Source organism: Microtus pennsylvanicus, chromosome 8 (genome assembly GCF_037038515.1).
Source record: "Microtus pennsylvanicus isolate mMicPen1 chromosome 8, mMicPen1.hap1, whole genome shotgun sequence".
In the NCBI taxonomy this organism is placed as follows: domain Eukaryota; kingdom Metazoa; phylum Chordata; class Mammalia; order Rodentia; family Cricetidae; genus Microtus; species Microtus pennsylvanicus.
This window is the reverse complement of record NC_134586.1, coordinates 31,058,711-31,347,068: the sequence shown is the minus strand read 5'-3', so window position 1 is coordinate 31,347,068 and position 288,358 is coordinate 31,058,711. Positions and strand designations below refer to the sequence as shown.

At 44.0% G+C, this 288,358-nt stretch overlaps 3 protein-coding genes and 1 pseudogene across 10 annotated transcripts; 1 reads left to right on the top strand and 3 right to left on the bottom strand.

Annotated features, from left to right (window-relative positions):
• Positions 1 to 6,664: 6,664 nt before the first annotated feature.
• H1-8 (H1.8 linker histone) lies at positions 6,665 to 11,763 on the top strand. The gene is made up of 5 exons (XM_075981985.1): positions 6,665 to 6,764; positions 9,294 to 9,553; positions 10,201 to 10,531; positions 11,320 to 11,381; positions 11,530 to 11,763. Exons 1-5 carry the CDS (start codon positions 6,665 to 6,667, stop codon positions 11,761 to 11,763), a joined length of 987 nt encoding a protein of 328 aa, XP_075838100.1.
• A 4,500-nt stretch (positions 11,764 to 16,263) lies between these two features.
• Positions 16,264 to 55,141, bottom strand: Plxnd1 (plexin D1). 2 transcript variants are annotated; one of them, XM_075983078.1, is made up of 36 exons: positions 53,338 to 55,127; positions 41,236 to 41,412; positions 38,883 to 39,014; positions 38,561 to 38,661; positions 38,331 to 38,460; positions 37,182 to 37,359; positions 36,976 to 37,084; positions 36,549 to 36,651; positions 33,401 to 33,505; positions 31,259 to 31,348; positions 30,983 to 31,076; positions 30,438 to 30,592; positions 29,809 to 29,960; positions 29,180 to 29,279; positions 28,958 to 29,097; positions 28,578 to 28,745; positions 28,406 to 28,496; positions 28,001 to 28,258; positions 27,758 to 27,907; positions 27,105 to 27,219; positions 25,446 to 25,553; positions 25,261 to 25,373; positions 24,571 to 24,675; positions 24,174 to 24,304; positions 23,772 to 23,970; positions 22,146 to 22,292; positions 21,866 to 22,022; positions 21,218 to 21,321; positions 21,077 to 21,140; positions 20,610 to 20,644; positions 20,289 to 20,393; positions 19,646 to 19,809; positions 18,758 to 18,905; positions 17,868 to 18,008; positions 17,484 to 17,558; positions 16,264 to 17,326 (listed from the first exon to the last, which is right to left on the bottom strand). In XM_075983078.1, the coding sequence occupies exons 1-36, from the start codon at positions 54,649 to 54,651 to the stop codon at positions 17,210 to 17,212; spliced, it is 5,775 nt and encodes a 1,924-aa protein (XP_075839193.1). In that variant the 5' UTR covers positions 54,652 to 55,127; the 3' UTR covers positions 16,264 to 17,209. The 2 variants fall into 2 exon arrangements, with proteins under 2 accessions (XP_075839193.1, XP_075839194.1); XM_075983079.1 differs by lacking the exons at positions 16,264 to 17,326; positions 17,484 to 17,558; positions 17,868 to 18,008; ... (4 more) ...; positions 21,077 to 21,140; positions 21,218 to 21,321 and adding an exon at positions 21,341 to 21,457 and having other exon boundaries at positions 53,338 to 55,141.
• Positions 55,142 to 84,513: 29,372 nt separating this feature from the next.
• On the bottom strand, positions 84,514 to 281,198 carry Tmcc1 (transmembrane and coiled-coil domain family 1). 7 transcript variants are annotated; one of them, XM_075983072.1, is made up of 7 exons: positions 281,100 to 281,198; positions 276,755 to 276,897; positions 230,115 to 230,170; positions 225,693 to 225,955; positions 113,517 to 114,451; positions 90,635 to 90,770; positions 84,514 to 88,259 (listed from the first exon to the last, which is right to left on the bottom strand). In XM_075983072.1, exons 3-7 carry the CDS (start codon positions 230,137 to 230,139, stop codon positions 87,945 to 87,947), a joined length of 1,674 nt encoding a protein of 557 aa, XP_075839187.1. In that variant the 5' UTR covers positions 230,140 to 230,170; positions 276,755 to 276,897; positions 281,100 to 281,198; the 3' UTR covers positions 84,514 to 87,944. The 7 variants fall into 7 exon arrangements, with proteins under 7 accessions (XP_075839187.1, XP_075839185.1, XP_075839186.1 ...); XM_075983070.1 differs by lacking the exon at positions 276,755 to 276,897 and having other exon boundaries at positions 225,693 to 226,379; positions 230,111 to 230,170; XM_075983071.1 differs by lacking the exon at positions 276,755 to 276,897.
• Positions 222,986 to 223,501, bottom strand: LOC142855710 (small ribosomal subunit protein uS12-like; annotated as a pseudogene).
• Positions 281,199 to 288,358: the final 7,160 nt, after the last annotated feature.

Genomic DNA, 288,358 nt, shown 5'->3' with positions numbered 1-288,358 from the left:
ACTTACAATGAATGGAAACTGGGAAGCTTCCATGACCCCCGTCCAGGGAGGGTTAGACTGTGTGGAGACAAGAGTCCAGGTCCCTGTGGAATGTGATGGAGTGGCCCCATCAGTCTGAGAAACCCAGCTTGGGCAGGATAGAGACATGGTGGCCTCTTTAAGCTTCTTAGATGAGAACTAAAGGGCTTATGTGGCCAGCCCACTTCCTGACATGCTGAAGACACTGGTACATTCTGGAATTATAGGCCTTGCCTCAGAGCTTCCCTTACCAGGACACCCCCACCTAGAAAGGGAATGGGATGGAGCCTCAGATGTGGAATAACACCATCCTCCAAGGAGGAAAGAGTGCCAGAGCCTGGGATGGAAGCCCCTCAGTGCTGTGGTGGGCAAGGGCAGGGGACAGGAAGGGGCTATCTGTTATGCTGTGTCAATGGGTGATGTCAGTGAGGGTTCATTTGGTCACAAGTGACAGGGAATCCAACCCAGCTGCTGAAGCAGAGGCTGATTGTATTGGCTTATAGACATAAAATCTCCTTCCCTCTCTTCAGGCCATCTGGGTATAGAACCTCAGGCCTTCAACACTTTGTGTCTCTTGTCTGTGTTGACTTTACTCACTGGCTTATCCCCAGAGGTGGAAAAATTGTCTGCAGCAGTCCCAAGGCCAGCAATCCCTCCAGAAAGAGGGTTTCCTGCTCCTTAATATAACCCTGGTGTCAGATCAGGTCCTTATTGGGCAGGTATGGGTCACTTGATTATCCCTAAGCCAATCATCATGTCTAAGATAGAGATTCATCTTGATTGGCCAGGGCTGAGTCACCTGATTACCTCTAAGCCAATGACCATGCCTAAGATGGAGCTTCATATTCTGATTAGCTAGACCTGGGTCACCTGATTACCTCTAAGCCAATCACTATGCCTGATAAAGGGATTCCTCAATTAAATAAAGTTGACTTTACATAGTTAAGACCTCTGTAGGATGTGTTCCCCGAAAGAAACCAGGGGAACAGGATCAGGACCAGCACAGGGGAGCAGGGCAGGGATGTGCTAAATACGTTCCTGTGTGTGGTGGATTCGGGGTATTCCCATGGCTGCCACAGCTCTGGTTGTTCCCATGCTTTACAGGCCAGGGCTAGCTTGGTGGGAAACTTTAGTTGCCTGGTCTTGTCCTACCTTACTCTTCCATGCCTAGTTCATTTGTTCTGTGGAGTGTCACTTTTGCCCCTGCCTTCTCCTGTCCAGGAAAAATGCCCCTTTAGAACCAGAATACTCTTGTTGTCATGGTGAAGGCAGCCTCCCCTTGTCACTTGTCACTGTGGGTACAGGGTGAAGGGCTGCTGACCTGAGCTGGGATCTGTAATTCCCATAGGGCCACTTGCCAGGTTCCAGGCAAGCAACGTTTGTGGAGTGTACAATCCACTCAGCCAATCACAAGTCAGACAGGGCTGTCACCCCCAGTAGAGAGACAGCACCTCAGATAGCCTGGGGTGCCAGTCCCAGGGCAAGTCAAGATACAGCTCAGCTGGCGCAGGGGTAGAGAGTCTCTGTAACTGTGTCCATTCCCTTTGCCCGCGAGACCATAGTGTGACGCCAGATAGGGAATCAGACGGAAGCACAAGTCAAACACCTACTGATAGTCATAAAAAAAAACTTACTGTAAAATAAGTCTTTGGTATATATGCAATTTTACAATTGATTAAAGATGAAAATAAATTTGCATACTAATGAGATGGCTGTGCCTACTTTTTCAAAAGAATTTAGATCTTGGCTGAATATTTAGTGGTGTAGGACACAGCATCTACAACGTTCTTCAGAGCTGGTTGATATTTTGATTTTTTAATCATCGATGCTGAGAATGCTTCTTTGCATAAATACATAGTATAACATGACAGAAGTATGTCTAGGCCGTTTCAGGAATTGTTGGAAATCGTTTTCTTAGCCCAATCCAAAATTTACTGAGTAGTGTGTGTGTGTGTGCACGCACGCACATGCTCACAAATATGCCTATATGTACGTGTATATATGGAGATACTATCACCTGTGTGTATGAATATGGAGAATCTGGGGTTGCAGATGGGGTCACCCCAGCTTTTACATGGGTGCTGGGGTTCCAAACTCAGGTCCTCATCCTTGCACAACATGTGTGTTACTGATTAAGGCATCACTCTGCTCCCAAGTGATTGATTTATGTCTGAAACTCAAGTCAGCGACTCAAACAATTTTTTAAGATCAAACATTCTAACACAATGCAACCCAAAAGTATTCTAATTTGACCCTTACATGCTGAAGGATGATGGTGAGAAAATACTAAGTCTTTGTTTTCCGCAATTCAACTATTATGTTCTAATAACATAGAGCGCTTTGTGTGTACATCAAAAACAAGCAGACAAAACCCTGTGTTTCACAACATCCAATAGTTTGGACTCTGAGCTGTGTTCCGGGCAGTTTGTTGGTGTTGCATGGTGTGCAGGCTTGTGCCGTACGATGTGCACAATCATGTTCAGAACTATGAAGGCTTTGTGAAGTCACATGATGCAACACTGGTGAGCCCTGCCTGAAACACCTCAGATTCATTGACTTTAAGTTAATGCAAAAAAATTTTATTATGTTTTGTTTATTGTACCTGTCAGGGGAACACATGTCAGGGAACACATGTGTCAGGGAACACATGTCAGGGGAGGGGACACATGTCAGGGAGGGGGACACATGTCAGGGTAGAGGAACACGTCAGGAAGGGGGGACACATGTCAGGGAGGGGGACACATGTCAGGGGAGGGTGAACACATGTTAGGGGAGGGGTGACACATGTATGTTAAAGTATGAATGTTGACGTTAGAGGACAGCTTTTGGAAGTCAGTTTTCTTCTGCCACATGGATCTCAGGGTTGGAACTAAGGTCATCAGGTTTGCCAGCAAGTGCCTTTTCCAACTGAGCCATCTCACCTGCCCTTGAATTACTCTTTGATCATTGTGTGTTCAGAAACTTTCTACTGTTCTCAAAGTTCTGCCAGCTCCCATTCAAGGGCAGGACCTGTATGGGCTCAAGGTCCACCTAAGAACTGGGGGTCAGAAGGTTCAAGGAGACATCAGAATGAATGACATTTCATACAGCACTTGTTGGATGCACACGGCTTCCCTCCCAGGGCCGGGGCCAGGGTTCCGGGGAAGCAGCCTGTGCAGAGATGAGCTTGATGGAGGGCCCAGGAGGAAGGGAGAGAGCGCCAGGTGCCCGGCTTCGTTTTCCCTTTCCTTCTGTCGGTGATCCCCTCTAAGTCCTAGCTGGGCACCTGACAGTGTGACACTGTTTCCCTCTCGTCTGCGATGGCTCAGACGCGCACAGGCTCTGAGCTGTGCATTTCAGAGAATGGAAACGCCCTCCTTCTCCTCTGCGGTCCTTCTTGCTGGCTGGAATGTGGTCACAGTGACCGGACCAGCAGCGTTCATGCTGGATCATGAAATGGACCCGACGTACAAAAGTGCAGAGCACCGGTGAAGAGAGGATCTGGCTCCCCCGGAGCTGCCTCACCTTGGATCTTCGCCAGCCATGGTGACTTCAAGAGCTTCTGAAGGGATGGCTTCAAGACAGAATGGTTATTTGGGGATTACCGCACCTATCTTAAGTGGCACAGAGGGCTTCCGGGTTGCAGTCTAGAGTCTGAGCTTGGGAACTTCAGCCTCTTCGTGTGTAAAGAAAATGATGAAATTTACACAGACATTGGGCATGGCAGAGGCTGTAGTTTCACGCCAATCTGATGCACTGATTGACCAAAGTTAGAAAATAAACGCTCCGATGTCCTGATGGCATCGTGCATCAGAGGCACTCGGATCCTCTCAGAGTTCAGGACATTTATCTCTGAAGCTGGAGCAAGTCCCAGGACAGGAGGAGAAGGTTCCAGAAGGAAGGCAGCACCCCACCCCCAGCCCCACAGAGAAGTCAGGAGGTTGGCAGAGGGCACTGCTTCTGCCAACAGTCTCCCTAACTTGCTATCATCTCCCTGTCAAGTGGCAAACCCTTTGGAGAATTTTTAGATCTCTGAGTTTTTCCCAAACTTCCTTCCCAACACAAAACTCGCTCCTGGCACAGCCTGGGAGCAGGGTTTCAGCAAAGCTCGTGGGAATGTTTACGCCACAGACTCTCTGCACTTCTCAGTTCTTGGAAACACCCCACAAATGGATCAAAATTGCAGCCCCCGTTTGTGCCAGCTCCCGTTTGCCTCTTTGCCTCCCCGTAGCCCTTTCCCTGTCTGGCACTGGGCCAAGGGCAATTTGCAGGTTCCTGTTCATTCAATGGAGCCACCAAACCACAGCAGCAAGTCTGGCAGACCTACTATGTGCCAGTGTTGGGCAAGGTGCCAGAGACAGCTCTCCTCCACCTCAGGAGTCAGGGGCCTGTAAGTCACAGCTGTGACTCAGAACACTGGAGGCTCAAGAGTTGGTGACTCTGATCTTCTAGGGGTCTGAGGTGGTGTCCCTGAGCGAGCCTTACTTACCTGAGTGAGAAGGATATTCCAGAGAAGGTAGGTAGGATGAAGGAGGCTTTTTAGGCCCAGTGTAGCAGCAACTACACTCCCAAAATTCACAGCTTAAAACAGCGACCCACATGTCTTTCTTCTAGCTCCAGGGACTAGCTGGGGGATTCTGCTGATGGGGATCCAGCTCTGACCATGTCTTCTGAGATCCTTCAAGCATCCATTGGTCAAGTGAGGGATTGGCTGATGACTGGCTGGTGGCTGGGTGACAAATGACTGGGGCATGGGTCTCAGCATCCAACAGACTAGCCAGGGCTTATTCCCATGGCAACAGGATCAGGATAACACTGTTCCCACAGTAGCTCACCGGCACAAGGCTAGCGCTGACCTAGGGCTGAGCTCTACAAAGCCTCATGGAATGTGAGGGTGGATAAGGGTAGAGATAGAAACCCAGACCATCTGTACGTTAATTTGACAGAGGAGCACTAAGCGTGGTGTCCCGGTACTAGCTATAGCCCATTCAAAGGCCACACGGTGAGGGTTTTAAAAAGTTTATTACTGAAAGCTGAAAAGCAGAGTCTCAGGAATGCTAAGCCCACTAAGCCACAACCCAAGCCCTACCTGGAGTGTGGCTGAACTGTGGGATTCCAGGGAGAGGAGAGCATCACGAACCTGAAGAAAGAACTCAAACTCCCCCCCCCCCAAAGGAAGTAGGGAGCCATAGAAGGCTCTAGAAATGGAGTGAGGTCTATTTTCACTGCAAAGAACTTTGAGGACCACAAACTTTCTCAAACCAGACCTGTGATGATGGTGAGCTCTCTGGGGAAATCCCAGAACATAGAGAGATCACAGAGGGAGAAACATGTAAGTCTTCATTATACTATCCTCTAACCTCTCCCCTGGGGTAACTGCTGATTCCATACTGGCGTGAGTCCTGGGAGACTTGCTTCAAGGCTGATTTCTTCATTTTCACAGCTGTGGGCCATTCCATTGTGAAGAGCCCACAATTGACTTAGCCTGTTTCTACCTGAAAAGGTTTTAGTTTGCCTTGAATTTCTGCTGATACTGGGGCAAAGTTCCTGTTTGCCAGTTCCCCCGTTTCTCCCCAGGAAGGGGGTGGGTGCACTGTGGGGCAAGCTTATCTTTGCTACATAAGACGTTGAATTGCATCTGAGATGACCGGCCCATCAGCCTCGCCATACACACATACATGTGTAGTCTCCACGCGTCGTTGGCAGTCAGCGTGAGAAAGGCGTGCCTCCTGTCAGCAAGGAGAGAGATACAGCTTGTTTCCGTCCACTCTGTTGTTTCTGTTTGGTTTGACTCTTTGAGTCAGGGGACTGACTGGTTGTGTCGTCCAGGCTAACCTCAAACTCCCTCAGTTGGAATGACAGGCTTGAGCCACCAGGTCTTTCTGAGACCTTGTCATATGAGCTGTGGCGTATTTTACAGCCAGGGAGCAATTGACTCAGGCCTATGTGATTCATTGAAAAGTTACTTCTCCTTTTCATTCTTCTAGATGACACAGCCCTTCCTAGGAGTGAGGTGGAGTGCCCAGGCTTAGGGGGACCCCTTCCTAAGTCACAGCCCTGTCATCCTGGCCAGTGTTCCAGGGTTTGGTACTACGATGGAAACAGTGACTTATGCCTGTCCCAGTGTGAGTGTCTTTGAATGCCAAGCACACCGAGGACAGTGGCCATCAGCCAAGGCCATATGAGATCCTGCCACAGCCCCCCCCCCCACCCTGCATCTCAAACTGTAATATAATCTAGAATATCAGAATGGCACAGAAGGAAGAAACAGACAGACAGCCTTCCTGGGCCAGGGGAGGCCGCTGCCTCTAAGCCATTCCCTCCCGTGGGCCCAATTGCTATGTTGTGACAAACTGAGGCCAGCAGTTGTTTGGGAACACAGCCAACAGCCCCCTGCCCACTTTTGGGCACCCCCACAACTCAGGCGTCCCCCACTCACTGTCAGCACCACCAACTAGGTAGGATCCAGTAACTCTGTCTCCTTATTTTCCTCAGGACCCACAGGGCTGAGGCAGGGTGCTCTGTTTGGAGAGAGAGCCTTTCTCGCCAGGCCAGATTGGCTTCCACCGCTCAGGTGGTGAGCCTGTTGACCACTGGTGAGAGGTATTTAAGGCGCGAGGTTTGGAGGCTGGTATGAGTAAGCAGCAGGCCCGCCGCTGCCTGTGCCATGGCTCCAGGAAGCGTCTCCAGCACTTCTGTCTCCTCTTCTCTATCCAGGGACACATCACCCCCTGGATCATCTGAGCTCTCTGGGACTGACAAACCAGGTAAGCAGGGAGGTGGAATTCTTTCCATTTAGGTCAGAGTCCCTGGAAGCCCAGTGATAAGAGCTGGGAAGGCGCACACAGCTATAGAGACCAGTTCCCACCACACAGATGGGGGACCCAGTCATGGAAGGATGGTCCTGGGGGCATAGCTGGTTTGGGACTATGGATGAAGACTCCGGTTGCGGGCTGCCAGTGGCCCTGCTATAGAAGAGGTCTCTGGCGGCTTGTAGTTTCATCTGGCTTTTTCTTTCTACTTAAAAAACTTCTCTTTCACCGGGCGGTGGTGGCGCACGCCTTTAATCCTAGCACTCAGGAGGCAGAGGCAGGCAGATCTCTGTGAGTTCGAGGCCAGCCTGGTCTACAAGAGCTAGTTCCAGGACAGGCTCCAAAGCTACAGAGAAACCCTGTTTTGAAAAAACAAAAAACAAACAAAAACAAAAAACCCTTCTCTTTCTTTTGAGTCTGAATTTTGCAATCATTTTGATAGCGTAGTTTCTGAGTTTAAATCAAGTACTTGCAGCTGGTGGGTCCTTCCACCCCCGTACACTTCTCTTCCCCAACACCCGCCCCCCCCCCCCACTTCTCTCCCAAGCCCTCCACTCCCTTGAAGCTTTTCCAAAGAACTGCATGGCTTCCCCATGTTTAACACGCAGCGACCTTTAGTATGTCGCCATGCGTGGCCACGGCCACATCCTGTTTTAGAATTCAATCACTTCCTAAGAAGAAAAGCTGAGCTGTAGCTCCTGGCACTCACGCCCCAGCCTCACTCCACCTGTGTCTGTGGGCTCACGTCATCCCGTGCACGGCCCTGTGACTGGCTTTTTTGCTTGCTTATATTTAGAAACACTCCCTGCTGTGGCAGCTCACGTGTCCGTCGTCTTCATGGCCATGTAGTACTCCAGGGCACCTGCATGTATGTGTGGTCAGGCATCGGGTTGCTTCCACGTTTGGGCCGTCAGAAATAACCGCTCGTGCGCACTGCTGGTGGGCTAGGGACAGAGCCCAGGGCCTCATGCACACTCTGATGCACACTGGGCATCTCTCTGACGTGGCGGCCCAGCCCCTTCACCCTCGTGCACCAGTCTTCACTTACATTTTCACTTTTTGTGGGGGGGTCACACTCCCAGGAATGTGATTGTTTCTGCCTTTTTTTCCCCCAAAATAAGTCTCTTTGAAACCTTTTTTAAAATTGAGAGAGGTGGGCATGATAGCCACACTTGGGAGGCAGAGGCAGGTGGATCTCGGAGTTCAAAACCAGCCTGGCTTCCTTGGTGAGTTCCAGGCCAGTGAGAGCCACAGTGGGAGGCTGTCTCGATCCCCTCCGCCGATTATCTGTGCGCACGCGGAGGTCAGAGGATGGCTTTGTGGAGCTGGTTTTCGCCTTCCACTGTGCGTTCCCAGGATTGGACTCAGATCATCAGGCTTGGCAGAAAGCTCCTTTACCCACTGAGCCAGCTTGCCGGCTCCCTTTAGTTTTACTTGTATTATCCCATAAACGAGACCATTTTCAAGCAAGTATATATATATATGCTTTGTGTGTGAGCATAGTCCCCTAAATCCTCTTCCTCTCCCCCTTCTCATTAGTTCCCTTTTCTCCCCAGTTTCACTTCCCCCTTCATTCCATCTGTGGACACAAGGGTCTCTATCTGCAGAGCCTAAGACCCACAGATGATGCTGATACCTGGTTAGCAGACGGCTGGGAGCAACCGAGCCCCTCCCCTGTGCCCATCGCGCTCAGCCATCCTCAGCTGTGGCTGCTGTTGCCCACCCACCGGGCTATCTCAGACACGTGCCGGCGTTTCCGCTGGAAGCAGTCCAGGGTTGGTTTCCAAAGGACGTGAACCTTTCTGAAAGCGCTGTCGGGCCTAGGAGGAGCTCGGCACTACTGCGCCTGCCTGGCATGTGAGCACTGTAAAAACAACCACGTAATCTGTTAGCACACCCAGATTGGGACCATCGCTAATGCTGCCTTTCTCCCAGCATTTATGAATATTTGGTTGCTTTATTTCTTCAGTTGGATTTTGTGTTGGTGTGTGTCTTATTTTTGAGGTACCACCTTGTTTACTATTTCCAGGCAACTTAAGGTTACCAATCTTTTCACTTCAGTGTCTGGAGTCCTGGGGTGACAGGTGTGTCCCCACCATGCCTGGATTTTTCCAGGGTGGTTATTTTGAGTCCTTCTGAGTCTCAATAGGGTGCTTGGGCCTTTTCTTTGGGTGACTTGTGTGTGAGCTAAGTCAACACACAAGCCTCACTGAGCTTCCAGATTGCTTCTCTGCGCCCATATGCAGCTGTAGCCGCCCGTGGGCAGCTCACCTTACCCAGCTTCGCCTCTTTAAAGAGAATATTTTTCAAGAGAAGAGGAACTTCGTGAGCCCCATAGGGCCAGTGGTCAGTGTAAGGCTTGGAGACTGGCAGCCAGTGACACAGGGAGCCAGGTTTTAGTTGGTGCTTTGCCCCACCATGGTCAGGCCTTGACTGGGGTGGAGGGCGGGCAGTCTGGGTGATGCCCTGCTGTCTATCCCACAGTTCCAACTTCCAGCAGAGCCCGAGTAGTCAAACGGAACCCACCGATGCTCCGTATGGTGCTGGAGGCTCTGCAGGCCCAAGAGAAGCGGCAGGGCACATCCGTCGTTGCCATCAAGGTCTATATCCAACACAAGTACCCAACAGTGGATGCCACCCGCTTCAAGTACCTGCTGAAGCAGGCCCTGGACACGGGCATGCGTCGAGGCCTCCTCGCCAGGCCTGCCAACTCCAAGGCCAAGGGTGCCACTGGCAGTTTCAAAGTGAGCTACGGACATGGAGGGGAGGCCTTAATGCAGGGTTTAGCACATGCTGCTTCTCACCGCTACCCACACCTCCACAGCCCTTCTGTTGGCCCACATTGTGTGGTCTGGGAGCCTGCATAATATCAGGGTCTGAGTATGGCTTACCTGTGTCTGCCCCACAGCCACTGACCCATAGCTTCTAGAGGGGACTATGGGACAGTCTCTACTAACCACATGTGGTGTCTGGGATGTGGTTACCTCAGGAAGTCCCAACACTGGGTAAGAGTATGTGGGGCAGGTGGCTCAACAGGATCTTAGTGGCACCGGCTGGGCCATCTCCCTTCTCAGCCTGTATTCTTAGAGACATCAAGGAGAGATGAGGCTTCAGGGAGCAGGGGCAGAGGGGGTGAGACACAGTGAGGCTTGGGGCTATGAGGGTGAGAGGCAGAGAGCAGCATCGGATCCTTGGAAGTGAGCGGTGGGGCACTCCGGGGAGAGGGCAGATTAACACCAGGTGAAATTTGGGAGGACTACAGAGGTGCATGTATCTCCTTCCATCCCCCCCTTCTTAATCCTGATATTGGGAACATGGCTCCTTTGCTGTTTTGTGTGGGGTACAGGGGTACCCAGAACATCTGTCCTTACCCCCACCCCATTCTCTTTAGCTAGTTCCCAAGCCTAAGAGGAAGAGAACCTGTACCTCGATAGCCCCAAGGAGAACTGCAGATGCCAAGGAGAAAGCCCCCAAAAAACCCAGGGAGCTGAAGACAGACCACGCCAGCAAGCCCAAGATGGAGACAGTGGCTCTAAAACCAGGACAGAGGAAGAAGGCTTGTCCCTGTTCAGCAGCCACCTTGGAGAAGGCGCCTAAGAAAGTCAGCAAGTCAAAACTAGAAGAGGTCAGGAAGGCCCCCCTAAAACCAAACAAAGGCACATGGGCCCCTCCCACCATCAACAAGATAGGCCAGAAGGCCAAACACAGTAGAAGCAGGCAAGGTAAGAGTGGGAAGGGTTGGAGGGATAGGAGTTGCCAGCAGCCACTGGGGAAGATGGGAGGGACTCTCTAGGGAGCAGGTTTTGAGTGTTGACCTGGATTGTGGGGGGTGGAATCCAGAGACTCCAGGGCCCAGCACAGCCCTGAGGAGGGGTCAGGGAAGGCTTCCTGGAGGAGGCACCCTACAGGCATCTGTGCTAAAAGAAGGTATAGCTTTTGAAGAGCTGCCGGCGGCTGTCTATCTCAGCAGTCAGAAGTCCAAGGAAGTTCTGAATGACAGAAGGGAGTCTAGGCTCACCTGAGGACTGTGAGCCACCATGGGGGTTTTTTAGCAGGATGACGGCGAGAGGGCTAAAGACAATCAAGGAAGCTGACCCACACCCTTATCCTAGCACTTGGTGATGTAGAGGCAGGACGATTGGAAGTTCAAGGCTACATCTTTAGGTTTATATCAAGTTTTGAAATCAGCCTGGGCTGCATGAGACCCTGTCTCAACCAAACCTACCCTCCTGCAAATGATAGATAAACATAAGAAGTTCCACCATTGGCTGGTAGGCAGCAAAGCTGATAGGGGGTCTGTCTGCTCTCTGTATGGGGAGGCGGTCCAATTTTAGTGCTCCCATGTTGTGTAGGGGAAGCATCTTGTCCAAACTGGGACCCGAGACTCGGGGGTAAAACAGCTGGCTAGGTCACGTGGCCTTCAGTTGTCCAGGTGATGACCTGGGGACCTAGGCAGGCTGGGAACTCTAGAGCCTCTAGACCCTTTGCCCCTTACTCCTCCTTTTTCCAGAAGCTGATGCTCATGGGAAAACCAAAGATGTGTGTGAGAAGTCAGAGCCCTCAGCCAGCAAGGTAGGTAGGTGTCTATTGCTCCCTGGGTCTCAAGTCCTCCCAGGCTTTGTTTGTGGGTTCTGGAAGGGGAGCACAAGTCTTTGTTCTTGTGAGGTGAGCACTCTACTGGCCAAACAATCTCCCCACTGCTAGGACTGCTTTCTTACAGGTCCAGAGTAATGTTGCTTCCCTCGCCAAAAGGAAGATGACAGCCATGGCCCACACTGGGTCTAAGATGGAACACAAGACCAAAGTACCTGCTCCTCCCCAGGACTCGGGAAACAAAGCAGAACCCACACATAGGGTCAGGAAAACAAAGACCCCTGAGAACCCCCAAAAACCTGGGTTACCACCCAAGACCTCATCCAAAGCTCCCAGCAAGAAGGCTGAGGCTGGGAACTAGGACCAGGTTTGAGGAGATGGCCACTCTGAGTTTTTATTCCTTGTCACGATGTTTAATCCTAACTTATTTATCAATAAAGATGTCTTTTTGTTCACACATTGGTGTGTTGGACACTGGACCGCAAGGCAGGAAGGCCCAGAGGGGCAAAGGTAGATTTTGAGGACTTGGGAGCAGCTGGTGTCCTTAAAAAAGACCCTCCTGGCTTCAGGATGGGAGATGAAGGACTCAAGGGACCAAGACCATTGCAAGCTTCTTCTGAGCTTGACCATGGACAAGCCTCCATTCAGAGGGGCAGATTCTGGCTTGGGGGACCAGCACTGTTGTCTCCAGAGGAGTGTAGTTCTGGTTGCAATTGTATTTTATTTAGTGTGTGTAGATGTGCATGTGCCATGATGTGTGTGTGTGTGTGTGTGTAGGTCAGATGACAATTTGAGGGGGAGCCCTTCCACTTTGTGGGTCCCAGTGATGGAATTTTGTTATCAAGCTTGGCAGAAAGCAAATTTGCCTGATGAGTCATCTCACCAGCCTTTGGTGTAGTTTTCTATGGAGGGGGAGAGGTTGCTAAGCAGGGCCCCAAGTCTGGGTAGGTGCATATTCAGCAAGAGACCGAGAGGGTACAAAGGCGCCGTATTGGTTACTTGTCCATGTTGCTATGATAAAGAGTTGGCAGAAGAGACTTAAAGGAAGGTTTATTTTGGCTCCCAGCTTGAAGGGACATGGCCCACTGGGCAGAAAAGGCCACAGTAGCAGCAGGAATGTGAGGTGGTGGCTTACGTTAATAGTCAGGGACAGAGACGGATGAATGAGTGCGGGTGCTGGGCCCAGTGTGCTTTCTCCTTTCTACTCAGTGTGGGACTCCAGCCCACAGGACCGATGGCCGCACCAAAGTTCAGGGTGGGTCTTCCCACTTAAGCATCTCTAGAAGGAAATGGCCTCAAAGACATGACCAGTGGTGTCTCCAAATCCAGTCAAGTTGGTGATCAATATCAACCCTCACAAGGCCCAGTACAGGGACAGGAATATGCTGGACATCCCTATGTGGCCACAGCCCAAAGGGAGAGGACAAGTTATGGGGACAAAGTCTGTGCTGCTTTAAAACCATCTATGAGACCCTTCCCATGGGTAGGGAAGTAGGCTTCCTCTCCCTGAGTCTGAGCTCTGCATGCTTGACCAGGGGGCAAGGCCAAATCTGAGGCTCCAGCTTCAGAGGATGCAGGAGGGTTCAGCGGGTATAGTGCTGGCTACATAATCATGAGGACCAGAGTTCAAATCCCCCACATAAAAGCTGGGTGTGGCAATGCATATCTATAACCCCAGTGCCAGGTGGCAGAGACAAGGATCCCGGGGGCTCACTACCCAATCAGCCTGCGCTAAAAGGGCAAGCTCCATGTTGAGTAAAAGACTCAAAATGGCTACAAAAAAACAAAACAAAACAGGGTCAAGGGCTGGAGAGGTAGCTCAGTGGTTAAACATTTGCTGTGTAAGTCTGAGACCAGAGTTGAACCCCCAGAGCCCACATATATATGCCCAGTGGGCATTGTGCCCACCCTGGTAATTTCAGCCTCAGCAGGTCGAGTTAGTATGCTAACTTGTAGAGTTCTGTTTTTGGTTTTGGTCACTTTGATACAATCTAGAGTCACCTGAGAAGAGGAAACCTCAGTTGAGAGAATATCCTCACCAGATTAACCTGTGGGGAATTTTCTTGATTAATGATTGATGTGGGAGGGCTCAGCTTACTATGGGCTGATGGTCCTGGGTTCTATAAGAAAGCAGACTGAGCAAGCCATGGGGAGCAAGCCAGTAAGCAGCACCCCTCCGTGGCCTCTGTTTCAGTTCCTGCTTTCAGGTTCCTTCCTTGAGTTCCTGCCATGACTTCCTTCAGTGATGGACTATAATGAGGCTGTAAACTGAAATGAACCCTTTCCTCTCCAAGTTGCTTTTGGTCATGGTGTTTCATCACAGCAACAGAAACCCTCACGTAGATGGGACCCGCAGAGCAGGGTGGCTGGCAAGACTAGTCGTATCCATGAGCTCTGGGTTTGATTGATACTGCTCTGTGAACAAGGAGAAAGCTGTTGGTGATCCCTGACATGCTTACACATATACACGTGCCCACACACATGCAAACAGGCATAATCCACAGAAATGGGGGTGGGTGGGAGAAGTGATTGAGGAAACCATCCCATGTCAACCTCTGGACTCTACACATGCACGTGTAGGTGAGTGTACCTGAACACACGTGTGCACACACATGTAGTTTTAACTTCTGAAGTTTCTTGTATTTTCATAGATATCCTTCACGCTGTAGGGAAGTCAGTACCACCCACGGAGAGCCAAGGCGCCCAGTTCAGCCCTGAGCTTCAGGTCACTGCTGCCCTGGGAGTGTAGCACCTCTGAGCTCCCCTGCTGACACCTGGTAGAAAGGGACAATGTCCCCACGGCAAAGGCCTAGGCAAAGTACTTGCTGCTACTCTTGGCACTTGAACATTGGAACGGTCGGACAGGACCCGCAGCCAGGGTCATGGGATGTACGCAGTCCCCACCAAGAAGAAGGACATCACAAAGGTAGGGCTCAGGGCTCTGGGTTTATTGTCAGTTGTAAGGAAAGGGCGGAGGTTGGGGGAGGGGGAGTGGCCTAGGGACATGGTGGACGCCATAGCCAGCCAGAGCACCCCTGTTGTAGCACAGATGAGGGAAGAAGTGGCCTTCAATATGGTGGGTACCAGGGACACTGAGTGCCTAGTATGGGGCTCAGGGCTCTCTGTTGTCCATGGTTTCTCCCCCTGGAGTCTCTCAGAAAGCTGTGTCTAGTTCTGTCAGTCCCTGGGGTATCAATACCGTGCCTGCCAGCAGGCCCCGAGGGGCACCCGGCAGATGGCAGGCTGGCATTTCCCAAGCAGAGAGGCTCAGCTTTTGTCTCTGCTCCTGCATGGAGCCGACATGGAGCTACAGCCTGTAGCCTCTTGTCTCCAGGAGCTAGGGGCCCATCAGTCCTACCCCAGTGACAAGGTGGGAAGAGACCTTGAACCATCTTAGACTTGCAAGATCACCCTCCTCTGTGGTGGTTTCCCCCACTTGGCAATCTTGAGGATGCTCCATCCAGTTCCCTGCTTGGTTGCCCATGGCTGCCAGGTGCATCTTTGGGGACCTGGCAAGGACTGCAGACAGTTCATGGAGGTTGCCCACCTGGCAATGCTAGTGACCCTGGAAACCAGATCTGTGCGTCGGCTCCCTTCTGAATGTCAGCAAGGAGCTGTATGGTAATGAGACGCGTAGCCAGACTGTGGAATATCTAATGACTTAGAAAACATGTCCCCGACATATTGTTGCATAAGGGAAAAGTCAGGCTTCAGAGCAGTGTGGACTGATCTGTCTTCACTCCTGGCCCCACTCAGGCAAGGGTGCTGGCCTTATGTGGCCGGCGCCTTGTGTGGCAGTGTCCCCGCAAGCACACTTAAGCTTTTCTTCTCCGGGGGTCTTCTGCAGTTGTATTTTTCTGGGAATTGTGAATCCATTCTGGAATCATCCCTCATCATCTGGGGGAGGGGGGAACCAAACCCATCAAATCTGCCAATAATTGAAATTAGCAAATCTGTTCCTTAATAAGAACCCCCAGCATCAGAGACCTGAAAGATAAAGCTGGTCCCTCCACCCGCAACCGTCACAAGAGAAAGCTATTTTGGGAGTGAGGTTGTCACTTTTTTTGAGCTGGTGAATTCTAGGTTGGGTATTGGCTTATTGTTGGAAACTCTTGGCGAGCACCGTGGGGACTTTTCTTCTCGAAAGGATACTTGTGCCAATGGCCGTTACTCAGGCTGGTCCTGCCACACCCTGCTTCTGGGGAGAATCTCACTGGCTCAGCCCTGAGGCACTGGGCCCCCAGGGGGCTCAGTGTGTGTCACCCCAGGTTAGATGGTCAGGTCCAACTGCTGTGGGAAGAGTATAGGTGGCAGTTGGCTTCAGGAAGACCAGATGAGAGATTTGGGGTGTGGGTGTGGTCATTTTGGAACCCCTCAAACTTGGAGGTAGAGACCTGCCTAGAGGGAGGGTGTTGGGCAAGGAGAAAGGGATCCAGATGTTTTGTTCTCTTTGGCCTTCTTGGCTGTGTGAGCCCTGAAGACCCTTTCACCTGCTTGGCACTTTCTACGTCTACGAAATGAAGACAAAACGTCTGCTTATCTTAGGTTTGAATAAAGACAAGGTAGGGAGTGCGTGCGGCTCAGTGGAGAGGGTGTGCTGAAGCCAGCTCAGGGCCCTGGGGTTCATGTTCAGCTTATCACAGATGGGAGGTACATGAGGTGACCTTTCCTGGGTGGCAGGGCGGTCCATGGGGATAGAGGGCACAGCCTTAAACTCCCAGCAGGCAGAGGTCTGCCTTTAGGTCATGTCTACGGTAGGATGCAAGGCCAGGCTCTGCACTTCCTCTCTGCCATGAACGGGATGAAGAAACAGGCCCATCTCCCCCCTCGGCCATCTTAGGACAAAGGCTGAAGCCCATAGGAGGTTTTCCCAGCAGGCTTTTATTATAAAGAATGTTCCAGAGAGTCCCAGTCTTCCCCTCCAGCCCAGCCTCCTCAGGCTCTGAGCCAGTCCCAGTGGCTATGGAGGGTGGCCTGTGCTGGGGACAGGGAGTACTTTCTGTCTCCTGGAGCAGTGGTTTCCAGTGTCGCACCGGGAGCCCCTGGGGACCCGTGGGTCTTCTGCACAAGCAGCAGCTATTCACAGTTGGTGCGCGATACGTTTTCTTTTTTTAATATATAAAAGATTTAAAAAACAAAACGAAAAAGTGGTGCTCTTTAGAAACACTTCCAGGAAGATTGGGTAGTCCAGCTACAGTCCCGCATCCTCGACCTTCCCCTTTCTGGGGGACCAGGAACCCCCAACCTGTCTCCTTCTCTCCACCATTCTGTGGGCAACGGGCACTGCCCCTGGTGCCGCTGGCCGATGGAACAACAATAACAAAAAATCTGACCCTGCTTGGAGCTGTTGGCGGCCAGGGCCCCCTCTGGGGGAGGGACACAGACAACTTCTCGGTGGCTGAAGCAGAAACTGCAGGATCCCCTCTGCCAGGTGGATGAGGTAGTGTTCTGGGATATGGCCACCTCTCCCAATGTGTGCTGAGCAGCCTGGGACAGAGCGAGCAGGCAGGCGCGGTCCAGGCTGTCCTGGTTGGCTGGAAAGCCTTCTCGGGGACTGGCAGCGATGCTCAAAGCCCTTGTCCTAGAGCCAGGTCTCGGGCAGGTGGAGGGGACAGAGATGCCCCAGGGGACGAGGCTGAGAGCTCTGCAGCCAGGCACTAAGAGGTCAGTGTCCTCCCTCCTACCCCAGCAGGCTCCTCTTTGTCAGTTCCCTGCCCAAGTTAAGAGGAGGGGGGAAGAGACCAAATGGAGGCCCAAGTGGCCTGCGCACCGTCTCCCTGGCAGTAGCTCCTGGTCACTCTTCTGCCTCAGGCCTCGCTGTAACACTCATAAATATTGTTCTCCATCAGAGCCACCACCTGCTCAAACTTGTGCTGTAGCTGGGTCCTGCGGGCAGTGGGGTTGGCCTCCAGGGCAGCCATGATCTGAGGGGAAGCAGAGGGTCAGTTGTACCATGCCTTTGATCTTGAGAGGGCACTCACCGGTGACCTCATCAAAGTGCCAACACCCCAGATGAATCTAAAGGGGGAAGTTCGTTTTTATGGGCCGAACTTTAGGCCAATCTTGGGTGCGAGAACTCACCTGTGGGCGATACCTCTTAGCGTATTTATAGATCTCAGCCATGGCCACGTTTGTATTGAACTCATTCTGGTATTTCTGTAAAGATGGGGCGAGGAGGAAGGGGAGACTTAACCCTCCGGGTTAGGACCCAGCTCGCACAGTCCAATCGGACTAATTCAGGCCCCTCCAACCCAGGAACACACTGGTTTCCTGGACCCAAAATTCCAACCTTCCCACATCTTCTGGAGGGCACGCCACTCCATCCTTGGACTTCGGGAAAAATATGTTGATGGAGGTGTAGGCAAAGGAGAGAAACTGAGGCTGCCCCCAAATTCTTACCGTGTCTCCTGCCCCAATCTGCCCCACTGCTACTACCTCCTTGCCTAGGCCCCACAGGCCACCTACCCGAGACTCCTCGGCCAGGTGTGCATTCATTTCCTGTTCGCTGAGAGGAGTCATGTCCTGGATCTGTTTGTAATAGCGCTGCACGATCTTCCTGTATTCGGGGATCTCCTTTGCGTACAGAAGCTTGTTGGTGGGCGAGTCCTGGGCAGGGAAGACCACAGCAGCTGGGTGGCTGGACTTGTCCCCACTGCCACCTAGAGGGCCTTAGTGGGTCCTTGACCACGGTTAAGTAACCCTCACTCAGTCACACTTTGGACCAGGGACGACTCTGGCTCTCCCTGTCTCTTGCACGAAGGCCTTGGCCCACTATGCTGGGGGCTGTCGGGCTGGTGACCCTCAGAGGGACTTTCAGTTAATGGGAAGAGCTCTGGGCTGTGGGCCAGCAACCCTCTGCTGCACGCAGCCCGCAGCCTGTCTTGTTTACACCCTTATTAGGGTGAGGGGATTGGTGGCTGAGATGGCTGGAAGCTGGTTCCCGGCTGCGGGAATGCTTCCCACCCTGCACTTCCAACACCCCAAAAGCGCCATGTGCTAAGTATGCTGGCAGCTCTTTGTTGTCACGGGATGCATGTGTGAAGTGGTGACATTTCCTTTCCCTTGTGGGCTCAGACTGTTGGGCTAGAGACAGGGCCCTGCCTTCACCCCACAGTGCCAGCCTAGCTCTGCGATCCCATGGGTGCTCATGGCCTCAGAGTCCTGGGCTACCTAAGCCAGGTCACCTCTCTTCCCAGAAGGCCTTGTGGCTTCTGCTTTCTGAACCAGCATTCCCTCTGCCGTTGGTAGGTACCTCTGGGGCTCCCTCTGGTCTGCCACCCACTCCCTGCCCACTTTAAATGATTCAGATTCAGGCAAGCCCCTTCCCCTCCTCAGGAGTAGCCGGAGTAACTAACCTTGCCTAGCTGGAGGTCAGAGATGGAGCAGGCATCGATGAAGGCCTGCGCGATGACAGACAGGCAGGCATCGATGTGGTCTGTCTTCTCTATGTCGAAGACAAACTGGGGGTTTTTTAAGATGTTCACCCAGAAGCGGAGGGGAAGGCTGTGGGGCAGGGATAATGGGGGTGCAGGAGCTCAGTGGGGGGTTTTGTAGGTCAACAATGCTGATTCTTATAGCCCCTGTAGCTTCTGGGCACCTCGCCCTTCCCCTGCCAGCTAGAGACAACCCTCACCCCAAAGAGCCTCCCTCCCCTCGCTAGCTAGCTAGACTCCTGGTTCTCATTAGAAGCCCCCACCCTGCGGCCTGAGTCCAGACTCCTCCCCCACTCGGCCTCGCACGCAGAAGGCAGGGCTGACTGTCCTCAGGAGGCCAGAGGGGGTTGGGGACAACCCCCTTCTCAGTCCTGCAGAGCCTGGGGTGCCTGCTCCCCTGAGCAGGGAGAAAACAGCAACTAAAGTTGTACCGGCATTTCTCTGAGGGTCAGGCTGAGAGTTTTGGGTCCTTCTTGGTGGGGTATGTGACCCCCCCAAAAAGCTAAGATGGGCCTCAGAGGAAGCTACGAACTGGGTGTATGAGTCAGAGCTGCGTGTATACTGCCATTCCCCAGGCTGTGCGACCTTGGGCCTGGATGGCTGCTGCTCTAAGGGCCTTGGCTTCCCTCGGTATGATGGGGGCAAGCAGAGAGGGAGGCAAGGACAAGCACATAGGATGCTTGCTGGTCTTACAGAGGGGAAACTGCAGCACAGAGAGCTAAGTCTCTCACCCAAGCCAGACTCTGCTTCTTGGTGCCCTGCCTACCCCGATGCCATCACATCATCTGTGCCCCACCCCAAGGCCGCCACCTGTTGGTCTTCCAGATGTGCAAGGTGTCAGGGTCAGAGATGCCTCTCTTCTCAGCCTGCTCCTCCAGGAAGTCGAAGAAGTACTTGACGGCCAGGGGGGGCTTGTCCTCGCGGATGCTCAGGATAGCTTTGAACAGGTCATCCAGGAACTTCTGCAGTGTGCCCTGCAGGGAAGACGTGGGCATTAGCCCAACCTCAGAGCATCTTTTGATTTTATGTGCATTGGTGTTTTGCCTGCCAATATGTCTGTAAAGGTGTCAGATCCCCTGGAACTGGAGTTACAGACAGGTGTGAGTTGCCATGTGGGTGCTGGGAATTGAACCTGTGTTTTCTGGAAGAGCAGTCAGTGCTCTTAACTGCTGAGCCATCTCTCCAGCCACCCCACCCCCAGCCTCAAGAGTCTTGACTGCGATTTGTCCATGACACTTTCTTGGAGGAGTGGGAGTGCTCATCAAGACCCTGAGGCACGGGGACGGGGTCAGGATGTGGGCTCTGGGTGCTGGCCTGAGTCTTTCGACCTGAGGATATGAAAGTGCCCCTGGGTCCTTTGCTACTGGGTGGCAGAAAGAATACACAGACTTCTTCTTGGAACACAGGGCCCCCTTCAAGCCCCTACAGGGGTGGAGACTGAGGTGGAGCCCACCTTGGTAGAGAGCAGGCGGGTCAGGTAGATCTCTGGCAACACCTTCTTGCGGTGGCTCTGCCGGTGGGACTTCTTGGGCTCTACCAGCTCATCTGTGGGCAGCACCTGCAAGATGGGCAGGGTTGGTACCCTTCCCAGGCACCCGCCTCAATTCTCCCATGGAGTCTGACCTGTGATCCCAGCCCCTGGGCCCACCCATTCCCTCACCCACTCTGGCTTTTCCCAGGGCCTAGGAGCACTTTCCTGGAGGCTCCAGGAGGCATTAAGCCAAAGCCACGCCCAGCAGAGCCAGCTCCCCAGGGTCTGAGGCCGGGCACTCACCAAATGGAAATACTTTTCTGTGTCCAAGTCTTTTACTGCAAAAGGGAAACACACAATAAACAAATGAGGGGGAGGGGAGGGCAACCCGAGTGGGTGGGGGAAGAGGGGGCAGAGAGAGAGAGGGAGATGCCCAGAGAACAAGTTGTAGAGAGATGGAGAGCCAAGATCTGACTTTTTCACCTCATGGGGGAACCCTGGGAACCCCCCTCCCCAGGATCTGGGCCTGGGGCATGTGAGGACGTGGCCTGGAAGCAAAGGGCCATAGCAGCCAGCTTGGACCTGGGCATGGTTGGGGCCTCCTGGGGCTTTGCTCTAGCTGCTGGAAGCAATCAGCTTTGATACAGCATGGAGGTGAAGCTCCTCCCCTCTCCCCGCAAGCCTCAGTTCCCCCAGCACCGCTCAGAAGGATCCCAGGAAGGTACCTCCCTCACACCCGCCTGGATCCCTTCCCCAGCTCCAAGCCCTACCTCGGCCCAGGGTGTTGTCCTTCTTGTCTGTGAGGCTCATGGCTAGGGAGGCACCCTCAGGAATCTGACAGAGGAGAGGTGAGGTCAGAGATCAGAGGTCAGAGAGGAGAGGGGACGGGGTGGCTTGGTCAGGTTGGGCACCTTGTAGTGGGCCAGTGTGTTCAGTTTCTTGCGGCCGTCCTCCACCACTGAGGTGTCATCCAGGTCCCGCAGGACATAGCTCTGGGTGCTTGAGGCAAACCATTCTGGAGGAGAAAAGGGGTATCAGGGCTAGGGAAGTGGGTGGCCCCAGGGGCAGCCATTAGCCTGGGCCACAGAAGCTTCCCCTTCTCCTTTTGGAATCAAAGCAGGCCTAGCTCTGGGTGCTCGAGGCAAACCATTCTGGAGGAGAAAAGGGGCATCAGGGCTAGGGAAGTGGGTGGCCCCAGGGGCAGCCATTAGTCTGGGCCACAGAAGCTTCCCCTTCTCCTTCTGGAATCAAAGCAGGCCACACCCCTTTGGGAGCCCAGCTGTTGACCCTAACTGTCCGGAGTTAGAGCACAGGCAGGGCCTGGTGCAGCGTGAACTTTTAGGAACGGTTTCTGGTAAGTGGTCTGTGACTCCTACACATCCTTCAGATCCCAGCCCCCCAAGCCCTCTTCGAGGAGCATTTCTTGATCGCTCCCTTGCTGTTGCCCACAGCTGCAGAACAAAAAAATTCTTCCTTAAGGGGAACTCCAGGGCCTCGACTAACACGGGGAAAGAGGCTGCAGCGGCCAGCAGCCAGGCACGGCGCCTGCCCTTGCCCACCGAGGTCCACGTCCTCCGCCCGCGGCCACTGCGAGTAGGGTACATTCTTGCAGAAAGCTTCCAGGATCTTCTCCTTCACCTGCGTCAGGGTGTCGGTGTCCATGGCCCGCACGCTCAGAGAATCCATACCACAGCCCTGGAAGGACACGTTCAGGTTCTGCACGAGAGAGGGGGCAGCAGCAAAGAGCCATCGTCATCATCAGGTCTGGTGACCAGGACAGCCCAGCTAAGAACACCCACCCACTAGTGGACCAGTGCCCTGGCCCTGGCCCTGGCTCACCCGGGGCTTAGCCTCGATGTTCTCCCTCAGCAGCCACTCCTCATTGAGCGTGTAGCGGGCTTTGCCTGTGATGGCGTCGATGGAGCCTTTGTTGATCTGCTGCTTGATGGCGCACAGCAGCAGGAAGAAGGGCTCACCCACTGTCTCCTGTGAGCGTGAGGGTTGAGGGTCAGGACTCATCGCACCGCTATCTCCTCTGTGTTCCAGGCTCTAAGCTCTGGTCCACAAGTGTGGCACATACTCCCCATCCCCTTCTCCGGTGGATGTCGACACCCACACCCTCTCTGGAGTGTCTCCCCTGCATCCTAGCCACACATCCAGGGACCAGCCATCCTCACTGAGGCTCAGAGAGGGCAAACACCCTGTCCAGCGCTGCACAGAAGGCAGAAGCAAAACTTGAACTCTGGACTCCTATGCCTGAGTCTTCCTACAAAGCTGGAATGTGCTCGGGTACGGCTGAGTGGACCCAGGACCCAGAAGAAGCCTCGGGGGAAACCCAAGATGGATGCTTCTAGGGAGTGTCAGCCCAGTCAGGTTTCACATCCTACCTCCTACCACCACCACCATCACCACCACCGCAGCCTCAAGCTGACCTTCGCCATGGTGAATAGGTTTGGAGGGAAAATGAGTTTGTCACAGTACCAGACTGCTTTGGCGGCAGTGCCAAGGCAGCTGCCAGCCCTGCTTCCTGCTGTAGTGGTTTGGCCTGGGAGTCACCAGCACCCCGTCATCTGACGGAGGAAGGCCAGGCGAAGGTCACCCGCAGTGGCTCTGAATGTGTCTTCTCTCCTAGTGTCTCCATTTCCCTTCTACTCTCTAACTGTCCCAGGATGATCCACAGGGCTCCTAGGCTGGGGTCTCTCATTTGACAAAACGAAACTAAAGTCCAGAGAGGGTAATAACTTGCCCAGAACCACACAGCTAGGTTGTTCCAGCGACCAGACACAAGCCCAGAACAGTTAAGGTTCTGGTTCTGGGTCATGTCCAGGCCTTTGCCTTTCTTGAAGGATGCCTAGGTGACCCTTGGACCTTTGCCACCACAGGGTAGTTGGATCCTGGGGCAGGCCCTCGGGTTGTTCTTTGTGACGTCCTAACTCCAGAGAGAAGCCCTGGCTCCCTAAAGCTTCCTCTCCTGATCTTGGCCCTGGGCTACTCACTTGGCCTTGGACTCCTTGGCTCCTTCCCACTGAGCCCTCAGGGCTCAGGGTGAGTCACCTGCTTCAGGAAACCCTCCTGGCTTTTCCAAACAGTCATCAGTCAGACTGACTAAGCTCTGCTCTACGGCAGCTGCTCAATACTTAAAGTTTTGCTTCTGTGTCCCCCCTCTTCCCTAAGGAAAGGAAGGCTCGGGAATGCAGGGGCCTGAACGCCTCCAAATACTGCTCCCCAAGGAGGGCTTGAGGACTAAGGCTAAGGGACAAGAAGATCTACCAGCCTCTGTCTGCCTGAGAATGCTATGTGCTCTTGGAGCAAGCTAGCCAGCCAGATCTTCTCCAAGCTTCCATTTCCCCACCTGCCCAAAGGGGTCCCATTGAAAAGGCACCCACCCCAACACCTTAATGAAATTAGGTTTGCCTGCAGGGGCGGAGCTTCAGGGTGGGGTGTATGGGGGTGGAGTGGGCTTACCCTCAGGCAGCCATACATGCAGATGGACATCCAGTTGGTAAGCATCTTCTCTACCACTGACTCGGTGCGCCGCAGCATGAGCTTGGGGTTCTTGGCCGCCGAGGCATCGATGAGGTCCACCAGCAGCTCCTTCATGATGCTTGTGTAGTACTCCAGCTTGCCGTGCAGTGCAATGGTCAGCAGTGACGCCAGGCTGCACCTGCAGGCACGGAGTGTAAGGCCGAGCCACCTCCTTGCTGGACCCAGGTGGCCCTCGGTGGAGGCTCCCACAAATTGCAAAGCAATGAGGAACTCCTGGGAGTCTCGGGGCCTGCGACTTGATTTTCAGTGGGTGACAGCTGCCCCGGGGATGTGGGGTTGGCTGGGGACCCATGTCCCTGCATCTCCCATAGCCTCCCTCACCTGTCCCGCACAGCGAAGTCCTTCTGCTGCTCCAGGGCGTGGACAAAGATGATAAGGAAGTGCTTGTTGTTGAGCAGCGAGGAGAACAAGCTGATCCCCTCCTCCATGCTGGGCCGACAGTGTTCTGGGATCTGTGGACATGGAAGGAAAAACTGGTGCTCTGCATCCCAGGAGGCCCCAGAGGGGCAACGATGGCTGTAGGGAACCCAACATGCCCTCTCTGTGCCATTTTCCTGTGTAAGCAGTAGGTGGCATGAGATCATACGCCCAGGCTCTCTGCCTGGCCTCAGGGACCAGTACCCCTGAACGGATGCTTGAATGCCTCTCAGAAGGGAGGACTGTCCACCTTCTAATGATTTGGATCATTGGGTGCAGGCCCTTGGGGCCGGGCACTCACGTTCCACTCTCCCAACAGCGGGTGGGTTTCCTGTGGCGGGGTGTTGCCTTGGGAGTTGAGGGTCTGCGAGGGTAGCACGTACCGCTCTTCATAGAGGGAAGAACACTGCGGAGAGAAGCCAGGGCTTTAGCAAGGCAGACTGGCAGGCACCTGGGTCACCCACACATGGGGGAGAGTGGCAGGGCCACCTGGTGGCCAAGGGACCCTGGCTCCCTAGAGGGGCACAAATCACTGTGTAGCACAGCAAGGGACCGGAGGCTCAAGGGCAAACCAAAGTCACTGAGTCGTGCAGTGGGGGAGATGGAGGCAGGCAGGCTGCTATGCTCTATGGTTGGGAAAAGCTGGGGGGAGGGGTTCCTGAAATGGTGGAGCCAGGTGCTCCCTCGGATTATTTACTGCACAGGGGGCAGTAAGCCCGTGGACCCTGGACCATCAAGATGAAACGGGCACGTGGAGGCCGGGACATCTGGCCAGGACCTGGGAGAGTCCTTGTTTCCCTACTCCGCTCCCTCGGTGTGGGGATGGGGAAGTCAACAGGGGGACATGACAGCAGTCTTCCACACAGAAAGCTAAACATCAAAGCAGGGAGAGAAAAGGAACCGGGGTGGCTACGGGCAGGAGTGCAGGCCCCACAAAGGTGCCTCGATTCAAACTCCCCGTGATGATCAACGCATGTTGGAGGGTGTGTACCTTGGGGAAGAAGGTACGAGTCACAAAGTGCTTGTATTCCAAGAAGGGGATGCCCTGGCTGCGGTTCAGCTCCTTGGTGAGATCCGTCATGTCTGTCTGCAGCTCTGCAAAGCCTGTGAGACAGACCAGCAGCTGTGAGTGATCCTGCCCAGTCAGGTGCAGCGCCACCTGACCCCGCTACCCACCTTTGCGAATCTCCTCGCGGATCTGAGACTCCATCTCTTCCATCTGCAGCAGCGTCTTCTGCCAGTAGCGCTCGGCACGGCGGCTCTTGGTGCAGAAGACGAACAGAGCTGTGGACGGCAGAGGGGCGGCTCAGGTCCCCAGGGCCCATGAAAAGGTGTCAACGGGAACCTGCTAAGGCAGCCTGTGGGCCTGGAAGGACAGGGTCTACCCACGAGCCTCAGTGTCTCTGGGCAGGAGCAAGCAGGTGTCGTCCTCAGTCCCTCTGCCCTTTGTCCCTCCCCCGACAACTCAGGGCTGGACAACCCTTGATGACTTTTCTTAGAAAGAGAAATGTGTCAAAGTGCAGTCACCAGGGCCTTTCTCTGAGCAGAAGAATTATGGGCAATTTGTTTCTTCTGCCCCGATGTGCCTTGGGAGTTCAACTTTTCAAAGCAGTACACAGTACCTGCCTGTCCTGTGAGGCATGGTGTATCCATTGGTATATAGAGAAGTACTATGGGTAGTATTTTTAGGAACAATATATCTAGTGTTCATCTTCTTGCTTTCCCTGATACTTTTTTATATTGGATAGAGTAATTTATATTACTATTACTATTTGCACAAGTGATGGCAAAAAAAAAATCTTGGCAAAAAAACTTGTGCAAATATGAGGACCCGGGACTGATCCCCAGAACTCATATAAAAAGTAGGGCACAGCGGCATGAGCCAGACATGTGAGTGCTGGGAAGGCAGAGAAGAGAAAGATGGATGCCTGGGGCTCGCTGGCCTGCAAACCAGGTGAAGTCAGTGAGCTCCAGGTCCCAGTGAGAGATCCTGTCTCCAAATCTAGAGGACAGCCACTGAGGTACCCCACCTCTGGCCTCCAAATGCACACACAGACTGTGTAACCCATCCGTTTACACACCAGGGTGTCTGAGCCTAACCACGTGTCACGTGACCATCAGAGTTACCCAATTTTAGAATATTCTCACTGTCCAAGGGAGACCCTTACCCTGTAAGTACTTCTCCCCCTTCCCCCCTCTCCCAGATAGCCACTAATCATTCTGTCTCTATGGATTTGCCTGTTCTGTCTCCTTCAAGTAAACAGTTGGGCAATATGTAGCCTCTTGTGTCTATCTTTTTCATTGTCCTTGTTTTCAAGGCCCATCTATGCTGTGGAATATTCCTTTTTATGGCTGACAACTCCATTGTATGGATATACCACATTTTATTACACACTTAGCATTAGATGGCCATTGGGCTGTTGTGACCTCTTAATTATTATAAGTAATATTGCTACGGACATCTGCGTATAAGATTTTATGCGAGCATGTTTTCCTTGCTCTTGGGTAGGTATCAAGTGTAGATTACTGGGCCAGCTGTTAGGAACTGACAGGCCATTTCCCAAGGAAAGCGGACCTTTGTCCCCCCACCCAGCAGTACAGAGAGGCTCTGCTCTCTCTGCCATGTTGCACACATTGCTTTAACCCGCAGGATCATTTCCCCTGAGCAACCTCTCTGCAGCAGCCTCCAAATTCCTCTGCCTTGTATCCAAAGCCAATTACGGTCTGAGTACAGAAGGTCTGACCAGTATCTGCCACCTTCTAATTGTGCCCACTCCTTACCCACTCTCAGGGATTCACAGATGCCCTCCCGACTCTCTCGCGCAGGAGACTTACCAACCACAGAGAGCAGCAACAGGACACTGCAGATGACAATGGACACGACGATGGCCGTCTCGCTGCCCCCCAGCTGCAGTGTGGCGATGGTCTGGTTGAAGTTCCCCACCTGGATCTGTGCACAGTGGGGTGGCACATCAGGCTTTGCCAGAGCTGTGCCTCAGCTCTTCTCACTAGCTGTGTGACCTCCTGATTAAACTGAGATCCAGCGTTTGGCAGAGAGGCCAAATCAACACAGGGCTGTGATGACAACAGCCTAGGAGAGGTCACAGGGAAGCTCATGCGGTCTGGCTGTCGTCTTGGAAACAAGTGAGGTATAACTCAGCAGGAGGTAGACAGACGCAGTACAGCAATACCTAAAAGCCACCCCTGCCCCGCCCCGCCCCTCCAGACTGTCTCTGCTCTACTCCATGATGCTACACAGAGACAGGCTGTGGGCAGGACACACTCTAGGTGGGACACCAAAACACGCAGGAGCAACTTTTTAATGGCTTCTGGTGCCAACTAATGACTTAGGTCTCAGTTTCTCCATCTGTCAAGTCAGGGTATAAAGCTCTGCTTCGCGGAGACCTAAGTTACTGGGTATGAAAATACTCAGTGACCTCTGTACCCAGAAGCCAGGCTTGCCCACCTCCAGAGCCCCGCCCACTCACTGTGATGGGCAGCTGTCCCTCAGCTGTGCCCAGAGACTCATTGACTGAGCAGTGGATGACTCTGTCTGAGACGATCTGGATGTCGCAGGACACCTGGCCAATCTTGATGTGGTACTCATGGCTCTCGAGCCCTAGGCTGTCTTGCTCCTTCTGTGGGTATACATGGGATGCTGGGATGGGGGTGGGGTTCCCAGGTCAGCTGCCCCCGGCTCCCATTACCCAGCCTCCCAGCCAGATGCTCACATGGATGACTAGGGTAAGCGGCTCCCCTGGGTGATGCTTGATCCACTTCTCCCTCTTGGCTGTGGAGAACTGTGGATTGGGGAGGTAGTCCAGACGGAACCGGCTGCCCCTCTGTGCCTCTGCAGGGTCCAGCAGCTCCTCGGCCGCTTCGTCTGTATACGTCCGGCCATTGATGAAGAAGTCTACGGGCGCTGAAGCATTGCTCAGGGCTCCAGGAGATGGGCAGGTGATGAGTGTGGAGTTGAGAACCTTGCAGAACTGGGTAGGATGAACCCACGAGGGTGGAAAATTGAAGGATGCGGGTAAAGGGGGGAGATGGAGAGGTCAAGAGGAACAGACATAAGCTGGCTGCACGGGACAACCTCGGCCCCCAGCCCCTCACCCCCATCTACCCCGGCCCCTCACCGTGGGCTCCCGGCCGATGTGGTGTACCGCCATTGATACATTCTGTACCATGTGGAAGCGCTCGCCAGCCACAGTGATGGTCCTGCCACCGCTGAGGGGACAGCAAGACTTGTCAGGCTCCCCGCAGCCCGGACAGTGAGACAGAGTGGGCGTGGGTGGGTCTGGATCTCACCTGACAGGGCTGCGGCCTGGCCGGATGGCAGTGATGACTGGGTTCTGCATGTACCAGAAGGTAAGGTTTCCATGCACGCAGCCCCGGCTCTCAAAGCGCACACACACAGGCACTAGAGTGGGCAGGGTCCCCCGAGGCACAGTGCAGGTGATGCTGGTGGCCGTGCGCCTATGGGGAGTGACGAGCGGATGACGTAAGTGTGGCCCTTTCCAGTTGCTCACCCACTGCACGTGCCCTGGCCTTGTCTTCTGCCACTTCTGCCCAGTTTCTCCCTCCCACATCCACTCCAAGCCAAGAGGGGAAAAAGCTAGGCATACCCGGGTGATACCTATGGAGGGGGTCACCCACCTCCCAGCAGCCAGACTGTGGGCATGGCTTACGTAAGGTCCGTGCAGGGGTCTGTGTCATTCACCAGGACCTGGAGCATAGAGCCTACATGGAGGTCACTGCCGTGAATAGTGATCCTGGTGCCCCCTGCCTTTGGACCCAGGGCAGGCTCCAAGGAGTGGACCACGGGTAGCTGGGGAGAATCAAAGGGGTCAGGCTCTAGCTGCAGGCTTGTGGGGCGCGAGCTGGATGGCAGGTGGTGGTTGCCTACTTACCACATAGGAGAAGTGCTCCCGCGACCTGCCCTCCTTGGAGGCGTTCACGGTTACCACGTCTGAGAAGACCCCTGGTGCGGGTCCTGTGGCACACACGATCCTGAGGACAGGCAGGCATGTGGGCGGAAGGTGAGCCAGTACCTGTGTCTGCCCATGGGGCCTGCCTCCCACTCATGCCAGAATGCCCACCCAAGTGTTTCCCACGGGCAGTGGTCACCCTAGGGTTGGCCAAGCAGGGACACACCACTCCACTGTTTCCCCCACACCAGGCAGTTTGCCCAGCTAGTCTGGGTTAGCCACCTGTTGCCATTCTCGGCAAGCCTGGATCAGAGCCTTCCAACAGGAAGTCCCGCTAATTTCCTGCTTGCAGAAATCCCCAGAGGCCTTTGGGCCCAGCTACACCCGATCTTTATACCCCATCAGAGCCCCCCAAACTTTACTAGTATCAAGTAGTTCTCATCAGAGCAAGACTGATGTGTCAGGGAAAGCCCAGAGGGCTTCCCAGAAGAGGCACCAGAGTGCTGGCAGGAGAGAGGAGTGGCCCAGGCAGAGACAGTGGGAGGCCCAGTCATTGCAATGTGCCATTGTGGGGGCGGGGTGAGGGTTAGGTTGGCATGCCTGACACTCACTCCTCTGAAACTGTGTATCTGTCAGCCAGGGGTTCACAGGGTACACTGCCAATCCACACGCCGTGGGCCACATCACTGAACCGGCGGCCCAGGTTCCTGCCGCGGATGGTCAGCAAAGTCCCGCCGTCCAAGGGGCCACTCAGAGGCTCGATCTGCCGGGGAACCACGGCAAGTGAGGGTCTGAGGCCCGGTGTCCCTCTGACTGTCGTATGTGCCCACAAGAGGTCACAGACCCAGCAGAGGACAGGGAGCCTCAGAGGGTTCAGAGGGCTGGGACAACCGGTGAATGGGCTGCATGCGTCCTATGGGAGCCTGAAGACGCCATGTGGCTCTTGGTGGCCATGCCTGACCACAGAATTCAGCATCTAAGCCAGACGCTCATTGGTCTAGGGGTGGCCTAGTCAAAATCATTCCCTGAGATTTTTCTTAACTAAATCAGGCTGGTGAGTTCCTGGAAATCTCAACTGCCACCAGGATGGGTTCCTGGGTTTCTGTGAAAAGTCAATGGTCAAAGGCCCCACCCCCCACCTCCGGGTGACCATCCCCTATTAAAACAGTAGCCGCAGGAGGCGACCTATGAGTCAAGAGTGCTATGTGTGTCAGCAATGCCCGGCATGGCGTGTGCTTACCGCTCGTATCTCAGGGGCTGGGCAGGTGCCGGGGAGTGGCCGCAGGGGCCCTCTCAGGCGACAGCCATCATTCCAAACACAGAGGTGACCCAGGTCCTCACGGCCCAGGCACTGGGAACAGTCAGGGCTGCCCATAGCACAATTGTAGACCACAACTGTGGACACAGGACAGCATAGTCAGCCTGAAGCGAGGCAACTCCGGGGTCAGCACCCTTAACGTTCTTGGCCAGCTTCTAACTGTGCAGCCCTGTGTCCAGCCCCCAGTTTCATCAACATTGCTTCTCTTCAAGGGGCTCACTGATTCCTGGTCAGTCTTTCAGTAAAGGCTTGTGGCCTCACTAGACACAGGAAAACAGGGCTCAGAGAGGGAAATAAGGGCCTGGAGGTGACATGGCCTCTGGTCTAAGGCTGGCCACCGCAGAACGGCTGGCTCAAGGGTCTCAGTGGATGTTTGGGCACTTATGGGGTATAAAGTTTGTGGCTGCCCAGGGGAGCCCCCAAAGCTGGACGCCTCCAATGACCAGTGGGACAGGGGGGACACTCACCTGTCATGGGGTTAGGGCTATCTAGGAATCTGTCTGGTGGCCCCTTCAGCTTCAGGCTAAGTGGAAACACCTGGCTCTTCTGGGTCGTGTGCAGCTGCAAAATGAGGAAGTATGAAAGGCAAGGGTGGGGTCTGGGTCTCCTGTGGGGGCAAGGGTGTCACCAAGATGGACCAGGGCAGGGGAAGGGGGGGGACCAAAAAGCAGAGGCACGTAGAGAGAGGAAGAAAGGAGGCCGAGCGGGTCTCTTCTGTGCCCTGCTGGGCTCCTGCCACTTACCACCACTTGGTTGCAGCGTATCAGCGAGTCATTTATCCACACAGCCTCGAAGCTCTCTTCCAGGCCAAAGCTGCACTCCAGGGAGGTACCCTACAGACAGAGGGCAGAGGCTTTACAGCACCCATCCCTCAGACCTCTCAGAACATGGCGGCTGCCACCCTGACAGGAGGGCTAGGGACTCCACCAGCCTTTTGCCCCCAGAATCTCCTCCCTGGCCATCAAGTCAGGGGCTGCAGACACTGAGGACTCTGGCCTATGACACTGACAGTCTCCCTGTCACCTCCAGTGTCCTAAACCAGTTCCTGACGCCCTAGCTCCAGGAGACCTTGCCTGCCCCTTAGACTGAGTCTCTGGTCTCTGCCCTGCAAAGCTAAACCCTAGACACCCCGTCAATCTCCGGGTGGCATGTGCCAGGGCTTCTGCATGGGCTGGTCTCTTCCTTGCCATCAGTGAGAATCACCAGTGTCCAAACTCAAGCTGCAGAGACCCTGGTTCCCCTAGGTCCCCTTGGATCAGGATACCCCATACACAATCCTGTCCTCAACAGCAAGGGGATGCACACTGAGGGACCTGTTCTGCTCCCAAAGCCTGCCCTGTCCTGCAAATGTTCTGTTTCCACATGTCTCCTCACCCACCAGGAAGGTCCTAGCTGACCGTAAGGCCCTTTACACACCCTTACAAGCAGCAGAAGTTGTGGAAAGCTCAGGCCCAAACTCCCATGTGCCTAGCTTTAAATCCCGCCTTCACTTATTCCTTATGTGGCCTCATGTGGTTGCTCTGCTTCTCTGAGCCTTGGTTTTCTTAACTGTATATCATGTGAATAGGTCTTCTGGGCAAAGCACAGACCCTATGTTTTAGTGGCTTATGTATACAGGTGTCTAATGTGTGCTTTGCTATGGATGGTATGCAGGAAGTGTGCAATAAATGCTAACACATGAAGCAGGGTCCAATTCCTCAGTCTCAACCTGCTCCCTCTAGAGCAGTGTCGATAAATATTTGCTGGGTGACAACAGACCAAGACCCCAGAGCCATGTGCCAGGACTTCCTGTTTATGTTCCTACTGTTGGCAGATAGGACTCCCTGAGAAAAAAAAGCAGGACAACCTCTTCTTCCTGGGGTCCTAGCCGGAAGCTAACACAGGAAAGAAGCTGCTGACAGGGCCAAATGTTGGTCTATTCCCAGTGTGCAGAATCGCAACTGGGTCCCCTCCCCGAGGACATGGCTGAGTAGTCTGTAGCAGTGCTGCCCAGCGTCCAGGCCTCCAGCCGCTCTAGAAGCATTCTCAGGCAAGGAGCTGGGGAGTCCTGTGACTGGTAAAAGCAGTAAATGTGCCAAGAGCCACACAGCTGGAGAGAATCAGCCAGGGCTGAATTGGGGCTACAGTCTCCCCACCCTGCTCCTGCGACCCACCAGGCCCTGGCACAGTAGGCCTCCCCACCCTGTTCCTGTGACCCACCAGGCCCTGGCACAGTAGGCCTCTGAGTGGAGAGCAGCTCCACTCTGGCCCTCAAGAACTCTTACCCTATAAGGGGCTCCCTGACACACCCCAGATGCCTGGCACGTGGCCCCCATGTGTGACAACTGTCGCGGGCCTCAACTCCCGCGTTTCAGTGACAGATGGCATGTCCCAGGAATTAGGGAGGCTGGCATCCTTCCAAAACTCATCAACCCCCCTCTGCCACATTCCTCCGGGAGGGGGGGTAAGTGATGGCCACATCCCCTCCCCAAGCACCACTTCCTCCCTCAGTGGTGTCCCCTCTAGACCTTGGGAATTAGGAGCATGGCCTCTTCTGGCCATCCTTGGGAAAGACATGGGAGCCTTGAACTGGGTCAGTATGTTCCACCGAGCTTAGAGCACCCAGGGTCTTGCTCAGCCTGGGCGGGACAGGCAGAGCCCACATGGACCTCATCTACCCGTGGACTGTGGTACTAGGCAGGGGGCTGGGCCACTATGCCAGGGAGCCTCCAGGGCAGGAATACTGGGGTGTGGCCAGGGTTCCCCTGGCAGCTGCTGGTTGTCTGCTGTCCCCTATCAGCCTGGTCTTCCTGTGCCATGTCTTACACAGCTGGAGTGGGGCTCAGAGAGAAAAGCAGGGCCACCATTCTGGATGCTGGGACAGACCTTGCTCAGCTTCTACTTACATGGAAGAAGGCAGCGTTAGTGAGAGGCACCAGGATGTCCTGGGAGCCACCTGTTGGCACGGGTGCCAGGGGCGAAGGCAGGATCTGGGGACAGTCCTGAGGATTCTGCAGACCAAACATAGAAGGGGGTCAAACAGGATGTTACACACAGTTCTTCCAGCAGCCTCCACAGCAGAGCCTGCACCCTGCTTTCAGACCAGAAAACAGAAGCAGAGGCAGAATGTTCCATCTAGGTGGAGTCTGCCTCCTGGATGTGCTCTTCAAACGCAGTGACTGGCTATCGGGGTGGAGAGCTCTTGGTGGCTGGGTCTTTGGGACTCAGCCTCCCAGGACACTGGGCCAGGTCTGACACTGCCCTCGTGGCTCTTAGGAACCATACCCCACTGTGCAGAAGAAACTAGGGCAGAGAAGGCAAGGGCTGTGGCCACACATTCTTCACATCCCTCTGAGCAGGATGTTGGGGACCAGATCTGTGCTGGAGCCTCAGAGTCTTATGTATTCACATCTCAACATCTGACCTCCTGGGGCCAGAAGTCACAGGGCCCGGGTCGGTCATGCACCCTGGGACCACAAAGACCCTATAGCCAGGGACCTCCTGGCCACATCTGGCAAGGCAAGGATTAGGGTTAGGACAGGGCTGGGAGGGACTATCAGCCTGTGTGTGCACTTGAAATCATCCTCTCGACAAGGCCCCCTTCTCCTGGGGCAGTTTTTCCTCTGTTCTTTTCCTCTCCTCCTCCTCCTCTTCTCCTCTGACCCCATCTCTCTTTTGACACAGGGTCTCACTATGTTATTCTGACAGGCTGGTCTCAAGGACTAGGTCACAGGTGGGCCACCACATCCACCAGCAACCCCATCTTCCACACACCGTGTGCTTGCCACATGATCCAAGCCGGCCTCAAATTTGCCTTTTCCTGCTTCAGCCTCCTCGGTGCTGAGATTACATACAGGTGGGCAGCCATGGGACATTTCACATACTATGTGGAAACCGGAGAACCCTGTACCCATTTTAGAGATGAAGAAATTGAGTCACAGAGGAGGAAAGCAGCTTACCCCAGACAGGGCTTTGGAGGCCTTCCAGTAAACACACGGGGTCCCCTTAAGAGTCACCTGCTCCCTCTGACTTCTTATAATCCAGCCCACCAAGATGTACAGAGCCACTTTATGTAGAAGGTCTGTGGCCTGGGCTGAATCCTGACCTCCCTCCAAAACCCCACACCCCTGCTGGCAGTCCCCCAGGTCTACCCATGGCCTCTCGGCCCCACCATCTGCCTCTGTGGCTGGTCTGACCTGGACCAGCCCTCAACAGGCTCATCATGATGAGGAGACTGACCTAGACCCTTAAGCCCACCTGGCCTGAGAACCATCCAGGAGGTAGATCTGGATCCTGTACCTGGACAGTCTCAACACAACTCCGGTGGAACTGGAAAGGACATTGTCCAGTTCCCTAGACTGGGTGGGAGGGGTCCCCAATCAGCCCCAGCTGCTGAGAACAAATGGCACCAAGAATGAAGAGCCTGAACGTGGCATCCCCCAGAAGTTCAGGAGGCTCTGAAGTGAACCAACCTTCTGACTGTTCACTAGCATTAGCTGATAAAGTCCAAGGACCAGAAGCCATCTGGGTTTTCCTCTGAAAGAGGGCATGGGCCTCCCTTTCCTGTTTCCACCAGGCCATCAGATGGTTTTTCCCCTTTGCTGCCCCGACCTGCAAGCTTGGGAAGCTGTAGCTGGCTGTACCTAGAGCAGGGATGAGTGGGAGGGCTCAGGAACTACCATCATGTAGGTGTGTGCAGAACCTACTCTAGTTCATGTAGGTTGGCACTGAGCCTCTCCTTGCCTGGCTGGAACTGCCAGGGAACAAAGCTAGGTGGCCAGGATCCCCAATGTGCCATTGGAGAATGGAGTCGCAAGAGTACCCAGAACAAGCCCTGGCAGCCCATCCCAGCCAGCAGTGATGGACCCGCTGACCAAGCCACTGGCTGTGGCCCAGCCCACAGTCGCTGATGCCTGTCAATTCCCATCCAACTACCCGGCCACGGGCTCCAGCACTGTGCCACCCTGTGGTTTGAAACACGCCAGGCTCTCATCCAGCTACCACTTCCCATCCCACTTCCAAAACCTGACATCACACCGCCCTGGGAGCACCGCCCTCGGAGAGGCGATATCAGCCTGGAACACCTGGCACCTCGCTGCCTCTGCTCATCCCTGGGGCCAGCCCTAGCAGCCTCCCTGTAGGAGCCACTGGGACCACACACATGACTGCAAGCACAGCCTTCAGCGCCCCCCTTCCAGGATCCAGGGGTCCCGGGGGGGCATGCAGACCCTCTGCCCGCTGTCTGCCCAGGAGGCCTGGCGCCTCCACAGCTAACTGGCACTTAATTAAATGCCAAGTCCAGCACTGGTTCAGAGCCTCGCACAGGCCTTGGTGAGGCTGCCTCTTCTCCTGCCAGATTACAGTAATACTCTACGACAGCCCCTCCAGGGTCGGCCCGGCTCCTGCCCTAAGGGAGAGCTGAAGACCTGAGGAGAGGAGGCTGACTGCCAGGGTCAGACACACCTCCCAGTGGGTGAGCTCCTACACAGATGGCAAGACCCCATGCAAAATTCTCTTAAGAGAAGTCTTTCTTGCACAGTAGCCACCAGCTTCTAAGATCATCTATGTGCCAACTATAAGGTTGTTGCCTCTGGGAGTAATTCCAGGCCTTGTGGGGGGGGTCACTTTACAGAAGGAGAAAGGGACAGAAAGCCGTGGTAGCTTGCCTGGGATCACACAGACACAAGAGAGAGCTAAGGCTGTTGGCCGGCGACGGGAAGGACAGAACTACATCTAACTGGGTTTCCCCCAGTGCTTAGCACAGACTCATGTACAGAAGGCCACACTGTAACCCTGAGGCATTATCTCTAAGAACTGGCCTTCCAGGAGTAACCCGGTGAGATGCAAAGGCAGGGGAAGAAAAAACCAACCAGCCGGTCTAGCCACAGGGAATCAGTTTAACATGCCATGATGAGCCCCCCTCGCCATGCTAGACAGTGCTGGGACAAAGAGACGCTCTCAACGTTGGAACCTTACAAACAAGAAAGTGGGTACTGAAGCTGAGGGGTGGGGGTAGACCCGAGGGATGCGGGGTGGACCAGAGACAAGGCTTACCGTCGGGTCTGGGGAGCTCTCACACCGAGACTGATTAGAGACACAGGAGTGCTGCTGGGTGCACCAGAAGCAAGGCCACTGCGTCGACAGGCAGCTGGTACAGCTGGAAAACAAGGGAACCTCTCAGACTCCTGCTCCCCACCAGGAGCTACGCCCCAGAAGTCTGATCCCAGCGTCGGAGGGGAAGGAGGCGGATGGGTCATCTTGTAAGGTTGTGAGCTCCCCACTATGAGAGGGATGCAAGGAAGGCACAGGTGGACTCTTCAGTTACCTCTTCCCCCACCAGTCTAGTGTCAGCTTGCAGGGCCTGGCTGGTAAGAGCTGGTACAGGCAAGGGAAGGTTGTAGGGGGTTCTGTCTGTTGAGTGTACCAGAGTCTGCAGCTGTTCCCCACGCCGGGGCTGTTCCTCCTCCCCCTGCCCACTCACGCTGTATGGGGGTAGACTTGTCCAATCCGGCTGCAGTCGTAGATGGTGAAATTAGCAGAGACAATGTTGTGTCCTTTGACCCTTACAGACATCTCAACAGTCACGTGGTCTGGAAAGAGACCAGGGATACAAAAGGTCTTCATCCACATCTCAAGCTGGGATGTCAGGGTCCCACCCTTGGGCTGGCATCACAGCCAGGCACTCACCCTGGCCAGCAGGAAAAGATGGAAACTGGGCCCTGGGCAGGAGGTTGCAGTAGGCAATCTGATGGTCATAGGCAGGGCCAGGTACCCGGGCCACTGTCCGGACATTGTTCCCATAGTCACAAGTCATCTCCATACCGCTGAGGCTGGGCAGGCTGCCTGAGATCTGCAAGATCATCCCCTGGGGGAGAGATGCTTCAGGTGAAGCTCAGGACACACCTCTCACAGATCCTATCACAAGGGCCTCTGACCCTGAGTGTCCGGCAGAAAAGAGATTCCCTTCAGGGAAGTCAAGGCCCTCTAAGGGGAGTGACCCTGGGGTTTCAGTTTTCCCACACGAGGCTCCTCATCTCTGAGGTAAGAAAGGCTCTGTAAACCAGGTATTGCGACACAGCCTATAATCACAGCACTTGGGAATCTGAGGCAAGAGGACTGCCCCAAGTTCAAGGCCAGACTGGCCTATGGTCTCAAAACCAGAAGGTCTCTGCAGCACAGGGTTGCTATGACCCCATTTCCCACCCCCGGACACCTGGAACCTCACTCGCACCTCAGGGCTCTTGTGGAACAGTCCTTTTGTAAACTGTGAAGATGTGTTGTTCTCATTGGTTTAACAGTTAAAAGGCCAATAGCTAGGCAGGAAGAGGTAAAGACAGGAGAGCCAGACTGAGAGAACTCTGGGAAGAAGGAGGTGTGGGGAGAAGCAGGAGATGAGCGTGTCATACGGGTAAAAGGTACTGCCTGCCACGTGGTATAGATAAGAAATATGGGTTCTTGGACATTGTAAGAGCTAGTTAGTAACAAGCCTAAGCTACTGGCCACCACGCCCCTTCTCCGCCATATCAGGAATAGGTGACAGTGGCTAGTACACCTAGGAAGAGACAGAGGGGCCTGACTATCCATCTGGGTATCCCCGCTCAGCATCTTCAGGAACTGCGATTTAAACACCAGCAGTGGCCCTGTGCACTGCTCTGTCATCCAGGATACTTGTCCTAGCTATGACCAAGTTCTCCAAGAGCCCATGACAGGCCTTGAAGAGTGGCCTAGCCATGGAGTGGGTGCCTGGCCCTTGCTGTGCGCTTGAGCTTCCTCGAGCCTGGCGGCCACTGCTCTTTCTACGTCCTCCAGGCTTTGTGCGGCTGCGGCACCACTCACGGTGTAGTCCCGGCGCACATCGATCTCAGAAGGCAGCACGGTCATGGCAGGGCAGCGGCCGGGGCCCTGACTGGCACTGGTCCAGAAATGCGGCTGACTGGAGTTGGCGCAATCCTGTTGCAGTGTGCACCTGCAGGCACCGCGGGGTCAGGTCCAAGGTCAGGGCCACTGCCCCTAGCCCTCCCTGACCTGTCAGCATTGCATCAGGGGTGGGGGGTGGGGACCCTCACCGCGTCTCCAGAGTGCACCAGCCACAGTAGGCGTCAGCTGCACCCACACAGTCCCCGCAGGTGGAATGCACCTCACATGCTGCAACCTTCACACGGGCCATCTGCAGGCAGAAGGGGTCCAGTTGAGCAAGGTAGCCACCCCTGTCTTGTGAGGGTAGGGGCAGCTAAGGTTGAAGGCGTTAGTTGAGGACATGTTGGGGAGACATGGCCTCCTTGAAGCATGGAGTCCCTGACATGAGTGAGTAGTGGAGGTGGCCCCAGGAGGACGGTCAGCGTGTGCAAAGGCCCTGCACCAAAGCTGGCTGGCTATAGCTCGCCTCACCTGGTGGGACGTCATCAGGTACAGGAAACCAGGATCCACGGGGTCAAACTGCATGACATGGTGCACAGGTTCCCCATAGGCCACTGTCAGCACCCGCCTGCTGACGACCTGCATGCTCTCGTTCAGGCTGATCTGTGGGAGGAAAGGCCGCCAGCTGCTGATGCCAGGACTGCCACCTACAAGGTCAGGCTACCTCAGGTCTTCTCTCCCCTCCTGCTCGGATGGCCCAGGGCTAAAGGGAAAGCCAGGCATCTAGGGGGAATGTCCCACACTCTTATTCCCACACAGACTCCACAGCGCCCCCACCAGGAACTCCCCACTGCCCGACTCTAGCATGCGGTCTATGTGTAGGCCGCAGTTCCCAAAACACTCTCATGTACAATCCACACGAGCTGTTCTCCCGCGCCCTGTCTTGGTTTACCCAGTGGATAAGAGTCATGGGGGAGCCGGGCGGTGGTGGCGCACGCCTTTAATCCCAGCACTTGGGAGGCAGAGGCAGGCAGATCTCTGTGAGTTCGAGGCCAGCCTGGTCTACAAGAGCTAGTTCCAGGACAGGCTCCAAAACCACAGAGAAACCCTGTCTCGAAAAACCAAAAAAAAAAAAAAAAAAAGAGTCATGGGGGATGGCCACCTATTCTACAGGGCTGCAGAGTCCCAGGCGAGGTCCCAGGCCCCTTTGCACACCCCTCTGAGGACTGGCAAAGTCCTGTCTGTGCTCCCCTCTAGTCCCCAGCATGCTGGGTGCTCTCTAAGGCTGGTGGTCTGGACTTCTGGGGCCTCCGTCTCACTCACCCTCCTCTGGGTTTCTAAAACCTGCAGAGGTTTCCTGCAGGAAGAACCTGGCTGTGGATTCAGAGCCTTGATAATCGATGCAGCCACACCCCCAGCTCTTTTCCCTTTGCTTCTCTGTTACACATACGCCCGCCCCCACGGCCTGTCTTGTCTTTGCCACACGCCTTCCTAAGAGTACTGCCATCCTTTTCATTCTGGGGTGTACCAAGTCATCCTCAGACACCTGCCCCCCCTCCCCAGGCTCAGGCTTGGCCTTTGAGACGTCCCTGCTGCCGGGAGGCCTCTTCGGATGCCAGCAGGGCCTTGGTTACTGTTCTCACACTACACACGCCACCCCACACACTCAGACACAGACACCAATTCATTTCTCCTCCCTAAGTCTTCACTGAGCCCTGAGGCCCTAGCTAGCGATCGAGCTAGAAGCTCCAGACAAGGAAAGGGTTGGCAGGAGAGACACCACCCTGCGCAGACTGGTGTGTGACCTTTTCAGGTTGAGCTGTGGAGCGGGCAGGCACCTGCCTAAGTTCAGCTCCATCACTGAGGTCCTAGGCTCCACCCCAAGCATGGCACAGATAAATCAATTAGAAATGAAAAGGAATGACCCGTATTTATCTACGAGGTCACTCTGAGGGCAGTCACCTCTCTTGAAGGACCTCAGTAGCCCCCTTCTGAGCAACAGACTCACAGTTACATCCTTGGACTGGTGTGAGAGAGGGCGTGGTTCCTGCTACGTAAACTTTGAGGCACCGAGAAACAGCAGGTGTCTAAGGATGGCAGCTTTGTGGGCAGAAGGTGGAGAGGGCTCTGACCACAGCCCTCATCTGCCTCATTTCTCCTGGATGGATAGAGTCTGAATCCAGAGGAGACATGCTCTGCCCTCAGGCCACACAGCAAGGAACAGAAGTCAAAAGCAGAAGCCACGCCTCTGATACCACACTGAGCCCTGACAGCCACCTCCTTCACCCAGCAGAGGACTGAAGCTGAGTAACACGTATTGGGGCCCTGGGTCCACAACGGGTGGTTCCATGCCAGGATTGTAAGGCTCAAGCCCCACCCCCATCCCACCCAGGCAGCTGCCAAAGGGAATCAGATTATGAGCTCTGAGTCAATTAGACTGAGCTTGGCTCGGAGGCTGACTCTTCCCTAGAGAGAGGCAGCGGGTGGGGGTTGTCCCTCCTGTCCACCCTGCCCTGGGGTAAGAAAAAAAACTCCTTGCCCTCCCTTAGCTCTGGAACTTGCAGGGTGGTCACCAGCATGGTTAATCCAGAAACTGGACCCCTGAAGTGGAGGCCAGCAGGACTGTGCCCCCCCCCCTTATTAAAATACTACAACCACTGCAGCCAGTAGGGAAACTGAGGCCCAGCGAGAGCACTGCAAAGATCAAGAAGCCACTACTGGGCAACAGACACCAAGCCAGGCGAGATGATGTTGACAGCTCTTAGGCCAGGTCCTCCCCTCCACGAGAGGCTACTGTGGAGCCATGGAGGGAAAGCCTGAAGGGGACAGTAACACTGGACCTTCTGTGGCCCATCCCTGGGAAGTTCCCATCGTATAAGCTTACCTTCAGCAGCCTTCCGGTGGCAGTGCCCAGGAAGACAGCAGTATAGTTGTTGGCACTGGCCACAGCCACAGCTGTGAGCCCCGGAGCACGGAACACGGGCGATGCACTCAGCGGCTGCAGAATGGACAGGGGGTGCTGCAGGTGGGCCGCACCACAATCCAGCTGCTCCAGCTGTAGCTGTGAAGACAAGGCAGGTTAGACCTCAGCTCTGGAACCTTCTCTGGCTCCCTGTTTACCCACACAGCCGGATCTCAGCTCTCAGCCCCTGCTTGAAGGCCCCGCCTCCAAGCTGAGGCCAAGCTTAACAGATACCTAGACCCTACCCAGGTCTAACCTTGACCTTAGGTGACAGAGCTACCCCTAGGAGATGACTTGTGTTTAAGGTAAGTGGGAACTGGACTGGGTTCGGGGTGGAGGGAGGGAGGAAAGACAGGCTGGCCAGTTTGGCTAAGGTACACTACAGGGGTACAACTTGCCACTTCAGACACCGGGGAAGCTGAGGCAGGAGGGTCACCTGACCCTGGGAATTTCAGACCAACTTGAGCAATACAGTGAAATCCCAATGCAAAATAAAAGACACAGGTGATTGGAACTGGGTGACAGCCACACACCTGGCCACATCGTTCCTCCTGGCCGGCCATTGCACAGGCCAGAAGAGCCCAGATTCAGTCACTGAAAGTCATCCTTGCCTCAGCTTACCTACTGACACCCCCAGTTTCTTGGGACTGTTCCTATGTGTGTGTGGGAGGGGTGCCTGTTGGGTGTGTGAGATGGTTCAGCAGCTGCAAGGGCTTGCCACACAGGCTGAGTTTGTCTGTGGAAGCTGTGTAAAGAGCCAAATGCAGAGGTGCACATCTGTAATCCCAGAACTTTTATGGACAGATGGAAAGTAGAGACAGGAGACTCCTCCAAACTCCCCATTAGCAACAAGAGAGTCACGGCCTCAAAGTGGATGGCGAGGACGGACTCTGGAAAGTTGTCCTCTGACCTCCAGACACACGCTCCCATATGGGTAGAGTACAAGGGATGGAGGTCAGTGGAGGACCATTTGCCCAGCACACATAAACGAACTGCCCAACCCCCAAAGGGCTTCTCTGACCCCAGCCTTCCGCACCCTCAGGTCTCCATTCCAGCCACCTCCCCAGCCTGTCCTGTCCGGCCTCAGGGCTGTCTTTGTCCCACGACTGTCTGCCAGGTTGCCCACAGGAGTATGTCCCAAGTCCTCTGGGAATGTCAGAAAACACAGGAACAAGCCCAACACTCACAATTCAGTCCCATACGTATTGCCCTGTAAGAATTTGCCAGTCGTCTCAGTAAGAGCAGCGATAATGGAACAATAGCAGAATACGGCAATGGAGTACAGCTAGGGTGAGCCCCGGCTCACACGTGAGCAGACCTCGGCAGCTTTCAGTCAGGAATTTCTACCCCTTCTCCTAGAGTAGCATTTCATGGCTTTTCTGTGATGCATCAAATTGCCGCCATCATGATTTTGCACTTTAAGAAAAATTAGGGTCATGGGAGCAAAGTTCTGGCATCTGGGGGCAGGAGGGCAGTAACCACGATTACTGAGCAGCTACCGAATAGGTGGCTTAGGCAGGGTGGAAACACTGGACGTGGCTCAGGTCCAGATGCGGGGTTGGGATGGAGAGCACAAGACCTCATCATGGCGCTTGGAATGGCAAGCGACTTCAAGATTATGAATTATTTCTGGATTTTTCCATTTAATATTCTAGGACCTCGGCTGACCAAGAGCAATAGAAACCGTGCAAACAAAATCACTCTGCACTCTGACTCCTTCTGACCTCTGCTTTGGGGCCGACCCACTTGCTTTTGTACTGGACATAACTGAGCTGAGATGGGTGCTGAACGGTTTGGGCTCCTCCCCAGCTGTCCTGCACCACAATGCTATAGCCGCCCCATCCCACTGAGACCATGTCTCCCACAACTTACATAACATTCTCCAGTGAATACAGATTACTGACTTGCGTCATTAAATGAGTTGTTTTCTAAATTAAAATTGTAAACCCTTTCCGTGGGATGCAAGCTCTGGGAGACCCCAGGAGTGGCTCTGGGGTTCTTTGCTGAGCCCTGCTGGGCCGTCCAGCCAGGTTGGGGGTCCTGGGAAAGGCAGAGCGGTCTCTGGGCTGGGGGTGATTTGTGGGCCATGGTGAGAAGAGAGGCAGCGGAAAGACTGGGAACTGACTCCCGCAGCCCGCCCTGACGTTCACAAGCCATTAATTCTGTGCCGAAGGAATTTTCAAAAAGCCTTTCCCCCAACCTTTTTTTTTTCTCTTATCCTAAAAATAAAATCTTTTAAAAAAAAAAAAGCTTTTTTTTCTTCTCTCTCTCTCTCTCTTTTTTTTTTTAAAGGAGAAGTGAGCATCAGGGGCTGGAATGATCTGGGAGGGAAGCTGCCTGTCTGGGCCAGGGGCTCCCGCAGCAGCAGGACTGGGAGACCCACAGAGGTCCTGAGTATGGCCTTGTTGAACTTGGTGACTAAGGTGTGGGCCCTGGGCCTCAGACTGGAATTTCTCCCCTAGCACCCTACTCACTGAGTTTAGGCCACATAACCCCAACCTATGCCTAGATCTATGTGGCACGGCACACCACCATCCCTGTGACACCTTGTGACTCCCTATTGTCCTCAGGGTATCCTGCCAACTGCTCAGGACCATGGCCACCATTCTGCCCACTACCCGCACTTTAGGCCAACCGCACAGTTTCTCTGCAGTTCTTGAAACACGCCCCACTTTCCCCTCCCACTAGTATCCCACACCGCTCTACAGGCCTGCCCTCAGCAGCCAGTGTTGGCGGAGACAACCCCTGGCACCTCAGGCCCCAAGCGCCACCCGTTTTCCCTCCAGGCAATCCAGGCTGCAAGGTTTTAGTCAATCTTCGAGTTGAGACTCCAAAAAGCTAAGTTCAGGGATGGCGGAAGATGGCTCGGTTGGCTCGGGTGGACAACTTGCTCGGCAAACACGAGGTCCCGAGTTCAATCCCCAGGAGTTTGGCCAGGCAGTGGTGGTGCATGCCTTTAATCCCAGAGGATTAATCTGGTAGGCGGAGGCAGGTGGAGCTCTTGTGAGTACAGGCCGGCCTGATCTACAAACAGAGCTGTTACACAGAGAAACTCTGTCTCGGGAAACAAACAAACAAAAAACAACAAAAGTTTGGTGGCAAAGGCTTGTATTCCCAGAACCCAGGAGGCTCTCAGAGAAATGTGGATACTTGCAGTTCATTGACTAGCAAGCCTAGCGTACTTAGAGGAATCTGTGAGGACCACACCCAAGGTTGTCCTCTGGCCTCCAGATGTACGTGTGCGCCCATCACAAAGGTGTGTGCAGACACACACGCACACACACGCACCCACTTCTCTGTGACAGTACTCCACTGGCCAACACTTCTATTATTCAGGTATCACACACTTAATGGGCTCCTCTGGCGTACTACTCCTGCGTGAATACTTACTAAAGAAGGGAAATTAATTTCGACTAAGGCGTAAATGACTATATTCAGCTGCGTCCTTTCCAAGCAGAGTGAGGGGAGGCAATGCAGCCGTGGGGTGCTGGAGAGGCAAGGAAAGAATATGGTTCACGGTAGGATCACTGTGTGCAGCACAGAGCAGGCAGGTGTTGGGGCCGAGACAAAGCCCAGCAGCTCTGTTTCTTGTTAGAGCCTCAGTTTGTCCCCCTCTGAAATGGGCTAGGTAATGGCCACTGATTGCCGCTCTTCCTTCGGAGCACACGGCCCCTCCCTATAGAGCTGACTGCCTCCTGGGGCCAGCTCAGCGCTGCCCACTCTCCATTAAAGGGCTGCCCTATTGATTTCACTCTCTCAGTAATTGCAGCTGAATACAGCTCTTCTCTCCCAGGAAGCCAGCTGCAGGGGGGCTTGCAGTATGCCTGCCATATCCTGCCCACAGACCCCGTCGGACCTCAATACCTCCGCAGTAGGCACTCAGAGGAGGATAAGGCATGACAACCGTGGTCACCATGGTTCTATCCCACCCAGGTGCCTACGGTGCAGATGGCTCTGGCCTGGGGACACCTTCCTGCCTGAGGCCCAGAATGAAAGGCTCACAATTGCTCAGAAGTGTCACACAGCTGAAGGTGGGGTGACAACAGCTACTGGACTGCCCAGAACTCCTCACTCACCCCCATCTCCATGACAACCAATGGGAGCCTCTGTGGGAACCACACCTCATTCCACAAGTTTTCACAGCTAGCTGAGGGTGGCACCCCAATACTTTGGCCCCTCTGACAAATGGAACAAGATGGTGTGGGATGCCAGGAAAGAGGGCTGAGGAAGGACCACAGGCTGCCCTTCCTGCCTTTCTAAGAACTTTGCCATTAAGTTGAAAAGTAGTGGGTAGTGGTGGCGTATGCCTTCAGTCCCAGCACTCGGGAGACAGAGGCAGCCGGATCTCTGAGTTAGAGGCCAGTCTGGTCTACAGAGTGAGTTCTAGGACAGCCAGGGCTACACAAAGGAACCCTGTTTCGAAAAAACAACCACATACACACACACACACACATATACACACACACACACACACACACACACACACGCATGTACGCACGCACAACTGCAAAGTAGGCCATGAGCCGCCGGCAGCTCAACAGCCTCCAGTGGGTCTCCAGTGCAGTCAGAATAATCTCAAGCCTTCAAGGGCCTGCTCAAAGGAACCCTGACCTGTGGTGGGTGTGTGATTCCTGGCCTGGTTAGCTCCTCCCTCAGCTCTCCACCTGGGAGGTGAGGTTACACTTCCTAGTCTCAAGCCTTGACCTCCATCAGACCAGGAAGACGAGGACAGGAACCAAGGCAGGTTGGGGCAGGATTCTCCTGGGGGCCCAAGAACAAGGGCGACCACAACAGACAGGAGCTTCCTACAGAGCTAGCCAGTTGGGGAGCTCCGCTCTTGGCCTTACTATTTGTCTCAGGAATATTCTGGAGCTTGCATAGAAACAGAACATCATCTCCAAGAAATCCAGCCCTAAGTCCCCAGCTCCCAACTTTGGCATGGTGTCACCGTTGGAACATGGTGTCTCCATGTGGGCAATGCCTCACCTGAGGGCAAACTGCGGCACAAAAAGTTTCCTGAAGCCTACCATTGTACCTGCTCTGGTTGGGAAATGGGGAGGGGATGGCAGACTCAGTTCTGGAAGGTTCTCTCGGAGGAAACTGCTCTTGCTGAGAAGCCCATGCACCTCCCAGGGCCCCCAACAGACATCCGGGAGCTGCTAGAGATGCCAGCACAGAGGCGGGCAGGAGATACCGTGAGACACACAGCCTAGATATTTGCCTGCTTCCTCATCTGTGAGACTGGGACAGTCACAGCACCTGCCACACAGGACTGCCGGAGGCACCTGGAAACCTGAGCACCAGAGGGGGCTCTGGGACATCCACAGTGGCAGGGTGCCCAAGGATGGGTAAGCCCTGCCAACCGACTGCTGGGCACCTACAGCTGCCGGGTGTCTGTGCTGGTTCTTGGGTTAGCATCCTCCACAGTAGAGGCTTGGTGGCCTGATCTGCTGCTTCCTGGAACCTGAGGGGCTGACTCAGATGGAGGTTGTTTGGCTAGTTGGCCACAGCTGGCCAGACACCCAGCTCCCCTTCTCAGACTGTTTCTCATTCCCCGGCCTGGCCCTGTCCCCAGCACCCCCCCCCCCACTACTTGTCCCCAAGGAGCAGTGTGGTGTGGGCTAAGAAGCTCTGTGTTTCTCCTCAGTCTGAGGCCCTGCCCCCTAGCTAGCTCCAGTAGGCAGGCCTCATCTAGCTAGATGGCTCTCTGCTGCTTCTTCACTGCAGGGGACCAGTTGTGTCTCCTAGGCTGGCCTCTGCTGGTCCCTAGTGGGCTGGGGACCAGATGGAGTCTCACGCCTCCTCTGCAGCACAACCTCCCTCCTCTCCGGCCTCCTGTAGTCTTCTGTCCCCAGGGGCTCCTAGACTCAGGCAGGTCTGTTGTGTCTGCAGTCTGTGGTCCCCGTGGCTGCCAGCTGGAGAAACTGAGGCCCACCGCATCATCACAACATAGCGGGCAAACAGAGGCTGAGATGGCCCATTCAGGCAGCTGGCCAGCGCCCAGCTCAGCTCCAGCCCCAGGCCTTTGCTCAAGGCTACTGAGTGCAGCAGCTCCGTTATTTACTGATTGAACCTGAAGTGCTGCGGTGATCGGCCCTCTGGGGCTGTGCAGGACTTGGACCAGAGCCGCAGGCTTCCGTCCTCCATAGTATGTGATTTATGGGGGCTTGGGCTGAAGAGAGCGCATTTGGAGGGCAAGGGCCTGGCTGCCTAGGAGCCTGGGGGCATCGTGGGTCAGCACCAGAGGAAGCCCACCTGGGTGACCCAATGTGGGTTTGATAAGAGGAAGCTGTGCTCTGGGGTAGCCAGGATCCTGTTCTGGCGCTTAGAGATGATCCTGGGGATGTCCCCACTCAGGGACAGCTGGTTTCCATGGCGATGCTCACACCATTGTCAGCGCTGGAAAGGCCTTCGGGAATCACCTTGTGCAGCCACCACAGGGGAATTTGGCCAGCACCTGGTGGCAGCCAGAACTTTTCCAGAGCCAAATGGGTCATGTGTCCTCACCCTCTAAAGCCACACAGGCTACCCAGGGCCAGCAGGATGCTGCTGTCTAAGACCTTGGTCCTCAGACAAGACCGTGTGTTCTCAGTCTAAGCTGGCCACCACACTACCGCCTTATCTCTGCCATGATTCCGTCCTTCCCGGCCCAGCATGGTCCTGAGTGTTCTGGGACTCTGGGATACTGGGGCAGGGTCGACCTTCTCTGTTCAGGCCGTGCAACAAGCCTAGTCCCCTCTAGAAGGGATACTCCTTGGGGTTAGACACAGGACATGACACGCATCTTGATGGGCAATAAAGGGGCAGGAGTCCCACACCTGTGGGGGGGAGGGGCTGAAGGGTTCTGACTCCAGCCTGGGGCAATTCTGCAGGCCTCCTGGGAGCACTTACCGCCACTTTAGGTCATTCTTAGGCTCCATTTCCCCACCTTTAAAATGGGCTCATTTTTAAAGTGCTCAGTGCAGATGCACAAAGCTCTGAGCCCAGATCCCCACATCCATGTACAAAGCTGGCTGCTCCCACCCACAATCCCAGCACTGGGCGGTGGAGGCAGGAGCATTCCTTGGAGTTCACTAACCAGCCAGTCCAGCCAAAAAAGCTCCAACGGAAGACCTTAAAACTAAGGTGGAGAGGGACAGAGGAAGACACAGGACATTGACCTGTGGCTTTTACAAGCTCATGTATCTCTATAGATGTAGATAAAGCCATTTTATTGGATTGGGGGGGGGGGTTGGATGGCAAGGTGCTTTGCAAATGCCTGGCCCAGAACAAACTTTCAAGAAACTTCACAAATTACAAAGGGACATTTGCATTTTTGGTGGCTGAATGAAGAACTGTCCATTTGTGGTCCAACCCAAACCCCACAGAAGCCACCAGAACTCGAACCACACACTAGTTCCCTAAACTACAGGAGCAAGGCTACCTAGCCAGCTAAGTAGAGAAGTCCTCTGCTGTGGCTGTGGCCTGGGCCATGGCATCCATCCACACCTCCACTCTGTCCCCCAACACAAGTGACTCAGGACCCCACTGGCAAGAATAAAAGGAATCTGTCTGATCTGCATTCTTCTGTGCAGATAAACATTTACATACTCCCAGGGGCTAGGGCCCTCATGAGAAGAGACTTTGCTTCGCTTTTTGTTTTGTTTTTGTTTTTAGGTCTGACTATGCAGTTCAGGCTGGCCTCTAACTCACAATCCTCCTGTTTCAGCCTCCCAAGCGCTGGGAGGCTGATATACAACACCACACCTGGGTAAGACGCTGCATTTTCAGGGTCAAGTGTGGCCAGATGCTTTCAGGCCCCTCTGTGCTCGCTCGAGAGGCTCCAGCATTCAGCCCTCTCTCTCTGCACATGCTCCATGGCTTCACCTCACCTATGTATTTCCCAGGAACTGTGGTGCCCAGCCTCCCCCAGGGACTTGCCCAAATGACCTAATTCCAGCTAAGGGGGAACTCAGGCACCCTGAGCTCAGAGCACTCAGCTGGCCTGTCATCCCTCAGCAAAGGCTGGTCACAGGGAGTCCGAAGCCAGCCAGCAGTCTAGGGATCTGGAACCGTAGAGTACTGTAAGACCCAGGGCAAGTCCCTTGTCCTCTCTGGGTCCCAGTTTCCCCCTCTGTAAACCTCACTGTCTGAGGACTGTTGCCAGTGAGAACTAGGCAGGCGGTGACAAGCACACCCAAACACCGCCCCCAAACAAACAAGCAAGGCTGGCAGCTCCCTCAGTTGATGCGCAGCAGGCACTGACCTGGCTGGCTTTCAGTCGGCCTGCTCCACTGGGACAGGGCCTGCTTACACGCTCACCACACTTCTCCGCCTCAGGCCGGCTCCCTCAGAGCCTGGTGTGAGCTCATCAGCTGCAAGGGCCCAGCCCGCTCTCCTCTGAGCACTTGCTGTCTGCTCCACACACCAGCATGCTGTGCTCAGACGACTTTCTTCCCGCAGCACCTGCACCTGCCGTTTCCTGGGTGCAGCATATGAGAGATTCTGACCCACATCTTTGACAAGAGACAAGACTTTCCTCAAAAAGGAGAAACCGTGGAGCACAGGGAGGGTGATTGACTGGCCCTGGGCTGCAGAACAGAAACCCTGTCAGCTTTGTCCCCGGGGGGCCAGACACTCTGGGGGGGGGGAGCTGTGGCCCAAGCTCACCTGTCTTTCCAGGAAGGTCGTCCTGGCCAGGCCTTCCCCTAAATCCCACAGGGGTCTCTGCTTGCCTCCATAACACAAGGTGCCGACTTCAAACCCCTCCCAAACCTAAAGCCTGTCTTGGAAGCTCTCTCCCTCCGCCACCACCTGCCATCTCAGCCCTGAAATTGGTGTAGAAAATACCTTCCTGAGCCGTGTGCCACCCACCACACGCCTGCTTTAAAAACGCCCAGGGAGGTTTTTTTTTTCTGTCATTACTATAAAAAGACACCATGAAAAAGCAGGCCTGGCATTTGCTGTGCTGTCCCGCAACTTAAGGACACGCATCATGGCCATTTAGAAGCGAAAGATTCAGAGAAAGGAGTGACATTCAGCCAGCCCCACCTTGCCATTCCCTGTGCTTCAGTATCACCACCAATAACATACAACTGCCCAACATGCTCTTCCCTCAAACACTCTGTGGTGTGAGGATGAGAATCCTACCTAACTACCATCTTGTCTTCCACCTACCACTGGACAGGACAGGCTTTGAGGGCCCCAGCTGCCCACTCCCGAGGCAACAGTCCTACCTGTCCTGTGGCCACAGCGGAGAGAATACAGGCCCGGCCCAGCACAGGGTAGGGGTTCAGAGAACATCTCACCCAGCTGGGTCCCTCCTTGCTGGCCATCGTGGGCTTTCTGGATCACACCACTGCCAACTCCTGAGCATGGCAATGGGCAAGCAGTGTGTGCACCTCATCAACTCCCCACAGCGACCCTAGGCCGCTTCAGAGGACCCCATTCGGGACCAGGATGTAGCTCAACTGCGACAGTACTTACCTAGCGTGCCCCTAGACCCTAGGTTTGACACAAGGGCATGTCCACACATGCCTGTAAACCCATCACTCAACCTAAAACTGAGCTACACAGTGAGCCTAAACCTGGCCTCAGCTACATGAGACCCAGCCCATCCTTAGTCCCCATGTCGTCCAGGAGGCCAGAAACCAGGAAAATAACATGAGGGTCCCCAGAAAGCAGAGGTCTCAAAACACTGGGGGTTTGGTAAATGTTCAGGGGACCCACCTGGGGCTGCAGGTGCAGATAGTGGGGTCTTACAGTTCCAGAGCATGCCTGATAAGGACACTGTTTTCTAGAAGAGCCTAGAACCTAGCCAAGAGCTAACTATCCCAGGGGTGAGAACAGCACAGCACAGCAAAGACTGCTGTGCATCAGGCACCAAGCACTTGACTTTGTGGTTAACGTGCTCATTTGCTTCTAATGCCTCTGTGGAGACTGTGTGCATAGTCCTAAGGCCCTGGTAGGAAGACTGTGTGTGTGGTCCTAAGACCCCTTCCCCACCCGGTAGGGCTTCTGTGTGCAGTACCTTAACACTAGGGAGAAGGAAACTGAGGCTTAGCAAGACTGTTGCCTGAACAAGGTCACAGCCAGGCTGTGGCAGATGGACTTTAAGCAGGGGAGCTGGCAACGGCTTGACAAGGACAACAGCATTGTCGCAGGTCCAGACACAGGGTGGGGGGTAGGGACTATCTGGGGGTCCTGCCTGGGACCCTAGCCTGAGTCCACAGCTGGGCACTGGGTAGGGAGAACGCAGCAAACAAACTTAGAAGGGCCCCAGCAGGGTTACTATGTGGCCTTGAGGTGAGGAGCAGGCCTAAACTACAGTGCCCTGGGGCTAACTTCCCTGTAAAAGCCCTGCCCCCATAGGCAGGAGGACAATCCAACTGCCTTCAGCCTGGTGAGTCACTGTGCCGGCCCAGGGGGCACCAGGGACCGTGGGAATCAGGGCAGATCTTACTGGAGGGGGAGGGGAGAGGCAGCCTGAGGAATCCCACAGAACCCTTCATCAGCTAGGGGCCCACAGAAGGCTGCCTCCCCTGCCCACAGAGCTTCCCCCTTCCTAGCCAGTCACAGCCACGGAAAGGCTGTGGCTCTATAAAGAATGGTGACTGCTCTCACCCCAGCCCTGCGCAGGGGCCTGACCCTGCCGGGTGTCAGGGTTGTAAGCTTCAGACAGTCCATTTGCCTCTCCCCTTCTCTGACCTTCCCTGTGAGGAGACGACCGGCAGGGTGGTAGGCGGTTGTGGGAGTCTTTGCCAAGGAAAGGAATCTAGGCTTGCTCAAAGCCCCAGTGTTGGGCACGCCCACGGGAGAGAGACTGGCTACCACTGAGGGCCAGAGAGAGAGAGAGAGAGAGAGAGAGAGAGAGAGAGAGAGAGAGAGAGAGAGAGAGAGAGAGAAGTCTCAGTGAATACAGAAGGCTCTGCTTCCTGACCCTCTGCAAAGTCAGTGTCATTTTGGGGTGGAAAATGAGGACCCCCACAAGCCTACCTTCTGAAGACAATAGAAAGGGGTTCTGCTGAGAAATCCTTTAAGTGGACTGGCTGGCTGCACCCAAGGGCACCCCACCTGGCAACCCCTAACCTGGCCCTCTTGCCGCTGCCCACCCCCAGGCCCCACTTCATCCTTGTCTTGTAGTTTCTCTGTTCCAACAAAGATTCCCCGCCAAAGGCTCTTTCCATCTTTGGTGGCCCCATCTGTGCGACTGGGCTGCCTGGATGCCCCCATTCATCTGTTAGGCAGCATACCCCAGCACCATGGGCACAGGCCAGGGTGGGGGGTGGGCACACAGCTTGAGTTCAAGGCCTGCTCTGCTAGCTCCCAGCTGTGTGGCTCTGAGTGACCCTTCAAACCCTTGCACCTGCTTCTTCTTCTGTATGTACAACGGAATTAAAAACAGACATGTGTTGAAGACAGGACAGTCGACACACTTAAGTTAAAAGTTCCCAACATTGGGGGTCACCCCAGGTCTGCCATGCCACCTACCTGGTGCTTGGCTGCTATTTCCTGAGTGAGTGAAAGTGAGCCTTGAGCACGCACCTGTTTGCTAACCAGGTGACCTCTCCAGGGAAGCAGTCACTTGTCCTGACACATGTTCCCACCGGGAGTCTATATCCCTGCATGTCCAGGCTCTTGGGGCCTCCAGTGGGTGCCCCTGCCACACGCTTAGCCCTTCCATCCCACCCTCCCCTCATCTTCAGGGCTCTGCTGCCACACCCATTCACACACGTGTCAGGGTGCAGTGGTACCCACAGTCTAAGGGCACCCACAGTCTCCCAAGCACACTCTTGCTGTCACTCCCTCTCTCAGCTCAGCATGCACCTGTGGCCCCCACCTGCAGACCTGAGCTATAGGTGCTCTGTCTTCTGGGAACACCTGGGTACCTTGACAACGCAGACCTCGCCCCCGCTGAGGTGTGCGCACCTGTGACCCAGCTCGCTCCCGGCCAGCACTGCTGCCAGCAACCAATCCTCCGGGATATCCACATCCCTGCGTACACAACGGATCCCCCTACACTGGCTCCCCAGAACCCCGGTGTACCTGTATGTTACGTCTGTTCTCGCAGGACGGCCCGGTGCCCTGCACTACGCTGTCCAGTACTGCCACCACGTCGGGCGCCGGCTCCACGAAGCAGGCAGTGCGCGCTGCACGGATGGCGGCCTGCACGTCGGCGAAGCGGAAGGCGCAGAGCGCAGCCGGGGCGTTGCGGGCACCTGGGGCGCCCTGGGGCCGCTCGAAGACGGCAAAGAGCAGGTCGCGCGCGGGGAAGACAGACACGAGGCGGCTGTAGAGGTCGCCGCGGCCCGCGCTACCCGCGCACTGCAAGCCCACCTGGATGTAGGACTCAGTAAGCTTCTTGGCGTCGCCGCCCGCACCGCGGGGCAGGCAGATGCGCGCCAGCAGGCTGCGCGCCTGGCTGTCCTTGTCGCCGGCACGCGCCTCGCTGTTGAGTGCCAGGTACGCGTAGGGCTGCGAGCCGCGCGGAGACGCCGGGTGCAAAAAGGCGCTCACGAAGCCCAGCTTGTAGTGTTCCTTGGCGCCCTGCTTGATCTTCAAGATGTTGTCGTCGGACGGGTTGAGGTCGAAGGTGAAGAGCTTGGCCAAGTTTCCACGCGCGTCCAGGGAGCGGATAGCGATCTCGGGCGTGTTCTCGAAGCGGTGGTCTTCCAGGCTACGGTTGCGCGGGAAGAAGGCGCTGCCGTAGCCGGTGTACGTGGCGCCTACAAGCAGACGGCTGCCCCCCGTGCCCGTGGCTGGCGGCAGGACTAGCCCCACGGTGGATGCATTGGGGTGGTTGGCAGCCACGTTCAGCATACTGGGGAACACGGTGACCGGTTCGGCGGGCGGCGCGGCAGGCGGGAAGCGCACGGCCAGGGCTGAGATGTTGCCCCGGCGCCGCAGCTGGCACAAACCCTGGTAGATGGAGCCGCACGCGACCACCAGACCCTGGCCCGGGTCCAGCTGCAGGATTTTGTTGTAGTTGTCGGTGAGGCGACGCGGGTGCTCGCACGAGGCCTGAGGGAGCTGCGGGGCGTGACACAGCGGGCTGTCCTGCACGGGGCCCACGGTCGCCTCGGCCTCTAGGCTCAGGTTGGCGCTCGACAGCTGGTACAGGCGGTTCACAGCCGCCAGGTACACGGTGCCCGCCGCGCCGTCCAGGGCGAAGTTGTTGGTGGGCGTGGGAGAAGGGAAGCGGCGCTGAATCTCCAGGGCGCCGGCCCGCGCCGCCCCGAGCAGCAGCAGCAGAGGCAGCGGCGGCAGACCGGGGCCCCGCGAGTGCGGGCGCGGAGGCCAGGGGATGGCCGCGGCAGCCCGGGCGCTAGGGGGTGCGCCGCCCGCGGCGCGACGAGCCATCCAGGCGAGCGCGGGCTGCGCGGCGCGGCGAGTGCATGGGGCGCGGCGCGGCCGGGAGCCGGGAGCTCGGAGGAGGCGAGAGGCGGGGGGCGGGCCCGGGCCGCGAGGCGCTTCCTGCCCGCGCCTGCCGCCCCCGGCCCCGGCGCCCCGGCCCGACTCTGGCGCGCCGCACAGCCCGGGGGCGGCTCCGCGGAGGCCACGCCCCCAGCCCAGCTCCCCGCCCAGACCCCTGGCCCACGCCCTTTCGCCCCGGGCCACGCCCCTGAGCCACGCCCCACCCCTCCCGGCTGGCGGTCCGGGGTCGCTGCCGCCGGCGCTCCCAGCGGTCGGAAGTTCTTGCCTCTTTCCTGGTTCCTGACCACCTGGAAGGTCTTGCTCACTCTTGCTTGCTATCTTTTCTCTTTCTCCTCGTCCTGTTCCTTTCCCCCTTCTGTTTCTGGGCGCCGGTTTGTCTTTCCACCGCCGCGGAGAGTTTCGCTCTCTCAATCTCTCCGACTCCCCTACTTCGCTCCTGTCAACTCCGCCCCGTGCCTCTCCGGCATCACTCCCTCTCCCTCGTCGGCGTTTTTCTGTTCCCGCAGCTCTCCCTCCCCACTCTCTTCCTTTCCTTGTCCCCCGAAGCCTTCCATTTCTCCGCCACTGCCTGCCGCTTCTGGCCACAGCCCCTCATCACATGTTCCCCAAACCTCACTCTACAGACCAGTCAGATCTAGGGACATCAGGCCCTGGGACGCCATGATCTGTCCCCAAAACTGTCCTGTAAAGGGAGTTCACAAGCAGCAGGCACCGTGGAACAAGCTTGGCAATCCTACAGCAGAAGCAGGAAACTATAAAACGAAGTATGTCTCCCGTGCTATACCATGGGACATGCTGGGCTGAGCAGGACCCCAGATTACAGGGCCTTGGTTTCTGTGTGGAGCCAGACCCCTTGGACCCCCAGACCCCTGCCCTTAGTCCAGGGTTCTGAGAAGATCTTCCAGCGTCCCACATATGAGCTGGGATAGAGGCAGGTAGTAGTACCCTAAGGTCACAGAGCCCCATGTGGTACCCTTCACAGCATGGCAGTGACCACATAGGACAGTGACAAGTCCCAAGCCCCTCAGAAATACTCAATCCATTTTACATACATGGAAACTGAGGCCCCAGAAGTGAAGCCCAAGATCCACAGCTAAAGGGGAAGGCGGGGCACGGTTCCATTGTTTGAAGCCACAGGCCCTCAGCCACGGGTTCTCAATCATGATCTACCAGCTTGTAGCTGTCACTTGAGGCCCTGGTGGCCCTTACTCAGAGGGTGACCTCTCCTGCCTTGTTCCCACTCGATAGGAAGGAAGGGTGGGGAGGGGGTTTCCCTGTGCCTGAGGGGTCAGCAGAAAGGGTCCAACTTACAGTTATCCTCATTTCCCTGGCCCCCACCCCAGCCTTCCTGTTACTGTGCCTGCCATGTTCCAGCCCATTCATGGCCTTGGCTTTGATGGCCAGAAGTGTTCCTTGATAGGAAACTGGAGACTTCTGTCCTAGCCCCCCCAACTTGAGCACTCAGGGGACCTGCCTCCACCTCTGTGGGCGGGGGGGGGCACTCACGCCACACTATGAGTGTTAGCCACAGGAGAGCCAAGCAAGGTACTCAGAGCCCCCAGCCCTCCCCTCCACCAGCTAGCCCCAGCACAGTCCATGGGCTCTCTAGACTCCCGTCTATCTGTTGTCTTCCTCTGCTCCCCCTTTTCCTTTCCCTTCCCTCTCTATCTCTGGTCTCTGTCTCTCCAAGTCCCTCGTCCTCTCCCCTCCCCCTCCCTGCTTGCTTCCTTCCTGTCCCTCTCCTCTTGCTTTCTTGCTGCATCCTGCAGCTCCCCCCACTGAGCCTCGTGGATAATGCTTTCTGACATCTTGGCTTAGCCGGCCCGATGGATTGTTTTGGGTACTGTGGACAAACTTCCTGCCAAGCTGGGGTAACTCTGGAGTCACCCCGGCTTCAGGCTTCAGCGTTTGGGACCTGGTTAGATTCTAGGGTCTGAATACTCTCAAGTAAATTGAAATAGGATTTGCAGTGTGGCCTCCAGCAGGTCACTTGCCCTCTCTGAGCCTGTTTCTTGGTGTGGACCGTTATATTAGCACACTAACTAGGCTGATCCATGGCCCCACAGCCCCTGCTAAAGCTGGGAGCCCAAGTAGGACTACAGTAGATCGGGGTCCCAGCCCACCTTATGTCTTGAATCCCTTGGTAGTCAATGGGTTCCTGGGGGGTAAGCCCTATGCCCAGTTTTGCCACCACCATCTCATACCATCCTTGCACCAGAAGACAAAGCAGGAGTCGCTGAGCCCATTTCACAGATGGGGAAACTGGGCATCAGCAGTAGGACTGGAACTCAGTTTTCTCTCTAAAACCAAAACCACTCCTGGGGTGAGAAGAGATTTGGGAGGGAGGAAGGAAGTCCTTGCTGAGACTCTGGGGGTCCTCCCAGGATAGGTTTGGGGACCCATTGGGAGACAGATGGTACCCAGCACATTGACTGAAGTAGTTACACCCCCAAACAGCTACCCGGCTGCCAGCAATGATGACTGGGCCCTTCCCCTCCTGCTCCTGGCTCCTGATTAGATCAAGGAGAAGTCTCGGTCTGGGGCTAACGCGTCTTTAATGACTCGCTAGCATCTAGCATTTGTCACTGTCCCTGTGTAATAGAAAGAGGGTTTCAAGCTCAGCACCATGAGCTTTCTAGAATTTACTCCCAATGTCTTTTTGCATTGAAGTTCCTGCCTGCTTCCAGCTAGTGGAGCCGGCTCCCAGCCTGACACGTCCTGGTCATCACCTGTGGAGGGCCTTAACAGGGATGCCTAGGCTCAGGCCAAGGCCATTGCCCAGGCTTGAAGAAGCCTGGAATTCAGAAAGGCTGGGGGAAGCTGTCCCTTGCTGCTGAGGATGGAGACAGGGCATGTCCCCTAAGTCAATGCTCCCTACCCCCTCCTGCAAGTCTCCTCTGTGACGCAGGGCAGAGCTGGGAGGGGGAAGGGGAAGGAAGAGGGAGAGGAGGAAATGTTTTTTCTTCTTCAATTGGAAACAATAACACGGGGGGGGGGGGGTGGCTGTGCTGGAAGAGGGGCTCTGCCCGGGGACTGGAGAAGGTTCCCCGCAGGAAGTGCTTCTGACATAACCACAGCGGAGGGCAGAAAGGTGCTGGAAGGGGAATAGACGGAAGGCACGGTCAGGAGTGGCACCTCACGGTCCCTCCTCACAGTGAGCTTCAGAGAGGCGGGGCCACCTGCGGGGAGCTGCACAGCCTGCTCAGGGTCCCAGCTCAAGCTCTCAGCCACTGTGTGTCTCTGCCCTTCCTCACCTTGGAGCTGACACCCTAAGTCCCAGCCTCAGCTTTGTCCTTAACCTCCTGGTGACCACAGGGACGTGAGCTTCGGTTTCGAGCCTTGGAATCCAAGCCCAGGACTGCTGTGCTAAAAGAAGCAGCCATGTGTTGGAGCAGCTGGTCTGCTGGGAGCTGGGTGTTGGCCCACTTTCCACCTCTGGAACTGGGGTTCCTCTCCTCTGCTCCTCTGGGTCCCTCAGGAGAGCCTCTAGGGTGCAGCACACATATTTGTCAGATGCCAGCAAGGGCCTGGATGTCAGTTACCATTCGTGGGTGCCCAGCCAGCTGATGTCACACGGCACAACTTCCTCAGCCTCTGTGCTCCGCAGTGGATCTCTTGGCCTTTGCAGACAGAGTGGGGTCTCTGTCAGGAGCATGCTCCACAGTTGCTGCTAGTGCCCTCCAGGGGCTTGTCATGTTTCAGGCCCCTGCTCCTAGACTCCAGAGGGTCCCTCCCCTGCTACCTGGGGACCCCATCCCTTGGGGATCCTGCCCCAGACCTGCTGTTTCTTTGTTGCCCTATGCAGCTAGAGGAAATGGTTTTCATTCCTGTGTGTCAGAGGCCACTGCTGACTCTAAGCATGTCCTTGACCTCTGTGGTCAGGGGACTTGCCAGGCAGCAGGGAGACCCCGAGCCCTTATGGGTTCATGGCAGGCGCCTGGCCTATACGAGCCCCCACGTGGCCTCTTTGTGCTCTGTGAACTGGATAATGGACAGCATTCTCAGACACCCCGTCATGGCTCTTGGCTTGTAAAAGGCCCCGGCCTGCTTACACTGAGGCCTCTGTCCAGTGGCAGCTATAGGACAGGGCCGCCCCAGGGGTCCCCACCCACATTCGCAGGCCACCACCAATAAGTGTCAGTAGTCTAGGCCGGGTTGGTAGGCGGGCAGCTGGTAGGCGGGCAGGCTCTGCTCAAACTGCAGGTTAAACATTGGTGCTAAGCACCTATTAAGAACCCACAAAAAAGGTGACATTATGTCCATTTGCAGGTGGGGACGCTGGCGTGTGGGAAACCTTGATCTTAATGAACATGAATCTCTAAGGCCCCCATGTCAACGGGCCAGAGACGTCACCAAGCCTCAGCTGCTCACCTGGTTTGAAGCCTGTTAACACCCTATAATGTTCCCTGAGGGACTGGAAGAAGTGTTCCCATGCTGCTGCTCTCTAAAAGGCCGCAGCGGTGGGGCAGGGTGGGTAGCGTCACCCACCCTTGAGACAGGTGAAGACTGGAACCCAGGTGAGCAGCTGTGTCTCATGAGGCCCTCACCTTCCAGCTGCCTCCACTTCAGCCACCTGGTCTCAGCCACCAGGGACCTGTAGGCCCAAACATCTGCAGGAACTGCGAGGTTGGCCAAGGGAATGGCTGCCAGTCAGGGAGAGAGGCACCGTGGGGTGCACACAAGGGGCTCTCCAAGGGGGACCAGCAAGGCACAGTGTCAGACTCAACAGCCAGATGCCAAGGTCTCATGGAGCGCACACGCCAACTGGGGTGATAGTCACCTTGCCAGGACAGCAGTTGAGGCATGCACTCCCCTTAACCCACACTATAGAGGAGAGACCTGGGCCCACGATAATGCCTTGATCTCCAGCCTAGTGGCCTATAGGAGTCCCTAAGGAGACCCCAGTTCCCAGAAAAGACATTTCCTCTCTTGGTGAACTTTATCATTCAAGAGTCAAAATGCTACATCCTCTGGAAAGTCCTTGTGAACTCCTAGACATCCCTCAGGGCCTTATCTAAATGAAATGACCCTCCCGAAGTTTTCTAAGTCCTGAAGCAATGTTAGGACCTCTTCCCTTCCATCCTCTTCGAACATCTGCCAGAAGGTTGATAACCTTACAGCAGGATGTGACTCCACAGTGGGCTGTGGAATGTCCCCAGTGAGATGCAGGTCACTACCAACAAATGCACATTGATGGATACCACCCCAGGACAGTCTGCCCTGTACGCAGGTGGTCTTGTTACCTGCTGGAGATCCTCTCTAAGACGTACAAAAGTCCTGCCTAGATGTCTCCTGACCCTATTTTGTCGTATGGCCATTCAGACAACCCATCTTCACTCTGGCAGGACACAGTAGGCCTCCCTGGCTGATTTCTGGGGGGCTCTAAGAGTTCTGTCCTGAATTAACCTCCACACCCAGACAAAACCGCAGGCAGAGCCCAGCACCGTACAGAGCGAGAACCCCATCTCACCCCAGTTCAGCAGGGCTGAGCACCAAGCCCTAGGCTGTCAGGCCCCCACAAGCACTGGCCAGTCCTCAGCCCTGTCTCTACTCATGGAACTCAGTATATTACTGCATGGGGAGGTGTGGGGTTGCTGGGTGAGATCTGGAAAGTTGGGGGTGGGATGGAAAGAACGTCCCAGAAGCCCAGAGGAACAGTATTGTTAGAGCATGGTGGAAGGGGATGTGGCTGGGGGCCTTAGGCAGCTGGGGGCCCAGAGTGTGGTGCTGAGAGGCACTCAGGCCTTGGAGGCCATGAAGGCCATAATGACCTTGCCTGTGAAGGCTGTACAGCTTATCCCTGGGGCGGAAGGCAGGTTTCCGAGTGACACACCATGCTTTTTATGGACACTGCTTGACCGAATCCAGCCTCTGACCTTGGAAGGTCCAGCCTCTGACCTTGGGTGACCTAGTCTCTGATCTTGTACTGTCCAGCCACTGGCCTTGGATCATCTAGCTTTGAACTGTGAGTGACCCAGTGCTTAACGTGAGGCAGTTCAACTTCCGTGGTCCTGGTTTAAATGTCACTTCTATTAAGGAACTCCGGAAGGCCTTTAGGGGCTTTCAGGTGACACCATCCCTTCCCACTTGAGAGCAATCTCTGACCGCAGATGGCTGTCTCAGGATGAGACATGTATTTTGTTTGTACTTCCCCTAAAGACTTCCCCATCCCTCCCCCAAAATGTCAGTCCCAAAGTCCTGTTTAGCCCCTTTTGCTATGAAGTGTCCCGATTGCCTCCCTTGGTCCTTTGGGTCCCCTGCGCTTAGACCCCTAAGCTGGGTGGGACCCCTCAGGTGCCTGTGCCTCCTGGCTGGGTGCATTTGGAGGACAAGGTCTTTAGAGGCACACCCAGTTCTCCACACTAGGAAGAAGCTGGGCTCTCAGGAGGCTCACAGAGACTGTGACACGAGTTCTCTGATCAGCTGCTGGGACCCCGGGGAAGGTTAACATGGGAGCAGTCTAGACCCTCTTCCTCAGTCTCCTTCAGTGCCTCCACCGCTTTTCAACCCCCACGGCAGAGACCATGTGCCTTACAGCCTATGGCTCGGTAGCCTGGCAGCCCTCCTCCACAAAGCCCACGGGGATGGGTTCTGGATGCCAGGGGCACTTGGGCTCAGCTGCAACTGTGGGTCCCCATCATGGGTCCAAGGTAGAGCCTCTCTCTGAGTTCCTGCTTCCGATCCTGCCCCTCTAGGACTTAGGGGAGCCATTTCACCCACCCTCTGGGGCAGACTGTGGCAGAGAGGGGGGGGAGGGAATGGGAGGGGAGGGGAGAGGAGAGGAGAGGAGGGAGAGAGAGAGGTAGGAGAAGAGAGGAGAGGAGAGAAAGAGAGAGGGAGGGAGGAAGGAAGATGGGAGCAAACTGGGCAAGAGAGCAGGCCTGATACCTGCCAATCCTACCCTTCCTTTCTTCAACAAGATGCACTTGTTGAGCCCCTACTGAGCGCCAGATGATGCTTCAGTACCAGGGAGCTAGATACAGAAGGGAACAGGAGTCTCGCCCCAAGGGGCTCACCCTATCCTGGGAACTCAGAGGATAAAATACGCTGGGAGCCCGGAGGGGAAGGGCTGTGGACAAAGGAGGCAGGTGGGAGGAAGAGGAAAGTGTGGCTGTAGGTGAAAGGAGGGCACCAGCTTTAAGAGGGAAGAGCGGCTCAGTCTGTGAAGAGCAAGTCCGAGTGCGGTGAAGCACTGACTTCGCATCCGCCCACGCACAGTAGGGAGACGGTGGCAGGACCTGAGCGCAGCGGAGGCAGATCTTGTGAGGCCTCGTGGTCACCGGGTCAGTGAGGAAGGAGCCCTGGGAGGCAGAGAGCAGGGATGGGTGGGGGTGGGTGAGGGTGGGTGGGGCCCGTGGGGCCCTCTGTTGTCCGTGGAGAAGTGGCGGCAGGGAAACCCCAGGAGGCAGCAGTAGGGCGTTGGAGGCGGCAATGGGCAAGCCCCAGACTCTGGGCCTTGGTGGCAGTGGCTGTTTGGTGGCCCCACTCCGCCCGGAGACCCCCCTGGATCTGTCTTCCTTGAGCACTTGGTTTTGTTTTTGAGGCAGGGACCTCCTGGGTGCTGGGATTACAGATGTGTGAGGCCATGCCTGATCCCCAACCCCTGCTTGTCTGTGGACAGTGTTTGTTCTGTGTCCCTCTGGGGAGAAAGGAACATAGCCGGGCCAGAAGCTCACACAGCAGGGTCCACCCCTAGGTCCCCAGTTCACCACCTCTCCTGCTACCCAAAGCGGAAGTGGGGAGGCGGCAGGTCCTAGTAACCTCTACTGGCTCTCCCAGATGGTTCCTTGCCACTCCCATCTGTCTCCTACCTCCTGCCCTGAACCAGCTACATCTTTTCAAACCATCCCCTCCCCACTCAATCCCTCTTCCTGGGGGACAGATCTTATGTTTCTCCAACTTCAAACCCTGGGAAAGCGGTTAGGCTAAAGCCAGGTCCGGGTCTGGTGCCTGCAGTTCTGTGAGGTGGCCCCTGCACTGTTCCAGTCCTAGGTTCGCCTCTGGCCTCTGCTGTGGACCCTCACGCACCTTCCACATGGTGCCTCCCCATTGCCCGGCCTGCAGGATGGCCTCCCATGGGTGCTGCCGCACACCTGCTAGCCGCCCTTAAACACTATCTTCCTCATGTGATTAGATGGTAATTTGATTGTCTGAAGCTATCAGAGGGCAGAAACCCCAAGACCCTGCTTGCTATAAGGAGTCCTGTGTCTCTAAGAGGGCAGTGGTCACTTCCTGCACAGGCTGGTGTCAAGCAGAGCACAGTACGTGGCATCTGTCCCATATGGAGCCCCCTGCAGGACTCGACCATCCAGGAGAGCTGTCCAGAAGCAGGAAGTGAGTCAGGGTCAGAGCAGGCCAGGAGGCCTGGTACCCTAGGTACAATGGACGTGCCTGGATGGAAGGGCAGCCACCGCCCAGGAGGCCTGGTACCCCAGTTACAATGGACGTGCCTGGATGGAAGGGCAGCCACCGCCCAGGAGGCCTGGTATCCCAGGTACAATGGACATGCCTGGATGGAAGGGCAGCCACCGCCCACGAGGCAGGAAGGAGGCCTGAGGGAAGAGGAAAGGAGGAGACCCTCTCCTTAGCAAAACAGGAGGCCTGCAGTCCCCAGAAGCCGGTGACATCAGCACAGATGTGCCACTGGGTCCACCATCTGCCCACACCTGGGGTCCGAGGGAGGACAAGGATGGTAACTAGTCCCAACGCCCGACCCAATTTACTCTGTCCTGAACCTTCCATGAGCCGGTCACTGGCTCCACTCTAGAGATCTGAAAGGCCATGTGAACCAGCAAAAGGCTGCATCTTCCAGGCCTGGCTAGTGTGTGTGTGTGTGTGTGTGTGTGTGTGTGTGTGTGTGTGTGTGTGTGTGTCGCTGCACAGCGTGGGGCCAGGCAAAAGCACAGATCCAGCTCAGCTTCTAGCTGGAAACAGCCAGCCAAATAGCCTCGGTTTCCCCATCCTCTCTCTGGAGCCTTAGCTGGCCAGAGAGCTGCCGCGGCACAGGTATTCCCTCAGTGGCCTTTGGAGGCCAAGACCACCTCTTCTTCCTGCATCAGGGTGGGGCACCCCCCAGGTAGACGTGGCTGGATGTGCAGGGAGCTGCCAGCGGTTCACAGCCCAGATGGCGGGCAGTGTGGGCCAGCTGCAGCAGTCCGACATTGAGGAGGGAGAGGATGGGGTACTTTCACTTCCCCACGGGATCCATGTCACCCGCCCCTGCTCCTCCAGTCTCGGTTCCTCCTGGCTGTGAGCTGGCATCCTTGCTCCAAAGGAAGTCATGGTTCCAGGACCTGGGCAGGGACAGCTGCGCAACTTCAGCCATATTCAAGAGGCCCAGCCCCAACAGTGTGCACTCTAGACACGGGGTACAGGACAGACAGGCAGCTCGACTAGCTTCCAGACATGTTAGTGTAATGTGACCTCTCAGAGGGGACTTTGGAAGTTGTATCTGAATTTCTGTCTCCTTCCAATAATATCATTATTTGTATTAAAAAATAAGCCCCGCAGGGCCGACAAGATGGTTCCGAGGATAAGAAGGTGCCTGCTGCCAATCCTGGAGACAGAGTTTGATCTCAGGGACCCATGTGGTAGTCATCTGGTCCCAGCCTGCCCCAACTCCCGCAACTTGTCCTCTGACCTCCACGTGCGCGCTGTAGCGAGCATGCGCAGACTGAAGACCAGGGAGCCCCTCTGGGCTCCCTCTCCGTGCTTGGCTTCCCATTGATCCTTCTGTAGGCACAGCGCTGGGTCTGGTCTCACACTGACGACATAGGCTGGTGTCAGAAAACCAGACCGCAGTGCAAGATAGGGCAGAGCTTTGGGACAGTGGGGGAAGACGCTGACATCTGCTTGGCCTTTGTCAGGCAGTTCGGGAGGGCTTCCTGGCAGAGGCAGTCATCTCAAGGCATAGGGGTGCTGTCAGGGATGAGTTCAGGGGAGCAAATAGCACATGCCAAGCCAAGGGGAGGGAGAGCAGCAAGAGTCCCGTGACTCCCTCACCTCACACTGCCTGGAGCTCCCTGTTGCCTTGTCCTAACCTCCTCCGCAGGCCGGAAGGAAGCCGAGGTGGGAATCCAGCCCCACAGTTCCCAGATGAGGAGAAACTGCTTGCAAGGAAAAAAAAAATAACATTAATCCCATTGTCTCTGCTCCCAGATCCTGCCTGAAAAACAAAAACAAACTCAAGCTGCAGCTGGGGAGGTTTTCTCTGGCAAGCGTTAGGCTTGCCCAGGAGGCTGCCCAGTGGCCATGCCAGCTTTACCCCGGGTGAGGCGGAGGGCACCAAGTGTTACCCCTAGTTTCTGGCCAGTCTGTGCCCTCACTCCGGGCCTGCCAGCTTGCCGGGCTCTATCCACATCCACAGGGCTCTAGAGGAGGGGGTTCAAGCAGGGTCACCATGTCTAGCCGCCACGCTCACACCCGTCTTCCAGCTTCTCCCTGTTTCCCACTGTGAGGCAGGCGTGTTCAAACTGCCCACTCCAGTCTGACTCCTAATGGAGGACAAAGGACACCAGAAGGCTCTAGAGCGATGGGGACAGGGCAAGAGGCACAGCCCAGGGGACATTGGACTCCTCCTTCTCCCACATCTTAGGTGGCCTCCCTGGGTTTGGTACCTTGCCATTACACACACACACACACACAGACACACACACACAGACACACACACACACACAGACACACACACACACACTGCAGGCCTCTCAACACTCGGACGCTGCTGGTTCACCTGGACCAGCAGGAATGGGGGACTGTACTAGGAGAGCCCAAACAAGTGCGCAGATGAGAAAGAGTGGACTGGAAAGGCCACAAACAGTCCTAGGGTCTCCTTCCGGCCACTCACAGAACCAGGTCAGGGCTTTGGGTCTTCCTACAGAGACCTGTGCTCAGAGAAGACTCTGAAGCCCAGGGGTTTGTGCTGGCAGCCCTGGGGGCCACAGGAGGCCCAGGGTGGTCGGAACTTCAGGACCTGGTGCCTCCTCCTTCCCCTTCCCTCCAAGGCTGACCTCAGCAGCCCTGGCTGGGCTTTTCCCAGAGCCCAGGCAGGAAGCACAGGCTCTGAGTGTTTGTTCAGGCCGGGCAGGGCTCCGGGCAGGCGAGGCGGAAATAGCCACAAGATGTTTGTCCAAGTGGGAGTCAGGTTCCCCACATGGGAGGAAGAAGGGCAGGAGGAGCGGGCAGAGTCAGCACACTGGGCCTAGACTTGCCCCCCTAATCCACAGAGGCAGCCTGCACACAGTAGGCACTTCCTGTGTGAGGAACGTAAGTTAGGAAGCTGGAGCCTCTCTCCCTCAGGCAGAGCTCGGGGCTAAGCCGTAGCTCCACAGCGCCTCTTCCATCCATGGCTGAGCTTGCAGCTCTAGCTCCCATTAGCAGCCACTGGCAGCTCCTGGATGGGATAAGCTGTTCTCTCTTATGCTGAAAACTGCACACACACACACACACACACACACACACACACACACACCCCTCCCCACTCCTAACCCACCCCTGCCAAGGTCCTGGCCTCCCTCAGACAAAGCAACGTGTGACTGATCCAGTTGTGACATTGCAATTCAGTGACGCGAGTGTGACTGCATCGAGGGACAGGCCATTACAGAGGTCGTTAGGACAGCGGGAAGGTGGCCATCTGCATGCCCAGGAGAGGGCCTGGGAAGGAAACTAGGGCCGCTTGACCGTGGACTTTGGAAACCATACTGCCGCGGAGACTCCCAGGGAGCCGCGACGAGGGACACTATCCACCTCACACGTCTTCGTGGCATCTCTACCTTAGCTTCCTCTGGCACTATCCCTTTGCCCTCCGCCCCTCCTGCCATGCAGACCTGCTCCCCAGAGCTCCCCTGAGGCTGCTGCTGTCTGCTGCCCGGCTCTGGGACTCCGCTCAAAATCCCTCTCAAAGACCCCTCCCCCATACACTGACCAAAATGTCACTGGGGTGTGGTTTATCTCTCCTTCTGGATGGTTCCCCTAGGCCTGGCACACAGGAGGTTGGGCCAAGATTTGCCAAGGGCACCACCTCCCATCATCTACAGGCAGAGTCCCCGGATGTCAGAGGCAGAGCAGGGCTAGGTTCAACGCCCCCCCCCCCCATTTGTATGCATCTATTACAAGCTTAGCTCTTCAGCTTCGCCCTGCTAGCCTCCTGTCTCTCTGGAAGAGAGACTGCAAACACAGCAGGCAGGCAGGAGAGATCCAAGCCCTCACTTCTGACCAGGCCTGGGCTGCTGGGGACTCACATCCTGGCATCATGTGTTGGCTTGAGAATTTCTTCCTGGCCCTCAGCACGAGGACAAGAACACCCACAAAAATCTGTGGGTTTCCAGGAGGGAGGATCTCTGAGTTTGTGAGTAGTTAGGATTCTCTCAGGCATGAAATAAGCAGATGGGCAAGCCAGGTGAGGGCAGGAGAATCAGGAGTTCAAGGACACACAGCAAGTTCAAGGCTAGCAAGAGCTACCAGAAACACACACACACACACACACACACACACACACACACACACATCAGGTGGGGGGCAGCTGGTGAGATGGCTCAGTGGTTAACATACTAATCTTGTACAGGACCAGAGTTCAGCTCCCATGACCACAGTTGGTGATTCACAGTGGCCTGTAACTCCAGCTCCAGGGGTCCAAAGCCTTTTTGTTGATTTTGCAGGCACTTCATGGCCCACACTCACAGGCACACATACATAGAAAAAGAAAAGAAAAGGGAGAAAAGGATACCAGGCTCTAGTAAAGACGTGTGGGACGGGGCTTGTTGCTGGGTGAGGGACGTAGTGCACCGTTTCGGAAAACTTTGTGTGCATGCATGATCTTTTTCTTTTAAAGATTTCCTTTTATATATGTGCTTTGTCTGCATGGATGTCTATGCACCGCATGAATGCCTGATGCCCAGGGAGACCAGAAATGAGTGTCAAATCCCTTGAAACTAGAGTTACTGCCAGTTGAACTGAACCCAGGCTCTCTGCAAGAACATGAGCTGTCTCAATGGCTGAGCCATGGCACTAGCCCCCCAGTCTCAAAACGTTTGGCGTTTGTTTTTAGAAAAGGCAGGAGAGAGGGCTCAGCTGGTAAAGCCCTTGCTGCACACGTGTGGACACAGAGTTCAGGTCCCAGGACTGACAGACAACGCCATATGTGGTGAGGGGTAGCGCATGCTCGCAGCTCAGGGCTTGGGAGACGGCAGATAGCATCCCTGGAGTTCACTGGCCAGCTCGCTGAGCGATTTGTTGAGAGACTGCTTCAAAGAAAAGGTTGAGGGTGTCTGAGCAGCCACCCCGGAGGTTGACCTCTGCCCGCCACATGCATGGGCACCCGCGTTCACACCCATGCGAAGTCAGACTCAGACAACCCAGGGACCTACACCTGTGTGTGGCAGTGGCATGGGAACCCGAGTCCATGGCCACGGGTGTCACAGCACAACTGAGAAGTGTGTGAGCAGACAGAGGAAGGGAAGCCGCACAATGGGAGGAAAAGGAAGCAACTGCCCACCTACAGAGCGGCAGGACGTCTCTCAAACCAGACACCCTGGGCCACTGTCCCCAGCACTCCCGGTGACTCATGCCCAGGGAGGCAGGCAAGTCGCTGGTCAGAAGGCCTGTGGTCACTGTTCTTGAATTCCAGTACCGTCCCAACCCTTCGTCCCGGATGGGCTGAGCTCCAGGGTGGGTTTGGGGTGCCACTCTGATCGTCTGCCTGTGCGGCCCACTTGAACCAACTGGTAAAGACTGTCCTGAGGCCTGCTGGCTGGGCTGGAGTCCTGGGCCTAACCTCCTGTGGAAGGAGGATGCCTTCAGCTCCTGGGCAGTAGTGGCTGTAGCCCCAATGCTACTTCTCTAGCTGGGGTGACTGAGGGAGCCACTGTCCCAGCAGGCAGGGCCACCACGAGTCCTCTGCTCACTCGGAGCCTCCCTGTGTGTCTGTGTGGGTGGCAGTGGGGAGTGGTGGCATTCTTTGTAAGGATGGACACTTGGGAACAAAGTCAGGGAGCTGAAGGAGTCAGAATCATGGCTGTTGCTGTCTACCCTTGTCTCTCCATCAGGCACTGGGGACATGGGACGCAGGATAGCCAGGCACTGGGGGACACAGGAGAACCACTGAGACAGTTCTTCCACTCTGGTGGGAAGGAGTGGGTAGCAACAGGTCAGTGGTCATAAACACGTTTTCTTTTGTTTGAGATGGGGTCTCATGCAGCCCAGGCTGGCCTTGAACTTCCAATGTAGCCAAAGATGATGGTTGACATCTGGTCTTTCTGCCTCTACCTCCCGAGTGCTGGGATTACAGGCATGGTGGTTAAATGTCCAGTTGTAGACATGGGGATGTGTGTGTAGCAAGGCCCACAGGAGGAAGAGGGAGCCCTATAGGAGTGGGTTGTGATGGGCATGCTTAGATAGGGTGCAGAAGTAAGGAACCCGGTAGGTAAGGAGGATGTGGCTTTGAGAATCAAATCCAAGGAGCTGGAGTAGGCGGGCTGCTTGCTGCGTCGTGGTCAGTGACTTCCATCTCCTCCCTCAGTTTGACTATGGGAAGCCACGGGGTTAGGAGCTCTCGAATACTGACTCCCCTTAAAGCAAGAGCCACATGGTTTTAGTTTGTGCAACAAACGGGCTGGAGTGCAGTTCTCAGCAGACGGACTTGTGCAAAAGCAAATCACCTGGGCCAGAGGGTGCACACTCATATATGTCCACAAGGTGGCGACAAAGACCAGGTTTGCCTTTTTATTTTTTTTAAACTACTATACAAGATATGAAAGTATTGAGAAAATTTCCTAGAACCCCGGAATCCCTTTACACCAGATCCATCTCATTTTAACCTTCTACTGCTCCCACTCACCAACAACGCGCACGCCTCCTCCAGGTAGCGCAGTTAAGTTTCGGGGTGAATGGGTGCTGCTGAACCCTGCATTTGGAGATCAAACTGGAACACTTTTATTAGACTCACCAAACACTACTAAACCAAGGGTCCCCGTCATGTGTTTCGCGGTGTCCTTGCCCCAGTTGGGAAGTTCTGAGACTCCATTTAGATGTCATAGTTTTTGTTGCTGTCGTCTTTAATTTTTTTTCCAGGTTTAATTCAACTTACTAACTAAATATTCTTGGGCTGATTTAATATTGCACGTATTGATTTTAGGGGGAGGGTCTGGGGTAGAGTAGTGGCCTAGAATGAACCAAGACCCTGGAGGTGGTAACTCTCATTTGGGAAAGGAGCCTTTGATCATGAAGGGCACACCTAGTGCTCCATCCTTACGCTGGTCAGCACGGAGGAGGCTGGGGCAGGAGGGCTGAGTGTGAGGCCATTTGGAGCTACACAGTAAAACCCTGTCTTAAAAATATTGTTTTTTTTTAAAATAAAGATTTATTTATTTATTTATTTATTTATTTATTACATAGTGTTCTGCTTGCATGTATACTTGCAGGCCATAAGAGGGCCCCAGATCTCATTACAGATGGTTGTGAGCCACCATGTGGTTGCTGGGAATTGGACTCAGGATCTCCGGAAGAGCAATCAGTGCTCTTAACCACTGAGCCATCTCTCCACCTCTCCAAAAATATTGGTTTTGAAGTTCTGCAACTATGCGTGTGTGGAGCCCCAGGACAGGCTCTTGGCTTTCTGTGGCCAAGCCCTTCTGGGCCCCTTGGTTGCTCTGCACCCTGGCCTAGCGAGGCAGGTAGCTGGGCCAAGGCTTTGCAAACAGTATCCTTATCCTCGGATCTGGGTGCCTGCTTGCCTTCCTGTCGTCCTTTCCTTCCTTCCTTCCTTCCTTCCTTCCTTCCTTCCTTCCTTCCTTCCTTCCTTCCCTTTTTCCTTTCTTTTTAATTTTTTTCGAGACAGAGTTTTTCTATGTAACAGCTCTAACTGTCCTGAAACTCCCTTTGTAGACCAGGCTGGTCTCGAACTCACAGAGATCCATCTGCTTCTACTTCCGAAGTGCTGGGATTAAAGGTGTGCGCCACTGCCGCCCAGCCTGGGTGCTTTTTTTCAATTGCTCTCCACCTTTTTTTGAGACAGCTTTCACTGAATTTGGAGCTGATAGCCGGGCTAGACAGACCGGAGGGTGGTCCCCGTGGGTCTCTGTCTCTCCAGCCCTGTGGTGGGCACAGACGCGGGGCCCAGCTTTAAATGGGTGCTGGGAATCGAACTCAAGTTCTCATGTTGGTGTGGAAAGCACTTTGCCCACTGGGACATCTCCCCAGTCTGATAACAAATCCCGACTCCTTGTCTGGCCGGATGGACGGCAGAAGTGCAGGAGTCTGAAGTCCAACTCTGGAGACCAAGGCTGCCACTTTGAAGTGCAGCCAGCGCCTGTACGCAGGAGACCAGGCAGAGCGGAGCTCGCACTTCACAGGGCAGCAAGGCTCCATTCTCAGAGCAGCTGCAGGGCTCAGGAGTGGATCAAGTAGGATTTCATAACCAGTGGGCTTTCGGATCAGCACCTGCTACGTGCTGAACGCTGCTCTGCACCCTGGGGGCAAAGCCGCAACCGATGATCCAGTTGATCCGCTGTGTATCCTTTAGCAAGTCTTTGTCCTTTGTGGTTGGGAAGTTCTTCTGCTCTCTCTCTGGCAGAGTTCTCTGACACACACAGATTTTGGGGAGGGGTGTCCCCAGTCTCGCTCAAGAGTCAAGGTTGCCCATAGAAAGCCCATTTCTTGACTACTTGTACATTCATGGGTACAATGGCAGAGCTGACCCAGTCTGGGGTGTCAGGGGAGTGACGTCGGTGCCTGGCCACAGGATCTTCTATTAAGAAGCCTCTTGTCAAGGGCTGGGCTAGGCGGTATTTGACTCTGGAATTCAAACCTTCCCGGAGCGGAGGCAGCTACCATAACTCATGATTGCTTGCTGCACCTCTTGGTGGCTTTGTCACCCTGACCTAAATTTTCCTGAAAGGGTGAGAACATTCACGATGATCTGAACTCTAATGTTAAAGGTTCCGGCCCCTTAGTGCTTGGGACTGTCTCTGCTGGGATGTTGGTAGTGCACCCCTTTAATCCCAGCACTGGGGGAGACAGGGGCAGGTGGACTGCTGAGTTTGAGGCCAGAGAGACTGACTTGGTCTACAGAGCAAGTTTCAGGACAGCCTGGGCTACACAGAGAAACCCTGTCTGAAAAAAGAAAAAGAAACAGAAAAACAGAATTAAGGGGCTGGTGGGATGGCTCAGCAGTTGAGAGACTGCTCTGTTTTTTGCAGAGGGCCTGGGTTTGGTTCCCAGCACTTGGGCAGCTCACAACCACCCGTAACTCCAGCTTCAGATTCGTCAGTGCTGCTGGTCTCCATGTAGGCACTGCGTGCAAGTACCTACTTGCCTCCATGTATTTGTAATTAAAAATAAGAATAAAGGTCTGGAAAGACGACTTGTTGCTTCAGAGCATGTCCTGTTCTTTAAAGAGCCTGAGTTCAGTTCCCAGCATGCAAGTCAGGTGGCTCACAGCTGCCTATGACTCCAGCTCCAGGGGATTGGACACCGTCTTCTAGCCTTCACTGGCACTGCACACACAAGCATGTAACCACAAATGGCACGTACCATACACAACCACATCGCCAGAAATAGCACACACACATACACACGTTATTAAAAATAAAATGAAATTGAAAAGTCTTTTATTTGTTTTTTTGAGACAGGGTCCCATTGTGTAGCCCTGGCTGTCCTACAACTTGTTGTGTAGAGTAGGCTAGACTCAAATTCATAGAGACGTCCGCCTGGCTCTGCCTCCCGAGTGCTGGGATTAAAGGCGTGCGCCACCACCGCCCGGCTATGCCTGTCTTTAAGAAGAAAAAGAATTGAATTCTAAAACCGGATGTGATGGTGGACACTTGTGACCAGTGGTGGGGGTGGGCGTGGGGGGACAGTGTCAGGATTTCAAAGTCATCCTTAGCTACAGAGTGACTCTGAAGCCAGTCTGGGGTGCCTAAGATCTCATTATCCTTAAAAAATAAATTATGAATTCTTGCCAGGCAGGGGTGGAGCATGCCTTTTGGAGTCCCAGCACTTTGGAGGCAGAGGCAGACAGATCTCTGTGAGTTCAAGGCCAGCCTGGCCTACAGAGGGAGTTTCAGGACAGCCAGGGCTATTGCACAGAAAAATCCTGTCCAGAGAAATCAAAAACAAACAAAACAAAACAAAAATTGCAAATTCTTCTCTTAGGACTGTTGCTTCCTAGTTTAGAAGAGGGGGAAGTGGCAGTCGTGGGCTAACATTTAACCTTCCCGCCTTGTGATATTCATAGGGGACAGGCCAAAGAATGCATGCAACATTGGTTTTTTATTATTAATTTTTATTGAGCTTTACATTTTTCTCTGCTCCCCTCCCTGCCTCTCCCCACCCCTTCAACCCTCTCCCAAGTCCCCATGCTCCCAATTTACTCAGGAGATCTTGTCTTTTTCTACTTTCTACTTCCCATGTAGATTAGATCTATGTAAGTCTCTCTTAGGGTCATCATTGTTGTCTAAGTTCTCTGGGATTGTGATTTGTGGTCTGGTTTTCTTTGCTTTATGTTTAAAAACCACTTATGAGTGAGTACATATGATAATTGTCTTTCTAGGTCTGGGTTACCTCACTCAAAATAATGTTTTCTAGCTATATCCATTTGCCTGCAAATTTCAAGATGTTATTTTTTTCTGCTGTGTAGTACTCCATTGTGTAAATATACCACATTTTTCTTATCCATTCTTCGGTCGAGGGGCATTTAGGTTGTTTCCAGGTTCTGGCTATGACAAACAATGCTGCTATGAACATAGTTGAGCACATGTCCTTGTGGTATAATTGAACATCCTTTGGATATATACCCAAAAGTGGTATTACTGGGTTTTGAAGAAGGTTGTTACCTAATACTCTGAGAAATCGTCACACTGACATCCAAAGGGGTTGTGCCAGCTTGCATTCCCACCAGCAATGCAGAAGTGTTCCCTTTTACCCACAACCTTTCCAGCGTAAGTTGTCATCAGTGTTTTTGATCTTGGCCATTCTTACAGGTGTAAGATGGAATCTCAGAGTTGTTTTGGTTTGCATTTCTCTGACGACTAAGGATGTTGAACATTTCTTTAAGTGTCTTTCAGCCATTTTAGATTCCTCTGTTGAGAGGTCTCTGTTTAGGTCTGTACTCCATTTTTTTTTTTGACTTTTCGAGACAGGGTTTCTCTGTGGTTTTTGGTTCCTGTCCTGGAACTAGCTCTTGTAGACCAGGATGGCCTCGAACTCACAGAGATACTCCTGCCTCTGCCTCCCAAGTGCTGGGATTAAAGGTGTGCGCCACCACCGCCCAGCCTGTACTCCATTTTTTAAAGTTGAATTATGTGTTCTTTTTTTTCAATTTTTTATTTTTTTCCATTCAAAAATTTATACTTCCTCCCCTCCTCCCATTCCCCTCCTGCTCCCCCACTCACCCTCCTCCCTCCCCCTCCCTCCTTAAGAGAGGGCAGGGAACCCTGCCCTGTGGGAAGTCCAAGGCCCTCCCCCTACATCCAGGCCAAGGAAGCTTTGCATCCAAATAGACTAGGGTTCCAAAAAGCCAGTACAAGCAGTAGAAACAAGTCCCAGTGCCTTTATCAATGGCTTCTCAGTCAGCCCCCATTATCAGCCACATTCAGAGAGTCCAATTTGATCACATGCTCATTCAGTCCTGGTCCAGCTGGATTTGGTGAGCTCCCATTAGAACAGGCACACTGTCTCAGTTGGTGGACCAACCCCTCACAGTCCAAACTTCCTTGCTCATCTTCTTCCTCCTTCTGCTCTTCAACTGGACCTTGGGAGAGCAGTCCTTGCTCTGATGAGGGTCTCTGTTTCTATCTCCATCCATTGCTGGATGAAGATTCTACAGTGATAGTCAAGATAATCATCAGTGTGATAGTGGGGCAAGGCCAGTTCAGGCACCTTCTGCTGCCCAAGGACCTAGCTGGGGACATCCCTGTGGACACCTGGGATCCCCTCTAGAGTTGCCAACCCTAAAATGGCTCCCTTAATGTAGATATCTTCTTCCCTGCTCCTATATCCGCCCTTCCTCCATCTCCACCCTCCCACTCCCCCAAGCTCTCTCCAGTCTTTCATTTCTCCCTTCTCTCTCCTCCTCTCCCCTTCCCCCACCCCTACCCCCACCCTTACCCCACCCCCATGCTCCCAATTCCCCCCCCCCCGCAATCTTGTTTGCTTCCAGTTTCCAGGAGGATCTATATATGTTTTTCTTGTTTTTCTTTGGGTTCACCTTGTTTTTTGGCTACTCTAGGCTTGTGAACTATAGGCTCAATGTCCTTTGTTTATGGCTAGAGTCCACTAATGAGTGAGTACATACCATATTCATCTTTTTGGGTTTGGGTTATCTCACTCAGGATAGTGTTTTCTATTTCCATCCATTTGTATGCAAAATTCAAGATGTCATTATTTTTTACTGCTGAGTAGTACTCTAATGTGCATGTGTGCCACACTTTCTTTATCCATTCTTTCATTGAGGGGCATCTAGGTAGTTTCCAGGTTCTAACTATTACAAACAATGCTGCTATGAACATAGTTGAACAAATGCTTTTGTAGTATGATTGGGCATCTCTTGGGTATATTTCCAAGAGTGGTATTTCTGGATCCTAAGGTAGATTGATTCCCAATTTCCTGAGAAACTGCCACACTGATTTCCAAAGTGGTTGCACAAATTTGCATTCCCACCAGCAATGGATGAGTGTTCCCTTTACTCCACATCCTCTCCAGCATAGGCTATCACTGGTGTTTTTTATTTTAGCTATTCTAACAGGTGTAAGATGGTATCTCAAAGTTGTTTTGATTTGCATTTCCCTGAACACTAAGGAGGCTGAACATGACCTTAAGTGTCTTTTGGCCATTTGAACTTCGTCTGATAAAAATTCTCTTTTCAGTTCAGTAACCCATTTTTTAATTGGGTTAATTAGAATTTTCATGTCCAGTTTCTTGAGTTCTTTATATATTTTGGAGATCAGACCTTTGTCTGATGTGGGGTTGGTGAAGATCTTCTCCCAGTCAGTAGGATGCCTTTTTGTCTTAATGACAGTGTCCTTTGCTTTACAGAAGCTTCTCAGTTTCAGGAGGTCCCATTTATTCACTGTTGCTCTTGTTGGCTGTGCTACTGAGGTTATACATAGAAAGTGGTCTTCTGTGCTCATGTGTTGCAGACTACTTCCCACTTTCTCTTCTATCAGGTTCAGTGTGGTCGGATTTATATTGAGGTCTTTAATACATTTGGACTTGAGTTTTGTACATGGTGATAGATATGGATCTATTTTCATTCTTCTACAGGTTGTCATCCAGTTATGCCAGCACCATTTGTCGAACATGCTTTCTTTCTTCCATTGTATAAATTTAGCTCCCTTGTCGAAAATCAGGTGTTCATAGGTTTGTGGGTTAATATCAGGGTCTTCGATTAGATTCCATTGGTCAATGTCTCTGTTTTTATGCCAATAGCAAGCTGTTTTCATTGCTGTAGCTCTGTAATAAAGTTTGAAGTCAGGGATGGTAATGCCTCCGGAAGTTCCTTTATTGTGTAGGATTGTTTTGGCTATCCTGGGTTTTTTGTTTCCATATAAAGTTGATTATTGTTCTCTCAAGGTCTGTGAAGAATTTTGTTGGGATTTTGATAGGGATTGCGTTGAATTTATAGATTGCCTTTGGTAGAACTGCCATTTTTACTATGTTGATCCTACTCATCCAAGAGCATGGGAGATCCTTCCATTTTCTGCTGTCCTTTTCAATTTCTTTCTTCAAAGCCTTAAAATTCTTGTCAAATAGATCTTTCACTTTCTTGCTTATTGTAATCCCAAGACCCTTTATGCTATTTGTGGCTACCGTGAAAGGTGAAGTTTCTCTGATTTCCCTCTCTGCATCTCTATCCTTTGTGTATAGAAGGGCTACTGATTTTTTTGAGTTGATCTTGTATCCTGCCACATCACTGAAGGTATTTATCAGCTGTAAGAGTTTTTTGGAAGAGTTTTTGGGGTCACTGATGTACACAATCATATTATCTGCAAATAACAAAAGTTTTACTTCTTCCTTTCTGATTCGAATCCCCTTGATCTCCTTATGTTGTCTTAATTGCTATTGCTAGAACTTCAAGCACTATGTTGAAGAGATATGGTGAGAGTGGACAGCCTTGTCTTGCTCCTGATTTTAGTGGAATGGCTGTGTTCTTTTGATGACCAATTTCTTGAGTTCTTTGTGTATTTTGGAGATCAGCACTCTGTCTGATGTGGGGTTAGTGAAGATCTTTTCCCATTTTGTAGGCTGTTGTTTTGTCTTGTTGACTGTGTCCTTTGCTTTACAGAAACTTTTCAGTTTCAGGAGGTCCCATTTATTAATTGTTTCCTCAGTGTCTGTGCTGCTGGGGTTATATTTAGGAAGTGGTCTTTTGTGCCAATGCATTCAAGTGTACTTCTGACTTTCTCTTCTATGAGGTTCAGTGTGTTTGGCTTTATGTTGAAGTCTTTGATCCATTTGGACTTGAGTTTTGTGCATGGTAATGGATATGGAATCTATTTTCATTCTTCTACATGTTAATATCCAATTATGCCTGCACCATTTGTTGAATATGCTTTCTTTTTTTCCATTTGATAATTTTTGTTTTTTTGTCAAAAATCAGGTGTTCGAAAGTGTGCGTATTTATATACGGGCGGATCTTCTATTCGGTTCCATTGGTCCTGTCTGTTCTTATGCCAATGCCAGGCTGTTTTGAGTACTCTAACTCATGGTGAATGATGGTTCTGATGTGTTCTTGGATTCGATTTGCTGGTATTTTATTTAGTATTTTTGCATCAATGTTCATGAGTGAGATTGGTCTGTAATTCTCTTTCTTAGTAATGTCTTTCTGTGGTTTGGGTATCAGGGTAATTGTAGCCTCATAAAAAGAGTTTGACAATGTTCCTTCTGTTTCTATTGTGTGGAACAATTTGTATTAGTTCTTCTTTGAAAATCTTGTAGATTTCTGAACTGAAACCATCTGGTCCTGGGCTTTTTTTGGTTGGGAGACTTTTGATGACTGTTTCTATTTCTTCAGCAGTTATAGGTCTGTTTAATTTGCTTATCTGGTCTTGATTTAATTTTGGTAAGTGATACTTATCCAGAAAGTTGTCCATTTCCTTTAAGTTTTCCAATTTTGTGGAGTACAGGTTTTCGAAATATGACCTGATAATTCTCTGCATTTCCTCAATGTCTGTTGTTATGTCCCCTTTTTCATTTCTGATTTTACTAATTTGGATATTCTCTCTGCATTTTGGTTAGTTTGCATAAAAGTTTGTATATTTTGTTGATTTTCTCGAAGAACCACTTTTTGTCTCATTGGTTCTTTGTATTGTTTTCTTTTTTCTATTTTGTTGATTTCAACTCTCAATTTGATTATTTCCTGCCATCTAGTTCTCTTGGGTGAGTTTGCTTCTTTTTGTTCTAAAGTTCTCAAATGTTCTGTTAATTTACTAGTGTGGGATTTTCCCAGCTTCTTTATGTAGGCATTTAGTGCTATGTATGAACTTTCCTCTTAACACTGCTTTCATTGTGTCCCATAAATCTGGGTATGTTGTGTGGTCATTTTCATTGAACTTTAGGAAGTCTTTAATTTCTCCTTTTATTTCTTTCCTGACCCATTGATGATGCAGGTGAGCACTGTTTAACTTCCATGTGTTTGTTGGCTTTCTGGAATTAGTATGGCATATGCAGCATTGTTAAACCATCCTGACAATTCGGATGACATAAAAAACTGGTTCCTTTTTGAAAAGCTGTAATTACCTTTAAACATATGACTGGGTCATTTCTCAACACCTTCAGTGACTTCTTCTCCTGGTGGTAAACAAACCTTGGGCAGGGCATTCAGTGTCTGGCTTTTGGCAGTGCTGAAATGGGACCTAAGGTCTTGTGATTTCCTGGTCAAGTACGTAACCCCCGAGCTGCCACCCCAGCAGGCCTTGACCGTCCCTTGCAGCTTGGTTCTCACTATGGCTTTGACTTGACTGCCTGGCACCTGCCTATTGCTCAAGCTCTTCATCTTGGCCCGCTCACCCTGTGGTTTGCTGCCATAGTTCCTCTAACTTATACCACCCTCCTCAGTCATTTCTGCCCATCAGAACCCAGCATCTCAGGCTAGGGGGCAGCTCAGTGGTCAAGTGCTTACCTACCATGTGGCAGGGGGGCTGGATTTGATCTTCAGCCTCCTACATCCTCCCCTAAACAGTGTCAAAAAAAAAATCCCCTTCATCTCAGTCACTCTGAGCCTCACTGAGCCTCTCCCTATGACCCAGTAGAAGAGTTTCTTTGTCTTCCTCCCACACACGGCTTCAGTCCATTACAACACGGCCCTGTCATGAGCTCAGCACGCTGTTGCAGGTCGGGCTCTGTGGGGTCAGAGGACACCAGCTGCTGCAATCACACCTGTCCCTGCTCTGCAGCAGTGGGACCCTCTGAACCACTAGATCTAGACTTGCAGGCTAGAAGAACCCTAGGGAACTTGCCCCAGACAACCTTCAGAGAGATGGCCCAGGACAACTCAGAAAAGGACACTGTGTACTCTTCCTGTCATCGGCTTGCTTTCTTCTTCCTTTTATTTCAAGACAGGGTTTCTCTGTGTAGCCTTGAACTCACTCTATAGACCAGGCTGGCTTCAAACTCAAAGAGATCCACCTGACTCTGCCTCCTGAGTGCTGGGATTAAAGTCATGTGCCACCACTGCCTGGTTTCTCTCTCTCTCTCTCTCTCTCTCTCTCTCTCTCTCTCTTAAAAAAAACTGTATGCATGCGCGCGTGTGTGCACGCGTGCGCTTGTGCATGTGTGCATATGTGCGTTATGTGCTCATGTATGTCCATGTGTGTTGCGTGTGTTGCTCATTTGTGCGCCAGAACACACATGTGAAGGTTGGAGGACAACTCTTAGAAGTTAGGTTCTCTCTCCTCCTATCCTGGGTCCCAAGGATGGGACTCGGTGTCAAGATCATGTGGGAAGCATTTTCACTGGCGGAGCTATGTCATTAGTGCCTGAGTTTTAAAAATTTTTAAAAGATGATTTAATCGATAAAGCACGGATGGCAGCAGATGCCTATAATTTGAGCACTCGAGAGGCATTTTGGTGTGTGTGTTTATATTTGCTTATATACTGTGTCTATGTTTTATTATTCTGTGTTCCGCACACTTGCCATTGTGCATGTGTGGCGGTCAGAGGAAAACTCATGGGACTTGGTGCTCTCCTACCAAGTGTTTTCTAGGTATTAAACTCAGATCTCCAGGCTTGGTGGCAGGTGCCTGCATCTACAGGAACTGAGACAGTAATTTTTCACTTGGACTTTTGCCATCAGTCACAAAGGCTCTGGAGATGCAGAACGTTCTGAACTTGTCTATCATAGGGCACCCAGCAGGTGGATGACTGGGTCATTACCAGCCAGCAGGAGTGTCCAAGCTGGGATGCATAGTGAAACCCTGTCTTGAAAGGTTTTTTAAAATTATTTGTATTTTATGTGCATTGCTGTTTTGCCTGCAGGTATGTCTCTGTGAGGGTGTCGAATGCCCTACAATAGGTGTTACAAACAGTTGTAAGCTGTCATGTGGGTGCTGGGAATTGAACCTGGGTCCTCTGGAAGAGCAGCCAGTGTTCTCAACCACTGAGCCATCTCTCCAGCCCCTTGAAAGTTTTATACAAGAGAATAAACATCTTCTCTTCAAAAGACTCACACTCAGCCCCGGAGAGGGCTTGGTAGTTTAAGAGTACATACTGCTCTTACAGAGGACACCAGTTCAGCCCCCAGCACCCTCATCTGTTGTACACTGTGATGATGTGTCACTCAGATGGCTTTAATAAAAAGCTGAATGGCCAATGGCTAGGCAGGATTTTCAGGGCAGAGAGGACGCTGGGAAGAAGAGCAGAGATGTGGGGAGTCCCCAGGCGGAGGCAGAGGAAACAGGGACGCAGTGTGGGCAGTACAGAGGAAAGGTAATAAAGCCATAGGGCAGAAAGCCGATGAACAGAAGTGTGTTAATTCAGGTTATAAGAGGCAGCTGGAAACAAGCCTAAGCTGCCAGTCGAGCTTTCGTAATTTACAGGAAGTCTGTGTCATGATTTGGGAACTGGCAGGAGGGACAGAAAAATCTGCCCACTCACCTGCCTCTAACTTCCGTTCCAGAGATCCGATGTCCTCTTCTGGCCTCTGTGTGCTCTGCACTCACGTGCAAAGGACCTGCCCCTTCCCCGCCACATTTGAAAATCAATCTTTAAAAAGTTTGCTGCAAGCACTTTAATCCCAGTACTTGAGAGGCAGGTGGATCTCTGTGAGTTTGAGGTTAGCCTAGGCTACTGAGTGAGTTCCAGGACAGTCAGGGGTACACAAAGAAACCTGTCATAATAAACCAAAACAAAAAACAAAAGTTTGTTTCAGAAAGACTTATATTGTACAAGTGTCAATCATGGACGTCCTTCACCACCTCTCTTCAGTGTAACTTAGGAGATTTTATATATATATATATATAGTTTTTTGAGACAGGGTTTCTCTGTGGCTTTGGTGCCTGTCCTGGAACTAGCTCTGTAGACCAGGCTGGTCTCGAACTCACAGAGATCCGCCTGCCTCTGCCTCCCGAGTGCTGGGATTAAAGGCATGCACCACCACTGCCCAGCCTCTATTTATATTTGTATAAATAAAATGTTTCAACACAAATGGGAGACAGTACTGTTCTCCAACAGGCTGTTTTCACTTCATAGAGATTGTACAAGAAGCTAAACACTTTTCTGGAATGCTTATTGCACCTACGTTGGTTAACTTTTGTCCACATTTCTACCAAGTTCTTGTGTGTGTGTGTGTGTAAACCAGATGACCACCCCAGGTGTTATTCCTCAGGTGCCATTCAACCTTGTTTTCTGACAGCCCAGAGCTTGCCAACTCTGCCAGGCTGGCTGGCCAGAAGCACCAGGATCTTCCTGTTTCTATCTCCACAGCGCTGGCATGACAAGTGTGTGCCACCAAGCTTGGCATTTCCAAAAAGTGTATTTCAGGAAAGTCAGGTCCCCTTTATGACTGAGCATCTCCTAGCTGTCCAGTCACACATGGCATCTGCTCATCTCCGGCCCACAGGCTGCACACATCCATCCCCCATTGCATTTACTATCCTATACTTCTGGTCTTTAAGTGTTGGCTGTGGAACCCAGCGCCTTGCTAGTCAAGTGCTCCACCACTAAACTACACCCTTAGTTCTTGTTTTTCAGTGGAGCATCATTATGTATCTCAGGGAACCCTGGAACTATATAGCTCAGGTTGATTTTTAATTCATTTTTTTTTGTGTGTCCTGAGATTACGGGTGTGAGCAGTCATACAACTCCACCTTCGTTTCCACACATGAAATTTTGCATCTCTGGATTTTCTGAGCTACGGCAAAAGTCCCAGTGAAAATTATTGTCTCTGGAGGCATTCAGATGGCACCAGCTACTCAACCTTATGATCTGAGTTTGATACTGATGGGGGAGAGTCGTCTGTTTTGTGTTAATTTCATTGGTTAAATAAAGAGACTGCCTTGGCCCTTTAATAGGACATAAAACTAGGTAGGCGGAGTAAACAGAACAGAATGCTGGGAGAAAGAAGCTGAGTCAAGGAGTCGCCATGATTCTCCTACTGGACACAGACGCAGGTTAAGATCTTCCCTGGTAAGACACCTCCTAGTGTTACAGGGATATTAGAAATGGGTTAGATCAATATGTAAGAGCTAGCCAATAAGAGGCTGAAACTAATGGGCCAGGCAGTGTTTAAAAGAATACAGTTTCCGTGTAATTATTTCAGAAGGGCAGCCAATGCTCTTAACCACTGAGCTACCTCTCCAGCTCTCGTGTAATTATTTCGGGTAAAGCTAGCCGGGTGGCGGGAAGCACCCCGCCACTCATATTACAACACGATACCTACAAACACATGTTGAGAGCATCAACTTCCAAAAATTGTTTTCTGATCTCTACATGTGCCATGGCAAGTGAGCAAACATGCAATGTCAGAAAAAACAAAAAACCAAAAGGCAAACCACAAAATTACTACTTCTGAGGCTGGGATGTGACTGGCTGAGTGCTTGCCTAGCATACGGCAGCCCTGGTTCTAGCTCCAGCTCCACAGAGAAACAAACTTTGACTTCTTTAACAAAACCACAACTAGGATTAGACTGGATAACAACTCTAAACTTCTGAATGCCTAGTGTCTGTTTCCACCTACCATAGTAACTTTTGCAAAGTTTTGAAACAATGGAAGACATTATTCTGCCCATTTTGGGGTCAGGAGATGCTGAGTTGGGAGGTTAGTGCTTGAATGCTCCTCCAAAAGCCCTGAAGGTAGGCGCATGTGTATGTTTCTGTGTGTGTCTGGTGTGTGTGTGCATATGCATGTGGAGCCAGAGATCAATTTCAGCTGTCTTCATCAATAACTCCTTTTTGTTGTTGAGACAGGGTTTCTCTGTGTATCTTGGCTTGTTTTGGAACTCATCCTATAGACCAGGCCTTGAGCTCAGAGATCCACCTGCCTCTGTCTCCCAAGTGTTGAGGTTAAAGGCATGTGCCACCCCTGCCCTGTTTCTTCACCAACTTTTTTTTTTAGATGTGTGATGGCTCATCTTGGTTGTTAACTTGATTACATCTACAATTAACCAAATCCCAGGCTGCTGAGCATACCTGTGAGGAGGAGGAAGTTTGCTCAAATGGGCCATTTGAGATAGAAAGAACCATCCTAAATGTGATCACACTTTTTTTAAAAAGATGTTTATCAGTTTATCATCTATCTATCTATCTACCTATCTATCTATCTATCTATCTATCTATCTATCTATCTATCTATCTACCTATCTATCTATCTATCTATCTACCTATCTATCTATCTATCTATCTATCTATCTATCTATCTATCTATCTATCTATCTATCATCTATCTATCCTTCATTCATGTGTTCTGCCTGCATGTATGCTTGCAAGCCAGAAGAGGGCACCAGATCTCACATAGATGATTATGAGCCACCAAGTGGTTACTGGGAATTGAACTCAGGTCCTCTGGAAGAACAGTCAATGCTCTTAACCTCTGAGCCATTTCTCCAGTCCCAGTGGGTCATACTTTCTGATGGCAATCCACATAAATGGGCACAGAAGAAGGAAGCCTTTGCTTTTTATTTGCCCTTACTCTCTGGCAAGTTCATCCAGCCTGCTGCTGAGACGCTACATAGGGATTTCAATATCTAAAGACCATCTGAGACATCCAGCCTTGTGCACTAAACAGCTGCTGGATTCTTGGCCTGTCAGTAGACAGCCATTGCTGGATTAGCTGGACCACAGCTAATAAATCTAATCATTCTAATAAATCTTTCAATATATATTATTTTCATTCAATCTCCTCTAGATAACCCTAATACACAGTCTCTCAGTGAAACTCGAGATTACAAATTTGGAGAGACCTGGCCAGCAAGCACCAGGAATCTGTCCATCTCGCTATCTCCACAACCGCGATTACAGCTGCACACTCACACACCTGACTTCTACATGGGTGCTAGGCATCCAAACACAGGTCCTCATGCTTGTGCAGCAAGCATTTTATCAACGGAGCCATTTCCCTGGCCCTTCAAACGTAGTCACAGCTACCAGCTAAAACATTCATGGGAAAGTGCCAACCTGGAATGATGTCTGTAAGGTCCAAGCAGTTGTGACAGCTTTCTGGTTGCCAGTTACAGTTTCAAGACACTAGTGTGACAGCTTCCTCCCCATCTCTCCCACTCAACCCACAACCAGAATTTCCAAACAGATGCACCTGTCACTGGAAATAGGGGATGCACAAAGAACAAAACAAACCCGAGTCAACTGGCAGGTTTCTAGCTGAGGTCTTTATTTTCATTTTATGTACAGCAAAGGTGCTGCTGAGACTCCACAGCAGCCAGACAGAACATAACTGAATTCTCTCTCAACAATTAGCAGCTTAAGATCTAGCATCTACATGTAACGTTCACGCGTTCACAAGTATTGTCTCTTTACTCTGCAATTCGTGCACGTGAGTCTTTAGTCTTACACACTTATATAAAACACACGTACAGTCAGCCTAGTAGTCAGCCCCTTCTGAGGGTATCACCTAGCATACACAACATACAGAAGAGCCACATTCAAAAGCCCAGTTTAATTGGGGGTGGTGTGAGAACCATCACTTTGCCTGTGCTGGCTTGTTGATGACAGCATTTGGTTTTGTTTGAGATGTGTATTTTCCAGAACTACAAGGTCAGAACACTGGAGCTCACTCAGAATCCAGTTTCACTGACTACCTTAGAACACAAGATTAGAAGCAAAACCAAAGCATGCCCACTGTCAGATATGACTGGTGAGGAAGGCTTCACCCCAGTGTTCTGGTCACAGACGTTTCATGCCAATTGGGATGGGGCTAAAGAAGCACCGCCAGCGATGGGTCTGAGTGCACCTCTTAGGGTCAAGGACCTGAAACTGGAGCAGACAGCCGTCAACATCATAGAGTGATGGCCAACTCTACAACCATGACAGTCACCCAGGCCAACACGGCCTGCCTCACTCACTTGGGGTAGGCACCATCATGGATAAGGGAATCAAAGAATGCTTCATTTTAGCGGATTTTTTTAATTAATTTTTTTTTAAGGAAAAGAAGCATTAAATTGTAGGTAAGCTTTTCTCAAATCAAGTGCTAAACCATCAGAGCAAGGCTAATGAAAGGCTGTGAATAGAAAGGAGAATCTAAGGACAGCCAGAGTTCCAAGAAACTCAAAGGTGACAGGGAAGGGCAGCAGAAAGTACAAGCAGGCAGAATAACAGAAGTGTGTTATAAGCAGCACTGAGCGCAGAAAACTGCCGGCCAGGTGAGTGAGCAGGGGTAAGACAGCGAGAGCCATGATAGTCCTATCCTGGACAGTTATGTCCTGTCCTTCCCAAGTCAGTCTGCTAAAAGGAAGGCAAGGAGTCAGTGTGGGTCTGTCTGTCTGTCAGAAGCTCCAGCTTCTTTTTCCTTCAACAGAAGCTGCCATCAGGAAATTAGAGACAATTTCAGTTTCTCGATCACAATGACATTTGGGGGTCCTCCTGTAAAACTGTTAGGAGAAGCCAGTGGGCTGCCACTGGATCATCTCTCCCACAGTCCCATGAGGCTCTCTTCTGTACCAGAGCAGCGACTGTTGTTCAGCAAGGTCAGTGTCCTGTGGCACTCTTGCCCGAAGCTGCTGCAGGATTTTCAGACAATGCTAACCTTCTAAACATAGGCTTGGGGACCATTTGTTTTGGCATGAATATGTATTGGTTTTAATTTTTTTTTTGTCCCTGCTTTAGGTGCTCATTATGAGGTGGATAACAACCATCTGGGGAATGGGAGAGGAGACTGGGTACCTGAGTTAACATATCAAAGTGAGAAGGCCAGCAGGCCAAAGCAAAAGGAGGCTGGAACTGTTAGGTAAACCATGCTTTTCAACAGACAGGGCATTGCTACCCTAATTCTGAAAGAAGGTCCTGGTGTGGGGACATAGGCAAAAACACACTGTTTCTCTGTCCGGGGCACAGTACATGGCTCCTTTGCGTTACGTGGGCACACAGGGGGAGGCCATTGGAAATGGCATTTGTGACCTACCTCCAGTCACATGAGTTTAGTCAGGCTCTCTAGTTTTCTCTGAAGGTTGATTCAGGTTCCACCTGGGTGAGGGAACTGGCTGTGGGATAGGGACAAAGCTCAGCTCCTCTTCCTAAACAGCCACTGAGCAGTTAGTGAGGTTAGTCAGTCTGGGTTAATAAGAAGTTTGCACCCAGAATTTAGGTTCTTGTAACCTGACATTTCCTTTTCTGCTTTTTGGGAGAATCACCTTCAATTGATCCTCTCAGGCAGACAGAATAAAGCTTTGAAGTTAAGGATGCTGAGGCCAAAATGCAGACAACAAGACTCCACATCACTTTGGTTTCGGTAATTAGGGGGTGTTAAACAATAAATTAAGCAAACACAAAGAGTTATTTATGACTCTCATAACAAGGTAGGGGGGTTTGTTTGTTTTGTTTTTTTCTAAAGAGAATCCCAGCCCAAGGTCACCTGGTGAACATTTACTTGGGTGGAGGTGGGCAAAATCCAGTCCTACTACATAATTCTGTTGAGGTCACACCCCCTCATGCAAACCCCTCACCACTCCAACCAAGCCAGACTGGGGAGATGGTGCTGTGTGTAAAGACCAGAGAGCTGGGGCAGCCACAGGGTGGCAGAGGGCAGCACTGGCAGCAGTCTCCAATTCAACTGCTTCAAGATAACAGGGGGCAGCACACTGAAATATCCACACAGCTTCATTTGAAAACATCACTGCTTTATTTCAAAGAAAAAAAAAGACCCTCCCAACTCAGGACCCCTCCCCTCAAAAATACCCCAACCCCCCCCCCCCAAAGCCCAACCAACCAACCAAACAAAAGAAAAACCCACGAAAAACACAACTAAACAAAAATACCCCAATAATAATAACAATAATAAAAAATCCTATTAGAAACTATAAGGAAGCACTGAGAGTTTGAGTATTACATTCTTCAAGTATGTTGTTCGGATTTTTTATTTTTAAGTTGGTAACTATACACATATAAAAAAAACCAAACAAACCTTAAAAGTGCGGCCAAGAGATTTTGCTTAAAGTTAGGATTAAGGGCTACTTCACAATACTGAACAGGACTGCACAGTCATCCTGTGGTTTGATGCTCTTGCTTCCAACCCTGGCAGAGTTAAGGAAGGCGCAGGTTTCAGAAGTGATCACACTTCAGGTCAGCATGAGAAAGCCTGGGAAATGTTTGTGTTCTTCCATGGCAGGGGAAACCCACCCTGAATCTACAATTCCACCCCGGAATGTGGTGGGACTTCACAGTAGAGTTAGTCTAGACGAGGAGAGGAGCCCAAGAAGGGTAGGTGTTGGACCTGGTCAGATTTTTGCATCTGTTTAGTGGGTTTAGTGCAGTCCTCCAAGCCTCAATTCAGAATGCCCATCGGTGTGTTGCAGATTGTTGGTTCATGTTAAAGGACTGTTTCAGAATTGCATCCCAAGGAAAATCATGCTACATAAAAATGATCCAAGATTTTGCCCAAAAAACTTCTTGGATAAAATCTAAAAAATACTATTGCAATTGCGTCTCTTGAAGAAAAAAACATTATTCTAAATGTAAACAGATTCACTCAACTCTCTTGTAGAAACTTCAGAGTGGGTAATGCCGCTGTCTAGCTCTCTTGGCATGCACTCGCCAGACGGTGAGGAGCACTGCTGTCTGCACCAGCATCATCTGGGGGGTGAGAAGAGTCGGTCCACATAGCTGAAGAGTGCGTCCCAGTGCTTCCAGAGAAAGGCAATGAAAGCCACAAGGAATAAAGTGCTGAACGTCCTGTTGCGTGTCTTCATGAGGGGGACCACACAGTTGGCTACTGTCGACACAAAGACCAAGAGGACTGCCATGACGGCCAGGAGGATGTTGATGAGTTTGCCCAGAAGGTTTCGGGCAGTGGCATTCTCCAGCCCTTCCAGCTGCACTACCTGCTGCTGTTGCTGCTGCAGCTCCATCTTGGAGATTCGGGTCTGACAGGCCTCCAGGGCCTCCTGCGGGCCAAACAGGGGATGGTTAGGCTTCTGTTCTCACAACTCTAGGGCTAACATGCCCTGGGAGAGGCAGATACACCCAGAGCCATGCCAAGGATTTGAAGGAGCCAGAACCTGGGATATGAAAAGCCACACACACATCACTCCCACCCCTCTACTGTACTCCTTGGGGAATAGCTACAGGGAACAGTGAACGTACTTTCATTTATTTTGCCTAAAATTTACTTAATTTATTTTTTTATGACAAGAGTCTCTTGTATCTCAGACTGGCCTTATGATTGCTATGTAGCTGAAATGACCTTGAACTTCTGATCTTTTTTTCTTCAACCTCCTGACTGCTGAGATCATAGGCATGTGTCATCATTCCTGAATAGCCTAGCTTCAATTATAAGGTTTTTATTCCTTTTTTTTAAATAAGTTTTTTTAAAGTCTTTTAAAAAATATTTATTTATTTATTATGTGTATAATATTCTGTCTGTGTGTATGCCTGCAGGCCGGAAGAGGGCTCCAGACCTTATTACAAATGGTTGTGAGCCACCATGTGGTTGCTGGGAATTGAACTCAGGACTTTGGGAAGAGCAGACAATGCTTTTAACCTCTGAGCCATCTCTCCAGCCCAGGTTTTTATTCTTTTAGAAATTTTGAGTCTAAGGCAACAAGACACATACACTTGTTTATCTAAACAGTATCTCAGTATTCTCAGTGTCACCAAATGACACTGTCATACTAGTAAGTTCACCCTTTACCTGTACTAAGTCTACATATGTATTTGCTTAGCATGGGGTTATTATAGGCATTTCCTACCATAATGTGCATTGCATTCTACTGGAATCAACCATAACTTACTTTTTGCTCAATAGTGGGTCTTGAGGATTGTGCTATGTCAAAATACAGGGATCTACCTCATTTTTGTGTGTACAGACATGTGCATGGACATGTGTGCATGTTCTAGTGAAGGTCAGAAGACCAGTGTGGTGTTGGTTCTCAGGTACCCTCCACCTTTTGCTTCAGACAGGGCCTCTCACTGGCTGCAACTCTGCAAAGCAGGCTAGATTAGCTGACCAGAAAGCTCCAAGGATTTGCCTGCCTCATCTTTCCTTTGCTGAGGTTACAAGTATATGACATTATGCCTGGATTTAAAATTATTATTATTATTATAGCATTCATGTGTTTGCAGATCAGTATGGAGATCAGAAGACAAATGTGAGGGATTAGTTCTCGCCTTCCACCTATATCCAGTTCTGGGGACTGAACTCAGTTGTTAAGCTCCATGGGAAGAACTCATGGGTGCATACTCTTGTGAGTATGCCACAGTTTAGGTACCTCTTAGGGATTTTAAAGGTTTTTTCCCCCCCCTGACTTTTCCCCCCACTCTAACAATGATGCAGTAAACACCTCTGAATGTGCTTCACTACCACACCACCTGATGTTTTTATGTCAAGACATCCCTGATTGAAGAAAGGGAACTGTGACTTCACTGTAAGGAGGGCATACTCCCTTTTCAGGTCAATCTCTAAGGCATATACTATGATGACACTCTACAGAGGACATTAAAGTGACCTACTCCCCCTAAGGCCAAGCCTTATGTAAACTGCACCCTACCACTCAGGAACACAAACTTCATCCCCTAGCAAGGAAAGACATTCTCCCAAGGCAACCAGTGGCTGGAACGCTGGGATTTTCCAGCCTGAGTATCTTCAATCTGGTCTTCTGGGATGCGAGGTAAGGCCTAGACATTAGCCTGAAGCTAGTTCAAAAATGGATAACAGATACTGCTCACTCTAGAACTACCTCGGGATGAAAAAATAAAAATGTAAACAGAATCTGAGGGCCTAAAGAAGATGGCAGCTGGGCAAATAGTCAGGACAGTGCCTCGATTCCTCTTCTCCACACTCACTTCTTTCAAGGTGCTTTCACAAAAACCACCATGACCTCTGAGAAAATCTCCATAGGAAACAGAGAAACCCCACTGTTTCACTTCTTCATGGAATCAATCAAGTGTTTACCTTCAGCTTCACTGATGGGGTTTCTCAAGCCTACAAACAATGGGGATTTTCACAAACCGTGTAATGTGCCACCTGTAAGAGCAGGAACAAAAGCCCCTTTCCACAGAAGCAAAAGATAGGCTAGCTGGCCAGAAGCCCCATCTGAGCAGCTCCAGGGCAGCAATGAGATGGGATGCTCTAGTTTTCCCTTGACTGAGACATTTGCCAATATCTAGAGCTGTACCTCCCCAAATGTATGAACTTTTGAAGAAGGTACCTCCATTGTGTTGAAGGCAGGTGTGTTGTAACTGATAAGAGCTTTTCTTGATTCTCTACCCTCATTTCTTTGCCCATTTTCTTTCTTTTTTCTTACTTATTGTTCATACTAACCTGGATGTCCCGGGCCCGTTCATAGGACTGATAGGCAATTTTCTCTTCCATGCTGGCCAGCTCTTGCTTTAAGTTCAGAATCTCGTTCTGATGGAGCTCTGTCAGGTCGTTCAGCTGCTCTTCTAGTCGCTCACATCTGAAAAAGGGAGAGAAGTTGGAGTTTCAAATATTCTGCATCCTCCATGATATAATTTAGATTAATTCCCACATCTATTCTACAAAATAATAAAAAAAAACACAGAGTTAAAGCAAGTCTGGGGTACTGTGTGCCAGAAGTTGCAGCTTTCAGTCTCCAAAAGGCAGCTGTCACAAAGCTGGCGTCATGGTTTTCCCAGTTTTCTCCAAAGCCTCGTATAGCTCTGCACATCTATGATGCTGAAGCAGCTCTTACTCTGCTGAGTATGGAAGATGAAAAAACTAAACAAATCTCACCAGGAAAGAGACCTCTGGTTGTCAGTAATGACTTATTTCAAAACCATTTGAACAGTGACTTACTCACCCAGATGTTTGTGATTTGGAGACCCAGAAAGCCAGAGCCAGAGGGATCTATCATCCCCATGGCCAAGCAGTGCTTGGGACATTTGTCAACACATATTTATTGAGAATCTGCTGCAGGCATGTTCAAAGTACTGGGACACTGTAGCAAGAAAGAGAGAGCACTTGCTTTCCATTTATTCTACAGAGAGAAGGGAGACAAAAGATCACCAATAGGATTTGATGTAGCCAAGACTAGCAGGTAGCCAAGCATATGGCAGTGTCTAGTGACACTGGAGAGTCAGGGAAGACTTCTCAACTCTCTTCAAGAATGAGAGATAAAGCTTGAAGGATACTAACAGGCTTGGAAGATGAGGAGGCTGAAGATGTGCAAGAAATGTGTACTTCTCCTCAGAAGGAGCAGAAGTACAAACTTGTTCAGACAGGAATGAAGTTGGCATGTGTAAGGGCTGGAGCAGGTCAGAGAAGCTTCAGAATGGGAAGAAGAGAGAATGTTCCTGGAAGGCTAGTTTTATTTATCATGTATCTCTAACATTTAGGAGCGTGTGCATGCTCGTTCACACACATTTACTCTATATAAAGAATTAAGGGCACTCACCAGAGATTCTAGGTGCGGGAAAAAAAAACACTCTAGAAAGAAATACATAGAATAACTAGATTCTGGATAGCTGGAGAAGGGGCCCAAAGAAGACAGTGTATAGGGAAATGGGCTGTCTGTAGTGGTGAAGAGGATAGATGAAGCAGGAGTCCTAAGAACTAAAGGGCTTCCAGGAGAAAGGCCAAAGACAATACATTAAAAACACTAAGATAGGGCAAAGGAAGAAAAAACACCTTCAGTTCCTGTTGAACAGAATGAAGTCCTGTGTCAGAGAGCATTTGGGCAGAGCAAATGTCACAGGGAAAACCACATGAGAAAATCCAGGGACTTCCACTAGAAAATGGAAAGAAAGCTGGGAGCAGGCTACGGTGCATTCCCTAGAATCCCAGGTACTAAAGAAGCAGCTGAGATAGGAGGACTGTAAGTCTGAGGCTAGTCTAAAAAATAACCAACCAGCCAACGTTCCAGAGTACTATTAAATATTAATAATTCCTCCTTTCTTTCCTCTAGTGCTTTTCTTTTTTTCTCCCATTCTCCCGCCTCCTCTTTCTTCTTTTGGTCATACAGGGGATGGAAGCTGTCACTCCGCATGCCAGGCAAGGCCTCTACTACTGAGCTACAGCAACAACCCTACTCTTATTTCTAATCACACTCACCATATATAAACTTTGTTTTTCTTTTTAGCCCAGGATAACCTCGAATTTGTGATCCATTTGCTTCTGTTTATGGATTCTGGGATTACCAGGATCTATCACAATGCCTGGCTAAAGTATATCCACTTTTAAGGAATACAAAGAATTTCTCTAAGGTAATTTTATGTTGCAGCATCTGTGTTTCCCTTGTATTTCTGTGTATCTCTGTGTATGTGCATTGGTATGCTGTGTTTTCTACATGTATGCAAGTAGTCCATGAGCAAATGTGTGGGTGCCATAGGAGGACCTTGGTGTCCTACTCTATTCCTGTTTGTTTTACCCCCTTAAGATGGGAGTTTCTCACTGGACCTGGAGCACACTGTTTCAGATAGAAGCCTAGCCATCAAGCCTCTGGGATTCTTCTGTTTCCAATAGAGCTCAGGTGACAGACATCCATACAGCCATACCTGTCTCGATAGGGTCTCACTATATAGTTCTGGCTGGCCTGGAACTCACAGAGCCCCAGTACTGGGAGTAAAGGCAAGTGCCTCAATGTCTGGCCTCATCCCTGTCTTCTTTACTTGGGTGTTGAGGGTCCTCATGCTTGTACAGTGAGTGCTCTTAGAGTCACCATCCCATCCTCCAATATTATCCTTTTTAATTAACATATAATAAACAATGATTATATTCTATTAAATTCTATCCCTTAAGAAATAAACATTAATTTAAGGAGTCATAGTTTGACCCTTTTCATTATGTTGTTAAGTCCTATTTTAGGTCTCCTTTAGGCAGCTCTGTTGTGCTTTCCTTCATGTTGTTACAGAAGAGCACTGCCATGCTCTGTCATCTATAACTAAAACTGATATTTGTGGGACTCTACCTTTTCATATCATCTGCTGCCTAGGGACTCAGGAACAGGTGTCAGCTATGGAAGTGATTTTCTGCTAAAATTTAAACTCATCAGATACTGTAAGATTATGTTAATATACTGTCTTTCAAAACTCTTTTTTAGTGGTGGTGGTAGGAGTGAGCTAGGACCCAGAGCCTTGCACATACTAGGTAAGCATTCTAGTAGCCTACTGTTTTGAATATGTGACTTTCTTCATTGTCTTTCTTTACCAGAAGGATGTTGAAACTTAAAACTGGAATTTCTAACTGCCAGTCTTGCAGGTGTAAAGCTTGGTTGTAGAGTGTATTTAGTAGGCTCTGTCCAACCAAAAACCAGGCCAATTCCTTGGCTATAGTCAGTAACTGGGATTGGGCAGGGAGCAGGGTGTTGGTGTCTGGCAGGGTGCATGGTGACAGGGCTGCACTCCTTTAATCCCAGCATTTGAAAGTTAAGAGACGGGATCACTGTGAGTTCAAGGCTAGCCTGGTCTATACCGTGAGCTCAGGATAGCTAGAGCTATATAACAAGACTCTGTTTTGAGAAAAAAAAAAGCAACAATATGAACCCCAAAGATTACTGGGAAGTTTTATTTGGAATTAAATGTGGCTCATGTGCACCCAGAGCAGACTGGAAACAGCAGCCACCCAGCCACTGCTTCCTCGGAGCCTGCTGTTCATCAGGTCTGCTGGGAGGGTGGAAGGTGTTATCTTCCCCTCAGAAGCAGCAGTTAAAATTAAGAGGTCCCAAAGCTACCTGCCAGAGACACAAAGTGAAGGAGGAAAGATGTAAAGCCAGGTTTGTTAGATTTTAAAACCTACATTTCAAAACTCCACACTGCAATGCCATTTTGAAACTAGTCGAGAAGCCAAACAAACTCCCTTAAAAAGTAAAAAATCTGAGTCAGCTTGACAGTGGTTCAAGTCACACATCCACAGTGGGGCTCTGTTGACATGGTGATTTAAAGCTTGGCCAAGAGAAGATACTGAATAAAAGTCTAGACAAATTCAGATTACACGCGCCTTTAATCCCAGCACTCGGGAGGTAGAGACAGGCAGATCTCAGTGAGTTCAAGGCCAGCTTGGTCTACAAAGTGAGTTCTAGGACAGCCAGGACCACACAGAAAAACCCTGTCTCAAAATAAACAAACAAAAACAAAACAAAACAAAACAAAAGAGAAAATCAAGTGTTAGTAAAGATATGCAGCTGGTAGAACCATTCTTTTCTGCTGGTAAGAACTTAAAAAGGTTAAACAAACAATTCTAAGAAGGCCTATAACAACACTCCAGGTACATAGAGCAGAGAAATGGAACTTCTCTGCACACAAGACAGGCCCAGTGATGAGCTCACAGCACCACACTACAGTATCCAAGAAATTCCCAGATTCTGTATCCTAATGTGCTTGAAACTTGCTGTTCAGTTTAGTGATTCCCCGTTCACTTGCTGCTCACAGATATCAGGATATGAAACAGAAAAAAAAAGTGCTTTTCAACTCCCTGTACCCAATTCCAAAAGCCTAGCAAAACAGGCTGACTTTTGGCTTCATTCCCCAATATGGCTACTATAGACTGTTCACTGTGACAGAAAGGTGCATGATCTTTTTTACCCAACTTTCTAAACAGGGAGGCTCAGATAGGCAGACAGTGAGATCCAGGCAAGCCTTGTTATACACAGCAGTTTTCAAGCCAGATTGGGATACAGAGTGAAACTGACTTTTCAAAAACAAAACAAATGAGAACAAAATATGCTTGAAGCGTTTAGAGTCCATCCATAGCACTGCATTAAAAAAGAGGGTGTGTGTATGTGTGCATGCAGGTTGTGTATGTGTGTGAAGTGGTGATATCCTGGGGACATGGAAACATAAGGTCAGAAAAGTTCAAGGTCATTTTTGGTCACTTTTGGAGTTAAGAGGCCAGCCTGGGCTACCTGTGACTGTCTCAACAGAAAAAAAAAACAAAACAAAAAAATCAAATCATCAAAAACAGAATTCCCCAAATTATATGATTCTAGAAGAGCAGTTGCTAGGACTATCCTGCAAATGGCTTACCGGGCACAAACATCTCCACCTCAGATGACAAGCCTCTGCTACTTCTTATTTTACTGGGCAGGTGTTGCTCCTGCTATTCCCTGGCTCAAGTTGGCCACATAATTAAACTTGTTCTATTTCTAGCCATCTGCTTCCTTTCTCCCAGACATGCTTTCTGCATGTACACGAGGAAAGGTATCAAGTCAATTTTAACTGGTCTTCATAACTCTCCAGAGAACTTAGTAGAAACTGCTAATCTATGTCTCTGCAGAAACTGAGTCCATCAGCAGTTGAGCAAATTACTTATGAATTCATGGGAAAGTAACAGACAAACCTCAAGCCAAGATTCATCCCAAAGGAGAAGTCATGTCCAGGAGCAATGGTTAGTGTAAGTTAGCAGGGAGTTAAACAGCAAAGTAGCATTTGGCTACTAGAATGAGTGCCCTTTTCAGTTCAGCAGCTGAGGCAGATAAACCGGTCAAGACACTTGCAAGGCAGTAAGTAAAGCTGTGGAACTCGGGTGGAGCAAGATGCTCCTCAGAACTAACCAGTGTGAGTTTCCCTTTTCATGTCAAACAATTACCTGGAAGATGAGGCTGTTACTGTATAGTTGAAATCCTACTAAACTCGTAAAACAGGTGTTTCTCGTTAGTATAGAAACATCTCTAATCTGCAGGGAGGAAACTGAGCAAGCCATAGAAGTCTTTGCAAACTCCTAGGCATAGAGTTTGGCCAAATACCCTAGTTGGTATCTTTCTTAAAATGTAGATCTTCTGGGCTAGGCTCAGTTCATTGCCTTATTGTAAAAACCCTTCCCCAAGCTGGGTATGTGCTGCACACTTGCAGGAGGCTGAGGCAGGAGGACCATGACTGATGTTAGGCTGGGTTACATAGCAAGACTGTCATAAACACACTTAACCCTAGTTTTTCACTCAGAGTTTAGAAGTTTGTTGTTCAGTTCTATCACACCCCTGCTTCCTGTTTAAAGATTTTATTGTCAGCATTTTTTTCTGTATTATTAATCACACTCAAAGTCTGCACAACAAAGAGGAAGAACACTGTATCCGCTCCTGACCTGCCACTCAATTACTAAGGCACAACCCCATCATCTGTCACTAACATTTTTACTGACACAGCCTCAGTTAGGTTCTGGTCTGAATCAGGCTGAACAGAAGAGCCCAGGAAAAACGTGGTGGTGTACTCTTTGGGGGAGAGGGTGTGGAGGAATTCAGGATTCAATTTAATCTACTTAATCATCATGAGCACCAAGACATCAAAATATTGGTCCTAGACTATTGGCTGATGTAGGTGGGTCATTTATCTATCTGTTGCTTTCATTGGTTAATTAATAAGGAAAACTGCTTGGCCTGATAGGGCAGAATTTAGATAGGCGGAGTAGACCAAACAGAATGCTGGGAAGTGAGGCAGTCACCATAGCTCTTCTCTCCAAGATGGATGCAGGTTAAGATCCTTTCTGGTAAGCCATCACCTCGTGGTGTTATGGAGGAAGGTCATTGGCTAATAAAGAAATTGCCTTGGCCCATTTTGATAGGCGATCCCTTAGGTGGGAGGAGTAGGCAGAACAAAATGCTGGGAGAAAGAAGCTGAGTCAGAGAGTCGCCATGATTCTCCCATTCTAGACAGATGCAGGTTAAGATCTTTCCTGGTAAGCCACCTCATGGGCTACACAGATTAGTAGAAATGGGTTAGATTAATATGTAAGAGCTGGCCAATAAGAGGCTGGAACTAATGGGCCAGGCAATGTTTAAAAGAATATAGTTCCCGTGTAATTATTTCGGGTAAAGCTAGCCGTGCGGGCATGAGCCGGGGTGGCAGGAACATAGCCTGCCGCTCCATATTACAACAGAGTGGAGCCCAGCGTGGTAACAAACTCCATGTAAAACCTAAGAGAGCTTAATTTTAAACAGAAAAAAAAAAACAGAGTTTAACACAGCTTTTTGCTATTTATGGATGGTTTGTCGCAAAAAAAAAAAATGTTCCTGACTCAGCAGCAGAAAAAAAAACTGGCTGTTTTAAAATGCTGGCTTTCTGGGCTGTGCCGCCATTGTGATCTCTGGCTAGCTCCTGCGGGAGACAAAACTTTTAAATGGACCATTTGGACTAAAATGCTACGGCTTGTTGGTGGCAATGTGGACTGCTATGTGCCTAAAACTATGTGTGGCTGAGGGGCACCAAATGGCTCTGAGGCAGCAGTGGCTCCTCCACGCTAAACTGTGCTGATCTCAGGCAGAAACTACCGTAATTACTGTAATAACAGCACAGTTAAGGTTTAGACTTGGCAGAAAACAGACAGTACCATATTATCCCTATGTGGCACAAGCTAAAGTTTTTAAAAACTGCTTAACATTTTAAAAAATGCTCATAAATAGTAAAAAAATTACAGATTCACAATAGAACAGATTCAGACCACTAAATGGATCACAATGTTGGATAAATGTACATAGGCTTAAAAAAAATAAAATTAATGCCCTTAAAAAAAGGGGATAAAATCTTTAAAAAAACAAAATATAGATTAAAAAATAAAAAAATAAGCCACGTAAAAATAAAAAAATTCACAAAAATCTGGATTCTTTATATTATTATGTTTTCTTTAAAATTTTTGACTATAAAGGAACTAACTACAAGAGACATTTAATTATGTGGTTTGCCAAACTACATATATGTTCTAAAGGTATCTTGATTTCAAAATTTGGGTCTAAGGATATGATGCTTTGGAGAGGGTCTTCTTTTGTTTTCACAGAGGATGAGACCCTATGGATTTCTTCTATCCCAATATGGTATGATAGACCACGCCCTCCTAAAAGGTTGCTGTAAACACCCTCAAAAAATTACTTTGCTCAACTGCCGACTGAGATAAACCTAACAGGCAGGTTATTCCATAAAAGACCTAATTAACAATGCCCCCATTCAACAAAAAGCAGTTTAGAGAAAAAAACTGCACCCATGTTCCCAAATATTGTTTATAAATGTTCTTGTACATTTAAAGGAGGATATGATATAGATATAAATAATTTACATTGGTATGGATTTTAAGGTCAATTTTGTTATATGTATATGTATTTCTGATCTTAATTAAGGTATTGTGATTGTATAGTTCATTTAAAAATATAATGTATAATTAAAAAATATAGGTTGTTAATGGATGATCAATAATGGTCAAACTTGTAGTCATGTTAGATTTTTTAAATATATAGATATATTTCAATTAAATAGACATTCTTCATATCTCTCAAAGACTACAAAATATGACATTTAAAATATTTTAATAACGTAGGGATTTTCATGGCAATGAGACACATCTGCTCCTGGCAGCCCCAACTACTTCAAGTGAAAGATGGGCATTAAAGAGGCTCCTTATGGAGTTTGATAGCCATTTGGACAAAAACTGTTCTTGCCTGGACTGTTACATAAACTGGACACAGAAAACCCACAGAAAGAGGACTGCTAAACTTGCCTAAAAATGAGATGGTCTTTCGGGGTTCCTAATTCATGAGAGTCTGCGAGACATTCTACAGGACACAGCAAGAAATGACTAAACTGTCTTTGAAATTTCCTGCTTCATAAAAATGTCTGCTGGATACTATGGGCCTAAAGGTCAAAGATGGATGCCCCAACAGTACAGAGAAACTTTGGGTGACTGTCCAGGTAGTGAGTTGTCTCTGTCATTTCTAGAGTTTGGATTTCTTGTTTGCTTAGGTAACATTATATCCTTCTGGAGTCTTTGATGAAATTAAAAAATGGATACATAGTTATAATTTTCCTTAGTTATAATAAAAGATAAAATAGATATAAATATTATAACTATAATTCTTGCTTGATAACTGTTTTGTTATATGTAACCTTACTATGTTAAAGTTAAAGCCTTCCTCTTTTTATTTAAACAGATAAAGGGGAAATGATGGAGGAAGGTCATTGGCTAATAAAGAAATTGCCTTGGCCCATTTTGATAGGCGATCCCTTAGGTGGGTGGAGTAGGCAGAACAAAATGCTGGGAGAAAGAAGCTGAGTCGGAGTCGCCATGATTCTCTCACTCCAGACAGATGCAGGTTAAGATCTTTCCTGGTAAGCTACCTCATGGGCTACACAGATTAGTAGAAATGGGTTAGATTAATATGTAAGAGCTGGCCAATAAGAGGCTGGAACTAATGGGCCAGGCAATGTTTAAAAGAATACAGTTCCTGTGTAATTATTTCGGGGCATAAGCCATGCGGGCGGCCGGGTGCCCGGGACACAGCCCCGCCACTCTCTCAACAGTGGTGCTACACAGATTATTAGAAATGGGTTAATCAAGATGTGAGAATTAGCCAGTAAGAGGATAGATATAATGGGTCAAGCAGTGTTTAAAAGAATACAGTTTCCATGTAATTGTTTCAGGTAAAGCTAGCCGGTGTGGGATCCAGGTGGCGGGAAGCGGCCCGCTGCTCCCACTACAATTGGCGGAGGCCCTTTGTTCTTTCCCAGCTGCCCAGACCCAAAATAACCACATAGAAACTGTATTAATTAAATCACTGCTTGGCCTATTAGATTCCAACTTCTTTTTGGCTAGCTCTTACATCTTAACCCATTTCCATTATTCTCTATTTTTTTTTTTTTGGTTTTTCGAGACAGGGTTTCTCTGTGGTTTTGGAGCCTGTCCTGGAACTAGCTCTTGTAGACCAGGCTGGTCTCGAACTCACAGAGATCAGCCTGCCTCTGCCTCCCAAGTGCTGGGATTAAAGGCGTGTGCCACCACTGCCCGGCCATTATTCTCTATTTTATCATGAGGCTCGTGGCCTACTGGCAAGGTCCTGGCTGGTAGCTGTGTCTTTCTTCTCTGGTGGCTCCATGACTTCTCCCTGACTCCACCTACTCTCTCTCTGTATCTTTTCCAGCTTGACTATATTCTGTTAAGCCACTGGCTGAAAGCAGATTCATTAACCGATAAAAGCAACACATATACAGAAGAACTTCCCACACCATTTCTCCTTTTCTGTTTTAATAAAAAGGTTTTAACTTTAACATAGTAAAATTCATATAACAAAACAGGTGTCAAGCAAGAATTGCAGTTACAACATTTATATCAACTTTATCTTTTATCATAACTAAGGAAAACTATAATTATAACTATCTATTCTTCTACTCCATCAAAGACCCCAGAAGGATATAATATTACCTAAATTAACAGAAAGTGGACCATAAGTGACTTCCAAAACTCTAGAATGGACAGAGACATCTTGCTGCCTGGACAGTCCCCAAAGTTCTTCTTTGCTGTGGGAACCCATCTTCAGTCTACTGGCCCATAGTATCTGGCAGACTTTTCCACGAAACAGGAAATTTCAGAGACAGTTCAGCCAATATTGCAAGTTTGTTAGTCACTTTTTTCTTGTGTCCTGCAGAATGTCTGCAGACTCTTTTATGAAGCAGGAACCCTAAAGGACTGTCTCACCTTCTTTAGGCAATTCAGCAGTCATTTCTCTGTGGGTCCTGCATGTCTAGTTCACACAGCAAACCATCAAGCAGTCCAGGCAAGAGCAATTTCTTGCCCAAATGGCTAACAAACTCCATTAGGAGCCTCTTTGATGCCCATCATCCTCTTGAAGTAGATTGGTGCTGCTAGGAACAGATGTGGCTCATTGTCATGAAAAGTCCTAACTTCTTAAAACATTTTAAATGCCATATTCTGAAGGTCTTTGAAAGACTTGGAGAATACCTATCTAACTGAAATATATCTCTACATTCTAGAAAACCTAACATGACTACAAGCTTAACTATTATAGATGATTATCTGTTAACCTACATTTCTTAATTATACATTACATTTTAAATGAGATGCACAAACACAACACATTAATCAAGAATAGGAATATACATCTAACAAAACTGATCTTAAATTTGTATCAATAAGCCAAGATCCATACCAATGAAAAGTATTCATCTCTATAGCATATCCCCCTTTAAATGTAAACAAATATTTATAAACAATATTTGTGAATTTTGGCATTGTTGTCTAGACTACTTCCTGCTATTTATTAGGCACAGTCATTTTTGGAGGTGTTCACAGTGACCTTTTGGGGGGGTCTTGGTCTTTCCTTCAAACCACATTAGTCTGGAAGTAATCCATAGGTTCTCATCTTCTGTGGAAACAAAAGCAGAACCTCTCTTCCAAAGCAACGTATCCTTAGACCCAAATTTTGAAATCCCTTTAAAATATATATGTGGGTTTACAACAAAATGTCTCTCTGTACTTAGCTCATTCCCAGTCAAAAAATTCAAAGAAAACACAATAATATACATAATCCAGACTCTCTGTGAATATTCCATCTTTATGTGGCTTATTTTTCTTACTCTATTGCTTTTTCTACAAGTTTACTCTGTCTCTTTAAAGACTTTGTTTTATTTTTTAAAAACCATTTGCTTCTTTTTATAACTCTCTATACTCTTTTTCTTCTCTCTTCCAAGCCTACGTACATTTATCCAACACTGTGACCCATTTAGAGGTCTTTTTAAAATCTGAATCTCTTTATTGTGTATCTGAAATCCTTTTCTGTCTAGGGGTGCTTCTTAAAAGACTAAGCAGCAACTAAGGCTGCTTTATCTTTTGGCTCCACCCAGTCCAACATGTTGGAGGTCTGTTCATTGCCTCTAAGAGCCATTCTCTCTGCCCCAGTTCCAAGTATGCAGCTGGTCTATGTGTCTATGTTGCGCCATTAAGCAGTTTGTAGCACTCTGCTCACAAACTCCATTTAAATGCTCCTTTGCCAGACCTCTTGAAAGAGTCAGAGTTTGTGCTAGCAGCACAGCCCAGGAAGCCGCTGTTTCAAAACCGCATGGGGTGGGTGTTTCCTTTTTTTTCTTTTTTTTTTTTTTTTTGGCTACTGTTCAATCAGGAAAACCTCTTTTAAAAGGAGCTACAGCATTAAGCTGTGTTTAACTCTGTTCTTTTGTGTCTAGAATTCCTTTCCAAGCTTTCTCAGGTTTTACATGAATGTCAGCCTGACCTTGGTGCACCACTGGACAGTATCAGAAGGATAACTACCCTCCCTCTACACACAGAGATTTACAAAGCCTTTTCCACAGCAACTTCACTCCCTCCCATGGAATTTACTCAATTCAACAAGTAAGGAGACAGAAGGCAGAGGACCTCCTTAAGTTTCTTGAAACTCCTCTGTTGGTGAGGTGGGCAAGGGTTTGACCCACCTTGTCCTGCCTCAGGTTTTAACATGTTTATTGGTTGCCTCTCCCCCTTCATTACTAACCAATCAAGATCTATATGATAAAGGGTCATTAGTAATATGATGTCTTCTGTTTCCTTGTCTAAATCCTAAATTAGGAAAAGGGAATTCAGAGATCAGACACCTTCATCTTTTCACTAATGACCCAGTCAACCAAAGGGTACGAAGGAGGAAGAGCGAAGATAAGCTGTGTCCGACCTTTAACATTCCTGCTTTAAAAACCAAGGCCTCCTACCCCAAGGATGCTGAGCAGGCATTTTTTGGACTGCTAGGATGAGGTACGCTTTTGATTCTCTTAAGTACTGTGCATGATTCTATTTCTTGTACATTTCTTGCAACTCAGCCTGGGCAAAGTTATCATGAGACCAACAACCTCATTTTAAGGAGTTTTATTCAAAGCTCTTTCCTAAATCACTTCTAAACATGGCTTCGTCTTCATTATCAACAAAGAGAAAACCTGGACTGTAAGTTGTTTTTAAGGCAGGCTGAACACAACCCTGGCTGGAAATAAAAATTGCTGTGTTACAACTGCTGGTCATGCCTAGTTTTTGGAGGTAAATAACTTTATAACTACTCATTGTGGAAGTGTTTTGGGTCTCTGGACTGGGCAACACAGTGGCCTTCTTTGATCAAAGATAAACCAGGGATTCTTCTGGGTTAAATTTCTGATGAATGAAAATCTAGGTGAGTGAACAGGCTGGGAATGCCAATCTAAAGCATTACTTTTTTGGGGTGTGGTTCAAAAATTTGGAGTCACCTTGAGAGCCTGTGGTGCTTCTTAAGTTGGGAAATAGGTCAGTAGAGCAGATGCTTGAAAAAACTTGTGAAGCAGGTTCTGAGACACATGAACTAAAACATAGAGGCAACTCCGAGAACAGACTCCTGTACCATTTCCCAAATGAATCTGGGACACATAGGTCTGCCTAGAATCGGAGAGACATAGCTGAGGAGCTTGACATGGGAATGTGAACAACACCTGTCTATGCTGGGGAAACGGGTAATTTGGTTTACATCTTATGACTTCAGTGTGTTGAAGCTTGAGAGGAGGCTAGGTAACAATGAACTAGTCTGTAATCCTAGCACTTGCAAGACTGAGGCAGGATGACTGAGAATTTCAGACAGTCTGGTGTGATCCTGTCTCAAAAAGGGCAGTGCAGCACAGTTAGACCCCTAAGAATCTAAGGGTAAACAGTGCATTTTCTTAATACATGAAATAAAAGGTAGCTAAAGAATATTGAAAATAAAATCTACAGGGACAGTCTGGCAATTTAGAGATTAGAAAATGCTATGTGTGTAACATCCTGGCACACCCGGAAAAAACAACAACATTTACTGAACTCCTTAGCATGTGTGTGCCTGTCCATGTGTGGTGTTGATGGTAAATGATTTATTTCAGGACCGTGAAAAGCACATGTTCTATCATTGAACTAAACCCTGAACACTGGTTTCCTACTCTAAAGCACCCTACCAAGGTGCTTCCATGCTTCTTCCCTCCTCACTCTCTTCTTCTTTCCCTCTGTCTCATTAAATAATGGTTACAACCCCTTTTTGATAAGTATACCTTATTTGCATAGGCAGAGAAACTGAGGCTCAGGTGAGTTATATGACCCATTTAAGGCCATACAATTAAGATGTATAAGAGCTGGCAAGCTTGTCCAGGTTCGATGAATTAATAGGTAACTAATTTATTTTCTCTCCCCCCTGCCCCACCCATACCCCTCTATACCTCTTTAATGGCTAAGCTAGGAAGAACACATCTGTGAATCTCTTTGTATATCAGGTCTTACCCTTTCACAAAAATATCTCAGAACACCCCACCCCGTACACAAAAGGCTAACAATCCGAACTGTCTTGGTTTCTATTTCAGAGTTACTGCTTAAGTATAGCTGACATATTCTCTAGAAATATTGATCAATTTCAGCTGATTAACAGTTGAAAAGGGCTTAAAACAACAAGATCTAATCATATCCAATGACAGACAGTAAAATCATGTTTAAACAACTACTTACATAGCTAGTAAACAGCCTGGCCTGACTGGATTAGCCAAGTTACTCAATGTTCCAATGCATGTGATACTGTTCTTTCTCTAATTTTGCTATTGTGACTCAGTGTGATTTAAGATATCCTTGGGCTTAATACAAATATTCTCAGAAGCTGATTCCAAAGCAAACTCCTCAAAATAGAAGCTTTTCTTTTCTTTTATCATTTTTTTCAGCACTTCAGAGTTTATTAATCAAATGTGTGATACACAGGGACTCTAACTGAAATGCCAAATTGTAGGTGCTTCTTGTGTCATTTCTTTTTTTTCCGGTTGTATACCATTTTGTTTTTTATTGATTTTTTTTTTGAGCTCTACATTTTTCTCAGTTCCCCTCCCTGTCTCTCCCCTCCCCACTCAATCCTCCCCAAGGTCCCCATGTTCACAATTTACTCAGGAGATCTTGTCCTTTTCTATTTCCCATGTAGCTTAGATCTATCTAAGTTTTTCCTTAGTGTCCTCATTGTTGTCTTAGTTCTCTGAGATTGTGGTTTGTGGGCTGGTTTTCTTTATGTTTAAAAACCACCTATGAGCCGGGCGATGGTGGCGCACGCCTTTAATCCCAGCACTCGGGAGGCAGAGGCAGGCGGATCTCTGTGAGTTCGAGACCAGCCTGGTCTACCGAGCTAGCTCCAGGACAGGCTCCAAAGCCACAGAGAAACCCTGTCTCAAAAAAACCAAAAAAAAAAAAAAAAAAAAGAAAAAACCACCTATGAGTGAGTACATGTGATAACTGTCTTTCTGTGTCTGCGTTACCTTACTCAAAATAATGTTTTCTAGCTCTATCCATTTGCCTGCAAAATTCAAGATGTTGTTATTTTTTTCTGCTGTGTAGTACTCCATTGTGTAAATGTACCACATTTTCCTTATCCATTCTTCGGTCAAGGGGCATTTAGGTTGTTTCCAGGTTCTGGCTATGACAAACAATGCTGCTATGAACATAGCTGAGCACATGTCCTTGTGGCACAATTGAGCATCCTTTAGGTATATACCCTAAAGTGGATTACTGGGTCTTGAGGAAGGTTGTTTCCTAATTTTCTGAGAAATCGCCACACTGACATCCAAAGGGGTTGTACCAGCTTGCTTCCCACCAGCAATGCAGAAGTGTTTCCCTTTTCCCACAACATCTCCAGCGTAAGTTGTCATCAGTGTTTTTGATCTTGGCCATTCTTACAGGTGTAAGATGGAATCTCAGAGTTGTTTTGGTTTGCATTTCTCTGATGACTAAGGATGTTGAACATTTCTTTAAGTGTCTTTCAGTCATTTTAGATTCCTCTGTTGAGAGTTCTCTGTTTAGGTCTGTACTCCATTTTTTTTTATTGGATTGTTTGTTCTTTTGATGACTAATTTCTTGAGTTCTTTGTATATTTTGGAGATCAGCCCTCTCTGTCTGATGTGGGGTTAGTGAAGATCTTTTCCCATTTGTTTTGTCTTATTGACAGTGTCCTTTGCTTTACAGTTTCAGGAGGTACCATTTATTAACTGTTTCTCTCAGTGTCTGTACTACTGGGGTTATATTTAGGAAGTGGTCTCCTGTGCCAATGCATTCAAGTGTACTTCCCACTTTCTCTTCTATGAGGTTCAGTGTGTTTGGCTTTATGTTGAAGTCTTTGATCCATTTGGACTTGAGTTTTGTGCATGGTGATAGATATGGGTCTATTTTCATTCTTCCACATGTTGATATCCAGTTATGCCAGTGCCACTTGCTAAATATGCTTTTTTTCCCCATTTGATACTTTTTACTTCTTTGTCAAAAATCAGGTGTTCAAAGATGTGTGGATTCATATCCGGGTCTTCTATTTGGTTCCATTGGTCCTCCTGTCTGTTCTTATACTAATAACAGGCTCTGTAGTAGAGTTTAAAGTCAGGGATGAGCCGGGCGGTGGTGGCGCACGCCTTTAATCCCAGCACTCGGGAGGCAGAGGCAGGCGGATCTCTGTGAGTTCGAGACCAGCCTGGTCTACAAGAGCTAGTTCCAGGACAGGCTCCAAAACCACAGAGAAACCCTGTCTCGAAAAAACCAAAAAAAAAATAAATAAATAAAGTCAGGGATGGTGATGCCTCCAAAAGTTCTTTTATTGTACAGGATTGTTTGGGCTATCCTGGATTTTTTGCTTTTCCATACGAAGTTGAGTCCTGTTCTTTCGAGGTCTGGAAAGAATTTTGCTGGGATTTTGATGGGCATTGTATTGAATATGTAGGTTACTTTTGGTAAGATTGGCATTTTTACTATGTTAATTCTGCCTACCCAAGAGCATGGGAAATCTTTCCACTTTCTGGTGTCTTCTTCAATTTCTTTCTTCAAAGATTTAAAGTTCTTGTCATACAAAATACTCTGAGATATTTTATGCTATCTGTAGCTATTGTGAAGCGTGTTTCTCTGATTTCTTCCCCAGCCCTTTTATCATCTGTGTACAGGAGGGCTACTGATTTTTTTGAGTTAATCTTGTATCCTGCTACATTACTGAAAAGTGTTTATGAGTTGTAAAAGTTCCTTGGTAGAGTTTTTGGGATCACTTATGTAAACTCTCATATCATCAACAAACAGTGAGAGTTTGACTTCTTTTCTAATTTGTATCCCCTTGATCTCCTTTTGGTCTTACTGCTCTAGCTAAGACCTCAAGAATTATATTGAATAGATATGGAGAAAGTTGACAATCTTGTCTTGTTCTTGATTTCAGTGGAACTGCTGGGAGTTTTTCTCCATTTAGTTTGATGTTGGCTATTGGCTTGCTGTATATTGCCTTTATTATGTTTAGGTATATTCCTTGGATCCCTGCTCTCTCTCCAAGACCTTTATCATGAAGGAATGTTGTATTCTGTCTAAAGCTTTTTTGGCATCTGAGATGATCATGTGGTTTTTATTTTTCAGTGTTTATATGGTGGATTACATTGACATATTTTTGTGTGTTGAACCATCCCTGCATCTCTGGGATGGAGCTGACTTGATCATGGTGGATGATGGTTCTTATGTGTTCTTGGATTCGATTCGCCAGTATTTTATTTAGTATTTTTGCATCAACATTCATGAGTGAGATTGGTCTACAATTCTCCTTCTTAGTAATGTCTTTTTGTGGTTTAGGTATCAGGATAATTGTTGCCTCATAAAAAGAGTTTGGCAATGTTCCTTCTGTTTCTATTGTATAGGAATAATTTGAGGAGTATTGGTATTAGTTCCTCTTTGAAAGTTTTGTAGAATTCTGAGCTGAAACCAGCTGGTCCTGGGCTTTTTTTGGTTGGGAGATTTTTGATGACTGTTTCTAAAATAGAAGCTTTTCAAATTATATTGCTGCCTATCAATACTAGGAAGGCTCCTGTCCACTTTACACAGTACTGCTAGCACTAGCAGCAAACACAGAATTCCTAACAAAAAAGCAACCAGGAACTCCTAGGAGAGCTTTACAGTCTTCATACTGTCAATGCATTCTGCCTCAGTTGAACCTATCCTCCACTAGTCTGTTAACTAGCATACCACTCTGGGAACAAGCCTCGTTCTCTCAGCTGCTATTGGTAAATAAATACATATGAAGTGATTTTGCTAGGTGACATGGTATAGTTACATATCTTTCCTGGCCTCAGTGTATGCATCTATAATCAGGTTCAACTATACACTGAAGTTCTCTTCTCCTTTGAGTATCTTTGAACCCAGGAGCTACTAGCAAACCTAAGCTAATATTTTAAAGAGGAGACAAAGAGGACTGGACAAGGAAACCTGAAGTCAATATGTTGGACTAGAAGTCCAAACTTCAGGGAGGAGTTGCTTCAGACACCACTCACACAGCCATAATTGATGCAAAAGCAAGAGGATTTTTATTCTGTCATGACAGGACCCTTCAGGTTCGGGATATGAAGGACAACCAATAGCTGTTACAGTTCATCTTTTAAAGCAAAAAGCCACACACACAAGGGGGGACCTGTAGGTTGTTTTCCAACTTATTGGATTGGCTTATTCAAAGGGTTACTAGCAGTGATTGGTCTATTACAGGGCAGGAGAATAGCTGCGTGATCGGGTGAGATAAGGGAGAGCATCTGTGGTCCATCCTGACTTTGTTCTGGTGACTAAATCAATACATCAGAAACTGAGTCAACATCTGTGGGTTGTATTTGCCTCAATTCCCATAATGGAGTTATGTTTGAAGATTATTCACAAGGACACAGGAGGATGAGCAGTCCAGCATGTGTGTGTGTGTGTGGGTTACTGTCCCGTTTCCAAGAGAGAGTGAGTGTAAGGTTTTAGAAAAATGTCTTAGGGTTGAGGGAGCTTACAAATGCATTTAGAGTCTTTCAAATAGGTATCCTACCACTTAAGACCTTATTAAACCTCATTCCTTTACCTCCCATACAGGAACCTCGCTTATAACCGAAAGCCCTATGCAGGGGCTGGAGAGATGATCAGCAGTTAAGAACACTGGCTGCTCTCCCAAAGGACACAGGTTCAATTCCCAGAACTCATATGTCAGCTCACAACTGTCTCTAACTCCAATTCCAGGGTATCTGACACCCTCTCACACATATAGACAGATATGCAGGCAAAACGCCAATGCACATAAAAAATAAATTAAAAATAATATGATTTAAGTACCAAAAAAAAAAAAAGCCCACTGCAAAGCTCAGTGACTCACATCTTATTCCTTTCGATGGGAGAAGAGGAGCTTTAGATGCAGGCTCTGCTACCATGGCTGCCCAGGCTGTCTGGCATAAGTGTGTTGGTAGGGACAGAGGAATTAGGACACCTGATTATTGCAGAATATTAAGCAGGTCCTCTCCAGAAGTTCACGGGCAGAACACAGGAGAAGCACATTAAGAAAGCAGCACTGTTGAGACGTCTCTGGAAGGGGGAAAATGATGCTGGGCTACGAGGAGATTTCAATTTCTACCTACACTGTTGTATTGGCATTTGAAAATTTTCAAAGAATTTTATATAATATATTCAAAATAGTAACTCAAACTTTAGTAGACAGATGCATGCTCCAACCTTGGGAAAGCCTGCTAGCACCTCTAGTGCAGTCATGAGTGAGTGCTTCTCAAAATTACAGTGGTCTTTCAATTACATCAGTCACAAAGATATCAGGGCTGAGCTTGGAACACAACCTGCGTTACTATAAAAGGACACTGGATTCGAAGTGAGGTAAAGTTCTGGCTTAGTTGTTCACCTTCAGCAAATTAAAAAAACAACACTGGCTGGATGTAATAGATCGTAACTTTAACCCTAGAACATGGGAGGCAGAGGCAGGTGATATCTGAGTTCAAGGCCAACCTAGTCTACAGAGCTAGTTCTAGAATATCTAGGGCTGCACAGAGAAACCCTGCCTCGGAAAACCAACCAGTCAACCAGTAAACCAACCAACCATCCCGTCACTGGCCCTCAGTTTTCCTCAACTGTACAATGGGATAACACAGACCACTTGCAGGTTGCTGTGAGAGTTAGTGAAGTGTATCACAGCAGTTTAGCAAATTCTCAAAGTGTTAGTGTTATCATTTGTAAATCATCATCATCATCATTGCCATCATACAATGGTTGCTCCCTTGTTCAGGCACTGGTAAGATAAATCACAGAAACAGAAAAGACAAGACACTGGAAAAGCCATGTCCAAGTTAACTAATTCTTGGTTATATAGTTCACCTATCACTTACTTTTTTTCCCTATAAAATCAAAGCCTGCAACAAAGTAGAAATATAAATATGGGCTGGGGTGTAGCTTAAATGGCAGAATATTTGTTTAGCATGTGTAAGACCAAAGAGGAGGGGAAAAGAAAAACAGAACTAGTAGGCTGCAGGAAGCTCATTAACAGTGTAGCATGGATGAGGTAGGGAAAGGAGAAAAACAAACTATACATACAGATATAAAGGAGACAAGCTAAACAGTCAAACAAACAGCTAGGAACATTTCCTGCAGACATGTAACCAGAGCACTCCTGGTTGGATAGCTAAGTTATTTTTTAAAGTGTACTAGAGGAATTCTCCAAAAATACTTAAAATGTGAGAAGTTTTGGTATCCAAAATAGTTTTTCATTCAAGAGAAGAGTGTCACTCTGTGAAACTGTTCAAAGACCAATAATGTTAGACAAATGCATTTGCTGCATGAGGACAAACAATGGAGCCCCCCAACCCCCCACTTTTAAAACTATTCTTTCTAGGGAATTACCAGTATTAAAAAAAATGTGGCTTTTCAAAGTCTTCAAGATTCTGTTGTAAGGAAATATAGCGAGGCTGAGAGAGCAGTGACAAGTGCACATCCAGCAGGGTTTAGGTTTCTTCACTCTCTACTCCAGAGACCCCACAGTAAAATGAAGGAACAGAGCTGCTCACATGCAGAAGGGGCTGAGACACAATCCTACAGCAGTGGTAAGGAGATGAAGTGCCAGTCTAGGACTTACTCTAACAGACACAGGAAGGCAGACTTTTCTACATGTGTTTTCCCTCCTCTCCTTTTCTCACATTGGTCTATATCTAACTTGAAGAAAACAATTTCTATATGAATTTTAAACCCTAGAGGAATTTTATAACAGGAATGTTAATTTTTTATCTCTTAAATAATGGAGAGAGGTCCTCTGGAGGGTGGGGCTGAGGCTTAGTAGCAGTGGTCACCTGACATCATTGCAGCACTGTGGGGCCAGCACTGGCCTGCATGCATTTCATTTTAGTGTTGTAACAGTCTTGTGCAGGGTTTTTGCTACTCTTAGATGTCAATAAATCTACCTGTTTTTCACAGCTAGTAACAGAAATGGAATTAGAATTTGGGATTTAGTTTTAATATGGTAAAAAAGGACCAAGTATCGTATTTAATCAGTTCACTTGAACACTATCTTCCCAGTATAATAGATACAGAAAGCATTGATGACAGAAACATGTTTAACTTTTTTTCTTTCCTAAATTCATTCTTCTTTCACCCGTCTTTTTTTCCAAAAAATTATTACATTTAGTGTGTGTGTGCGCGCGTGCATGTATGTCAGTGTGTGCATATGGAGGTGTGAGGACAACTTGTGGAAGTTGGTGCTCTCTTCCCATCAGATAGGTCCTGGGGATTAAACTCAGGTCTTGGCAGCTAGTGCTTCTGTGTGCAGAGCCATCTTATCAGTACTCTCACCCACTGTTTGGCAGTCAGGTAAACACTCTACCACTATACTTTCTACCCGCTTTAAAAAATTTTTTTTGATTATTTTTCAAGACAAGGTCTCATGTGACCCAGGCTGTCTTCACACTTCTTATGGATAACTGCTGTGGAATATCCCTTTTGTACAGTAAAGAGCTGACTGGCCAATAGCTAGGCAGGAAAAGAGTAGATGAGAGAGCCAGACTAAGGGACACTGGGGAAAAAGGGCAGAGTCAACAGTGAGATGCAGAGGAATTAGGAGATGAACATGCAGTGCTGAAAAACGGTACTGCTGGGGGGTAGAGCAGGAATAAGAAATATGGGTAAATTTAAGTTGAAAGAGCTAGTTAGTTACAAACCTAAGCTATTGGCTGAACATTTATAATTAATAAATCTTTATGTGGTTATCTGGGAGCTGGGGGTCAGGACAGAAAAGTTGGCCTACACATGACTTTGATTAAAAAAAAAGACTTATTTGTAAAAATCTGTAAAGGTTTTATTTATGTGTTAAGTGTGTGCCTGCTATATGCTTGTCTATGTAAGTCAATGGGAGACAACAGAGTGCATCATAAACACAGGAGCTGGAGATATGGGCAGTTGTTAGTCACATGATGTATTGGAAATTGAACTTTGGTTCCCTGAAGACAGCAAATGCTTTTGACTGATGAGCTTTTGATCTTCTTGTTGGAATTACAGATGTATACTATCACCAATTTATCTAGCACATGTTAGAAAGCACTTTACCAACTGAGCCATATCCCTTGGTTCTCAAAGTGTCAATGAGAACTGAAGAAAATTAACAAAGGTGGTAGACTGGATGGCTGCTTAGCATTTTCACCATTTGGAGCAAGCTTGTTGCTGCCGTCTTTAAAACTAAGTGATAAACACAAGCAATTTATTTCGGACACTGAGTTACCTCATAAAAGTAAAGTTTTAAAGCATCACTTTTAGTTTTTAAGAGGTGAAAGGGAATTCATTTGTTCAAACCCCAATGTCTAGTAAAGTACTAGAGATTCTTTTAGTTAGGGATAGGAACAAGGCCAGTGCTCAGGTGTTGCAAGGTTTTGTGTGCAGAGACAGCACTCTCCTAAGATTGTTTCTTGATCTGCACGAGGTTGCCAATCTCTGGCCCATAAGTTTGGATCTGAGTGATTACTGTGGGGAGGATATTCTTTCTCTACCTGGAAGACAGGATACAGATTTGTAGACTGGACAAGAGTGGTCCAACAGAAACCTATGTGCAATGTGAAAAACCAAACTCAGCATAGGGTGTGGGTGGTCATGGATAAGGCTCTGGGTTCCATCCCTATAGCAAGAACGAATGACCCACTCTAAACTTTGGTACAGATTCTGAATGAAGAGCACTGAGCTCTTTGAGCACTTTCTAACTACAGTAGAATGACTTAATACTATGTCTACTATCATCCAAATGCCCCAGTTCTTTCTATATTGCTGACATAAGTACGTTTAAAGCCCAAACCCCACAAGGTTCACTACATTTTGGCTAGGCTAAATCCTCACTACCATTAGCTATTTACAAAGTTCTCAGGATTAACATGTTCTGAATTCAGTGCAATGCAGTGAAGGCTTCAATGACTATGTATCATGGCTTCAGATCATTAAAGAAATACCTCGGAAAGCCTGAGCTTCATGTTAAAGTCATAAACTGGAATAGAAGACTGAGGAGTGAAGAAATGCCCCATCTGTGTGTGATCTTAGGAGTCATTTAACGGCTGTGTTGACTGACACAGAACTCCTGTGGCTGTTACTGACAGATCTGAACACTTGGGACATTCTAGAGACAGACATCTTTTAAATTCACTTCTCCACATTCAAAGAGAAGGGAACAAATAATTTAGGCTTTAAATTTAACAGAACTTACCTATACCGCTCTTCCTGTAAGGTCTGCATTATTAAGGAGTAGTCCCTCTGATAATGTTCCTTGAGGGTCTCGAAGGATTCCTCCAGTCTGGCCTGGGTTTCCCGGATCTCCTGGATCTCATGCAGTAGTGTATCAAACCCTGAGCTCTGCATGTCTAGGGTGTTTGTCTTGGAGCTTGATGCTCCTACACCAATGCCCCCAGTGGTACTATTGGCTCCTACTGAGCCTGAAGTGGCACTAGAACAATCTTCCTCACTACCATATTTTGGACTTGACTGAAAGTTTGAAATCACCCCTAAAGCCTTTCCCCCGTCATCCACTTGTCCTTCCTCTAATGAGTCCTTCAGATTAGGGATGTTGTCTGCACTGCCAAATTTGTTCCGAATCAGTGAGGCAATCTCTCTGGGCTTGGAGACCACAGCCCCTGCTGCTGAATGGGTAGCCTGGGAGAAGCTGGAAAATCCACCTTTGACGCTGTCCACCACACCTTCACTGAAGCCAGTCACCTTTGCACCCACATCCTTCAGACCTTGGTGCATGTCCCTGAAGACATCCTTAGGCTGCCGGGGGATCCCATTCTGTTCCACTTCACGGAGCTTGCGGTGGTAATGCTCAAGCTTCTTCTGCAGCTGGAGGATGGTCTGTGCAGATTTCTGGTTCTTCTTCTCAAATACTTGTTTGATGCGAGCAGCCTGCTGCTTGTCTGCACTGTTGGCAAGCTTCAGGTATTCAGCAACGTTGTCGTCTCGGGCTGTCTGCGCAATCTTGATCTGTTCTGTTAGCTTTAGGATCTTCTGTTGCAGGTGTGCAATGGCAGCTTTTGTGCGTTGAGGGTCTGGTATTCCATCCACAGACTCTGTGTGGATGCTGCCATCGGTGCTGGAGGCCACGGCACTGGAAGTCTGGGCGAGGCTGCTTACTTCCAAACGCTCGACCTAACATTTTAAAAGCAAGAGGTGAATATTAGAAGCAGTCCAGAATCAATAAGCCAAAACGTGCTGAAAATTTGTTAATGCTCAACTCTCAGCACAGATGGCTGACCTATACAACCCCTGTCCTGTAAAAGCCCTGCTGCCCTCTTGGCTAGTCTTTATACAGTATATCTTTAAATAACAAAGCCCCCTTTATGGGTTGAAAGCATGAATTAGTTCACATTCTTATACATACATCTGTTCAGAAGCAAATCCATATAAGATAGCATGTCAGCTTTTCAATGAAATCCTATGAAAATCATCTGAGCCACACTCACAGATTGGTCCCCTGAAAATGCTAGCAAGAATAGAAAGGTTGATACTGAGATAAAAGCATCCAATTGTTACCACAATGTTTGTTAGTTTTAAATCACACCCAGGATAATGAGATCATTCCCTATTCTTGGGACATTTTGCTGCAGTGGGAAACAGAGGCTAGATTGGGGAGGTGCTGCTGAACGCTTCTGAATTAAGTTAACTGTGGTGTACCCAGGAAGATGGTATGAATAGACAGGGGCAGTGAGAGGTGAAGTGGTTAAACAAATCAGAGACTAAGGTTAGATCTTTTTAAGCCCCAATTTTGTGTTTTATACAATAAAAGGTTTGCCTTGGGTAAGGAACTACAATTAGAAAGCTCACACACTGTCGTTTCATATGGGAGAGTGTCACTAAAAGGAATGGAAGAAAGGACAATTGCTTAGACTTGAAAGCTTGAACTCCTTCCTACACGTCAAAGCAGTTAGTTAGCTGAGGCTGGAGGAGGACAGTGTTCTTACACCCTAGGGGTATACTTCAGTGGTGAAGTACTTGCCTAGCACATAGGAGGCCCTGGGTGTGATGCCTAAGACTGAGAAAACAAAACAGAACACCACCATCACCACCACCACCACCACCACCACCACCACCACCACCACCACCACCACCACCACCACCACCACCACCACCACCACCACCACCACCACATTTTCCTATTTCAATGATACTGTTGGGGTTAGGAATGCAGATCAATGGAAGAGCCCTGCTTCCCACCCACGCACAGCAAGATACAAACCTTGAAGGAGACTAGTACAGTGCCTTTTGCATTACTTCCTCCAAATGCTGATTCACCTTTGAGAAGCAGTCGCTAGAGACTGCAGAAGGGACAGGCAGCCAAAGTCCCAGATGGACAAGGCCTCAAGAGCCTCAGTAGTAGCTCTAAAAATCCTTGTTCTTAAGTGCTCCAAGATATTTAGTATCTTATAACTAAGGTGCATAATACCATTCTGCTTATCTATGTCCAATAATTAAGATCAAATTATACTGCAGAATATATAAAACAGTGATATGAAGAATCTTCAAGCAAGCTGCTCTATGTTCAAGTTCATGAATCTGTGGGATCAAAACTAATCAATCATGCTGGGAGTTAGGGACATGGCTTAGTGGGTAATGGCACATACTGGAGTCAAGGTTGACAACCTGAGTTCTAGTCCTGGGAAAGAGTGGTGGAAAGAGTTCTGATCTCCACATAGGCTGTGGCATGTTTGTATATACTCCCAACCCCCACAAACAAATGAATCTAACAATAACAACAACAACAACAACAACAACAACAAAAGAAATTGATCAAACTGGTGAAAATATTGTTAGAGAAGGCTGAAAAGATGGTTCAACAGTTAGGGGCACTTGTTGTAGACCTGGGTTCAGTTCCTAGCATTTACATAGTGGCTTAAAACCATTTGTCATTACAAGGGCATTGGACATGCATATGGCACAAATACACATAAATAAAAAATAAAAATAAATCTAAAAAATTTAAAAAATACTATTAAAGACTAGAATCAAAGTTCAACCACTTAAAAAGAAACCACAATAATTTTCAATATATAAATGTTTATAAATGATTGCACTTTGGTTAGAATTGTTTCTCTATAAAATAATTAAATAAAACATATTCTCTTTACTCTGATTCCTGTCCTAGCTGAGGCCAGTGTGTCTTCCCATAAAGAGTTCCCAGAGAGACATCACCATGCCTGTAAGAGGACAGCTGACACTGGAAACTGGAACTTATTGGAATACCCAGTAATACCTCCCAATTGTGAAAGGTACCCATTTTTAAAAGGGGAGAAACTCAGAAATGGAGCAGGAACCAAGGTCTAAAGGGGAAAGTCTGTGCTCTAACTATGGGAACCTGACCTGAGGACATGACTATCAATCAGAAAATAGTTCCTTTGCTGCACATGAGGTTGGATATAACACACAGAACTGCGTCTGTAACTCATTCCAGACAACTCAGTTCCAAATGTGAAAAAGTTTACAAAGGTGATACTAAAATATTCCCTCCCAAGGGTGGGGGAGTAGGAGAGGGCAGAAGACCTAATCCCTTACTGATGTGGGATTCCCCTCTGTATGCTGTGAATTTTATTACCATTGGTTAATAAATAAGCTGCTTTGGCCTACGGAAGGGCAATAGCCAGGCAGGAAATCTGAACAGAGATACAGAGAAAGAGTAGGCTGCGGAGGTGGGGCTACTTGCTGCATACAGGGTCTAAGAGCCCTTGATGTACAAGTATGAGAGGTTGAGTTTAGATTTTAGCACCCATGTAAAAAACTGGGCATGGCTGCATGAATTCCTTTAACCCCAGCATTGGTGGGGACATAGACAGGAGGATTGCTGGTGTTTGTTGGATGACCCCAGGTTCTGTGAAAGATCCTGTCTCAAGGGAAGGAAGCAGAGAGTGAGAGGATACTCTGTCACTTCCTCTGGTGTCTACATGAGCCCACACCTACACACACATGTATATATACATGTGATATATATATATATCACTCACACACATATACATACTCCAAAAATAAAAAACATAATCTCTAAGCATTCAATACTAACCAGCAGGTGTAATTCTTACTTGATAACTGTTTTGTTATATGTAATTTTGCTATGTTAAAGTTAAAGTTTCATATTTTTTTTTATTTAAACAGAAAGGGAGAGGTGATGTTGGAGTCCCCTCTGTGTGCTGTGATTACCATTAATGAATAAAGAAACTGCCTTGGCCTGTTGATAGGGCAGAACTTAGGTAGGCAGGGAAGAGGGAACTGAATGCTGGGAGAAGGAAGGTGGAGAAAGAGACACTATGGATCCGCTGCCAGAGATAGACGTGCTGGAACTTTGCTGGTAGGCTACGACCTTGTGGTGATATAAGGATTAATAGAAATGGGTTAAATTAAGATGTAAGAGTTAGCTGATATATATAGTTATAGCTAATGGGCCAAGCAGTGATTTAATTAATACAATTTCTGTGTGATTATTTCGGGCTTAGCGAACAGGGCAGCTGGAAACCAACAAAAGCAGGCCCTCCTCCAACACTGTTCTGTATTCTTGTCCCTTGCAAGAAAAGTAACGTTGAGAGGACCAACTTAATATGGGTATGGTGATACACATCTATAATCTCAGGACCCAGGAGGACTGTTGCAAGTTCAAGGTTGGCCATATAGTCAGTTCTGGACTAGCTAGGGCTACATGGTAAGACCCTACCTCAACATATATGCTCCTGCCCCCAAATTAATATTTTTGTTTTGCCTTTAATTTTTTTCCTGTCTTTAAAGATTAAAACAATATTTTAGTTTTTACTTATAAGTAAAAAATACATATGTGTATGTATGTGTCAATGAAGGTGCCTGTGGAGTCCAGAAGAGAGTATCAGATTTTCTGGAGCTAGAGTTACAAGTGATTATTGAGTTGCTTGATGTAGATGCTGGGATCCACATTCAGGTCCTCTGTAAAAATGGCAAGTGCTCTAAGTTTTTATTTTTAAATTACATTTAATTACTTATTCTTATTTATATTCTGCCTATCCATCTATCCATGTCTTTCTCTGAGGATGTATATATGTATGTACCATGGACATGTGTGGAGATCAGAAAAGAGCTTGTGGGAGTTGGTTATTTTCTTATTATCATGTGAGTACTGGGGATTGAACTCAGGCTACAAGGTTCGTGGCAAGTGCCTTTACCTGCTAATCCATATTGCCAGTTCTTTTTAAGTTCTTTATAAGCTAGTCTCCTTTGCTTATTGAAATGTCTATTTCACAGAATGAAATGCTGCATGAGCCAAGAAAAGTCAACTGAGATGATTACCTTAAGTGCTGCAGCTCTGCCTACAACAGACTTAAGAAAGCAATGTTCTCCAACCATCTTACCTGGCCAGCAGATCTATCCCCCAACCCTGCTCTCAAATCACTATCTTCAGTACAAGTTCTGTCTGGCTTATAGAGTATTAGCTCTTTGTAGAAATCCCATATTCTACACACTAAACAATACAAAATCACTTCTTCATGAAGTAAAAGAAGACAAAAGCAGATAGAAGTGGGCTATAAAGATAGCCTCTTGATATCCTTACCAGTCCAGAGGGACTTTGGTTAAAAGCAACACTCCTATAAAGCCAACACAGTCTTAGAATTTTAAAACTTTTCTTTGGTGGAGATACCATGGTATACATGTGGAGGTCTGACGGCAGCTTTTGGGAATCAGTTCTCTCCTGCCATGCAAATCCTGGGGGACTGAACCTAAGTTCAGCTGTCAGGTTAGTGCCAAGTGTCCACTGAGCCACCTCACCAGTTTTCAGCCAACATAGTCTTATTTGCTTGTACAGTCACTGATGGGATTGAATTTGCTCTGTAGACTGGCCTCTGTAAAGTTTTTCTTAAAAGAAGAATAAGTAGCAGGCAGCTATAGCTTCCTTAAGCCCTGTATGAAGTCATACAGGCATTTCTGAGATTTAAAATGGAGGGTTCTGTTCTTCCTAATAAGTATAAACAATCACTAATATTGAGGTATCAGAAGATCCTGGGTAAGACATACTGGTATCAATTAAGATAACAAGGAAATCTAATTATTCAGACTTTTGAAAAAGCAAGCTAAAATGTTTCAGTCCTTATGAAGCAATATGAAATGGGAAGGTTCTGCCAGCAGGACTGCTTCTGTATTTCTCCAGTTAGTGTTGGGCTGCATATGGGACTGCATGTAGGGTTGTATGTAGAAGTGGAGGACCAGAACTCACTCAAAGAGTAAGGGACATCAATACTATTCCCCCACCCTGACATAGAGGGACCCTTTAGGAAACAGACATAAGCATTCTTCCAGCAGTGAAGTGTTGATACTTCTCATTCAGACTCAGTCTGTGCTAACCTTCCCTCCCTCTCTTTCCCTGCTGCTTTTGGGTCAGAATTTCTACTCTTTGCCCATGCTGGTCTTGAAATTTTGGTGATCCTCTTACCTTTGCACCCCAGTGTTGAGATTATAGTTACCACATCTCACATCTGGCTTTTATTTTATTTTATTTTGTGTGTGTGGGTGAGGGGAGCTTAGTTTTCTTTTTTTGAAGTGGGGTGGAGTGGGCAGGGTCTTTGTAGCACAGGTTGGCCTAGAACTCACTGTGTAGGTATTTCCTTCAACTGAAACCCTACTTCAGAAATAAAGCTTATGTAAAAACCACTCAATAAAGGTAGAGAATTTCTGTTCTCCAAGAACACATTCTCTAACCAATGAAACTTAACTATCAATTGACAGAAGGAATAAGGAAAGACCTTTCAGGCTAACAGCTTAGAGTAAGAATGGCACTGAAGGGAACCTTAGGATGACAGACTAACCTGAGGCTGTAACAGCGTGGCACAGGGAAAGACTATGTTAGGAGAAAAGCTTCAACCCACAGTCTGAACTAGCGTCCTACATTGCATCCCTAGATCATCACTGAAGGTTTCACAATAGCAATAGTCTAATCTCTGGAACCAAGACTCAGAGTATATCACAATTCTATCAGAACCCTCTTCAAAGCCTTCTTCCTGGTCTCCTGGCCTCAGGGACAGTAATTACTGTCCACAAGTTAAACAAGCCAAAAAGTAAAGTGTACCACAGACTAGCAGCCCCTCTGACATCATCTGCTTCTCACCACCCCCAAGTCCCATCAACTTCATTCCAAATTTCTATCTGAGTGCATAATGCTCTGCACTCATCCCCGCTGCCACCATCTCAGGACAAATTCTCAATGCCTTTCTTCTGGACAAAAGATTTGCCTGTATTCATTTAGGTTCTCTGTGAAGTTGAAGGTAAAATAAAAGGGAAAAGAAAAGCCCAACTCCAAGGGGATGCTTATGTTTGCTTACCAGCCCTCCAGTTTTTAAAATAAAGAGCAAAGGTTTTGGGCTGGAGTACACCTAAGTGGTGTAGTATTTGCCTAAAAATGCATGAAGTTCCTGCACCCAAACCAATGACGCTCAAGCATTTCCCAGACCCTCCAAACACCAAGAATCTAAATGTGGCCTCTGCAGTCTTATGTTTTTAGGCCCTGCATCTAGACCTCTTCATTTCTAAGCCTCACCTCATATTCTCTCACTTTTCACCTTTATCACACCCTGAGTTCACCCTGTTTGTTCCCCCCCGGTTTATGTGTTACTGACTGCCAGTCCTTTCTGTAAGCTCCAGTGGGTATTTGCCAAGGAATAAAATCTTTCTGACTTCATGAAGCTCATGGTTAAGTGGCAAGTGACAGAAACACAGAAACCAGTAACCCAACTATGTCGACTACGGAATCCACCATGAAGAAAAGAACAGGGTACTTCGAGGAAAGGGGTAACAGAAGGAGGAAACCTTACTTCACATGGAAAGCTCAGAGGCTCCTATAATGGGACATTCAAACTGAGCTCTTAAAGATAGAAAAGGAAGCCCTTACTTTAACGAAGTGAGAGAAATCACTATTTCTGAAGGTGTCAAGTGCCAAGAGAACAGATGGGAATTTCATCATGGAGAGATACACATAGAATTTAAGAATGCAGCAATTCAAAAAGAGAAAAGGGATTTATCTTTTCACTGCAGTGAAACCTTATGACCATGTTAGCCAAAAATGTTTAAGAAGAGCCCAAGGATGCAGGGTAAACAGGCAGTCTTCATTCCTCAACCTAGAGCAGTATATGGATGGCTGTATTCAAGGCTTACATAACCAGTGAGTCAGCAGAAAGGCAGGTGTCAATGGACAGTTTCTGTGCCTGCTCTAAGCTCCTAGGAAACTAGGCTGTGCCTGCTGTTGAGAGGAGGGGTCCAAGGACAAGATCTAAGTTTGGCCAACGAAACACAGATCTCCCAACAACACATGGCCAAGTTACAGTGAAGAAAAGGAAACCTTTATTCTTAGAAAATATAATAGGATCCAACTCAGACTGGACTAGAGCCAGATAATTCTGGCAGGACTTCATGAATCTAATGTAATCTCTTTCTTTCTCTTTTCTTTCTTTCTTTTTTTTTAAAATTGAGACAGGGTCTCCTTATTTATTTATTCAGGGTTGTCTGGGAACTCTCTATGAAGATCCATTTCTTTAACTCAAAATAAACATCCATATTAAGATGCTTAAATTTGCTAAAATCAAAACCTACACCTTAAAGAGAAAATGTTCATTATCTTATTTTAGTGGTCAAAATAATGTCAGGATTGTTCCGTCTTTTTCCTGAGGTGCTGGGGCTGGATGAGGGCTACTTTCTACATTTGTCTTTTCTCTAGTAAAGGCTACTATGTAGTAACACTAACAGAAAAAGTCTGCATGACAGAATTGGGTCTGACAAAGAAAAAGGTACAAAAGCGAACACAAAAGGAAATTCAGTTATAATAGAGGGCCGAGAGATGCAGCTCAAACCAGCCCTGGATACTGAACAGCAACGACAAAGAGCCCGAGACAGACCTCCACCAACACACAGCATGAAAATAGCAGACTACTCATTCTGCCTTCCCCCACATCCACACTCATGTTTCCAGCCTACTACTGTTCCAGGGGCAATGACCCAGTAACAGGATGAAGGCTTTATTTTTCCTTCCCCACCGCAAGCTTTAGGAAAATCCTGGAAAAAAAATAAGGTAATTACAAATACCCAAAGACATTTTTTTTTTGAAAAGAAGAAAAAGACCTAATTGTGAGTGAGCACCCCACAATCTAGAAATGCTTAGTTTCTAACTGCTCATGGGTAGCTGAGAAAAGCCTGATGATTATATCTGAAGGTCACAACCCGAGTAAGCAGCAAAAATATCTTTTCTGGCTCTCTTGCTCATCCTTTTCCACCCAACATGATTCTGCAGAATGGATACTGCTAAGATGCAATTCTATGTAGCTGATACAGAAAAATTAAGAAAAGAACAACAAAGAAAACCCCTCATCATAACACATTTATCTTACCAAAAACCCCCGTCAGGCAGTCTGCTGATTTTGCTTGCCACAAAGCCCATCCTTCATTTGTGAACACCAGAGCAAGCTCAGATTGTGAAAACAAATCATAACCTCTCTTGGCCATAAGCGCTTTCCATTTGTTCCGGCTTCCAAATTGCAGAGGAGCTGTGGCAGATTCTGTCACTTTCCCACATTGTAAATGAGGGCAGCTACCACTGGGGACACATCCTCCACCAAAGGGTTGGGCACAGTGAAGCTTCTAGGCGATCCTTCCTTCGGCTTCTCACCTTCAATCTCAGAGAAGCGGCTTGCACACAACAGGCAGGTGCAGCGGCACCACATCAACACTCCACATAGTTGATGCTCTGCAGTGCAGTGCCCACCTCGGTCTACACACTCAGTTCTGTCTTCTGCATCAACTCAGTAGCCTTACATCTGGGCGCCAGGAAGACTGTGCTGAATAAATACAAAGCTTCAGTCTAACACACACACACACTCTCTCTCTCTCTCTGGTTTGCTAGGGCTGCTAAATGCAAATGAACAGTTTGACTCTGAGAGCAAAGACAGTATCTGCCTCTCAGCTCCAGTTGTGAGCATCTTTTATAAAAGACAAAAGCTTCCAACTGGTTGGATTTAAAGCTACAGGACATTATTTCCACATTTACATTTGTCTCCTCATTTAGACAATGGTTGAGGACAGTTAACAAAGTAAAACCAATTCTCAACAAAATAACACTCTGAGGTAGCTTAGTCCAGTCAATACAATTGAAAGGCAACCTATACAGATTTCCATTAACCACCAGGAGACAATTCTACTTTCCCAATGTTTCTTCTTTGTTTTCTATCCTACGTTTGGAAAACGATGTGACAATTGAGTAGGAATAAAAACAGTGAGCAAGAATTTAGGCAAGTGAGTATGAGACCCTAAAATCTGACACTACAGACAGGAAAAACCACTTCTTGGAAAGCACTGCAACCCTAAGATCCAGTACTGGATGCAAAAACCATGTAGAGAGCTCAGGCCCGGGTCTGGTCTGTTCGGATGTTCTGTTGTTTTTGAGGAAGAATATCACCATGCAGGCAGGCTGTACTCAAGATCCTCCTGCTCTGCTTTATCTATAGTCTCACCACTTCACAGAAATCAAACAAATCATGGATTTCTATGTTCTATTGCTCTCCTCATTCCTTGCACAAGGGTTTCTTACTGAACCTGAAGCTGGCTCTCACCCCTTTTAAAACCAGCCTAGCTGGCCAGAAAGCCCCAGAAATTCTGTCTCTTTCCCAGAGCTCCCAGCATGTTGTTACAGACACTTGTGACCCACTCCTGACTGTTTATGTGGGTGCTAGGACCCTAACTTAGGTCCTCAAGCTTTTGTAGAAAACACTCTTACCCATTTAGCCATCTCTTCCGGCCTCGCCACCGTGATTTCTATTCCTCCAATTTGTTTTATAAATGCAAATATTTTCTGTTACTCGAAAACAGTAGCTCTTGTGATTTCAATTTTTATTTTGAGAATAAACATTTATTATTAAGTAATGTCATATATATTTGCACACTAAAATTTGATGTAACATTTTAAATAGTTACTTTAAGTATTTAATATTTTCAACCTAGTATAAAATCTATTAGGGAATACTTTTCCTTATAATTATACAGCTGAATGCTGGGGATTATGTTCTCTCCTGCAGGCAGGTAATGTTACAATTCTGAAATTTGAAGCAAAATTGTTCCCACTGATAGGTATTTCCAATGCTCCTTCCCTTCTGGGACACATGTGCAAGATAACATTTCCCACATCTCCTAGTAATCTTGTGATCAGTTATACCAATGGATTGTGAAGAAAGGCAGTAAGTATGTCATCTGGTCAAAGCATTTCCAAGAAGCTCTGTAGGTTCTCATTTTAACACTGTGACACTGAAGCATGCAAGACAAAGTGCCTTGGTTGAGCCCATGCTATATGGATAGTAGCCCTGGAGAGTTGCCTGGGCCTAAAGCAGGCCTTTTGTTTGAGAAATGCTCACTGTACATTTATTGGTTTTTTTAAAAGTATATTTGAGAAACAGGCAGAAAGCATGCTTGTAATCTCAAGAGATAGAAGCAGGAAGGTCAAGAATTCAAAGTCATCTTAGGTAGCAATGTGATGCCATCTCAAAGAATTAAAAAAAGGGGCTTAGAGTTTAGCAGGTAGACGTGCCTGGCGAGCACCAAGGCCTGGGATAATTTTTCAGGACTACAAAAGAAAACAAACAACAAACAGGAATGGAAAAGGTGTAGTATCCAGGTATGATGGGAACACGCTTATATTCTCATTGTTCCAGAGATAGAAGTAGGAGGGTTGGGATCTCAAGACCAGCATGAGCTACATAGCAAGTATGGGGCCAGTCTATGCTGTATGAGATCCAGTGTCAACAAAGACAGACAGACAGACAAAACAAAGAAAAAGTCCTTTAAGGTCTATCCCAGATATTAATGGATTCAACTGATAGAATGGAGAGCTGAATAGATGAGCTGCATAGAAAGGATGGGCTTGTGGGTTACTACAGTCTGACCATGTATCTTCTTGTCTCTCAAAGTAGTGCCATTTTGATTTTGCTGACTTTGGTTCTCTCAATATTCTTTCCTAACAGGTTCTAGTTTTGTTTCTGATTTATTAACGAGTCTTCTCTGATGACAGCACTGAAAAAGAATTTGGTTCTACTGTCTGACTATATGGTAGTCTCTGGAGAAGACTGACAGGTATCTATTTTTCTCTGTGAGCCAAGAGACCACAAAGCAGTTCATCCAGTCTGTTAGGATTTTCTTTTTGGCCACTTGCTTATGCTGAGAGTAGTTCAATTGAATTGGTACATACTGTGAAGAACAGCTCTTCCAGAGAAGGACTGGTGAGGTCTCAGGAGTTTGGGTTTACTCTAGGACATGGCTGAGAAGCTGTTAGAAGCTCAGTCACAGATCTCCTTGTTTCTGTTTGTTATTCAGAAAGGACATGTTCTTTGACTATGTAGTATGAAATGCTGTAGACAGAAATGCTACTTTATTTATTTATTTTGGTTTTTCGAGACAGGGTCTTGCTGTAGTTTTTTTAGAGCCTGTTCTGGAACTAGCTCTTGTAGACCAGGCTGGCCTCGAACTCACGGAGATCTGCCTGCCTCTGCCTCCCCAATGCTGGGATTGAAGGCATGCGCCACCACCGCCCGGCGACAGAAATGCTAATTATCTTTAAGGATAAGTCTCTTACTCCCCTCCCCCATAGACAGGATCTCTTATATCCGAAGCTGGCCTCACACCCCTATGTAGTCTCTTAAAACAGTACTTTATTGGCTTTCTGAGCTAAATAAGCATGTAAATATCCCTAAAATTCCAATAAACTCATGAAGATTTAATACTTTAAATATGGTAGACAGAGAAAAAATCCATCTTATAGTTCAGAAACATTTAAAATTATGCACAGGCTGAGGGAAGAGTGTGACACACTCAGTGACAGAATGTGTACTTAGCATAGGTGACACCTAGAGTTCACAACAAAAACCACCACACATACACTCATGCACTTGGGTAAGTGTATTCAGCACATCAAGCCTGAGTTGCTGCATGCATTTTTAAAAAAGATTTATTTATTTATTATATATAGTATATGTATGCCTGCAGGCCAGAAGAGGGCATCAGATCTCATTACAGATGTTTGTGAGCCACCATGTGGTTGCTGGGAATTGAACTCAAGAACCTTTGGAAGAGTAGGCAGTGCTCTTAGCCACTGAGCCATTTCTCCAGTCCTGCTGTATACATTCTTACTTCACTTGGGTTTATTCTTTGATGTACAGAAAAGCTCATCTGAACTTTCTAAACTTAGATTTACTGATGAAAAAAAAAGGAAAAAGAAAAAAAGAATATTACTCTTTCTATAGCACAGGGTTTGTGTTCAATAAAATGAGTATCAGGATATCAGGAATGAGGCCATACCCTTTAAGCCCAGAATTTTAAGGCTGAAAACATTGGGATTGCTGAGTTCAAGGCTGGCTGGGGTTAGATAGCAAGACCCTGTCTCAAAATACAAAACAAAATCTAGGCTTGGTAGTGCAGTCTTATAACCAATCATAACATCTGTGAGGATGAGGATTGTTATCAGTTTAAGCACAACCTGGTCTACATAGTGAGTTCCAAGCTAGACAGTGCCACACAGTGAGATATCATCTCAGAAACTCCAAACAGACACAACATAAGAAACCTGAAGGACAACACTAACAAAATTTTTATGGCCATGCTAGCCAATATTTCCAAGACTTTATGGTATTTAAAACCATTTTATTTTTGCAGCAATGAGGACTGAACTTGGGTCATTAGGCCATCTTGCTGACCTGAAAATGGCTCTTAGCTATCCCCTTCACCGTTTTTTTTTTTTTAAAAATAGTTTATAATTGATTCAGGTGCCTGGAATAACATTGGGAACAAAGTGACAGAACTGCAAAGTATTAAGTCCCTTTGTTTATGAAGAGACAGGAAGAAGAAAAAAGACTGTTATTCATTTCCCAAGTACAGTGGGAACTCTTCCAGAATTTGAAAGAAGGGAAATGTAGAAAAACAAATGTATTTGCTTTAGGAATATTCTGCTGAAAAGATGCTGTAGAAACTGTCGCCATGTTTGGAAACTGACATTTTGGTAGGTGTGAGTCCTTGGCTTGCTGATCAATATCTTCATCTGTAATAAATAATTTTTTTCTGTGTAATTTCCTCAGAAAACAAAAAACACTTTCTGGATTTTTCTTCTTCTATTTGTCGAGGCAACAAAGGGACTCACATAGTCCAAGCTGGCCTTAAACTCACTACGTAGTAAAGGATACCCATAAACTTTTGCCTCTACCTTCCAAGTGCCAGAATTACAGATGTACAATATCCCCAATTATCTTCCTGGCTTTGCTATGGTCTGAATTATTAAGATACTGAATAACATTATAATACAGAAGGGTAACCACAAATCCACTATAACTATGCATTTCATAAAGAAATAGTAGCAAGGACTTTGAAGGTGCCAACAAAAGAGATGGCCAATGATTAAGGAGTTAGAAATAGTAATTACTTTAATTTGATTACTACAGATCATTCAGATAGATCTGATTATCACGGGTAGGGGTTTGTAGTACACTCAGGGGCATAAGCATGATGAGTTGGGCTTTAGCACCACAAACAAACAAAAACCAAGACTGGAGAGATGGTTCAGAGGTTAAGAGCGCTGGCTGCTCTTCCAGAGGTCCTGAGTTCAATTCCCAGCACCCACATGGTGGCTCACAACCATATGAGATCTGGTGCCTCTGCATGCAGACATACATGTGGACAGAACAGTGTATTTTTAATAAACAAATAAACCTTAAAAAAAACCAAAAAACCCAAACAAAAAACAACTTAAAAAGCAAAAACAAAGGAAAATATCAGTTCTTAGAGAAAAAGGCTATTTTTTGGGAAGGCACTAGGGATCTTAGTAGGATAGTCCTTTATTTGTTTACAGTAGTATGTTCTTTCATTATATTGATTAAACAACCAGGTACTCTCTTTTTTCTTGACTTTTTCAGAGAGGATTTCTCTGTGTAGCCCTGGCTGTCCTGGAACTTGCTCTGTAGATCAGGCTGGTCTCATAACTCAGAGATCTACCTGTCTCTTCCTCCAATGTGCTGAGATTAAAGGCATGGGCCAACACATATTGGCTTTAGGTTCTTAAACGGGCCCACATTGAGTTTGTTAACATTTTTTAAAATATTTATTTATTTATTATGTATACAATATTCTTTCTGTGTGTATGCCTGCAGGCCAGAAGAGGGCACCAGACCTCATTACAGATGGGGTTGTGAGCCACCATGTGGTTGCCGGGAATTGAACTCAGGACCATTGTAAGAGCAGGCAATGCTCTTAACCACTGAGCCATCTCTCCAGCCCTAACTTTTTGTTTTTATGACCCATGATCTCATTATGTAGCCCAGGCTGGCCTCCAATTCATGATCTTCCTGCCCTAGTCCTGCCAAAGGATTACAGGTCTATACCAGGGTGTGGTGGTACACACCTTTAATCCCAGTACTCAGGAAGCAAAGGCGCGAGGTCTCTGTGAGTTCAAGGCTAACCTGGTATAAACAGAGTTCCAGGTCAGCCAGGGCTACCAGTTGAGCCAAGAGGTACTGGGATGAGAGGTAAATGAAATAGTCATGAATGGTAGAGAACAAATTTGTAGGGAAGGCCTTAGTCAGCTGGGAATCCGTAGCCCTCAAGGAATCTTCTGTGTCAGCCCTCTCCAAACCCCCAAACTAGCTCAGTTCAAAGTAAGAAATTGTATTAACTTCCCACTGGAATTCAGGATGAGGAAAATTTTTGTTTGACTACAGCAGCTCTCAATTATGTAAAAGCTAACACCAGCCAGTGGGCAGGGGAAGCAAACTACAAAGCAAGGAGCTGGAAATGGTCATATGAGCATCTAAATAGGGCAAGCATTTTCTTTTACTGTTAGAGCCAATTAGTTCAGAAAGCAGGACACAGTTTTTTTTTTCTTAGTGGCAGAGTTTTAAGATTTCCAAAAAGAACATTGGCACTGACCATTTCAGACTAGCTAAAACAATACTTCAAAAATGAGTACAAGGGCTGGGCATGATGGTACCTGTGTTTAATTCCAGGACTCAGGAGGCAGAGGCAGGTGAGTCTCTGTGAGTCTGAAGTCAACTATATAGTTAGTTCCAGGACAGAAAGGGTTATGAAGAGACACTGTTTCAATAATAGCAGAGTATAGGGAGTGATGGGATGGCTCAGTGGGTGGAGACACTCAATGACTTGAATTTGATGTCCAGAATCTATACATGCACCTACAGATATATGTATGTGAACACATGCAAGCACACAAACAAATGTGAAAAGTGCAGTATTTAATAAGCGCTTACTACTAAGGCTCTGCCTATCTCAAAAGAACTATTTATAATGTCATTCCCTACTGCCTGGTCTGTCTTCTGTTTCTATAACAAAATCCTAGAAACCATGTGATTGGTAGGGATATAAGTTTATTTAGCTCACAGTTCTGGAAGCTGGATGTCAAAGTGGATAGCACTGGTACCTGGGTTAGGGTTTTCCTGCTGCACTAACAAAGTACAGGCATTTTATGGTGAGACTGGGCAAGAATGTTGATGCTGCTCTCTCTTCATGAAGCTGCTTAGGCTACTGTGGAGGCCCCACTCGAATGTCATCTAATCCTAATTATTTCCAGTGGACCCTCCTCCAAATATCATTACCATTATATGTGGAAATCACATTTTATCATAAGAACTTTTAGGAGGTATATTCTAATCCACGGCAATCATTTTAAGGGCAAAGGGTGCTTCGGGGCGCTGTTTCATAGCAGTGATCATCATAAATCCTGCATGGTGACACATGGCCTTATATAAGGAAGTGCTGGGAAACTCCAAACAAATGAAGAGGTGTGCAAAACTTTACTTTGTAAGAGGAAGAGCCCAGGATTCTCAAGGTGATGAGAATAGAGAACATCTTTAAACCCAAAGTTCACAAGGCACAACTGTTTTCAAGGTTTCCAGGAAGATAAAAATAACATTTCATCTATTTAATTTTGTTTGGAACTCAAAACTGCACATGGTATTGCTATATTAATACTATTCAGAAACATGCCTGGCTATTAAGATTGTGAGTTTGTGGTTTGACTGGGTTACATAAAAGACCCTGTTCCAATTTGAAGGAAGAAAAACACCTATCTGGCTCTAAGTTCTTTACTTTTTGTTATTTTAAATGAAAATAATGTCCAATGTTATAAAGAAACATTTTCAAAATAGTAGCCTTTCCCTTCCCTTTTTGGCAGCAGTAAAGATTGAGCCTATACCTTAAACATCCAGGGCAAGTGAAATTTCACTGATTGACAGTCTCAGAATAGCAGTTTCTTCAGGAGAGAAAGCAAACAACCAACCAAGACTCTTGGTGCGGGGCATTCTCTCCATGGTAGAGTGTAAGGATTCAGGTTCAAGCTCAGAACAAGGAAAAGAACAAATAAACCACAGAACCCAGGCTGACTAAAGAGTTGTAATCTTCCAAATGATCTTCTATGCTAAATAAAGTAACTCAGTAATTTCAAAAGAAGAAAATGAATCATCATAACTTACTATACTACCAGAAAGCTACCACTCAGAGGAGGCACGGGTAAACTATGCTTTTAAAAAATGCTAACAGGGGCAGAAGATGGTCTGTGGAGAAAGTGATTGCCAGGCAAGTGTAAAGTCTGGAGTTCAGATTCATAGACCCTAGGTAAATGCTGGGTAGGTGTGACAGCCTGCCTGTGATCCCAGGAGCAAGCTGGCGAGGTGGACTAGACAAAGTGAGAAACCCAGGTTCAAATGAGAAACTCTGCCTCAATATATATGGTGGAGGGCAATTGAGGAAGATAACCTAAATCAACTTCAGGCTTCTACATGTACTCACAAACACAAATACACACATATGTTCACATCACCCACATACATAGGTAAATGCACTAAAGGGGCTGGACAGATGGCTCAGAGGTTAAGAGCACTGGCTGTTTTTACAGAGGATCCGGTTTTGGTTCCCAGCACCCACATTGGGGCTTACAATCAACTGTAATGCCAAAACAAACAAACAAACAAACCCAAACAAACAACAAACAAAAAGTCAGGTGTGTGCAGTGGTGGCACACACCTTTAATCCCAGCACTAGGGGAGGTAGAGGCAGGTGGAGTTAGTTCCAGGGCAGACACCAACTCTACACAGAGAAACCCACAGGACTGAAATCTCAAGGTCCAAATCAGGAGCAGAAGGAGAGAGAGCACGAGCATGGAACTCAGGACCGCGAGGGGTGCACAATGGGGATGTTCTATTGGGAACTCACCAAGGCCAGCTGGCCTGGGTCTGGAAAAGCCTGGGATAAAACCGGACTCTCTGAACATAGCGGACAATGAGGACTACTGAGAACTCAAGAACAATGGCAATGGGTTTCTGATCCTACTGCACGCACTGGCTTTGTGGGAGCCTAGGCAGTTTGGATGCTCAACTTACTAGACCTGGATGGAGGTGGGGGTTCCTTGGACTTCCCACAGGACAGGAAACCCTGATTGCTTTTCGGGCTGGGGGGAGACTTAATTGGGGGAAGGGGAGGGAAATGGGAGGCGGTGGCAGGGAAGAGACAGAAATCTTTAATAAATAAATTAAAAAAAAAAAGAAAAACAAAACAAAACAACCCCCCAAACAAATCATCTGTAACTCTATTTCCAGGGGATCTTATGTCTTCTTCTGACCCCTGTAGGTAGTGCATACACATAGTGAATAAAGATACATGCAGGCAAAACACTCATAAACATAAAAATTAATAAATATTTTAAAAATGCATTGCTGCACGCCTTTAATCCCAGCACTTGGGAGGCAGAGGCAGGTGAATCCCTGTGAGTTTGAGGCCAGCCTGGTCTACAAGAGCTAGTTCCAGGACAGCTAGGAATGTTACACAGGGAAACCCTGTCTCAAAAAACAAACAAACAAACAAACAAACAAAAAGCATTGCTATTTACCACTTGAAAAGCCGTTTTCATGCTATATTCCATCACTGTTAGACGGTTATAACTCTCTTGAAAGTCCTACTTAGATAGCTATGAGATTTCTAATCTCAGGTGAAGAACATGCCAGTCAAGTGTTGACAGAGATTCTTTGCTCAGCCAAAACTTCTGTAGCTATCTGAGCTTTTTCCTGAGCACATCTGTGTCCTTCTTAAAATCCAATTCTAGACAAATTGGTTAAGTAAGTTCTGTTTAGAACTCCTTCCTTGATACATATTCTCTTCAGTGTCTGACCTGGCTCTCTGTCTTGTCTGTCTGTCTTTTGGGGAAAATCTTGTCAAGTCAGGCCAACCAGGACACACCAGCTCATGTACTCTTTCCCACCAAGGGACCGACAGCCTGTTCCACTGTGCTTCAGCAAGCACAACTGAATAATTGCTTTTGTAATAGGTAATTGTATAAATATGAAAAATAAACATTGTCAGAAAATAAGAAAACTGCTAAAAATAATATTTGATGAGTTAGTTCAAGTCAATGTGAAAACAAAGGTTTATTTTAATTTGTTCTTTGCAAAATATCAGTTGTCACAGATGGCTTGGGGAAAAAAAGTACAAAACCATGACACCATTTAACCACTTAGCTTTATCACTGTTGCTTTGCCACTAAACTGCAGAAAACACAGAGTTTCAAAGAAATGCTTTTTTTTTTTTTTTTTGGATTTTAAGACAATTACCAGAATGAAAAAAAAGAGCTATAACAAGAATGAAGAAGCAGGAGTGAAGCTATCAGCTGGCAACTTACCAATAGGAAATCTTTCTAACCTCTTTGTATTACAAATAAAGGAATAAATAACCAGTTTTTCAGCCTTTCATCCTTCCTCTTAAGATGCCATCACATGATAGTATTCTATTGTTTGGGAACATTAAGCTCAAAACACTAGGTCACAGTAAATGGGTTTGAAGTATGCTAGTGTCTGCATAGAAGACAGATTTGAATCCTTGTTTTTCTACCCATTTCCTCTGAGACTGTGATTTATAAGGCACTTGCAGTCAAGCCTGATGAGCTAGCTGGTTTGATCCCCAGAACCCACATGGTGGCAGGAGAAAACTGATTCCTGCAAATCGTCTATCTGATCTTCACACATATACTATGATGCCCCCCTCTAATATATAATTAAAATAACTAGAAGTTTAGGCCAAGAAACAGGAAGAGAACAGACAAAGCATAAACAGGCTTGCTCAAGAGGAAAGGTGAGTTGTTAAGGGACAGTGAGCTGCATGAGGTTACCTACACCAAACAGAGCGGGTATTTAATGAGTTCTGATGAACACAAACATACGTCTTTGGGATTAGAAAGGAGGAAAGGACCACATTACTCTGCTGGGTGAGCTCAGGCTAAGCTACTGTGTTTTTCCACGCTGTTTCAGGCATTCTGCATTGGCAGTTTTTACTTAAGGGACAAAAAGGTTCCAAGAAGAGTGGAGACCTCTGAGAGGATGACTCACACAGTGAAGCCTGGAGGGCAACGGACGCAGAAGACATTAAAACAAACCAATAGTTCTTCTGCAAGCTGCTGCCTTTGTCCTGGAGATGAAGGAGAAGAGGGAAGAAATCTAGAGCCCTTGTTTCAAGCCATAAGAGGAGGAGAACTTGACTAAAATATGGAAAACGAAAGCAGGGTTAGTTTTGAGAATAAAAATTCTAATTTCAAATTTAAATACTCTGAACTACTATAAGGAAAAAAGTCTCTTATACAAAAGGTTAGAATGAAAGCAAAGACACTTAAGTTTTAATTCAAAGTGAATAAAACCTCTAAAACATTTTTAAAAAATATTTATTTATTATGTATACAATATTCTTTCTGTGTGTATGCCTGAAGGCCAGAAGAGGGCAGCAGACCTCATTACAGATGGTTGTGAGCCACCCATGTGGCTGCTGGGAATTGAACTCAGAACCTTTGGAAGAGCAGGCAATGCTCTTAACCGCTGAGCCATCTCTCCAGCCCCTGCCTCTAAAACATTTTATGACGCATGCCAATATTTAAGTTGAAAAACATGAAGCCAGATGTCCACATGTTCTTTGGCCTAGAACTCATGTACATTGTAAATACAAAGAACCAGTGAATATGGAAGATCTCTGTTTTTAAATTATGCTTAGAAAAATCAATAATGCAACTCGTTGTGGTGGCTCACAAGTATTAACCCAGCAATGGGAGGCTAAGGAAGAAGAATGGCCAGGAGTTTGATGTCAGTCCTGTCTACAAAGTAAGATCCAGTCTCAAAAAACACAGTAGGATGATCAATACAGCACTGTCTCTGGTTTTTCTTAGCTTTGGCAGCTTCCACAAACAAACAAACAAACATTTTCTACCTACCTAGGTATGTGACAAAATTATTTTAGCTCCTTATAATCAAATTAAAATTAATTTTAAAAATACTTAAGATACTTGTTCTACAAACACAAGAACCTGAGTTCAATTTCTAGAACTTATATTTAAAAAACACTCATGTAGGGGAACAGGAGGAAGGGGTGGAGATGGCTCAGTGGTTAAGAGCCTGGGTTGCTCTTCCAGGACTCAGGTTTGGTTCCCAGCACCTACGTGACAACTCACAACTGTCTCACAACTCCAGGCTCAGGGTACCCAATGCCCCCTTCTAGCCTTCTCTGGCCATCCATACACTAAAAAAATACACATTTTTAAGTTTTTTTTTTTTTTTAAAGCTGGGTGGCTAGACAAGTGGATCTCAGTGAATTCCAGGCCATCTTGGTCTACATAGTAAGTTCTAGGTCATCCAGGGCTTCCAGCTTCCACGTTATTTGGGTAGCTGAGGCAGGAAGACCTATGATGCCCTATCAGAGACTCACACAAATGTGAGGCAGCTGTTCACAAGGTGTGCTGACCTCTGTCTGCTTGTCTTTGTGAATTTCCTGGATTCCAATACTGTTGCTCAAATTAACTATTCTTTTTAGCTGTTTGACATCTTCCACTCTAATTAAGTAAGGCAGTATCTTTAATCAAGGAATTAACAAAGAGGTTGATCAGAGCAGGGAGTGTCCTGAAGCAAACCATCAGAGGCTTTCTTTCACACTGACAAGTATTCAGATTAGCTATAAAGTTACATACAGGACTCTGTTAAATGCTGAGCTGAAATGCAGATACTCTGATCTACCCCACAACAATCCTACTAAAAGTGAGTTTAACCTGAAATAATTTAAGTTTAGAAAATCTGATTCACACTTTAGTAATTAGGGTTTCCTTTTTAAAGCACTTATACACTTTTGTTTTTAATGATAATAATTAAGTACTAAGGAACCTGAGAATTTATTTCTCAAAGCAATAACAGTCTGGTCTCAAACTCAGATATGCCTACCACTGCCTCCCAAATGATGGGAGGCTTGCATTGACTACTATACCTGATTGCTTATTTAACACTTATTTTAAAAAGCTCTGATTGGGGAGGGGGAGGGAAATCGGAAGAGGGGAGGAGGTGGAAATTTTTAATAATAATAAAAAAAATAAAAAATAAAAAGCTCTGATTTTAGTAAGGTGTGATGCTACACAATGGCAGATCATGAATTAGAGACCAGTCTGAACTCTATGGTGAATTCCAGGATGGGGTGTGAGCATGTGCATACACATAGATGCGCACGTTAAATAAACAATCAGGCAAGATATGCATGTAAATTAAAATATAGAATAAAAAATGTGCCTAAGTAGTAAGATGACCTACTTTTAGATTAAAAGGCTAAGGGCTAGGCTTTTCATGAGGAGCCCAAAGTTAATGTGAGGGTGGAATGATTTAAAGACTAAGGACCACTTAGAGCTCAAGCTAAATCTAAGACTCATATTAGAAATCCAAGCGCACTGCAGATAACCAACTGCATTTTGTCTTCTCTTGTGTTAATCCCAAGTAGTCAAAGTCAATGACAAGGAACTCTCAGGCTGTTTACATAAACACAGAACTCTGTTTGGAGGTAAGGTCTTTGCAGAGGCACCAACTACACATACCTAGGTTATCAATTACTGATTACGAAGATACTGAATCAAAAGTCAAATGCTTTCTGTGATATGATGGTGAGGCCAGGGTATGTTCAATTTAAGTTCTTCATGTGCCTAGACCTCCAAGAAGTCTATGCCCTTAATTGTGTTTCAGTTTTGATCTACATCTGGCTCCCAACACAATCACATTCATGTGCTATTTAATTACAAACAGGTCTTTGTGAGATGATCAAGCTTTAAATTTTGCTTGTTCGTTCATTCATTCACTGTGTGTGCCACACATGTGGAGGCCAGAGGTCAACTTGTAGGATTTGGTTTTTTTCCTTCCAATATGTGGGTCCTGGGGATCAAACTACTCAGGTCCGGGCAGCAAGTACCTCATAAACTATCTTACCAGCACTAGGAAATTGTTTTCTAAATCTAATATAACTGAATATAAACAGAGAATGCATACAGTTTGGGGCTTAAATATCTATTTCTGAGAGAGATAGGAAAATGTATTACTTTTATTTTTATTTATTTATTTTGTACATGAGTGGCCAGACTTCCTTCAGAAGTCAGTTTTCTCCTCCCATCATGTGGGACCTGGGAATTAATACTTAGGACATCAGGCTTCACGATAACGGCTTTTTGTTTTTTTATTTATTTATTTATTTATTTATTTATTTATTTATTTATTTATTTATTTATTTATTTATTTATTTATTTATTTTTTGGTTTTCCGAGACAGTGTTTCTCTGTGGTTTTGGAGCCTGTCCTGGAACTAGCTCTTGTAGATCAGGCTGGTCTCGAACGCACAGAGTTCCACCTGCCTCTGCCTCCCAAGTTCTGGGATTAAAGGCGTGCGCCACCACCACCCAGCTCACGATAACTTCTTTTAACCATTAAGCCATCTTTGTGTGTGTGTGTGTGTGTGTGTGTGTGTGTGTGTGTGTGTGTGGTGGGTGGGTGTTCATGCATTAGGCTTTGCAGCAAGTGCTCTTACTTGTAGAGCTATCTTGCTGGCCCTCATATTACTTTTTTTTAAACGCCAATTTATACAAGTCTGTGTATGCATAATATTTATACATACATACTCATCTAGGCACCCTAAATTGCAAGATCCTTAGGAGTTTTCTAGTGAAAGAGCCTTATTTCACAATAAGAAATAAAAGTGCTGGCATGCTAACTGAACTCCTGTTCCTATCTAGTTACAGCAGGGCTGACTCCACAAGTTAGGCCTCCTGAGCCTCACCTTCTCATCATGTTATTCTTCCCAGAGACAACAGAGACCATGCAACAGTGTAGCCCCAAAGCCCTGGCCTCCAAATGGAAATGCTCCTTCTGTTCAATCTGAACCATGGACACATGGTCAGTGAGAACAGGGACGACTGTCATATTCTAATCCTGTTTTCACACTTCAAACTAGTTGGTCATGGCTCTTCAGGTCTGGTCCCTGAAAATGCCAAAAGTTGTTCTAAGCTGTAAGTCCTATATCCTCTTTCCTTCATTTAGCCCCCAAACTCAGCGGTAATCTGATATAATATAATTAATTTAATGGAGAACAACAGAATAAGTAACACAAACTATTTACTGCTGCTTCCACAAAAGGCAATCTTAAGATAAACAGGTATTGGACACTTTCTCTAAGAACCATCCCTGGGGGCTGGAGAGATGGCTCAACTCTGGATGATAACTGTTAACACTGGCTGCCCTTGCAGAGGACCAGGGATGTAATGCCCTCTTCTGGTTTAGGAAAAAGGTTAAAAAATATTCTGTCTTCCTGTTTCTCTAGTCTTGTGACCCGGTTCTACATTCATTTATTTATTCATTTATTGATTGATTTATTCATCCATCATCCATATACTTATGTATATATTTATGTATTTATTATTTTTGGTTGTTTGAGACAGGGTTTCCTGTGTATCCCTGGCTGTCCTGGAACTTATTCTGTAAACCAGGCTGGCCTCAAACTCACAGAGATCTGCCTGCCTCTTCCTCTTGAGTGCTGGGATAAAGGTGTGCTCCACCACCTGGCTTTGGGTCTACATTTTAATAATGAAAATTAATGGGATGAGGAGAAGGTTCAGTCAGTTCTTGTTTCTTGTAAGACTGAGGTCCTGGGTTTGATATAAAAAAGCTAATGTGGAAGTACACATATATAATCCTAATGCCAGGGACACAAGGGGCAAACCCTAGAACTTGTTTGTCAGTCTATTTCATATGGTGTATCCCAGGTTCACTGAGAGGCACTGTCTTAAAGAGACAAGGTAGACAGCTCCTAAGGAACAACACATGAAGGTGACCTCTATCTCCATATGCCAGAAGTTTGGATGTGAAAGAAATTTTATTGTATCATAAAAACCCAAAAACTAACCACTTAATAACAGTCCAATGTAAATAAAACTTAGGTGATGGAGGAAGGTCATTGGTTAAGTAATAAAGAAACTGCTTGGCCTCATAGGTTAAAACATAGGTGAGAGGAGTAAACAGAACAGAATGCTGGGAGGAAGAGGAAGTGAGCTCAGACTCGAGAGCTCTCCTCTTGGGGGCAGACACCTCAGAGAGACGCCATATCTCAGCTCTCGGGGGCACAGGCAATGAAGCTCCGACCCAGGATGGACGTAGGCTAGAATCTTCCTGGTAAGCGCACCTAGCGGTGCTACACAGATGATTAGAAATGGGCTAAATTAATATGTGAGAATTAGCCTAGAAGAGGCTAGATAGAAATGGGCCAAGCAGTGTTTAAATGAATACAGTATGTGTGTTGTTATTTCAGGCATAAGCTAGCAGGCGGCCGGGGTGCTGGGGACACAGCCCCACCGCTCCTATTACTACACTTAGGTTTAAAGAACACTGTATTCTAAACTTTGAAGTATACTTAGTACAGCATCTTTTTGTGGCCAAGCTTGTTTTAAGTTGCCATGGTAAATTTTTGAGCATTTGTGGAAAAAGCTCACATAATACTGTCAGGGAATTGTCTAGAATGTCTATGGCCTGAACATAAATAGATAAAGGTGTGGCTACTGCAGGGTTAATGAGAAAGGAAAAGGGCAAAAAATCTTTAGAATGGAGTAACTTCTGGGGACACTATAAAATCTTAAACATTTAAAGTGCAGAAGAGTTCAATAGTGACTTCTAGAGTTCCCCTTCCTTCAAATTCCACACTGATTTTCTACAGTTAGCTATATTGTCCTTTTCTAAGTCTAATTCTGTAGTGTAGAAAGGTGTTCAGCTGTCACAAATGGTCCCAGTTGACGGCCTCCTGATGCACCTAGTCCTGTTAAGAATCTGAGATGCAGATGCAGGTACTTCATTGTTGTATATTTAAATCACTGCTTCAGTAAGAATACTTTAGTTGACCACAGTGGATTATTAGTTTGAAGAAGAGATATGGATAATGAAGTAAGGATACTGTTTAGTATAAGAAATTCACTCAGGCACATTGTGCTCCAGAAAACAAATTAATAAATAATTTATTTATTTATATTTATTTTTGGGGTGGTGTGTGTGTGTGTGTGTGTGTGTGTGTGTAGGGGTTACTGAGGACTGGATCTAAGGCTTCTGCATGCTATGCAAGTGTCTACAACTGACCTGTTGGGTCCTCCCAGCTCTAGAAAGATTTCTACTATTATGAGTAATGCAAGTACTTGGTAAAGGCAACCGGAGTGTTTCAGTTCTGTATTATGTTCCTGTCTCACACTGGGCTGACGGAGTACAAGATGTAACTCTGATTGTGTCTGCCCTATCTCTTAGGGATCTTCTATGAACACTTTCAACTTCATACCATCCCACTCAGCCTGTGCTACCATTCTTTTCTTCTTCCCTCACAGATTTATAATTTTTAATTATGTGTGTTTCTAAATGTGAGTATAGGTTTCCATGGCAGCTAGAGGTGCCAGATTCCCTAGATCTGCAGTTATAGGCAGTAGAGATTTATTTGTTATGGGTGCTGGGAACCAAACTTGGGTCCTCTGCAAGAACAGTAAAAGCACTCTTACCTGCTGTGCCATCTTTCCAGTCCTTGTACTAGCATTCTTAATAAGACACTGATGAATAAACTGACCTTTTATAACTTCAGAACAAACACAAGATGTGCCAAGGTTTTAGGATCAAGATTCAGAACAAACAGAAAAGGAAGGCACAGATCAGAAGCACAAATCTGCTAACAAAGTCGGCATTTACAAATCAAACTCCACAATGAAAAATCTGTTTGGAGCTTAAGTCCAACTGTTCACAATCAAACAGTATTAATTTTAGAATCAGGAAAAAAAAACCACTCTAAAGAATTTAGGCTTTGCTTTAAAAAAAAAATCCCATTATCTCTTAGAAAGTATTTATGCATTGTTTATAAAACCAACCCATAGTGAACTCAATCTAATGGCTCAGTTTTCTATTCAGAACTAAAAATGAAATGTGAGCATGGGGGATGTTGCATAAAGCTGGATCATTTTCCTGTTTAGTTCACTGTACAGCCTTGTGATGTTGATCTAAAGATGAAAATTAACAGAAATGTACATACTGTTCATAATTCAGAAAACCATCATTTCACAGGAAAAACAATGAAATCAAGTAGCTCAAAGATAAGAAGGCTTTTACTAAAAGAAGAATGTGAGAAATATTTCAAACTGGCTTTAACTCAAATTCCTATTTGTTCTGCATGCCTGGCATCTTCACATTTAACCGAAGTCTTTCCTAATCTTCCAAGGCAAATAAAACCCTTTTGTTCACTTAAGGAAATGCTTGTTTTCCGGTAACATTGTAGCCTGAAAAACCCAGGATAACATCTATTCTGCATGGAAACAGGCCCCACACCCAAGTTGCTGGGATACTCTAGTACAATCTGAGCATGCCTATATAGCCACACAATACCCCTTGCATTCTGTCCAAATAGCTATGAGTGAAACAAACAGCTAGGAAACATAACAGGATTCTCTATTATCTCAAACTCACCATCTTAAAATAGCACATGCCCTGGCTGAGCTCTGCTGCTGAAGAGTGCTAAGTTCCAGCAGCCCAGTTTCCTGTGTCTGCGCAACCAGCCCCCACTTAAAGCTGTATAACTAAAGGAACAAGGAAGATATTTATAAAAAGAGACAGATACACACACATATACAACATACGGTTTCCGAGGAGAGTGCTGGTTCCATGCTTGTGAGGGAGGAGGAGGAATATGCCGCGTAACCCCTGAGTTTCTCCCAGGTTTGAACATGCTGTACTGTGGCATGAGGTCAGCAGACTGACTCTAGCCCTGTGAGGCTGAATTCTACCCTGACAAAGCAGTATCACTGCAATATGAAGCAAGAGTACCCAGGGCATGTTGGCAGCTATACAGAATGCCTGTTCTAGAAAGTAATGGCAACTCCAAAACAAGAGCTCCATGCTGTCACATGAGATCACCTCCAGTCCAGTTAAGCAATGACACTGAAAACACCTTCAACACCAATCACAGGCAGCTCACAGTATTAAAATGTAGGAAAGAAATGTTCTCATTGAACAGGAAGTGGGGAATCTGAAGAACTTATTGATTTACTCGACTTATATCACAAACACACTGATTCTGCTTTGACAAGAGGTTGGAGTCTCCTATTCCTGGACACTGAGACCTAGCTGAGGAGCTCCAAATCTTCTCTGTCATTTTAATACAGAGCAGGCAGAATATTATGAAAACATATCTTTGACTATGGATATACACTAGGACTGAAGGTATTGCTAATAACTTCATTTTTCACACATGTCCAACTTCATATTTCTTTTTAGTTTCCCATTTCTTTTTAGTTTACCAAAAATGTGTATGTGTGGGGCTGAGGATATAGCCTAACTGGCAGAGTGCTCACCTAGAATGTATATGACTCTGAGTTCAGTCCCCAGCATAGTATATATAGGCATGGTGGTGTAACCCTCTAATCCCAGCACTGGAAAGAAGGAGGTAGGAGGATCAGAAATTCACGGTCATCTTTGGCTACACATAGAGTTTCATATCAGCCTGGTATACATGAGACTCCATCTCAAATAAATAAGTAAATCTTTGTCAAGTCTAGCACTCTACTGAGGTGACTATCTCCATAGAATCACTCACAGCTCCTTTCACAAACCTGATATTCATGTGGCGACAACCTATTTCTTTCTGGACATTAGCAATTTGTGCATTTTGTGTGTGGAGGTCACACAAATACGCTGGTTATCTTCCTCAAATGTTTTCTGCCTTTAAGTGTCTTTTGTCAAACTGGGAGCTCAGACTTGGTTAGGCTGGCTGATCAACAAGCTCCAGGGATCCTATTGTCTTTTCTTCCTTAGAACTGTAACTGGCATGGAATATATACATATTAGAGTACTACTCAGCAGTAAAAAACAAGGACTTCTTGAATTTTGCATACAAATGGATGGAAATAGAAAACACTATCCTGAGTGAGGTAAGCCAGACCCAAAAAGAGGAACATGGGATGTACTCACTCATATTTGGTTTCTCGCCATAAACAAAGGACATTGAGCCTATAATTAGTGATCCTAGTGAAGCTAAATAAGGAGAACCCAAAGAAAAACATATAGGCATCCTCCTGAATATCAACCTTCATCAGGCGATGAAGCTCCCACTTTGGAGCACTGGACAGAAATCTCAAGGTCCAAATCAGGAGCAGAAGGAGAGAGAGTACGGGCATGGAACTCAGGACCGCGAGGGGTGCACCCACACACTGAGAGAAAGGGGATGTTCTATCGGGAACTCACTAAGGCCAGCTGGCCTGGGTCTGTAAACACCTGGGATAGAACCGGACTCGCTGAACATGGCGGACAATGAGGACTACTGAGAACTCAAGAACAATGGCAATGGGTTTTTGATCCTACTGCACGTACTGGCTTTGGGGGAGCCTAGGCAGTTTGGATGCTCACCTTGCTAGACCTGGATGGAGGTGGGTGGTCCTTGGACTTCCCACGGGGCAGGGAACCCTGATAGCTCTATGGGCTGACAAGGGAGGGGAACTTGATTGGGGGAGGGGGAGGGAAATGGGAGGCGGTGGCAGGGAAGAGACAGAAATCTTTAATAAATAAATAAACGGAAAAAAAAAACTGTAACTGGCTTTTTATATGGGTACTGGGGATCCCAACTCAGGTCCTTGGGCTAGTTCTCTGTAAGGAGTTTACTTATTGAGCCCTGCATCTACCAATTTTATTTTATTTTTAAGGGCAGAGTCTCACCATGTAGCCCTGGTTATACTGGAACTCTCTATGTAAACCAGGCTGGCCTTGAACTCACAGCAATCCACGTGTCTCTGCCTCCCAAATGCTGGGATTAAAGGTGTTTCCTACTATGTCTGGTTCTCTAGCAAATTTTGACATGACATACTATGATTTTCAGCTCAAATTATTCCCTAATTTGTTTCAGCTGGAGAACAGATTCTATATTGCTTTTATACCTCTAGTTTATGACCCATGACAGGGCCCACACCTTGATGCATGTTTTACAAACATTCAGAGTAATATGTATTCTGTTGCTTAACATTTTCTAGAATCAAGTTCAGAACAGATGCTCAGCTTTTCTGGATCTTTGCTTACTTCCTGCCTGCTGGGTTCTAGAAATCATGGAGAGAGGAGTGTTGTCGTCTCTAACTGTGTACTGACTTACCTTTCTAGTTCTGGGGATGTTAAGACATTTGATGTTTCTAGGTTTCTTTGGGCAAGGCTAACATCAGTGTTATTTTAGTTCCCTCTCCTCCATATGAACTGATAATTTTACTACTCTTTCTAATGTCTGCTCACTTTTTATCGTACCCTACATATTTCGATTATTGCTGTAAAAATCTAGGTACTGCTAAGTGCATATAAAGGATAACAATCAGCGGAGCCAATCTAGTTTTCCTCAGTTTAGTTTCCGGCCAGCCTCCGTAGACTGTTCCAACATGAGCAAGTGTCAAAGTCTTTGCAATGCTAAGCAGATCTGCTCCACATGGACACCAAGCCCTATTACCAGTCTGGGACCTAGCCATAGCCTAAGCCACACTTTGTTTCTCAGCCTGTTTGGGGCCAGATTGTGCATGCACAGCATATGGACACTCAGGCAAGTTGAATGGTTAGTGAAAAAATTTAAGGAGTTTACTTCAAGTCTCCTACCAGTCTAATCTCTTCAGCAACTGGGGTCCTCTTTATCTAGTCAGAAGATTGGGAACTCATACTCTTCTCTCAGTCATGTAATTTCTAAACAGTGACTATGTTTGGAGCCACGCAGCTGAACAGAGGAAGCAAACATTCCAACCTTTTAGGACCCCTTTCCACTAATCAGAGATGATTTCTGCCCTCAAGAGTTTCAGGTTCCTGCAGGACTTCAATCTATTGTTACTTCAGAATTGTGTGAATTTCTTAGTATAAGAAAGAGAAAACAGAGAAACAAGGTCTTTCTGTATTCTCTTCTTCCTTCGGCTAGAATACAAGGCTTCTCTCTACTCAGAGTGATGCCCACTTCTGGGGATGGGTGAGGTGATAAATTCAGTGCTGACACTATAAGAAATGACACCCTCTCCTCCATCAAAGGCAGCCTGTCCACTTGCAAAACTTTTATGCAAATCTCTCTCTCTCTTTCTTTCTATTTTGGAGACAGTCTTACTACGAAGTCCTGTCTTCCAACTCACAGAGAGATCTGTATGCCTCTGAGTCCCTAGTGCTGGGATTAAAGGCATGAGATACAAAGCCTAGCCCTCATACAAATCTTCATTTTTCCCACCTGGTAAAGCTTTTGCTCACACTCCCCCTACCCTTCCAGGAACTGGATGATCTAGAGCACTTTACCCTCTTTCTCTTTTCTTTCATTTCCTTTAATCAGTTCTTTAAAAAGTAGCCAATTTCAAAACTGTGAGGTCATACCCCAGCCAACAGGGAAAAAGACAAATCTCCACCTGCATTAGGATAAAACCAAGTAAGCCTCCTGTCCCATGTGTCTGCTAGCCTAGACTGGGTTCTGGAGACCATTTCTGGAAAACAAAATTACCTTTACAGCATATCTTTCAGAGTTTTCAAATAGTTGCTTTATGGCAGGTTAGAGATTCTGCTTTGAAAAAACAAGGATCAGAGATGTGGCTCAGTACTTACCTAGTAAATCCTAAGGCCCTCAACAGTGCAAAAAAATGATCAACATTGTAAAAACAAACAAAAGTTTTGGGCATGGTAATGCATACCTCTAATTCCAACTTAGGAGGTGAAGGTAAAGCAAACAGATCTCGAACTTCTACATCAATTTGGTCTAAATAGTAAGTGGTAGTCCAGCCAGCGCTACAGAGTGAGACCTTGTCTCAAAACCAAACAAACACAAAAAAAAAAACAAGCCAAAAAAAACAAAAAACCAAACAACAACAACAACAAACCCAAAACCTAAAATGCGCAATCAACCAAAGAAACAAGACACATGATGTAATGATGCACAGAGCACTTGGTAGAAGCAGTGTGCTGTGGTTCCTGTGTCCACAGATGTCTAGTTCTATACACTCAGCTCTATGTTTTTAAATTAATGATAAACATACCCCAGGCAGGCCCTTCAGGAGGCACTGCTGTCACAGGAGGTAACAGCAGCTCCATTCGTGTAGCTCACCTTTGCTTCACTTCTAGTGGGATAGGATGTGTGCTTGTAGACACTAGGGACTCTGACTCTAGTAGACTGTGCTCGTGTCTTACGGTTTAGGTTTTTGATTAAAAAATTTTTTTTACATTGACTGATTTACTGGAGGGTAGGGTTTGGAGGCAAATTCCATGGCATTCATGTGGAGGTTAGAATACAAACTATCTGATTTTTTTCTTCCATCTTAAATTCATGTTCCCATGCTTGGTAGCAAACCTTCATCTGGTGCAGTCCGCGACATCTTTAGTTTTTAACAAAATGATTTTTAAAATAGCAACAATAGCACCAAAAAGCTCAACAATAAAACCATCACCTCCAACACAAAAACAGCATTTTATTTTATTTTTTTTGGATACAGGGTCTGTCTATGTTACTTGCTGGAACTCACTATGTAGTCTAGGCTGCAGAGATCCTCTTGCCTCTGCCTCTCAAGTGCTGGGATTAAAGACAGTGGGCAACCACACACAACTTGTATGTGTGTTTTAAGTGTCATTACCAAGCAACAAAAGAGTTTAAGAGGTCTACAAAGTAAAATAACTCAATAAGCTAAGGCTAGACTATAATGAAGAAAAATTTCAGGCATCCTTAAAGAGCAGGTCTGTACAGAAATTTCTGGCTCTTTATTCCCTGACTTACCTAGCGCTACTTCTAGTCAGTCCTGCCAGCTTCTTCATATAAAGTGTCCAATACAGGCATGATATTAAAACACAAAAAACCCAAAATTTTTTATCTGGTATTTAATAATATCTTCTATGTTTTTATCACTGTACTACAATTGTATTGATCTCAGTCACCTATGGAGGGCAAGACAGCCTACGGGCAATAAATCATATTATATGCTCAGGCTAAACCACCTAGGTTTGTGACATGCAGGCACACACACTCCCATTTATTAGAATGTATCACTGTTAAACAACACATGATTTGTGTATGCAATTGTGTTAGCTTTACACTGCTGTGACAAAACACTCAGGCAAAGCAACTTCAGGAGAGAAAGGTTTATTTTGGCTCACAGTAGGACATGCCACCATGCTGGGGTGGGGGCAGAGTTTCTGTCCTGGAGGGTGGGAAGTAGAGGGAATGCCTGTGGTAGAGCTTCCTCCTTCTTCCCTTTTATATTCTACCCAGGTTTCAAGCTATGGAGTGGTGCAGCCCACAATTAGGATGTGACACCCTGCCTTCTTCAATCCTCTTAGTAACACTTCCAGACATACCTAGAGGTGTACTTTGCTAATCTCCTGGGTGCTTCTCAATTTAACCAAGTTGGCAGTTTTAGATGGGCTCCAGTAATACATAAACAAGTGTATGTTGAGAAAAAAATTCCCAAACTCAGAATAGAAACTACTTCTAAAGAAGTGGAACAGATCGAGGAGTGGCACATAAAAATAAACTCTGTCTCAAGCAAATATAACAAAAAGCTTGGCCATGGTTATTAGGTATTTGTTATGTTAATCTCTATTTATTTTTGCTTAAAATATTTATAGTACAAAAAGCAGAAAGGAAAAATTACAGAGCTTACACACCCAATGGTGTGGCTCAGTGGCTCAGCACCTGTCAGGCATGTGCAGGACCCTGGGTTTAATTCCTAGAAGAGCAAAAACACACATCAACAACCCCAATATTCTGCCTTAGTCAAGTATACACACACATACTGCTAAACCTTTGGTGCTCTGGGCACCATCAGAACAGGGACAGGTCCTCAGCAAAAATTAAATTTGCTGGTACCTTGATCTTGGATTACAAAACTGCGTGAAGTAAAATTCTTGTTGTTTCTAAATTACCTAGTCCAAAATATCTACAAATATGTAAGAGGTAAGAGCTGAGTCCACATAAAGCAAAAGTAAAACCAAACACACACACACACACACACACACACACACACACACACACGATCCTGGAGGTGGTCATGGTGGCACGTACCTCCAATACTAGCACTTCAGAGTCTGAGGCCAACCTAGGCTTCATAGTAAGATCTTGTCTCCATAAACCAAACAACAATGATAACTTCTTTCCTTTCTTTCTTTCTTTCTTTCTTTCTTTCTTTCTTTCTTTCTTTCTTTCTTTCTTTCTTTCTTTCTTTCTTTTTGGTTTTTTGAGACAGGGGTTTTCTGTGGCTTTGGAGCCTGTCCTGGAACTAGCTCTGTAGACCAGGCTGGTCTCGAACTCACAGAGATCCACCTGCCTCTGCCTCCCGAGTGCTGGGATTAAAGGCGTGCACCACCATCGCCTGGCAGAAACTATAATTTCAATAAACATAGACTAAAAACTCCTATGTGGGACATACAAACTTAGTGACCACTTAACAATAGCCTACTGTTATTCAAAAGCTTAGAACCAGGTGGTGTACGACCCACTCACTTCAGGGTAGGAGAGAAAACGTGTAAGCTTCAGGACTGTGTTTCTTCTTTCTTCAGAGCTAGGGAGTTATGGCCTTCATAGCTGGTTCCTTAATTTTAAAACTGTGTTTCAAAAAGTACATCTCTGCTCATGCACTTCATGACTATAAATCCTGAGGCCCAGAGTCGTTTTTTAATATTATGATGTAACTTTGCATATTACTGCATAATTCTGTCTTAATAACTGGCAGTTATTAATTCATATCCTACTTTACTTCCAAAAAAGACTTTAAGATAACTTATAAAGTTATGTGTGATGGTAGCACAGGTTAACTTCAACACTTGGTAGGCTGGGGCAAGTAGATCACTGTGATGGTTTGAATGAAAATGGCTCCCACAGACTCAGGGAGTGGCATTATTGGAGGTGTTGTAGCCTTGTTGGAGGAAGTGTGTCATAGGGGATGGGCTTTGAAGTTTCAGAAGCTCAAGCCAAGCCCAGTGTCACGCTCTCTTCCTGCAGCCTTTGGATCCAAATGTAGAACTTTCAGCTACTTCTCCAGCACCATGTCTGCTTGCATGCTGCCATACTTCCTGGCATGATGATAATGGACTAAGCCTTTGAACCTGTAAGCCAGCCCAATTAAATGAGATTTGCTGTGGTCACGACATTTATCCACAGCAGTAAAATCCTAACTAAGACAATCTCTCCACACATGAGGTCAGTCTGGACTACAAAGACTTTTTTCAAACAAAATGAAAACAAGTTTATGTGCATTCAAAAAACTCAATAAGAAATAGGATTCACACCGGGCGGTGGTGGCGCATGCCTTTAATCCCAGCACTCGGGAGGCAGAGACAGGCCGATCTCTGTGAGTACGAGGCCAACCTGGTCTACAAGAGCTAGTTCCAGGACAGGAACCAAAAAGCTACGGAGAAACCCTGTCTCGAAAAAAAGCCCAAAAAAAAGAAATAGGATTCAAAAACAAAAATAATGAAGACTAGGAAGAAAGGTAGTTGAACTATGGATTGATATAAACTAAGGTCACTATAATGGAACACTTTGGATTTTTTCTGACAACACCAGTTTTCACAATAATTTTTCATTAGCTGTTAAAAAAAAGTGCTAGAGAATTCATCAACAACTTAAATGAAGAAATATGTATGTAGATGAGTATGTAAGAAACTTTTAACAAAGGTTTTTTAAAAGGTAGAAAAGCATCCTTCATAGATGATTCTTATTTATGTCTATAAAGTAAAAAAGGGCTTGCTGCACAATTAGGGTTTAGCAACTAGATTCCCTTATTCAATAAAGGAACCAGTGGGCCTGTGATTTTTGGTACTCTTACCTGATATTGGGAAACAGTCTGAGTGACAGACAGCCCATATGCCTCTTTGCATAGGGTTTCATATGTCAAGAGTTTAATCTGTTTTTTTGTTTCTCAAGATAGGATTTCTTTGTGTAACAATTCTGGGTGTCCTGGAACTTGCTCTGTAGACAAGGCTGGCCTTAAACTCACAGAGATCCACCTGCTTCTGCCTCCCAAGTCCTAGATTAAAGGCATATGCTACCACTGTTCATCTTAATCTGGGTTTTTAACAGAAGATGGTCAGCACAAGGTTGAACTCATTGGGGGCAACAGCAATGGACTATGTAGTAACAGCTAAAGAATCCTCCCCCACATTTTAGTTTCCCTTCACACTCAACAGGTCCACTGCTGTGTTGATGAGTTGTTCAAAGGAAGGATTTAGAAAACTATTCTGCAATTTTAGATCCTTTGATTTTAAACACTATTTAAACAGGAGGAGGACCTACCTAGATTAAGAATACTATTACTATTCTCTATATTTTACATGCAAATGTACATATGCAAAATGAACAGTTGTTTGCTTTCTCTCAACTAATGCTTCTCAGGTGGGATGTCTTTTTTTTTTTTTCTCAGTTCTGCTACTTCTGGGAAGCTGAGTAGAGTAAAAGTGAAGTCAGGTCTCTGTTATCTCTAAGACTTCCTGCCTTGATCTTCACATGATCAAATGTCTCATGAGAGAATTGGCTCAATATCAGTTATTTTTCCTATTCCATTCTTCTATCTCAGAACTCCTCTCCTAGACCATTCACAGAGGGTTCCATGTAGAAACTGGAAGTTGATCAGAATTAGAGTTCAAAGTCCTGGACTTTCTTGTGCCAGTGCACATGCCAGTATCTCTGACAGCTAAACTCTGTCAAAGAGCAGCAGTTCTACCATCTGATAGCTTCAAGCCAGCAGCAATGGATGCAGCACAGTGGCCTTTGTACTTGGTGTCAAAAGAAAACCAGCACAGGACAGATGAATAAAAGTGGGTCTGGTCTTCCTTTAAGAACTTCCTTTAAGAACTCTTTTCCTGGTAAGTCTGTTCATCTTATATTCCCAGACATGGTCTCCTAGCTTCTAGGAGCTCTCAGCTCAACTACTGGAAGAAGCAGTGTACAACAATCATTAACAAAGTTTATCCTAAGTACCTCATGCGTATTTAAATTATGTGTTAAATAAAGAACGTTGGGCTCAATAATAGAGTATTTGCCTAGCATGAATGAGGCCCTAGGTTAGACTCCTAACACCAAAACCAATAAAATAATAAAAGCATAAATGCTGAAAAAAATTTACTTTCAGGCTGAAGTGATACAAGCAGCTACCAAACACTTGTATTGCCATGGAGCCAGCCTGTCACTGCCGTACTTCCCCACCATGACAGGCTGCAATTACTCAAATCAAACAAAAAGTAACAAAAGTCTGTATTTGGCACCTACTCCTGCCCCACAGAACACAACATGAAATACTAATCCTGCAACCAATTTCTGGTGATGAAGAAGAAGGTAAAAACAAAAACAAAACTCTAAAGCTGGAAGCAACAGAAAACTGAAGATCAAGCAACTTCTGAACAATGACAAAGGAAAAAGAGCCTTTTTTTTCTGCAGAAGCTGGAAGAGTCAGGATTTTGTAAAGACATAGAAAGTGATAGGGCTGCCAGGAAATAGCAAGGACAAATCTGTTGCACCCTGGTTCATGAAATCTTCCCATGTCTTTGTATAATACTGTCCTACAGTTTTAAGCACTTACCCAAGATTCTGTATATGTGAGATGTTAATGATGTCTATTAAAATGACTTTACATCCTATCAAGATAAGAAAATGAAACACACAAATTTTAAAATACCCCTGATATACTTAAAGATACTCGTTTTTAGTACAGGATCGAATTTACTACAGAAACAAAATTACACTTTCAATTTAAACAAGAGTACAAATATGAGAACTCGAAAAAAAAATGACCTCTTCATAAGTCTGGCAAGTCCTTGTCTTCTAGTACTTACCTCTTCTCCCCACTGTGACTGCATCATCTTACTGAGCCTGTCTTTCCTTTGACTTAACAAAAATAGTTTCCAGTGCACACTTGGATAAGCTCTATGTGACTGTGCTTCCAAGCACAACGCTTCCGGGCCTTACAGATTAATCACATGGGATGCACCTTTGACCCTGTGAACACAGGGCACTGTTCTACCTCTCCTCTGAAATCACCAACCTTAGAATTCATCACACTTTTAGAATGGTATCTTAAGCTCTCATATATCTTACAATCTTAACCTCTTATCCCATTCCTCTCAGAATCTAGTATCTTTCCAGCTACAGTTGTGGTGGCAATAAAGAGAATAGGAGAACTGAATTAGTACTGTATTTCTATTGTCACTGGTGATATGACTTTTGGAACTGTTGATAACTGTTTTTTTTATTATCAAACAGGGATCCTGTATTCCTTGCTGAACAGAGACACATGTACTATCAGCTGCTGTTATCACCAATACATTAAACAGAGTCATCCTTCAGTATCCAAGGGGATCAGGGCTAGTATTCAGTCTCCTTGGACTTCAAAATCTGCAAATGTTTAAGTCCCTTATATAAAACAGTATAGAAAACAGGGGAAGATAGCTCAATTAACCAAGAGCTGTTCATGTAGGTATGAGGGCCTGAGTATATTTTCCAGTACCCATATAAAACGCCAGGTGTGGCAGCATGCATTTTTAATACCAGCATTGGAGAGGTAGAAACAGATGAATCCTAGGGCTCAATGGCCAGGCAGGAGAGCCTATTTGGTGAGGTCTCAGATCCCAGAAAGAGGCTCTAGTCTCAAAAATCAAAGAGAGACCATTGAGATGGCTCAGTGGGTAAAGATGTTTGCCACCAAGCCTGATGACTTGAATAATAATACCCAGAACCACATGGTGTTAGGCGAGAATTGAATCCTGCAAGTTGTCCTCTGAATTCCACATATATGCCACGGCATGTACATGCAAGCAAACATACTTAGAGTAAATGAATGTAATAAAAAACAAACAAACATGGACACACCCAAACAACCAAGGTAGACAATTCCTGAGAAACAACACCCAAGGCTGACTTCCAGCCAGCCTTGTATGCCCACATGTATACAAACTTTTATACCTACATTAACATGTGCACATATGGACATAGTATAGGATTTTCCCTGAAACCACATGTAAGCAGGTTTTTTTCTTTTGGGCCACAAGTAGGATAATGCTTTTGTACCCTGTATAGATTTGTACTTGTACTGCTTGAATAAAATGCTGATTGGCCAGTAACCATGCAGGAAATATAGGTGGGGTGACCAGACTAGGAGAATTATGGGAAGAGGAAAGGCTCAGTCTGTAGTTGCCACACAAACGCAGAGGAAGTAAGATGAAAATGGTGCACTGAGAAAATGTACCAAGCCACGTAGCTAACATGGACAAGAATTATGGGTTAATTTAAGTTGTAAGAGCTAGTTAATAACAAGCCTGAGCTAATAGGCCAAGCAGTTTATAACTGTCAGAAGCCTCTGTGTGTTTCTTTGGGACTGAATTGTTGCAAAGGAAGCCCTGCTTGTTTGTCCCAGCTGCCTGGCTAGCTTAGCCCTGAAATAACCACACAGAAACTGTATTAATTAAATCACTGCTTGGCCCATTAGCTCTAGTTTCTGATTGGCTAATTCTTACATCTTAATTTAACACATTTCTATTAATCTGTGTATCACCACATGGCAGTGGCTTACCAGGTAAAATTCCCAAGGTCTGTCTCCAGCGGATCCATGGCGTCTCTCCTACTCTGTCTTTCTTCCTCCCAGCATTCAGTTCTGTCTTCCACTCCTACCTAAGTTCTGCCCTATCAACTAGGCCAAGGCAGTTTATTCATTAACCAATGAAAGCAACACATGAAGAGAAGGACCTCCTACATTGAATGGCTGTGGGACCAGGTGAGACAGAAACAACTGTCTACACCAACCAGCTCCCAAATCATGAACAGAGACTTACTACTAGTTATGAACACTCTATTTTAAGCTCATTTCTTGCTAGCTGTTATAACTTATAACTTGTTTTACTTTATCCACGTTTTGTCTCGGGGCTTTTTACCTTTCTTTCCTTCTGTATGTCCTACTCCATCTAGCTGGCTGGTAGTTACCTGGCTGGCCCCACATCTCCCTTTCTTTCTCCCTTGTTCTCTTCTCTCTAGCATAGATTTCTCCTCCTCCTCCTTATTCTCTCTGCCCACCAGCCTCAGCTATGCCTTTCCTGCCTAGCTCCTGACCATTCAGCTTTTTATCAGGTGCCTTAGGCAGGCAAGATGAAATAAATGTAACACATCTTTGCATAATAAAACAAATGCAGCGCTAACAAATGTAACACATTTTTTACATAGTTAAAGTAATATTCCACAGCATTAACAAGTAAAACACATCTTTGCCTAGTTAAAATAATATTCCACAACACCCACACACATTCTCCCATTTGATATAACACAATTTTCTATGTAAGAAACTGTTATACTGTATTGCTTAGGGAATAATAATAAAAAGATACTTGCACGTTTCCTAAAATTTTTTCCCTTTGAATATTTCTGGTCTGAATTGGCTGAACCTACACTTGTAGAACACATATAGAATTTATAAACACAAGGCAGGATCCTACTTTAGGCATTGTCAACCTTGCAACTCATAACCAGCTATGACTGACAAGATTCAGGCAATTACAAACCCTTTTATGGACACAGCTCTTCACATCTTTTTCCACAAAACACGGGGTTGGTGCTTGTATAGGATCTTATACATAGCACAGTCTCAGTAAATGTTAGCTACTACTTTGAAGGTTTAGTGGCTGAATAAAAACCACACCTACTGTACATCAGAGTGAGAACTAAGAACTTCAACTCTATCAGTATCTTTACTTTTTCTGCCATTCAATTAATTGTCTCCAACCTGTCTTAGCTGTACCATGCCCCCCTCCCCAGAGAGGGTCTCACACTGTAGCTCATGCCAGCATGAAACTACGTAGTGCAAGCTGGCCTCAAATTTGCAGTCCTCCTGTTTCAGTTTCCTGAGGGCTTGGATTACTGGCAAGAATACCACGCTCAGCTAAACCTGGCTTTATTTCATGAACTTGGAGCAGCTGACCCACCCCTAAGCTGTTCTCCACACTCATCCTAGTTAATGAGCATTCACAATTACTTCAAAAAGGGAGGGTAGATCATCCAAATATAGAGAAACAGATATATAATCAGAAAAGATTAGCAGTTGTGTAGGGCAAGAGGAAACAAAAATTGGGCACTGATGGCTAAGGACTATGGAATTTCTTTCGAGGTGATGAAAATACTGTGTAGCTGAGTGGCGATGATTACTAATTCTGTGACTATACTGAGAGCCACAGTCACACACTTCTAATTGGTAAATCCGATGGCATGGAAATTATATTTCTAAAGACTGGGGGGTTGGGGCTGGAGAGGTGGCTCAGTGGTTAAGAGCATTGCCTGCTCTTCCAAAGGTCCTGAGTTCAATTCCCAGCAACCACATGGTGGCTCACAACCATTTGTAATGAGGTCTGGTGCCCTCTCCTGGCCTGCAAGGATACACACAGACAGAACATTGTATACATAATAAATAAACAAACAAATAAATAAATAAATATTTAAAAAAAAAAAAAGACTGGGGTGTTTGTTCTTTTGAGTCAGGGCTCAAAATGTAGCCCTCTTGACTGACCTGGAACTCTTTTATGTAGACCAGGCTGGCCTCAAACTCACAGAGATCAACTTGTGTCAACTTCCCTAGAGCTGGGAGTAAAAGCATGCCACCACACCTGGCTCAAAAAACTGTCTTAAAAAGTAATTTCCCGCCGGGCGATGGTGGCGCACGCCTTTAATCCCAGCACTCGGGAGGCAGAGGCAGGCGGATCTCTGTGAGTTCGAGACCAGCCTGGTCTACAGAGCTAGTTCCAGGACAGGCTCCAAAGCCACAGAGAAACCCTGTCTCGAAAAACCAAAAACCAAAAAGCAAAAAAAAAAGTAATTTCCCTATAACCTATTTTCTAAGAGATTTACTCCCTCTTTAGTTATCCCTGGTCTCAAGATCAATGTAAATTTAATGCAAATTATACTTGATTAGAAGCATAATGGTACACACACACACACACGTCCCAGCCTTACTGGTGAGGAGACAATACTTAGGAAGCTCTGTCTTCCTCATGTTTGAAGCTTCTTATATAAGAAAAATCCTCAATTAAATCAGTCTTCTTGTAATGTGAACTTAATGACCAGTGGAGAATTCTAGAAGGATGAGGTTAAGGAAGACACCAAATATTTTTATAAAATAAAATTTTACCTCCCTCTGTGATTTGTTATGGAAAAATTTGAGGGATGAGAAAATGATTCTCTATGTATTTTGTGAAGTATTCTGAGCAGAGAATTAAGTCAAAGCATGAAGACGAAAGTAGTCATATTCAAAACAACAATGTAGATACCACAGGAGTGAAAATAAAAATGAAAACACTCACAAGCCTCATTATACTGTTATATACTATGAATTCTTTGGGATAAAGACAGGCCTCTTCATTCTAAGCATTGCCTTATAACTTCTACTTATACTTGCCACCACCAAGACAAATGACAGTTGACAAATGCTGGTGAGGCTGTGAAGAAAGAGGATATGTTATACTGCTGGTAGAGATGAAAGCTGGTGCAGAGTACAGAACTCAGCGGAGAGTCCTCAAAGACTAAAACTAAAACTAACATAACTATGCTACTCCTGGGAACACAGCCACAGGATGTTAATCAAACAGAGACAGATATCCACATCCAAACAGGTATCCATATTTATTGCTACATTATTCATAATAGCTAAGAAATGGAACCAGAGATGGTGAGATTTTATCTAGTGGGTAAAAGCACTTGCTGTGCAAGCCTAAGGACCTAAGTAGAAGACTGCCTCCTGAAACTTGTTTTCTGACCTCCACACATGATGCAGGGGCACACATACACCAACATACTTACTTACACCCATACCCCATGACACCCAAACACCAGACTACTAGTAAATAGACTTTAGAAAAAAAAATGGAAACAGCTTAAATGTTCATCCATGGATGAATGGATAAAAAAATGTAGTGCACACACACAATGGAATTTTATTTGGCCATAAAAAATAACAATTGCAGAAAAATGGATGGAGCTGAAAAACATCATATTCAGTAAAATAAACAAGATCCAGAAATACAAATAGTGTTTTTCCTCTCATATGTAGTATGTACATACATCTAAATATATGTATGTGTGTGTCCAAACACACATGTAAATCATGAAAATAGAAAGAAGATCCATCCAATATCCACATTTATTGGTTTCATTTTTAAAGATAAAAAAACTTAAGGATTAGGAAAAGTGAATTACTTGCTTAATTTTTAACATGCTATCTAATTGCTTTTGATACTCCCTTACTGTGGCCCTATCTCAGTTGATACCAACTCCTCAGGGAGATGCTTCATCTTAACTTGCTTATTCTATGGAGCGGTAACCACCCTGCTACTTTCATTTTTCCTTCATTGTTCTCAGAACAAATCATGACAACAGCTCAACACAAGTGATTATTTGGTCACTGTAATGTTCACATGGTATCTTCTGCCTCTACACATCCAAAGCTACTGTAGCCTTCAAAGCCCAACTACCACAGCCCTTAGGAACTCCCTGAGTTCCCTTTGTGGAAATTCTCATATTTTCTCCCCCTTTTTGCTTATTTTTGAAAAAATATCTCATATGTAGCCCCAGCTGGCCTGAAACTCACTAGACCATGCCTCTTCTGGGATTAAAAGCATGTAACACGACAACTGGAATCTTTTATCATGAATAACAAAATATCAGGTACTTTGATAGAAACTGAGTCTTTCATAAAGATTTACCTCTTGGGGCTGGAGAGATAGCTCAGCAATGAAGAATCCACACTCTTCTTGGACTGATGGCTACAACTCCCTGGAACTCTGGTCCCAGTGACCTCTGCTCTGCTCTTGCGCCTGCACTCACACATGCACATCTCCCTTGTTTTCTATCTTCTAATTTGAGTTAAAACATCTTCGTCGGCCGGGTGGTGGTGGCGCATGTCTTTAATCCCAGCACTCGGGAGGCAGAGACAGGTTTTAACTCTGTGAGTTCGAGACCAGCCTGGTCTACAAGAGCTAGTTCCAGGACAGGATCCAAAACCACAGAGAAACCCTGTCTCGAAAAACCAAAATAAATAAATAAAAAATAAAAAAAATAAAATTAAAAAAATCTTCGTTGTTATATAAAATCAAAGTCTCTTGCATTTTACTAGTGCACTTATTTTCTAAAGAGCAGACATAACCACGATGGCACTTAATGAGTCTCTCCATAGTGAAAGGCCTCTTGAGCTCCACGGACATCAAAGAATAAGATTTTAAAACAACCTTACAAGAAATTATTCAAGTTTTCTGGGTCTGGTAGCACAAACCTATATTCCAGAACTCAGGACACAGAGGCAAAATGATTATAAATTCAAGGTCACCTTAAGCTATACACAGAGTTTGAGGCCAACTTGGGCTACAAAAGATCCATCTCAAAACCCAACCTAATAAAAATAATACTCCCCCCCCAGAAAAATCCAAGTTTTTACATATGTAGATTCATTTTCACTAACACTATTCCATGCATGTAAATGGATGCTTAATTGCTGTAAGACACAAGATCCTACAGCCTCACCCTGTAGGTTTAATATGGTGAGAAGGGTTTTTGAGGTACAACAGCTTTGCTAGTAATTCAAGGAAGCACATGGGTATCAGTGACAAGGAGGGTGGCTTATCACAGAGTTTTTAGAACATTAAGTATTTTTAAGTTGAAAAACACATTTATATTCACAATTGTCTACAGAAAATGAGTTTGCATGTGTATGTCTTTGCAATCCTAATACACCCTAGTAATATTACTACATATAGAATTTTATGAGTTAAGGATATAGCTCCATGCTAGTTCCTGGATTCTAATATGTGGGTTTTATGTACAGTGAACATAATTGTTCTATAGGCCTAAATCTTGACTATTACTATGATCAAAGATAAAGCTTTGAGGATAGGAAATGTGCTCAGGGTAACAGATGACAGAAGACAAAGAAAATGTAGGTTTTTCATTGTCTAAAATCCATTTGTAATTTTAATGAATATAATTTAAAAATTTTTTAGAATACATCAAGAATCTTCATTATTACTCCACAGAAAATAAAATTCACATTTCAGAACTGAAACAACTTTATAATTATAACAAAGAGAATATAATTTCTCAGAAAATAATACATTGTTAAGTGATGAATGACAATGAACTACATTTCAAGATTCCAGGTGTCACTGTGGGAACAACTGCAATCTAGAGAAGATTCTCTGACTCAAGAACACAGAATCCAGACAAACACAACAGAAGAACACGTGCTGACAGCTTTCCACATGCATTCATGTTTGGAAACTCACTCTTCTCTTTGACTTGTATGAGGAGATTACAAAGCACCTCGTCGTCATGTCCGTTACCCACTTAGCAGTCTCTCCTTCGAGTGCATATTCAGAAGACCATGGCAGCTTCTCTGACTTCTGCAGCCTAGCTGTTTCTACAAGAACCTTTGTGCTCAGAGCAAATGCCGATGGGAAATGTGCATATCTACAGCTGTGGTGTGCAATCTCTAGGGTAACGTTGCCAGACACCCTAAATCCTCAGGGTTTTAACCCTCCACCCACATCCCTGCTTCAGCTGAGAGGAAGAAAAAGAAGTACCCTGTAGAAGATTTAATAAAAACATATGTAGACTTAATTTTTTTAAATATGCAGACTGCTGTGCAACATGAAGTATTAAGAACTCTGGTCTAAAACTGTGATTCTGCTAATTGTACACTGCCTCATTTGTGCACTTGTATTACAGGCGCTTTCCCATACAAGTTGGGAGACTTGAGAAAATGGGCAAATATTGAGGACATAGAAATAATTACCTTACCATTGTTTTTTGGATTACAGGAAGGCAGACTATTTAATTTTCATATTTATTTAGTGTGTATGTGTGTGCATATGTGTGCCTGCGCAGTTTGTGAGAAGCTGTTCTTTCCTTTCACTATATGGGTTTCAGGAATCAAATTCATGTTGTCAGACTTGGTGGCAAACACCTCACTCATCTCACTGGCCCTATTTTTTTTTTTTTTAAGTTTTCTACACTTCACATTCTTTTCCAGTGTGGGGAGCAAGATTCAGTTGCAGTCAAAATATTATCTCTCCAACCTTCACCCAATACAGGCCCACAGCAATGCAGGCAGTGGGTTGGAGAAACTGGAGCAGAAACAACTGCTGTCTTACAGGGCTACTGTTAGTTCTGTGACCTTGGACCAGCTTTTAAATCTGAGTTTCAGTTTCTTCATCAGTACAAAGGGATCATATCTACTCTGAGTCACTGCTGTGAGAATGATAAGAATAATTTTCTTTAACGCATATACTAGGCATTCAATAAATTACTGATTGCCTACATAATTGAAGGTTAAACTTTTATATTTAATTCTGCAATATATGACCATTAATAGAGACTATAAAGATTTCTAAAAACAAACTTGAGTCCCCTTATTTAGCCACCTTCCTTTAAGAAAATATAATGGTTCAATTTTTTTTTGCTCATATACTATAAAGGTAATAGTAGCAACAACAATAGCAACTCATTCTTCCACCAGAAACAAATACAAATTATGTAAAAGCCCAGGACAGCCATGGATTCAAGACTGAGGTGCCTTAAGTAACCTTTTGCTTTGGCTATCATGCAGCCCTCAGGTGGAATTGTAGCCCAACCTTATCAAGCATAACCTGATAGCATATAGCTCTAAGTTCTCCTTATCTGTTCTTTAAAACCTCTACCATTCACTTAAAGTAATTTCTGTCCACAACATGCCTAGTTAGAAGTTGTCTTATATACTTATAATATCTGACTTTAAAAGATTTAAAAATCAGTTCTTCCTTCAACTTCTATGATTGTCTTATAAACCACATTTCTTTTAAAAGCTTACCAACACTTGGCAGCCCTTTTAAGGGGCACAACATAATACGTGGCCCATTTATTTATGAATATATCTATTAATTTTAAGCTATTGCTGTAAGATAATGCTCTGGTACACTGAAAAAATTTGTCGCTTGTATTGGTTTAATAAAATGGTGATTGGCCAGTAGCCAGGCATGAAGTATAGGTGGGGTGACCAGACTGAGAAGAGGAAAGGCAGAGACATAGTTGTCAGCCAGATGCAGAGGAAGTAGATGAGAATGCCTTACTGAGAAAAGGTACCAAGTCATGTGGCTAAACATAAATGAGAATTATGGGTTAATTTAAATTATAAAAGCTAGTTAGTAATTAGCTTGTGCATTATACACCTCTGTGTGTTTACTTGGGAATAAAGGGCTGTGGGACCAGGCAGAACAGAAACTTTCATCTACAAGCTATATCTTAAACTATACCCATAATTTTATTCTATTATTTTAAATACTAAATATTACAATTTTAGATATTAAAATCATTGAGATAATTTTAAATACTTAAAAAATCTTACTTCAAGGTCCACCAAACTTTTTCTTTTTATATTGGAAAGTCCCTTTATCATAGTGAAGAATTATTATTATCCATTATCCCCACTATATTTGCTTATTTTGGCACTGCCCACTCACAGGCAACCAGTCTTTTATCTGAGAAGCCACCTTCTCATTGGATCTGAACCCTAAACCCTTACCATGATGTCCAGTTTCACCTTAACCACCCCAAATACTCTCAGTTCTGATGTATCTCAGGAAAATGCCCCTATCTACACTTACTCCTTCAACACATAAGACACAGTTCCCTTTTAGAATAAGAGTATTGTGTTGGGGGGAGGTGGGGGTTGGTATAGTGGATATAGAATAAAAGGCCTTACAAATAGCTGGTAATAGAACTTAAGCCATATTCCAGGAACCCCAAGTCTCATGCCTATGCTGATGTAAATGGACATGTCAGGTGTCTCACAACTATCTGTATCTCCAGTTCCAGGGTATTCAATGCTTCCTTCTAGTCTCCATGGGTACCAGGCATACATACAAGGTGAGCATACAGTCAGGCAAAAACAGTTATACATAGAAGATAAAAATAAATCTTTTAAAAGAGTTTTTAAATTACCATAAACCAAAACAGAACCAAATTCAAATCCCCAACAAAAACCAAAACAAAAGAGACAGACAACTTACTCAAAACTACCAGGAAAGCATCTGGACATTAAAGCATATCTCCTCTAAGACTGATAAACTCTTCAAGAAAAAAGCCCTTTGAGACAAGGTTCTCACACTTCTATTATGAACTTAACTATGGTAAAACCTTCAAAGAACAACCCAGGCTATTTAGAGAAGGGGATTAAGAGGGGGAGAATAAATGGCTCTGTGTGTGTGTGTGTATATATATATTTAAAATTGTAATATTTTTAAGCCAAATTTAAAAAAGTATCTTTATTATTTCCAAAGTAAAAATAAAAGTGTTTTAATATAACAGTAGGCCATTAAAATCTCAGCTCATTAAAAAAAAATCATGATTCATTCGAATTTCATTCGTCAACACTGTTTTAACCTGGGACTTTCTATGTAGATGGGGTTAGCCTCAGACTCAGAGATCCCCTTGTTTCTGTCTTCAGAGTCCTGGGATTAAAGGTATTCACTATTACAGCTACCCTATTGTTATACAAATTTGATTCTGAAGTGGCATATAGGATAACAGAAACACATGCACACACAGACAAAAGTTCAGGTGTACAGACAGAATGAATCTTGCCAGGAAATGATACATTCTTTCCTGTGAGAATTCCAATATTCTGAGGACTCACTGAGTTTTAATACTGCAGTAAACCTTTAAATGGTAAGTTCATTTTTTTTCAACAGAGTACTCTTTTAGCAGGACATAAACACTGCATTATCATGAAGAGAAAACACATCTTTTTATTTTTTTTTTATTGAACAAGTTCCATCGGCCTTCATCAGGAATAGTTTCTTTGATGTGTCACTGACAGAGATAGTTTTTGTTTGTTTTATTTTTTTGTGGTTTGAGACAAGGTTTTTCTTTGAATTCCTGACTGTTCTGGAACTTGTTCTGTAGACCAGGCTGGCCTCAATATCTCTGCCTGTCTCTGCCTCCTAAGTGCTAGGATTAGAGATATAGGCCATCACCACTGCCCAGCTGAGAGCTTTTGTCCTTTAAGTCAAAGAATGTTTCACTTATCTCAAAATCTATATGCATTCCTTGAATCAGACAGTTCATTTTTAAGGCATTATTCTGTGGGAAAAGATGTAAATATTTAAAAATTTCACATAAGAATCAGAAGAACTCCAAAATGTTACCTTTTCTTTTCACAACACTCACGTTGAGTTCTAAGATGACAAGCTTTAGCATCCCCTGTGTCTGGAGCCTAAGCGCTTTTACATGTGTGGGGAAGACAGAAACTCTACTTAAATTATGGATTGTAGCATGAATAATAAAAACCCAGAGACAGATTTTGGGGTTCAAGCTGAAGATCAGAAAAGCAAAGCACTCAACCACTAGAAAGACTTTTTATTTCTACCAAATCTTCAGACCAAAAGGGTGAGATTCTGTTTCCCACGAATCCTGACTCCACACTCCAGTGAGTTCCTGTCTCTTCCCCTTTATATTCCTCTCTTTGCCCAGCCATATCACTCCTGTCTCCACTTTCCTAGTGCTGGGATTAAAGGTGTGTGACTTCCAAACACTGGGATTAAAAGTGTGAGTCACCACCACTGGATCTGTTTCTGGATCGATCTTGTGTAGCCAAGGGTGTACTTGAACTCACAGAGATCTGTGTTGCCTCTGTTTCCCGAGTCCTGGGAATTAAAGGTGTATGCCACCGCTCCTTAGTCTCTAGTGGCTTAACTTTGAACTCTGACCTTCAGACAAGCTTTATTTGTTAAAATACAAATAAAATATCACTACAATGGATAATCTGAAAGTTTCACAAATTTAGACACAAGTGAATGCTTACACTATGCAAGAATCTCCTTAAATGTGGCCTTCAAAATCAGTAATCCTGTTACTCAGATACCAATAGTAAAGTTAGGTTAGTTCTCTAGATACCACTGTGGGAGGAGCAATCACTACAACACCAGAAGGCATGGTTAATCTCTGCGTGAGTGTGTGACTCCAACCTCTCCCCCTTCTACCTGGATCTGGGTTAAACCTACCACTCATTATTCTAATATACCATATTCAGTAGCACACAACTGTTGGTGGATTTATTAAACACATCCCTACACAAGACTTCTTAAGTCCCCCAAACCTAACAGTCATTTATCGACAAAATTAACACAAGATTTGAGGCAAAGTCTGGGTTAATTCTTACATTTTGCCATTGCCTTTCAGTTGATGCCCTTCCTTTTTATTTTTGATATCCTGACTATAATATATTGTGGAGAGCTTCTACTCTGGTCATATCTATTTGGAGTTCTATAATAATTATGTTTCAACACCCATTTCTTTCTGTAAATCTGGAGATACTGGGGGTGATGATACATGCCTGTAATTCTATCCCAGCACTTAGAAACCAGAGGCAGGAGGATCTAGATCAGTGCTCCTCAACCTGTGGGTCTTGACCCCTTTGGGGGTGTCACATCAGATATCCTGCATATCAGGTATTTATATTATGATTCATAACAATAGCAGAATTAGTTATGAAGTAGCAATGAAATAATTTTATGGTTGGGGTCACCACAATGTGAGGAACGGTATTAAAGGATCACAGCATTAGGAAGGGTGAGAACCACTGCTCTAGATGATTATCAAAGATGGTTCCCTCTGTGATTTCATATGGTAACAAGGGAAGAACTTTGCATTCCTGACAATGTTGATGGCATTACTTAGAAGCTGCCAGCAAAGGGTAACAGTTCTTGTCAAACAGAGAAACTAATGTGGTAGGAGTTATGTTTTATTTTAAATTAAATTATATACAGTGACACACAGACAAAGCCCTGGCTGCCTGGGCTTACTTACTGTTGTAGGATATTTGATCACACTTGTGAAACCTTTAGAGTGTGTTAATAAAAATCAACCTTGGTTCAGGGGGTGGAGTCAGCAACTAGTTGATAAGAATTAGCCACAGAGAGTATGGAAGACCCAGGAAGCCAGACAGAAATGCACAGGAAGGAGTAGGGAGGGACTTAAGGGATTCCTTGTCTTTCTAATCTGGGATGAATGGAGAAACTCTTGCTGAATCTCTAACCAAAATGAGGGTCAGTTGGTTGCTTCTTGACCCCTCTGAGCTATCAGGTTTTCACCTCCGACTTCTGAGTCTTTATTGATAGAGACTTAGTTAAAAACTACTTTTAGAGGTGTTGTCAGCAGGACTATATATAAATCCTGCCCGGCCACAGCCTGAGCAGCATAGTGCTGACTGTGGGGCAGCAGGGCCACCGGTGGTAGTTATTTATCAGCAGATTCAGGTGTTTCAGGTGTGTGATAGTAGATTAAAACAGCAATACAGTTATTGATTTGGTTCCAAAGTTTCAAATACTCTAAGACAATCAGCACTTGTATTTATAAATGGAGGAATTTCACGTGAAAATTATAAAAATACATAATTCAGTTTTATTAGGGAATCCATTAAATAATATTTGAAGAAATCAGGCAAAAGATCTGGAGTGATGCCTCACACCTGTAACCCCAATACATGAGAGTCAGAAGGAGGAGGATTACTTTGTAGTTTGAAGTCAGCCTGAGTTCCAGAACTGTGAAACTGGACCCTGTCTTAGTAAATAGGGAGGAAAGGATCTCATACCAAGTGAGGAAGTGGCTATAAACTAGGTAAAAAATATCTGTTAAAAAAAGGAAGAAGGAAAAAGGATAGGGCTAGAGAGATGGCTTAGCAGTTAAGAACACTTGCTGCTCTCCCAGAAAACCCAAGACCTAGTCCCAGCAGCCATACGATGATAATAATGATCAGTAATTAGCCTCTGTAATCCAAGTCTCAGGAATTCAATGCCCTCTTCTGGTTTCCTTGGTCATGTATGCATGAGGTGCAGAGACAATACATACAGGCAAGACACTCATAAACACAAAAACAAACAAACAAAAATTTACAAATCTCTTTAATTGTAGAAAATAGGAAGAAATTGGCTTTCACTTTAAGTTGCACTGTTAGGGTATTTTCCTTCTTCCTTTAAGTGGGGAGGGAAGATAAAAATGAGGGAAAGGGAAACCGGGAAGGTTAGTTAACCTGTACTGACTTGGGGAGGAAGTTTCTTAGACTGGGCTTCAAGTGTACTCAAATCTAGATGTTTGGAGACTCTGTAGCAAGAGTGAACCACCACCACCAAAAATCAACACCAACACTGAAAACTAAAGATGGGCTGTGCTGACTAGTCTGATGTATAAATAATGCTCCCTGTCCTTATAAGAAATGGCAGACCATGTCAGGATAACTCTTCTGCTAGCCTTAAACAGCTAGAATTGCTTAGCAGAATACAAAGGTGAGACAGCGATGCTGTCCTTCAGATATAGTCATTTCAGTATTTGGGGATTAGAGCATTTCTAAAGATTTGTGCTAACATGCATCGAAAACAGTGATGATTCTATTGAAAAACTGTAAATATTACATTCACAATTTAAATCAATCTTATGATGAGTTCCACTGTAAACACTATTGAGATGGGATGCATATACCAGATAATTCATCCATTTAAAATATGTAATTCCATTTTTCAGAACTATACACCATTACATCACTATTGTGGCATATGTCCATCCATCCCTCTGAAAAGGAACTCTGTGACCTTAGCTACCAAACCCCTATTTTCAGCTTCTAGCAGTCACTCATCCACTTTTTTTGGTTGTTCTGTATAAACAGATTTGTGTAAGAGGATTGTTTTGTGTTTGATCCCTCATTTAGCACACCTATAAGGCTCATTTACGCAGCATGTTATATGGATGCATTATTAAAATGGAACACTATTTGGTAAAGCAAATAATCACCTCTAACTTAAAGAGGTCTATGGGCTGAAGAGATTTCTCAATGGCTAAGAGCACTTGTTGGCTTTGTAGAGAACCTGGGTTTGTTTCCCAACACACAGGACACCCTCAATCCTCTGTACCTTTAGTCCCAGGAGATCCAATGTCCTCTTTTGGCCTCTATAGGCATAACATGCATATAGTGCATCTACAAACAAGCAGGCAAACATACAAATAAACCTTTTTTTTTTGTTTTTTTAGTTTTTCAAGACAGGGTTTCTCTGTAGCTTTGGAGCCTGTCCTGGCACTATCTCTTGTAGACCAGGCTGGCCTCGAACTCACAGAAATCCACCTGCCTCTGCCTCCCGAGTGCTGGCATTAAAGGCGTGCGCCACCACAGCTCGGCTAAATAAACCTATTTTTTAAAAAAGGGGTATGTGTTTTTTTAAGATATTTTATAGTTAAGATACTAGAGTATAAGTCTCCCTCATAATCCAGAATGAAGATATTTAATTAAATATAATTTTAACTTTTTAATCTCTGATGACTATTGTTTTTTTGTTTTTTGTTTTTGGTTTTTAGAGACAGGGTTTCTCTGCGGTTTTGGAGCCTGTCCTGGAACTAGCTCTTGTAGACCAGGCTGGTCTCAAAACTCAGAGATCCGCCTGCCTCTGCCTCTGGAGTGCTGGGATTAAAGGCATGCGCCACCACCGCCCAGCTATTGTTTTAATTTTTAAAATTTATTTATTATGAGAAGAAGTGGCAAATGCTCTCTGGTATACATGAAGAAGTCAGAGGACAACTTTCAGGCTAGTTTTCTCCTTCTACCTAAGGTTCTTGGAATCAAGACCTGGGTTACACAGCAAGCATTTTTACCTGCTAAAATGTCCTGAGTTGACAATAATTTTGGGGAGAGGGGCCCTTTTTTTTTACAGATTAATTAACTAATTAATTAATTTTGGAGACAGAGTTTCTCTGTAGCCTTTGGATAGTGTCCTGGAACTAGACCAGGCTGACCTTGAACTCCCAGAGATCCGCCTGCCTCAGCCTCCCAAGTGCTGGGATTAAAGGTGCCTGCCACCACTGTCCAGCATCAGATTTACTTATTTTATGTATATGTGCATATGCCTGAGTGTAGATATATGCTCCCTATGGGTGCAGGTACCCTTAGAGACCACAAGAGAGCAATCAGATTCCTTAGAACTGGAATTACAGGACGTTGTGAGCTACCAAATGTGGGTGCTAGAAATGGAACCTGGGTCCTCTACAAGAGTAGCAAGCACTCTTAACTACTGAACCACAACAGTTTTTACTGTCCAATTATTTAGGCATAAGGACTTCAATGGCTCTGTGAGTTTATTATAAACAAGTTTCGTGAGAAATGCCTGACGAGACATGATTTAAGAAACTGGATCTGGGAATATGTTTTCACTCATTGTAAATTCTGCTGATTCAATTTGTCGTTTCCCTTTCTTATTGTCCACTGCCTAGAGAAACTTACACCATTTACTCTTTATCTGTCTCAGAAAAATATGATTTGATAGCTTATTTTAAAGAAAAACAGGGGTCTGGGTTAGGCCTATATACTACAATACAAGTGAAATTCATATACCCTACAAGAGAAAATAAGAGTAGGTTATAACCTTAAGGCTGTCCCTGGGCTGTCTATTTCATAAAATGCTTTTCTCTTCTTGCACTCTCAGTAGCTGGGTTTGAGCATCTATTAACAAAGGCTTGACTGATGTAAGTCTTAAGGCTGTCCATCTTTGTTTTTCTCTTGAATCCTTTTGCAAAGATAAATAGAGCATGGCAGTAAACAAAGTTTGTTAGCAGGACTGGAGGACTGCCTGCATATGTGGGATCTAAAAATTACAGCCTTATTAAGAGAAGGTAAGGGGTCAGGAGAAAGTTCAGCAGAGTTGAGCCTTTCCCATCTCTGCCCAGTTTGCTCACCTAAAGCAACATGTTCTCAATCTCATTGCTCATGTTCTTATGCTGACACCTGCAGACAACAGAAACTTTGCATCCCCATTCAGTCAGGGCAAAAAAGTAATCCAGAATAACTAAGTCTCACAGAAATACTTCAAAAAATACTTTCAAAAAAGATTTCTTGGGAGACAGAGGAGGCAGATTTGTGAGTTTGAGGCCAGCTTGGCCTACAAAGCAAGTTCTAGGACAGCTAGGGCAGTTACACAGAGAAACCTTGTCTTGAAAAACCAAGGAAAAAAGAAAAAAAGAAAGGAAGGAAGGAAGGAAGGAAGGAAGGAAGGAAGGAAGGAAGGAAGGAAGGAAGTTAGTTTGCCTAGCATGTGCAAAGGCCTGGTTTTAGTTTACAGTGCCAAAAAAGAAAAAAAAAAAGGAAACAAGCAAAAAAAAAAAAACCCCACTGTAAATGCTCTTTGTCATTAGTCACAAGTCTCCTTGGGCGAAAAGCAATGAAGAACCTTCTGGTCTTCTGTTCTCTCCCAGTCATGTGTATCATAACTGCAAATGGTGTTGTGATATTTTGTTTGCGGTCTGACAAATAAAACTTGCCTGGAGATCAGAAGGTGAAGCTAGCCACTAGTTAACCATAGAAGTCTGGAGGTCTTATTACAGGAAGTAAAAAGGTGGGGTGGAGAAAGGAGCTCAGCCCCTTTCAGTCAGAAGAGTCGAGAAGTTAAGAGGTGACTGAGGTTGCTCTTTTACATCTCTGATCTTTCAGCTTTTACCCCGATATCTGACTCTGGATTTTTATTATTAAAACTAATTAGATCACACTTCAAAATGGTCTTCCACACAATGCATTTTTGGTAAAAATGAAACATTGTTTTCAGGTTGATTTTTTTAGGCATGGTCTCACTCTGTAGCTCAATCTAGTTTAGGACTCATGGTAATCCTCCTGCATCAGATTCCTCAGGGCTAGAATTACAAGCATGAGCCACCGTACCTGAACAAAATGGAATTTTTATTTCCTATGTGTCACTAAAGGGGCAACCACATTATTGTTGATAAGCAAATAGACCTTTTAAGACTGTGTGTTTTATGTCAACTAGACATAAGCTAAAGTCATCTGAGAGAACCTCAATTAAGAAAATGCCTCCAGCTGGGTGATGATGGCCCACACTTTTAATCCCAGCACTTGGGAGGAAGAGGAAGGCCAATTTTTGTGAGTTTGAGGCCAGAGTGGTCTATAGCTCTAGTTTCAGGACAATTAAGGCTACAGGGAAATCCTGTCTCAAAAAAACCACAAAGAAAATGTTGCCATAAGATTGGTGCCATCCCTGGGCGGTGGTAGGGTTCTTAAGAGAGGAGACTGAGCAAGCCAGTAAACAGCATTCCTCCATGGCTTCTCTTCTTCATTAGCTCCCGCCTCCAGGTTCTTTCCCTGTTTGAGTTCCTGTCCTGACTTCCTTCTATGATGAAGAGCAATGTAAAAGTGGAAGAGTAATGTAAACCCTTTCCTCCCCAAGTTGCTTTAAAGGCTCATGGTGTTTTATCACAGCAACAGTAATCTATTAGGACAGGCTGATAAGTTTTGGAAGCTCCAAGGGCCCCTGTAATGACCTCTCATAATGCAATTCAATCAAAAAACAAAAATCTAAAACGGTAGATATATTGCAGAGTATCAATAAGGTCAGTTGATACAATACTTGAAACACTATCAAAATCTTTCTACAGCACAGATTTCAATTCTAAATCTTAATCATGAAGTGTCACACCACAGGAAGCATGCTATGATGTGGGTTCTTGGATCCTGCACGGCCTTTGCAAAACACTTTCGTCAACTTGAAGAAAAGACTATGTCAGGATAAAACCAAAATTAAGTGTCTAGTCTCCTAAACAATCAAGATCATTACCCTAAAAGAAACTGAAGTGATGGAACAACAGAAGCATTACCAGCCCTGGGGTTATTTGAAAGAAAATGGCCCCCAAAGGTAGTAGCCTTGTTGAAGCAGGTATAGTCTTGTTGGAGGAAGAGTGCCACAGTGGGGGCGGGCTTTGAAGTCTTTCTTGCTAAAGCTTTTCTCAGTGTTGTTGGGCTTCATGAGGCTGGGGCATGAGGCCCAGTGTAACTTCCTGAGCCTAGCTCGAGTTTGGAGACTTGTCTGTGGCCATGACTTTTACTTATGAGTGACTCAGCACAGTCTGACCTAAACTCACCTCTGCCCAGCCACCTCTAACATGGCAGAGTATTTATTACTGGCCCTTATTTCTTACTCCACCTCACCCCGTCCCAAGACTCCCACCCTATCATAACCCTATATAAGTTCCTGCCTAATATAAACACTTTGACAAGACTCCCAACTCTGTGTGTTTTTCTCTGGTGGTCAGGGGAGGTCTGGGTCATTGACACCTACCATCCTGCTCAGCTCTAGGGAGAGACCAACGGGACCAGGACCAGCTCTGCCTCTCTGCCTCAGCCCTATAAGAGTGACACGGAGACCACTTCCAGTTGCCTAAAAGCCAAGAGGTAGGATACACAGCTACCTCTCCAGCACGTCTGCCTGCACACCACGTCCCACCATGATGATGACAGACTCAATCTCTGAACTGCAAGAGAACCACCACAACTAAATGTTCTCTTTATAAGGGTTGTTGTGGTCATGGTGTCTCTTTACAGCAATAGAAAATCTAAGACAAGTATTACCTTAAAGTGATTAATCAAAAGGTAGGAAAACTCCTGACAAATATATGGGAAGAGAATTCAACATTTTCAGTTATCAGGAAAATCAAAACTACACTGAGGTTTCATATTATCTCAGTAAGAATGGTCACTAGAAGAAAACAACAAGAGCTGGCAAGGATTTGATAAGAGGTGGGGGCTTTACACTATTGGTAAGAATGTAAATCAGTGCAACCTCGCAGAAATCAGGTATTGACGAGGAAGGTCATTGGCTAATAAAGAAACTGCTTGGCCCTGATGGCTTAGAACATAGGTGGGTGGAGTAAACAGAACAGAATGCTGGGAGGAAGAGAAAGTGAGCTCAGACGCCATGCTCCCCTCTCCTGGGCAGTTGCGATGAAGCTCTGACCCAGGATGGACGTATGCTAGAATCTTCCTGGTAAGCGCACCTTGGGGTGCTACACACATTATTAGAAATGGGCTAGTCCAGGTGTGAGAGTTAGCCGAGAAGAGGCTAGATATAATGGGCCAAGCAGTGTTTAAAAGAATACAATTTGTGTGTTGTTATTTCGGGGCATAAGCTAGCCAGGCAGCCAGGAGCCGGGCTGTGGGAAGAGGCCCGCAGCTCCTTCAACAAGGTATGGAACAGACTTACAGAACCCAGATGTCATACTACACAGTCAAAAAAATTCAAACCAGCACATAACAGAGACACCTGCACACACATTGAAGTACAACTTCCAGGAGCAATGTTATAGAATTAGTTTAGGTTCTGATGGATAGATAAAAAAAATATGTTATGTATAAGATGGAATTTTATTTTGTGGGAAAGAACAAAATCATGACATTTCTGGGAAAACAGATGATTTCCTGGATCATTATGTTAAAAGAAATGAAGCCAGCTAGATTCAGAAAAACAACTATTATATGTATTCTCTCAATCATAAAATATAGAATTAAAAAAAAACCCAGTAGACGATAGACTCTGAGAAAAAGAAAGGCTATGAAAAAGTATCAAGTAAAGTGATTTTGATTAAAGTATGTTCTGCACAGATATGAAAATGTAACAATGAAATCCATCATTATGAAGAATTAGCATACACTAGTAAAAAAGTAAAAAAAAAATGTGTACCAAGCATGGTGACAGATGGAGTGAGTACTCAAGGAGACTGAGGCAGAATACTCTTGAGTTTTAAACTGGCCTGGGATAATACACAGTGAGATCCTATCTCCAAAATAAGACAAAATAGGATTAAACAGGTGGGTCAATGGTTAAGAGCACTGGTTATTCTTCCAGAAGTCCTAGGTTTGATTCCCAGAATCCAGATGGCAGTTTACAACCATCTACTACTACACTCGTAGGGCCCTAATATCCTCTTTTGGCCTCCATAGCACCAGGCATGCATGTGGCACACAGACATAAATGCAAAACATTCATACACATAAAATTTAAAAGGAAAATAAAACCTATCAACCATTCAAAAAAAGTAAACAAAACAACAAAAAAAAAAATCACTGGAAGGAAGTACTATACTTCTTTAATCCCAGCAAGTGTCAAGATCTTGGATCTCTGCGTTTGAGGGTAGCCTGATCTACAGAGCAAGTTCCAGGACATACAGGGCTACATTGAGGGGAAAAAAAACAACCAGAACACAAAAAACCACCCCCCAAAAGTAAGAACAACAAAAACAAAACCACCATCACAAAACCCAACACATACCCTAGACCTCTGGATTCTAGATGGCCACATTTAGAATGGTTCATAGTCAAAGTGCTCAGAAATCAATATGTCCCTAGCAACAGCTCTGATGTAGAAGATGAGAGGTGTTGAAGGACATCTGATGCCACTGGCTGAACAGTGGGTAGAGTTTCAATGAAGAGAGAGGGCTAGCCAGAAAGGAGAAAAAAGGGTCAAGTGATCTGGGCTAGGAAAACAGAAGTAGAAAAACAAAGTGAATAAACCCAGAGCATTGAAAAGCAGTGAACAGCATGCACTGATGTCACAGATGAGAACTAAGGCTGCAACACTGGAGTCAGTGATACAAGTTATATAGGGTGTGAACAGTATGTAAAGAAATAGGAATTTCACTCTGACAGCGTGCACTGAAGGCACACACAAAGAACAACTATGAAAGACAGAATTTAGAAAGATCCATGTGATGTTTGAACAAAACAGATTTGGTAAAGGTGAAATTAGAAATGGGTAACTAGTTAAACTGCTACTATCATTGTCTTATAAAAAGTGATGCTGGCTGGCGGTGGTGTTGCATGCCTTTAATCCTAGCACCTTGGAAGCAGACAGATCTCTGTGAATTTGAGACCAGCCTGCTCTACAGAGTGAGTTCCAGAACAGCCAGGGATACATGGAAAAACCCTGTCTCAGGGGGGAAAAAAAAAGGCGCTGACCTGAATGAGGCTAGTGGCAATGGGAACAATGAAAAAAAAAAGACATAAAAAACAACTACAGAAGAATTATTTAAGTGTGGAGAACAAAGAAGAAAGAAAATTTAGCGTAAAAATGTCACCTATTTAAAAGAAAAATACTTCCTATCCTTTCCATATAAAGAAAAAAAGCATAAAGCTGAGTGGGACCCTGTCACTTGTATTGTTTTAATAAAACACTGATTGGCCAGTAGCCAAGCAGAAAGTAGAGGCAGGGAAACGAGAACAGGAGAATTCTGGGAAGAGGAAAGAGTTAGTCTGTAGTCCTCACCCAGACATAGAGGAAACAAGATGAGAAGGCCTCACTGATAAAAGGTACCAAGTCACGTGGCTAACAGAGACAATAATTATTGTCTAATTTGAGATGTAAGAATTAGTTAACAAGAAGCCTGAGCTAATAGGCCAAGCAGTTTAAATTAATGTAGACCTCTGTGTGTTTCTTTGGGACGGAATGGCTGCAGGACTGGGCAGGAGAGAAACCTCTGGCAATAGCTGAGGATATTCAAACACCTATGTGGAAAAAGAAATACAAACAGCTTTCAATATAAGAAAAGATGCTCACAATGAAACAATGCAGATTAAAGTCACAGTAAGATACTGTTTCTAGTTTATCAGGTTGAAGAAATTTACAAAGCTATAAACTGTGCTCCTCAGGAATAGCTGATGGGATAAAAAATAGTGTGCTCCCTTTTTGACAGAAGTATCACAGAGCATAGCAAAATTACTTCCAGCAGGGCCTGGAGAGATAGCTCAGTGGTTAAGAGCACTGACTGCTCTTCAAAAGGACCTGGGTTCAATTCCCAGCACCCACAAGGCAGCTCACAACTGTCTGTAACTCCAACATCTGACACCCTCACACAGATATACATGTAGGCAAAACACCAAGGCACACAAAATAAAAATTATTAAAAAATTACTTCCAGCAATTAATCCAAAGATAAACTTGCAAAGACTATGAAAAGAGAAATATAAGTTAGACAGCTAGCTCAGCGATTAAGAGCCTGGGCTGCTTGTCCAGATCACCCGAACCTTGTTTCAAGCACCCATGTGACTCACAACTACTTATAACACCAGCTCCAGGCAGATTTCAAAGTTGCTGGCTACAGCAAGTACCTGTACTCCATGTGCACATATTTATATATACATAATTAAAAATAAGAATAAGTATTTTAGCTGGGACATGGTAGTGCACACCTTAACCCCAGCATTCAGAAGGGAGAGACAAGCAGGTCTACATGAGTTTGAGGCCAGCCTGTTTTACATAGCAAATTCTAGGTCAGCCAGAGCTACATAGTAAGACCCTGTTCCAAAAAACAACAAAAATGAATTAATAATAAATATATTTTAAAAAGAAAGAAAAGATTAAGTTAAGTGTGCTAACTATAGCTATACTTGTGAAAGCAAAAGTCTGAAAACAAGTCTATGATTCCACTCCACAACTGATTTTTGTTGTTGTTGTTGTCGTTTTTCGAGACAGGGTTTCTCTGTGTTGCTTTGGAGCCAGTCTTGGAACTAGCTCTTGTAGACCAGGCTGGCCTCAAACTCACAGAGATTAGTCTGCCTCTGCCTCCCGAGTGCTGGGATTAAAGGCATGCAGCACCACTGCCCAGCTCCACTCCATAACCGAAAGCACCTAGTTTTAAAAAGGGAAAGGTCTTGAGATCTCAGATTGGATTATGTCATAAGAAAAAAGTGTGTTAAAATAGCATACCATTTTTTAAGGAAAACTATTGGGAGAGGTAAGGGTTCCAGGGGAGTTGGGGATGAGGAGCCAAATGAAAATCAAGATAGAAAATGGGCCAGGCAGTGGCGGTGCATGCCTTTAATCCCAGCACTCGAAGGCAGAGGCAGGCGGATCTCTGTGAGTTCAAGGCCAGCCAGGTCTACAAGAGCAAGTTCCTCCAAAGCTACAGAGAAACCCTGTCTCCAAACAACAACAACAAAAAAAGAAGAAGAAGAAGATGAAGAGGAGGAGGAGGAGGAGGAAGAAGAAGAAAATGGAATCAAGAACAAAATGGAAATCAAGACTAGGGAAAAAATAACATTAAGGGATAAGGATAACAGCTATACTACAAAATGTGTTATTTTGTAGAATTAATTTCAGAACCATGTAAATATTCTATGTTCTTATAAAACCAAATTAAACAAACAAAAACAAAAACCCAAACTCAGTGTATAAAGTGATACTGAAAAACAACAGTAAAAATCCAGTAAACCCAATACTATCAAGTTGGTAAATTAACCAAGGGAAGAAATATCCCGGCACCACACAGAAGCAATGTACACAGACAGGGCTCCCCAAAGGGGAAAGAGAACCAGGGGTTGAACAGTTCCTTATCTTATGTGACAACAGAAACATTGCTGTAGTCATGTCCAGATACTTTAAAGTGTCTTAAATTATTTGATCACTTTATTCAATTAATGTATTATCTACACACTCTTCAGTTTTCTATAAAAATATCATACTGTACATGTTCTATTAATGCACCATTTTTCTTCTTTTTGGTTAGTGCTTGTTTTGTTTTTCTGAGATAGTCCCTCTATGTAGCTCTGGCTGGTCTGGAACTTGCCACGTAGACCAGACTAGCTTTGAACTTGCAGATACTTCTGACTTTGCCTCCATAGTGTTGGGATTATATGTGTCATAATGCTTGGCTATTACACTCCCTTTCTTCCTGTAGATCACCTTCAACATATAAATTAAGAAGCTGGAAGCTGGAAGCATAGTGGTATAGACAGATAGACTGTTCCTGTCTCAAGAAGCTTTCATTCAGTAGAAAACAAAGGCAAATCAAAACAGTAACAGTTCCTGGAGGGAGCACAGAGGAACTCACCTAAAGCAGTGGGTCAGAATGGCTCCTAAGTGAGCCCAGAGGACAATCAGAACCTCTGTAGGTTTGCTTGTTTGTTAGGGATACAGGGTATAAAGTGGTCAGCAAGGGGTGGAGTGGATTGAGGGTTAGGAAAAGTAGCCAGGAACAGAACAACTAGGGCAGGGCTCACTGACAGTCAACAGTTGCTCTGTGTGGCTGGTGGGAACAAGGGTTGGCAGGCTGAAGGATCAAGCTGAAGAAGTACACAGACTTGGTCCTAAGAACCTCTATAGATCATTCTAAAGACTTTCAATGACCTCAGAGGTCAGCCAAAAATTTCTGGGAGAGGTGTGATAATTAAATCTGACTATTTTTCAGTAGATACAGGAAAAGACATAGGGGCCAGGAGACCAGCTGGTTAGAAGGCCACAAAGGAAGAGGCATGAGCACCTAGAAATGTGCTAATTGGGAGGTATTCAGAAAGTAGAATTGATGACCTCTGCTGGGCATATAGGGTATGCGGGGGAGAAGACAAGAAACAGAAGACAATGCACAGTATTTGTCGTGAGAAATAGGGCACACTCAGCAGGTGACATGCAGTAAGGCTTGTGTTCAGTGTTCTGTCACTGTCACAGGTGCCTGAGATAAACAACTTTGTAAGGCAGGCTTGTCAGTTTCAGAGGTTCTAGTCCCTGGCTGGTTGGCAGTGCTGCTTTCAAGTTCATGGTGATGAAGCATGTCATGGCATGAGCATGTGACAGAACAAAAATGAGAAAAGGAGAGACCGGAATTTTATAGTTTCCTTAAAGGACACTTCCCTAATGACTAGGCCACACCACTTAAAGGTTCTACCACCACTCAAAAGGTCCACAAGCTGGTAGCCGAGTCAGCCTGTGTCTTTGGCGGCTCCTTTAGACCCCAACTAGGGCATATAGACTAAGGATACCCATCTGACTGCAGATCCAAATCAAAGCAGTCAAAACCCTGGAAAGGTAGATTCAGGGAACAAAAGGGAAGGGAAAGATGAGTTCAATAGTAAACATCCCAGAACAAATATCAAGCAGGCAATTGTCTCTTCCCTTCATTTCTTACATTCAGTTCATCAAGTTTCACAAAGGCTCCATATCTTTGCTGTCCCCCATCACAAGGCATCATCTCCTTCTGTGGTCTCCACACTGATCAGAATCACTTTTTTCAAAGTATAAATCCCAGGTGATGGCACACACCTTTAATCCAAGCACTTGAAAGGCAAAGGTAGGCTTATCTCTGTGAGTTTGAGGCCAGCCTGGTCGATGACAGTCAAGGCTATATAGAGAAATCCTGTCTTGAAAACCAACCAACCAACCAACCAACCAACCAACCAACCAACCAACCAACCAACCAAACAAACAAAACACTTCAAGCACAAAAAAAGGGTATAAATCCCATGTTACTCTCTATTTAAACCTTTGACTCCACTACTGGCAGGTATGTATGTATGTATGTACATCTGTATGATGGAGGAAGGTCACTGGCTAATAAAGGATCTGCCTTGGCCCATTTTATTGGTTAGAGCATAGGTAGGTGGAGTAAACAGAACAGAACGCTGGGAGGAAGAGGAAGTGAGCTCAAATTCCACAGCTCTCCTCTCCAGAGCAGACGCCTCAGAGATGCCATGCCCCAGCTCTGACCCAGGATGGACTTAGGCTAGAATCTTCCCGGTAAGACCGGTGCTCACAGATTATTAGAGATGGGTTGATCGGGATATCAGAATTAGCCAGTAAGGGCTAGAGCTAAAGGGCCAAGCAGTGATTAAAAGAATACAGTGTCCGTGTAATTATTTCGGGGCATAAGCTAGCCGAGCAGGTGGATGGGGTGTTGGGGACGCAGCCCCGCCGCCCATATCACTACATCTGTACGTGCATATATAAGTGTCTTGGTAATGGGAAATGAACATGTGTTTGCTTGGTGAACACTCAATTATTGAGCCATATCCCCCCACTGAATTTTAAAAGGAATCAAACTCCTACAGTTGCCCTCATGACCCCTTCCTTTCTAGCAAGTGCTCATTTACATTGGTCAGTTTCTACTCAGCTTTGCATAAGAGAGTAGTTCTATTTTCCTTAATTCTTCTTGTTCCATAAACATAAACCTTGCTCTTTGCCCTTATACCTCATCTCCAGCCTTAATCATTCATTACCCCAATCTAGAATTATTGTAGCATTCACCACCATCTGTAATCTGCTTTGATTATTTACTTCAAGCTAATTGAGAACAGTGGCCGAACATTTTAATACCTTGTAGAGATGGTACAATTTTCAATAAATGTATGTGGAATGAGTTAATAAATAATAAAATAAATAGAACTAAAGTTTAGCATGGAAGAAAGTTCTTTGCTGGAGACAACCATTTGGACATCTTCCAAACGTGAACAAATTATTGCAATGATTACTGTTCACGGGAAGTATAGGGACAGAATAAAAAAAAATCTCTGAAACAGCTCTAAGAAATGTGAACATTTAAAAAATGATCAGAAGGAAGGAGGGGAGAAAAAGAAAGCAAGAAAAAAAAGGGAAAACAGAAAAGTGCAACAAACTCTTGTTGCCACAGAAGAAGACTTCTCATTTGGAAAGGCAACTTGACAGTAAGGAGATGCAAACATAGAATAAGGTACTTATCTAACAAATGTATTGATCAGGTACCCACCATGTGATAGGGAGAGCTATGCTAGGATATAAAATTAACCAGAAAAAAGTGGCACAAAACAATTTATACAATGGCACAAACTCTCAGTTTCAACTGTAATTATTCTAGCATTGAAGGAGTAATGGAATCTTATCCATCAACTGCTGGTCACAGAATCTATAACATAATAGGTACCCTGACTCACTTCTACTACTGTCAAAATATATCCCCTTCACTGATGGAAAAATTAATACTTGGGACACATGCAGCCTTGATAATTTTACAGCATCTTCCTAGGGGAATACTTAGATTAGAGAATGCATGTTTACTTTAAGAACAATTAAATAATGGTGTTCTTTTTGGGAAAGCCACAGGCAGGTTCCATTTCAGGTGTCCCCCAAGATTCCAGGTTAGTTTTAGAAAGAGCATTTAAGTCACTTAGGTGCTTTTTGCTTAAGCACCTAAGTGACTTAAACCAGGTCATCAGACTCATTTCAGTGCCAGGCAAGTGTATTATATGACTTTATTTTCTATTTCTAGGATGAGATATCATACCCATAATAACTTATAAACACACCCCCTAATCATTCACAAACAGTTCTATTAAATGGTGACCAAGTATTCAAACATTTGAGTCTATATGGGTCATTCTCATTCAAGCCAGCACAGCAGGTGAGCTCCACCTCTCAGGTCGACACAGAAAATGACCATACATCTATCTTCTCTCTCAAAACACAAGATCCTTGAGTTTATTCCAGAACAAGGCCCCTTGACTTTCCTCAAATTGAACGGTTTAGAAGGAAAAATGCAGTTGATCCCCTACCTTCCATTTCATGTAGTCCAGGCCCCAAGCAGGTACACCTTCTTCCAACACACAATGATTCCCACTGATCTTCTCTGATTTCTGGGATTCTGCCTGAATTCTAGCCACCAAGACTCCAGAGAAATCTTCCAGCTAAAGAAAAATTATTTTTCTTGCTTTTCTTTTGTTCTTCTCTAACAGACTGCTAGCTCTTTTGTTCATATCATGTGGGTAGCAGGGTTAAAAGCCTCTGGCAGGCAGACACACTTAGCAAGCAAAAAGTAAACAAGATACATTCTGTTACGCTGATGTGCTCTAACAGCAAACCACAGCATTAGAGTCTAAAAATTCCCAGATCATTTACTTATTATGGCACATTAAATAAAACACATTTATTCGTTCACTTTCTTCTTCCAGACTGTGGATGCAATGTGACCAGCTGCTTCAAGCTTCTGTTGCCTTGACTTTTCCATAGTTCCACAGGGAAACAAACCCTCTCCCTTGGGCAGTAAAAAAGAAAAGAAAAAAAAAAAGAAAGAAGGAAGGAAGGAAGAGCAAAAAAGAAAAAGAAAAGAAAAGGAAAACCTAGTACAAAATTTCCCTTTACCAGTAAGGCTAAAAGAACATAGAACTGAAGCATGAGGTCATAAAAATATCTGTATGTGCTGGCTGCCTCACTGAAACCAGGCTAAGAATGCTCTGCCCTTTCAGCTCTCACTACAGGCCGAACTCCTCAGTTCCTGAAGGAAAATAACATTGCTAGAGGGACATTTTTTTAAGGCCCTATATTTTCTTTAACAAAATTATTAAAAGAAGCCAAGAGTAGTATCCTAACAAGTTTTTGTTTTCTAGTTTTACTTTCCCCTGTGGTTTGAGATAGGGACTTATTATGAAGAGCACGTTGTCCTTGAATACATGGCAAACCCTCTAGCTTCAGCCCTTCAGTGTTGCTACCATAAGTGCGTACGGCTATGGTCAGCTTTACAGCTTATTTTTGTGTGCTTCGTTTCTCATCTGAGAATCTGGTCCTGAGTAGCTGTCTTGATCTAAACATCAGTCAGATTTCAGCAAGTGATCACACAGGCAGCATTCCTAGCATCAGTAAGAGATGTGGAAAGGGCATATGTTCCTGGAAACTAGATAGTAATGTATGATTTCCACCTTCAAGTACTCTGTTAGATTTTACTTCTAAGATATCCGTTGACATCACTGCAAAATTAAAAAATCTCTTTTATTCAAACACAATTTTCTACCCATTGGTTAAAGTCAACAAACTCTGTTAATATCATTTTCTTTCTAGCAACAACTACAAAGTAGTCTTTTGGGTCCTTAATCTTAAACTCTCTCCAACTTTTAATTCCATCATCTGTATTAACTATTTCACTAAAATTTTTTTCAATAATATATCATAAAAAGATGTGAGCAAGTGTTATTTGTAGTATCTTTAATTTTATAGCACTTTGTTCTTTAATATGATAAATATCCTCAAGATGACAACTAAGTAATTAAAAGCCATAGAAAGAATATATTCAAAGTCTTTAAGCTAAAGATTTGCATCCTAAATTCTTTTTAGACTTTAGCAGATCAAGTAGCCTAAAGAACAGGAAATATGGGTCAAGAAAGATGACACAAGTTAAGAGTACTTCCTGCTTTTGTAGAGGTCCCAAGTGTGGTTCCCAGCACCCATGTCAGGTGGTTCAAAACTACCTGTAACAACGTCAGGGCATCTGATGCCCTCTTCTGGCCTAATGAAAACAAAACATCCACATACCCATGCACACACAGACACAGACATACACACACACAAATAAAAACAAATCTTTAAAAGAACAGGAAATTTAAAGTCCTATTTTAGCAATCAAAATGCCAACCATACCAACAATCTCCACCTAAGACACAAACAGTGCTGGAGAGTTGCCTCTTGGACACATCCTGTCAGAAGGTCCTCTGTAGAAAGGAGTGGTGGGGCTGCGTTCCTGCCACCCAGCTCCCGGCCGCCTGGCTAGCTTATGCCCCAAAATAATGACACACAAACTGTATTCATATAAACACTTCTTGGCCCATTTCTATTAATGTGTGAAGCACCACGAGGTGCACTTACCAGGAAGATTCTAGCCTACGTCCATCCTGGGTCGGAGCTTCATTGCGACTGCCCTGGAGAGGAGCTGCATGGCGTCTGAACTCACTTTCTCTTCCTCCCAGCATTCTGTTCTGTTTACTCCACCCACCTATGTTCTAACCTATCAGGCCAAGCAGTTTCTTTATTAATTAACCAATGAAATCAACAGATTGATATGATACTCCCACATCAGTCCTCAGTCTTCAAGACTATCCCTAGCTCCACAGCTGACATTTCTGAGTCAGTCACTTCATCTTCTTAGGCAACACCATCAATAAATACCTTCTGTGACTTTTATTCTTTAGTGTTATAGAGGAAAAGGTATTCAGTGTTCTTTCTGGTACTGACGTCTGACTGGCCTTTCCTCCCGCACATAACTGCAACACTTGCATCACATTCTCTTCTATATACCAACATAGGGTGTTTTAAAACAAAACAAAACTAAGAACATTTATCTAAACTAGTGTAAAATCTTTATTCTGGTATCCAAACGGACAGACCTGGCTCCATCCACCATTAGTAGACATTTTCTTTGACAGTGTACATGCCAGTGGTCACACTGTTCTCACTGATTATTGAGGAGAGTTTATTCCCAGCACCACATTCATTCACATGTGGATGGATTGTATGCACGACACTTTCAGGTGCAAGGGATACTACAGAATATAAAATTCACACCCGTATTTTGACTGATGAGGTTTTAATTCTTTGTTTCCTTCCTGTACTGACTCTTAAAGCCCACTCCTTCAAGTTTGCCTAGAGTTCTCAGGAAAATGGTATATAGCCACATTTATACACAACTGAACAGAGCTTATTTTTGACTTTTTTCATGACATTGTCTCAGCTAGAACCTGAGGCACTCAAAGGAATCTGAAAAGGAATAGGAAAGGCCAACCAGTGTGGCTGGAGTAGGATGAGCAAGGAGCTAATAGAATATGATGTCAGAGAGTATGTAGAGAAACATGCTGTGTATGGCTTTACAGGCTAGATAAGCTTAAGAAATGGAAGATATGGAGGGTTTCTGTCCCAGGAATAACACAAATAAAACTTAGGACAAATAGCCTCACTCTGGCTTCTATGTTAAAGGTATGAGGCAATATTGATAGGAAGTTGTCAGGCCAGCTGGGATGTTAATGCACAATAAAGTCAAACAGTTTAGTATCAAAAATGAGGCCATTAACTTTAAAATTGGTAAACGACAGTCAATTTTTAAAGATTTATCAGTTTTTATTTTTATGTGTATGGATGCTTTGTCTGCATTATGTCTGTGTACCATGTGTATATCTGGTGTCTACAGAGGGCAGAAGAAATCCCCTGAGAGTAGAATTACAGATAGCTGTGAACTGCCATGTGAGTCCTCTGGAAGAACAGCCAGTATTCTTAACCAAAGAGCCATCTCTCCAGCCCTGATAGCCAAATTATAGGTATTTAAGAACTGTAGAGCTGGTTCAGTGGTTAAGAGCACTGGCTGCTCTTACAAAGAACATGGGTTCAATTCTCAGCATCCACCCACATGGAAGCACCCACATAGCAGCTTGCAACTGTCTGTAATTCCAGGGGATCTGACAACATCACAAAACATATTGAAAGCAAAAACACCAATGCACATAAAATAAAAACAAATAAACCATTAAAGAAAATAGCCAAAGGAACCAGGTGACGTATTTAGAGGAGGAGGAGAAGTGGCTAACATCTTTAATCCCTATACTCAGCATACAGAGTTTTGAAACCAGCTTGGTCTACAAAGAGAGTTTCTGGATAGCCAGAACTATGTAAAGAGATCCTGGAGAGAGGTGGGGATGGGTATTAAGATTTTAGTCCTAAAGGATGGGTGTGACACTAAACTAGATGAGAAACAGAAAAGAACCAGGGGATGCGAAAACTGTACAAGTTTGGGTTTGGGGTATATTACGTTTAGAATGTCTGTGAGTCACTCTAGAAGATGTTTAAGAGGTGAAAATACAAATCTAGGATGCAGCAAGGGGAATAAAATTCACACACACACACACACACACACACACACACACACACACACAGCAGATGGATGAAATCACCAAGAATGTAGTAGATTAGGCTGAGCCTAGGCCATATCAGTATTAATTAAAAGACAAATACCATAGGAATAAAAAAGAAGGTTGAATGAAGAGTGAAAGGTCAGAAGAAACCAAGAGTATAGACCCTAGAAAATAAGTGAAGATGGTTTCAATGCTACCATTGCAGACATGGGCTACCATGCCAGGCTTGGGCCACATGGAATTTCTGATCCTCTTGCCTGAACCTCCCAAGCACTGGGACCATAGATGTGTATCACCATGCCTGAGGATTCAGCCTAAGACTCATGTGTGCTAAGCACTCCACCCAGTGATATACATTCCCAGGCCTTGAAGTCCTACTGGAAGAGAAAGAATTTACTGATGCAAATCCTCTAGGGCCACCTGAAAGTTTACTTCATCTACTTTTAAATTTCACCACAGGTTCCAAGGAAGAGTTCAACCACATCTCTAAATGCAATATTTACCGTTAATTTCATAAAAATAAAAGGCTGACTTCAGCCTTTGGTTTGTTCTTTTTAGACAAGCTAGGGATTGAACCTGGGACATACTAGGATTTTCCTAGTATGGCAGATAAGCACTCTACCACCGGGCTACACCTGGACCCTTACTTTAGCTTTCTACCTGTCATATATTCTGGTAAGACAAATGTTTTTCTCAAAATTGAAAGCAGCCTATTTTAATAAAAAAAAAAGGGTGCAGCACTCTTTACTTCTAACACAGGTGTGTGTTCAGAGTTTATCTTATTAGAGGTCTCATTTCATGTAAGAGAATGCTATCAGTCTTTCTATTTGGGTTTTATAATACACCAGAAGTATTCTATAGATTACACCTGATGAGTGAGTTAAGTTCCAGAATGCACACAGACACAGCAGCCAATCATGGCACTGTCTGATGTTAGCCTCCTAAAAACAAAAACAAACACACAAACAAAAAACAGGTCAATGATTAATAGGAAAATGCAACGTTTTCTTTCTAGTAAAATACAAATGCAAAGTGCTCTATTTCCAATTACGAAGCTCACCAGTGGATAACTTAACAAAGAAAATTTAATGGAAGGAACACAAAAAGAGATGCTGCATGTCTACTGCTTAAAAGTACCCACCCAATACTGACTCTTTGCCTATACATTTGAAATTGAAATCATAAATAATACTGTACCACTTTACTGTATCCCCAGGGTTATCACTGAGAAGGCAGACTTAATATACTTTTAAAAATTGTAAGGGTTATTGAGGTGGCTCAGAGGGTAAAGGCACTTGCTGCCAAACATGACAATGGCAATGATCTGAGTTTAAGCCCTGGGACCCACATGGTAGAAGAGCAGCAATGCTCATATTTTACTGATAAGAATAAATTCAAAGAAAGATTAAGAAAGTCATATATGCCACGACATAACATACAACAAAAAATTTGGTAGAACTTTAAAAACCGAATTCTAAAGAATAATCTTTTTTTTTACTGAAAAGTCAAGTTATCAATAATCTATATTTCTAGAGAATAGCTATAATTCCAAAGTTTCTTTTGCTGACACCAAACTGACAGCAAAACAGGGGACTGTAGAGAGGGCACTTGTGGACTAAAAGATTGTTAGATTGTTCTCAGCAAATCAACAGCAGAACTGAAGGTCCATGGGACCTTTCTTTAGTACCTTTATAGGCAAACTCAAAGCATGACTGCAAAGTTATTTTCTGGGTTTCTATCATATGAAAAATTTAAACATAACAAAGGGAAGCTCTCAGATGGAATGGGGAGGAAATCTGGTATGACAGAAAAAGAAGTCATAATGGGTTGATGATATTTCAAATACTCTCTGAGACAGAAAGTGGACTCAGTGCCCAGAACCTTGGTGCACACCTGTAATCTTGTCCTTGAAAGTCTCAGGAAAGAAGCTAGTAAGTTCAATGCCAGAATAGACTATATATAGACAGGAAAGGAGAGGGGGAAGGAGGGATTCTGTGGGGCTGACTGCCTTTAATGAAAATGTGAAACTTGCACTAAGCAGAGCCTATTCAGAGCATGTCTAAAGTTGACAATATTACAAGCATTGCCTTGTTGCATGAGGAGGGTGGCCCTTTGTTCCGTCTCGGCTGCCCAGCTATCTTACACCTGAAATAATCACACAGAAACTGTATTCATTTAAACACTGCCTGGCCCATTAGCTCTAATTTTTTATTGGCTAATTTTTATATTTTAATTTAATCCATTTTTATTAATCTGTGTATTGCCACATGACTGTGGCTTACCAGCAAGATTCTAACAGGCGGCCGTCTCAGGCAGGAGATCCATGGCGTCTCCCACTCTGCCCTTCTTCCCAGCATTCAGTTCTGCCTACTATGCCTAAGTTCAGCAGTTTCTTTATTCATTATCCAATGAAAGCAACACACAAACAGAAGGACTGTGGATTTAGCTGACCGTGGGCGCCACTCTGTAACATGAGGGCCTGCTTGTTGGGGTTTCTGTCCTGCCTGGTTCCCACAGTCATTAGGTCCCAAAGAATCACACAAAAAGTTTACACACATTATAAATCTGATTGGCCCATTATCTCCGGCTTCTTGTTAACTCTTATAACTTGTATTAATCCATTGTTCACAGGGCTTGGTACCTTTCTTAGCGGGGCAGGTCACATCTTCCTTCTTCTGTGTCTGGGCAGGACTGGGGAGGAATGGGCTTCCTCCTTCCTCCTTCCCAGAATTTTCCTGTTTCCACCTCTACTGTCTGGTTGTCCCACCTATACTTCCTGCCTGACTACTGGCCAATCAGTATTTATTTAAAACATAACTGACAAAATACAGACAACTGTCCCACACCACTGCTTCACTTGTCATTCATGTTAGAAAGCTCAAATAAAATACATGTTTACATGAACAGGAAGAATTTAAAAATGCTACCTCTAGAAGCAGGGTTATAATCTCCATAAAAAATATGCTGGAAGTAAAATCTCATTTAAAAAATTTACTTTTGAACACTGGGAAATAATTATCATTTGAAAATAAAATCAAAGGGCATTATTACTGGAAACATCAATCAACTTTAAGAATCATTAGGAGAATTAAGTGAAATGCCCACACTGGAAGGGGCTGGATTCCGTTTCTGGCTTACCCAGTAGATGTATAGCCGAGAGAAAAAGGTTTTGTTAGTATTTCTGAAGTAACATGTAAACAATCTAGCAAGGAATAAAATAATGTGAAATGGCGAAGAAGTTGGGATCCACTCAAGGAGACAAAGAAAACAATGTTCTCAGGAGCAAGGAGTCTTTTGTTTGACATCAGGTAGGCGTGTTTGGTCTAGAACTCACTCTGCAGACCAGGCTGGCATTGAACTTACAGAAATATACCTGCTTGTCTCCTGAGTGCTGGGATTAGAGGTGTAATAGGAAAGAAGAGTTTTACTCCTCCTATAGCTCCACAGTTTCCTTCTTTTTTCTTAGCCCATCTGTAAATAGTAGCTAGCCTACAGGAGTTACATGGCAACTCAAGTTAGGATCAATGGATCCTGATGTTAAAACCACCACAAACCTTTACAGATATTTCCTTTCACAAACTTTCTAACAGAAATTTCTATCAAAACACTGAGATAGTAAGAAAATTATATTCTTTTTTTAAAGATTTATTTATTTATTATGTATACAACATTCTGCCTCAATCTATTCTTGCACGCCAGAGGAGGGTGCCAGATCTCAGTACAGATGGTTGTGAGCCACCATGTGGTTGCTAGGAATTGAACTCAGGACCTCTGGAAGAGCAGCCAGTGCTCTTAACCTCTGAGCCATCTCTCCAGCCCCCTGGTTTTTTTTTTTTTTGAGACAGGGTTTCTCTGTGGCTTTGGAGCCTGTCCTGGAACTAGCTCTGTAGGCCAGGCTGGTCTCGAACTCACAGAGATCCGCCTGCCTCTGCCTCCCGAGTGCTGGGATTAAAGGCGTGCGCCACCATCGCCCGGCTGAAAATTATATTCTTGTACAAGATTCTTTCTTATTAGCAAAACTACTTGTATGATAGGGCAGAGGTAGTTAGTTCTTTAAATCTCAGTGAGTATAGGAAAAATTCAGGGACATCCTATTCAGTTTCTTCCTTATGTTCAAGTGCCCTGCAAACTGCATTCACAACTGAATACATACTAAATCAAGGGCACAAATTCTGTAAGGTTTTGTCATAACCACCTGTAACAGGAACTATAAACACTGTTAAGGTAAGCAGAAAGAACTGCTCTGCTCACCCTGATTCTCTCTATGTAGACTGTGCTTCCACCCCTTCCCTAATTCTCCTTATGTAATAAATGATAACCTATGTAAATTATAACCTGGAGAAAAACATCAGCAGCAAAATACCCAGAATGCAGTTTTGTTCTAGTTAAGTGATCATTGCCTGGCTCTTAGCTCTAAGACCATCCTGTGTAGTAGTGTCATAAAAACACAACAGTGTCTGTTTGTTACATTACTACATATTTGAAAATTCACCACTAAAGAATACTGAAGGAATAATACGAGGATTCTTCGTATTGTTTAGGAGAAATGTGGGCTTCCTGCATCTCTCTCTACACACAGAATAGGAAATGCATTTCAATAATCCGAAAAAGTCCCTGTCAGGTGAGATCATGAAGCTATCACATGGTCTGGGAATAGAGGCAAGCATGACTCTCCTTCTGTTTTAGTTACAACGGGGTCACCTGGACCCTAACACATTGCAATACAGATTTAACAGTTCTGATTTACAGTCAAGAAAGTTGAAAATGCCTACAGATAATTTGTTTACATTTCTGTCTATAAGGAATGAACTGTGGTACAATTTAGCCACTAACTAACATGTCTTTAAAATAAAGTTTGTGGAGATCACAATGTTTCTGAAACAAAGCTCACCTCTTACCTCCTCTTTCTACGCAGCCTCTGCACTAGCTGGGGAGAGAGCTCAAACTATATATATCCAGGCTGTGTCCACCAGAGTCCATTCAAAAAAACTACTATTCTTTCTTAAAGGGGCACTTCACCTTTTTATCTCGTACTTGAAACTGTTCCCATGAAACCGACTTTTTACTCTAAATATCTGTTCCATCAGCTTCCTTGTGAGGCCTCCTACATATTTCTTCACTAGATGTGCAATTCTCCACACAACCCCTCATCTTAACATTTTCCTGTGGGCCTTGGCGGCTCCTAGAACTGTTTTGTGCTAATTTCTTGTGTTTATTAGTGAAATTTCTATGTAAGCCTTGATTCCACAGAGCAGGCAGATTTTCTTCTGTTGGTCTACAAGTTACTTATTTAATTGCTAATTAAATATGCACATTTGGTCTACAAATATTTTTTATCCACACTCTTCTGAAATTCTATCGGGAACACATGACAAGTTGGTCCAGATTTGCAGATGACAGCTGCAGTTTTAGGGGCACACAGTCTGGGGCTGGCAGGGCTGGCAGCCTTCAGCTTTGTGTCCATCAGATCAAAGAACAAAAGGCAGTGCTTCCTCCCTAGACCTTCCTTAGCACTAGAGGAAGGCAGGCTTGACACAAAAGTCCCATCAGAAAGGAAGCCCTGCTAAAGCCAGTCAGAGTTCCCGGTAAGACACACCAGAAAGCTGACCCACCTTGGAGAGCTGCCGCCTGAGGCTAAAGCGCTGGACCATGGTCGTGAAGATCTCCTAACAAAGCGATCTACCCAGCCAGGGTATCTTTTTCTTCTTTTATTAAAACACAGCTTCTTGGGGAAGTCTCTGGCGGCACATTTGAAGGCTGACAGAGTTCGATGGATTCCCCACGAGTCTCAGCAAACTTGGAAGCACTTCATTGTTCTGCGGAGACAGCACAGCCTAGGAGAGGCAGGCGGGGCGGATCCCCAGCCCAGTGCCAGGCTCTCCCCGCACTTCCTGTATCAGCTGGAGGGTCCAGCCGTAAGGACCACCCCTTCCCCTCCCGCCAACCTTCAGGCAGGGTGCCGGGTGCCACCTGAGCCTCGGGTCTTAGCTCTTGAGGCCAAGGCTGGAGGTGGGTGGTGCCGGCTAGTATAGCATCATCTGCTGCCCTGTCCTGGAGTCAGGGCTCAGCTAGCACCAGGTAACCCCAGAGAACGGGAGGTGGGAGTAGTGGGGGAGAAAAGGAGGTGGGAGGCCAGCCTCTATCAGCTCCAGCTCTAAACGGAAACTCCTCCCAGCTGACTCGCAGCTGTGTGGCTTTGTCTAGCATAATTGGCTGAGCCTTTCCTCTTATTCACTGGGAGGCTCCTGCGGGAAGGAATGTCAGGTGCAGGGAGCATACTTGGATGGTGACTTTAACTTCAAGCTCAAGTTAAAAGCTAAGGTGGCAAGGTAGCCCCCAGAGTTAAATGTTCTCTTGCTGGCACAAAGTAATTTTTTAAAACTGGCACACATACCAAATAAACCAGTTTAAAGTGAATCAATACAGGTAATTGTTGCCAGTCTTCTTCCAAGTGAGGACAGAGCTTGTGGGCATCCACTGGTTCTATGCTTGCCATGTCCTCCACTGCTGTGAGCAGGGTTAGGTCCTGTACTAGGGTTGTACCCTTTGTTGGCCTGAACACCCTATGTTCACATCTGCTGTCCCACTGACTTCTCCCAAAACCCTTCTCAGGTTTGTGCTAGTGTCAGAACTTTTCAGATAAATCAGGAACCTTCTCTAAAACCTCAATATAATTCTGAGGAAACGAAGGGTTGTTATATTCTTCAGGCGAGAAAAGTGAGAAATTAATTTGAAAACAAAAGAAACGCTCTTCTTTTACTTGCTGTCCTCTGCACTGGCTTTCAAATACGAACAAATTGGATGCAAGATGCCTTCACCTCATCCTACTTAATAGGGTCTTTGGCATCACTGACAAGTTACATCAAATTCAAACAGCAGGATGCCAAGGTAGGCTCCAAAAGCTTATTGCATACAAAGTGAATATAAAACTGCCTCTTAAAAACTATAAATAGAAAAAGGTTTGTATTGCTTAAACAACAACAGCAACAACAAAAACTTTCAAAGTTTGAAAGCAACAACTGAGATCAACTATGACTAAATAAGTGAAAATCGACCATATTTATGGTGCAGAACATGCAAATGTAACCTAACACTAAAACTAACAGATGAAAACAGCAGTTCTCAATCTGTGGGTCTCAACCCCTTGGGGGTCAAAGGATTGCTTAAGACCATGAGAAAATACAAACATTTACATTACAATTCATAGCAGTAGCAAAAAAAAACCCATTTTATGTTTGGGGGTCACCATAACATGAACAACTGTATTAAAAAGTCACAGCATCAGTAAAGTTGAGAACCACTGGATTAAAACAATTTCAAGTGCAAAGTTGTCTAACAGTAAATTTGGGCTTTTTGTTGTTTTTAAAATGGTTAAGTGGAGGTGTCAGTACTACCCTTTTCTTCTCACAGAAAATGAAATAGGGTCTGAAGCTGAGCTTGGTGACCCACACCTGTAATCCCAACATACAGGAGATGGAGCAGAGGATCATGAGTCTAAGGTTAATCAAGACTATACAGTGAGACCCTGTCTCAAAGAAAAAAGTGTGTGTGTGTGAGAGAGAGAGAGAGGAGAGAGAGAGGAGAGGAGAGGAGAGGAGAGGAGAGAGAGAGAGAGAGAGAGAGAGAGAGAGAGAGAGAGAGAGAGAGAGAGAGAGAATATCACACATGTATGGTCAGGAAACACAGGAATCTAAAACTAAGCCTATATTATGGCTATAAGATTCTTTCTATTCAAAAATAAGGAGAAATGGAAGCAAGAAAAAATGTCAAAAGATAATAGACAGTACACATTATTAATCATGAACTGAGGAGAGGAGGAGGCTGAATAGAGATTTAGTTCTGTAGCAGAGCACCCAGAACTGAGTAGAACTGGGCTAATAAAAAGAGAATAAGAATCACAACTGAACTGATGGTAGGAGTATAAATGTGTAACGTTCTAGAATTGAAGAGGACTTAGGTTAGGTAGATCAAACTTGTTCGATTTTCTTGTGGAAACTCATTCGTTTTACTAGTAAAATAAAGTTTAATTATTTGATGCAACTAATTGTGTTAAAATATCATTATCAATGAATGTTACATCTGGCCCTTCATTTAAAAAAAAGATAATTTAAAACAGAAAACATCCTTAATTACCTAAGTCATTAGGGAAAAAAGTTACAATCTCTAAATGTGGCTTATTTTGAAGAATCAGAAGCTTTTTTTCTGATAAATAGACAAAGTTAACAAATTAAAAGCAAGAAACAACCTAAACAAAAGTCCACAGCTTTATAATTTCTCTCTCACATTCTAGGAGTCAAATAACAATGCCTTTGTTTTTGTAGTCTGTTCAAAAAAATTGGCAACACTTTACAATCTCTATGGAAAAAGACAAGAATTCTTCATAGAGTGACAAAGGTCATTTGCCCTTTGTGAACTAGTTAAAGGTATGCACTCAGTTCCTGGAGCCATACACACATTAACTATGCGAATGACCATCACAGTATTTAAATACATTCTGAATGGTTCATAGATGTAGAAAATCATAGAGTCCATAACTAGAACAGAGTTCTAGTCGTGACTAAAGAATATGAGCATCAATCACTTAGCAATCTTGTTTTCTAGTTGTCTTTGACATTTTGGCCCCAACTTCCAATATTTTCTCATTATTTGTCAAATAATCTATTTCTAAAGCTGGTAAATAATTGTGTATATTATCAGTTTAGGTGAAAAATCTTTTATGTTTTATTTATTATCATGGTAGAAAAAAATTATTCCTTCTTGTTTGTTTGTTTTTCAAGACAGGGTTTCTGCGGCTTTAGAGTCTGTCCTGGAGCTAGCTCTTGTAAACCAGGCTGGCCTCGAACTCAGAGATTCACCTGCCTCTGCCTCCCGAGTGCTGGAATTAAAGGCGTGCACCATTACTGTCCGGTATATTCCTTTTAAATCAATATCTGTAACACCACACTAGAAAAGCAACATGTACCTTTTTTTTCCTATTCATGTATAAATGTATAACAAAATGAAACTGAAGACTAGATGGGCATGGCACTTGCCTTTAGTCCTACCATTTGGTGAGGAAGGCAGGCATATCTAGGTGAGTTCAAGGCTAACTTGGTCTACTTAACGAGTTCAGGAACAATTGAGAACTTGAATTTCCACATTCCACATTCTAAGTAACAGCTGAGTTTACCTAAAGCCTGGCACACCTAAAAGTACTTTAGGTAGGGCTTCCTCACCTCTTTAGTAACCTGTCTTAGAACAGTTATACGAAATAAATTGTATTCTTCCAGTCACACTGTGGGTTTCAATCAGCTTTTATGATAATCCAATAGGAGTAACTACCAATTACTCAATAAAGTTGTAAGAATTTAATAAGACTTTATTATGCAATACTTATCATTATTTCAGAGCAAGCACTTCGAATACCAGACATTAAGGAATGGAATGTAGCACACCCTTTACAAAGGAGGGTACAATCTGAGATGGTATTACACAACAGTGCTACTTGGGATAAGAGGCATAAAGAATGATGAAATTTGGGATAGAAAAGTCTGGAGGTCTGAGTCTTCAAGTTTTTTCAAGAATTATGTAAATGAGCAAAGATAAGAACACTCATGAGATAGCTTATGTTGGCATAGGTTTGTGATCCCAGCACTAGAGAAACTGAAGTAGGAGGGTCAAGAGCTCAAGACCAGTCTGGACTATGTGAGACTATGTCTTAAAAGAAGAGGAGTGGTGCCCCACAAGAATAGACAGGCATGAAATGGGCTGTTACATATTTGTAGAATGGGAATGTAAACGCTGAAAAAAAATTAGTTGCTAATTTTAAGTTTGAACATACATGTAAACTAATTTCTAAAAACTGTTGGGAAAGAAATATGATTCTTTACTGTCTGGCTTTCAAGCAAGATAAGAGAAAATCAACTTCCAAAAATCCTCATCAACAATGCTGCCAGTTTTAGGGTTTCTTATGTACTTTGATTCTAAAGTGATACAGATTTTTGTTATCTAAAAACTAATTTGCTGGGACAATCTCATAATAGGTGAGAGATAAGATACTTTATCTAGCTGAAGTAAATAAACTTCTGTAGTTTGTAAAAAGCCAAGTAACTGCCAGTGTAAAACAGCACTGAAAGTAGCACAATTCATTAAGTAATAAGAAGTTAAATTATGTTCATGGCCCAAACCAAACCAAACGAAAACCAAGTCCCTGGTTCAATCTGTAGCTTACTAGCTATAGCAGTGGACTTGAAGAGCAGCCACACTTGCCAGGTAAAGTTATCGTATTAGTGATCCCTTCATGCTCTTTAAGATACATTAAAGCAGTCTGATATTTTTGTTTTTAATAAAAGCAATGCTTGATGCTGGGCATGGTAGCACATGCATTTAATCCCAGTACTCAGGAGGCAGAGTCAGGCAGATCTCTATGAGTTTGAGGCCAGCCTGGTCTAAACAGCAAGTTCTGGAACAGCATGAATTACATAGAGATATCTTGTCTCATAAAACCCAATAAAGTAAAATAAAATGAAAGCAATGTTTGAAGTTCTGTTTCTCCCCTCTCCAAACCTCATAACATGCAATTACCTGATGTGAATGATAAAAGGAAACAAGGGAGAAGCAGAAAGCAGTTTCATAAGATACTGATGCAACTGCGCGTACACACACACACACACACACACACACAGCACATACAATTATATATATTTCCTAAGACACGGTAGCTTTCTCTTATCCATTGGTCCTATCTGCAAATTCCCTGATCTTTCTTCTTAAATTTTACAAGTTCTTCTTTTCCATTGTAAGAATTAATTATTATTTTTGTTATTTATTTCTCATTTATAAATGGCTGCTTATGATTTAAAATATGTTTATGAAAATTTAGAAACTATATCAGGCTTAGTGGGGTACCCAAGTTATACCAGTACTGAAGAGGTTGACACAGGAGGATTACTGCCTATTCAAGACCAGCCTGGTTTATCCAGACAGTTAGAAGACAGCCTTTGCTATAGAGAACCTGTCTCAAAAAAATGAAGAGCCAGTAAATAAATAAAATTTCACAAAATTTAGACAATCAGGACATAAAGAACAAGATAAATTCACTCATAAACCAATTGGAATATTGTAGTGATTTGCTAAATTTTCATTGGGGTTTTTAAATTTTTTAAATTTGCAATTAATTTTTGAAAATTTAATTGTTATAATCACCATTATCCATATCCTTTATTATGAATCTGTGTGTGTGTGTACTTACAAAATCATACAGTGTTATCTGTAGTCACAATTTGTTGGCTTGGCTTTTAAACCCATTTTATACTGCTATCTTCTCTAATTCCCTCCATCCCCAGTTCTTGCAGTATAAGCCAGGCTGACTAGCCCAGTCTTGCAAGTCTGTACCCTCCTACCTCACCATCCCAAATTGTGGGATTACAATCATGTAACTGGTTTGATAACCGTTTTGGGGAAAAAAAAAACCTCAGTGGTCTGGATCAATTGGGGAGGTTAGCCACAGATAAAAATAATTTTAGAAAAGGAAATAAAAGAGATCTGTTATACAACATGATGCTTAAAGTTAATAATAATAATTATTTTTCTGTAAAACAGAATTTTAATTGATCTGCTAAAATAGTAGCCGTGGTAAAATGTATGTTAATAAGCTAATTTTATCTATTCCACAATGTTTATCCATGTATATATTTTTCAAAACACCAATGTATATGATAAAATGTGTAATTTGACAATTAAAATATAAAATATTGAGGCTAGGCGGTGGTAGCACATGCCTTTAATCCCAGCACATGGGAGGCAGAGGCAGGCAGATTTTTGTGAGTTCAAGGCCAGCCTAGTCTACAAGAGCTAGTTCCAGGACCAGCTCCAAAGCTACAGAGAAACTGTCTTGAAAAAGACCAAGGGAAAAAAATAGAATGTTGAAAAATAAAAATCCAATTTATTCTTAAGCCATTATTCTTAGTACATATGGTCTACACATTTTACATTTACCACTTTCTCATACTACCAAGTATCACATAGCATGGGCAGAGTAGTCTGTGTAGCTACTCTGAATGACCTCTAGAGTATTCCCACACTTCTGCTAATACAAACAACACTGCCTATACCAGTCTGCATAACAATTTTCTTCAGGGCTGATACTGAGATAGAATCCTACAACAATTTAGTTTTTCCAGAAGCCCCATCTACTTCAGTTCCTCAGTTCAGTGCTTCTCAACTCAGTCATCTCTGGAAAACTGATCCATTGTGTACAGTATAATGCGTACAGTTCTTACACGATAGTGGGTGCTACTTGGCTCCCTACTGTTACTTGGTTTCTCATGCATTAAGGTTGCTTCTCATACAAACTAAAAATGAGCACTTTGTGGGTTGAAGTGATGTGGCTAAGAGCACTGGCTGCTCTTGCAAATGACCTGGGTTCAGTTCCCCGAACCCACACAGTAGCTCACAAACATTTAGAACTCCAGTTTCAGGGGATCTGATGCCCTCTTCTGATTTCTGTGGGCACCAGGCATGCATATGGTGCACATATATACATGTAGGGAATACACTTATACACATAAAATAAAAATAAATTTTTAAAAATTTAAACAATAGGGGCTGGAGAGATGGCTCAGCGGTTAAGAGCATTGCCTGCTCTTCCAAAGGTCCTGAGTTCAATTCCCGGCAACCACATGGTGGCTCACAACCATCTGTAATGAGGTCTGGCACCCTCTTCTGGCCTTCAGGCATACATGCAGACAGAATATTGTATACATAATAAATATTTAAAAAAATTAAACAATAAAGAAAAACACTTGGAAGGAATGCCTCATATTCTCCATTCCTCAACTGTACAGTGCCATACTGGACAACTAATACTTATGGAATGCTGGGAAATTCTTAAAAGAAGATATGTGATGATTACTATCTTATGCCTTTATTACAGCAAAAAGAATAACATAAACTCTAAAGTTGTATTATCAGTAGTTTCTATTTCATTTTCTGTTTGTAGGTATGAACTTCACAAAGGAAAAAAATGAAATGGTGTACATAGGCTGAAATAATTCCTCTATAATTTCTTTTACTCAGAAATGTTGTGCTTGCTAGTTTTATGTGAACTTACTGGAGAGGAGGTGATGTGGGATTCCCCTCTGTATGCTGTACCATTGGTTAAAGAATACAGCTGCTTTGGTCTACAGCAGGGCAGAATTGAGTAAGGCAGAAATTTCAAGCAGAGAGAGGAAAGAAAGTGGAGTCAGAAACAGAACCACCGAAAAAGAAAAAGCCCATGGGAGCTTGGTGAAACCTTGCTGGTAGGCCACAATCTCATGGTGATGCACAGATTGAGAGATGGGTTAGTTTAAAACAGAAGAGCTAGCTAGCAATACACCTAAGTGACTGGTCTAACAATGTTTTAATTAATACAATTTTTGTGGGATTATTTTGGGTCTGAACAGCCAGAAATTAGCAAGCAGCTTCCAAGTACAAGGAGGAAGCTTCAACTGAGAAAATGCCTTTATAAAATTGGGCTGTAGGCAAATCTGTATGGCATTTTCTTAATTAGTGGTTGATGGGGAGGGCCCAGTCCATTGTGGGTGAGGCCACCCCTGGGCAAGTGGTCCTGGGCTCTACAAGAGAAAGCAGGTTGAGCAAGCCATGAGAAACAAGCCAGTAAGCAACATTCCCCCACAGCCTCTGCATCAGCTCTGCCTCCAGGTTCCTGCCCTGTTTGAGTTCCTGTCCTGATTCCCTTCCATGACGAACGGTATTGTGGAAGGGTAAGTCTAATTAATCCCCTCTCCCAAGCTGCTTGGTTATGGTGTATCACCACAGCAATAATAACCCTAACTAAGATAAATATATAGTGTAGGAGGTCCTGCTTTTGTGTTGCTTTCATTGGTTAATGAATAAAGAAACTGCCTTGGCTTAGTTGATACGGCAGAATTTAGATAGGAGGGAAGACAGAACTGAATGCTGGGAGGAAGAAAGCAGAGTTGGAGAGCCGCCATGGAGCCACTAGAGTCAGACATGCTGTATTTTTCCCAGTAAGCCACTGCCAAGTGGCGATATACAGATTAATAGAAATGAGTTAAATCAAGATGTGAGAGTTAGCCAATAAGAGGCTACAGCTAATGGGCCAGGCAGTAATTTAATTAATACAGTTTTTCTGTGGTTATTTCAGGGCTAAGCTGGGCGGCCAGAATGAACAAGCAGGCTGCTCCTCTTGCAACAAATTTATACAGGAATAAAAGTTCTTGGGCAATATTGATGTTTTAATACATTAGGGAGAGTAACATCTTTAAGATGGCATATGAGGAAGCCATGGGCGAGCCACCATCCACAGATTCAGAGCTTAAAATAATCTTAGACTGTAAAGTCACTAGATTTTCTAGAGACCAACTTAGTTCTAACATCCAGAACACTGTAAAAACGAACAGTTTTTCAAGTAAAAAGAATAGGAAAAACTCTGATTTTAGTTTGCCTGTTCACAAATTTCCCTTCCAGATAGAAGAGGAAACCCCCAGATGGGATTTAGAGTACATTATCCCAACATACACTACTGTGCAGGTTATAATACTCTATTATCAGAGTGCCTTCCCCACACCTGGAGAAAAGCAGTACCTTCATCTTTGAAGATGAAACACAGAGAAGGATCTGAACAAGCAGGACTTGACTTGCTAAGGGTATTCTAGTTTGGTACCATTATATCACAGTCTTTATCCAATCCTAGGACTCCACCACTATCCACTTCTAAAGCCTGGCATTAAAAACACACCAGGCTTGCTGGGCAGAGGTGGTACACGCCTTTAATCCCAGCACTAAGGAAGCAGAGGCTGGTGAATCTCTGCGAGTTGAAGGCCAGCCTGGTCTACATAGTGAGGTCCTGGACATCCAGAGCTACATAGTAAAACCCTGCCTTAGGGGGAAGAAAAGGAAAGAAAAGAATAGAAAATATTAACAAACCAGCTTAATCATCCCTTTGGGTTTTCTTTTCTTTGGGGGAGGGTAGATCCAAAGTGATGCAAAATTAAAATTATGCTACTTAAATCTGTATACGTTTCTTACTCTGAAGGGTACAGAAAAGATGTTTTTCTTCCTACAGGGTGACCCAAATCAGTGTGGACCTTGACTAACATCTGGCTTATTACCTAAAGTACTATTTTGTGCTATCTGACTTAAGCCACTGGCAGAAAGGGCACAAGAATTTTGAAGCCAGTGGAAAAGGGCAAACTAGCATGTTAGAATTGCAGTTTTGAAAGATGCCAGGAGAAAGCAAGATATCAGAAAAAACTTGAGAAGCTCCAGCCTGCCTAATGGAAAAAGCCTTCTATGCAAGAAATTTGCCAAATACCACATAAGAATGGTTAGAGTTCTGGCAATTTTATATCTTTAGTAATCTCTCTCTCTCCCTCACTCTATCTTTGGCAATCTTTCTCATTCTATCTCTTTAGCTATCTCTCCCTCCCTCTTCCTTCTCCTTCGCCCCTCCCTCCCTCCCCCTCTCCCCTACCTCTCTGGGCTTCACTGTGTAACAGCCCTGGCTGTCCTGAAACTCACTCTGTAGACTAGGTTGGTCTCAAACTCACAGAGATCCACCAGTTTCTGTCTTTGGAGTGCTGGAATTAAAGGTGTGTGACACCATCACCTGCCTACATTTCTTTCCTTAAAAGTCTAGCTTGTCTGATTCCACCCTAGGTATATGGACTTTCTTTGGGTGGTGATGACATATTACCTCCTGGCCCTTATCTGTTTATCCAATCAGTAGAATCAAAATTTCTCAAGACAAAAACTTCCTTCCATTATTAGTAATACAATACAATGTACCAACTATTTATACTGCATCTATACTGTGCTAGATATTCTAAGAGGAAAGGATTTCAGTACACAAGAGATTGAAGCTGTATGCAAATGTTATCTATACCATTTATGTAAGGAACCCAAACACCTATAGATTTAGTGTCCATGAGGAATGACAGGGGGCTGGAGCCAATCACCTACAAATATCAAGGAACAATTGAAGTACATTTTCTATCATTAAGCTTTGGTTTCCCTCCTCTCCTCTCTTCTGTTCTGTTTCACCTTCCTCATCTTTCTCAATGTGATAGTCTGGCTATGTAGTCCAGGCTGACCATGTAGCCCAAGATGGCCATGAACAATCACACACCTTCAGCTTTTGGAGTATAAAGACTATAGATCTATGCCACCACATTTAGCACTCTGTTTTTTATCTCTCCTTTTCAATTAAGCAGTCATATTAATTAAAACTTAACTTTTATTATCATTTACTAGAATTTTTGTATTGTTCTTTGAGAGCTACTCTGCAAATTACGATATACAATTTTAATTTCTTATGTTCTACCTTAACAATACCCCCAGATAACTAAGTCTTTAAAAAACAATGTAACTATAGTGGTGCATCCCTTTAATCCTAGTACTCAGGAGGCAGAGGCAGGCAGATCTCTGAGTTTAAGACTACCCTGGTTTACACAGTGAGTGCTAGGTCAGTCAAAGATACATAATGACACTTTATCTCAAAAAGAAAACAAATGATGTAATTCTTTTAATGACCCATTTATTATTGCATGTGTTTTATTTCTACAATGTTTTAAAACCATTTTAAAGATTCACTGCTAAAGAAATACACAGGAGGGATGGAAAGATAGCTCAGTGGTTAAGAGCACTGGCTGCTGTTCCAGAGGACACTGGTTTGATTTCCTCCACCCACATGACAATTCACATCATGTTGTACACAGAAATACATGCGTTTTACAACAGAGTGGCGCTCCAACATGGTAACTAACGCCACATAAAACCTAAGAGGGCTTAAAAAGGAATTCTAGACACAAATATGGAGTTTAACAAGCTTTTTGCTGTTTACTAGGGCATGCTGTAGAGAGATTTCCTGATTCAGCAATAGCAGCAGCAGCAGCAGCAAAAAAAAAAAAAAGCTGCGCTATTTTAAAACACAGCTTCCTGGGCTGTGCCGCCAGTACGAACTCTGGCTATACAACATTTCAATGGCTTTTGTGGGACCGGATGTTTGTGTGTCTGCTTGGGATCGGGAAGAAAGTAGCTGAGACCATGCCCTTGGCTCAGCTCTTCCTGCCTGGGCAGACAATGGAATCAGGCTTGGGCAGGCGGGAGAGCATGGCGGATTTCTGCCACCATATGGAGAGATGTTTCCAGGCTGTGCAGTGCTCTGCGTGGTAGATTTGGCTGTAACTCAAAAAGAAAGAGTTTATGTGCTGAGTGCGGCTCCTACCTGGTGGCCCCAGAGCTATCAGAAATGGTACATCCACCATTTTGAAAGTGGAGAGAGGTGGAGCCAACATCCAGAACAGCCCACCACTCCGAGGCTCAGAGGTACAACTGACACAGAGGCACAAGCAGCTCTGCCATGTTGGACTAGGTGGGGCAAGTCCACAGTACCTGTTTTTGACCTAGGAATGTCACAGCTTAAATTCTTAAGCGCTTAGCGATTTAAAAGTACAAAGCAAAATTGTTCCTGGACAGTAAAGATTACAGACAATGCAACAGAACAGATTCAGACATAAAAGACCTCTAAATGGGTCATAGTGTTAGACATATGTAGGCTTGGGAGAGAGAAGAAAAGGAATATAGAGAAAAAAGTTAATGCATTTAAGAAAAGGGTAAAGTCTTTAAAGAGACAGAGTACAGGTAGTTATAGATTAAAAGAAATAAAGAAAAAATAAGCCACGTAAAAATGGAAAATTCACAGAGAGTTTGGATTCTGTAAATTATTGTATTTTCTTTCAATTTTTGACTGTGAAGGAGTTAAATACAGAGAGATATTTCATTGTGTGGTCTGCTAAGCTAATCCAACATGTGTATTATAAAGCTATCTTGACTTCAGAATTTGGATTTAAGGATATGATGCTTTGGAAAAGAGGTTCTTCATTTGTTTTCACAGAGGATAAGACCCTGTGGATTGCTTCTATCCGAATATGGTATGACAGACCACGCCCTCCTGAAAGGTTGCCATGAACACCTTCAGAAAATTATTTCACTCAACTGCCGACTGAGATGAATCTAGCACACAGGTTATACCATGAAAACACCTGAATAACAGCGCCCCATTCAGCACGAAGCAGTTTGGAGGGAAAAAACCTGCACCCATATTCCCAAATATTGTTTATAAATGTTCTTTTACATTTAAAGGGGGATATGATAGAGATGAATAATCTGCATTGGTATAAATCTTGATTTATTGATACAATTTTAAGGTCAATTTTGTTATATGTATATGCATATTTCTAATCTTGATTAAGGTATTGTGATTGCGTAGTTTATTTAAAAATGTAATGCATAATTAGGAAGTATAGGTTGTTAATGTATAATCATCAATAACAGTCAAGCTTGTCATGTTAATTAGATTTTCTAGATATATAGAGATATATTTCAGTTAGATAGGCATTCTTCATATCTTTCAAAGATTACAGAATATGGCATTTTAAATGTTTTAATAACTTAGGGCTTTTCATGACAATGAGACACATCAGCACTAATCTACTTCAATAGGAAGATAGGCATCGATAAAGCTCCTTAAGAGTTGGTTAGCCATTTGGACAAGAAACTGCTCTTGCCTGGACTGTTGCATAAAATGGACACAAAGAACTCCAGAGAGAGGACTGCTTAACTTGCCTAAAGGTAAGATGATCCTTTGGGGTTCCTGCTTCATGAAAGAGTCTGCTAGACATTCTGCAGGACACAGAAGAAAGTGACTGAACTGTTTTTGAATTTTCCTGCTTCATGGAAATGTCTGCTGGATACTATGGACCTGTAGGCTGAAGATGGATGCCCCAATGGTACAGAGGAACTTGTAATATTATATCCTTCTGGAATCTTTGATGGATTTGAAGAATGGTTAGGTATACTATTCCTTTGTAATGATAAAATATAAAATAGATATAAATATTGTAACTGTAATTCTTGTTTTATAACTGTTTTTGCTATTGTAATATAAAAGCCTTTCTTTTTTGTTTAAACAGAAAAAGGGGAAATGGTGTAGGAGGGTCTTCTGTCTATGTGTTACTTTTACTGATTAAATAAAGAGACTGCCTTGGCCTTTTGATAGGGCAGAAAATTAGGTGGGCTGAGTAGACAGAACAGGATGCTGGGAAGAAGGCAGGCAGAGAGAGTAGCCATGAAGCTAGCCACCAGGTCAAGCATGCTGAATCTCTCCTGGTAAGCCACAGTCACGTGGTGATATACAGATTTAATAGAGATGGGTTAATCAAAATGTAAGAGTTAGCCAATAAGAGGCTAGAAATAATGGACCAGGCAGTGTTTAAATGAACACAGTTTCTGTGTAATTATCTCAGGGCTAAGCTAGCCGGGCAGCGGGACACAGCCTGCCGCTCGTCCTACTACACATGCAGGCAAACAAATCCACACAGATGAAATAAAATGGGGAGAGTGGATTCACAGGCAAACGGAATGCAGGATGTACAAAATAAAGTAGTACTATGTATAATTTTAATTAGGATATTTGCTAAAATCCTATACAGGGCAACAGCCTGGCAGCTAGTATTCAGGAATATGAGGCAGTGGCCACATTGCCAAGCACTGTGCAGCTTGTGCAGCACATATGACTCTGGCACAGTTCTAACTTAGTTAGCGCTGTACTCAGTAGGGGCTACAACTTTCCTTTTACTTAGCATGAGGAATTCCTATTTGTCTTAGTCTTTCCTCCTACTATAATGTTCCTATGATCAGAATGAATTTCTGCACTAGACAGGGTCTATTAACCTGGCTGCTAAGCCATCTTATTCTTTTAAAGCTGATCATATAAAATTATTTTTGTAGGTTCAAACTGCTCAACTATTGGTAATTTCATATGGTTCAAAGTTCAAGATGTAATGAAAGCCAGGCTTAAGGAAGAGAACACAGAAACAGCTCTAGCAGAAAGAAGTGAGAACATAGCTCAAAAGAAAACCCCTAGCCAGGAGGTGGTGGTGCACACCTTTAATCCCAGCACTCAGGAGGCAGAGGCAGGCGGATCTCTGTGAGTTCGAGCCCAGCCTAGTCCAGGACAGGCACCAAAGCTACAAAGAAACTTTGTCTCGAAAAACAAAAACAAAACAAAACAAAACAAAAAAATCCCACACACAAAAAGAAAAACCCTGAAGTCCATAAATGAATGACTTCTTTCACCAAACCAAGATTGAGAAAACTAAGCCCGAATATTCACAGTCAAAATGTAAAATATCATTCTGTTATGGTACTCTCTAAAACAATGAAGAGAGAATTCAAGTTTAGGTATTTAGCAGAAAGAATCTAAGATAGAAGATAATCAACAAGTTACCTAGAAGTAATTAGTTGCTGCAGAAATACTGTCCTCGCTGCTTGAAGACATAAAAGGACTCTAGACTTTAGCATCTCTACTTCAAAACTGTGATTCCCTACATTTCAAAGGCTGTACATTAGCAGAAATGTGGGAACTAACTTGGATTAATAACACTATGTGACATTTTCTATATTTTTTCACTCTAGGCACAGCGAAGACCCAAGAGCAAGTTTGTGTCAAAGTCCTTTAAAGCTGGTCATGGTGGCTGGGGCATGCCTTTAATTCCAGCACTCTAGAGTTTGAGGCCAGCCCGGTTTACATAGTAAATGAGTTCTAGGACAGTCAGGTCTTATGTACAAAGACTCTGCTTCAAAACTAAAAACTAAAGTAAAAGAAAGGCTTCTCATCTTAGGTGATGGACTACACATGGGACTACTCAAATTATCTCAATTATTACCAAAATTTAACAGTGAAAAAGCATAAACCCACAAAGGCAAAGAGGACACAAAAAGATAGCAAAAGACAATAGATATCAGCTGTCAGCAAGGTTTTTTTTCCCCCAGAGTCAGGTAAGTACTTGGCAGGGTAGCAGGTGTTATGGTAGAAAACAAGAAGCCAGCCAATCTGTTATAGTCTTATGTTGAGAACTGGGAGCACTGGAGGTTGCTTTAAAAGCAGGGCTGACTCAAATGATTAAACATATCAACTAATCATTTTAAAATAACTAAAGGTAATGTCCAGAGGTCTGCTATCTAATGAGATTGAATCAACAAACAAGAAAGATTCTAGGCAGACTCTAATCCTGCTGTGGGCTGGACTAAGGACAATAGAATTGGATCACAACAGAGAATTTCAGTATCTCTCCTGTTCTTTCAGAACCAGCATCCAGCCTTCATTACCTATCACTCAAACACAAAAGTTAAGGGTTAAATAAAGGCGGGGAGGGGGGAGAAAGTGGGGGGAGGCACTTACAGATACTGAAACTTGAGGGCTTGAAAATAAAAAAAAAAGAAAAACAAACTGGCCTAATTATTCTATAACAAAAATCTACCAGTGTACAAAGCAAGAAAGAATTTCCTACACCATCTTAAAGGCCCTCTCAAGTGTGAGGAGAAAACCATGGTTGACCAGTTATTTGAGACAAGTTTATAACAAGAAAGTTTATAACATGAAAGACTAAAACAAGGTAAGAGTGGAGACATACACACTACAGGAAGCAAAAAAAAAAATTCCTTAAAGACAAAAACAAATTTATAAAATAACAAGTTTGCTTTAAAAATAGACAGAGCCAGGTGTGGTAGTGCACATCTTTAATCCCGTACTTGGGTGGCAGAGGGAGGCAAATTACTGAGCTTGAGGCCAGCCTGGTCTACAGAGTAAGTTCCAGGACAGCCAGGGCTACACAGAGAAATATTGTCTAGAAAAAACCAAAAAGTCAGATGATCCTCCCTCCTAAAAAAAAAAAATCACTTGAGATTAAAATAAGTTGCCTTCTGATTTCTAAGCATGTATATACACACATCAAGTAAATAAATATAGTTTTTAAAAAAGTCTATGGTGAAATTATTTCTAATCCACAATTTAACATTAGCTAAGCTACCAATAAAGCGTGACAAAATACAGAAAATCAGAAATTGTTTTAATTTCTGCCCTCTTCTTTGTAAGCATTCTGGAGAACATACTTTAGAACAAACCAATGAAGGCAGAGGATGTCATAAAGAAAATAAGGATTCTGTTATTTATTAACGGATTTTCAAAAAACTTCAGGACAAAAGGTTGCACCAATCTTACAGAGAAATCAATTCGGACTACAAGAAAAGTGAGAGCTTCCAGAAATACATTTTCAAGAAAAAGACAAAACCAAGAAGAGACTATGATATTTTAAAACTACTGGAGAGATTTATAGATCTTAGAATTTGTAAATAGCTAATAAAAATTATAAAAAATTTAAAGTAATAACTCCATGGACAGTGACAACTACATAAAAGGAGAAAGAAATATATTCATATTGGAATGGCATTAACAGTATGCTGAGATTTAAAATTTAACTAAAACATGCATGGGAAGGGAGAGAGTAAGAAGCTAACTTATCATTTTCAGTCAAATGAAATTAGCAACATAAGCTAAGCTCTTTAGAAAAAAATTCCAGAACAAAGTTAAAGAAACAATAAGGATTTCTGAACAAAGTGGGGAGTGGATAAGAGAAATTCTCACTTTTGATTTCCAAAACTCAATAGGGGCTTAATTCCTTTTTTTACAAAACAATTTTATAGTGACAAATATATTAACAAAAATATACTTTCCCTGAAGTTAGATACACTGAAGAAAGACCTGTATGTGAGCATTCGGAAAACTAGATGGTAGTAAATAAGCCTGTGGAAATGTCTTCATAGGAAATAAAATAAAAACAATATATTCAGATACAGAAAGTGTCATGTTCCTAGTACTGATAAGCAAGTGAAGGATTTTTAACTAGTTGTTTTCACTAACCCTCTGAAGTACTAAGGTGCATATGGAAACAAGCTTTAGCTTCTGTTTTCTACCTGTTCTCATGGCCAACCTGCATCACAGCCTTAGGGGTACAGTTCAGTCTTCCTCTGTCAAGGCTTTTCAGAGTCAAAGCTGTTATGAATTTGTGTGCCAATCTATAAATCCCTACTATGGTGCAGCAAATTCCAGTGACATAAAGCCATGAGCAAAACACAAAGGGCACACATATCGTCAGCAGTATGCAGATCCAAAGCAGGTGACACTGTGACCTACATTCTCCTCAGCTCTAATCAGCTTAGAAAACCTTTATTCCAGGCTCACAAAGCCAACCTTCTGACAGAGAAAACAGCACTAGTCTGTTCTCTTTATGGTGAGAAAAATCAATCAAATTCAGAGGACACCATACAGTTCTTGAGGCATACATTTCTAAAAGGATCAATTAATCTAGTGAACATATGGCATCTAAGGAAAATGGAAGATAGAGGAGCATTTTATTAAGGAGAAATGCTTTGACATAGTCACACTGACATAACAAACTTATGTACATACCTATCTTCTGTGCTTTGTATCACCACAAAAGAGGACGGCCCTATGAAGCAGGCTATGGTTTCTACATGAAGTGTTCCTTATAGGCTTATGCTTGGAATGTCTGCTGCCCAGCCGATGGAAGATTAAGAAAGACTGGAAAGTTTAGGAAATGGGATGTGGCTGCAGGAAATAGGTTATGGGGATAAGCCTTTGAGGTATATTATAACCCTGACCCCCTACTTTCTAGCTCCATTTTCATTCTACCATATAATAAGCCCCTCTGCCAGTTTCCTGCAGCCACAACATTCTAACCATACACACAGGGCTAAGCAAACATGGACCGAACTCTCTGAAACTATGAGCCAAAGTATTTCCTTTTCCCGTAGATTGTTTCTGATAAGAATTTTTCATGGCAGTGAGAAAAGTAACTCATTTGAATATTTCAGCCTAGAAGAATGTAATAGTTGTAAGCTGATGAAGTGGCTAATTGGGAAAGGTACATACATACCATCAAACATGGCCATTTGAGTTCAATCCAAGGAACCCACGGTAGAAGGAGAGAAGTGACATCTGCAAGCTGTCCTCTAACCTCCACGTGTCGCATGTGCAGGTGCATGTCTGCACTCATGCACACACACACATAATGCACTTATAAATGACTTAATGTATAATTATGTTGACAGCCACTATAATTAGAAGAATATAATAACATCATTGATAACCTTATACAAAAACAGATGTTCTATCCTATGCTGTAAAAAGATCGTTTCAACATCCATTTGCACAGTGGCCTTATATACTGTGAGATTTTTGTTGTTGTTGTTAATAAACCATGTGAACTCTAGAGGATTATGTATGTTCTAATAGGTTTCCATTTGACTGGAGTTCTAGAAAACACATGCCCAGAGGATGTATGGGAAGGAGACAGGAATTATATTCTGTCTGAGGAATGCACTCCTCCACAGTTCTGTTTCTTCTGAAGAGCTGCTTAGAAGCATCATACTTAGAAGTTTTTCTTATCTCATGCTCACTCATGTTACTGCTATTCACTTGATGAAGAAATGTGCTAGAGAAATGGAAATCTTCTCTGAGATCTTTCCCACAAAGGCAAGACTACTTAGCTAGTTTGGGTGATTCTTAGTATCCACATTCACTGAGATAGAAGAATTTTGCCTCTGTGTTGACATGAGAAAGAATGGAGCATTTTATATACTAGGAAAAAAGAAAACAGCAACACACTCCGCTCAGGCTACCACTCCAGCACTGTGCTCACATCCATGACACTCACATCAATTCTTGGCTGGTGCTCAGAGTTTTCTTCTAACAGTTTCTATTCTAGCTAATCTTGATTTTCTGGCTTTTATAAAACAATTACCTTCCCCCCCCCCAAAGGGAATGCACTAAGTGGTTTTTAAGGTGATACATTCTGAACATTAAAATAAGATTACAGAACTGAGTTGGTAGCATGCTTGCTTAGCATTCACAAGGCCCTGGGTTTGATCCCGAGAAATGAATATGCCAACTGTGGTGATGCATGCTGGTAATCACAGCATTTTGCAGGTTGTTACAGAAAGTCATCCTCAGCCTCATTGGGAGTTAGAGAGCAGCCTGAGCTAGAGATTAATTTTCAAAAATAATAACCAAACAAATAGATACAGAGCTATGTATATAACTTAGTGATATACAGAGGCACTAGATCAAATTCTCAGACCATAGGAGTGGGAAGATGAATTACAGAGTATTCCTAATGAAATAATACATGTCAGAGGGAATTAAAACAAAATGAAAGTCATTTACTAAATCATCTGTGCTATTAAATATTTATCTGTTCACTCATTCTACCTGGATTTTAGGTATGCTTTTCTTGCGGTATGGAGACCATAATGAAACAAGACAAACGATGAAACTCCAATAACGCAACTTACTAATATGCTTATTCTCTTGTACAATCAGTTCAACAGGCTTGCAGGAGTTTTATGACTTTTTCCTATGGGAAGATAGCTTAAAAATTTAGAAAGCACATTTTTGAGCAAAACGAAAGGAGTTCTAAGTAGAAGACATGCACAAAGACACCAGTTTCCCAGTGTACTTAGAGGCAGCTCTTTATTTATAACCTAACTCTGGTGCTCAAGCACTCACCCTGTGAACATCTACCTAGCTAGGGTTGGGGAATCCTGAAGGATCCAGAGTCTATTTAGCCCAGCAGTCTCGTAATAGTTATGGATATGTGGTTCCAAGCCTTTATTGGGTGAACTCTAGGCTAGAACAGACCTTCACGCAGCCTTCCCCCTCTAGCTATTTGAAATCTGTTTTGGGATTGTGGTAATTTTTGTAACCACTAAGGCTTTTCATAATATCCAAAAATTCCTTGGGAGGAAATTATTCTTTTCATCTTGGTCTAATACTCATCACTATGCATCACAATATAAAATCAATGAGATATGGAAAAAACTACAACTTCCACATTTTTAAAAACTCTACCCTTTTTATTTAAATTTTATTATAAGGTATGTACAAGAAAAGGTCTATGTGTATTATTTGTAACTAAACATAGAAACTTGAGAGATAGTTGAAGAGGGAGGTAAGTGAAATTCAGTGCTGTTAGTCTATAGAAATAGTAACTTTCCTCTTTTTTCAATATTAAATATCAAGGATCCTATCCATATTATTAAGGATTATATTGGCTAGTTTTATTTAATTTTGATACAAGCTAGCCATTTTTGGAAGAGGGAACCTCAATCAAGTAAATGCTTCTACCAGACTGGCCTCTAGGCAAGCCTGTGATGCATTTCATTAATTTCTGATGGATGTTGAGGGGCCTAGCCCATTATGGGCAATGCCAATCCTAGGTAAGTTCTTATACATGATACTGCTATTGTCACCATCCAGGCAAATGCAAACCTGGACCTTTCCCTCGGGGACCTGGTAGAGGCAGAGTGGCCACAACTGTAAGCTTGGTAGGTAGGACCCTGACTCTATGCAGGTGCAAGTGTCTCTTTAAAAGACAAGCTCCCCATCTTCTCTCTCTTTCTGCCCTTCTCTGAGGAGGCAGGTCCCTGTCTCTTTCTCTCTTTTCTCTCCCCTAGTTCTCCCCCTAATAAATATTTAGCATGAGAACCTCACAGTACACTACTCAACTTACAAAAGAGCAGTTATTTCCTTGATAAACGTACAGGGCAATGGAAGAGGGAAATTATTTTACTCTCCCTAAGCTTACACTGTACATGAGGCTTTTGACAATTTTTAATCATGAATGCATGTATCTCAAGCACCTGCACCCATACCACATGCACACAAGATGATAAAAGTTTATGGAAACTTTATTATCTCTCCAAAATAAATCAAACTAAAATTGCTCTGGTTGAATATATCAAAGTATTTGATTTAAAAAGCTTAAAAGTTTAAGCAGAATATTCCCTTACACTAGAAGATATGTTATTCTGATTGGTTTAATAAAAAGCTGAAAATGGCTAATATAGTGAGGCAGGATTTCCAAGCACAGAGAACTCTGGGAAGAAGAGCAGAGACACGAGGATATAGAGGAAACATGACATGTAGGAGATGAAGTAACAAGCCATATGTCATGTGGCATTGTGTAATTAATAGAATGGGTTAATTTAAGTTATAAGAGCCAGTAAGAAACAAGCCTCAGTTATGGGCCAAGCTTTCATAATAAGTCTCTGTGTCGTTTATTTGGGGGCTGGCTGAAGGGACAGAGAAAGACTTGCTACATATTATTTTTTAGACCATGTTAAAAATTATTTCAAAATATTTTAAAACAGTCAAGTACAGGAAGTATGTTAAATTTCTAAACAAAATGCTCATGTTATTACAAGTCAAATACTTAAAGCAAGGAAGAGTGCAGAATGACATTTTGGAAAGCTGCCATAACTAAGCTCCGTAGAAGGCAAGCACGGGTATTCAGATTTCCAAGACAGGCAGTCAATTTCCTATTATGTAGGAAGAAAACTACTATGTTAAATTATTTACTATTCATAAGAGTCTGTAAAATTTAGGACTTAGGCCAGTATTAGTTAAGAATTGATTCCAGCAGACTGGGGAGATGACATAGTTTGTGAAATCCTTGCCTTGCAAGCATGAAAAATTGAGTTCAGTTCCCAGTATCTATGTGGCATCCCTGCAAACCAACCCTACCTCAAAAACAAGGTGGTCAGTGCCCGAGAAACAACACATGAGACTGTCATCTGTCCAACCCCCTCAGACACGCACATCATGCACAAAAGATTTGTTCTATATTGTGTATATTTAAATTTTTATTTTTGAGACAGAGTTTCTTTACACAGACCTAGTTGTCATGTAACTTATTATGTAGACTAGGGTGGCTTTGAACTCATAGAGATCTACCTACTTCTGCCACCCAACTTGAGGAATTATAGATGTGGGCCACAAAGTCTGCCAGGCTGATAATTTTCAGAAGATGGTGGGCTGAGTAATAGTGGCGCACACCTTAAAACCCAGCACTTGGGAGGCAGAGACTGGCAGATGTTTGTGAGTTCGAGGTAAGCCTGGTCTACTAAGGAAGTTCTAGGCCAGCCAAGGGCTACACAAAGAAACCCTGACTTGGAAAACAAAGACAAAAACAGTAAGAACAAAAAGACTTTGGAGTTGTAGTAGGGTTAGCCACAAATACATATAAAATATATGGGAGGCAATAAAAATCATCAATTCAGAGGTATGGGCAAAGCTACAAAAAATATTAGTTTCTACATAAAATTAACAGATGACCTCCAGAAAGTGAGGTATTCAAAAGTCCTAACACAGTTTTTTACAATTTCCAGTGGATGATTTTAACTCTCTGGCACCCATATTTCCTAAAAAATAAAGATTTAAGTTCAAATTAAATTATCAAATACGATTAAGGCTCTAGTTCAATAAACAAGTACAATCATTCCAATGTAAAAAATTCAGCTAGGCAATAGTGGCTCACACCTTTAATCCCAGCACTTGGGAGGCAGAGGCAGATGGATCTCTGTGAGTTCAAGACCAGTCTGGTCTACAAGAGCTAGTTTCAGGACAAGCTCCAAAGCTACAGAGAAACCCTGTCTCAAACTGAGCCCCCCCCTCCAAAAAAAAATTCATCCAGCTGGGCATGGTGGAACATAGACCTGTGTACGTGCATGCTCGCTCTCTCTCTCTCTCTCTCTCTCTCTCTCTCTCTCTCTCTCTCTCTCTCTCTCTCTCACACACACACACACACACACACACACACAGACACACAGACACACACGTTTATCACAGAATTTAAAAAAAGAATTGCTTCTCAAAGAAAAACATATATAGAGCCACCTGGAAACTGGAAACAGACAAGAATGCCTGACAAAATTGGGAACATGGGGGCAGGGGGAGAATGAAGGGAAAAGGGGGAAGAGGAGGGTTCAGGAGAACTTGAGGGACTGGGATAGTCAAGATGGAGGAAGGACAGAGATAAAGAGCAAGGAAAGAGATATCTTGATTGAGGGAGCCATTACAGGGTTAGCAGAAACCTGGCTCTAGGGAAATTCCCAGGAATCCACAAGAATGACCCTGCCTAAGACCCTAAACAATAGAGGAGAGGGGGCTTGATCTTGACGTGCCCTGTAGTCAGATTGATGATTATCTTAAACATCACCATAGAACATTCATCCAGCAACTGATGGAAACAGACAGAGACCACATCGGAGCATTGGACTAAGCTTCCAAAGTTCAACTTAAGAGTGGATGGAATGAGAATATGAGCAAAGAGGTCAAGACCATGATGGGTACAACCACTGAAACAGTTTACCTGAGACAATAGGAGCTCACCCACTCCAACTGGACTGGGAAGGAACAACATAGGACCAAACTAGTTCCTCTGAATGTGGCTGACAGTTGCATGACTGGGGCAGACTGAGGGACTACTGGCAGTGACACCAGAATTTATCCCTATTGCATGTACTGGCTTTTTGGGATCCTATTTTCTTTGGATGTATACCTTGCTCAGCCTAGATATAGTAGGTAGGGCCTTGAACCTTCCACAAGGCAATGTGCCTTACCTTCTCTGAAGATTTGATGGGGGTGGGATGGGAGGGTGTGTGGAGGGAATGGGAGGAGGGGAGAGAGTGGGGACTTGAATTAGTATTTTTTTTTAAAGAAATCTCATAAATTAAAAAAACAAAACAAAAAAAGAGTTGGTTCTAATACCTAGTTATAGCCTCTTATCAACTGTGTGGACATGACAAGACATTTCTACTTCACTTTTTCCTTGTTTATTATTATTTATAAAATAAATTTATTGGGGCTGGAGAGATGGCTCAGAGGTTAAGAGCATTGCCTGCTCTTCTAGGGGTCCTGGGTTCATTTCCCAGCAACCACATGGTGGCTCACAACCATCTCTGGTGGGGTCTAGTGCCCTCTTCTGGCCTGAGGGCATACACACAGACAGAATATTATATACATGATAGATGGATGGATATTTAAAAAAAAATTATTATTTATTCATTATTATAAAATAAGTAATAATATTTGAAAGTCCAGTTGTTGACAAAAAAGGTCCATTACTGCACCTATATCCCTTCCAATGCCTGTATTAATAAATACTTTCTGATTTATAAAAACAAATAATCAAACACCCCAGCCACTAGAGATTATTACCTGGAAAAGAGAATCATGCAGAAGAGGCTTACTGAAGACAACTCCTGTGCAGAAAGAATGACACATTCTCATAGCCCTACCAGAGAAACACAGGAAGCAAGATTTGGCCTACTGGTGAGGTCTGGCTATAGTGACACAAAGAGAATGGGATGCTTTGGGAGATCTGAGAGGCTAGACCAAAAATGCTGCCGAGTTGTCATCCTACCAACAACTGAAGAAATGCCCCCACCAGTACAATTAAGACTTCTGTATTAATGGAAAGTTCTACAGGAAAAGATTTCTTAGGAAAATACCCTTACATTTGTATCTTTCCTTCCACATGGTTAGCAAAACAACAGGGGAAAAAAAGCCCACAAATCAACAAAAGCATCTTTGCCACTGACTGCCAGGCTACCTGCCAGTTATGGTAACAAGTAAACAAAACAAGTCAGCTAACAATAACTTATTTTCTTTACATACACATTGCTTGGGGTGAAATACAAATTGTTTGAGGGGAAGTAGTAGTTATTATCTGGCAATTTTACTGTGACCTTTTGATTGTAGATAGAATAAAAATAGGAAACATGGGTTTCCATTTCATCTAAGTTTCTTTTTTAAGAGTAATTATTAGTTTAAAACCATGTCAATTACTTAATAACAATTTTTTTTACCTTTTTTTTAGGAAAATTTGTAGTTCATTAAATTTTTATTTCTAATCTACTTACTTCTAGCATCTTCAATAGCTTCTTAATTTACAATGTATTGGCTACACTAGATATACAATAAAAGCAGCCAATTACTATCTGTGCTATAGAAGATCCAGCAAGACTAATCTATTAGCACTCTCGTCATGGACAAGTTTGAAATTTTCCCTAACCCTAATTACCTCATTAAAAATATTTTTAGATGTATTTATTCAGTGTTTTGTCTGCATGTATGCCCATGCACCAAGAGTGTGCCTAATACCTGTTTAGGTGGGAAGAGGGTGTTGAATTCCCTGGAACAGGAGTAATGGGTAGTTGTAAGTTGCCATGTGACATGCCAGGAACCACCCAGATCCTCCGAAGCATCTTCTGAGCAATTTCTCCAGCCCCTATATACCTAATTTTAAGAAAAGTTATAGTCCTGTAAACAACCTTACAAAGAATCTTACCAACTATATCAGGAAAGGCTCAATATTGAATGGCCTGTTAAAATTCAATATTGCCAGCCGGGCAGTGGTGGCACTCGTCTTTAATCCCAGAACTTGGGAGGCAGAGGCATGTGGCTCTTTGTGAGTTCGAAGCCAGCCTGGTCTACAGAGTTAGTTCCAGGATAGTTAGGGCTGTTAGATAGAGAAACCCTGTCTCAAAAAACAAAACAAAACAAAAACAAACAAAAAAACCCAAATCAACCAACCAACCAACAAGCAATCAATATTGCCAAGGCAGGTTACATAGGTATGAGTTTTGCCTTCATTGCCTTTTCTAACTAGAACTCTGAAATGTTGTATTGTGGCTTATGTGAGACTTTAATAATGAATTCTCTCCCAATCACAATGCATAAGGACCTCCACAAAGACTGCTTATTTAGCTGGTTACCTCACTAAATAAGACTTATATTTTAGACATTGTAGTAGTAAAAGCGGCAGGGCTGCATCCCCGGCACCCGGCCACCCACATGGCTAGCTCTAGCTTATGCCCCGAAATAATTACACGGAAACTGTATTCTTTTAATCACTGCTTGGCCCATTTCTATCTAGCCTCTTCTAGGCTAATTCTCACATATTAATTTAGCCCATTTCTAATCATCTGTGTAGCACCCCTAGGTGCGCTTACCGGGAAGATTCTAGCCTATGTCCATCCTGGGTCGGAGCTTCATTGCGTGTGTCTGCCTGGGAGCTGGGAGCATGGCATCTCTCTGAGGCGTCTGCTCCCGAAAGGAGAGCTGTGGAGTCTGAGCTCACTTCCTCTTCCTCCCAGCGTTCTGTTCTGTTTACTCCTCCTACCTATCTTCTAACCAATGAGAGCCAAGCAGTTTCTTTTTATTTAACCAATGACCTTCCTCCATCATTTCCCCTTTTTCGGTTTAAACAAAAACAACAACAAAAAAAAGGCTTTAACTTTAACATAGCAAAATTACATATAACAAAACAGTTATCAAGTAAAAGTTACAATAATCTTTATCATAACTAAGGAAAACTATAACTATAACTAACTATTCTTAACTCCATCAAAGACTCCAGAAAGATACAATACTACCTAAGCAAACAAGAAAAAAGCAACTTTTAAAACTCTAGAAATGACAGAGACATCTCGCTGCCTGGACAGTCACCCAAAGTTCCTCTGTACCATTGGGGCATCCATCTTCAGCCTTCAGGCCCATGGTATCCAGCAGACATTTCCATAAAGCAGGAAAATTCAAAGTCAGTTCAGTCACTATCTGTTGTGTCCTGCAGAATGTCTCGCAGACTCTTTCATGAATCAGGAACCCCGAAAGATCATCTCACCTTAGGCAAGTTCAGTAGTCCTCTCTCTGTGGGTTCTCTGTGTCCAGTTTATGCAATAGTCCAGGCAAGAGCAGTTTCTTGCCCAAATGGCAAGCCTGAAATAGCCCTATCCTATAGCCATACTGATGAATATCTTGCATATCACCATAGAACCTTCATCTGGCGATGGATGAAGCTAGAGACAGAGACCCACATTGGAGCACTGGACTGAGCTCCTAAGGTCCAAATGAGGAGCAGAAGGAAGGAAAAATGAGCAAGGAAGTCAGGACAGCGAGGGGTGCGCCCACCCACATGTGACTACTTTTTAAGACAAAGAATAATAGGCAAAATTTAATGTTTTGTTTGTTTTAATCCAAGGTCTCTCTGTATAGGCCAGACTGGCTTCCAACTCAGATCATCTTGCTCAGCCTCCTCAGTGCTGGGATTACAAACACCACCTCAAATGGCTTAAAATTTAAAGAATGGACTATGGAGCCGGGCGGTGGTGGCGCATGCCTTTAATCCCAGCACTCGGGAGGCAGAGGCAGGCGGATCTCTGTGAGTTCGAGGCCAGCCTGGTCTACAAGAGCTAGTTCCAGGACAGGAACCAAAGAAGCTACGGAGAAACCCTGTCTCGAAAAATCTACAAAAAAAAAAGGACTAAGGTTTGCTTTATGTCATACCTTCATCATAAAGCTTGCTGTTTCTGAACATAACATACATAACTCAGATATGAAAAGCAAACACAGTTTAAAAAAATCTACCTATGATGTTCAACTTTGCACAATTCAGTCATTTCTTCCATATTTCCAATTTACTGGAATGTAAGTTTCTCAGGTATACCCTATTTTCTAGTGTTCATTGCTATCCACTGTCAGGTTTTCCTTTTCACTTATTAAGGGCAATAACACTTTTCCCTATCTACTTCCACTCAAAACAATCACATTAAGTGCTGACATTAAATATTTACTTATTCTTATTTTATATGAGTATTTTGACTGTTTGCATATCTGTGTAACACATTTGTATTTTTGTGCCCCTGAAGGACAGAAGAGGTGGTTGAATCTCCTGGAGCTGGAGTGATAGGTGGTTGTGAACTGTCAAGTGGGTGGTAGCAACTAAACCCAGGCCCTTTACAAAAGCAGCAAGTGTTCTTAACTGCCAAGCCATTTCTCTAGTTTCTGACATAAAATCTTTAAGGAAAAAAAAATCTTCTGGGACCACCATCTATATATTTGTTTTTATTAATGTGTCTATGGTGTATGCGTATGACATATGAGTGTAAGTGTATATGTGCCACAGCATATACCACAGCACATGTATAGAGGTCAGAGGACAATTTCCAGTAGTCCATTCTAGCCTTCCACCTTGCTTCTGAGTATGTACTGTGTATTCTAAGCTAACATGGACAGCAAGTCTTTCAGTGATTCTCCTGAATCATCACAGTGATTTTGGAATTCCAGATGTGCCCTACTGCATCTGGCTTTTTGTGTGGGTTCTGGAATCTGAACTCAAGTTGTCAGGCTTGTACAGCAAGTGCTTTTGCCCACTGAGTCACCTCCCTAAACTCACTCTATTCACATTATATTGTTTTAAATGTGTCTGCGGCAAAGGATAGAACTAAGCATTCTGACTCTAAAGGCTGAAGACTAACAACCCTAAAGTTACTTGACTTGGTGATGAAGGTTTGGTTTATAAAGTACCTGTTAAGGAAAACTAAGGGACCAAAAGTACGTTTTCATTTTTAACATATGGCCACTTCTCTAGTCTTGTATTATTGACTGTCTGTAAAACATTCCCTTGAGGTGGCCGGGAGGAGGCAGAAATCTTTAATAAATAAATAAATTTAAAAGAAAAACAAAAAAAAAACCCATTCCCTTGAAGGTGTCAACAATCCAACAAATATTAAATGTACAGAAGACAGAGACCTTTGCTAGAATTTTTATAAAAACTATACATAATTATTAATTGGGAAAATAAATAATATTTTCTTATGATCTGTAGCCAAATCTAATTGCTTAAAATTCCTTATCTTTTTAAATTTCAACACTGTCAAATCCTGCCTCTTTTACCATTTGTTCCATAGCTAAAGTGATCAAATCAATTCAAATTACAAGAGCAAATGCTTCATTCAGCCCATTCCTAAGACTTATTCCACATTTCTCACCTCCTCTTCCAGGCCTAGGACCCCACCTAGTGGACTGCAGCTGAAATCACCCTTTCCACTGTTTTACTTCTTCCCTGCATGGATGGCAGGCACACTGGCTTATTGGACTTGATTAATGCTCAACTAACTCTATTTCAGAAATTTCTTTAACCCATATATTTCTCAAACCACTTTCTGTTCATATTCCAGTTAGAGCCAAATATTACAAAAGTTCTTTTTCTCTATTTATATTGTAGTAAGTGAACCCCACAGATTCCCCAACTTTAGTTCAATAAAGACAGTGCACTCCTTAACTTTGTCACTAAATGAGAAATTAATATAGTAAATTCTTGGTCTTAAAAATAATGATCAATGACCTCAAATTTTATCTCCAGAAGATCCAAGATTTGCATTGACTTTTCATGTCCCTCTAGTTAAGTTTATTCTTTCTCAGAATTCATAGCAAAAAAAGTTTGTATTTTATAAAAGCAGCAATATGTAAATTGTACTGATTCCTGTTGCACTTACTATATAATTACCACTACAGCAAGCAGCACAGGTACAGACTCCAACAGGATGTTAGAAGAATGGAACTTTTGTGCTCTAGTGAGAATTTTCATATATATTATTTCTTTCTAACTAAAATTCAGAGTGGCTTCACACATAGAAACAAACAACTGTGCTTTAAGACTGCACCTCAAAAGTAATCTCTCTGAGATCTTTGCTTTATTTTCTTTCCTGTGTTAGTCCATCTTGAATAAAACTAGTCCAAAAAAACCTCCAATATATATATTTTTAAAATTTACTTGTAATAGTTTCTATATTATTTCCTCTCTTCCTTTTCTGATTCCTTCCATACATTCCCCCTTGCACTCAGATTTATGGTCTCTTTAATCATTCTTATGTGTGCACACACACTCAGGCACAAGTATATGTGTCCTAAACATATAAATACTACATGCTCAGTCCATATAATGCTGGCTGAATGTCTATGATCTCAGGGATAATTACTTGGTATCAAATAACCAATCAAGAGGGCTCTTCCAATTCCTAATTATGTGCTACATATTTGTCCTTATACTCACAAACAGATTTAATTCTCACCCTTAATCAAAGAAATTTACCTCTGTAACAGACAGAGACCATATAGAAAACTACAACCAATGAAAATGCAGAAGAGATCATGAGGTGACCAATCTAAACTGATACATCTGTAAAAACAATTCCTGCACCAAAGACTCAGGGGATCATATCACAATAGAAGGAAGAAAGATCGTAAAATACAGAGAAGCAGGAAATTTACTAAAACTGTTACTTCTAGAAATGCAGAGAGGCTACAGACCCATGAAGTTTCATCAAATAAGACCTGAACAACACCAATGAACATGCTAACACGGAAAGGGTCTCAACTAGACAACTACGGGCAACCAGGAAAACAGAAGAGCAGGAAAACCTATCTACCCTAGGAAAGAGTCCTTCTAATATATTTTCAGTTCCTTTCATAATCTTTTTTAAAATTTATTTAACTTTATTTTAAGTGCATTGGTGCCAGATCTCCTGGAACTGGAGTTACAGACAGCTGTGAGCTGCCATATGGGTATTAGCAGTTGAACCCAGGTCTTCTGGAAGAGCAGTCAGTGGTCTTAACTGCTGAGCCATCTCTCCAATACCCCCTTTCAGAGTCTTAGTACCACTCTATTTCCAATCACATTATCAAACTCACAAACACTGCTCAAACAAAGAATTTCTCCTAAGCTGAAATTTTAAAAAGTCAGTTATCCACAGTCATACATTTTGCTAATCTTCTCGTCTAATCTAATCTTCTAATGTCTCCTGATGGTCTTTACTTACTCTTAGTAGGGTTCTATGTGGGGTATAAAGAATTAAAATGTATAGCCCTAGCTTTCTAGGGGACAAATGGGCGTTTTCATGACTTTTTGGCCTTATAGGTAAAATCAAGTTTTGGAATGTTTTTGCAGTTTTCCTTTGTATCTCAGTTACTTTGACACCTGATTACCTGCATTAGTTTTGTTACCTTATGATAGAAAGTGATATTCTGACAGGGCTCCATAGTTCTAGGATACTCTGCAAGGCCCACATTCTCTAGAATGCCCATTCAATTGGCCTCTGTCTTTAACCCTCCTCTGGACTTTGTACTGCTCTTAATTTTAGTAGATAGGATGATGTATTGCTCCTTACCTAGGCTTTACACTGCTGAGAATGGAGTCTAAGATACAGCACAGTGATCAACTGAGCTCTCCAGGAGGAGGGGATCAGGACATACAGTGGGTAAGTGGATCAACTCTACCAGCTCTCAACAACTCAGCAGCTAATCCTTTTGTGCTAGACAGCTATTTTAATTTTCTAAGTGTGTCAAGAAAAAAAAGGGAAGTAAAGCAAGTGTATAATGTTTTCAGACTGGAAACATTAATTAAATTAAATATTATTTAGCACAATGATCTCATCTCGGAACTAGAGAAATGAAACCTAGAAAGTTCAGTTTCCTTAAGGTCACACTGATAGCAAAATTTAATAACAGAAATAGAACTAGGATCTAAAACCACAAGCTCCTGACTTCTGGAACTGACTACAATTATACCAACATTGTTCTTAGAATGCCACATATGTAACTCCTGCCTTCCCAACAACACTGTAGGGTCTTTGCTAACAAGGTAGTAAACTGACTTGAATATCTCAAACTGTTAACAATTTAGGGATGTTTAAGGGACACTTAAGGAACTGGTAGAATGAAGTCTGTTATATATAAGAAAAGCAATGAAGGGCTGGAGAGATGGCTTAGCAGTTAAGAGCACTGGCTGCTCTTGCAGAGGTCATGAGTTCAATTCCCAGCAACCACATGGTGGCTCATAACCATCTATAATGAGATCTGGTGCCCTCTTCCGGCATGTGGGCATATATGAAGGCAGAATGTTGTATACATAATACATAAATAAACCTTAAAAAAAAAGCAATGAAAAGGGTAGCTCAGATTTACTTACTGCACCTCAAAATTTACATAAATAGTATAAATACTTGTGTGTATCCATACATGTACATATGTAGAATGTAAAGGAAAGAACAAACGTACGTTGGGAGGAGGGGTGACCTGAGAGAATACCTTAGACAGACAACAGGACTATGGCCATAGGTAAGCCCATAAAGGTTCAAAGTGCTAACATTCAAACTACAAAAAAGTTTGAATACTACCTGTAGGTCAAATTCTTTTGTGTATGTGTGTGGAGCTCAGAGGTCTATGTTGGGTATCTTTCTCAATAATCCCCCAATTTCTCTGTTTAAAATGAGTATGGTGTTAAAGATTTGAGCATGGGTGCACAGGCCAGAGGGGGATGCCACATGCTCTGATGTATTATTACTCTCTACCTTATTCCTTTGAGACAGGCTCTGTTAATAAATAAACTTAGATTGATACTAGCAGCCTGTAAGTCCTAGTTGTCCTGTCTCCATCCATTCACAGCAATGAAGTTATGGACGCACATATACCCATATGTTAAAAAAAAAAAAAGTTCTGTTTAGCTTTTTGATCTGGGTGTTGAAGTGAGGGTTTGAACTCAGGTCCTCAAACATTTCCTATCCATTGAGTAATCTCTCCAGTCCCTCCACCCAAAGTTTTGAGATAGGGTCTCTCAATGAGTCTAAAGCTTACTGATTCAGGCAGTCTAGCTGGCCAAGATGACCCTCAAGCACTAGGATTTCAGGTATATGAACACTGCACCTAGATTTTTCTATGAAGATTCTGGAGATTGAACTCAGGTTTTTATGCTTAACTGAGCCATTCCTCAATCCTTCAAGCTCTTATTAGAAAAAAAACATTCCACCCAGCACCCGGGAGGCAGAGGCAGGCGGATCTCTGTGAGTTCGAGGCCAGCCTGGTCTACAAGAGCTAGTTCCAGGACAGGAACCAAAAGCTACGGAGAAACCCTGTCTCGAAAAGAAAAAAGAAAAAACTATTCCAACCAAGTACTGCTTCTCACCCATCTGACACACACAATAGCTATGACTTCTGTTCTGGAAGTACAGTAACCTTTTACCTTGAAGCTAACAAACTATTTTTCAGGATTTTTTTTTTTTGTAACTGTTCAAGCCTCTGGGACATTTCTAGTTGTTCTTCGTCCTGCTCAGGCACCTGAATGATGGTTTGCTTCTTCACATCCTCAGGCAGCACATTCTTCATAAGGTCTTCCCTGACTTTCTACTTAAAGAGTTCCTACTCTTTGTGTCTTTTACTCAAGTTTTATTTATCTATCTTCCATTTCTATACAGTAAGCGCAACAAAGATAAATGTTTTCCCTTCTATCAGCTTTTCTCATTTGTGTGGTTACTACCCCACTATCATATCAGCATGCTAGTTTAAAATACTCTTAGGAGCTAAGATCAGGTATTATATATCTAAATATCTTCAATAAGGGTTTCCAGAATGCCTTACATAGAATACGTACTCCTAAATCTAATCACACATTTTGAATGGGTATAAGATGGCAAAGAAAAAGGAATGTTCAACCTGTCAGTCATTCTAACAAGGTCCCGAGGCAGCAAACTCCTTTAGCCATCTTAACTTTTTCTTTTCAGAATATAAAAATTTATTACTGTGATTCCACTCTCAAAATTTAGGATCTTGGTCTTCTTGCCTTTGTACAGGGCCAAAAGGGACACACTGGCTACTTTAACAACCTTAAAGCGGACTCCATGAACATCACCTACAGCATGACTCTTTCGACCAAATCCAGCAACCAGAACTTCACTGTTTTCCTCAATGAAGTTCAAGCAACCATCATTGGGGACGAAAGCTGTGATTTTCTTGCTGTTCTTGATGAGCTGCACCCTGACACACTTCCTGATAGCAGAATTTGGCTGTTTGGTTTCAACCCATACTTTTTCCAGCACAATTCCCTTGGCTTGAGAAGCACCTCCAAAATGATTGGCCTTAAGGGCTGTGCCCAAGTGGGCTTTCTTCTATTGTTTATTCTGCCACTCCTGGTCCAGTCGGTGGCTGCAGAGCTTCCTGGTGGTGCGGAGACCACAACACGCCCATCTTGCTGGCACCAAGGGCCCGAGAGAAAACACCATCTTAACTTTAACAATATTTTCCTTTTTTCTTATAATTCCCCTGCCTTAAACTAACATCTTTTCCTAGGCCAGAACACTTATGTATTTCTCCGTCTCTTATTTCTTAGAGCAGTCCCAAATCAAAGTCTCTTATTCCTGTCAACCTGACAATTCTCCTCTTCTCGGTGTATTTGTTATTTACCCAATACATATGGCCTGATAGCACACGGGTATACACTTCAGGTACTTCATGGGCTAGTATCAGAGAATTCTCAAAGACACTATAGAAGAACTGTGGGCACAAATGGTGGATAAAACTGATTTTATAAGACAGCCAATTTTTAAAAATCTGACAGAAAGATCTAGTATAAAACTACCTGAATCTTCATAACTTAATACCATTAGCTAATTTTTCCTATTATATACATGTAACTTATATATATATAATTATCATATATAAAGTTTATAAATTGGAGAAAGAGAAACTATAACTTCTTGTACACAGAACATGGTAGCTAAAAAACATGCCTAAGGATGAGTGTTGTGTCAGACACTTTTAATCTCAGCACTGAGGAAGCAGAGGCAGGTAGACTACTGTGAGGTCTCCAGTGAATTCCAGGCCAACAACCAGTGCTACATAGTGAGACCTATCTCAAAAAAAAAAAAAAAAGTTCTATATTGCTTAAGCTCTGAAACATTCTGGTGGTGAAACAAGCTGTTATGAAACCACGAGAATACTTAACTTCCTACATTTTTGCTGTCTCATCAACAACAATGAAAAAAACAATCTATCAAAGCCAAGTATATGGCTGTTTGAGCACCAAGGAGAAAATTACACGTGTTTAAACAAAGTTCCTGCCACATCATAAGCAAAGAATAAATGGCAGCTATCATTATAACGGTCATTAAGATATAATAAGGTGCATTATCTATTACTTTCAAGTGTTAAGATAACTATACTGCAATGTATTTTCATATTCTCTAATATATAAAATGATGAATAAAAACTATATTACAGCAAGTTAGTTGACAGTATTATATAGTCAGTAAAAAATTTAAATGCAATTGTATTTATAGATATAAAAAATGCTCATAAGTTTTAATTGAAAAAACTCAACATTAAATGAGTTTAATTTTACTTAAATAGTAATAAAATTGATTAAAAATAAACCGTCTTCAATTTATTTTTCAAATGCAAGTAATATATTGAAAAAAACCTACCAAAATATTGGCAAGAGCTATTTTTATTTTTTCTTTTCCTTTCTATATTTCCAATTTTTCCATATTGAGCATGTACTACGGACATACATGAGATGAGACTAATATTTTCAAAGGTTTGTAAAGTTTGAATATGTTAATGTTTTCATATAGGGAAAAATGATCCCAATAAACCTAAAAAGGAAAGGAAGACTGAACCTTTGGGCTGGGTAGCTGAGTTGGCACAGCGCTTGCCCAGGGTACACAGAGTCCAAGTTTAATCCACAACACTGAATAAACCGGGTATGTTAATACAGGCTTATATTCCTAGCACTTGGGAGTTAAAAGCAGGAGGATCAGAACTTTAAAGTTGTACTCTGATACATAGTAATTTTGAGGTTAGCTTGGACTACAAGAGATATCTCCACCACCATGAGATAACTCAGTGGGGACAGGTGCTTACTGCCGAGCTTGAGGATCTGGAGTTTAATTCTTGGGACTCACATGACAGAAGGAAATACTAAACTCCTACAAGTTCTTCTCTGGCATGCACATGCACTCTGTAATGTGCCCCTCCACCACACGAATAAATAAACATGAAATACAAAAATGAGGAACTTTCAATAATCAACATACCGTGATAGTTCTAACTAAATTCCTTGTTATTCATCAGGTCAAAGTCATGCTTTGCACATTAGTACAAGTAAACAGGAATTATTTTCTTTTTTGTTTTGTTTTTTTGAGACATGTTCTCACATTACACAGGCAGGCCTAAAACATATTTGGTCTCAAACCGTACACAGCCGATTCCTGATCCTCCTGCCTTCCCCTATCAAGCACTGGGATTATAGGTATACACCATTAGACCTATCATGGAAATTTTCAAAATATCTAACTAAAACCCAAAATACTTTAAAAACCAGTCTGATCATTTGTAGTGTGTATATGTGTGTGTGTACACACAGCCACATAACGTCTGTGAAATAGTAAGTTAACAGAAATCTAATAGACTTACCCGCTCTGCAGCTGACTCATCTCCGGGCACACACACAGTAGCAGCACAAGCTATTTCCATCACGGAAGAGCTGGTAGGAGCATCAGTTGTGGATGAAGACCTGGGTCGACCTGACTGTATAACAGCAGCCACCTCTTGGCCAGATTTCCTGTTGATTTGGGGACTTCCCTTTGGGGCTTCTGACTTGCCCCGCCTACTATGCAAGCTTGTCCCTCTCTTCATCTTGGGTGGCACTCGAATCTGTTGCAGAACACGATTCAGAGCTGTGGGGTGGGTGGAGACACCATCAATCTCAGCACATGCGTTCTGACTGTCCAGATCCACTTCAGGCTCTGGATCTGTCTGAAGCTGCTGTACATCGTGTGGAGACACTGATGACCTCCTGCGCTGGTGCTGGAAGAGATGCTTCAAACCTTGGCCAATCACATTAATGTTCTCCAGAGCATTGTGGGTCATTTTAGATAACTTTTGTTCTGATTCTGTCTGCCTCCTGGCTTCTGCATCTTGGGATTTGCCTCCAGGATCAGGGTCCTCATATAACTGTTCACTGCTGGAAGGCTCCATTAGTAAGCTTAATAAGCTTATTTGCAAACTCAAAAAATTTTAAACACACCGAGACTGTCAAATTAGGTAGGCATTTGCTTCACCAGTGACTATGCATGCAGCTGTGAGATGGAGGCTTCATGCCTACCTAATGTTAAAAAAAAAAAAGAAAAAAAAAACCTTATATCATACATCCATGCAAAAATACAGAAACACTACAAAGAAACAAAGAAAACATGCAGCTAGCCAAACAAATAAGTTACTATCATTAAGCAATCTTTAATCGAAAGATTAAAAGATAATTTTTTTCAGATAATGGGTTATGGTATTTTCTAGAATAAAAAGCCCAAAACACAGGAAATGAAAATAGCAATGTTGGGGGAAAAAATCCTTTTACAAGTTTCAGTATATGAAGGATAGGACCATTTTGGAATAGACACCATAATAGCAGCTGGCAGGACAAGCAGCCATTGCTTAGAGAATCAAGAGAACTAGACCATTTAGTATGTTTAGTCTAGCTGAGGCAATTAAATTCTTTTTATTTATAGTCACAGTTAAGTATTTACATGCTGAAATTCAGCAAATTCAAATAACGCTGAGAGATAAATATTCTAACCTATGTAGATTTTTAATGAAAATTTGGAATCTTTTGCTACCATCCATCCATATTCATCAAGCTCAATGGTAATGAGATGCAACAGGTTTGCTTTTTTGGGAGGACAAAACAAAAGAGAAAAATCTTATAAATGGAATTCTTTGCTGAAGCCAAAATAACCTTTCTGGCCCCAATTAATGAGCCATCCAGACAAATCAGTCTTCAGAGAGAATAGAGCTGTACTTAATACCACCTGTCAAAAAGGGAGATTTGAATTGGTGCAGGCACACAACTGTAATCCGAGCACCCAGGAGACCAAGACAGGAAAGTTGAACAGTTCAAGGTCAATCTGGCAATCTGGACTACAGACAGCAAGTTCTAAACTAGTCTGGACTACACAGGGACGGATTCTTTAATTTAAAAAAAAAAGCAGAAAAGAGATCCAGGCTGGGCGGGTGGTGGTGCACTCCTTTAATCCCAGCACTAGGGAGGCAGAGGCAGGTGGATCTCTGTGAGTTCGAGACCAGCCTGGTCTACAGAGCTAGTTCCAGGACAGGCTCCAAAGCCACAGAGAAACCCTGTCTCGAAAAACCAAAAAAAAAAAAAAAAAAAAAGAGAGATCCAAAGAAATCCCTTTCTCAACTGTATTATTTTTGATAGAAGCTTCCTATCCACCTATATAAACTTGAAAGCAAAGATGTAGTGTAGTAACTGGGTACTAATGGAAGAGCAGAGAAAAATTAAAGGTCAAAGGTTAAGTAGCAATGATAAACCAGTATTAAACACATGAAAAGTAAGTTGAAACTAAGAGCATGATAGTCATGGCTACTGAAATCACATGCAAATGGGAGGGGTGGATGGTTAAGGGATCCGATCTCTTTAATAAAAAAGTGTTTTATTTTTATTGAGTTTGTGCAAATACATAAATGTGTAGAAGCTACTAAAGAGGACAAAACATTGTACAAGAGTCCTTGCATATTTTCTCTCAATTTCTGTTGTTGTTCAGAAGACTTTAAAACTCCTGGCATTACCAGTACCCTGAACAATCTGCCACTGCCAGTTAAACACTGCAAGTTCCTGCTCTGGGGCATTCATTGGTCCTGCTGCCATGAAGTGGCAGGGCAGAACACATAAATGAGTTCATTGTGAACACATGCTGCCATGCTGAGGGACAGGAAACAGATCCACTCGCACTCCCTGATGACTATTCTCAGACCTTCACATCACAGGACATGGACACTGGCACTGTGGCTCCATGGTCCCTATTCTTTCAAAACTGTTTCTATATCTGCTGACTCTTAATGACTCAACAAAGAATGACAAGGTTAAAAACACTCATCTCTCACCAGTACCTTTCTACTTTCTGAACACCATGTTTCCTTGTTCCTCATGCAGAAGGCAGCTGAGAGCAGCTGGTAAGAGCAGGGAAGCTCCCTGTCCTCCACTGAAATCCTTTGTGGTCTATATGGCCTCCTACCCTTTCCTTAGCTGTACATTTGCAAATGTTGTACCATTTGTTGTTCTCCCTTTGGGGACCATAAAGAGAAAAACTCTTAATGGCTTAGGTTTAGTGCAGTTTTCTGGAGCTCTTTGTGGGCAAAACTTTTGCCAACAGTATACACGTTTAATTATCCCAACCTTCCTTCATGAGATTGCCTGGCAGACAATAGCTACCGAATTGTATTAATTTTAGAGAAAAGAGGCTGTATGACCAGGATACAAGCACTGGTTACAGTGTACATCTGTCAATCTCTTCTCACACTGTGTTGCTGAGACAGGAGGATGTCAAAGCAAGGCTGACAGTTACCAGGTAGTTTATAAATACTGTTATAAAATAAAGTCAGTTTATCCCATCAGGATTAAAAAATACCATGAATAAAAGAATGTTACTAAGGTAGCTGAGAAACTAAATGAACTGTTTATCTTGCACATGAAGATATTAGGAGAAAACTACTCAGCACATTTTTCTGCTATGGGACAATGAATGGTTTTTTTTTTATCCTGTCACTTGTATTATTTTTAATAAAATGCTGATTGACCAGAAGCCAGGCAAGGAGTATAGGTGAACAGGATGAGATCAGGAGAATTCTGGGAAGAGGAAAGATTAGTCTATAGTCGTCACCCAGCCGCAGAGGAAGCAAGATGAGAATCCCTCACAGGCAAAGATACCAAGCCATGAGGCTAACACAGACAAGAATAATGGGTTAATGTAAGATGTAAGAATTAGTTAATAAAAAGCTAAAAGGCCAACCAGCTTATAATTAGTATAGTAGACCTCTGTGTATTTCTGGCTGCAGGACCAGGTAGGACAGATGGGCAGTACTGGGACTAATCAACTGATCACCGTGTGCTTTCTATCTAAAACATTTGGAGAACAGGCACATTTTAAATGTCAGTTAACTTCACTCGAGACTTCACTAGCATTTTTACATTACTTATTTGTTAATGATTACAAAAAAATTAATTACAAAGAGATTCTAGCAATCCCTAGGGAAACCTGCAGCATGGTACTAATTTTTGAAGCCCAGACTCTTGCTCACAGCTGTAAAGAAAGAGATGCACCTCAGTATTTCTAGTAGCAAGACTTACCTTAATCACTAGCTAGCACAGGTTCATGGAGCACAGCCCTGAATATACTCAAGCTTAGTTTTAAGCAGTAAGTTGTGATTACCCACTTCTGATAGAAGATGTAGGCTCGTAAGGGGCACAGTTATCATTTGCTATGCCATCACAAATATAGAACATGGTCAGAATTGTGATGACTCCTTCAGACTCTGTACAGAAGATCTCTAAGGTCCCTGATCGAGGTATGCCAAATGTTAATGAAGATCAAGTATGATAACAAAATAACCAACGACAATAATACTGTCAATAACTTCAAATACTGACTCGTGGAACTCAGCAATCTCAACAGACTTTAGGATGCCCTGCCATTTTCTTCTCTGGAACAGGTGTAACTGATCACAACAAGGTTCCACTGCAAAGCTAACTATACTCTGCTAAGAAAGGCATTTGGCTTTTTTTTTGTTTATTGTCTCTAAAATACATAATATATGGTAAGTCCACACTCAAGAAACAAGCTGCTTTAAATTAGTATTAGAAATAAAGTGGAAAATTGCTTTTTAAAATCCAACAAATGTTTAAAAGGGTGCTCCATAAAACCATCCTAAATTATACACAAATTATCCCCCCCTTTTTTTGCAAACTTTATTTTTATATGGCAGTCAAAACTTTTGGCACTGCGTCAAGTTGTTTTCACAGATCATGAAGACTTGGATACTTGCCTTCATTGCTCTTCCTCAAGCACATCCATGGGGTACAGGTATTCTTTTAGAAAAAGCTGAAAAACAAGCATAAGAATAGAAGTTAAACTTAACTTGGAGCTCACTTGTTACAGACACACAGGGAAAGGTTAAACATATTTTTAAAAAATGTTAACAGAAATATTATGGTCAAGAAAGAAGACATACTGGGAAAAACATTAAAATTATCAGCACTGAAAAAGGGGAGTAGGTGATGGAGAGATGGCTCAGCAGTTAAGAGCACTGGCAGCTCTCCCAAAGGTCCCAAGTTCAATTCCCAGCAACCACATGGTGTCTCACAACCATCTCTAGCAAGATCTGATGCCTTTTTCTGACTTAAAAGCATACATGCAGATGAAGCATTCATATACATAAAATAAATCTAAAGAAAAAGAAGAAAAAGAGAGCATGTCAAGCGTAGTGGTACATGCCTTTATTCTTAGCGCTCCAGAAGCAGATATAGTCAATTTCCAGCTAATTTGGTCTACATAGCAAGTACCAGGCTAGGCAGAGCCACATAATGAGATTTTGTCAGGGGTGGGTTGGGGGTGTCAAAGGGTTACAATAAATATTTTAGCATGATTTCACTGAACAACAACCAGAAACTGTATCAATATAGTCTTGAACTAATATGAAATTTAAAAAGATGCACAGGAAATCACCACAATTTCATAAACTTTTTTTTTCAAGTACCTCTGTTTGCAAATGCTTGCAAGCTTTCATTCTAAGGCAATTGTAAAGCCAGGCATAGTAGCCTAACAAGTAAGATCCCAGCACTTAAGAAAATCAAAAACCTAGGTTTCCCGGGGACACCTAGTAAACTCCAGGTCATCCTGGGCTACACGGTGAAATTCTATCTCAAAAAATGGGAGTGGGGAGAAAGGAAGGGAAAAAACAAAGGGAATTTTAAAAATCTGTTTACTATGTACAACTGAGAAACAAAATGCATCAGAAATGAAAATTTTCTGGAAAATTAGCTTCTAACAGCCAACACCAGAGACACGATTTAATTAGAGAAGTGTCATAGGAATATCTGTTATGTACTCAGCATTATAGAGACTAAATACAAATTTACTCTCAGGGAACTCACCTAGGATAGAAAACAAGATTTGTATAGTTAAAAGCTAAAACAGTACAAAGCATCAACTGAGAGCTAAACTAGGAACAGAAGAAACAGTTCAGTTGGTAAAACATAAGAACCTCAGTTTAATCACCAGAACCCACATAAAAAGCCAGGTGTGACATGTCCACACTTAAGCCCCAGCACTACTAGGGAGGTAGAGACAAGTGCATCTCTGGGGTTTGCTGGCTAGTCAGACAAGTTGATGAATTATAGACCACTGAGAAAGCCTGTCTTTTTGGGGGCGGGGGCACTTAAGGAATAACACCTGACTCCTGACCTCTGATCTCCACAGCACATGCATACACACCCACACGAACAGGAACATGTATTACATGCACACACACAGAGCTACGCTGAAATTATGATTACAGTCATCATTAGAAATCAGGCCAAAAATCCTTCTTCCATTAAACTGTCTGTCAGACATCTGCCACAGCAGCAGCTAGTGGCTCGTACACATGGCCAACAAAAATTTGAACTCCCAACTCTATCTTCCTCTTGATGCCTCTGGAATCCCTTTCCATAAAGTTCTCAGTAAATATCCTATCATGACCAGCGTCACAGCTGTATTTATGCTGTCGATGTTCTTCACTATCAGAAGAAAATTAAAAATCAGTTTAAGTCCTTGTAGTTTTCTATAATGACAGAGACTTTTCTATCTTTAAACATAATCCTATTTTACCTGGCTTAGCATGGTTTATACAAGATAAATGACAAAGAAAAAATAAAGTTTATAGCTGTAAACTCCTGGGTTAGGCTTAGAGAACTATAAGGAAGTACCTAAAAAACAAAACTAGCAAGATCCATTGATCTTTCAGGTCCAGAGGAATAGCTATATCCACAGATCTACTATCAAAGAGACAGAAAACTGAATCATGTTTGTTATGCTACAATTAAAACTAAACATGTACTGTATTACATGTACACAGACTATTTCATTCTTGAATGAGAAACAGGTGACTACTAATCCCATTAGCCCAGCAGGAGAACCACTAGACTGGTACAAAGGGAAAACAGAATTTAAACATACAAATCACCAAAAGGGAAAAAAGCAGGATCACAGACCAAATGTAACACATAAAAAGCATCAGTAAACCCAAATATATGAGTAATTATATTGAATATAAAAGTACCAAAAGATAGAAAATATTAATAAAAAATGTCATTTACAAAACACCTATGTAAACAGGACAATACAAAATAAAAAGTAAAAGCTACAGAAGAGCCACAAAAACAAACCAGGAGAGTTGTACTACCTCACAGTAGTAGCCTAATGCAAGTCTGAAACTTACTTTCAGACTTGCATTAGGAGACTTGCATAAGAGTATTGTTTGGTTCTGTGATGACCACATCCCCATACCCAGGTTCTGGTACTTGCACAAATCTGAGGGTTAATCAGAACATCACAGAACTCTCCTGGCTCTCTACTTCCAACACCAAAAAATACAAATAACAACGGAACACAATGAGGGAGCTGGGAAATAAAGGTATTCTGAGAGCAGGCACACACACACATACACACAAACGAGAATTAAGCAGACACAAAGGGAACAAAGATCACTAAGAAAAAAAATTGAAGCCTTTGGTTACCATGGCAATGATGAATGTCAACTTTAGTAACGCACAGCAATAATAAACATCAAACATTGCCAAACCCTAAATAGATCCCCATTCTAAACAAACTCCTACTCTAAACAACTAGCAGATGGGAACTTATGGTCAAATATATGCAGTATTTTCCTCAGTATTTATCATATAAAACACATACACCTTTGAACAAAAATTTATCAAATATACTAAAGGCAGCACTAAAATAAACATATTCTGTAGAGACAACACAATCATCATGGCATACATTTTGGAATAGCCGAGGAATTTTTAAAGCAAGGCTAATTCAGGAATGGCTCCAATGGAAAAGGTAAATAGCATGTGAGACCAGACAGGAAATTTTTACAAAGAAATGAAAATCTTAAAAAACCAAAAGGAAGTGCTAGAACTGAAAACATAGTGCCAAAGAACAACGCCTTTTGTTGTTGTTCAGTTTTCTGTTGCTGATGGTTTTGTTTTTTGAGAAAGGGTTTCTCTATATAACCCAAGCTGTCCTGGACCTCACTACTCTGCAGACTAGACTAGCCTCTAACTCAGAGACCCACCTGCCTCTGCCTCCCTAATGCTGGGATTAAAGGTGTGCACCACCACTGCCTGGCTGAAGAACAATGCCCTAAGAGGCATTTATACATATACTGAAAAAGCATACTTCAAATTACTGAAAAAAGAAAAAATACACCTAAAACTGGCAGAAATTAACCTGAACTAATATATAATGAAGAAAGTGAGTTCTCTTACTTCAAGAGCATCGGAGAACTGTGAGAAATACCAAATCACATTACACATTTCTTCTACCACTGTTCTCCTGTAAGCAAACAGAAGTATTTTGTCTATTTGTTTATTTGGGCAGATACCACTGTTTTGCTACATGCTGTGCTTTCCCTTTTTAAGCTGCTCTCTTTGTCTTTGGCTTCCCATCAGTTCACCATGATATGCTTATGCTTGTTTTGAGGGACTTGTCCTTTGTTGTTTTCACACTTTCTTATCTGTGGTTGGTGTCTTGTAGTTTTTTTTAGCCCAATGAACCACATTAGGGCTGTTTATAGCACAGTGAGAGCTTAACACAGGAAGATGGGCACCTTACCAATAGTTAAAGCACCGAACCTCCATGAACTGTTAATTCTATATCCTCCCCCTTCCATGACATGGGTTGATAGGCTGGATCTTGTACAGGTAGTCACAAATGCTGCAAGTTAACAGTACAGCAGTTAAGCCATACCATGCTTAGAAGTCAGTATTCCATACCCTTTTCCCCTCCTTTTCTGAGTCTTACATTTTTCTCACCCCCTTTTCCATAATGTTCTCTGAGCCATGGAGCTGTAATATAGATATCCCATTTGTGACTGGGCACTCAATAGTCATTTATTCTATGTAGTTTAGCCTGTTTTGAGTCTCTTACTTGCAAAAGAGCCTTTTCTGACCAATGCTGACAGCAGCACTAGAGTATGGGCACAGTTCTTTAGAAGGCAATTTGACAGACATCATGTCATTTAGTAAAACAACTGCAGTACCTCCCTCACTAGGGTGTAGAATCACTCCAGCCATGGGCTTTTGTTCAGGTTTACAGTAGCAGAGAATGGCCTTGCAACAATGACTTTATCTTGCCTGGCTGGACACAGGCTCCACACCTGAGTAAGACTTCCACTGACAATTCTGCAGTGTACCTTCCAGTACTATGAGAGCTAGCCAGCAGAGTTGTTTCTGGCCTAGTTCCAGCTTGATTAATTTCTCCTTGAACCAAGGAATTAGGTCTGTGAGTGTGTGTGCGTACCAGTAATTTAACATTTGGGGGCGGGGGAAGAGAGAAAAACATTTGGACAAAAAGATGAGATGATCTGTAAATATCTCCCTGACTGTAGATAATTCCAGAACTGTCTAAAGATTACTCTTTGATTCCCATGATTAGTTACTTCCCAAGGTAAAAGGAAGACAACGGCTTTCCTTAGAGTCTATTGTGGGATATTTGTATACTGTGTGAAGATGTAATGCTATGACTGGTGTAGTAAAAAGCTGAACAGCCAACAGCTAGGCAGGAAAGCACAGGTGGAACTTCCGGGCAGAGAGAAAACTCTGGGAAGAAAGGCAGAGTTGCCAGTCAGACATAGAAGAAGCAGTATAGGAAGTACAGAGATGAGGTAACAAGCCATGGAAGAATGTAGATTAAAAAATATGGTTTAACTTAAGTTATAAGAACTAGTTAGGAACAAGCCTAAGCTAAGGCCGAGCTTTCATAATTATTAAGTCTCTGTGTCATTATTTGCAGGCTGGTGGTACTGACAAGAGAGTACTACTACAAGAGTCTGTAATCTTCAATTTTTTTAAATAAATAATTAAAACATAAATCATGTCTATACTTTCAAAACCAATAGCCTGGCATGGTGGTTACTGTGTAGCAATTTCTTTTGACATAAAATATTCCACCTTGAAAGTTTCTTAAAGCACAGGATGTGCTAAAAGAAGTAAAGCATTCGCTGCTTGTGGTGGCGCACGCCAGTAAGATTTGCTGAAGGAGGCAGAGGCAGGAGGATCACAACTTAGAGGCCAGCCTGAGAAGTAAAGCATTCCATCCTGCAGGGAAGACCATTGAGCTCTGTAAAGTAAACAACTGAGAAGTTTCAGAAGTTCGTGTGTGTGTGTGTGTGTGTGTGTGTGTAAAAGCGGTAAGGACTGCTGACAGATTCTCAGACAAGACAAGATTTCTAAAGAGACATCCGTTGAACTACCTGCAAATTGTGCAGTGTACTCCGGATTTTCTGCTTTTGTGAGCCATCACCCATACTAGGTGAGTTTTGGAAATGCAGGTGTATTTGGATCATTGCTTCTCCTGTAAGTAACCCATCACCTGTAAGTACCCCAATAAATTCACTGGTTTTAAGTTGGACTTTGATAGTACCCTTACTTTGGGGCAAGAAGATGTTTGTTCACATCCCCCCAGGAATAGTATCACCAACAGTAGTGAACCCCTATAATTACAGCACTCAGGAAGCAGAGGCAGGAGGATTGTAAATCTGAAGCCAGCCCGACACATTCATAGCAACAATAGGGAAGTTGTAAATTCTCAGGGTGAAAACTGAGGCAGCAATTGCTAACCTCAGCCTTCATAGTTACAGATTAGAGGGCACTCTGGCAAGAATTGTAATGACATCAGGAGTCACCCCACAGAAATGTCCCCAAAGAGTCTTAGTATCTATGAAGGCAGAAGTCCTGAAATACTAAAGAAAATGCAACCCTAAAATTCTGCCTACTGTCTTCTTACGTAGAAAAACAACAAACAGCTTTCAAGAGAAGAAAACACCTCTCAAACGTGTGTGCAGAAGGCAGGTCTTCTGTGCTTCCTTCTCAAACTAAGAATACACTTCTATTAGGATTGCACCTGTAGTAACATTTACTTCTCTGTTCTTTTTTTTAACTGTTCTTTTTTAAAGGATATTTTTTTACATTTATCTATCTACCGTGTAAGGGCCGTGCACACACACATATCACGGCTTAAATGTAGAGATCAGAGGACAACTTGTGAGGAGAGTCAGTGCTCTCCTTCCACCATGTGTGTCCTGGGGACTGAACTCAAATCCTCAAGACTAGTCTTTTACCCTTTGACTCATCTCACTGGCCCTACTTTGGATTTCTTAGTAACTTTAAGTAGCAGAGGAATCAAATAAAAGGCAATTCCCGTGAAAAAGCAGAAATCGGGAGGAGGATGATCTTTGTGGTAGAGTGTTAGCTAGTCTAGCATTACCTAGGTCTTAGGTTCAACCTCAACATTGGAAATAAAAAGTGATCTGAAAATCCAAAAAGGGTCAAAAATAAATGTGCATAGCTTGTAATGTAATTTATGTTTTATAACTTGAAGAAATTTGACCTTTACAAGACCAGTTCAAAATTCCTGCGTCAATAAGCACTCATCATTTGTCTTCTGAAAAGCAGAAGAGGTGGCCCTGGTAGCACAGGCCTGTAATCCCAAGCACTCAGGAGGCTAAGATAGAAAAACTGATAGTTTGAGGCCAGCCTAGACTAGGGTAAAAACAGTGTCTCAAAAAGACACTGTCGTGGAATAATCTTTTTGTACATTGTTCGGAAGTGTCACTTGGACTGGTTTAATTAAGAGCTGAATGTCAATAGCTAGGCAGAATTTTCAGGCACAGAGGATGCTGGGAAGAAGGGTAGAATTGCCAGTCAGATGGAGAGGAAGCAGCATAGGCAGTACAGAGTAAAGGTAATAATGCCAAGAGACAGAAATTAGATTGATTAAACATGGGTTAATTTATATTGAAGAGCTCGTTAATAACAAGCCTAAGCTACTGGATTATTTGGAGGCTGGCAGGCAGCACAGAAAAATCCGCTTACAAAATAGTGAGAAAAGTGTGTGGGGGGAGAATACTCAAAATAAACACATAATTTAGCATGTTTTCAAGCATGTTGAATTTGGTAAACCAGAGCTAACTTAGTTATCTCTAGATTAATGTTCAGGCACAGCACTTAAAACAGCCATGTTGCTCAGACCTTAAGGACATTTTGAGCTTATGTATCCCCATCATTGAAGGTCATTTGAGATGATTTTAATGGTGACACTGAAAATTTACTCTACAGTTCTGCTCAAAGTCATACTTTCTGTGCTTGTGCCTTTTTTTCAGGGGTAAAGCTAAACCTCTACCTACTCTATTCATTCATTCTCAGATCTTTTGAGTTTGAAATATCTGAGAAGCTGAGAGGTAAATTTGAAGCCAGTCTGAGCCACATTCATATCAACAAAGAGAGGGAGGTAAAATTTCATTGTGAAATTGAGGCAGCATTTGTTAACCTCAGCCTCCACAATTACAGATTAGAGGGCACTATGGCAAGGATTGTAATAATATCAGAGTCTCCTACAATATCTGTGAGGGCAGACCTTTTGTATTTGTCCTGAGGTCAGTACCAAGAACATTCAGGCAAACAAAAATAATGTTTTCAGAAGCAAATGTGGTACATTCTAAATGACCAAAATATAAGTGTTTCCAACAGGCACAAAAAGAATTTCAGCCTCAATGGGCTGATATGATGGCTCTTGCCAGTAAGCCTGACAACCTGAGTTCAATCTCCTAAATGCATATGATGGAAAAAAAAAACAACTTCCATACAGAATAGATGACTTCCACATAAGCACCATTTCCATATAATACACATTGTCCCTCTCCTCATTAAATAGGTGCAGTAAGTAAACACAAATGTAAAAGAAACCATGTCTCGAAAACACACCAACGAAAGAAAGAAAGAAAGAAAGAAAGAAAGAAAGAAAGAAAGAAAGAAAGAAAGGAAAAGAGGAAAAGAAGAAAGGAAAGGAAAGGAAAGGAAAGGAAAGGAAAGGAAAGGAAAGGAAAGGAAAGGAAAGGAAAGGAAAGGAAAGGAAAGGAGGGGTTCAGGAAATAGCTCTGAGGGGAAAATTCTTGTTAGGCAAGCATAAGGACCTGAATTTACATTCCCAAGCACCATGGAAAAGCTGAATGCACAGTGTTTGCACTTGAAATCCCAGTGTTCCACAGAGAGATGGCAGGCAGAGACAGGAAAATCCCTAGAAGCTCATGGGACAGCCAGGTGTTCACAGTAGAAAAGCAGCAAAGAGACCCTTTCTCAAAGAAGGATGGAAGACAAAGACTGATATGAAGGTTCTCCTCTGATATCCACATACATCCTTGTATTCCCCCCCACTACTCCAATTCCTCCTAATTATCCTACTCAGTCTCTTTTTCACAGCTTTGAGGTATGAACTGATACAAACTTATTAATTTCACATATATAATTTGATACATTAACATAACTATTACCATACTCAAGATGAGACACATTTCTATAACACTCAAGTTTCCTGAAGCCTTTCTTAGTTCCTTATCCCTGTAAACACTATCTGCTTTCTGATACAATAGAGTAGTTTACATTTTCTAGATTTAAATACAGTAAAATATAGAGTATGTACTTTTCTTAAATCTATCTTCTTTCATTAAGCCTAATTATTTTAAGGTCTGTTTATACTGCAAAGGCCATCAATAGTTCTTTCTTTTTCACTGCAAAGTAGTATCTCATTGCATAGATAGGGTACAGTTTCTTTAACCATAGACTTGTGACTGACATTCAGAATGTTTAATGTTCTTCGATACTAACAAGTCTGCCCAAGAATATGTGTACACAAGTTCTCATGTGAACATATGTTTTGGTTTGTCTAGGAGAAATACTTAGAAACTGAATGTGGATGTGGCATGTATGCATTTAAAATTTTTAAAGCTCTACTCAACTGCACAAAGTAGCTGTTCCTTTTTCCTTCCCACCAGCAGTGAAGAATTCCAGACAGTTTTCATCCTTGCTAACATATGACTTTTCATAAGGAAAGGGAGAAGCAGTGCCGCCTTACACTTTAACTTTCTCCTTCCCTGGCTATGTCTGCTGATGAGCCTCTTATTGGCAGCCATTTATTATTCTCTGATGAACTTTCTATTCAGTTCCTTATCCTATGAGTTATCTGTTGTCTTATTCTTGAGTCATAAGAGTCATTTTTACATGCTGGACACATACTCTCTGCCAAATAAAATGTTTTGCAAGTATCCCCTCCCAGTACAAGGCCGCAGCCTTTCATTTTGCTGATTGTGTGTTCTAAAGATCAAAGATTTTTATTGTTTTCCTAAGCTTCCTGCCTCTGTATCGTTTTTGCCTCTAGTTCCACCGCCACTATTTTTTTCCTTTTTTTTTTTTTTTGTGGTTTTACAAGCTTATCTCTCCCATCTAGACCTATGCTTGCTTGAAGTTAATTTTTCAGTACATGTATTCTACACCTGGCTTGGCTCTCCAATTGATCTAGCACCATTTGCTGAAAAGAATGGCTCTTCATAAAAACCCAGCTCCATCCCATTCAACCCTTCCTCTGCAGCCACACAGCATCCAGCAAGTTCTCAACACTCCCATGTATACTTTTTCCACTTCCCTGACCACTTTCTTCCTGCCAACAACTACCCAAACTCCAATCCTACAAAATTCAACCTTCCATCTATTCCCTTACTAAATTCTTGTAGTTGAAAATGATAAAAACAAACAAAAGACAAAAACCCTCACAGATCTGTGCTGACCAATGACAACTGATTCCTACTTCTAACACAGAACAAGCACTTCTGCTCTCTAATCCTCCTGCATGTCCAGAGTCTATACACTTTTTAACCCTCAGGATTATGTCACTCTTTCTTTCCTTAAACCAACAGCCATTCTTCTGTCCTCGTTCTTCCACTCAACATTGTGTCACTGAAACAGGAGGCTAGCAGACAGACCTTGAACATCAAAAGGAGACAAAAACCGTTTCCCATCCCATAGCATGGCTGGCAATGACTACTGAAGCAATGTACACATGGAAAGCACTTGGTCCCCATCCTGGCACAAAGTGAGTCAATTCTCAACAAGTGCTGCTTCTGTCATCACTTTTACTATTACTAAACCACTGTGAAGTAACTTTAACAACACTTCTCAAGGACTTCTCTTAATATATCTAATTATATAGTATACTATACATTCTTACATATATTAATGATAAGAATACATATATATGTATGAGTACATTATGTGTATGTCTCCATTAGGAAAGATTACATTCAATATAACACTTTAACATTTAGATTAAATACTTGTTATAATAACTATTTTATTGACAGGTCTGCCTTTCTTAACAATGGACATAAAATCTGTACCAGTCTAAATCATGATAGAAAAGAGTGTAGAAGGCTATCAATGAATGTCTCAGCAGCTCATATTGCTGTATCTACACTATTCAAAAGCATGGACTATCCCATATGCCTAATTTTTCCACATAATTCAAATAAACAAATGTGTGAACACCTCAAAATGCAACATGCTGCAATATTCTAGCTGGACTGGCAGACATTAGAGCACTGATTGTCAACAGCATCCACTTACGTGGTGGAGCCCAGGCTCTGTGCTTAGGCAGCTTGGCCTTAAAAGACAATCTAGTACATATTTAGATCAGACCTAAAACATACATTTAACTTCATATTTTACTTTCCTATCACAGAATCCCTTTTGTGAAATAACTTGCATCAAAAATATTAGCCTCTGTTCCAAAGATTAATCCCTAGACAGCAGTAACAGAAGACTAAAGACCTGTTCAATACCAGTGTTTCTGTGTTTTCCCTCTCTGAGCAGTCTTGACAACCATTTTTGAAATAATACTTATAATACACATTCATTTCCAGGATTACTACTCTGAAGCATCTAAATAAGACAGTGTGCACACAGTCAGAACCATCCACACATTGTTTTGACAGATCCAGGCCAGCCAGTTGCAAAGCTTCTGACCATGTACACCCCACAGGCCTCTTCCCTCCCTCCATAGGTCTAGTTCTAGATTTTGAAGAAAAAATAAAAATAAAACTGTCAATTGTGCAACTCAACCTTTTTTAAAATATTTATTTATTATGTATACAATGTTCTGTCTGTGTGTATGCCTGCAGGCCAGAAGAGGGCACCAGACCTCATTACAGATGGCTGTGAGCCACCATGTGGTTGCTGGGAATTGAACTCAGGACCTTTGGAAAAGCAGGTAATGCTCTTAACCGCTGAGCCATCTCTCCAGTGACTCGACCTTTTAACAGGATAAAAAGAAAAAGTTATTTGTTAATATAAACCCTATTAAACATCTGCTTAACAGAAATGCAGGCATCTGAGCAGTAATAACCTTTTTGTACATGTGAGATGGTCTTTGCCAAAGTACCTTCTGACTGGTTTAATAAAGAGGTGACCAGCCAATAGTTAGGCAGGTAGAGGCTAGGCGGGACTTCAAAGCAGAGAGAAAAGGAGATGAATATAGGTATGAGAGAGACACCAGAGGACATGGAGAGGAATCAGGAGGTACAAGATAGAGGAGAGGTAAAAAGCCACAAGGCAAAATGTAGATTAATATAAATACGTTAATTTAAGCTATAAGAGTTAGTGGGCCAAGTTTTGAAAATTAATAAGAAGTCTCTGTGTTATGTTTTGTTTGGTGGTGCCTCCCCCCTCAATTCAGTCTATATATGGTAACCAATGTAGAGGCTCGACTATCCAAACATAGCGTCTGAGAAAGCTAAGTACTAGATAAGGATCCGGATGTAGCTTCGTAGTACTGCAGTCTCTTAGGCAGGCTGTGCTCAGTGGTATACAGAGATGCAGCTACTGACTGCTGCCTACAAGGTTGGAATGAGCCACCAGCACCATTTGCTAAGCTGAGCCATGCAATAGCTGACCTGGCAGTTAAGATTTGTTTCATACAGTCAGAATGCTGCAGGTGCTCAGTAAATACAGATCCAGATGGGAAAAAGCCTTCACAAGTTACAATGTGTTTTTTATTTATTTTATTTTTTCCAGCTACCTTAGAGTTTATTTGAACTAAGGAAAAGGTCATGTTTTCATGCAATACATACTTGGTTCTTTAAATAACAATTGTGACAAACAGCAGAAAGAATTAGAGAACGATGCACTTGTGATCCACATAAAACATCAATATTTTGGGTTGTACATAATTAAAGAAACATCTCAGTTTTCGAAATACTGTAATAGCCAATATATAGAGGCATGGTTTTATGTGGGGATAGGAACACAATTTAGAAAAGAAAAAAATCACAGTGGAACTACTCAGCTTCTTTAAAATCACTGAGCAAGAAAAGCAACATTGAACTTCCATACTGATTTTATGCAGCTTCTATACAGTATCTTGACTTAAATCCAAGAGCAAAGTTAAGAGTCTTCTCCTCCTCTATTTTTGGTAAACAACTGCATGGTAAACTTAGATGACTTTCCCTCTGGATTTGCCTGGGAGTGGCCTTTTTACTATTTTATTTAAAAGATGGCAGCTTTGGCATTTTTATACTGATTTCACCAATGCTAATAATTCAGGAAGATTCATATTCTTTACAGCTGATACAGCACAGGCTGGAGCTCCTGCTAAGCCAGCTTCAGATATCTCATAATGTATTTTTTTAAATGTGCATAGGCTTAAAATAAGAAAATGGTTTATAAATAATAAGGTAGTCTTTAAGGAGAGAATAATGTAAAAAGGAAAATCCACATAAAAATGGAAAATACACAAAGTCTAGATCCTATAAGGTGTCTTATTGACTTTGAATTTTTTGATTCCTGATGGGCAAATGACAGCTGCTAAGAGACATAAAATTGTAAGAGGGACTGCTGAATTAGACCAGCCTAGATAATTTAGGGATACCTTAACTTTAAAATGGAAGTCAGAAAAAGTATTGCTTTGGGGAAGAGGCTATGCCTTTGTTTCCACAGAAAACGAAAGGCTGTAGATTCCTTGAACGTTGTTAGAGATCAGGTTTAATTGGGGAAGGCCTCCTGAAAATTCCTAGCTATAGATAAATAGTCCTAGAAAATCTACAATACAGAGAGCAAGGGGACCAGACACCAAAGAAAAGGTGTGGCACAGGTGATCCAGCCTCTCAGGGTACCTCTGTTGTAATTTCCTCATAGTTCTAGAGTTCTACATCTAGAGCAGTTTCAAGGCTGATGGCTGAGATGATCTAGCCTCACAGACTATGCTAGCCAGGACTGCAGATAAGCCTTGTGCTTCCCCATTGCACAGAAACTGAATAGCACATGTTATTGCTAGTTTTCCCATGATTTGACCATATCTTAGTTCCCCCAAAGATGCAATCATCCCCAGACAACAGAAAGCAGGCTAGAGAACAGGATGAGTACATGCCCAACATGTAGGATGGGTGATTTGGGTCATTTGGTGGATTACAGATGTTTGTCATCATTTGGGGAAGGGTTGGTTACAAGTTGTTAAAGATCACGGTCAGGAAAAAAGCTGAACAAAGCAGATTAAATCCAGGGATCTTTTTCTGAAGGGAAAATGAGGAATATAGTATAGAAATGATGAGATAACGGGGTAAACTGTTGAGTCTACTTTGGAACAACCACTAATCTCAAATATTTCACAATGGTATAGATGTTTGTATATTGATACAATTTTAAGGTTATTTTTGGCAACAGTAAATATGTTTCTATTTTTGTTTAAGATATTGTACCTATGCAGCTCATTTAAAAAATGCACAATTTTAGTCCTTGAAAACTATTTAAGAAAATAGGAAATACAGAATAATAGTCATCTATAACAATCAAACTTATCTAGTCACATTAGGTATGTTTTCAAGGTCATAGAGAGACATATTTTAGATAGACCGGTGATCTTCAAACACTTCAAAGACCCACACAAAATATCAGAATAAGGCATTTAAAATGTTTTAATAACAAAAGGCTTTTCAAGACACTAAGACATGTCTGTTCCTGGCAGCACGAATTTACTTCAAAAAAGGACAATGTGCATCAAAGAACCTCTATACGGAGTTTGCTTTCTTTGTGGCAAAAGCTAGCCACTGAGCAAAGAAGCTGCCCTTGCCTCAGCTGCTATAACAGCATGCTGCCCAAATTGAACAAGTAAGACACAAAGGAATAAAACTGCCAAACTTTGAGACAAGGGAAGCCAGTCATTCAAAATTCCTGCTTCAGAGAAGTGTTGTAGGAGGTGGCTTGTTTGTTCCTGGCTGCCCAGAACTGAAATAATCACACAGAAACTGTATTAATTACAACTATGCTTGGCCTATTAGCTTATGCATATTTCTAGCTCATTCTTACGTCTTAAATTAATCCATTTTTATTATTTTATATATTATTATGAGGCTCGTGGCCTACTGGCAAAGTTCTGGCTGGTGACTGGCATCTTTCTACTACGGTGGCTCCATGGTGTCTCCTTGAAACCACCAGCTGTCTCTATATATATCATTATTATTTTAATATCTCAATTGTCAAGTTCTCAAACAAAGACAAATCCCTGGCCTGCCTTGAAAATTGAACTTCCTACTCAATGTGTCACCAAATACACCATAAAATTCTGCCCCCCCCCCAAAAAAAACAGCATTTAAAGAATCTCTAGACACTTGAGGCAGGGATCCAGGATGGGGGTATTTTCAATAGGAAAAGGGAGACAAAATCAGGGCAATCTTTGAGTGAAAAATTCCCCTTCCACTGTACAAAATAAAGCAGACATCTTCACTGTGAGTTCTAGCAAGGTCAATTCTTAGCCTTATTCACAAAATTCTTGGATAGCTTCCTTGGCCTAAAAAACCCCCATGCAATGGCACAGTGATTGTTCTGAAGCCTGAGTCAATACAGTTCCTTAGGGAAATCACTGACTTTGATGGCAACCAAATAATTTGCAATGACATTCCAACAATCTTAAGTCATAAAAACATTAGTATAGTTGATGAAAAATGTAAGATTTCTATTGTAAAAAGAAGCTATTTTCAGATTATTAACAATTTAAGAAAAAGTGGTACATTTACACAATAGAGTATTACTCAGTGGTAAAAAAAAATATGACATCTTGAAATTTGCAGTCAAATGGATGGAACTAAAAAATCCATTCTGAGTGAGTTAATCCAGACCCAGAAACATAAACACAACATGTACTCACTCATAAGTGGATATTAAACATAAAGAAAAGGATAACCAGGCTACAATTCATAACCCGGAGAAGCTAGGTAAAAAAGATGACCCTAAGAGAGACATGCATGATTGCCCCTAGGAAGGAGAAATAGATAAAGATCTCCTGAGTAAATTGGAAGTGTGGGGAGGGGGAGTAGTGAAGGGGAGCTGGGAGAAAAACACAAGGGAATGGGATGGCTGAGTTGGGGAAGGGAAAGAGGACAGCAAGGAAAGATAAATCTTGATAGAGGGAGCCATTATGGGGTCAGGGAGAAATCTGGTGCTAGGGAAACTCCCAGGAATTCAAAAGGATGACCCCAGCTAAGATTCCTAGCAATAGTGGAGAGGGTGCCTGAACTGGCCTTCCCCTATTATCAGATCGATGACCACCCTAATTGTCATCATAGAACCTTCATCCAGTAACTGATGGAAGCAGATGCAGAGATGCTTAGCAGATGCTTAGCACTGAACCAAGCTCCTGGAGTCCAGTCAAAGAGAGAAAGGAGAGATTATATAAGCAAAGGGATCAAGATCATGATGGGGAAACCCACAGAGACAGAAGCTCACTGACTCTGGAATGACAGTGGGGGAACATGCATAGGACCAAAGTAGGTCCTCTGAATGTGGGTGACAGTTCTATGGTTTGGGCAGTCTGTGGGGGCCACTGGCAGTAGAACCAGGATTTATCCCTGGTGCATGAACTGGCTTTTTGGAGCCCATACCCTATGAAGGGATACCTTGCTCAGCCTAGATACAGAGGGGAGTGCCTTGGTTGATCCTGCTTCAACAATCTTTGTTGACTCCCCATGGGAGGCCTTACCCTTTCTGAGGAGTTGATGGGGAGTTGGGTAGGGAGAAAGTTGGAGGAAGCAGAGAGAGGGGGAACTGTGGTTGTCATGTAAAATGAAAAAGAAAAAGAAAAAGAAAAATTTTTTTAAAAAATTTAAGGAAATATAAACATCTCTAGAGAAATAAAGAGTTACAGAAAAAGTAAGTGGTTCTTCAAATTTCCAATGACTAAATAAAAAGGCTAGAATAATGGCTCAGAAGTGATGACTCTTCTTCCAGAGGACCCAGGATCAGTTCCATATGGCATTTTACAACTGTAACTCCAGTTCTTGGGGATCTGATGCCCTCTTCTAGTCTCCAAGGACCACAGGCATGTACCTGGTGCACAGACATATATGCAGGCAAACACTTGTAAAATAACAAAACTTTAAAAAATTGATCTAATGAGTCAGAATTACAGTTTATTGACAATCTATCCTGTTCTTCAGCTATTAGTCCCTTCCAGAGCCAAGAACCTACCCTTGACCTTGTTCTCCAGAGCATCTGTGACTAGTACAGAAGCAGCTGGCAGGGCACCGAAAGCTCTCATTTTACTTACGTAACTTTATTTTTTCTTGGAATTTTTTAAAGATTTATTTTATGTGTATGAATGTTTTGCCTGCATGTATGTATGTGTACCATGCATGCCGGTGCCTGTGGAGGTCAGAAGTAGGCAACAGGTCCCCTAGAACTAGAGTTACATATTACATATGGTTGTCAACTGCCATATGGGTGCTGGGAATTGAACCCAGGTCCTCTGAGAGAGCAGCCAATGTTCTTAACTATCTCTCCAGTCCACAGAATTATTTCTTAAATTTGCGACACCCCACATTTACATGCTACAAAAAGAACAAACAAGCTGTAATGTAACATGAGGGTCTGCTTGTTGGGGTTTCTGTCCCACCTGGTCCCCCAGCCATTTAGTCTCAGAGAAAAATCACACAGAAGTCTCCATAAGTTATAAACTGATTGGCCCATTAGTTCAGGCTTTGTATTAGTTCTTATAACTTATATTAATCCATTATTCTTATCTATGTTAGCAACATGGCTCGGTACCTTTTTCAGTGGGGCATGTCACACCTTCCTTCTTCGGTATCTGGACAGGACTGGGGAGGGATGAGCTTCCTCCTTCCCAGAATTCTCCTGTTCTCATTGACCCGCCTCTATTTCCTGTCTGGTTATCCCGCCTATAATTCCTGCCCGGCTACTGGCCAATCAACATTTATTTAAAACATAATTGACAGAACAATAGAATTGTCCCACACCACTGTAAGAGAATATTTCTGGCCTCATATTGCCAGTGGCAAGGTGAATGGCACTGTTGTTCCATAGAAGCTTGGGAGTGTCTTATAGGATTAAACATGTGCCCCAACTATTATACTCTTGGTGCTAATTTCAGAGAAATGGAAACATGATCATATAACTGCCAATACACAAAACTGAAAGGATATAAATGTCCCTCAATAGGTTAATGTTTAAACAAACTATGGTACATTTATAGTATGGCCAGTCCTACATAAAAAGAATAAAAGAGCTGCCACTATGCAAAATGGACAACTTTGATGGATCATGGGTATGAAGCTTAATGTACTTTTAAAGACAATCACAAAAATTTCACATTATGATTCCATTTGCCCTGATATGCCTATGTGGGCGAAGGTTGTTGTGGAATAATCTTTTTGTACACGATAAATATGTGTCTTGCCAATGCACCTTCTGATTAGTTAATAAACAGCTGAATAGCCAATAGCTAGGCAGGACTTCTAGGCAGAGAGAAAGAAAGAGATGAACCTAGGGACAGGAGAGCTGCCAGAGGAAATGGAAAGGAAAGAGGAGGTATAAGATGGAAGATAGGTAAAAAGCCATGAGGCAAAACATAGATTAATGGGTCAATTTAAGTTATAAGAGCTAATGAGATAAGCCTAAGCTAGGGCCGCTCTTTCATAATTATAATTATATAATAAGTCTCTGTATCATTATTTTTGAGTTGGGAGCCTAAATAAAAATACATCTACAGAAGGTGTTGCTATGTAAATAACCTAGAAATGGCTTTTTAAGCCCTGTCCCAGATCTCCCAGCTCACTTCCATCCTCAGTGCCCCCCCCCATGAGACAGTGTTTTTCTGTGTAGTCCTGCGTGATCTGGCACACACACAGATTCTCCTGCCTCTGCCTCCCGAGAGGCATCCACATGCTCCACCACTGTCTGGCTCCCTTTTTCTTTCTTAATAAACTGTCTCTATTTCTATGGCTATGCATGTGTCTCTGGTCTAATTCTTCATTCTGAAACATAAGAACTTAGAAATCTTAGCAAGTACTTTCTGGACTCAGAGTCATACCTATAGAACTTTACACAGGGAGAGGTGGTAATGGTACACTGAACAAATCTTTATATTAGATCAGACTGCAAATGCCTAAGCACATGTACAACTGATCACATGTACAAATGGGTGAAAAGTTAAGTCTCTAGCTAACATATTATACCAATGTCCAATTCCTGACTTTGGTATTATATGTAAGATGCTACCATTATCAGAAGCTTGGTTTTGAAACTTCCTCTGAAATCTTTGATAATTTAAAACTCAAAACTTCTTTAAAATATTGGTGGAAAGCACTCAGGTCATTGAAAATATTCAAGTTGTAATTCTCAGTAGCACTTTCTTGGTTCTGAGAGTCATTCTCAAGAACTATCTAACCCAAACAAGTTTTGAGAACTCTTGAATTTGCAGTCTGGTGTTGTCCAGACCCCTAAGCTTGTGACCGATATTTGATGTAAAGACAGTGTTAATGGGAACTGCTCCCCTGTGTTGCCTAATTTTATGTTAACTCGATACAAGGTATAATTATTAGAGGTGGGGACTTCAATTGAGAATAGCTGTTCACAAGCCTGTAGGGAATTTTCTTAATGATTGATGGGGGAGAGCCCAGCCCATTGTGGGAAGGGCCACACCTGGCTGGTGATCCTGAGGTCTGGTAAGAAACCAGGCTGAATAAGCCACAAGGAACAAGGCAGTAAGCAGTACCGCTCCATGGCCTCTGCATCAGCTCCTACCTCCAGGTTCCTGCCTTGAGTTCCTGTCCTCAGTGATGAACAGCAATGTGAAAGTGTAAGCCAAATAAACCCTTTCCTCCCCAACTTGCTCTTGGCCATGGTGTTTCATTACATTAATAGTAACCCTAACTAAGATAGCCTCTGACCTATAAAGACTATGCTAACCACTAACAGCATCTGAATTGCTCTACGCTAAGCTTGAGGTTTTACTATCAAAATATGCTACTTAAAAACTAAAATCAAATACCTGGGCAAAGTGGCTCACACCTGTAATCCCAGCACTTGGAGGCTGAGCTAGGACAACAGAAAACTTAATTATAGACAGGGTCACATAGAGAGAGTCTGTCTCAAAAAAGTAGTTAATTAATTAATTAAACCCACACCTGATGGAGGAAGGTCATTGGTTAAATAAAAAGAAACTGCTTTGTCCTCATTGGTTAGAAGATAGGTGGGAGGAGTAAACAGAACAGAACGCTGGGAGGAAGAGGAAATGAGCTCAGACTTCACAGCTCTCCTCTCCGGAGCAGACGCCTCAGAGAGAGACGCCATGCCCCGCTCCCGGGCAGACACACGCGATGAAGCTCCAACCTAGAATCTTCCCGGTAAGACCGGTGCTCACAGATTATTAGAGATGGGTTGATCGAGATATCAGAATTAACCAGTAAGGGCTAGAGCTAAAGGGCCAAGCAGTGATTAAAAGAATACAGTGTCCGTGTAATTATTTCAGGGCATAAGCTAGCCGAGCAGGCGGCTGGGGTGTTGGGGATGCAGCCCCGCCGCTGCTCCTTATTACTACACACACCATTTAGGGAAAAAGATATTCTAAAGAGCTATGTGCCCTTCCCTTTGGCTAATAGAATAGTGAAAAAGAGGTCCTCAAGAAATGGGGAGTTTCTCTGGGAATCTCATGCAAGAAAGAAAATACTAAAGTCAGTATCAATAACAGAAGAGATTTATCTCCCAGGAAGAAGACTGGAGCCCAGAGAATGATGAATCAATGATGGGCAGGACTACATCTTGACCAGAACTGCTTAGTTATATATGCCTTTTGCCATCTTTTAATCTGAATTTCATGCTAGGGCCCAAAAGATGGACTAGGATTGAGGTGGGGGAGGGGAATAGCCACTGGATCTCATTATTTGTTCTTCTTTACAATGTAGTCATGAATAAATCTCATTTTTCTGCTTTTCACTATTACTTATTTCTTGCATTGGCCTCTTGAGTATGGGTGGCTAAGCATGGCTTATTCAGAATTCCAGGGCCCGGTTCTGACCTTAACAGCACTGGAAATGAAGCAGGATAGGAAAATGGAAAAATTATGGGCCTTTCACCTAGAAGGCTGATTGAAGACTCTTACCAGGAAAGCAAAACTTCCAGCACAGTTACCAGCTACTCAATGCCTTCTTCCCATCTATAAATCTCAGTTTTCTAGGAATTTCACAGAAGACCCATTTACAAGAAAAAGGACATGCACTTGTGCAGTTGTAGTGGCTTCTGGCTTTCTCATCAGATTGTAACTTTCTCTAGGGTCACCCTATAATCTCACCAAAAGAGAAAAAAGGTGGCTGCAGAGATGGCTCAGTACTTACTGGCTTCTCTTTCAGGACCCTGTTGGTTCCCAGCACCCACATGGCTGCTCAGACCTACTAGTTTTAACTCCTGTATCAAGAGATCTGATTCCCCTCTTCTTGTATTCATGGGCACTGCACAAGTGTGGTACATAGACATAAAGGCAGACAAAATACTCATACCCATGAACAAAAATAATTGATTTTTTAAAAAATAGGAAAGAGAAAAAATTTCTAAGCAATTTTCTGAGATGTAACTTAAGAGATATAACCAAATGGTATATATGGCTAATGCTAAGACAACTGTGATCTTCTGTAAGGAGCCCACACCCACACCTAGGTATTCTCTTACTTTCTATATGACTCTCCCCTTAGGAACACATACCCCCAACTTAAATGTCTTATTTTCTGCAACTCTCTCTCAGAAAAACACACACTCATGAACAGGGATGTCTTACTGCTTCTGAGTACCTTTTCTGTCTCCCAGTCCTTGTGCCTATTCCCACATTAACATCTCCAACTCTGCTTCAAGTTGGCTAGGCTTGAAATCCTTTTCTGCATTGAAGTCATGAATCCCAGTTTGACATAAGTGAAGCTCCCTAAAGGGTTAAGGGAAATGGAGCTACTGAAGATGACTGCCTTCTCACTGCCAACAATAACAGTGCAATTCAGATTCTGTAGGCCCCAAATCTAAAACTATGAATCATCAAAAAATACAGAGAAGTTCAAGTATGATTTCACTCACAGATGAAGAGCAGAAAAACAACAGTTGAGAGAAACTGTTTCCCAAAATAAACCAATGTTATACAACACCATGAATTTATCATACAAAGATTAAGCAGTTTTAACTCTGGCCAGGCTGCAATGAGATTATAGTCCCTCAACTAGCTGCTTTTCTAAATCAGTGAAACATGTAGATGGAGTGCTGCCTCTGAGTGATCAAGATAATCTTACATGAAGTATAAAAGAAGAGTAAAATTCAAGTCACAAAATGGGCAACAACACCAATCTTAGCTAGGTAGAAGAAATCTAGCTATCAGTACAGGATGGTATGTAGAAGGCCAAGGCATAATCCTCAAGCGGATGTTAGCTAAAACAGTAAAAAGGTTTTACTGTAATTTATTTTAGATTTCATAAACCAAATGAAAGGAAAATCATTAATGCCTTTTATAAGAATTTGATTCATTTATTTGTGTTTCTTGGTGAGTGTGAGCATGTGCGCACGTGAGTGCAGTGTCAACAGAGGCAAGAAGGGAAGTCTGGATTCCCTGAAGATAACATTACAGATCCTTCTCTCTCATGGCACACCTTTTAACCTAGCAATCACCAATGACAACTGAAAACAATAAAACCAAAATAAAAAAAAAAAACACTAAAGGGAACCTAAGGAGAGGTCTTCAGGACATAAAGCAAAGAAGAAACAATTTCTAAAAGCTGATTCAATTTACAAAATAGTGGTTTTGAAAATTCATGTTATTCTGAGGAACTAATGACTTTTCATTAAGAAACATTCAAAGTGGGGCCAGTAAGATTGCTCATCAAAAAAAGGTGCTTGGCACCAAGCTTAATTACTCAAGTTCGAACTTCTGGACCCACATGGTCCGACACACACTGTCCTCTAACTTCTGCATGTGTGCCAGAACACATGCACATGGTTACGCGCATGCTCACACATACACATACATACATACAAATAAGTTTAAGAGAAAAAGGAAAGTGGGCTGGAGAGATGATTCAACAGTTAATAGCATCTGCTGCTCTTGTGGAAGACCTTTAAGTTGCTAGCATCCACTGAGGGGCTTACCAACTACCTACAACTACTTTTGGGGAATCTATTGTCCTCTTCTGACCTCCATGGGCACCAAGCACACACATGATGTATATACATACATATGTACATACATGCAGTAAACACTCATAAACATAAAAAAAATCTTAAAAGAAGGGGGTGGAGGTTAGGAAGATGACTCAGAGGTTAAGAGCATGTGCTGATTTTTTAGAAGACCTGAGTTCATTTCCCAGCATCCACATCAGTCAGCTCACAAATGCCTATAACTCCAGCTCCAGGGGATCCAATGACTTCTTCTGGCACATACACATTACACCACAGACAAGCAATAAATCTTTCGGGGGGGGGGCGAATGAAACAACCATATTTCATACTTTGGTGTCAAAACATAACTACAAAGTATTAAAGGTTAAAATATGTTCATAAACATTAAGTATATTGGAAAAGGACAGGTAAAAAGATTATATATAGTACTATCTAAATATAGGTTTGTTTATACCTGAGTATATAAATAAAAAAGTAAATAAACATATTTATATGTGTGTGTATTTCAAAGTAACACTGGTCATTATTGCAATTTAACACAGAATCAAAAACATGTTTTAAAGAGACACTCTGGCATATAGCCTAGGCTGCTCCAAGTGCTGGCACTGCAGGTATGTGACACCACACCCAATGACTAACCTAATCAATGTTTCTGTGAGATCTGTCTACATTTCTTTTAACAATCATTGTTTATATGTATATTATATATATATGTTTAAAAATAAATAAATGAATTTTTCTAATCCCAATTTTTTGAGAACCCACCATATTGATTTCCAAGGTGGCTGTACATGTTTGCACTCCCACCAGCAATGGAGAAAATGTTCCCCTTTATCTATATACTTGACAGCATGAGCTGTCACTTGTGTTTTCTATCTTGGCCATTCTGACAGGTGTAAGATGGAATCTCAGAGTAGTTTTGATTTGCATTTCCCTGATGGCTAAGGATGTTGAACATTTCTTTAAGTGCTTCTCGGTCATTTGAGACTCCTTTATTGAGATCCGTACTTCATGTTTTAACTGGATTATTTGGTTTGTAGATATCTAGTTTCTTGAATTCTTTAAATATTTTGGAGATCAGCTCTCTGTCAGATGTGGTGTTGGTGAAAATCTTTTCCCATTCTGTAGGCTGCCATTTTGTCCTCTTGACAGCATCCTTTGCCCTACAGAAGATTTTTAGTATCATTTATTTGTCCATCTTAGTGTCTGTGCTACTGGTATTCTTTTCAGGAAGTTGTCTCCTGTACCAATAAGTTCAAGGCTATTTATTACCCACTTTCTCTTCTATCAAATTCAGTGTGTCTGGCTTTTATGTTAAGGTTTTTGGTCCACTTGGAATTGAGTTTTGTGCAAGGCAATAGATACATTATTCTACATGCTGACTTCCAGTTAAATCAGCATCATTTGTTGAGTAAGTTTTCTTTTTCTCATTGTATATTTCTGGTTTCTTTGTGAAAAATCCGGTGTTCATAGGTGTGTGGATTTATGTCATGGTTTTTTATTCTATTTTATTGACCAATCAGTCTGTTTTTATGCCAATAACATACAGTTTTTTATTTATTTATTTTTTTATTTTTCGAGACAGGGTTTCTCCGTAGCTTTTGGTTCCTGTCCTGGAACTAGCTCTTGTAGACCAGGCTGGCCTCGAACTCACAGAGATCCGCCTGCCTCTGCCTCCCGAGTGCTGGGATTAAAGGCATGCGCCACCACCGCCCGTCAACATACAGTTTTTATTACTACAGTTCTGTAATACAGCTTGAAATCAGGGATGATGATACCTCAGGAACTGTCTCCTCTGCATATGTGTTATGGTTGTGTAGCTTGGTGTTCCTGTGAGAGGACTAATAGTAGTGCTGTCTCTGAATCTTTTGCTGAATTTGGGATCCTTTCCCTCCTATTGGGTTGGTGTAGGAGTTCTTTCTGTTTGTGCGTTGCTTTCATTGGTTAATGAATAAAGAAACTGCCTTGGACTAGTTGATAGGGCGGAACTTAGTAGGCGGAGAAAACAACAGAATGCTGGGAAGAAGAAGGGCAGAGTCAGAGAAGCCATGGATCCTCCACCTGAGATGAATGCCGTTTAGAATCTCCGGTAAGCCACTGCGATGTGGTGATACACAGATTAATGGAGATGGGTTAAACTAATATGTAAGAGCCAATAATAAGTTAGAGCTATTGGCCAAGCAGTGTTTTAATTAATACAGTTTCTGTGTGGTTATTTCGGGTGTAAGCTAGCTGGGTGGACAGGACGAACAAGCAGGCCCTTCCCCTACAACATTGGGTTGCCTCATCCAGCCTTAATATGAGGGCATGTGCCTAGTTTTACTATAACTTGATATGCCATGTTTGGATGATATCCCAGGGGGGCCTGCTCTTTTCTGAAGGGAAAGGAGGAGTGGATCTGAGGGAGAGGGAAGGTGATGGAAGAGGGCCTGGGAGGAGAAGAGAGAGGGGAAACTGTGTTTGGGATGTAATACAGGAGATAAATAAATAAAGCCCTTTTAAAAAACAAACAAACCTGTTCTCTACTACTCAGGAATACAGACCATTCAGCATTGAAACAAGCATGCTGTCCCAATCATCTTTATTATCAAAATTATATTATTTGTGTGTATGTGTGTGCATGCGCAAATCAGAACTACTTATAGAATTTAGTTCTCTCCTTCCATCTTATGGGTCCCTAGGATCAAACTCAAACCCCTAGGATTGGCAGTAAGCACCTTTTCCCAATGAGCCTCATCAGTCCACCATATTTAAAGAGAAAAAAAATAAACCAAATGTGTTGATTATGGGACTAAGATCTAAATGATCATAGTTTAATGTTTTGAGAATTGGAATAGAAAATGAGGGTAAAACAGAAACAATAATTATTAGGCATTTGGGAGATAGCACAGTCAGCAAAGTGCTTGGTGTGCAAGTAAGAGTTCAACTCTTGGAGTCCATGTGAAAAAGGCCAGATGAAGTGGCCTTTGCTTGAAATCTCAGGGATGGGAGGCAGAGATGAAGTGAGTGGTGTCTCAGGAATGATATCTGATGTCATTCTTTGGCTCCTTTGCACAGGCACATGTGCACTCACACAGACACACATAAACCACCAGTAAGTAAGACACTTGATAATATAGTTACAAGGTGGGTTAATAATAGCACACTGAACTTCAGAAAGACTCACAAAGAGCCTCCAAGGAAAAGTGTTGAATAAAGATGAGATGGAAACTAATGAGGTTAGGCCTTGCTCCTGGCATGGGAAGAATAGAATCCTAAGACCTGAAAGCACTCACCACCCTTGTGCTCTAATGACTCTCCTTTTCTACTTACACACAATTGCTCAAACCGACTTCCCTTCACGCAATCTGAAGTCTTAGGAAAAAGTGCATGTGGCAAACACACTGATGCTTGGAAGCAGCCCTGACAACCTTATAAACAAATCCATTTCCTAACTAGTAGGAAAGCACTTTGATAAAACTGTGCCATATATATGTCTTAAAAAACTTCCTTACTTGCTACAGACAAGACTTTATTATCATAGTGTTCAAGATTTGATTCTGAGAAAATATAAAAGATGTCAAGATTTGTTTTCACAGGATTAATATGAATACTACAACACTCAAAGAGTTCAGAAAAGAGCATCAGAGGACTCTCTGGGGGATGAAATATTTGGTATCCAAATTCAACTGGTGAGCACACTACATACATATAATGCTGCATGTTTATGTAAATTTCATTGAGTTATCAATATATTTTAGGTGTCTACACTTATTAGAAATTACATCTCAATTTTAAATAATGAAATTGTTTTTTAAAGCATCCCAAAGAGTTACCTCATCATTCAAAAGCACAAGATGTCAGAGTCAGATTTTATATTCCAGTAAAAAGAATTAAGCATGAACAATTAAAGCCCTGACTTCACTATCACAGAAATCAAGAACAGAAATAAGTTTCTTAATTCTGCTCTATGACTTAATCTTTGTGCTACATGAACAAACTGAGCACTACAGTTCTTTTATTATAAATGAGAAAATTAAACAGAGGAAAGGACATAGTAAGAAACTAAAGGGAAAAGACAGAACCACTCTGCTCAACAAGTCACCTCTGTATCAAAGCCAGATGTGTACAACCGAAATCCTCTCCAGCTTCAACAAAGCCTAAATCCAAACTCTCCAAAAGAGATAATATTTTTATCCAGAGCTAGATATAACATAATGTAAAAAATATGGGGGCTGGAGAAACAGCCCAGTAGTTTAAGAGTACTTATGTCTTTTTGTTTTTTAAAGAAGACCTGAGTTGTGATGTGGAAGTCCCCTCTGTGTGCTGTGATTACCATTAATGAATAAAGAAACTGCCTTGGCCTGTTGATAGGGCAGAACTTAGGTAGGCAAGGAGGACTGGATTGAATGTTGGCAGAAAGAAGGGCAGAGTCAGGAGAAGCCACGGAGCTGCTGGAGACAGATGTGCTGAAACTTTACTGGTAAGCCACAGCCAAGTGGTGATACACAGATTAATGGAGATGGGTTAAATTAATATGTAAGATTTAGCCAATAAGAAGCTGGAGCTAATGGGACAAGCCGTGATTTAATAATACACTTTCTGTGTGGTTATTTTGGTTCTGAGTGGCCGGCACGAACAAGCGGCTCCTCCTGCAACAGAGGTGGTTACAGACACAAAATTTAACTATAGTTTCAGGGAATCAGATGCCCTCTTCTGGCCTCATCAGACTCCTATAAACATAAAATGCACAAATACACAGGCTCACAAACATACACATAAGTAAAAAATAAGTTGGAGAAATGGTTCGGTGCCTAAGAGCCCTTGATCCTCTTACAGAAAACCTGGACTTAGCTTTCAGCATCCATATGGAGTCTCCTATATGTAACTTCAGTTCCAGGAGACCCAATACCCCTTTCTGGTCTCTGAGGGATCGGGCATACACATGACATACATGCAAGCAAACACTCATGCACATAAAAATAAAACAAAATAAATCATGGGACTAGAGAGATGGCTCCAAGGTAAAGTTTAGCACCTATATGTGGGGAATCACAGCCACCTCTAACTCCTGCACATGCATGGCACACAGACACACATAAACAGAATTTTTAAAAAGAACACAAAGGAGGCTCCAAGGTCTATGTTCCCTATGACAGCAACACCATGTTTCTTGGTTCTTTCCTAGAGCTCAAAGCCTAGTCACTTTACCATAATTTTGTTCTGCTCTTCACTTTCACTGTCTTCCCTTCGTGTATCTATACAAAGCTGAAGACTACACACAGGTTCAACAGACTGATAAAAAGTCTAAGTAAAAAGTTTCTGCACCCCAATAAGCCTCTTCACTGACAGTGATTCAAATAAAACCAAATTAGAAAAAGCCTGGGTTTAATGGATAATTTACCAGATGATTCCCCCTTCTGCTCCCCACCTCCAGGAGGAGATGGCAAAGAGAGACCAGAAAACCACATGTCTATTTTCTGGGGGACAGTTTAAATACCCTGTGGGAGTGGACTTGAGCATCTCTGGGGGATCTTTGGCATGCTGAGATGCAGCAGGGTTTGGAGAGAGATGGGGAGGGGCCTTGGGGTGAAGCTTCCACCAGAACATCCCAGACTCTTTGGGTATATGGATGCCAGGGGCTGGAGTGAAGCTTCCACCAGAACAATAAGCTGCTCTCATATTTACATTCACAAAACTTTAGAGCTGAACTACACTTAAGCAACCAACTACTCATACCTATCAACTAAAAAATACACATTCATTCTTAAGTATAAACACACACAATTACTGGCTACATTACACCTACACAGTGTCCCCTCAAGGAATTGGAAACTATCTAACCTAATGTGGGAAGTAATAAATTATATCCACTCCACTGAGGAAATACTGAAATGCCTTCATCATCAGGCATCACACTGGGCCCAAGGAAAACAAGGAGCTACACAAAAGGCACTTGGCACACAGTGAAAGATCAAAGGAGCAGCACCTACCCAAGAGGGTCAACACTCCCACTTCCCCAAGAAATATTTGCTCCAGAAAGTTTGGGATCCTCCTCATCCGTGACACATGTTATTCTCAACACTTGTCTCTGAGGTCAAATTTTCAAATCTTACGTCTAAAGCAAAAAGACAATTCCAAAAGCCAGCATTACTATATAATCTTATTTGTAAAACTGTACTATGTTCACGTATTTATAAGTGGACATATTTTCAAAGACACATGTAAGAAAGAATATTTACAAAAACTTTACTGGTGCCGGGTGGTGTCGGTACAGTCTTTAATACCAGTACTCAGGAGGCAAAGGCAGGTGGCTCTCTGTGAGCTAGAGGCCAGCCTGGTCTACAGAGCAAGTTCCAAGACAGGCTTCAAAGCTACACAGAAAAAGCTTGTATATAAAAACAAAACAAAACAAAAACAACAACAAAAAAACCCAAAAAACAAAAAACAAAACAAAAACTTTACAGGTTTACAGTACAGAATCTCAGATCATTTCAGCTCTTCACACTTCCTGCATTAACCTTTGGGTACTCCTACAATTTGTTTTATTCCACTATCAACAAAGCAAAACAAGACTGACAGCTCTTATACAAAAGATAAATAATTCACATTCACCCATTAACAACTCAGGAGTTTTTTAATTTTTAAAATTATGCACATAAGCATATGTGTGTGTGTGTGCACGTGTGTGTGCAGGTCTGTGAACACGAGTACAGTGCCTAAAGAGTACAGAAGAGGGGGTGTGGTCTCCTGGAGCTGGAGTTATAGTCAGTCATGAGAAAATTGATGTGGGTGCTGTACACTGAATTTTGGTAAAAGCAGAAAGCCCTCTTGAACACTGAGCCATCACTCCAGCTCATAGCTCACAGCTCACAAAGGATTACTCACTATTTGGGAGAAGTGAATACAGCATACAGTACTTGTGTAGCGAGCTGCATGGAATCACACCTGATGGAGATGTATAATCAACTCCTGAGATGGCTAAGGCCTGACCTATGCTATGATCACGCAATGATTATCAGCTGCCTGCATATGCGTGAACCTATGGGCAGTGCCCACCTGGCAGTCCGGGATTGGCAGTCCATGCCTACTTAAGGGCTGGGAGAGTTTTGCCCAGAGTGAGAGGGAAAAAGGAGAGAGGTCAACGGAGAGAGGTCAAGGAAAGAGGGGAAAGAGAGAGGAAAAAGAAGAAGGGGGAGAGAGGAAGAGAGAGAGGTCAAAGAGAGAGAGAGAAAGTGAGAAAGTGAATAAAGTCCTGGAATAAACTGCAGTGAGAAGAGCTACGGTGGTCGCATCATCCTTGCGGGAAGAGGGTGGCCGTGACATACTTGAAATGTTTTTTCTATCCTCTAAGAAGGATTAATTCTAGGCCAGTTTTTTAATATAAGCAGACAGGGAGAAATCCTAAATGAGCTGTAGTTGCCACAGGTGCTGGCAACTCATTTTGCGAGAGACGGAAGACCACTGTAGAGGGATTCTGCTAAGAACCAGTCAACATGCTTGGCTTTTCAAGCAAGGTCTCCACATGTAGGCCAGGTTGGCCTTTAACTCTATCCTCAAGTCTTAGTCTCCCTAATTGGGATTACAGGTATGTACGTAACATTGTTTCTTAGCATTGTCTCTTTCATTTGTAATATACTGACAGAAAAGGAGACAAAGGCAAAGAAATAGATGTGTTACAAAGTTATTGACTGGAAAAATATCTAGAGAAATGTATATCCAATTTTTATCACCAGAATTTCAGGAATCTAAAAACATAGAAAGTTTTCAACTTTGGGTGAACATTTCTGTTCTTCAAAGCATTAATTATGACTACAACCATAAATTGAGGATGTCTATAATAGTCCAATGGGAATGTAGAATAAATGATGAAAGCCTAGACTAACTATATGCTCTGTGAAAGAAGGGAATTCCTGTCCTATTCACTTCCACACTTATCTTGTCAGTCGAATATCTGGTACAGAACAAAGTTCAATACATATAGCCAAATAAATGAAAGAGTCAATAAATGAGCATTCATTCTAAAAGTCCAATGAAGAAATGTTTCAGAAAACGACTTCAATTTTGTGGACTTATTGATTTATTATTCAACAGAAAGTATTTGGGAAGTGGGGGAGGGTGTCAGATCAATACAAAATGCCAAAGACACTAACCAGCTCAATGCCAGGTCTAAATCTATCCAAGGTTAGCCTTCCTATTCTTTCTCTCTCACCTTTACCCTGCTATTGGAGCTCACAAGACAATACCCCAAATATGCCACTTCAGATTTCAATCTGAAGGCATGTGGGGGAACAGCAAAGGCAGAAAGAAGGTCCTTCCCTGAAGCTCCCTTATCTACTTAAGGACAAGATCTGCCATAGGAAGAAAAAAAAATGCCTTCAAGCCTGGCTGAAATACCACCACCCAAACCAGCCTGAACTTGTATCTCAGAGAGATAGAAAATAAAACACCATACTTAATTCAGAGAGATTTGTTCCAGCTGCTGTTTGTTCTTCAGGGCCATTCTCCATCCCTAAGAAGCATTTACTTACTCCTCAAGTTGCCCACTGCCCTTTCTATGTAGATGGTATTTAAGCCTTCACCCACTGATCTTCATTGTGAGTTTCATGATTTGTGTGGCTCCCGGTAGGCCTTTTCTCATTGCGTCTGCCTACTGTCCATTTGCTTAGCACTAACAATCATATCTTTGTAAGAGTCTGAACTTCCTTCTATTGACTGGATACCAGAAGGAAGTATTTTGTTTTGTTTTTCATGTTACTAGCAGATATTAGATCTAAAAGGATACTAATATTTGAGGGCAATAATCAGTAATGCCAGTTTTAAATTTAGATGTATTTTACTTTGGGGGAAGGGAAGAATCCTCTCTTTATCTATTTTAGATGAATTCTAATTTTTAAATGGTCACATCTGCTATTTCATTTAGTTCACAACAAAGAGTCTAACATGGTAACAAAAAACGTCTGAAAGGTAGAAAAAAACAAATGGACAGAAGCTGGGGAGATGGACCAGTCCATAAAGCGACCGTTGCACAAGCATGAAAACCTGAGTTCAGATCTCTAGTACAAGCATAAATAATAGAAAGACATAGCCTATAATCCCAGCACTCAAGAGGTGAAGACAGGGCTTTCAGGCAAGCTGGAAAGCTAGACGATTCCAATCAGCAAGTGTTGGGTTCTAGGAGAGTTTGCCTCAAGAAATAAGGTTGGAAAACAATCAAGGAAGACATCCAACACCAATCTCTGAGCTCTACCTATATGTACATGTATACCCCACACATGCAAGTGCGCATACAGACATATACATACATACACACAAACACAAAAAGTTGGCAATCAGAAAGCTACTTCTAAATACTCGAAGAGTCACTGTCAACTAGATGTACTGAAAACATGGTGAAAATGTGAAAAATTTGATCAAACCTAGATTAATAAATAGTTGCCTGGCTACTTGTAAGATCTGGGTTCAAAGCCTAACCTGCTTCCCACAAATTAAACAAACAACAAACATTTGTTGTTTCTCTAGATATGAGCTGTCCTGCACACAATAACCAGCTAGAGATATAGATGATTAGAAAAAAGTCTAGCCATTTTATGATGCTCATACTTCTATCCTTTTGAGGCAGGTGCTAGAATAAGTATTATTTTGTGTTAAAGACACGGCTCAGTGGTTAAGAGCACTGGCCGCTCTACCAGAGGTCCAGAGTTCAATTTCCAGTAGCCACATGGCAACTCACAACTGTCTATAATTGAAGCCCCATGGGATCTGATGCCTGCTTCTAATGTGCAGATGTACATGCAGACAAAACATTTATATAGTTAAATACATACATAAACAAATAATCTTTTTTAAAAGACTTACATCTCAAGGAAATTATTTTACTAATTTACTGAAAATTTATTTAATGATGTTTATTTAAAAAAAACAAGAGAAGGAAAAAGAGATGCACAGCTTTGTTTATGGGAACCTTAAGAAATAAAATCTTGGGGGCTAGAGAGATTAGGAACACTTATTAAGCAGTCTACATGCTCTTCCGGAGAACCCAGTTTGATTCATAGCACCCACACCAGGCAGCTCACAACTGCCTCTAACTCTGGTTAGGCATGTAGACACTGTGGTGGTTTGAATAAGAATGTCCCCCACAGACTCATATATTATTCATCAAGTGGCACTACTTGAGAGAGATTAGAAGGTGTGTCCTTGTTGGAGTAAGTATGTCACTAAGGATGGGCTCTGAGGTTTCAAGGTCCCAAACCAGGCCCAGGGTTACTCTCTTCCTGCTGCCTGCAGATCTGCATGTAGAACTTCTGCATCATATCGTCTGTGAGCCACTATGCCTCCCACCATGACTATGGACTCTGATACTGTAAGCAAGACCCAACTAAATGCTTTCTTTTTCAAGAGTTGCCATGTCATGGATTTAAGACACACATAAATTTTTTTAAAAAGATAAAATCCTGGTAAGGGTGGGAGAAGGAGGAGAAGGGTGGGAGGAGGGGGAGGGAAATGGGAGGCTGGGAGGAGGTGGAAACTTGTTTTTTTTTTCTCCTTTTCTCAATTAAAAAAAAATCCTGGTAAGTACATAACATAAAACAGTATAAAACTATTTAAAAAAAAATGTAAGTTTGTCAGTAGTAATCTACCTTAATGAAAAAACAAAACAAAACAAAAACAACCCAAGGGGGCTGGAGAGATGGCTCAGTGGTTAAAAGCACTGCCTACTCTTCCAAAGGTCCTGAGTTCAATTCCTGGCAACCACATGGTGGCTCACAGCCATCTGTAATGAGATCTGGTGCCCTCTTCTGGCCTGCAGGCATACATGCAGGCAGAATACTAAGAATACTGTACACATAATAAATCAATCTTAAAAAAAGTCAGTTGTTTCCAGAAATCATGTAACTTTAAAAAAACAAAAACAAAAACAACCCAAGGGATCAGTAAAATGTTTCAGTACGTAGGCTTCTGAATTTTTAAAGGTAAAATACAAATATAAACATATGTGTATATAAAATATCTGGGAGACACAAAAACTGGTTTAAAAATGTGCTCCCCCCAGCCAAGGATAAAAGCTGGCAGCTGAGAATCAGAGATTAAAGCAAGGTGTCTTTTTTGAACTGTTTCAACATTTTGGTATTTCTACTCAAAAAAAGGTCAGAAGTGAAAAAAATTAATAAACAGCATGACAGCTAAGCAGGTAAAGGTGGTTGGCAATAAGTCTGCACCAAGTCCTGCAAGCTGTGTTTTGACCTCCAGATTCACATGCCCTACTCAAAACTACTTATACTAAAAAGTAATTTAAGAAAAAGTTCAAATCTGAGGTCCGGAGAGATATAGTAGCAGTTAAGAGCACTTGCTGCTTTCCCAGGGACCCAAGTTTAGACCAAGCACCTACATTGGTTAACTCACAACTACCTATAACTCAGCTCCAGAGGATCAGAAATCCTCTTCTAGACTCTACACATACCCATACATACATAGTATATGCTCACAGAGACATAGACGTACACTTATAAATTTAATATATTTTCAGTTTTAAATTTCAAAACCACTTTTGGGACTGGGGATGCAGAGCAGTTGATAAAAGTTCATGCCTAACACGCACAAGGCCCTATGTTGATCCCTACATCACATAAACTAGCTGTGGTGGTACAGGCCTATCTATAATCCTACACTAGGGAGGTAGAGGCAGGAGGTCAGAATTTCAAAGTCATCTTCTATAAGGGAGTTTGAGCCCAGCCAGGACTACATGAGATCCTGTCTTTTAAAAATTCACAACAAAACCCCACAAGCAAACAAAAAGCTGGAGAGATAGCTCAGTGGTTAAGAGCATCCATTGCTCTTGCAAAGGGCATGGTGGTTCATGAAAATCTGTTACTGCAGTTCCAGGGAAGCTGATGCCCTCTTCTGACCTCTGTTGGGGCTGGGCATATGGTTTACATACATACTTACATGCAGGTAAAGACTCCTATACATGGAATAAATGCATAAAAAATTTTAGACAAAACCACTTTAGGAATTACATTATGCATTAGAAAGTGTTGTCAAGTAGATCCTTAAAGACTATTGTCTGAATATTATCATCTAGCATAGGGGTCTTGCCTATGAAAGATTCTGGATAGCTGCTAACTTGAACTGCCATGGGATCACTTTCATAAACTGCCATTACACAGAAGAATCTAAAAAGGAGAGAATAAACTTTGGTAACCTTAATCTCCCCGCACAACCATGTTGCCAGGTAAATGCTCAATTGCTTCCTGTTTCCCCCACAATGTCTGTGAAAGGGAAGTTCAACTTACAATAGCCTTCCCTGGGCTTTCTGCAGCCTGATGCATTATGATAGTACTAGCCTGAGTCTACAAACTAGCTCTGGCCTCCATCTGCTACTGCATTTCCACTAGAACATAAACTCTAATAAGGCACAAATTTTTATTCATTATATCTTAAACACCTAGAACAGAAGCACCCGATATTTGAGTACTCAACAGTACCTTTTAATAAACAAACGAAGAAAAATTTATCTTACACAAAGGCTTATGTGAAGCTGGATCTAGTAACCTCTGACCACTTTGCTTATCTATACAAGCTTATCTGGCAAAGGAAGCCACATATTCTGGATACTTCTGATTGAGAATGGACAGCAAGAACAAAACAGACCCTTTGACAGACCAAAGTGTCATTCTAGCCTATAACACAGGAAGGAAGAGCTGCTGACAGCCAATGTCTTCCTACCCAATCCCCAGTTCTCTTACTTTTCATAGTAACTGCCAAGTCAATATAAAACCGTCAGGTATGAAACATTTAGGAACCAAGAGCTACTAGTTGAGAATCGCACAGAGATTTCTTCAAATAAAAATGTCCAACATTACTTAAACTGAACAAATTAATCAAGGCAGTGGTCAGTAATATTATTTAAACAAGTAGATGTTTATCTAGGGCTGGGGGGTGTGGCAACAATTTTTGCATCTGATACCAGGTACCGCAGTGGGGGTAGGAGAGGTCTATTTGTACAGAGTAGCAGATTTCTATCTAAATATCCAAATTCATCAGGGTTTAGAATGTGATTTGTTTTTAGAAAGACTCCCACTCCTATCAGACTTTAACCTTTACAGTCTCACTAAAATCATTTCTGGCCATGTTTCTAACCCTTTTCCACAAATGGTTAATTCCCAGTGTTACACAGAGTGGCCTACTTCCTACTCCTTGACACACTCCACTCACTGGCTTCAGGGAGCCTCTGTAACTGTTTTAATCTACCTCTTTGTGTTTCCTCCTCCTCTATCTGACCTGTAAACATTAGTAATTAAGTTCTTCAGCTACTTCTTTCATATCTGCTAGCCCTCTGGCATCTAATCCTTGCTTTATCCTTCTGGGTCAACAATATCCTTAAGTATGCCTCCAGCAGACCCTTCCTTCCTAAATCCTGGATGCCTGTTCAGCACCACTAATCCCCAAGTCATCTCTATGGATGTCTAAAACTGAGCTCCTGTTTCCCTCTCCCAAGAACTTTCTCTTCCAGTCTTTCCCATCTGAGTGTACAGCAAGGGCATTTACTAAAAATGTAGTGCAAAGCCCTCTTAACGGACCTTGCTCTTTACTTTTGGTTCCAAAGCACACACCCAATCTATGCACTTAACCTGCTGAGTGTGCTTAGAAAAGCACATCCCAAATCAAACTACACATCACAATCTCTGCTACCTTCTAGCCCAAACAGCCTTCTTCTTTCAGTTTTGTTTGCAACAACCTCCTCACTGGTAATTCTGCTTTTGGCCTTTCCAAGCTACTAGTTTATAAAGCAAAATAGTTCACTACCACCTAAGAGCTTACTTTTGTTGTAGTTGCTCTTTTGAAATAGGGTCTCTCTCTGTAGCCCAGACTGGTCTTAAACTATGTAGTACAGGGTGGCTATGAACTCACAGCAATCTTCCCCGTGAGCCTCCAGAGTGCTGGGACTACAGGCACAAGGAATCATGCCCGAATTTCTGACTCTACGTTTTCTTCTTAGAATCATACTCAACAAATACACTTTAATAGAGTAATGGAGTAAGGGGAGACAGAGGCAGACAGATTTCTGTGAGTTCAAGACCAGTCTGGTCAACATAATGAATCTGAGGCCAGTCATGGCTACAAAGTAGAACTTTGTCTCAAAATAAATACAATAAAACTTAAAAAAATGAAACTAGAGTAATGAGTTGGAGATATGGGTCAGAGCACTTGATGCTTTTCCAGAGGGTACAAGTTCAGTTCCTAGCACTCACTATGGTTTGCAATCAATCATCTATCTATAATTCCAGCTCCAGGGAATCTGATACTCTCTGCAGGCACTGCTCACATGCAGCAAACAGGCATATACACAGGCAAAACATCCATATACATAAATTAAAAAAACAGTAAAAACTTATAGAATATACTGATTGGGCATGGTGGCAGAAGCCTTTAATCCCAGCACACAGGGAGGCAGAGGCAGGTAGAATTCAGTGATTTAGAGGCCAGTCTGGACTGCATGGTGAGTTTCAGGTAACTAAATTACATGATGAGAACCTGTGTCAAAAAATAATAACAAGGGACTGGGGAAATAGTTCAATGTTTTTTTTTTGTTTTTTCTTTTTTCTTTTTTGTTTTTAATAAGAGCACTGGTTGCTCTTCCAGAATTAAACCCAGAATTAAATTTCTGGTTTAATTCCCAGGACCCACATGGTAGCTTACAACTGTCTATAACTCCAGTTTCAGGAAATCTGACACCCTTGCACACAATATATGCAGGTAAAACACTGGTAAACATAAAATAAAAGTAAGTTAAAAAATAACAAAATAAAAATAAAGTATACTGAAGGGTATTCAGTAAAAACTTGTAAAACTGTTGTGCATCCATGATTAAGAACTGGATATTTTAAAACTTACTTGTAGAACTGGGAGGAGTAGAGGGCTTATACAAAGCTCTGGGTTTGATCCATAGAACTGAAAAACAGTGTCATGATCATAGCAGGTCTATACTATCAGAGGTTTCCAGAATAAAAGACTGGAGAGTGGAATGAATTACTCTGCCTATGGTGTGATGAAGCAACAAGAGCCCTTTATAGTCTTTTGGGTAGTCTTTCACACCAATTTTTAATTTAATTCTAATAATAATCCCATGAAGGTGTCTAAAGCAAGCAAATTTTCCAATTTAAGAGATGAAACAACAAACATATATTAATTCTCAAAGCATAACAGTAATGTCAGAACTGAGTTTGGAATCTTAATTTCTAATTCAAAATCTACAGCACCATATTTCTTCTTGCCAATGATACTGAAACTAACCACAAAGTCATATGCCCACGTACTGTTATATAACTTTCCCAGAACCATTAAGTTTATGCAGAATGAAAGCAAAGTTCATCAAAGTTACAGTCTCAACAAACTGCTTTCTGTGTTGAACAATGAGCTGCTATATTAAATACAGTGGGGAAATTCTTATTGAGCTAGCACAGCTGTTGGAAGGAAAAGGAAACTGGAGAAAAGAGCAAGTGCATAAAAGAACTGAGTACTAGAGAGGACAGTGTCTGGATGCATCACCACTGTATGTGGCAATGGGTACCTGCGTGAAGTACCTGCAGGAAAAAGGGCACACCTCAGACACACAGAAGCAGAGAGCTCACTTTGCAGAGATGGTGAGTAGCTGGAATCCAAAATGCTTCTCCAAAGGATCTTTTTAAAAAGAGATACAGAAGCAATTTCTTATAGAAATAAATCCAATATGGAGTATTAACTCTCATTCTAAACGTGTGACCAAGAACATCTGTTTACCAAGGGTCAGTGATGGAGGAAGGTCATTGGTTAAATAAAAAGAAACTGCTTGGCCCTCATTGGTTAGAAGATAGGTGGGAGGAGTAAACAGAACAGAACGCTGGGAGGAAGAGGAAGTGAGCTCAGACTCCACAGCTCTCCTCTCCGGAGCAGACGCCTCAGAGAGAGACACCATGCTCCCGGCTCCTGGGCAGACACACGTGATGAAGCTCCGACCCAGGATGGACGTAGGCTAGAATCTTCCCGGTAAGCGCACCTAGCTGTGCTACATAGAATATTAGAAATGGGCTAGTCCAGGTGCGAGAGTTAGCCTAGAAGACGCTAGATAGAAATGGGCAAGCAGTGATTAAAAGAATACAGTGTCTGTGTAATTATTTTGGGTAAAGCTAGCCGTGGGGGTGGTCGGGTGCCGGGGACGCAGCCCCGCCGCTCCTATTTCAACAGAATGGCGCCCAGACGTGTGGACAACTGAATCCACAGAAAGCCTAAAAAAGCTTGGGAAAGAGTAAAGCATGTTTTCTTGGTAGCTGCAATTTCTCGGTTCTACTCTGCTTGCTAGAGGCAAGCAAGTGCTCTCATCTAAAAGAGGCTTTCCTGACTCAGCTTCAGCTGCAAAACCCTGCAGCTCATTAAGAGATCCTGCCACGAAACACCTAAATGGTGTTGACGAAAAACTGAATGCATGCTTTTGGTTTTCAGCCGTAGCAGGAAAAAAGCTGCGCCATTTAAAAATGCTGGCTTTCTGGGCTGTCCTGCCAGGGCAAACTCTGACTCTTTTACGCAGGCGGTTCGTGCGGTTTGCAAGCACAGGCTGCTGAAGCTCGCTTGCTGGCAGGGACCTTGAAATGCCATAGAGTTGTGGCAGTAAACATGGCTACAGCCAGTACCTCAGCCATGAGGCTGGAAAGCTACGGAATGGACTGGATCTAGCTGGCAAAGGCATGGCTTTAGTCCTACTGATATTGCTTGGTAAATTAAAGACTCATGTGGTCAGAAAAAGAGAGATATACAGTAAAGAGAGATTCAAAGACAAAGAAAATTTTTAAATGGTTTACAGTGTATTAAAAATATATGCAGACTAAAAGTTGAAGTTCTTAAAGTAAAAAAAAAGGAAGAGAGTTGTTGTGTGTGGTAGTACACACCTTTAATCCCAACACTTGGAAGGCAGAGGGAGATTGACCTCTGTGACTTCAAGGTGTGGTAGCACACGCCTTTAATCCCAATGCCTGGAAGGCAGAGACAGGCCGATCTCTTAGAGTTCAAGGGCAGCCTGGTCTACAGAGTTATTCTATGTCAAAGATACAGAGAACCTGTCTCAAAAAGCAAAAAGTTAAAAGTAAAAATAAACGAAATAGAGATTAAAACAAAGGTGAACAAAGATAGAAAATAGACAGAGAATTTTGATACTGTGTGCTATTATGCTCTCTTTGAATTGTTTGAATGCTGAGGAAGGAGCAACAGCTGCTAAAATATATTTGTTTATATATGCTGTGAACTAATCCAACATAGATATTTTGATGCCTTGACTTTGAAATTTGGATCTAAGGACATGATGCTTTGGAAAGGAGTTTCTTATTTTGTTTTCACAGAGAATGAGACACTGTTCATTTCTTCTATTCCGATTTTGTATGATGGACCACGCCATCCTGAAGGGTTGTTGTGAACATCTTCAGAAAATTGCTTCGCTCAACTGCCAACTGAGATGAAACTAGCACACAGGTTATACCGTGAAAGACCTAATTAACGACGCCCCCGTTCAGCAGGAAGCAGTTTGGAGAGAAAAAACTGCGCCCATGTTCCCAAATATGGTTTATAACTGTTCTTTTACATTTAAAGGGGGATATGATATAGATATGAATAATTTGATTAGTATAGATTTTGCTTTATTGATAGAGATTTAAGGTCAATTTTGTTATATGTATAAGTGTTTCTGATTTTGATTAAGGTATTGTGATTGTGTAGTTCATTTAAATATGTACTGTATAATTAAGAAATATAGGTTGTTAATGGATAATCATCGATAATAGTAAAGCTTGCAGTCATGTTAGTTAGATTTTCTAGATATATAGAGATATATTTTAGATAGACATTCTTCATGTCTTTCAAAGATTACAGAATAGGACATTTAATGTTTTAATAACTGAGGACTTTTCATGACAATGAGACACTCTGCTCCTGGCAGCACCAATCTACTTCAAGAGGAAGATGGGCATCGAAGAGGCACCTTATGGAGTTTGATAGCCATTTGGGCAAGAAACTGCTCTTGCCTGGACTATTGCATAAACTGGACACAGAGAACCCACAGAGAGAGGACTACTGAACTTGCCTAAGGTGAGATGATCTTTCGGGGTTCCTGATTCATGAAAGAGTCTGCGAGACATTCTGCAGGACACAACAGATAGTGACTGAACTGACTTTGAATTTTCCTGCTTTATGGAAATGTCTGCTGGATACCATGGGCCTGAAGGCTGAAGATGGATGCCCCAACGGTACAGAGGAACTTTGGGTGACTGTCCAGGCAGCGAGATGTCTCTGTCATTTCTAGAGTTTTAAAAGTTGCTTTTTTCTTGTTTGCTTAGGTAGTATTGTATCTTTCTGGAGTCTTTGATGGAGTTAAGAATAGTTAGTTATAGTTATAGTTTTCCTTAGTTATGATAAAGATTATTGTAACTTTTACTTGATAATTGTTTTGTTATATGTAATTTTGCTATGTTAAAGTTAAAGCCTTTTTTTTGTTGTTGTTGTTTTTGTTTAAACCGAAAAAGGGGAAATGATGGAGGAAGGTCATTGGTTAAATAAAAAGAAACTGCTTGGCCCTCATTGGTTAGAAGATAGGTAGGAGGAGTAAACAGAACAGAACGCTGGGAGGAAGAGGAAGTGAGCTCAGACTCCACAGCTCTCCTCTCAGGAGCAGACGCCTCAGAGAGAGACACCATGCTCCCGGCTCCTGGGCAGACACACGCGATGAAGCTCCGACCCAGGATGGACGTAGGCTAGAATCTTCCCGGTAAGTGCACCTAGCTGTGCTACATAGAATATTAGAAATGGGCTAGTCCAGGTGCGAGAGTTAGCCTAGAAGACGCTAGATAGAAATGGGCAAGCAGTGATTAAAAGAATACAGTGTCTGTGTAATTATTTTGGGTAAAGCCAGCCGTGGGGGCGGCCAGGTGCCGGGGACTCAGCCCCTGCCGCACCTATTTCAACAGGTCAGCATGTAAACGAAGTGCTAACAGTGGGTATGTGTTTTCTAAAGGGTGATACCTGTTGGACAGAGGGGCAGCAGAAGGAGAAACAAATACTACTGAAAGCGAATGACAGGGCCAGAAGATCTTAGCAGATAAAAGTACTTGCCACCAAGCTTGAGGACCTGAGTTTGATTCTCAGGAAGCATACTGTATAAGAGAACCAACTCTAATAATAGGTTGTTCTCTGACCCCAACATGTGTGCTGTGACATGTGTGTGTGTGTGTGCGCGCACACACACACACTAAATAAAAATGCAATAATTTTTTTTAACAACTGGTTAACAAACAGCTATCAGTTTTTAGTCTTTAAAATTTTCCAAGTTAGGGGCTGCAGAGATGGCACAGTGGTTAAGAGCACTGGCTTCTCTTGCAGAGAGATCAGGGTCCAATTCCCAGCATGCATATGGTGGTTTACAACTACCTGTAACTCCAGTTCTAGGTGATCAGATGCCGTCTTCTGACCTCCATAGGCACAAGGCACACATGTGGCAACAGATATACATGCAGGCAAAACACTCATACAAAAAATTTTTCATAAAAAGTTACTGTGAACACATAAAAGTGATAGAAAATGGGTCAACCTGTCTGGTAGTAGAGTTACCAAGGAAAGCAACAACTAAAGAAAACTCTAATCACTTAAAACAGAAAACATAACTCATTTGTATAAATTATAAATATGTAAAAAGATATTTCAAGTGTGTCATAGCAAGAAAGATGGTCATAAAACACCCAAATAATCTTAGCAGTCAAAAGTCCACCAAGCAGCACAAGCATTCTGACACCAAATGAAACAAGTACTGTAAAACTAATACAAATGTCCCTGAGCAGAAATGTTAAGTAATCTTGCAAAATACCAAAAGTTAATATGGAAACTGAGGGACATTAAGGTTAAACTGACACAGTGCTTTCGTGTCCTTGTCAGCAATCTTACAGAACTGGAAATCTGTTCTAGTCTGGTGTCCCTGCCTCTCTCACCAGCCGGACTGTGTAGATACATATAGTGGCTGACTGAAACAGGCTGCGTGAGACTAAGCAGGAGGTAAAGTGACTGCAAAGACACAGCAACCAACTAACCAAATGAAACCAAGGGCAGTGAAGCTGGGGCAACCTCAAGAAGCCTGGTAACATGTAATAACACACATTTAACTACTAACTACAGAAAGGGGTATTTTAATGAGGAAGTACTAAATCCCAAAAGCTCAACAAAAGAAGAACATAAGAAAATTAAAACATTACCAAAGCACATCAAAATCAAACTCCTTAGAAACCCTAAACAAGAGAAAACATCTTAACTCAGGCTTAGTGGCACATACTCTTAACCAATGCTCAGAAAGCTGAGGTAGAATGACTCTGAATTCTAGGTCAGCAGAGACAATACAGACAACCCTGTCTTGTCAAGAACAAAGCAAAAATTTTAAATGGAGCTCAAGAAAACAGAATGGAAGAAAATATCTCAAAATTGTGTATCTGAAATGGGATTAAGATCCAAGAACCCTTAAATTCCTTATAATGACAACAACAAAGAAACAATCTGAGTCAAAATAGACAATTCTGGCTCAGTGGGTAAGGATGCTTGCAGCAATGTCTGACAACCTGGGTTTGATCCCCAGAAACTACAGGAAGGTACACACTTGTAAGGCTAGCACTTGGGAGACAGAAGAAAGAAGACTCTAAGAGCAGGTCACTCCTGGCTAAATAGCAAGTTTTAGGCCACCTTGGGAAATATATATAACACTATCTAAGAAACAAAACTTTTTTTTGAAATGGAAATAAAAGTATGAAAAAAACCCAAGCATATATAAAATGAGGATGAACACAACTATAGCAGAAAGTAAAGCAACATCTTTAAAACAATAGAACACAGTCGTCAACAACAGGCAGGTCCACACTCACATAGCTGAAGGCACATTAAAGACGTTCCAAGAAATACTAGCTATAAAAGGAACCATAAGAAACATTTAATCAAGGGAAACATTCCACACAGAAACCTGAACTACACACACACACACACACACACACACACACACACACACACACACACACACTGAAGAGTCCTAGAAATAAAAAAATTGAATCCAATTATATTATTAAAATAAAAATGACTTCACAAGCTGGACATGGTGGAATATAGCTACAATCAGAAGCACTAAAAAAGGTAGAAGCAGCAGGAGGTTTGAGAGTTTAAGGCCAGCTTGGGCTACATACATAGAGGCCACTGTAAACTATATAGTAAGACCTTCCTGTCTCCAGATGGAGGAAGGGAGGAAGAGAGGAAGGAAGTAAGGAAGGACAGGAGAATAGGGGGGAGAGAAGGAAGGAAGGAAGGAGGTGTCTATTTTTAAAAAAAAACAAACCCAAGATTCTTGATTAACAGAATTCAGTTCTACCATGCTTTCCCTTAAATCAGAATCAATATTCTCAAGATGCATATCCCATAACAGAGTGTCTTTTGGAGAAATGAAACTAAAATCTAGTCCAGTGTTGCATTTACAGGTGGTTTTCAAGCCTTTTTAAGGGGTTGCTTATAGAAGAGCACTTTCAGATAAAGTACAGAGACCAATATATAATTTAATTTTCTGTGTCTGCAGACAGTCCTGAAGTCAAGTCAAAAAGTAAGTCAGCAAATAATGTTCTTTGCTTTAAAGAAGGTTAATTTAATCAATCAGCCAAGCTACTCTAAACTGGCAAAAAGAAGAGAACCTTTATCAAGTCTTCCTGAGGAAAATTAATTAGTCAAAGCAGTAGTTGCACAATAAAACTTGGAGAAAGAAAAAGAATATCAGAAAACATCATAGTTCAAACCTCAGGGGAAATGTGGTTAGTAAGAATAAAATCTCTGTAATTCAATATTATTTGAAGTCAGAGAACAGAATGGGAATGGAATACTGCCCAGGATTCCTCCAAATGCATAATGTTAAATGAAATGGATCCATTCAGATCCTTTGAGCCCTGCACCAGACCCAATATTTCAAGTTCTCTAGCAAGACTACTTGCTCCTCCCTGCCACAACTCAATAGTACACATCAGGATGTTCGGACAAAATTCAAGAGGTCAACTATTGGTGCCTGGCTAAGGACAAAAATTCATTACTCTGAAAAATGGAGTAAAAAAGAAAATTTTGTGACTTCATTTTTCACTTAAGAATATTACATGTGAGCTAGCAACTTCCAATGCTTCAATTTCACTGCAGATCTGTGGTGATTTTCAGTTTATATGGTCATACACTGATCCAAAGAACCACATCAATTCAACTGAAGAAACGGCCAATTTTTTCTTTAAATCTATACAAGAAAGTTCCAATTAGCATTTCCTCTTCCTCTCTTCCTCCCTCCTCCTCCCCCCGCCCCTCTCTCTCTCTCCCCACCTGACTCTTCTAACACTGACCTTGTTATGTTGCTCAAATTGGCCTCAAATTCCTGAGCTCAAGATATCCTCACATTTCAAATGAGTTAACTGAGATAAGAGACACATACTACCATGCCTGGCAAAACAAAATGATTCTTCACATTCAAAAAGTAGAGGCTGGGCAAAGTGTACACATCTGAAATCCTAGCATTTGGGAGACAGAGGTAGGAGGATTGGGAGTTCAAGGCCAACCTCAAATTCATGGTCAGACTGGGTTACATGAAAACTGTAAATATTCATCAACTGATAAAGCCATAACTAAAATGTAGTGTTAACTATACAAAAGAATTTTTAAAGATTTATGTTACTTTATCTATATGGTGGAGGCAGAACAAATGCATACATATGGTGTCCTCAGATCATTTGGAGCTGGAATTATATAATTACAGGCAGTACAGCGCTAACCAATGTGAGTGGTGAGGACCAAACTCAGGTCTGGAAAAACAGCAAGCTTTATTAACCACGGAGCCACTTCTCCAGCCCCTATAAATGAAATATTTGGCCATAAAATAGCACTGAAATATGCTAGCATATGGACCATTAGAATCAGCAAGTGAAAGAAAGAAGAAGCAAAATGCCTGTATTATCATATGGCTTCTTTTATAAAAAATATCCAGAAGAGACAAATTCATGGTGAAGAAATAAGACTGGTAATTACCAGAGGATGGAGGAAAGAGCCTGTTCAATGGGTAAGGGTTCTTTTGGAAATGATAAGTGTTATGAGTATATGGTAGCAACTGTACAACATTATGAATATACTAAAAACACTGAATAGAGCATTATGAAGAGTTAATTACACATTTCAGTTGTGAATTTTTCATATGAATTACAACAAAAACACATGTCTATATGTTTGTTCCATGTATCGCCTAATACTTTAAAAAAAGTTTTGCTCATTAAAGGTATTCAAGGGGCTGGAGAGATGGCTCAGTAGTTAAAAGCACTGATTGCTCTTTCAGAGGACCTTGGTTCAATTCTCAGCATCTTTTTGTATGCCTGCATCTCTATATGTACACCACAGTATGCAGTGCCCAAAGTCTAGCAGAGGGTGTAGAATCACCTGTAATTGGAGCTACAGACAGTTATGAGCTGCCATGTGTGTGTGGAAAACAAACCTCTGTCTTCTGCAAAAGCAGTAGGTGCAGGTGTTCTTAACTGCTGAGATACCTCTCTAGCCCCAGTACTTTAAAATTTTTGATACGACATTTTAGAAAAGGAAAGTTATAGCAGATTAATGAGTGACTTCCAACAGCTGGGGGGGAACAAACATGCAAAGTACTAATTTTCTAGTGCTGTGAAGTTATTGTGCATGATAATGTAACTATAAATATAAGATATTTAAAATTAGACTGGAGAAATAGTAAAATGTCCGCTACACAAGAGGAAAAATTCAAGTCCAAGATCCCCAACACCCATAAAAAAACAAACAAAACAAAAACCCCTGCATTACCCTGCACCTCTATAACCCTAACACAGAGGAAGTGAGTAAGATGGATCTTGGAAGCTCCCTGGCCAAACAATCTAGCCAACTGGTAAGCACCCAGGTCACCCAGACACCTTGTCTCAGAAAGATAAAGTGAAAAGCCACCAAGGAAGATAACTGAAGTCAACATCTAACACAAACATATACACTACCCCCCCCCCCAAAAAAAACAAGTTATTAGGAGCTAGATGGCCTAGTGGGCATGAACACTTACTGTGCAAGCATGAGGACCTGACTTCAAAGCCCCAGTATTCACAAAATAAGCTGGGCTTGTAACACCAGTGCTGTGGTGGGTGAAGACAGAAGATCTCTGAGGCTTGCGATCCACCAGCCTAGCTCCCGGTTCAATGAGCGATACTGTCTCAAAACAATATGGCAGAGAGTAACAGGTCATTAGGACACTCAGTGTTCTCCCTGACCTCTGCGCATGTGCAGTCATACACACACCCTACATACAGCAGAAACATACATTAAAGTAAAACACAGGACCAGCTATATTTTTAAACAATATATAAAAGTCTACCAAGCCCTACAGACCCTTAAAGCAAAGTGAACTAAATCAGCATATAATACTGATTAAACAATAAAATAATACTGATTAATTAAATAACCAGGACACACAGGGTTCTCAGAGTAGAACCCAAAATGTGACAGGAGAATGAAATCTATTACAACTACTGGGACAAGCTCAGGACCAACTGAAGAAACATTTACTCAGTCTAAATGATCAAAAGGAAAGGAACTGTTCAGAAGCACTGTCCTTAAGTTAATACAGTTGTCACCCAAAATTAACCACCTTGAAATCACTGCATGTAAAGACTAGAACTAGAATTAAGTAAATAAGATGTGGACAGCTTCTCACTGCAAAGTAGAAGGATACAGATAATGAGAAAGGGATAGAAAGATGGTTTGGTGGGTAAGAGTAAAGTGCTCGCCTAGCATATACAAGGCTGTGGGTGTGATTTCCAGGACCATAAAAGAAAAGGAAATGCCTAAAATATGATCTTTGCCTTCATGAAGCGTGTCTTACTGTGAAGTAGTGATAGTGTACATGAAACAGCACAGAATACAAGAACGCTTAAAAGGTAGAGATGAAAGAATGAGAAATATAAAGTCTACACTTGATCTCAGTCAAAAAAGAAGGTTTCAGTTCAGAGATCAAAAACTTGAGTCTGTATCATAATATGCACTTCAGGACTTCAAAGTAAAGGAAAGATAAACAGGCACATTCACAAGAGCAATCTAAATGGTAAATAAATGAGAAAAAGGCAACAAGAAATGTAAGAAAGTGGACTAGAGAGATGATTATGCATGGTGTTTGCCACCAATCCTGATGACTTGGGTTCCATCTCTGAGACCAACACGGTGGAAATAACTGAGTCCTGTAGATTGTCCTTTACCTCCACAAGTGCTGTGACACATACACACAGACACAGCACACACACACACACACGTGCGCGCAATACACCCAGACACACCCAAAAAATAAATATACGTTAAAAAAGAAAGAAATGTAAAAACTTCTCACCTTGACAAAAAACAAAAAGAATCTCTGAAAGGTAAAAAGTTGAATGTCAACACACTAGCAATGCTCAAATACTTTAAGAACCATGTGGCAAAAAGTAATCACTATACACCAATTAACATACCAGCTGACTTCTGGTAAGATGTGACCAATACTCAAGGACAAAGAAAGTGACAGCTGTTCCCTAGCACCACAACAGGAAATGCCAACAGGGAAAGACAGGAAGCAGGTGGCCAAGATTTTTGTAACAACTTTTCACAGGACAGGGTATATATGTTGGCTACTTTTTGTATCATGCCTTTACCTGTATGTCACCTTAATTTTAATGGTACAACTATAAGCATTTATTAGTGTGATGGAGACTTAATTTAACAACAGAAATAAAGTTTGAATGAAGGAAGCAGCCCATCAAAATTCTCCTTCTCCCACACTCTGCTAGAGATTAGCTATTTTTAAAAGCAAAGGGTTTGGAGGCCTACAAATCTACATAAAAATTCCTTTCCCCTGTTCCTTCCTCCCATGAAGCTCAGTGTCTCCTGGCCTTTAATGTGCATAATAACTCTAAATGATTATATATACAAAAATATTCAGACCATATTTTCTGAGTTTAGAGGGCTGTCTCATACAGTTTGCACTTTATGTGAGTGATTTCTGTTAACACACCAACACAGGCTCACTTCCAGGTATGAAGATCAAATCTCACAGGAGGAAGATTCTAACGATTACATCTACACCAGCATAGACTATCTGGAAGTCATGAATTTTCCTTCATGAAAGCTGTTCATATACAGGCTAGAAAACCACTCAGAAAATTTAAGAAAGTAATTGAGTGAGAATTAATTTTTCTTTCAACTTCTAAGATTTTATAATAGCTGGGCATGGTGGCACACAGGCAGAAGAACAGGGAGGGAAGAACGAATATTACATGATATGTAAAAATTGAATGAAATTAAAACTTCAGTGTCCAAATTTAACTAGAAAATAGGCATGCCAGTTTACCTTTTGTCTGTTGAGGCACACACTGAAACAGCGGCTGCATGGCTGCGGCAGAGGTGGTGTGCCCCAAAGCCTAAAGTATTTACCTTCTCCTTCACAAAAGCAACAAAGCAAAGCTTACTGCCTACTGTCTTATATTACCTGAAATGGTCCTGTCTGCTTATCATCTATTCCCCAGCTCCACACAGAATACAGCTTACTGAGACAGAGGCCTTGTCTGTTTTTGTTCCTTCACCACAATCTAGAAAGACTTCTGGGCCAAAGGAAGGGCTGGTGAATTAACGAGCAAGTGGTCCATAATGTCACAAGAGTTTAGATTTTCTCCTGTTCTCGCAGGGATGAACCAAACAGCTCAAAGTACTGGTCTCACAAACTAGTGCAAGACCCTGAAACTCCAGGGAGCCACGAAAGGCTCAGCTACTGCAAAGTGGCATGACAGCGACAGCTGTTTGCGCGTCTATTTATCTTAAGATGCAAAAACTCTGGGAAATCTCATTTCCTATAGAGTACACAGCACCAACACCATGTCGAATCTTTAATAGATGCTCATAATTACAAGAGATCTAGATCATGTGCTAATGAATTTTTGATATCTAGAATTTTCCTTTGGGGCTCATCAGCTATTTGGTCTGTAAGCAGCTGAAAAATCTTTAGAAATTAAAAGGTTACCACCCACAAACCAGAAGCAGCTTTTTAATGTTTCTCTACTAGCCAGAGAGTGGGTGTGTGAATTCAAAAAAAAAAAAAAAAACCACCAACCCAACTCTGTAACTCTTGTTGGTGGAGGACATGGTATTGTTGAGTTAAAACCCCACCTTTGAGCATCCCTGTTACACGACACTGTAAAATTATCACCCACTCACAATCTCAATCTTGTAATCTGTAAATCAAAGTGGAGGACAGACCCCACCTCCTGGAGAAATTTCATGTTACTAACATTTCCATTAAGGTTCTTTACCTCTAGACGTTGCTACAATTTCTACACAGAAATTCTATATCTATGTCTAATTCTGAAGACAAAGATTTTCAGTTTAACTTCTAAAATGTAAGACCTTGGACAGAGAAACAAATTAAATTCGTGTTATATTTTAAAGTGGCAACCTGCTTCTCAATCTCAGGAGTTTGTTATGTTTTTTCTTTTTAAATAAAAGCTAATTTAGGAATTCCAGCCTTTCACAGGGACGCTCGTGGCACAGTTGTGTTTTTTTTTTTTGACGACTATGTCAGATTTACAACAACCATTTTAAATGGGTTGCATGGTCCTCTTTTTCTCTATTACACCTAAGTCAGGACATTGGCTACAATCTAGAGATTAATATAAAACGTGTCACCAAAGCAAATATATTCTCCAACATCTCAAGTGAGCCACTTCCAGAAACCCCCGCAGATCCACCAGGAGGAATCTCCTCCAACACTGTCTAGGGATGGGGCCGGACGGACACTGGACCACTGGAACACCATTCATCCACACTTTGGCTGAGGCTGAAATCCCGGGCTTGGGAGCGAAGCGCAGTTCACAGCGGCCCCCTGCTCTCCACAAAAAGGGTTAATAAAGGGTACCGTAGGGCCAAGCCCGGCCCACCTAGACTCTCCTCTCAACGATTCTCCCCAAGACTGCGGGCTTCCTCCTCCAAGTTAAACCACAAGTTCAGAATCAAAACAAAAGGTGCACGACAGGTTTCTGGTGGCAAGGACTGACTCTCGGTGGCCAACTTTAAGGGACCGCAGGGCCGAACGAGCGAAGGTTCTAAGACCTCGGCTGACTGGAAGGCCTAGGGCCTGGGGCGCGAGTCCTCAGAAGCCCCTCGTTCTGCTCAGTCCGAAGGGGGAGCCGGGGAGAGTGCCGGGAAGGGGGGGGGGAGAGGAGGTGTCCCAATGACAGGCAGGAGGCCCGGCGACGCGAGGTCCAGCCCGAGGCCCGGGGCTTCGGCGCCACCGGGGCAGCAAAAGGTCCGATTGGTTCCAGGCCGCGAGGAGGCCCCGCTGCCGCGCCGGGGAGACCGCCCGTCCCCACCCACGGCCTGGGCCAGTCACTCACCGGTGGAGAGACGACGGACAGCCGGCGTCTCCGCCAGCGCCGCGGCTCGGGCTCCAGCGCCGGCTCCCGCAGCTGCAGCCGCGGCGCCTGGTCCATCCCCACCCCACCCTCCCCCTCCCGGCCCGCCCCCCGCACCCTTCGGCCGCAGCTACCGCCGCCGCCGCTGCCACGGCCCCGGCGCGCGAGCGCGAAGCAGCGCGAGGGAACGACAGGGAGTGCGAGAGCGAGAGCGCGCACACCGTCGCCACCGCCGCCCACCACCTCCGGCTCCCGATAACGGCGCAGGCGCGAGGCGGCGCCGGGCGGGGACGCGCACGCCGTCAGGGGCGTGACCGGACTCAGAAGGTGTGGCCACGCCTCGGGCCCGCCCACCCACGCGGGCACAGGCCAAGTGTGCTGGGGCGCTCTGTCTCCAGGTGAGTTCTTCCTTTCCCTGCGTGGAGTCCGGAAGCCCGAGCGCTTCAGCACCTCAGTTCTTCGGCCCCTGGGCTTGTCGTATCCTTGGCTCCTCTTCTCTTCAGCCTCTCAATCCCTCCGCCCCGGAGCTCCTCAGTTTCTCGGCTCTTCGTCCCCAGAGCTCCTTGTGTCCTCAGCCCCTAATTGGTGCCGGCTGAGGCTAATTTCTGGAGTACACTCCCCGAGTCACACACTATTCTCTCCACCTTGACTCCCAGGGCCTTCCAGCTAGTGGACTGCCTTTTCGTCAAATATCACCGCTGAAGAAACTGCCAAGTGGCCCCCAGCCCATCCCTTTAATTCTACCTGTTACTCTAGTTTAGTCGTCCATCACTGGGACGTGGAAGCTTCTTTCGTGTTGGAGCAGCTGGAAGTGCAAGGCGGGAATAAACGGAGTCCTAGGCCTTGTGAAGTTTGAGCGAAATCAGCGGGGCATGATAGAGTACGGTTCAGCCTTTGAATTGGGAAGAGTGCACTGGTTGAGGGTATAGCTTGGCCAGTAGGGGAGCTGAGAGACCACTGCGGTGCGGGCCGTGACTTAGACTGCTTGTGAAAAGAGGTGAGCAAAGGAGCGCAGGGACAGGTTTGGGACTTCTGAGGGTTTGAGTTTCCTTCAGTCGTGGCTGCAAGGCTAGTAACTTGATTTTGTCTGATTTTAAATGATGGCACAGGCATGTGAAAAGTGGCCTTGGGGTGGAGGTGGGGGGAAGGCCAGTCAGGAGGCTACTGGCGAGAGGGTTAAGGCAAGATAGGAGAGTGGTCATAGAGAAAAACGTTGTTTAGGGGTGAAATAGATAAGTGTCGGTGGAGTGAAGGCAGAAGGGGATGGTGAGGGTGAGCTTGCAGATTTAAGGGGCAGTGTGAATGAAGCCATTAAGGAAAGTAATCTGAAAATGAAGAATAAATATATGAAATTGTAAAACAATAAGTTAATTGTTTTAAAAAATGAGCGATAAACCTAAATCTGAAAGATAAACCTGAAAAGAAAGAAGAAAATGTAGAAAAATCTTTGTATCACTGAGAAAGGTTAAAAACTTACTTTAAAGGCATGAACCATAACCAACTTTATTTGATAAATGTTATCAAAATGTATGTAGTTTATAAACATTTAAGGAATTAAAAAGGCATGGCGGGCAGTGGTGGTGTACACCTTTAATCCCAGCACTGGGGAGGCAGAGACAGGTGGATCTCTGTGAGTTTGAGGACAGCCTGGTCTACAGATTGAGTTTCAGGACACCCAGGGCTATATAGAGAGACCCTGTCTAGAAAAGAGAGAGAGAGAGAGAGAGAGAGAGAGAGAGAGAGAGAGAGAGAGAGAGAGAGAGAGAGAGGACAAAAAGGCAAGTTATTGATGGGAAATAAACTAAAGTAGAATATATCCAACGAAAGTCTTGTGTCCAGGATGTGTAAGAACTCCCTTTCCTCTCTCTCAGTCCTGAGGATTGAACCAGGGCCTTACATGTGCTCAGTAAGAGCTAAACTATGTACCTCCTCTGTCCTAAATAATAAAACAAACAACCAATAAATCAGTAGGCAGAAGGCTTTGGTAAGTATTTCACAAGATGTATAAATGACCATTAAACACGAAAAGATAACATTAGTCATCTGGGGATTTGCAGATTAAAACCACAAGATACATACTGTCGTTGGAGTAACTACAACTAAAGACTGGTGACCCACCTGTCACACTCTTACTCATCTCCTTAGCCATGCTTAATAAAGAAATCCAGATAAAGATAGTCAGTCTTCTATTGCTGTGAAGAGACACCGTGGCCAAGGCAACTCTTATAAAAGAAAGCACTTAATTGGGGCTGGTTTACTGTTTCAGATGTTTAGTCCATTATCATCAAGGCAGGGAACATGGTGGCATGCCAGTAGACATGGTGCTGGAGAAGTAGCTGAGAGTTCTACATCCTGATCCACAGGTAGCAGGAAGAGAGAGCCACTGACCCTATCTTGGGCCCTTGAAGCCAGTGACACACTTCCTCCAACAAGGATACACCTACTCCAATAAGGACGTACCTCCTAATCCTTCCCAAGTAGTGTCACGCCCTGATGACTAACTAGTCAAACATATGAGCGTACAGGAGCCACCACACTAAGTCATGCTTCCACTTAACATAATATAGTGAAAAAACAGCCATGCTTTGCCCAGAAGAGGGTGCAGAGTCCTTGGATCATGTTCTCCTTCCACCTTTGATCCTTGTAAGATGGAAGCATTGATACTACAGTACAAAGTTAACTCAGGAATATGTCTCGACTGTGTCCTGGCAACTTCATTTTCCTCTCAATAATGAGGATTAGTCATTGCAGCCTCTACAGAACTTCTTTGCCTATTGAGATGCCAGGAGATCTGATACCTTCACACCAATGCACATAAAATAAATTTAAATAAGTTATTAAAAAGAGACCAAAAGCAAAGACTTATGTGTATGACTGTTTGCCTGCACATAATATGTGTACCATGTGTATACCTGGTGCCTGTAGAGGCCGGGAGAGGGCACTGGGTTCTCTGAAACTAGACTTAGGTGGTTCTGAGCTGCCTTATGAGTTCTAGGAATTTGTGTTATCTAGAAAAGCAGCAAGCACTCTTAACTTCTGAACCATTTTTCTAGCCCCAGTGCTGGTGGGTTTTAGTTTGCAACTTGACACAATCTAGAATCACCTGGAAAGAGAAGCTCAATTGGGAACTATCTAGATCAGGTTATCCTATAAGTGTGCCTGTGAGAGATTTTCTTAATTTCATGAATTGAAGTGAGAAGACCCACCCTGAAAATGGGCAGCATCTTTTTAATGAGCTGAACCCTGGACTTTATAAGTGGAATAATATTGTAATAAGGAGTTGTGGGCTACTTTCCCGGCACCCGGCCGCCCGTACGGCTAGCTTTACCAGAAATAATTACACGGAAACTATATTCTTTTAAACACTGCTTGCCCCATTAGTTCCAGCCTCTTATTGGCTAGCTCTTACATACCAATCTAACCCATTTCTAATAATCTGTGTAGCCCACGAGGTGGCTTACCAGGAAAGAGCTTAACCTGCGACTGTCTGGAGTGGGAGAATCATGGCGACTCCCTGACTCAGCTTCTTTCTCCCAGCATTCTGTTCTGTTTACTCTGCCTATCTAAATTCTGCCCTATCTGAGGCCAAGCAGTTTCTTTATTACTTAACCAATGAAACAACAGATAGAAAGATGACCCTCCTCCATCAGAATAGCTGAGCTGGTGTTGCGGGAGGTCCTTCTGCAACACCTCCCCCTTTTGTTTAAGTAAGAGAGTTTTAAACCTACTATGAAATTATATACAATAAGTACAAATATCCTATTGTAACTAGCTTAGGTATTGTATAATAAATAACTTGGCCAAGTCATGAGAGAAAAGTAACTACATTTATATAGTCTCAGCTCAGTCGGTAGAGCATGAGACTCTTAATCTCAGGGTCGTGGGTTCGAGCCCCACGTTGGGCACCAGGTGAAGGCGTAAGTCACAAACAATGCCACACCAGTTTGGAATTATGATTAATAGGGTGATATTTATTTAAAGGGGAAAAAACTTACAGATAACGTACCAGACAACAGCCCTCTGCGCAATCAGGAAGGAGTCTAGTCACCGGAAATGGAGCAGGAAGCGAAGAAGAGCGAGAAGGGAAGTAGCCGCTTTTTTAAAGGGAGAGAGACCACGCCCCCAATGGGCTGGTATCTCAGCAGCTATAGGCTGGAGGAGCGGAAGGACCTCCCACAACAAGCTAAGCACTTAAAGCATGCATGCATGTATTGCTAGGAAGACCACTTGTTTGTTTCCTGGCTGCCCAGCAGCTCAGACCCAAAATAATCACACAGAAACTATATTATTTAAATCACTGCTTGGCCCATTACCTCTAGCTTTTAATTGGCTAACCCTTACATCTTAATTTAACCCATCTCCATTAATCTGTATATCACCATGGCCTACCAGCAAAGTTTCAGCATGTCTTGTCTCTAGTGGTGGCTCCATGGCTTCTCCCTGACTCTGCCCTTCTTTCTTCCAGCATTCAGTTTAGTTTTTCCCACCTAGCTCTGTTCTACCCTATCAGGCCAAGCCTGTTTCTTTATTCATTAACCAATAAAAGCAACACATATACAGAAGGACTTCCCACATCACGCATGCATGCATTCTCCGTCTGCTTTTGACTGTGAATATGACCAGCTATCCCAGACTCATGCCACTATGACATCTCCCCAGTGATGGGTCATAGCCTGGAATTGTGACCTAAAATATGCCTTTATTCCCCAAGTTACTATTTTGCCCAGGAAAATTTATCACTGTAACTAAGATGCAGTAATGCCTCATGTTTCCAGATCCTCCTGTGTTTGTCAGTATATACTTCACTTGTCAGTGTGGACAGCCAGCTAAAAATGTAGTCTCACAAAATTTGAGTTGAGTAGGAATTATTTAAGATCTAAAAAGCTCAAAGAAGACTGTCTCATCCAGTGGCCATGCCACACAGGAGCACAGAAACATTGAAGTGTTCTTGAATAATGTACTCCGATAAGCCAGGTAGGGTGGTTTTTACCTATAATCCCTGTACTGGGAAGGCAGAAGAAGCAGGAGGATGGCTAGTCTAGTTACATAGTGAGATCCTGTCTCAAAACCATGTGGGAAGTGGGTGGACCAAAGGGCTTTGGGAGTGAAAGTGCAGAACCCATTGACCTAAGATCAGTCTGGAAAGCCCACGTGAAGTCAGGATACAATAGCAAACACATCTGTAATCTTCATGTTCTTGTGAGATGAAGTGGAGACAGGAGAATTGGTTTGATCTTGCCTCAAACAACATGCAAGGAGAGAAGCAACTCCCAAAAGTTGTATCTGACCTCTGCCACACAGGTTCTGTGAGCCATATACATATGCAAAACCAATAAGAAATAAAAGATGAGGGTGGGGTGGTGCTGCAGAGATGGTTCAGGGATTCAGAGCACGTGTTGCTTTTGCAGAGGATCTGGGTTTAGCTCCCAGTATTCATGTGGTCCCTTCCAACCATCTGTAAATGCAGTTCCAGGGATTGGCACCTGACCTCTGTGGGCACTGTATACATATGTTGCAGGGACTGGCACCTGACCTCTGTGGGCACTGTATACATATGTTGCAGGGACTGGCACCTGACCTCTGTGGGCACTGTATACATATGTTGCAGGGATTGGCACCTGACCTCTGTGGGCACTGTATACATATGTTGCAGGGACTGGCACCTGACCTCTGTGGGCACTGTATACATATGTTGCAGGGACTGGCACCTGACCTCTGTGGGCACTGTATACATATGTTGCAGGGATTGGCACCTGACCTCTGTGGGCACTGTATACATATGTTGCAGGGACTGGCACCTGACCTCTGTGGGCACTCTATACATAGGTTGCACATGCACACACAGAGGCAAAAACACTCACATATATAAAAGAAAAAATTACAAAAAGTAAAAGCTGGAAAAATATATTTCCATGGAGCCAAGCAAATGAGCTAATATCTCTGAATTCTAACTATTGTGCAAATTTTTCTCTCCCACCTCAGGGCCTACACACACACACCATGTGGTTAGTACAGCTTTCTCTCTTAACAGATGACATGAGGCTTCAGCTTAAATGTCATTTCCTCAGAAAAGTTTTTGCTGATCCCATAACACAGGTCAGCTTCTTCCACGAAATACTCTCAAAACATCCTGAACTTCCCCTTTCTGGGCTCAACACATATTTAACTTCTCCCTTAAACATCTCTGGATGGTGAACTCTAGAAATCTGGGGACCTTTCAACTGGTCTGAACCCCCGGCCCTCTGAGGATCTTTGGAGAAAATTACTAAAGGAATAAATGGTGATTCTGTTCTCTAAATAACTGCTCCTTGTGTTTGGCTGAGCCTAAAAAAAATAAATAAATAAAATAATTAATTTATGCGTTTCTGTGCCAATGCCATTAGGGACCAAAAGGGGGCAGCAGATCCCCCATAAAGAGTTACAAGCAGCATAAGCCTACCCAGTCATCTGGAAGAGTAGCCAGCACTCTAAACCACTAAGCAGTCCCTCCCCCTTCTATTTGTAGCAGATTTTTCTGTTGTCTCATTTGCACCTCCATAGACTTAAATCTACCTATTTAGCTTTCAGTCCTGAAAATGCATATCAGCTCCTCCTGCCCCTTAGGGACTAGCGTGGACTAGAGATGGATGGCCTGCCTTCCTGTGCAAATATTGCTACTCCACCTGGTTGTCTTGGACAAGTCACCTCAGTGCTGTCTGCTTCTGCAGTGGTCCTGACCTCACAGATGAGCTTTAAGATGAAAATGAATAACCCTGAAAGGAATTGGAGTGACTGACAGGTAAGAAATACTTAAGCCACTATTGGTGACACTGGAAGGTGGTGGTGGGACAGATCAAATTGCATCCAAGCTGTCTCCTGAGTTGGCTCAGGCCAGTGTTCACTAGCCACCCAGGCCAAGGCGACCGCAGCAGCTTTCATATATTCTGATGAACACTGGAGCAAAGCCTACCTTCAAAACAAGCTACACTCCTGGTATGCTATACAAACTGTCCTGTTCCCCCACCAACAAAGCCATGTGCCCAAGTCCTTTTCCCCCTTTCCAAATAGCTATGCTCTTAAGAGATGTGCTTGCCCCCAGCAGAGTTGGTATGCCAGGCAAGATGCATGTAACATAGCCTCTGTCTGTATACAATTCCCATTTAACATCATGTCATTCACCACACCACAGTGGCCCAGCCCAACAGAAGGCCAAAAGTGCTTTACCCTGATTTCATCCCTTTTCTTAGAAGCAGAGAGGTCGC

Excerpts from the sequence above, each read along its gene's own strand:
- Tmcc1 (XM_075983070.1), bottom strand. The coding sequence starts at position 226,256 with ATGGAGCCTTCCAGCAGTGAACAGTTATATGAGGACCCTGATCCTGGA. Across the intron at positions 114,452-225,692 it reads ATGAGTCAGCTGCAGAGCGG|GTCGAGCGTTTGGAAGTAAG; the intron begins GTAAGTCTATTA and ends TTAAAATGTTAG. Across the intron at positions 90,771-113,516 it reads TTACAGGAAGAGCGGTATAG|ATGTGAGCGACTAGAAGAGC; the intron begins GTAAGTTCTGTT and ends TCCCTTTTTCAG.
- Plxnd1 (XM_075983078.1), bottom strand. The coding sequence starts at position 54,651 with ATGGCTCGTCGCGCCGCGGGCGGCGCACCCCCTAGCGCCCGGGCTGCC. Across the intron at positions 28,746-28,957 it reads GACCCCTGCACGGACCTTAC|GCGCACGGCCACCAGCATCA; the intron begins GTAAGCCATGCC and ends CACTCCCCATAG. Across the intron at positions 23,971-24,173 it reads GACTTCGCTGTGCGGGACAG|GTGCAGCCTGGCGTCACTGC; the intron begins GTGAGGGAGGCT and ends CCGTGCCTGCAG.
- H1-8 (XM_075981985.1), top strand. The coding sequence starts at position 6,665 with ATGGCTCCAGGAAGCGTCTCCAGCACTTCTGTCTCCTCTTCTCTATCC. Across the intron at positions 6,765-9,293 it reads CTCTGGGACTGACAAACCAG|TTCCAACTTCCAGCAGAGCC; the intron begins GTAAGCAGGGAG and ends TCTATCCCACAG. Across the intron at positions 10,532-11,319 it reads ACACAGTAGAAGCAGGCAAG|AAGCTGATGCTCATGGGAAA; the intron begins GTAAGAGTGGGA and ends TCCTTTTTCCAG.